At 45.1% G+C, this 279487-nt stretch overlaps 4 protein-coding genes, 2 long non-coding RNA genes and 1 other non-coding gene across 16 annotated transcripts; 4 read left to right on the forward strand and 3 right to left on the reverse strand.

Moving 5' to 3' along the window:
• Nucleotides 1-46934: 46934 nt before the first annotated feature.
• On the reverse strand, nt 46935-160300 carry LOC110343257. Of its 2 annotated transcripts, XR_005871605.1 has the most exons (5): nt 159655-160300; nt 128807-128962; nt 99372-99486; nt 48833-48963; nt 46935-47161 (listed from the first exon to the last, which is right to left on the reverse strand). It is a non-coding gene; the product is annotated as an uncharacterized LOC110343257 (long non-coding RNA). The 2 variants fall into 2 exon arrangements; XR_002385467.2 differs by lacking the exon at nt 128807-128962.
• Nucleotides 70066-70228, reverse strand: LOC121134614. The gene has a single exon (XR_005871707.1). It is a non-coding gene; the product is annotated as a U1 spliceosomal RNA (small nuclear RNA).
• Nucleotides 160301-169805: 9505 nt separating the features above from the next.
• On the forward strand, nt 169806-173403 carry Srsf6 (serine and arginine rich splicing factor 6). The gene is made up of 6 exons (XM_040733118.1): nt 169806-170061; nt 170263-170411; nt 171678-171802; nt 171908-172116; nt 172275-172358; nt 172459-173403. Exons 1-6 carry the CDS (start codon nt 169955-169957, stop codon nt 172802-172804), a joined length of 1020 nt encoding a protein of 339 aa, XP_040589052.1. The 5' UTR covers nt 169806-169954; the 3' UTR covers nt 172805-173403.
• A 7205-nt stretch (nt 173404-180608) lies between these two features.
• Nucleotides 180609-214600, forward strand: L3mbtl1 (L3MBTL histone methyl-lysine binding protein 1). 6 transcript variants are annotated; one of them, XM_040732904.1, is made up of 23 exons: nt 180609-184812; nt 184924-185538; nt 186418-186563; nt 186898-187112; nt 187360-187492; nt 187699-187846; nt 188004-188121; nt 188603-188681; nt 198650-198738; nt 199184-199288; nt 200003-200138; nt 200515-200606; nt 202706-202857; nt 203266-203342; nt 204034-204119; nt 204286-204396; nt 204604-204718; nt 205071-205170; nt 205344-205541; nt 205649-205698; nt 207750-207898; nt 208334-208396; nt 211892-214600. In XM_040732904.1, exons 2-23 carry the CDS (start codon nt 185417-185419, stop codon nt 212024-212026), a joined length of 2619 nt encoding a protein of 872 aa, XP_040588838.1. In that variant the 5' UTR covers nt 180609-184812; nt 184924-185416; the 3' UTR covers nt 212027-214600. The 6 variants fall into 6 exon arrangements, with proteins under 6 accessions (XP_040588838.1, XP_040588839.1, XP_040588834.1 ...); XM_040732905.1 differs by lacking the exon at nt 211892-214600 and adding an exon at nt 209039-209407; XM_040732900.1 differs by lacking the exon at nt 211892-214600 and having other exon boundaries at nt 180609-184306; nt 184661-184812; nt 208334-209407.
• Nucleotides 213923-216478, reverse strand: LOC110343261. Its single transcript, XR_002385472.2, has 3 exons — nt 216191-216478; nt 215102-215219; nt 213923-214042 (listed from the first exon to the last, which is right to left on the reverse strand). It is a non-coding gene; the product is annotated as an uncharacterized LOC110343261 (long non-coding RNA).
• Nucleotides 216479-227654: 11176 nt separating this feature from the next.
• On the forward strand, nt 227655-249713 carry Sgk2 (serum/glucocorticoid regulated kinase 2). 2 transcript variants are annotated; one of them, XM_040732794.1, is made up of 13 exons: nt 227655-227723; nt 228857-229004; nt 229563-229612; nt 230128-230185; nt 230346-230429; nt 231629-231760; nt 233410-233522; nt 233793-233829; nt 234846-234932; nt 238835-238930; nt 239483-239638; nt 242253-242342; nt 246976-249713. In XM_040732794.1, the coding sequence occupies exons 2-13, from the start codon at nt 228969-228971 to the stop codon at nt 247138-247140; spliced, it is 1104 nt and encodes a 367-aa protein (XP_040588728.1). In that variant the 5' UTR covers nt 227655-227723; nt 228857-228968; the 3' UTR covers nt 247141-249713. The 2 variants fall into 2 exon arrangements, with proteins under 2 accessions (XP_040588728.1, XP_040588727.1); XM_040732793.1 differs by lacking the exon at nt 227655-227723 and having other exon boundaries at nt 228879-229004; nt 231632-231760.
• A 1342-nt stretch (nt 249714-251055) lies between these two features.
• Nucleotides 251056-273122, forward strand: Ift52 (intraflagellar transport 52). Of its 3 annotated transcripts, none has more exons than XM_040732790.1 (13): nt 251056-251203; nt 253444-253568; nt 254485-254572; nt 255441-255570; nt 255998-256073; nt 258104-258175; nt 259185-259311; nt 260847-260933; nt 262109-262177; nt 264597-264751; nt 266726-266813; nt 269194-269302; nt 272210-273122. In XM_040732790.1, the coding sequence occupies exons 2-13, from the start codon at nt 253450-253452 to the stop codon at nt 272365-272367; spliced, it is 1278 nt and encodes a 425-aa protein (XP_040588724.1). In that variant the 5' UTR covers nt 251056-251203; nt 253444-253449; the 3' UTR covers nt 272368-273122. The 3 variants fall into 3 exon arrangements, with proteins under 3 accessions (XP_040588724.1, XP_040588725.1, XP_040588726.1); XM_040732791.1 differs by having other exon boundaries at nt 251196-251326; XM_040732792.1 differs by lacking the exons at nt 251056-251203; nt 253444-253568 and adding an exon at nt 253587-253607.
• Nucleotides 273123-279487: the final 6365 nt, after the last annotated feature.

A 279487-nucleotide genomic window follows, 5' to 3' on the forward strand; every position in this document is an offset into this window, starting at 1 on the left:
CCTAGATCTATCCTCAGAATCTGCTCCATGACCAGGATGAGGGCTTAGTCTATGGTCAGGATGGAGGTCTACATCATGGTTAGTCACCTTAGCCAGCAGCCTGTCATTCATTCCTTGACAGGTTCTGATCTCACATTATTAGCCCTACCTTAGCTCAGTGTATTATGGTTTAGCACTTCATCTGTGCATCTGAAGTCTCATTTACTAGCACAGTTATTCCCAGAGAGGATATGTGGTCAGCTGAGAAGTGGGTTAGAGGATGGGAACTGAAAGGGATCCAGGAAAAGTGAGAGGCCAGCATTGTCTGAGGTCTGGCTAAAGCTGGGTGTGTCTAAAGAGGGTGTGAGAGAAGACAGAAGAGCGGTAAGGTCAAGAGAGAAGTCATGGGCACAATGAATGCAAAAGTGAGTAGTTTATTTTAACATGTGGGCAATGAAGATCCTCAGTGTTTGTAAGAAGAGTGAAAACTACCAGGTTCACATTGTAAGATGACCAGTTGCTATCTACAGGTTCATTGAAGAAAGCTGGAATGAAGGCGTGGGAACTGTGACTATGCTATGTAATTATCCAGGTATGGAGGCCTGGGCTATAAAGCTGGACAGAGCAAATGACGAGAGGCAAACAGATCTGAGCGTGATCAGGAGGTCTGATCTTATAGCCAAGGGAGAAGCAGGGAAATTCTGAAACTATGGCTTAGAAAGGTGAGTGGAAAGAATTCCCCAGGATAGAAAGATGAGAAGAACAGGATTTGTGGTGGCAGAAGGCAAATTTCTATCTGGACATGTTCAACTTAGGTGGCTGTGGGAATATCCAAGAATAGCTGGCAATACAATCAACAGTTAAGTGTACAAACTGAGCTGATGATATAGATGAGGAAGAATTTGCCATTACCTTGGAATGTGTTTAAAAGACAAACAGAGTCAGTGCTCTATTTTAGATGTGAAATTTTACCCCAAAGGCTCACATAAAGACTTGGTCCCCAGCTAATAAACCCAACCATTGAGTGGTGATTGAATCCTGAATACTCTACTGCATCAATGGACTAATTCATTAATAGATTTGTATTTGGTGGTATTATTGACCGGTGGTGGGAGGTAGGACTTAATTTAAGGGACTCCCTTGTCTTAAACCCCTTCCTGTCTCTAGTTAACTGTCTTCTGGCCACTAAGCTAAGCGCTTTCCTCCATCGCATGCCCCTACCATAATGCTCTAATTTACCTGAAGATGTCCAGAAGCAACAGAGTCAAGTGATTGGCCTGAAACCATGAGCCAAAACAAGCCATCCCTCATTTAAACTGTTTCTTCTGGGTATTTGTGTTAGAGATGGAAATGTCACTAACCCACACGGGATAGACTCTTAAGACAACCAACAGAAGAGGAATCAGCAAGGGAGGAACCAGTGCGAGGATGGGCATATATGTGCTACCTGGAGGTGCACTGGGAATTAGAGTGGTCATGATGTTGCATATGGCCCAGAGACTGAGGAACGCAATGGACTTGGTGACCATGGCACTTCCCAGGGACTTTGTGAGAGCAATTTCTAGAACTTTTCCAGGGGTAGAAATCAAACTGAATCCTTTGGAACAGTTGGTAAGGTAGAAGCAAGGACAACTCCTTAGGAAGGCTTTTCCTGATGATCTACAGTGGGATCATAAAGAAAGGGGGTATGGACTGGGAACAGAACTGTGTGCTGTAAGATTAAGTGACTTGGGTATGTGTAAAGTGCTACTTGGAAGGGTCCAAGTCAGGGAAGAAAACATGCAGAAAAGAAAGCTATTCAGGGAAAGAATGGGTCATCAACCATCTACTGTTTACCATCATCAAAGCACTTTCCATATACTTTCAATATTTAATTCTCTCAACCCATCTGTGGTCTCACACAACTATGATTACCTCTCTTGAAACACTTTCCCACAGTCCGTAAATCGTTTTAATTACCTGTTAGCTTGTTATTGACTCTCTTTCCCACTAATATCTAAGCTCAAACCAGGAACTTCCCAATCCCTGTTATCTCTATCTTATCTTGTTTGACTTTTTACCCTGCCTAATGCTAGCTACCCCATATTGTTTGTTTGTTTGATGTCCTTCCACCAAAAAATGTAATCTCAAGGAGAGAGAAAAATGAAGCCTGATATATTGCCATAGCATCCAGTACTGTTCCAAGCTTACAGTAGACACACAATAAACAGGGAGAGAAGGAGGGAGGAAGGGAGGAAGGGAAGAAAGGAAACTTTTGAAAACTACTGTGCACTGTTCCAAAGTGAAGTGCAGTGAGAGGCTAACCCTTACCTAGCCTAAGGATCCACACAGCTCCTAAACTCCATGACAACTTCTTGAAGGATTTATCACTGCCTTTGCAGAAATGAAGAGATCCTGCTATAGAGAGATTTTAAACATTGCTACAAGGCACATGTAAGGGTGCCAGAGATGGAGACCAGGGAGGTTAAATTTTGTATTGCTTTCATTGGTTTGTTGTTTCTCCAAAACCTGAGCTCCCCCAAACTACAGCTAGATTGGAAGGATGAGCTCTGGGGTTCTAAAGCACAGCTCACCATCATTTGTTATGTGCTTGACAGAGAACAAGGAGAGAGTCGGGGTCCTCCATGCAATGACATGTCTAATGTTTCAGGAGAAGGGAAAGCTGACGACTCCATTTTATTACCATTATGTGCCTACATGTATCAAATTATCACAGTGTACCCTATAAATATGTAAAAGTACCATGCACCTATTAAAAATAAGAAGACATCATGAGTGTAGCTTCTTAGAGTGAAAGAGCACACCAATTGGTTCTCCAACATCAAATGGTCAGCCCTGACAACATATATATATACAAATAACATTACATGGACTGAGCAGATTATATTTATGTGTGTAAAAATAGCAATGAAAGAAAAAGAGGACATAAATTGGAAAGAGAGAAATGGGAGTTGATGGGAGGATTTGAGGTGAGGAAGGAGAAGGGGAAATGAAGCAATTACAGTATGGTCTCAAAAAATAGAAGATAGGGCTGAAGAGATGGCTTAGTGGGTAAAGTGCTTGCTGAACAAGCATGAGAATCAGAGCTTGCATTAGGAGAATCAACATAAAAGGCTGCAGGGTAAGGGGAGCTCAGTTTTCTTTAAGGGTCTGGGCACTGGGCATTTGACCATGGGCAACACAAATTAGACTTGGTCATCGTCATCATCAACTTCAACTTCTTCTTCTTCTTCTTCTTCTTCTCCTCCTCCTTCCTTCCTTCCTTCCGTCCTTCCTTCCTTCTTTCTTCCTTCTTCATCTTTCCTTTTCCTTCTCCTTCTTCTTTTAAAAGAGGGAGGTCACAAGGGTGGGAGAGAAGAACTAAGAAGACTGGGAAGTGAGTGTAATCAGGGAGCATTACGTGAAATTTCCCCCCAAAAAAATTACGTTGAGCGGGAGGCTGAGCAGAGCAAAGTGCATCTATATCCTAGCACTACAGAAGCAGAGAGATCCCAGGGCTCACTTAGCAGCTGTGCCAGCCAGTCACTGAGCTCTAGGATCAGTGATGGAGCCTATTTTAAAAGAGAAATAAAGTAAACAATGGCAGAGAAGGACACCTGACACTAATCTCTGACCTCCATAATTGTTGCATGCACAGGTGGGCAAACCCCATGTACATATACACACACCTAACATGCACATCTCATCTCTCTCTCTCTCTCTCTCTCTCTCTCTCTCTCTCTCTCTCTCTGTCTCTACACACACACACACACACGATGCACAAACACAAACATACATCCCACATACCATACATACCCACAAATAAAGAATGAAAAGATAATATTTGAATGCAAAATTATTTAACTTTTTTAGTTTTTGTTAGTTTCTAGGTTAGAATACAAAGTTACCCATTCATGTTCTGGCTGGTTCCTTTTTTCCACTAGTTAGAACTTTTTTTGCTTCCCTGTTGTATGTGTTGCATTATCCTCTAAAATTTCTCACCTTCCATAAGAGTTCTTCCTTCCCTGTAATGCTCCCCTTTCTAGTTTCATAACCTAAGAACATATAACTATATAAATATCCATATGTATGTACATATACCAATATGTGAAAATTTGCATTTACATTTGCAAATGGTTTGTTTAATGTAATGATTTCCAGATGCATTCATTTTCCTACAAGTGTTGTGATTTCATTTTTCTTTTTAGCTATATAATACCACATCACAGATATGTGCCACATTTTTCTTACCCATTTGTCTATTGATTAGTGTCTAAGAAGGTTAAATGAACTAGCTATTGATAGACAGTTAAGAAAGTGCTTAACATCTTTAGCCATCAGGGAAATGCAAATCAAAACAACTCTGAGATATCATCTTTCTCCTGTCAGAAAGGCTAAAATAAAAAACACCAATAATAGCTTATGCTGGAGAGGATGTGGACAAAGGGGAACACTCCTACACTGCTGGTGGGAGTGCCAACTTGTACAGTCACTTCGGAAATCAGTATGGAGATTCTTCGGGAAAATGAGAATTAGTCTACCACAAGACCCAACAATTCCACTCCTAGGCATATACCCCAAAGATGCACATTCATACAACAAGGAAATCTGTACAACTATGTTCATATTAGCATTATTTGTAATAGCCAGAACCTAGAAGTCCCTCAACTGAAGAATGGATAAAGAAAATGTGGTACATTTACATAATGGAGTACTACTAAGTGGAAAAAATGGAATCTTGAAATTCACAGGTAAATGGGTGGGACTAGAAGAAACCATCCTGAGTGAGGTAACCCAGTCACAAAATGACAAATAGGGTATATACTCACTCATATATGGATTTTAGACATAAAGCAAAGGATTACCAGCCTACAATCCACACCACCAGAAAAGCTAGGAAACAAGGAGGATCCTAAAAGAGATATACATGGTCCCCCAGAGAAAGGAAAAGGGACAAGATCTCCTGAGAAAATTGGGAGCAGGGGGGAGGGGAGATGGAGTTAAGAGAAAGAAAAGGGAAGAAGAGGAGAGAGGAGGACAGGAGAGAGCAGGAAGGTTGAGTAGGGGGGAAGAATAGAGGAGAGCAAGAAAAGAGATATCATAATAGAGGGAGGCATTATAGGCTTAAAGAGAAATCTGGCACTAGGGAAATGTACAGAGATCTACAAGGATGGCCCCAATAAGCAACAGTGGAGAAGCTACCTTAAATGCCCTTTCCTGATAATGAGATTGATGACTACCTTATATGCCATCCTACAGCCTTCATCCAGTAGCTAATAGAAGCAGAAGCAGACACCCACAGCTAAACACTGAACTCAACTCCTGGAATCCAGTTGCAGAGAGGGCAGAGTGATGGGATAAGGGGTCAAGACCAGGCTGGTGAAACCCACAGAAACAGATGACTAGAACAAGGAGAAACTAAGGGTCCCAAAATGATAGCTGTGAAACCAGCATAAGACCAATCCAGACTCCCTGAACGTGTCAGTGAGGAGGCCTAGGCAATCTATGGGGACGCTGGCAGTGGATCAGTATTTATCCCTAATATAAGAATGGACTTTGGAAGCCCATTCCACATAGAGGGATGCTCTCTTAGCCTAGACACATGGAGGAGGGCCTAGGCCCTGCTCGAAATGACATGATAGACTTTAAAGATCCCCCATGGATGTGATAGGAAGTTAGTGGGGGCAGGGGAGGAGGGGAGGGAGAAGGAACTGGGATTGACATGTAAAACAAGCTTGTTTCTAATTTAAATAAGAAATAGAAAAAATGAACTAGCTATTGAGAGTACGTCAACCATAAACACTCAAAAGAGTCCTTTGGAGATATTCCCAAGAGACATAGTTGGGTCACAGGTTGGATCTGTTTTCAGACTTGCCTGATTGATTGGTTTGGTTTTTCCAGACTGGGTTTTTCTGTGTATCCCTGACTGTTCTGGAACTCACTTTGATAGACAAGGCTAGCCTTGAACTCAGAAACACACCTGCCTCTGCCTCCTGAGTGCTGGAATTAAAAGTGTGCACCATCAACACTAACCAAACAAGTGAAAGACCTGTATCACAAGAACTTTGAATCTTAAAAGAAAGAAATTAAATAAGACACCAAAAAATGTAAAGATCTCCCATGCTCTTGGGTAGGTAGGATCAATGTAGTAAAAATGGCAATCCTGCCAAAAGTAACCTACAGACTCAATGCAATCCCCATCAAAATCCCAACACAATTCTTCACAGACCTTGAAAGAACAATTCTCAACTTTATATGGAAAAACAAAAGACCCAGGATAGCCAAGACAACCCTGATCAAAAAAATCATCGTCTGCAAGCATCACCATCCCTGACTTCAAGCTCTATTATAGAGCTATAGTCCTGAAAACAGCTTGGTTTTGACACAAAAATAGACAGGTAGACCAATGAAACCAAATTGAATACTCTGAGATGAATACAAACCTATGAAGAGCTGATTTTCAACAAAAAAGACCAAAATTATACAATAGAAAAAAAAAGATAGCATCTTCAACAAATGGTACTGGCATAACTGGATATTGGCATGTAGAAGACTGAAGATAGATCCATGTCTATCACCAGGCACAAAACTTAAGTCCAAATGTATCAAAGACCTCAACATAAATCCAGCCACACTGAATCTCTTAGAAGAGAAAGTGGGAGGTACCCTTGAACGAATTGGTACAGGAGACTGCTTCTTGAAGATAACACCAGTAGCAGAAACACTAAGGTCCACAATTAATAAATGGGACCTCCTGAAACTGAGAAACTTCTGTAAGGCAAAGGACACAGTCAGCAAGACAAAAAGGCAGCCCACAGAATGGGAAAAAATATTCACTAATCCCACATCTGACAGAGGGTTGATCTCCAAAATTTACAAAGAACTCAAGAAGCAAGTCTCCAAAACACCAAAGGACCCTATTAAAAAGTGGGCTGCAGAACTAAATAGAGAGTTTTCAATAGAGGAGTCTAAAATGGCTGAGAGGCACTTGAGAAAGTGCTCAACATCCTTAGCCATCAGGGAAATGCAAATCAAAACAACTCTAAGATATCATCTTACTCCTGTCAGAATGGCTAAAATAAAAAGCACCAATGATGGCTTATGCTGGAGAGGATGTGGAGAAAGGGGAACACTCATCCATTGCTGGTGGGAGTGTGGACTTATACAGCCCCTTTGGCAGTCAGTATGAGATTCCTCAGGAAAATGGGAATCAGTCTACCACAAGACCCAGCAATTCCACTTCTAGGCATATACCCCAAAGATGCCCATTCATACAACAAAGATGTCTGTTCCACTATGTTCATAGCAGCATTATTTGTAATAGCTAGATCCTGGAAGCAACCTAGATGCCCCTCAACTGAAGAGTGGATAGAGAAAATGTGATACATTTACACAATGGAGTACTACTCAGTGGAAAAAAACAATGGAAACTTGAAAATCTCAGGCAAATGGATGGCACTAGAAGAAACCATCCTGAGTGAGGTAACCCAGTCACAAAAAGACAAATATGGTATGTACTTACTTATATATGGATTTTAGGCATGGATCAGGAGAATGTCAGCCTACAATCCCAGGGCCAATGAGTCTGTGAAACAGGGAGGTTCCCAAGAGATATGCATTATACCCCAGAGAAGTGGAATGAAGCAAGATTTCCTGAGCAGATTGGGAACATGAGGGGAAGGGAGATGGAACCAGGAAAAAGAGAGGGGGATAAGGGGAAGGGAGAAGAAGACATGGAGGAGCAGGAAGGTTGAGTCGAGGTAAGAATAGAGGAGAGCAGGATGAGAGATACCATAATAGATGGAGTCATTATAGGTTTGAGGAGAGAGCTGACACTAGTGAGATCTCCAGAGATCTACCAGGATAACACCAACTGGCAAACTAAGCAATAGCGGAGAGACTACCTTAATAGCCCCTCCCTGATGATAAGATTGATGACTACCTTATATGCCATCCTAGAACCTTCATCCAGTGACTGATGGAAGCAGAGGCAGATACCCACAGCTAAACACTGAACTGAACTCCTGGAACCTAGTGACAGAGATGGAGGAGTGATGAACAAAGTGGTCAAGACCATGATGATGAAACCCACAAAGACAGCTGACAGGACAAGGGGGAGCTCTTGAATCCCAGACTGATGGCTGAGCGGCCAGCAGGGGACTGATCCAGACTCCCTGAATGCAGTTTCAGTGAGGAGGCCTCAGCAATCTCTTGGGTAGCTGGGGGCCTTGGGTAGTTGATCACTGTTCACCATGTCATACGAATGAACCTTGTGAGTCCACTCCACATGGAGGGATGCTCTCTCAGCCTGGACACATGGGGAAGGGTAGGTCCTGCCCTGGATGAAATGACAGACTCCAGAGATCCTCCTATGGAGGGCCTCACCCTCCAGGGGAAATAGTGTGGGGATTGAGTGGGGGGCTGGGGGGATGGTGGAAGGATAAGGGAGGAGGGATGGGAGAGGGAGCTGGGATTGACATGTGAAGCATGCATGTTTCTAATTTAACCACTGATCCATATCTCCAGCCCTTATTTTCAGGTTTTTGATAGAGTTTCCAAACTGATTTACATAGCTTTACAAATTTACTTTCCCACCACCAGTGATTGAGAATTTCTATTTCCTCATACCCCAACCAGCAGTTTTTGTCATTTGTTTTCCTGATGGATACTATTCTGACTGGGATGAGATAGACTCTGGAGGCAAATTTGATTTGCATTTCCCTAGTGGCTAAGGGTGTGGAACATTTTTTAAAGTATTTATTGGTCATTTGTGTTTCTTCTGAGAATAGTCTATTCAGTTCATTAGCACATTTATTGACTGGGTAGTTCAGGGGTTTTGTTTAATCTTTGCAGTCTTTACATATCCTTCTGGATATTAATCTCCCGTCTGATACGCAGTTGGCAAGTTTTTATTTTAGCATTTTCAGGCTTTTTCTTCACTCTGATCCTTGTTCCTTTTGCTGTGCAAGAGCTTTCATAATTTTTTAATATTTCTACATGTATATAATGTGTTTGGATCAAATCAATCCAACCTTCCCCCATCCAATTCTTCCCCTATTACCCTCTCACTTTTTCCTCCCAACTTCATGTTCTCTCTCTCTCTCTCTCTCTCTCTCTCTCTCTCTCTCTCTCTCTCTCACACACACACACACACACACACACACACACACACACACACAGAGAGAGAGAGAGAGAGAGAGAGAGAGAGAGAGAGAGAGAGTCCATGCAGTGATGCTTGTGTGGCTGTAGGACAATCTGGGGAATAGTTAGTCCATTCCTAAAGAAAACTGACTCCCCATCCCCCAGCATCCACAAGTTGCCAATAGCTCCTCAGATAGGTTTGGTACTGCATAAGATCCTCCTTCATCCATGTTGAGACTTTGAATGGCTTGATCTTGTACAAGTCTATGCATTCTAGTTTCTGTGCATGCATGTTTGCAAGTGTACTATCAAGTCTGGCAAATGCTATTTTGCTAAGTCTCTCTGTCTCTCTGTCTCTCTGTCTCTCTGTCTCTGTCTCTGTCTCTCTCTGTCTCTCTCTCTGTCTCTCTCTCTCTCTGTCTCTGTCTCTTACAATCACTCTGTTCTCTCTTCTATGGTGATCCCACATCCTCAGTAGGAGGTATGATATAGATGTCCCATGAAGAGCTAAGCACTTCACAGTCTCTTATTCTCTACCCATTGACCAGCTCTGGGTCTCTGTATTCATCACCATCTACCGCAATAAGAAGCTTCTCTGATGAGGGCTGAAAGATACACTAATCTATGGGCATGAAGTTAAAAACTTTTGGGGCAATTTATTGCTATGTTCTTTTAGTAGAATTATAGTACTAGATTCTTCCCTAGGGCCTGTGACCTAGCCAGCAACAGATTCTTGACCCAGTTAATATCACCAAACAAAGGTTTCTTCATGTGGAGTTGAATATAAGACCAATCAGAAAGTGGTTGGTTGCTGCCATAATATCTCTGCTACTGTTATAGCAATGAGGAAATTTTACTGGGTCAGTCATTATTGTAACTCACAGAGTTCACTGCTCAGTAAGACTGTTGATGTCTTTTCTTCCTGGTTAGTATAAATGGAACTTTCCAGAACTATGAAGTATAATGCTTCCAGATTAGTACCAGCCTGATTTCTCCATGTTCTATGACTTAGGTAGATGGTTTTCAATAATGGGGTCTTACCATCAAGTTCTGAAAAGTAATCAAGGTCAGCAATAGACATTAGTGTTTGAGGAAATCTATGAGACTCCACTGACAATTTAAAAGGAGGTAATCAACACTGGAATTTTTATTTGATTACCTATGGTGTCTTGGGAAGGCATTATTCGCTCATTGTAGGATAGCTCCATTTAAACCTTATGTGTGTGTGTGTGTGTGTGTGTGTGTGTGTGTGTGTGTGTGTGTGCTAGGAAGTTCTATAGTCACAGATTTCCATATGGAATGTACAAAGATCACTGGTGCTAATGAGCCCTCCTCACCCTGTCCTCCATGACCCACCCTATTTACCTTTTCCTATTCTATTATTTCCCCTTTCCCCTTCACATCACCTGTGTTCGACTCTTATTTTTCCTAAAATTGCCCCCACCATGGTTGCTCACTAGTTTGCTGCCTTCTAGGAATACTCCAGTTTAAATACACATATCTAAATATCCACAGTTATCATCCGAATATGAGAGAAAACATGCAGCATTTGCCTTTCTGGGTCTGCTACCTCCTTCAGCATGCTTATCTCAAGCTCCATCAATTTACCTACAAATTTAGCCTTCCTATAAACCAACAATAAATATACTGAGAAATAAACTAAGGAAACAATCCCATTTGTAATAGCCTCCCAAAAAATCTTGGAATAAATATAACCAAGTAATTGAAATTCTTGTAGAATGAAAACTTTAATAAGAAATTAAAGAAAATTCCAGAAGATGGAAAGGCCTCCCATGCTCATGGGTTAGCGGGATTAATATTGTGTACATGGACTTCCTACAAAAAGAAATCTACAGATGCAAATTCAGTCCCCATCAAAATTCCAATCCAATTTTTCACAAAAATTGATCTCAAAATTCGTATTGAAGCACAAAAGATTCAGGATAGTCCAAACAATCCTGAACAATGTAACACTCCCAAATCAATCACAATTCCTGATTTCAAATTATACTACAAAGCTCTAGTGATACGAACAGCACAGCACTATCATAAAAAGTCATACTGGTCAATGGAATAGAACTGAGGACCCAGATATAAGCCCACACCCCTACAGCTACATGTAGAAGGATAAGACTAGATCCGCCTAGTCTCTCCGCCTACATAAAATTCAACTCCAAATGGATCAAGAACTTCAACATAAGACCTGGTAACAGGAATCTGGTAAAAGAGAAAGTAGGGAATATGTTTCAACTTATTGGCACACAAAAGCACTTTGTGAACAGGGCTGTGGTAGTGCAGACATTAAAACAAGAAACTAACAAATAGGACTTCATGATACCTAGCAGCTCTCTAAGCAAGTGAAGAGGCATCCTATAGAACAGGAAAAAAGTCTACCACTTATACATCTGACAGAGGATTAGTGTCTAGGATATATAATAAACTCAAAAATCTAAACACCAAGAAAGCAAACAATCTAATTGGAAATTGGGGCATGGAGCTAAATAGACAGTTCTCAAGAGAAGAAATGCAAGTGTCTGAGACTTTAGAAAATATGTTCAACATCCTCAACCATCAAGGAAATGCAAATTAAAACTACCTTGATATTTCTTTTACCCCAGTCAGAATGACTAAAACTAAAAAAAAAAAAAAAAAAAAAAAAAAAAAACAAGTAGCATGGGTGTAAGGAGAGGGAGCATTTATTCACTGTTGGCAGAAGTGAAAACGTGTGCAGCTAATATGGAAATATGTGTGGAGGTTCCTCAGAAATCTAGAAATAAAGCTATCATATAATCCAGCTGTACACTTCTGGGTATGTTCCCAAAGGATTCCATGGCCTATTACAGAGATACTTATTTAGCCATGTTCACTGATGCTCTACCCACAATAGTCAAGAGACAGAAACATCTTTGCTGTTAATCAACAGACAAGTAGATAATAACAATGTTGTATACTTTCACAATGTAATATTATTCACTATAAAGAAAAATGAGCCGGGCAGTGGTGGCGCACGCCTTTAATCCCAGCACTCGGGAGGCAGAGGCAGGCGGATCTCTGTGAGTTCGAGGCCTAGCTGGACCGACAGCCTCCAAAACAATACAGAGAAACCCTGTCTCGAAAAACCAAAAAAAAAGAAAGAAAAATGAAATTATGATGCATGCAGAAGTCTTCTAATTCCATATAATCCAATTTGTCTATTCTTGGGATTATTTCCTGTATAGAGCTCTGTCCAGAAAATCCTTGCTATGTCTATATTGTCCTTTAAAAGATTTGTTTTATTTTTAAGTTTGTGTGTGTTGCATGTGTGTGTGCAAGCATGTGTGTATGTGTGTATGTGTGTTTCTGTGTATGTGTGCATGTATCTATACCTGTAAATGAAGGTGCCCACAAAGGCCAGAGGTGCCAGATAAGATCCGCTGGAGCTAGAGTTATACACAGGCTCTAAGAATCAAACTTGGGTTCTCCACAGGAGCAGTATAGCCTCTTAACCACAGAAACATCTCTCCAACTCTTGTCTGTATCTTGAAGGGTTTTGCCTGTTTTCTTTGGCAGTTTCAAAGTTTTAGTTCTTATATTAATGTCTTTGATCCATTTTGAGATGATTTTTGTGAAGAAATATAAATCTAATAGAATTCTTCTGCATGTAGAAATTCAATTTTCTCAGCACCATTTGCTTTTTCCCAATGCATGTTTTTAGAAGCCTTGTCAAAAATTTAGATGTTTATACAGTTGGGAATGAGAGATATAGAAGGCTTTGTGACAACCTCTCTCCTTCTCCCACACTCCCCCAATAAAGCAGAAACAGTCTAGAAAGGAATGCACTAGAGATAACCCTTAAAATTGTGATAGGGCTCCTGAAGTGTTGATCTTCACATTTGGTGGCTTCTGGCAGGGGTAAGTGGGGAAGCACTTAGTTTTCTTTAAGGAGCTGCCCACCAGGAGTTTGACTATTCTCCAGTGAATATACGGGCAGCACACGTTGAATTTGCATGATTTTTTCTTTTTTCTTTTCTTTGTTTACCCCCTTTAGGGGAGATCACAAGGAGTGGGGGTGGACCTGGGCAGAGGAGAAATTGAATATGATCAAGGTGCAGTATGTGAAACTCCCAATTAATCAATAAAAGTATTATATTGAAAAAGTGATAGTAATAAAAGTGTCCCATCAAAAAGTACATCTATTTCAATAGTATGCAAATTTGCTTTAGTCTTTAATTAATGGTAAAAATTAGACTTATATGCCAAAGAATCATTTTTTAAATTCAGCATGATTATCAATCAATGTTTGATCTAAAAAAATTAGGTGTTTAATTGTGTGGATTCTTTTTTAGTTGGCCTAAATATCTCCATTTGTGTCAGGGCCATATAGTTTTTGTTACTATGTCTCTGTAATATAATTTAAGGTCTGGTATTGTGATACTTCCAGAACTACTTCATCTATTAGGGATAGATTTGGGGAGTTTTGTCTTTCTATATAAATTTTAGGATTGTTTTCCTAATCCTGTGAAGAATGTCATTTGAATATTTTATAGGGATTACTCTAAGTCTGTAGATTTATTTCAGTAATATAGCCACAATATTAATTCTCCCCATCCATGATCATGGGTAGCCTTTCCATCTTCTGGGAAGAAGATAATGTTAAAACAGGGGAGGGGAAAGACAATAACCCTGCACTCATTTGTCTGTCTTACACAAACTTCTTCCTCCACCTTATTCAAACCTACCATTTGGGGTATGTTCTAGAAGCATCCCTTTGGCCACTGCCAAGCGGAAGAAAATAGATGGTGGGAAATACAGGAGAGCCTTTCTTCAGAGAGGTCATGACTAGAGCTAAATGGAAGGTTGGTTATAAGGTTTTACGTTTATTTATTTGTGAGAAAAGATGGGGTGTGCCTTCCATGGCATGCGTGTGCTAGTGAGAGGGCAACTTTTGGGAGTTGGTCTTCTATTTACCTCACGCGGGTTCAGAAAATTGGACTCATGTCACCAGGCTGTGAGATTCTCTTGTCCAGCAACCCTTCTCAGCCACAAATAAGCACATGGGGACTATATCAGTTATAAAACTGTTGGCTGGTATCTAGGGCTTCTGAATGAATAGCTCTGTCTTAAATATTAACCCATTTTTTAAATCTATTTATTTCCACGTGGTCTTATCTTATCAGAGAATGCCTGGTACGTCCTTTCTTCCTTATGTGGTGACTCTTCTGGTGTGCCCTCTCTGCCTACCTTTCCCAGAATTCTTCTCATCCTAGTCCCCCCTATCTTCCTGACTCATTGGCCAGACAGTGTTTTATTCATCAACCAATAAGAGAAACATATACACAGAAGGACTTCCCCCATCACCAGGCTCTGTGCTAAATGCTTTATAAGCTGAGCCATCTCATCCACCTAGGATAAAAACAAGATCAAGACCTTTGGGGGAATGTGCATGCAAGAAAGAGTAAGATACCTAGGGTTCAGGAAATGAGTGCCAAGATTTACCAATAGCTGGAACCAGGAAAGAAGCAGTGAGTGTGGAAAGGAAGGTAGCTTCCATCTGTGGCATGCTGTGTAGTTGGGGTCTAGAAGACGTCTAAATAGTTGTCTAGTGTGAAACTCTAGAGAGAAGTCTAGGTTAGGGATAGGATTTTGGGAATGGTCCATACAGCATGAACACTTCCGAGGGCATCACAGTGAGAGGACTTGGGCAGTCCTCTAGGCATTGTCAGACAAAGGCAGACAAGGGTCCAACAAGTGATGCTGTAGGAGGAAGCAGCCAGGAAGATGGGAGGAAAGCCTCCCTTCTGACCATGTGGGGTGAAGACCAAAGACAAGACAAATGGGATTTTCAGTGTGTTTACTCAACAGAATAATATACAGCCTCACTGTCATCTACCACCCAAGGCTACATCAACTGAAACAGCTTGAGGAACTGATATCACTGCAGGCTTAGATACCATTGGCTGCTGAAGCCTAATTACTGCAAACAAACCCAGAGTTGTAGGTACAGCAGAACTTAAGGCAATCTGTCTGCCTACTCTCAAGGAAGGGATGGAAGACAAATGTGAATGTTTGTTGAGCACCTACTGTGTGCCAGACTCTTGGCACCTGCCATCTATTTAATGCAGTTTAATCTTACCGATGAGAAAACTGGGTCTCAGAGGTGATACACTCAAGGAAAAGGGATCAGCAGGCTCTTTACTGCCCCTTAGTCCAGGCTTGGTCCTTCTCCCCGTCTATCCTACAGAGTCAACACAAATGCCATGCTCATGACTTTACAGTTCTGTCTGCTGAGCTTTTCCTGAGATATCCATTCGTAAGAACTAAAACCATCAGGCATAGCCCCAGGACAATAATGCTAAAGAAAAAAACTCTCAGTGGGGCAGGAATTTGAGCTCCTGGCATTGCTATGTATTCAAAAAATGCACTTTGAGGTCAATGGACAATTTCAGAGAGGTGCAAGTACTGTCTTCTTCCTGCCCTGCACCAGGCCTGACAGTCCATAGTGAAATCAAGAGAAGGAGTGAGAAAGGCTGCCTGAGAACCTGGGGTTGGCAGTGAGGAGCTCATCCTCCCCATGGGGCATCTGCAGTCTTGATTGAGGACCCAAATTGGCTGATTCTGCCCATGTACTCCTCTTCCTGACCTTACAGATGGGGAGACAGACTTAGGGGGAAGTGGTGGCCACAATGTGATGGGATGGAGCCCAATCCCTTGACTCTTACCCAGTGATCCCCAACACACACCTTCATAACATATCAAGAAATTCATTTGTAAGGAAAGTTACATGCATAATTTTATGGCTTATATCCACTTAAGCATTTTTTAAAAGTCTGTGTGTGTGTCCATGTGTATGTGTGTATAATGTGTGTAGGTGTGTACAAAAGACAAGTACTTGCCATGGCATACATGTGGTCAATCATGGTAGTTGATTTTCATCTTTCACCTTGTTTAAAACATGGTCTCTTTTTTGGAGGAGATCGGGAATCTTCTGAAACTGGAGTTACAGATAATTTGGCGGTTGTTTTGTTTTTATGTTTATTTATTTATATTTTTTGTTTTTATATCCTGACTGCAGTTTCCCCTCCCTCCTCTCCTCCCAGCCCATCCCCACCCCTACCCTCTCCTGCTCCCAGCCACTCCTCCTCCCTTATTGTGTATGAACTAATAAAGCTTGCCTGAAGATCAGGATGCAAAGCTAGCTACAGCCATAGAAGCTGGGCAGTGGTGGCACACACCTTTAATCCTAGGACTCAGGAGACAGAGGCAGATGGATCTCTGTGAGCTCAAGGCCACCCAGGGATACATGAGAGTGAATCAGTCTAAAAAAGAAACAAAGCTTACACCTTTAATCCCAGCACTAGAGAGGTATATAAGAGAGGAGCAGAGTCTCAGAGCTGGCATTTATTCTCCAGCCACATTGATGACAGGATATCCCCAGCTTTTGGTAGAGGTGAGAGCTCTCTGGTGGCTTGACTTTTGCTTTTCAGGTCTTCAGCTTGAACCCCAATATCTGTCTCTGGGTTTTATTATTCATGCTACACCTTTCTCTTCAGAAAAGGACAGGCCCCCCATGAATATCAACCAAACATGGCATAACAAACCATAGCGAGACTAGAGCCTCCCATATTAAGTCTGGATGAGGCAACCCAGGAGGAGGAAAGGGTCCCAAAAGCAGGCAACAGCCCCTGCTTCCACTTTTAGGAGTCTCATAAGAAGACCAAGTTATACAGCTGTAACATATATTCAGAGTGCCTACGTCAGCCCCTTGCAGGCTCCCTGGTTGTAGGTTCAGTGTCTGTGAGTCAGATTAGTTCATTCTGTGGGTTTTCTTGTGGTGTCCTTGACCTTTCTGGCTCCTACAATTAATACTTCCTCCCCCCTCTTCCACAGGATTCCCCAAGCCCCCCCTAATGTTTGGCTGTGGGTCTCTGCACCTGTTTCCATCAGTTTCTTGGTGAATCCTCTCCTCTCTAATGACCACTGGGCTAGACACCAACCTATGAGTATAGTAGGATATCATAGGAATCATTTCATTGACGTTTTATTCTTTCTTGCCAGTCATGTTTGGTTCTATCCTAGGTCTCTGGGCTATCCTGCCTCTGGGTCCTGGACCTCTAGGCAGTGTCATGGGTGAGCTCCCTCTCATGGCATGGGTCTCAAACTGGATCAGTCATTGGTTGGCTACTCCCATAATTTTTGCACCACCTTTATTTACCCCGGCACATCTTGTAGGCAGAACAAATTGTAGGTCAAAGGTTTTGTGGCTGTACCTTTGAGATGTATCACACTGAGAACTGCTGGATGATACAATGAGCAGCTCTCAACCACTGTTTGGGCCAGTTACCCAGAAACTTGAAGTTCTTCCTGCTCTCAAGGCACATCACAAAAGCCATATAACTGTGGTTAATATGATATGTGTAGACACAGATCTGCCTGGCTCGCCGACTCCACATTTCTCTTGCCTAAGTAAAGAGCCTCCTATCTTCATCAGTGAGCTCTGAGTTGAAACAGAACCTTCCCCCCAAGCAGGAAGGCTTCTTCTGAGGAAGCTCCCAAGGCAGTTAATAAAACATTCTCTGAAGGGTACTGTATCAGCTAAAGCAGACTAAGTGATACAACAAACAAGCCCAAAATCTCAAAGGCATAGTACAAGAAACTTTATTTCTCACATCACAGTGTAATACAGGTTGGTTGGAGAAGTGGAATTTCTGTTCTATATAGTCATTCAAGGACCCAGGCTCTTTCTATCTTGTGGCTCTATGTTCCCGGAGTTGTCTTCATTTAGCCAGTTGCTAGTAAATGAGATTAAAATTTGAGAGTAATTTAAGAGAGACTTATGGGCCATCCAAAGAACTTAGGTAGTTCATGTCTGGCCATATTCTATTGGTCAGAATTCAGTCATGTGATCTCACTTAACTGCAAGAGAGTCTGAGAAACATAGTGTTATTATATGTCCAGGAGAAAGAGGAGTGAAACTTGGTAAACAAAGGAATACCACTGCTTCCCAGCATTTGTGCTGCTATGATAGATGGTCTGCTTTGCTTGGGATGTCAGTGCCTCAAAAACAGAAAGCAATCTCCTGTTAGTTTTGATGGACCATGAACTCAGTCTAATAACCCTGTCCAGAGACAATATCTGAGAGGTAGAGCCTAAACCACAACTGAGTACATTACTCTAAAAACTTTCAACCACCTGATGCATACTGGGAGGTTCTGACAAAGGTCACTGGATGGAATCCTGACAACCACAAGAAACCCAGAGGGCCTGCAGCAGCAATGCCAGTAGAGCCTGGGAGTTTTACCCTAAGCAGAGCTAGTTGCTGTTAGGAGAGCAGGGAGAGTTCTAGAAAGGGCACTAGCTACACTTCTCCATACAAGAGATCAGGTTTTGATGCACTTGCCCTATGGAAATCAGAAGAAAGAAATTTCCCCTAGTGGCTACTACTAGAACCCAGCTCTCCAGACTCCAGAATTACATAAATTTCATGGTTATTTTATATGCTATTAAACCATAGTATCCAATACCACATGGAGACATCTGGGGATCTCAAGGTCATAGCTCTCTCTAGAAGAACTCCAGTCCCTTACTCCATGTGACCAGGTTGCCACATATGCTTGGCAATGAGTCATAACATTCAAATGTGTTTTGGGGTATCTTTGTCTTACTTTCAAAATATTTTGTTATTTTGTTCATTTTTTAAAAAATAGGGGTATTTCACATAAAATATCAAGTATTGACTTTCCTTTTTAAAAAGTAGGATGTCTACAAATCATGGGTCTGATTCCCTTAAAGTGACAATCACCCAGAGGTGAGTTGCAACTATCCTCAGAGACAAGACATAGGTCTTCTAGTTCTCACAATGCCTGTTTTCTGTTTTTCTTCTTTCTAGACCATGTTACTCATTCAAAACATGCCCCTGCCCCTCCTAGGCATCTGTGTGGCGATACTATTTATGATTTATTAAGGTTTGTCTGAGGATTCAGAAAGCAAAGTCAACCACAAGCCATAGAAGTCAGGCACACACCTTTAATCCCAGAAGCTAGGAGGTAGTGGTACACACCTTTAATCCTAGGACTCAAGATCAAGAGAGACGGATCTCTGTTAGTTGAAGGTAACACTGACTACACAAAATTGATGCAGTGCTAAGAGAAACAGCTCACACAAAAATGATCTCAGCACTTGGGATCACATGACTTTAATCCCAGCACTAGAGAGGAATAAAAGATAGGAGCAGTGTCTTCAGTAGTCAGGATCAGTATTCTCTAGCCATGCTGAGGAAAAGTAGCAGTCTGAGGTTTGTGAGGGCTCATGGATCAGCCCTTTCAGCCTGAGACAGAGCTAAGGGCTAGTGGCCAGCTGTTTTGCTTTTCTGATCTTCAGCTTGAATCCCAATATCAGTCTCTGAGTCTTTTATTTATTGTGCAACACACCTGAGTTTCAAGACTTTTATTAATTATTTCCCCCCGCAACCATTCATCCACACAAGCAGCTATCTGGGCTGGGTTTGTACTACACAGTGAAATGAAATCAAGACATTGCCTTGCCTTCAAAAAGCTGATTGTCTGGTGAGAAGACAAATACGAAATCACTATACAGGGCATGTTCTGAATGAAGTACTTTGGGATACAGATTTTCTAAGTTTGAGTCAATAGCACCATGCCTAACCACATTCTCTAGCATTCCCTATTCCCGTGAAAGGTGATAGCTGCCTACCACCAGAAGCTTCAATACCCCACCACCACCTGCTGTGTCTTGCGTGTGTATGAAATACTGAGGAATAATTTTCTACCAGAAATGGTAGCACACACCTGTGATCTCAGATACCTGGAGAATGGACCAGGAAGATTACAAGTTTGAGGTAAGCCTGAGCAACAAAGCAAAGCTTTAGCTCAAAGGGAGGGAAAGGGAGGAGAAGAGGAACAAAGTGGTGGGAGAAGGGGATGAGAAAGAGGAGGGAGGAGGAGAACACGATGATGATGATGATGATGATGATGATGATGATATCTGCAGGAATAGCATTCAATCAATAAATGACCAGAGCCAGAGAATAAACACACAGCTTCCTCAGTTCTTAGTGTAGTGGCCATGTATGAGTTCTATGCTGCCCACTGCACGTTCCCCAGTAACAGTAAGCTGCTGACTAAGGTGTCTTGTGCATTCTATCCCTGACCTACTTCCCACCCCACCCCGCCCCTATTGCTGCTTTCTCACTTCAGATCAGATCCAAGAGTTACTTAAAATCCTTGTCTTTGAGTCTGTTTCTGTTGGAGCCCAACCTAAGACACGCACCAGTAAACAAGTAGGGTGCACAGCCCTTGCAGCCCTTTAGAGTCCATTCAGTCCGAATGGAAATGCACTGTCCATTAACCTAAAGTGGGTCAAGAGATAAGCCCAAACAATTCATTAGCTTTCCTTGAAAAATAATCATCATAATCAGGCTAATGAAAATGCAGCCCGACAAAGTATGGGAGTGAACACTTCGGCACTCAAGGTTGTTGTGTGCTGTCTCTGTGATCTTGTTAAATCAGACTATTTCGCCCCTTTGCAGAAAAGCCAGGTGATGGGCACAATGACTTTCCTTTCCATGAAGCCCTGTACATGGCTACTTTGTAAGAGAAAGAAGGTCTGTAAACATCTTAACCTAGATCAGGACTTGGAATAACTAATGGTATTTCAGCAACTCCTGACATACCTTCAAAGGACACAATATCACCTCCATTTCCAAAGGAGCAACAAGGACTCAGGAAAGTCAGATGATCTGCCCTGGTCTGAGTGATCCAAAGCCTTCTGGCACTACATCTACACTCAGTCTTTGTATGTGTTGGGTGTGGGAGGGTAAGTGTTCCTGTGTCTATAAGGTGGAATGAGGAGAGCATAAGAAGGAAGGCCTTACCTTGGGTCTTCAAGAAACCACCACATATCTGGGAATGAACGCTTAGCATGTAAGTGGCTTTTAGTTGATTGTTTTTCTCTTTTACTCTTCAGGGGTCCACCACCCAACTCCCAAATAAACACACAGAGGAGACTTATTCTTAATTATGAATGTGCTCTCTTAGCCTGACTTATTTCTAAGCAGCTTTTCTTAACATAAATTATCCCTGTCTGCTTTTTGCTTCTGGGCTTTTACCTTTTTCTATTTATATATCTTTTCTTTCCTTCTTGTTTTCATATTTTTTTACTTAACTTTTTACACATGTCACTCTCAGCTCCCTCTCCCTACCCTCCTCCCCTGCTCCCAATCTGTCACCCCCATTCTATCCCCCCTCTGCTCCCCAGGGAGGGCAAGGGCTTCCATGAGGGATTTTCAGAGTCTGTCGCATCATCCCAGGCAGGACCTAGATCCTCCCCCATGTGTCCAGGCTGAAAGAGCATCCTTCCACGTGGAATGGTTTCCCAGAGTACATCTGTATGCCAGAAATAAATACTGTTCTACTCTCCAAGATCCCACAGATTGCCAAGGTCTCCTCTCTGACACCCAGGTTCGGTGAGGGGGTGTCTGGATCAGTCCCATGCTGGCCCCTCTGCTGTGTTGCTGGGTGACTGGCCCCTAGCATCCTCTTCTCCTCCTTTTCTTGCCCCTCCTTCTTCTCTCTTCATTCTTCCCTCTAGCTTTGCCTATTTCTCTCTCCTGCCTAGCTATCAGCCTTTCTGCTCTTTATTAGAACAATCAGATGTTTTAGACAGGCAAAGTAACACAGCTTCACAGAGCTAAACAAATGCAACATAAAAGAATGCAACATATCCTTGCATCATTAAACAGGTATTCCACAGCATAAACGAATGTAACACACATATCTTCAACTAATATTCCACAACAGTGGTCATTTCCTTCTGGTCTCAAATGGGATCAGAGAAGAATTGAGGTAATACAGGCAACTGAATGTCAGCATGAGAATATTAGCCAGAAACAACTTTGGAGATCATGAGCCAGGACTTCCCTAGAAGGAATTCACAAGTGGCCGGGGCATTTTAAAAAGGGAGTCATTTTTTAAGGAAACATGTTTATTTCCTGAAGTTATATTCAGATGCACTAAGGAAATGGAATCTCATTGGATAGCCTCTTATTCCAATCTTTTTATTTGGTCACAGGTAGGTGAGACCAAAATTATAGAATCCCAATGTCCTAGGATGATGTAACCAGTAGATAACTACACATACTAAGGGCCAGGCATGTGGAATTGAGTCAATAAATGTTTTCTATATCATTTTCATGCCTTAGAACTTAGAAGGTCCTATCCAGGACCCTCACTGCCTACTTCTATGAAGAAGCCATACCAATAGTCCCAACATATCAGCACTTAAATATGAGACCAATTTGCCCAGTCGCCGGCCTATTTATTTTCCAGGATGCAATTTTTATGCAGCATATTCCTGAGGCAGTTAATTTGTTCTGGAATAGATCTCTTTGTCTATTGGTTACCCATTTCATTAGCTTCAATACTAAGATAAGCTGGGGCATGGAAGGGGGGGAATTTTTTGCACAGTGAAAGAAGGTTTTTAATAAGCCCCATCATTGCTGGTTTTATGGTGCCATTTGATGAGCAACAAATGTATTCATTTGGCAGCTGCATTCCTTAATCAGGTATTCACTAGATAACAGCATATATAAATACAGAGAAACAGAGAATGTAGGTCCCTGTGCACAAGCATGTCCCACAGAGACTGCTGTTTTCAAGCAGGGGGCCCTCCTGTTGCACATGGGATTCTGTGCTGAAGCACATGGCCCCAGGTATGACTCACTGCCTCTCTTGGGAGCACCCTTCTTCCATCCTAGGGAGCAGAACCTCTGGAGGAAGCTTGTCCCTGTCTCTGCAAACAAGCACCCCACATTGTGGTAGGTAGTCAACCTTTCTTTTTATTTTTATAATAACCTATTGAATATTTGGAAATTTCACATCAAGCACCCTGATCACACTCACTTCTCTGTTCTCCCAAGTCTACCCCCACCTTTGTGACCTCCCTGCCCCCAAAAGACAGTAGGAAAAAAAGTTTCATACTCCATCCAGAAGCCATTAATTGTGAGAGCTACACTTCAGCATCCCTACCACAATTTTTAAGAGTTCTCTTCAATGGTTTTCTGTCTAAACTTTTCAGGGGGAGGGGGTTGTCGTAGAAAACTTCCGTGGCCCCTATTTCTCAACCGTGAGTCTATAGTCATCAATACTCCTGCAAAAGTAGCTTCCTTGCCCTTGACAGTCAGTGGAGGTATGGATCTTGGACTTGCATATGGTTTCTGGTGACAGCATAGACCATAGACATACACATAGTCTCCAGCATAAGTACATGCCATGGACCTCAGCATGGTCTCTGGGGGCAGTACAGACCACAGACATCTGCCTGGCCTTCAGTGGCAACATAGGCCACCTATCCTAGGTTTCTGGGCTGGCCAATCTCTGGATCCTTGCTCTTCAGGCAGTGTCAGGGGTAGGCTCCCTCTCATAGTATGGGTTTCAAGCTAGACCAGTCATTGGTTGGTCACTTCCATAATTTCTGTGCCGCCTTTGTCCCAGCCTATCTTGCAGGAAAGACAAATTATAAGTCAAAGCTTATGTGGCTAGGTTGGTGAATTCCACTGGAAGTCTTCCCTGGTTACCAGAGATGGCCATTTCAAGCTCCTGAGTCTACTTTTTCAAAGCATCTTCCCATAAGACTCGCCTTATTTGAAAGTTGTTCTGGAGCTACTGTGGATTCTGCAATCCCTTCGGAGCCTCCATGGGTCTGCCAGACTCCTCTGAACTTTGAGGCAGGTGCCAGCAGCTGCCGCCATCTTTGTTTCCTCTCAATTCTAAACCTTTCTTCTGGCTACCATCCTGTTTGCCCTCAAAACATTCTTTGGATTTTGGGGGGGTGGCTAGGGCCTATGGGGATGGCATAGTCCATAAGGTTATTGCTATACAAGCATGAGAACCTGAGTTTGATCCCCAATGCCAATTTGTTGTTATTGTTTGTTTGGTTGTTTGTTTTAAAAGCTAGATGTGGTGGTTCTCACATTTGTAATCCTAGCACTAGGAATGTATAGACAAGCAGGTCCCTGGGACATTCTGGCCATCCCATTCAGCTTAGTTGTCTAGTCCCACATTCCAGCGAAAGACCCTTTCTTAAAACAAAACAGGACCCCAAGCTGGATGATGTCTGATGAATAACCCCAAGGTTTACATCTGATGTAATTACTTTCACACACACAGAGGGAGGGGGAGAGAGAGGGAGAGACTACAGCTTTTCAACATAAACTATACCTTGATGATCAAGAAAACAAACTTTTAGTTCCTTGCTTTCTCACAAATTTTTACAAGTGTGCTAACTCGATCCTGCATCTTTTATCCATTCTCATTTACAAAATTAGATGTAGCCTCAACACTGATAGTCCCTCTGGCCCTTGGCTAAAACAATGTGTTGAAGTCACTTTAATAAATAAATTTGTCCAGCTAGTAGCTTTAAACATTACCTTAGGTGTAATGTTTAAACTATTAGAGAGATGTTTTATTGAGGAGTCCCTCCTGTTTGTAGATGTTGTCAGGATGAACTGGCTATGGGAACTGAAGGCTTGAGCATTATGGTAGGTCAGTTTTCCATGTGGGTGTAACCACTGACATGTTTATCATCTCAGTGACAAAAGTTGGAAACTACTTTCCTTTCCATCAATACTTGCTCCCAGAATCGGTTTCTTTTTCCTCCACATTGCCTGTATATATAAACAGAGCCGTTACTCCTAGTTACTCAAGTCAAAATTCTTTACATTACCTCACCCCAGCATCTAATCAATTGCTAAATCTTCTGACTACCTCTAACACAGGGACAAACAGCCAAGTAATTAATTCACCACATTCTTTCTTGCCACTTAACCCAATATTCTGTACATAGTAGTCAAGGAAAGGCTTCAAAAGCTGATCACATTAGTCCATGTCTATAATTCCCATGGACCATAAGACAAAGTCCAAAATCTGCATGCTGTGGCCTCAGCTGCCCATTACTGTCCCCTTCCCAGGCAATGCTTCCCCTTCTGTATCACACTCTGGGTAGCACCACTCTCTCTATGGATGCCCCTTCCTTGTCCTCCATCTTCCTAGCCCTTTCTATAGGTTTCTGCCTCCCAAGGGCCGCCATAGAGGAGATGGTGGGAGTGACCTGTAGGCACCAAAGTCACAAGTGAACTGGAGTCTTCAGTGTCCCAGTCTAGAGCCCCTGTCTAGTGATTCTTCTCTGGTTACCCTTTTACAGCCGTTGGGAACTTATAAGACAATAGAAGAGAGAGCATGGATGGCACACCCCCTAATCAGTCAGCCTGTGACACAGCCCCAGTAATACGCAGCAGCATCTACCTCCAGGTACCTCTGCAGAGACAGGTGTGGCCTCTATGTGCCCTCCAACCCCAAACACAGTCACCGCACAAACGTGGATCTACATCAACATATCACAGAGCTACTTGCACAACTATGCTTATTGCAGCACTAGTAACCATAGGGAAGTCTCAGAATCAAGCTAAGTGTCCAGCAACAGGTGCATGAATCAAGACAGTGTGGTGTACATATGCCACGGAATTGGGGTTTGGCCATAAAGGGGAACAAAGTTAGGTCATTTGCAAGAAAATGGATATAACTGAAGGTAGTCGGCTAAGCAAATGAAATAAGTCTCAGAAAAACAAGCATCACATTTTCTGTCATTTATAGATCATAGAGTTTTTATACATAAGTAAAATCATGTATGAACATATAACATTCAAGCAGAACTGTCTAGGAGGAAGGGGGGACTAATGAATGGGAGGGGGGAGCAGGGAAGAGGACAGGGCAGGGCATGGGGGAGAACGGGCTGTGTGAAAATGGCTTCAAATAACTCGGAGTAACAAAACAGAAACTTTCCTCCTCCAATAATAATAATAATAATGATTAGTCGCAGGGCACAGAAGGCAACAGCGAGCAGAGCATCTAAGACTTTCCCCCAACTGGATTCATCAGAGCCTTTGTCACACAACCGTCAGCCTAAGGAGTTCTTTGGAAGTGTCTGCTGAAAACTGGACCAAAATGGGGACATTGGGTTAAAACAACCGATTTCTATTTTGCTTCTCAGGAGGCAAATTCTTCATGTTCCCTTGAACCTGGAATTAAGGTCATTTCCCTGATGGCAGTAAGACCAGGGCCCTGTGGAAGCTGAAGGCCAGGGTGGGGGTGGGGGTGTTAGGTGCTTCAGCCGATGAGAAAGGTGCAGTCTAACCAGTGAGGCTGCTGGGCAGGAGCTGTGACTGGTCTCTGTTTCATCCCTTTTCCCGCTGCAATGGCGCATATGAAAGGATTAAGCAAAGCGCTGCCCTCCACCCAATGACTTCTAGACTATAAGTGAAAACTCCCAGGAATACCGACAGACCAGGAAGCCACCCTCTCCCTTCTCAGGCATCTAAGGTAATGCCTTCACTCTCCCAACCACAAGGGAAAGGGAATGGCAAAGAGGCAAATGAGCAGATGGGAGGGCGCTAGCCCAGCTGCTGGCAGTAGTGAAACCAATCTCAGTCTGGAAAGGGGAATGTTTGCAGGGACTTCGCCAGGGTTATAATGAAAGCAGGACATTTATTAAATGTTGTGGAAATAACACCAACCTTGTGTTCATCTCTAAAACTGCTCAAGCCTCTCATCGCAGTCACAGGACATCAAAATAATGCAGGAAGCTGTGGGGCCTAAGGCCACAGCGAAGGGACATGGTGGGCTCAGGTGTGGATGGTCTCATCCAGAAAGCAACGCACCTGAACCAGAGTCCAGCCAATAGGAGGTAAGTTGCCAAGCAATTACAGTGATGGCTGGCATCTAGACCCAAGGTGCTGGCTTAGAGGATCAATGGGGTATGTATCAGGAGCTATCCACAAAAGATGATAGACCAACAGCCTGTCTCCTCCAAGGAGACCTTTCTGACATCCTATCCTGCCAAGACTCCTATATCTGTTCCCGTTACCTCTGCCTCTGCCCTGCCCTTGATGGTTGATGGCTTTCTTGGTCATCTCAGCCTCCTGAGAGGACTTGGTCATGCAGGCAAGAAGTGTATCTCAGGTTATAAAAACAGGGAGAAACAGGAACTTACCATTCATGTGGACTGTCTGGAGAGAAGGGTCAGTCTGGACCCAATAAAGAGACCACAGCTTTGCTGTTTAGAATTTTGCTATTGCCTGGACAGTCAGCATCATCTGGAGCCTTGTTACCAAGGCAGCAACTCAGGTTTCTCACAGACCCTGATCGGAGTACTAGCAGATTGCCCATGTCACCAAGATCCCCAAGTGATGAGTAAGTGCTTATCACTTGATAAACGAAAGACTAGAGAGGCAAACTCGGATCATGGGATCTAAATTCCCATCTTTGAACTTCCACACATCCATCATGCTTTGGAAGTTGCCTAACACTCTCACAGGTTTCCTCTTTCTATTTTGTCCATCTGAATTGGTCTGAACAAGGGAAGAAGGGACATGGGGCGAGAAATTGTGAACACTGGACCTGCTAATAGTGTGCTTGCTCTAATCCAATCACAAGGCCAGGGACCAGCAACGTGTCCCTCCTAGTGTAACTCGGAGCAAGCACTAAGCTCAGGAAAGCTTCCCGATGGAGTCTGAGAATGACTGAGTGACTTTATGAAGGCCAAGCAACCGGGACTTGTTGAACTGTAAAACACAGACCCCTTACCTACTCAAACCCTCATGTTCCTCAAGTGAAGAACCCACAAATTCAAAGATGGGAATTCCAAGCCTAAATCTTACGGGTTTTGGACGTGAGTACAGTTGGGTCCAGGCACATGTCAGTCTTTCTTGGGACTCTGACTTGCAAGAGGGGTTAGAGGGAGGTTCTCCAGAGAAAAGAGGGGGGAGATCAGGGGAAGAGTAACACAGGCACGATGTCATCTTTGGTGAAGACCAGCCTCACCCTTACACGCTGAGAATTCAAGTGCAAACGGCCCTACAGAATTGGCCCCTCTTGAGCTCAGCAAGAAGCTTGCCCTTATATACCCAGTGTCAGTCAGCCACCGGCAGCCAGATGCTGGGGCAGTAGGAACTAGATAGCCTGGCCAAGAATTCTCTAGAAAATAGCAATACCTAAGGCATTGGCAGCCAACATTCATGGCAGCAAGAGGGTTGGGGCACCAACTATGTGCAGGAGTCAGGGTAATCTCTTAGAGACAGCCTCAACTCTAGCATGAGGTGTCTCCATGTCCCGGTGTATCCTTTTGTACCACTGTGAGTCCCTGTGTATCCCTGTGTGTCCCTCTGCGTCCCTAAATCCCTATGTATCCCTCTGTATCCCTGTACCCCTGTGCATCCCTCTGTATCCCTGTTTCCCTGTGTATCCTGTATCCCTCTGAACCCCTGTATCCCCATGTATCCCTGTTTCCATTCTCCCACTCTCCGAAAGCCACCTTACTTCACCCCGCTCTTGTCTCTTTTCCTTCTAATCCTCAAAAGCAACAGTACCTAGTCCTTACTGCATTCTCTTAGCCAAATTCCTCTGATTGACCCAAATGCATGATGGATCCCAGCAAGCAAAAGGGAACACCATCATGTGCACCCTAGACAATCAACTAGGACCTCACATGCTGTAGCAGAACATGACCAAGAGAAGTGGGGGTGAATCTTTCATTTTTAGGAAAAAACAGTGCATAGGACAAGCAATAGCAGAAATGTCTAGCTCTGCTATTAGCCAGATTCCAAACTCACATTTTTTGACTCAAAAGTGGATGTTCTTACTAAGACTTCTCTGTGTGTAATTGTTCTGAACAAGACTGTCTGAGGCAAATCTCAGCTGCTCCTCTTGCTGGTTTTGAAACCTCAACAAATGATTAAATTTCTTTCCCTGTGCCTCAGTTTCCCCACTAAGAGGGTAATGATAGTCCCTGCCCCGTGGTGTCATTAGGAGAGTAAATGAAAGGCAATTAGGATAATGCCTAACACACTATGAGCTCAACAGAAGTGGTTGCTAAACAAATGCATGTAATAAATGAGTTTTTTCCAACTCTCTGCAGGAGAGAGGGGTTGAATTGTGTGTCTCTGGGAGAGTCGAAACTGGCCAGCAATCAAGGAATGGCAGCCACACTGAACCATCTGGGATAGAGCCCTGGGAGACAGACAGGAATGTCAGCATGGTGGCTTGGGCAAGAAAAACTATACTGTCCCTTTCCAGGAAGCCAGCACCATGGCAACCCAAGATGATCTGGAGCAGCAGGGCATGTCAAAGCTCACAAGTATCCCGAGTGGTAAAGAGGACCAATATCTCCAATAATTTTCTGTAGACAACCATGAGCAGCACTATGGGCTATGCCCCTCTTGAAGTTTGTATAGTGAAGTCGTCTCTTTTGGAGACAGGGTCTTGCCGGGATAGGCATGGTAAAAAGAAGTCACTAAGGTGGGTCCTACCCCAGTGGTACTGGTGGCTCTAGAAGAAGGGGAAATCTGAGGCCCAGTGAGATGGTTCAGTGGGTAGAGCACTTGATGCCAAGACCTGAGTGTGGCTCCCGGGACCTCATGGTGGGAGGAGTGAGCTGATTCCCCACAAGTGCCTTCCACATAGGCACTAGGACATGAGCATGCCCACACACCTACACACAAGCAAATAGATGTAATTTTAAAATGCTGTAAGGTTAAAATGGATGAAATTTGGATACAGACATTCCCCAGAGGGAAGAGGATCTGAAGACCCATGGGGGGGGGGTCGGGCGCTATGGCTAAAAGCCTAGAGCAGATGCTGCTTCACACAGCTCTCAGATTCAGCCCAACAAACACCTTGACCTCAGCATTCTAGCAACCATGACTGCAATAATAAGTAGCCATGGTTTAAGTCGTGATCGGTGGTGGCTTGCTATGCATCCAGAGAAAAGAGGCCAGTCCTGACACTAGACTGAGCACTGCGTGAGGAATTGCAGCTCACCCTCAACATCATGGATAGACATCATATTGCCCCACCTTGCAGGAAACTTAAGCACCCTTAGAAAGATCTGAATCTCAGGCCAGCATGGTCTAAGCAACACCCAGCACATGGGAGGTGTCCATCTGCCATACAGAATCACACCCGAATAAGGGATACACCTGTACAAAGGATGCATTCACCTGGAACATGGGTGACACCAGGCACACTCAGGACACTCACCTGGTGCATAGGGACAGACACTCATGGCTCATGGGAGACACGCAGGAAGCACTCACCTGGTGCACAGAAAAGACCTACATGGCTGTCTCTGAGCCACTCCTACCCTGCCTCCCTCCTGAGACACCCTCATTAGAATGGCCAAACTGACAACCAAACACCAAAGCTTTGAAGAAGAATCAGAACGGTGCCCAGTCCAACCACGTCAGAAAAAGCTGATCACAGGGAGAAGCAGGCTTGCCTACAGCCCTCTGTCTCAGGCCCCAGGGAGTAGAAGGACCTGCAGTCTGACTTCCTCACTGGCTCCTGTTTCCCAGACCCTGCTCTTCCCTTCTGTCCAGGTCCTATCTTAGAGAAGGAACTCGTCTTCCTAAGAGCATATCTCAACTATCACCCCAAAGGAGAAGGCCACCTTCCAGACTGGCTTTTCTTTCTGTGGAAGACTGTCTGAATCACACTAGAATAATCTTGCTCTCAGTCCCCTCCAGGAGACATTTCATATCTGAGAGGCAGAATGGACAATGCCATCCTCTGGTGTGAGCACTAGACATCTACCAACAAAGGGGCCCAGAAGGACGTCTGAGGAAAAAGTGCCTGAAGGCACCAACACACACGGCTTTTTTTTTTCCTACTTATTTTTATATAGTGGGGTTTTCTGTCTACAAAGAAAATGTTAATTTGCAGAAAAGTGGAAAAAGACAATAAAAGCACAAAGAAGACAATTTTAATCATTCACAATTCCAAGTCTCAAATATAACTAGTATTTATACAGGGGAAAGAAAAACATTGCACATATGGATACACACGGACATGTAAAATTGGTTCTAATTTGTTCCCAGCTTTTTTCCACTAAATATGTTGCAAAAAGTTTTCATGTGGAAAAAAATCAAGACTACTAGTGGTATCCAATATGTAGAATCTACCAACATTTTTAACTACTATCTATATTTTTATAATTACACTTCCCAGCCTTGCTTGCAGTAAATGTCGTCACATGATTGAGCTAAAGAATTGAGGATGAGTGTAGTCTATGTTGGCCTATGCTATGCATGAGAACAAACTAGGAGACTGATGACAAGAGAGGCTGGTACACAAAGACAAAAGATGAAAGTCTGATGTGAGAAGATAGGTGAACCAATAAGAAGACAGAATGTAGAGCAACAAGGCAGAAGGAACCTGGGCCTCTGAGTGACTTCATGGGGCAGAGCCTCTGCAAGCCTCAACCTGTCTTCTGACTGCTACATGAAAAAGAAAGAAGCCCCTATCTGCTTGGTCATCTTAATAGCAGCTGAAGCTATGTCCTGATACATACCTTAAGATTTTCCATCACATGAGCATTCAACATCAAATTTCACCACACTAGACAAAGTTATAAATTGTTGTCCATTTGTGTGGCCTTGTTGGTAACATCTGTTGCTTTCATGTTTTTCTTCATATACACTATAGCAAATTAATATTCTTACATATAAACCATGGGCATGTTTCAGATTATCTCTTGGGATACATTTATTAAAGTAGCAGTCCTGTATCCACAGTTAAAACTTGACAAATACATTTCTTTCACAAGTCTTACATTTGTTGTAGCAAGGTAGCTTGATTGAACTTACTCCCATATAAAATTTTATTTGCCTATATTGCAAGGCTTTCTACACACAAGTTTTTATTACCCTCTTCCTTCCACATGTATATGACAGAGCACACTTAGTCATGAAGCTTCTGGAATCATCTTTCCTGAGTTCATGCATATGTGCTCTTGATAAAACTACTTTTCCTATTCACTTTCTTTTATTTTGAACAAAAAGGGTGGCTACAGAGATGGCTCAGCAGTTAACATTACTTGCTAATCTTGCAGAGGGCTGAGGTTCCATCAGTAAAGTGCTTGCTGGACAATCATAAGGACCTACATTCAATTCCCAGAACCCACATGAAAATCCAGGCAAGGCAGCATGCCCTTGAAATCACGGTGCTGAGGAAGTAGAGATAGGTAGATCCCTGGGAGTTACTAACTAGCCAGGGTAACCAAACCAGCAAGTTCCAAGCCAGTAAGAGTCCCTGTTTCTAACCACAAAATGGACATAGCTTAAGGAATGACACTCAGGTTGGCCTCTGGCCCCCACGTGCACGTGCATACATATACATGCACTCACTTGTGCGTGTGCACACACATACGCTCACATACACATGCTGCCTCTTCAGTCCAGGAAGAGAAGAAAGGGTATGTTTACTGAGCACATACTGTGCACTTCCTTGAGTTCCTTAAATGTACAACACATTTAATCTTCGTATCCTTGCTACTTTTCATTTTTAGTAAAGAAACACAAACTTTGAGAAGTTATGTGTCTTACCAAAGATCCCATAGTTAGTAAGAAGTGGAAACAAGGGTAAAATTAATGTTGGCACAACTATGGGTTTCCCTTTTATTTTATGGCTTCCCTAGACTGTAAATCCCAACATCCAGTTAGAGCAGAACCATGCAAAAGTAGGAGACTTTTATGGGTCCTCAAGACAGAGACTATGCACACACAAGCAAAAATAGTATAGATGATTTTATATCTGGGTGATGGAAATTAATTTTGCTTTGCTATATACAGTTAGGTATGGCAATGATGAATTTAAGAATAAATGGTTGACCAGTCAGTTTGTGGTCTCAACGAACTTTCTACGTGGTACTCAAGGTAAACAGGGGCCCTCAGTCATGTTCAAATTCTTTCTAACATTGAGTTTTACAATTCAATGAAAGGAATCTTTATTAAATATTTGAAACCCCCCAAAAAGACAAGGACTATGTCCTTGTATTTCTCTGTGGATCTTAGCCTTCCATTCTGCAGATAAGAGCTCCATCTTGGGTGATAATATGGACACCTAGAAATCATGTTTTGCTATTCCTGTAGCCCACATGCATCATGCTACATGACCCCATATAGAGTCACCACATCCCAGGGTCAGGTTCATTGCAGAATTGATGGATAAAACTTTCTTTTCCCAAACAGAGTCATCCTGCTGGATTATATAACCATCTACATTTAGAATGTCTTTACAGCGACCATGGCAACCACAGCATGTGTGAGCTTCCAACTTTGTTCTAAATCTGCTGATGAGGATGAAGAAACAGCTCTTTGTGTGGACCTTCCAGGGCTGGCATTGTGCTGCTCTCTCCCCTGGTGGGGTCCAACTTGGCAGCTGGCTTTCGAAGCCAAGGACCAGAAAGGAAGCACTTTCCTGGGGGTGTTGAGCAGAGTCCAGCTGACTTTGCAAGATGACCTGAGATTTTACAGGCAGAGGGAAAGGGGGTGGTGTAGAGACCTCAGTGTACTCTGGAAACAGAAGACCAACAATTCTCAGATCTAAGTGTGGGAAGATGAATAGTGGAAGATGAGGAGGCTTGGGCGGTATATCAGAAGTAGATCGTCAAGGCATGAATACTCCTACCTCAGTAATTCAGACTACGGAGTCCCTAGGAAGGAGGGAATGGCTTGCTAGAGAGGCTTTTTAAAATTCTCCCACTCTCCAGATCTACTGAGTCAATATTCCCAACACATGATTCAAGCATCTACATTAAAAAACAACAAATAAAAAACCTTTCTAACATGGAGGTTCCTCAAAAAGATTAAAAGTACGGGCGTTGGTGGCGCACGCCTTTAATCCCAGCACTCGGGAGGCAGAGGCAGGCAGATCTCTGTGAGTTCGAGGCTAGCCTGGTCTACAAGAGCTAGTGCCAGGACAGCCTCCAAAGCCACAGAGAAACCCTGTCTCGAAAAAAATCCAAAAATAAAAAATTAAAAAAATTAAAAAAATAAAAAGATTAAAAGTAGACCAACTAGATGACCCTGCCATCCTACTTCTAGCTATGTCACCACATTTACAGTCACTAACCAGTAGAAGCAACCGAAATGCCCATTCACAGAGGAACTGACAACATATGCTATGTACATGCAGTTGAGTGCTATTCAGATATAAAAAGGAATGGCACTCTAACAACACATGTTACAAGGTGGGTGAATCTCATGGACATAATGCTGAATGAAACCATCCAAACACTGTTTGATTCCACCTATTCAGGTACCTAAAGTACTCCAACTTATGGAGACAGGAAGTAGAGAATAGTTTTGGGGAAGTGGAGGTTCCATGAGTATTGCTGCAGTTTGGATGCAAAATTTCCTTGAGGGCCATATATTAAAGGCTTTCTTACCAGCCTGTGACACCACTGGATGGTGGCAAAACCACTGGAGAAAGTTAGGTTCCTGGGACATGCTCTTGAAGGGGATATTAAGATTCCAGACGTTCCTATGTATCTTTTTCTGGCCTAGATAAACTGAGCAGTGCCCTCTAACACATATGCCTTGTCACATGTAGTGGTTGAGGTTTCTGTCACTGAGATAAAATACCATGTCAAGAGCAACTTGGGGAGGAATGAGTTTATTTAATATTACAGTTTGTATTCTATCATCTAGGGAAATCATGGCAAAAACTCAAGGCAGGAACCTGGAGGCAGAAACTGCTGATGCAGAGGCCATGAAGGAGTGCTGCTTACAGGTTTGCTCCCCATGGCTTTCTCAACCTGTTTTCTTACACCATCCAGGACCATGGGCCCAGAGATGGCACCACCCATATGGGCTGCCCAATACCCACATCAATCACTAATCAAGAAAATGCACCACAGACTTCTCTACAGAACCAGTCTGATAGGGGCATTTCTCTTCTGGGTTCCCTCTTCCAAAATAACTCTGTGTCAAGTTGACACAGATACTAGTCGGCACACATGGAGCATTTTACCACCTTAAGATCAAACCAACACAGCCAATCAACCATGGACTGGTGGAACCCTGAGTCAAGAGAATCCCTTCTCTCCTTTAAATTGTTTGCCTTGGGTATTTTGTCAGCATGATGAAAAGCTGACTGGCACAAGTATAGAGTTTCAATTTTATGAGATGAAAAGTCCTGCACATTGATGGCAAGCAATTGGAATGTGCCTAACATCTACTAAACTGAACACTTTAAAATGGATATGATGATGGCTTGTGTGCCATATGAACTTTTAGCAGATTTTTTAAATATCTAGGTGTTTGGTAGATGGCTCAGTTAGTAACAAAACTCTATATGAGGACCTGAGTTTAGATCCTTAACACCCTGGTGAAGAGCCTTACACAGCACGGTGTGCCTGTAATCCCAGCACTTGGGAGGCAGAGACAAGCAGATCCCTGGAACTCACTGGTCAGTCAGCCTAACTGACTCAGTGAACTCTACATCCAATGAGAGATCCTGCCTCAAAAAATAAGATGAAAAGCACTAGAGAAAAACAGCCAGAATCAACCTCTGACCCCCACATACCTACATGTACATATGCATACACATGTAAACATATATACGCACACCAAAAAATCAATCTGGGGTAGTAATGTTTGCAGAGTACTTGTATAGCACATACAAAGCTCTGGGTTATATCGCTAGAGTCATATAAACTAGGTGTAACTGTAAGAAGATCAGAAAGAGGTTTGATATCATTCTCAGCTACCTTCTGAGTTTGAGGCCAGCCTTGTTGTCTCAAGACAAAGAAACAACACACAGACCTTCCCAGGTAGAGAGGATCCTGTGATCTCAAATCTGAGATAGGAACCAAGGTGATCATCTTGGAGACTTGTAATAAAAATCAGGCAAGAGGGCTTGAAGCTCTGCAGTTCTGAGACCTTGAGAGAATAGGCTACATGTGGGAAGGGGAACCTGAGGCATGCCCTACCATATTAGTCAGTCCTGACATTCCCATAACAGATGCTGAAAAAACTTAAAGGGGAGAGAGATTTATTTTGTCACAAAGTTTCAGTGTGATGGTTAATATTGCCTGTCAACTTGACATGATATAGAATCACCTATGAGACAAATTTTGGCTCACTCCTGGGACAGATTGCCTAGGTGAGGTTAATTGAGGTGGGTAGCCCACCTTAACTGTGGATGGTATCATTTCAGGATCTGGGGTCCTGTACTAAATAAAAAGAAGAAAAGGAGCTGAGCACTGACATTCATTGTTCTCTACTTCCCATCTGTGAGTGCAATGAGATCAGCACTTTAATGCCCTGCACTATGCCTTTCCCTATAGCTGTAAGTCAAAATAACACCTTCCTGTGCTGGTTACCTTTAAATGCCAGTTTAATACAGTCTAGACTCTCCTGGGCAGAAGGCCTCAGAGAGGAATTGCCTATATCAGGTTGGACTGTGGGAATGTCCGTGGAGGACTGTCCTGATTGCTAGTTGATATAGGAAACCCTAGTCCGTTGTGGGTGACACCATTCTCTAGACAGAGGTCTAGAACAGTGTAAGATAGAAGAAAGCTAGCTAATAGCAAGCAAGAAAGGGTGTGTGCTCTCTGATCTTAACTATGTGTATAATGTGACTAGCTGTTTGCAGTTCCTGCCTTAATACACATACCACAGGGATGGGCCATCACCTGATACGGTAAGCCAAATAAACCCTTCCTCCACAGTGTTGCTTTCTGTCAGAGTATTTTATCACAGCAACAGAAATGAAACTGGAACACCCCATTAAGTTGCTTTGTTCAGTTATTTTCTGCAACAATGAGGAAAGTGCAGCCGCTTGGATCCATTGCTATGGGCCTATGGTGACACAGAATATCAGGGCAGTGGGAGGGTTGCCAAAACAAAGTTGCTCACCTTGTGACAACCAGGAGAGGAAGGAACAGGACTGGGGACAACATCTAACTCTCCAGGACATACTTCCAAGAGATACTACCTACAACCAGTCCCCAACCCTCACAATTCCACCATCTTTCAGTAGTCCATTCAGATTCTGAGTCCTTCAATGGATGAGTCCATTGACAAAGACTGAGCCCTTATGATCCAGTCATTTTTCCCCAATGCCCCACTTCTGGGCACTGCTTTCATCAAGAACACTTAATATGCCATGTCTGCTTGATATCCCTGGGAGGCCTGCCCTTTTCTGAAGGGAAAGGAGGAGGGGTGGATTAAGGAGGGGAGGCGGGGAGGGAGGAAGGAAGGGAAACCACAGTTGGAATATAATGTATGAGAGAAGAATTTTTTTAAAAACTGAACCAAGGCTTTGCTGAAAACATTTCATAATGAAAGCAAACACTGGCTGAATCGAATCCCACAACTCCTGCCTTATAGGTCACTTTGCTTTTGCAGCAGCTCAGAAGTAGGTTCCACACCTTGAGTGACTCCAGTATGCCACGCAGACACAGTCTATGACCCGTTAAGAAAACAGAGAGCCTGTTCCTCTATCCATGTCAAAAGATGAGTGTGGACTTCAGGAAAATGAGTTCTGTTAGCAGAAGGTTCAAGGACCTTCAGGCCAGGTCACAAGGATTCAGTTCAGTTCCCAGAGGGGTGATCCAGTCTTGAACAGCAAACAGACATGAACTCTAAAGGCCTCTGACTTCTAGAAGACGTCACCTGCTTCAGGGATTACAGCTGTCCCTGAGCTTGGCCAGAGGAGGCACCAGATGCCAGCAGGAACTCAGCCTCCTCCGGAGCTTTAGACACATCTCAGTCTCCCTTCCAGCCTCAAGCCTTTACATTAGCTTTGTCTTTGTGGGGAAATTCCTCTTTGTTCCCACTTTCCTGCTTCTTATGGTACAGAAGTGAAATGTTCCTCCGCAGGCTGCTGATGCTATTTCAGAAAGTTCTAGAAACAGGAGGTGTGGCTCAGCTGGAGGATGTAGGTCACTGAGGACACAACTTGGAAGGGTGTACTGGGTCTTCAGCCTGCTGGTATAGCCCAGTCTAGTTCCTGGATGCCGTGATACGAACTGCTCTGCTCTTCCACACCCTCCCTACCTTAAAGGACCAACATCTCTGAAACTAAGACACAAATAATCCCTCCCTCTTTAAGCTGTTCTCGGGTGTTTTGATCACAGTGATGAAAAGAAGAAACTAATACACTGCTTAGCCTTTGGCCAACTCCAGATCTCACCTCTAACTGCAAAGAAGCATTCCTGCACACACACACACACACACACACACACACACACACACACACACACACACACACCCACGGGAGCGCACACCACCAATGCTCTTGTCATTCCTTCTCACTGTCACTGTGCATCTCTCTGCCCATAAGGAACTCAGCACAGCCTGAGTGTGGAGCTTAGGAGTTTACAGAGAAGCTCGGCCAAGTGGTCTAAGGTGGTAGACTCAAGCTTATGCTTCCTGTGCTCAGAGTTCCTGACATCTGTATGGAAACATGGGTTTAAATCCCTCTTCTAAAACAGAAAGCGAATGATGTGGGGCACACCTGTAATCACAGCACTTGGGGGGTTCTAGCAGGAGGATCAGAAATTCAAAGTCATCTTTGGCTACACAGAGAGTTCAAGGCCAACCCAGGCTCAGGCTGTCTCAAAAAGGCAAACAACACACAGATAAAGACAGGCCACGTTCAAAGGTGAGGACAGACTGCTAAATGTGCCAGAGACGGCAGCATTCCAGCAGCGCGTACAATTGGCAAACCTCAGACTGAAGGGCAGGCAGCCTTTACCAGAGCTGGTGCAGGGCTGTTCTCTTTCATGGGACCCATGAGACCTGGAACAAATGCCAGCTGCATTGTTCTCCCTTCCTGTAACCTGCCAGGTCCCTGCTTTGGCCTAATCCCATCTGAAGACAGAGCACAGAGGTGTTGCCATCAGATGCAATCCATACGGAATGTCCAGGACCCAGGGAGGCGAAGGAGGAGTGGGCCAGGAGTCCCAAGAAGTGAGTCAAATGTACTGGCTCCCCTCAGAGCTCTGGTCTTGTGTTATCCCTGTCCCATTTTATTCCTCAGAATCTGCATAACACCTGCACACAGACAGTTCGCACTAAACATTTCCTAAATGAGCAAATGAGAGATGAAATGGTTGAATGAATAAGTCAAGGCTTTGGTCTGAAGAGCAGAGCACATGGGAGGGAGGGAAGGCCCTGCATCAGTAAGAACTAACTATTCCTCAGATGCAGAAAATGGCAGTGCTCATCACTGAGCATCAGAAAGGACCCTCAGCATCTTGTTGTCCAGTTAGGGATGGGATCTAACATCCTGTATCCTTCCTACCAACCCTGATCATATCTCAAAGTCCATGACTCCAGACTCTGAATGGCAGCCCACAGGCCTGCTGCATACCAGCTCCTCTGAGAAACACACCCATCTTCCACTGTGACCTGTACATGTGGGCATCAATCCCAGTGAGGACTTCCTCACCTACCCCCCACTGATCAGGGAGTCCTGTAGCCAAATTACCCTCACTCTTCCTTCCTTCCTTCCTCCCTTTCTTCCTTCCTTTCTTCATCACTGCTGTTAGAGGCCTGTAATTCCTGGTGGCAATTTCTACATTCATCCAACCAATCAAAGTACCTGGCAAGAGAAGAGCAGAAACTCGACTCCTGGAATGAGGTCCCAGGTGATAAGGTCTCACAGAGTCTGGTGCTATTCTCTCACCTCTTTCTACACGGAGTCCTCTATGCATGGTTGTGAAAGGTGTTCACTACACAAACGTACCCGGGAGAGTTGAACAATGGGAGCTGAAATCCAGCCCAGCCTTCATTTGCCAAGCTGTATATCTTAGCACCAACTGCGCCTTCCCAAAGGAAGGCATGCCTCCTCCTAATTTTCACGAATTTCCATATGGGCTAGAGGGCCACAGTGAAATAAATCCTATGTGAAACATGAACAACAGAGTGTATACCCAACCTAAGTGGAGCCAGGAATAGTCTCTTTTTATCTCTGATTTTCAGGAAGTCAGATGGCTTCAAGGCCAGTCCCTCCCTGTGGAAACTCATTACAGGCAAAAGATGATTTCTGAAGTAACAAAAGATACCACTGCAATTACATTTATCAAAAAAGCATGGCAATCAATGTCTCATGCCCAGACCGCATCTGAATGCCCTTAATCAATGGCTGTGCTCATTACAAATTTATTGCAATTAATTTCATTTCAATTATACCTTAATTACTAACCTTGAGTGAAACTGGCCAGCTCAGAGAGTCTCTTGCCACAGAGTGAGGACCTAGAGATAAGTTGCCATGCCTCGATTGAAGTTGGTTTCTTAGCTCGCAGCTCCTTTTTTGGTAGGGAGGGGCTCATTTCTCCAGGGAGGCAATTCATAATGTGAGTCTGAAATTGAACGCAGGAAGGCAGGCAGCTGTGCCTACGAATAAACTAGAGCCGGTGTTTAATTTGCTTCTTATTGAGGCCGTTTCCTCACTGGTTCATTAGCCGTAGTTGCAGAACAAATGCCTTCAGAACCAAGCCTTTGAGATGTCCTCAGGCTCTGGGTCAGTCCGCTCACTTCTGATTATCCCGCATCTCCACAACTTGGGGACTCAACTCTCTACATCTGGGGCAGGCATGTTTTTCAAAGTGTCCCCAAAACAAGGGCCTCTTGCCATCAGTAGCTGGCCCATTAACATACAGGGGACAACACCCTGAACAACCCAGTCAGGGATGCCGGGGAAAACTTCCTGAGACAAAGCAGGTGCATCCTGTATGTAAGTAAATCTTATTCTTGAGAATCCCTCAAACTGTCAAGCTCTGCTTCTGATACATTTTATCTCTGTGAACTTGGGGAAACCATTGATCCCTCTGGTTCAAGTAAATGACAAACCATGGCCTCTGACACTTGGTAAAAGCATCAGCGGCCTTCTGCTACCGACTCTCCTCCAAGCTCCTGGCAAGCCTACCTCCAAAGAGTTACTGGATCCTCTAAGAGCTTGGAACTTCTTCCTACAAGCTTTTCTCTGGCTGAGAATGGAGGAATTGTAGAGATTTTCTGACTCTGTCCTTCATCTCAAAGATGGAGAAACTGAGGCCAAGGAGAGAGAAGCACAGGATGGCATGGTACATCAGTGCCACAAATGAACTAAAAGGAATCCTCTGGCACCCAGTTTTAGAATAGTCAGACCACATTGCAAAAAAAACTGGTTGTTAGTTTCCAGTAAAAAAAAACTGAAGACATGCCAAGTATCTCATACATGTGCTCCAGAAGATGTGTATGAAAATAGGGCACTAGCATCTGCAAGGCCCATGCAGCTCAGTCCCCAGCAAGCTTCAATTAAAACTTAGGGTGGTATCATTTGTCACAAAAATAAGCAAGATACTCAGCCAGCTGTGGTGGTGCACACCTGGATCCCTACATTTAGAAGGCTAGGCAAGAGGAACAGGAATTCCAGGTTAGCCTGATCTATACAGCAAATCCTTGTCTCAAAAGAAAAAAGACAGAGAGGGAAGAGGGCAGGGGAGGTAAGGATATAGGAAGGGAGGTAGGGATGGAGGTAAGGATGGAGGTAGGGATGAGTGGAGGAAGGAAGGGAGGGAGGGAGGGAGGGAGGGAGGGAGGGAGGGAGGGAGGGAGGGAGGGAGGGAGGGAGGGAGGGAGGGAGAGTATCAAAAGTAGCTTTCCATGTGGAAACACAAGGGTCCAATAATGAATGCATTCTTTCATGGCTGGAATGCTATACAGCAGTTTAAATAAATGCATTTGAGCTACGTTATCAGCATGAAGTAAACTTCTAAAGTATGGTGTTTGAATTTCTTAGTAAGTTGCAGAATATTTGCATCTCAGTATCACATATGTTTATTTTTAAATTCACAGTTACAAAGAAAAAGGGAGATTATCAATACAACCACATGTAATGTAAGTATCAAAGCCCAAGGAGAAAGAAGCTGTCAGCCAAAAGCAGGCTCTACCCTGGAGAATGGAGGCTAGGTGCAAAGGGTACATGAGCTTTAAAGACAACATTTGGCTTATTTTTCAAAACAATATGATTCAAGGCTCCTGTGTGCTCCTTTGGGGCAGTGCTCTGGTTTGGATGTGATTTAAGTGTGTCACCCAAAGTGTCATGTGCTGGAAGCTTGATCATCACAATGTTGGGAGGTGGAACCTTGAAGATATGGGACCCAAAGGCAGGTCATCCAATTCCTGCGGGAGCTGATCTCAGAAGGAATTAATGTAGTTCTCATGGAGACTTCAGGCTTCCTTGTGAGCATGTTAAAAGCAAACCCAACCCCCAAATATCTCTCTTGAATCCAGTTTTACAACATGATATCTCCTCCCACACAGGCTCCTAACATGGTCACACACCACCAGGTGACCTCACCAGGAGGAACTGTTACCAGAGACCATGCCACACTCTTTGGATGCTCGGTATCGAAAACTATGAACTAAATATACCTCTTTTCCTTGTGTTACCTTACTCTAAGTATTTTATTATAGTAATGAAAAATGGATTCATATTAATGACAAGTTCTTAGTCTCCTTACCTTCCAAGCTCTTCTTTATGTTCAAAGTTTTTCATCATTATTTCAAAAATAAAATAAAATGGTTGATGAAAGTTGTTTCTTAAAACAAATCTGAATGGTCATCACTGGATTGACAGCAAAAACACTCTAAGCTGATTCCAAGCTAACACTCAATGTCATCCCAGTTAGACCTAAAACAGAGCTTATAGCATATAATTGGTGTTGTATACGTACTCATTGAATGAGTACATTAAAAAAAATTAGTGAAAAAGCTATCAGCAACCAATGGCTTCTGGGGTTGGGGTAGACATTTTTTCCTCAGTGGCATGGCCATGGATAAATTGCCTATGATTGGGCAAATAGCCCTACTCCTTTGCACATGGAAGCAACCTTGATTAAAATCAGTGGGTAATTGAAAAAAAAGTCATGAATTTAGGAAGGTGTAATGGCTATTCTTAGTTGTCAACTTGACTACATATCTGGAATTAACTAAAACCCCAAAACAGTACACACCAAGAAGGTATTTTGTTTAATTTGAAGTGGGAAGGTCCACTTCTAATCTGGATCTTTGAGGTGGGAAGACACACCTAGAAGCCAAATCTTTTGAGGTAGAATACCTACCTCTAATCCAGGCCACACCTTCTGCTGGAGGCCTACATAAAGGCACAGAAGAAGAAAGGTTTTTTGCTCTTTGCCTGCTTGCTCTTGCTCTCACTAGCAAGTCTGTTTCTTCACTGGCATTAGACCCTACTTTTGAGGGATTCCAGAATATACTGAAGACCAGTTGAGACATCCAGCCTCATGGACTGAACAACTACTGAATTCTTGAACCTTCCAGTCATAGACAGCCATTGTTGGATTAGCTGAACCACAGTTTGCAATTCATTCTAATAAATCTCCTTCATGTGTGTGTGTGTGTGTGTGTGTGTGTGTGTGTGTGTGTATGTGTGTGTGTATGTGTGAATTCTATAAGTTCTGTTACTCTAGAGAACCCTGACTAATATACATATTGATATCAGAAGTGGTTCTGGAGCAACAGAGGTATAAGGATAATTTTTTTTAAGTATCTGGAAGAGGCTTTCCAATTACTCAACACCCACAGTTATCTAAGCTGCTCTGGTTACTGAAGCCTCTCCTGGGAGCTTGAAGAATACTGAAGGCAATGGTGTGATGTATTTTACAAACTTAAGGAGATGAATGTATTTGATTATCCTGATTCGCCAGTTGTGAGCAGCAGGGGATTTGGTGACTCTGTATATAAAACTTTTGACACTTTGTAAAAAAAAATAGGGAAATGATTATGCTGGTTGGTTGCTCCTATCCTCTTTGGATAAATAGACAAGGGAAAGGAATTAGCTCCATGATAAAAATTAACCAGCTTCTAACATCTCTAACTACAGTGAAAGACGACAGTGGAACTCAGTGATAGACTAGCTCCAGATGCATACAAACAGTCTAATGATTTCTGAGTGTGCCCTGGAGGAGAACATTTTCTCCAGCAACCATACACCTCAGGTTGAAAAAAATCAAGCTGAAGTCTTCATTATAAAGTTGGCTGGATTATAGCGGAAATTCAAGTCCCAGCCTCAGAGGGTGTCAGAGGTTAAAGTAAGACCACTAATTGGTAAAGAATGGGATGCTATAACCTGAGAATGAGATTTGTGTGTGTACCCTATTGAAGCTGAGAAGTTTCAGATAACCCTCAGACTCTCAAGTGCTTATCTCGCCTAAGGAAAGTCTCTCCACCCTCAGAAGAAAAGGTACTAACACCGCCACCCCCTGAAATATTACCTTTTCTGCTTTTAACTGAGAAAATTGACCCTTCATTTTTGTCTGCTAAACCAGCAATGACTTTCTTGGAAGGAAATAAAATGCCTGGGAAGACAATACTAATGTCCCTCAGGCAAGGCAGGTTCCTGGGAGTGGGGGTAGAAAGTCTAGTCCATAAGGAGGTGTGCTACACTACTAAAGAGCTTAATGAGTTTGCAATGTATTGAAGCAGAAGTCTGGAGAATATGTATGGGAATGGATTTTTAAGGGTGTGGGATAATAGTGAAGGAACATAAAACATAAAATGGTTAAAAAAATGTCAGACAGAGTTCATTAAAACGGCCCTCTGAGTGGAGATTCTAGATTTAATATGGAAGCTTTCACAGTTTAAAAAAAGTTATATGTCAAAAGTTTGTTTGAATGATTGGTTGAAGCATCTGTGAAAAGATGGACTACTGAAAAGGAGGTGGAGATGCCTGACATCCTTTGGCTTAGTGTTAATGAAGAGATTTTTAAGGCTTAGGGAAATTGCAATGCCAGATTGGGTGTGCTGTGTGAGACCTAATCCTCACAATAGGGAGGCCCAGAAGACAGACCCTCCACTAATCCTGAGATGCAGAATGGTGAAGGGGCACCGGCACACTTGAAGAGCTTTGCTGTCACCCTTTTTCTTGTGCCAGACCTTAGAGTTGGAGACACTGCTTCTCAGTTAGATGAAGTAAACCAATAGGTTTGATGGGACCAAGTGGCAGCATTGAATTGCCAATGCCAAGGTGATCGCAGTTACTGTGATGAGCAGTACTGACAAAGTAGCATCCATAATGGCTTAACCTGTAATGGTCAGCACAGGCAAATGAGCCTTACGGTGGCATGACTCATACGGACCTTTGGTTCTAGCTAATGAATCATGGTGTTTCCAGGCATGAGATAGGAAGCCTGGTGTATTTCTGTTTGATCAGTATGAGCAGAAAAATTCTCAAACTTGAGAAAGGCTACATCAGATCACGGCAAAAGGGAATCTCAGTCCATGAATCAATTTCCAAACTTGAGTCATTTGCAGACCCATAACACCTTGAATGCAGGGACAGCCAGGCTCCCTAAGGAAGGACCTTGCGAAAATACCTAAAAATGTTACTGTTAGCCTTCCTCCAGTCCTTCCCCAGCAAGACTTGTGGCCTTTTATAAACAATCAGGCTTTCCAGTGTTTATTGGAAACTGATGCTGAATCTGGGAGATTTGAAAAAATAAAAATCACAAAAAAAACATTGTGGCCCTCAAATTAAAGTTGGGGCTTGTGGAAGACAGGTTACTAATAGTGTTTGGCTGAAGTTCAACTCACAGTAGGTCTAGTGGGTCCCTGAACTCATCCTGTGGTTATTTCCCCAGTCCAAGAATGTATAGCTGGTATAGATATACTAATACAGAGGGTGACTTGTTGAAAGAGGGAATGCAAAAGGAGTTAGAATTGAGAAGAAAGGATAAAGGTTGAATATGAACAGAATATATTATATACATGTGTGAAATGGCCAAAGAACAAAACATAAATGTGATAAATAATGGATACTAAGCAAATGCATTCTGTCCTTTGGTTATAAGACATTCCTACAACAATTGGTGAAAAGGTCAAAACAAGATGTGGAGCCTCCATGAGTCCATTCTACAGATCTAGACCTTGGCTCTAGAAAAAAAATGATGCTGACTAACAGGATGGTGGCAGTCTGCATGCAGAGTGCAAATACAATGAGGAGACAGACTGGGTAGAATGGGATAGACATAAAGGGCTGAAGAGGCATATCTCACGTAAGACTCTGGCTTCGCTGTTAACCTGAGAGTAGCTCAGAGAGGAGATCCCTGCTCCCATCTTGGACATGGTGGATAAAAGACATGATTCGAAATCCAAGGGAAACATATTCCTCCTGGTGCCAATAAGATCTCTTCCCAGGGCTCTGGGGTATTGGCCTCAGCCCTACATCAAGGCAGAGTACATCTGTGTGATGCCCTAGAACCTCTTAGCTTCTATTCCTTGAGATCTCAGGAAGGCTCTAGTAATTTCATATTGGTTTGACTGCTATCGTAGAGCCTTGAAACAGTAGATCAGCCTCAGCCTCAAGAGCAGGATCACCCTCAACCCCCACACCCCCACACTCCCCCTTCATCCCCCATCCTCACTTCCCTTTGTATCATCAAATCTCTAACAATTAAAGTAGCTCAGGAGAACAAGAAATGTGGATCAGGGGACAGGAAATATGGCTCAGTTGGAAGAACCCTTGCCAAACACACAAAGCCCTGGGTTAAGCACAGCATAAACCAGGAACAGTGGTGCACCCTGTAACCCTAGCACTGGAGAGGTAGAGCAGGAGGATCAGAATTCAAGATCATCCTAGACTACATGACACTTCAAGGCTGGCCTGAATACCTAAAACCCTGACTTTAAAAAAAAAAGTGGAAAACAGATCAGAACACACATATTCCTCAACCCACTCCCAGCATCCCACCAAGTGTGGCCCCTCAAGGAGACCCACACCAAGAGCCAGTCTGTCACCTAGGACTGACAGAGATATGAGCAAGCTGTGACCCCCTCCTTCCCAGGGAACACACTGCTCTGAAACATTGGCTTGCACCCGACAGTTAGCCGCCACCCTCACAGCCCTTCTAAGGGAACCAACAGGAAAAGGCTTCTGTGAAAGGAATGTTTTACAGTGCCAATGGATAGTATTCCAAAAAGTCATGAGCATAATAAAAATCTCTGCGGGTCATTCAGAAAATGGCTTTTATTCAAACATTAGTCTTGCTCTTGGGACTCGTCCATTTCTTTCCGTCTTGGATGGTGTGAAAATGCTGGTGTACTCCAGATGGATGCTGACTCGGTGGCCACAAATGGATTTCCCAAAGGCTGTGCACAGTTGGTTTTCTTTCAGCTTTTCTTAATTTTCATTTATTTTTCTTCCATCCTCACCTTGGCACAGGGCCAATGCTTTGGGGTTGAATAAATTTCAATCCCATTACTGATAAGCGGCCAAAGCAAGCCCACCTCGAATCCATGTCACACAACATAGATTTTTCAGATGAGGGGATTATTGGTCATCAATATTCCCCCACTCACTTTTACTCATAAATCCATCCAGACAGCCACACAACAAACCCAGTTAAGCTTTGTTCAACTCCAGGGTGCCTCCAATTTTCTCGAGGACTCTTTCAAAGTTCTCAAAATTTTCTTGAAACAAATTGGATTGTCATTCAATGCACAATTAAAAATAAGTACATATCACACAAGACTTTGAAGCAAGGCTCCTGAACCTGGGGTTTATAGGTCTATCAATAATCAAGTGAACTATTTGTACTTGAGCAAAACATTACATCATTTTTGCCCATGAATCTCTGACTGAAATGTAGCACTTTTTCCATTATGAATTTAGGCAACAAACCACAAGCAGCCATAGGATCTAGAATTTCCACTAATAAAACCCATTGATATTTTCAGTCACCTAATGATTGCTGCATGTATCAAATGTTGTTAAATATTTATGCTCAATACTGCTTTGAAATCACAGTAATTATTAAACCCTCCGCTAGCTTGAGATTTAAAATGTCAGTAAATATACACATTTACTACAACATTACAAAATATTTCTTAACATTTGGATAGCTGTGTTACAATATAATTACTTCCTCTTGAATCCTGCATATTTATATTGGTATATATTTGTTGTTCATGGTATTGGGTTTTATAAGGACTTTATAGTGGGCATATATTCACTGCACATTATTTGTTATGTATTTTAAAACTTTATACTGAGTAGAAGTATGTGAACCATGCAAAGCTGATGATTGGGGGGGTCTCCATATGCAAGAAAACTTTATGAATCCTGCTTTGGAGGGGGGGAATGTGAGTTCAGGAAAAAAATGTTAACAGCTGAAGAGTCTAGTCCCAAACTGTTCTGTTCTGAATTTACTAAGGCCAAGAGGTGCCAGAAGATGATGAGCCATTACAGGGATCCACCCCTCCCTAAAAGCAACACTTCTCAAACTACTGCTGTCTGAGAACAAATTTAATCATTCCCAAAGAGGGGTCTGATGTTTATTCCTGGATCCAGGAAGGCGACCTCTCGGTCTTAAACATTTCATGTTTGTTGTTCACTGTAGCTCCTCTGGCTACTTTTGATGGTTTATGGTGACAGGGTGGGGACCAAATCCAACCTTGTGGGTAATCAACCATGCTAATGCAATGCTGCCCCAGTAGGAAGCCCAGGTGAGTTTCCTGTTGGGTTACTCCATAGAGTAACCTCATTGCAGGAAAGGAGCACGCCCTGAGGACGTGGGCTCTGCACATGGAGCTTCTCCAGCTTCTACCCTGCAACTCTTCCTTTAGGACTATGGCTAAAAAACTGCTGCCACTCTTAGATGACAGTTGGAAAATATTTACTCTTGGGGCTGGAGAGGGGGTTCAGTGCTTAAGAGCACTGGCTGATCCTTCCAAAGGGCCCGGGTTCAATCTCCAGCACCCACATGGCAGCTCACAACCATCTGTAACTCTAGTCCCAGGTGGTCTCATGTCTTCCGTGGGCACAGACATATATGCAGGCAAAACTCCATACACATAAAATAAAAATAAACAGAAAGAAAGAAAATACTCCCTCTTTGTTACCTCTCTTTAGAAGAGGTATGCCTTCTCTTGTTGTTGGACCAGGTCACGTGATGTAATATGATCATGTGATGAAATGCACTCTTGCCCATCTCTTGATTTGTGCTTAACGGCATAGGTTCTCTGACGATACGCTAACAAACAAATACATTTAGAAGTTTGTGATGTGTTTGTGTAATTGGTTTATGCTCTTGTAATCTACCAAAGAGACAAGTTCAAATAAGGGCGGTATGTGTTCAGGGCTCAGACTCTAGCGAGTCTTTAGCTCAGAGCCAGGATCTGGAACCCAGAATGAATGAACAGGGAACAGGTCATTAAAGAAAATCTACATCGGGAATTTAGCTCAACCACTGCCATACTTTGAAGCTCAGATGAGGTTATCTCACAGAAAACCTTAGCAGTGTAACTGAAATTTTTAGCAGTACTCTGTTATATAATAGAAACTGATTGAGTCACTTTTGGACACGTTTGCTCACCTCTGTTTAATTAACTCCCTATGTCCCTATCTGTCCTAGGCCAGGACCCAAGAATCTGACCCACATTAGAAGAATTTAAACGTCTCTCTCTCTCTCTCTCTCTCTCTCTCTCTCTCTCTCTCTCTCTCTCTCTCTCTCTCTCTCTCTGCTCTTTCTGATCCCGTTTTTGCTTCTTATTATTTGTGTGATGAGGGATTTAACATCTATAAATCAAACTCCTTTGGGGTTGTTAGCAGTGCTGTATATAAATGATTATAAATGCTCTACAGCAATTCTAGGCATATAAAATATGTTTAATAAGTAAGTCAGCCATCCCAGACTGGTTCTTGCGAAATGGTATAAACACTAAGGGGCTACAGAAAAAAAAACAAAGCCCTGTGCTAGATCACATTCCACTTCGCAGTCATTCCTTCCTTGGGCTGCCTTTCTTCCTGGCTCTTATGTACCCTACCATGAGCCATCAGCTTTCATGTCCATCTTCTCTGCTAGCTGAGGAGCTCCTCATAGTCAGGAACTGTGGTCTACTGATTTGCGTCCTTGGCAGCCAACACAGTGTCAGGAAGGGAGCATATGCCCAATAGATGTTTATTAAAAGGAGGAGTCAATGCCACACTCAACACTTCCACACCTCAGATCTAAGATCTCAGATCAGCCATCGGCCCAATTCTGTAAGAATAGTTAGGGCTACTTCATCAGAGAGGGCAAGTTACAGTAGCAATAACAGCCAGGTAATGGAAAGAAAGTAGAACCTTTGGCATGGATGGAGACAAAGCCTAACATTCCAATTGAGTGAGTCATTCATCCAATCAAGGGACCACCCCTAAAAGGCAAGCTCATCTTAAGCCATGAGGGCTCGTTTCTTTAATGGGGTACTGCACTTTTCCTTCACAGAACTCCCCTCCCTTGTCCTCATATTCCCACTGTGATTCCTATGAGCCATGGTGAGGGTCCGCTGGGTCTGCCCTCCTTTCTAAGGCCTGAGTCAGAAGGAACAGCTCCTCATTCTCCTTTCTCTGTCACTTTCTTTCAGATTCTGGCCAGAACCTAACATGCACTTTTTCTTGTCTTTCTTTTCTTTTTCTTAAGGTTTTCTGAGACAGGGTTTCTCTAAATAATAATCCTGGCTGTCCTGGAGCTAGCTCTGTAGACCAAGCTGGCCTCGAACTCACAGAGATCCACCTGCCTCTGTCTCCCAAGTGCTAGGATTAAAGGCGTGTGTCACCACCGCCCAGCAATACTTTAGGCTTCCTGTCTCTTTCTTTAAAGCCTCCCTCCACATCATGTGGTTGCTTGTCTACTATGTGCCTGACCTCATGCCAGCTTAGAGTGTGGCTTTTCTCTCCCTCTCCTCCCTCCCTCCCTCCTCCCCTCTCTCCCTCCCTCCCTCTCTCTCCCCTCCATTTTCTTTTTCCAGGCAGCTACTGAGATCTACTGATTGCCTGCCTGGGAGTGGGAGGTCCTTTCAAACTCCAATAAAATTGCCCTTGGATTTTAAAAATAAAAAACAGAAATGGATGAATTGGTCAGTGATTCAAAGACTAAACCAAAGAAGGAAGGAGGGAAGAAGAGAGGAGAAGGAAGGACATATAAGACATGGGTGTGGGATCAGACAGGGGACAGAGAAAGACCTATGTACCCTCGGGAGAACCAGAGGGGTGGGTGGTTTGTTCATGGATGAATGGGGTCCCTCGTCATTGGCAATGTCCGACTGCCCCGCGTTCACTTCTTGTTCAATATCCTCTAGTTCCCATTCATTTCTCTTCTTTCATAATCAACTTCAGGGTTTATTTTAAGTGTCCCTTGGAACAAATATCAAAACCCAGATTGGTGTGTGAGGGTTTCTCACATTCTAATTGTGGGGCCTACTTCTGAATGACGTAGGAGCTGAGAGGAGCTGGAGAAGGCCAGCGCTGCTGAAAGAAAATGAGATACATGACATTTGGAAAAAGCAGCCAATTTTCCTTAACTGAAACTGTTGCCTCTGTAACCCATATTATAAATCCAATAAATTCACATAATGCTATGGCAAATCTCTCACAAAAGAGAGGAGGGAAGGGAGAGAGAGAAAAATACAAGAAAGTCCTTAAATTTCTTTCTAAAGTCGCCCTTCCATTTATAAAAACAAATTGCTTTGATCCCTGGGATGGTTATCAAGACTTAGAGTTCATGGATTCGAATACAGATTCCACTGGTTCCAAGTGGAGTTGACTTTGAAAGTCGCTGAGTCTCCTTGTGTTTCAACTCTCCCCTCACTGAGACAGTGGTGCTACTTACCTCACAACTGCAAGCAGAACTGAGGTAGCCCATGTACGACTCTTAAGAAGCTGACAGGCACATGGTACATGTGTGACACCTGTGAGCAGTAATTGGTACTATTGGTATTATTCCACATGTGTTCACCAGGCACTGAGCATGCCAGAAGCTGGGTGACCTAAGGGTTGCAAATAGACCCAGCCCTGTTCTGAACAGTCCCATCCCCCTCCACTGCCTCAGCCCTTGACAGTGTCCACCTCATCACCTCCAATAACCCTGACCAGGACTCTTCCCAAATGCCAACATCATGCAACCCAAATGCAGGTGTGGGCCAGCCTCCATGTAATGTTTTGTCTAAAGAAATTTCTCACAGGGATTTGCCAAAGGGCTCAAGGGGGAAAAGTCCCAGCTGCCAAGCCTGAGTTCAATCCTGGAGCCCACATAGTGGCATGAGAAAACTGATTCCCTCAAGTTTTCCTCTGACCTAAACACACACACACACACACACACACACACACACACACACACACACACACAAATAAATGTTGTAAAAACTTATTAAAGAAACTGCTTAGTAATCAAGAAATAATCTAGGGGCTGGGGGATAACTTGGCTGGTAAAATGCCTATTACAGAAGCTTGAAGACCTGAGTTTGGATCCCCTGTACCTACATAAAAAGCTGTAATAGTCATCTGTAACCCTAATGTTGGGGTGGGAAGAGGGTATGGCAGCAACACCTACCCAGAGCTTACAGATGAGTTATATAGACATTCCAGGATCTTGAGGGTCGGTGAAAGACTCTGTTCTCAGAAGACAAGATGGACAGCTTGGACATGGTGGCACTGGCCTTTAATCCCAGCATTTGGAAGACCAAAATAAGCAGATCCCTGGGAATGCAGGGCCAACTTTGAAGTCTCTTGGAGTTCCAAGACAGGACAAAACCCACAAAATATAAAGTGTGGAACAATAGTGAAAGACACCCAACATTAACTTCTGGCTTACACACAAACACACACACACTGCAACACGTGTGTGCATAGACAGTAGACACACTGAACAAAGAAGAAATATAAAATACACAGCCAGGTAGGGACCTCACCAGTGGTAGAATACTTACACATTAAAAGTCCCTTGTTTGGGCCCAACACCAGAAAAAATATAGTTCATGACTTCCCCACTCTGACTTAACAATCCCTTGTCTCTGTGATCATGCAAAAGTGATACACATTCAATAGAGACTGTATCCTAGAGTTCGACATTTATCTTTTTGTGGGTCAACCATGTGCAGTTTAATTTTCTCTCTCCACACTGGGCAGTGTGAGCAACACTCGACTCCCCACCAGCCTTGCAGGGAAGGGGAACAACCTACACTCCACACGAGTACCCCCCGCCCCGTGATGCTAAGCGAGGGTGCCCAGCAGGCCTTGTCATTAAATGTATTTCTGAAGCCGGGTGGTGGTGGCACACGCCTTTAATCCCAGCACTCGGGAGGCAGAGGCAGGCAGATCTCTGGGAGTTCGAGGCCAGGCTGGACCGACAGCCTCCAAAACAATACAGAGAAACCCTGTCTCGTAAAACCAAAAAAAAAATGTATTTCTGACCTATGATATTTGCAGCATGGTGATGGGTTTGTCAGAATGCAACCCCAGCATTGGTCAAGGAGAATCTGAACTTCCAATGTTTACCCACTAACTCAAGAAAGACGCAAGCTCCTAACACCCACAAAAGACAGCTCCCTGTGTCCCACATGCGGCACTTCCCCACACTCTGCCTCGCCCTCTCTGGGGGGCTTTCCTACTCTTCCCCACCTATGCATTCCCATATTAGTTTCCACTGCATAGATCAGGCCAACCTTCTGACATCCACTTCACATGTTAACTGGGCTCCACAGACCAGCTAAGAACAAATCTGGTGTGGAAAAGGAAAGAATGGGCGTCCGAGGACCAGCCCAAATCAGGGGCTGGCTGACTCACCTCCAGTCAGGATTGGAAACATAGGCTGTGACTCCTCACAGGCTGAGTGGCAAGCGCCCTGGCATAAGGAGACTCAGCCTCTTAAACTATAGGTCAGTCCCCTACAGAGTCTCACAACTGAATATGGAGGGGTATGAAAATGTGATGACAGTAAAAGATTTCTGAGCATGTAATGACCTAAACTTAATTCAAAATGGAGGGCACGCAAGCCCGAGGGGTCCTAGCAGGGCTCCCATGCTGTTTTGCACAGCTCCACTTTTGCCTTGCTTCTGAATACACATGGGCACTTGGCACCAGGCACAGGCTCAGTCCACACATGGACTGAAATGCCTCAGCTCAGATTTGGGACTCCTGCCAATGAAGAATTGAAGCATTTTTAATGTGAGTACAAAGGTTCTTTGACTATTGAAACATAATGGAAAGCAAAGATTTTTCACATTTTCCTACTGTTATTCCTCAAATATATATTCCTATATATATTAAAGCTTAAGGTTGAACTATCAATGTCTGATTCAAAAACTGCTATTTGAGGCTTTGGGCAGTACCTTTTTTTAAGAATTTACTTTATTATTTATTTTTTAATTTAAATTTAAATTAGAAACAAGGTTGCTTCACATGTCAATTACAGGTCCCTCTCCATTCCCCTCCCCTCCTCCTGTGCTCTCCTAACAACCCCCTCCAATATCCCCTCATTTCCCCAGGGAGGGTGAGGCCCTCCATGGGGATGTCCATAGTCTGTCATTTCATCCAGGACAGGGCCTAGACCTCCCCCAAGAGTTCAGGGTGAGAGTGCATCTCTCATTGTTGGATTGGAATCCAAAGCCCATTTGTATACCCGGGATAAATACTGATCTACTACCCAAGGCTCAATAGATTACCTAGGCCTCCTCACTGACACCCACATTCAGGGGGTCTTGATCAGTCCTATGCTGGGTTCCCAGGCATCAGTCTGGGATTCAAGAGCTAACTCTTGTCAGGTCAGCTGTTTCTGGGGGTTAAACCAGCCTAGTCTTCATGCCTTTGGACATCAGTCCTCCCTCTCTGTCACTGGCTTTCTTGAGTTCAGCTCAGTGCTTAGCCGTGGGAGTCTGCCTCTGCTTCCATCAGCCACTGAATGAAGTTTCTGTTTCCCAGACTCTCTGGCCATGGGATTGTAGGCTGGCACTCCCCAGATCTTTGTCTAAAATCCATATATGAGAGAGTACATACCATGTTTCTCTTTTTGTGACTGTGTTACCTTGCTCAGGATGGTTTCTTCTAGTGTCATCCATTTGCCTGCAAATCTCAGGATTCCATTGTTTTTTCTGCTGAATAGTACTCCATTGTGTAAATATACCACATTTTCTCTATCCACTCTTCAGTTGAGGGGCATCTAGGTTGCTTCCAAGTTCTGGCTATTACAAATAATGCTGCTATGAACATAGTGGAACAGACATCCTTGTTGTGTGAATGTGCATCTTTTGGGTATATGCCTAAGAGTGGAGTTGCTGGGTATTATGGTAGGTTTATTCCCATTTTTCTGAGGAATCTCCATACTGATTTCCAAAGTGACTGAACAAGTTGGCACTCCCACCAGCAGTAGAGGAGTGTTCCCCTTTCACCACATCCTCTCCAGCTTAAATTGTCATTGGTGTTTTTAATTTTAGCCATTCTGACAGGAGTGAGATGGTATCTCAGAATTGTTTTGATTTGCATTTCTGGGATGGCTAAGGATGTTGAGCACTTTCTCAAGTGCCTCTCAGCTATTTTACACTCCTCTGTTGAAAATTCTCTACTTAGTTCTGTAGCCCACTTTTTAATTGGATCCTTTGGTGTTTTGGAGACTTGCTTCTTGAGTTCTTTGTAAATTTTAGAGATCAGCCCTCTGTCAGATGTGGGGTTAGAGAATATTTTTTCCCATTCTGTGGGCTGCCTTTTTTGTCTTGCTGACTGTGGCCTTTGCCTTACAGAAGCTTCTCGGTTTCAGGAGGTCCCACTTATTAATTGTTGATCTCACTGTCTGTGCTACTGGTATTATGTTCAGGAAGCTGTCTCCAGTACCAATTCATTCAAGGGTACCACCCACTTTCTCTTCTAAGAGATTCGGTGTGGCTGGATTTATATTAAGGTCTTTGATCCATTTGGACTTAAGTTTTGTGCATGGCAATAGACATGGATTGATCCGCATTCTTCTACATGCCAGCATCCAGTTATGCCAGCACCATTTGTTGAAGATGCTTTATGTTTTCCATTGTATATTTTTAGCTTCTTTGTCAAAGATCAGATGTTCATACATGTATGGGTTAATATCAGGGTTTTCAATTCGATTCCATTGGTCTACCTGTCTATTTTTGTGCCAATGCCAAGCTGTTTTCAGGACTATAGCTCTATAACAGCTTGAAGCCAGGGATGGTGATACCTCCGGATGTTGCCTTGTTGAACAGGGTCGTTTTGGCTATCCTGGGTCTTTTGTTTTTCCATACAAAATTGATTATTGTTCTTTCAAGGTCTGTGAAGAATTGTGCTGGGATTTTAATGGGGATTGCATTGAATCTGTAGATTGCTTTTGGCAGGATTGCCTTTTTTACTACATTGATCCTACCTATCCAAGAGCATGGGAGATCTTTCCATTTTCTGAGGGCTTCTTTAATTTCTTTCTTTAAAGATTCAAAGTTCTTGCAATACAGGTCTTTCACTTGTTTGGTTAGCGTTACCCCAAGGTATTTTGTGTTGTTTGTGGCAATTGTAAAGGGCGATGTTTCTCTGATTTCTTTCTCAGCCCTTTTATCATCTGTATATAGTAGGGCTGCTGATTTTCTTGAGTTGATCTTGTAGGCTGGGCAGTACCTTTTTAACTGTCCAAAATTCCAATACATTAGCCCCTACAGTATACTCAACAGACCTATTTTCTTCCTTTAAAAAAATTGACTTCAAATGGATATGGCCAGAGAAAAACATCTCCATGACATATTATAGTCAAGATGTCAAAATGCCAAAGCAAAGAAACAACGTTAAAAGTTGCATGAGGAAACATCAGCTCACCTACAAAGAGCAGAACCTGAGACAGCATCCAGTCTTTCATCGCCACCCTTCAAACCCAGGAAAGCATGGAAAAATATATGTCAGTGTCCAGTCAAGCTGTTTTATCATGGACAGAGGAATAGAAACATTCCAAGACAAGCACAAACTAAGAATGTTCATAACCACCAAGCCAGTACTACAGAAGATGCCAAAAAAAATGCTATACACAGAGGAAGGAGAAAGCCAATCACGAGAGCACATAAGAGAATTAATTTCATGAGAGTAATAGATAAATAAAGGAGAGTTGGGAAGGAATCCATCATGTCCAACACAGTAAACTGGCTATTTATTATATTAACAGGAGAGAAAGAAAAATCCAACAATGCTCCAACCAACCAGAAAAACGACCAAAGAAGCCACAAGAATTAATACATATGTGTCAATAATAACCTTAAATGCACACAAATCATCAATACAGAAATGCAAAACGGATGAATGGATTAAAAATCTAGATCTGTTAGCTCTAAGAAACAACATGACAGGTAAAGACAGACTTAAGAGTCAAAATGTAAAGGGTAATCTATCCAATGAGCATATACCAATAATAAGTGAGTGTAGCTATTCTGATATCTGATAATGTAGATTTCAAACAAAAATTGGTCCTAAGAGATAAGTAAAGCGCTACATATTAACAAAAAGAACACACAGCATCTGCTGTATGTATGAGAGAGAATCAGAGAGACAGTGACAGAAAGAAAAAAATGGGAGGAGAGAGGAAAATGGTGGATCTGAGAAGAGCTGGAGGGAGGAGTGGGAGTGAATATGATCAAAATATATTATATGAAATTCTCTAAGAATTAATAAAATATATCATTTTAAAACAAGATATAACTGTCATAAATATATGCTCTAAAATTTGGAGCTTTAAATTTTATTTAAAAAAAACAAACGCTAATGGGCATAAAATGTCAAATTAGTATTGATGGAATAACAGTGGGTGGTTTGAATACCCCACTTTTATCTCTAGATAAGTCATCCAAACTAAAAAATAACAAAACCAGTGTTATACTGCACCACAGATCAAACGGACCCAACAGATGATACAGCACGTTCTATCCAACAGAAACAGAACACATGTTCTTCTCAGCAGTCCATGAAACTTTCTCTAGGATAGACCATATTTTAGGCTACCCATTAGGTCTTCTCAAATACAAAAAATAATGAAATAATTTCTGGTACCAAATAATAGGATGAAATTATAAATCAATAACAAGAGAACTCATAAGCATACATGGAGCGTGAATAACACACTCTGGAATGACTAGTGAGCCATTAAAAGAACCAGAAAGAAAATTTCAAAATTTCTAGAATCAAATGAGAACCTATGGGACATAGTCCAGACTAGGTATAAGAGGATTGTGTGCAACTCAAACAAATAACCTCGGGATGCACATCAGGATCCCAGAAAAACAATAATCCAAACCCAAAAGCAGGAAGGTGTAAGAGATAATAAAAATCAGATCAGAAATTTCTGAAATTATGATAATATGTAGAATTGATCAAACAAGAATTGGGACTTTGTAAAAATAACCAAGATTGACAAACTCTTAGCCAAACTAACTAAAAGAAAGAAAAAACCCACAGTAATGAAATTAGAGTGGAGGAGGCAAGTTAGTGTGGGTTCCAATGAAATAGAAAGCATCATTATGGAGTACTTTGAACACTTACATTCAAAAAAAATTGGTAAAGAATCTAGAAGAAATGAATAAATTCCAGGACACATAAGACCTATCAAAATGAAATCAATTCTCTGAGGAAATAGCTCAGTTGGGAAAGTACTTGCCAGGAAGACATAAGGTCCAGAGATCAGATCCCTCAGACCCACAGAAAAGCCAGGCAACCTGACTATAACCTCAGCACTGCAAAAAGCAGAGACAGGAAAATGGCAGAGCAAGCTAGCCAGCCAGACTAGCTGAAGTGGTGAACTCTGGGTTCAATTGAGAGACCCTTAAATGAATAAGGTAGAGAGCAATCAAGGAAAATACCAGTTTCAACCACATGCCTCCATTCACATGAGTACCTTTGTACACATGTGCCCATGCATGCAAATATGCATGTATACATCACACACACACACACACACAGACACACATATATATATATATATCCACAAAAATAAAATTAAGAAGATATCAACAATTTAAACAGTCCATAACAGCAATATGGAAGCAGTAATTAAAGGCCTTTTAACAAGGAAAGTCCAGAACCAGACAGATTCATTGTCAAGACAACCAAGCCTTCAAAGAACTTACAAGCTCTTCTATGAAATAGGAAATAACACTTCCAAGTTCATTGTGCAAATCCAACTTTACACAAGTAGATAAGGACACAACAACAAAAAAGAAAACTATAGACCAATTTCTCTGATGAACAGAAACACAAAATTTCACCAAGAAATTCTTGAAAATCAAGCTTAAGAACATATTACATTGAGTGCATATAGCTGGGCAGTGGCAGCACACTCAGGAGGCAGAGGCAGGAGGATCGCTGTGGGTTTGAGGTTAACCTGGTCTACAGAGTGAATTCCAGGACAGGCCCCAAAGCTACACAGAGAAATCCAGTCTTGAAAAGAAAGAAGAAGAATACTGTATACCATGAGCAAGTTATTCTCATTCTGTGGATAAAAGGTTATTCAACACACACAAATCAATCTCCTTAATCCAGCACATAAGTAGACTTAAGGGCAGAATCCACGTGGTCATCTCAGTCAATGTAGAAAAGGCTTTGACAAAGTTCAGCAATCCTTCATAATAAAAGCCTTGGAGAACTAGAAATAAAAATAGAAGGGACATACCTCAATATGACACAACAAACTTAACACTATCATTGTAGTAAGTGGGGGAGGTTGGACTCTGGAATAAGACAAAAGTAATCATTCTCTACATTCTTATTCAATATAGTGCTGAGTCTTAGCTAGGCAAGAGAAAAATAAAAGGGTTACAAACAAGAAAAGAATAAGTCAAATTATCCCTATTTGTAGACAACACACAATCCTATACTTAAGACTTTAAAGACCACATCAGAAAACTCTTAGCCCTTATATACACTTTCAGCAAAGTAGCAGGATACAAAATCAGCATACAAAAATAAATGGTTTTTCTATATACCAATAATTAACCCGCTGAGACAGAAATCAAAGTGAAAATTCCACTCACAAGAGCTTTCTTACAACATTGTATAAACCTAACAAAGGAGATGATTATGTTTCTGGAATCAATCTACAGATTCAACATAATCCTCATCGAAATTCCAATGACATTCTTTGCAGAACTAGAAAAAATCCTAAAATTCACATTATAGCAAAAAGACCTCAAACAACTAAAGCAATTGTGGACAGAAAAGAGAAATTCTGGAAATATCACAATATGTGATCTTAAATTACATTGCAGAGCTGCAATAATATAAACAGAAAGGTACTGTCTCAAGAATAGATGTGCAAATCAATGGAGTAGAACAGGGAACTCAGAAATATACCCACACAACTACAGTCAATTTTTAACAAGGCTGTCACAAACAAACATTCAAGAAAAGATGGCGTCTTTAACAAAAGGCTCTAGAAAAACTGGAGCTCCATATTGTGAAAGAATGAAACTAGATTCACATTTCTCACTCTGAACAAAAATCAATTCAAAATGGATCAAAGATTAATCTGGAAAATTTGAAACTGCTACAGGAAAACATAGGTAAAACCCTGTGAGACACATGCAGAGACAAGGACTTTCTAAAACAAGATTCCAACAGTATCAGAAATTACTCCAAACTTCTATAAATGAAGTCACATGAAATTAAAAACCTTCCACATGGCAAATGATCACCAGAGTAAAAAGACAGCCTGCACAGTAAAATAAAAACATCTTTGCCAGGTGCTGGAGTGATAGCTCAGTGGTTAAGAGTACTGGCTGTTCTTCCAGAAGCACTGAGTTCAATTCCAACAACCACATGGTTCACAACCATCTGTAATGAGATCTGGTACCTCTTCTGGCATACATGCAGACAGAATACTACATCCATGATAGATAGATAGATAGATAGATAGATAGATAGATAGATAGATAGATAAATAGATCTTTAAAAATAAATCTTTGCCAGCCACTCAAGAGAGTAATCCATAAAATGTATAAATAACTATATCAATTAAACACTAAGAAACAAATGATCCAATCAATAGATGGCCTAATGAACAGAATAGATAGTTCTCAAAAGAAAAAAATCCAAATGATCAATAAATACTTGAAAAGTGCTCAGCATCCTTTGTCATTGGGGACATGCAAATTAAAAGTTCCTCAAGAGTCTACCTCACCACAGTTAAAATAGCTAACATCAAGAAAAGAGTGGCAAGCAATGCTGGTGAAGTTGTAGGGAAAAAAGAAACCTCCCTCACTACTAGTGAGTGTGAAATCAGTGGAGAGGACCTGAAGATAGAAGCAGAGTACGATCCAACTATACCACTCTTGGGTTAATGCCCGAAGGACTCACACATCACTGAGAGACTACACTATCCACAATAGCCAGGAAATGGAGCTAGCCTCGATGTCCATCAACAGATGAATGGATAGAGAACATGAAGTATATACAGACAATGACATTTTATTCAGCCTAAAAAAATACCTGAAATCATAACATATGCAGGAAAATGGATGCAACTAGAAGTCATCGTGTTAAACAAAATGAGCCAGGTTCAGAAAAACAAATACTGCATATTTTCTCATATCTGCGGGACTTACATTTAAAGTTATACATACATGTGCATGAATTTATACAATACAGACCCTGAGACTAGAAAGAGGGTCATGAGAAAGGAAGAAAAGGTCTTGAGGGTAACACAAGTGCATGAAAGCAACAGGGAAGACTACGGAAAGAGAAAGGTGACCATTCAGAGGGGTGAGAAGGTGAGGAAGATGAGCACAATGACACATAAGCATGAAAGTGACATGGTGAAATCTATTACTCTACACTAACCACTGAGGCCAATGCACAGAGCTATGTGGTGATACGGTAAGCATTTGGGGCTCATTAGGGGACTAAAAAGACCTCTCAAAGGAGGTCACTAGGGAGCGACCTCTGAAGAATGAGAAGGTACCAACCAGAGGAGCAGGAGAAGAGAGAGTGGGGAGAGCATCATTAGCTGAGGAAATGGTACAGACAAAAGCCCAGTGTCAGAAAACCGCACCAGACTTGAAGGACTCAGACATGTAGCAGAGCCCAGGGGCAGCTTGAAGAGAGAGACAGTCGCTGAGTTCAGCAAAGGCCACTCTCTGAGGACTAGAGAAAAGGGTTATTTGTTCACAATCACCATTGTCAACTAATGTGGCTCAGTTGTTACTGTCACTGTTAAGATGGAAACCGATGCCAGGCATGGTGGTGCATGCCTTCAATTCTCAGGAGGCAGAGATGGGTAGATCTCTATGAGTTCAAGGCCAGCCTGCTCTACATAGTGAGTTCCAGGACAGCCAGGGTTACATAATGAGACTCTGTCTCAAAAACATTCCCCAAAAATTGAAACTAGTGCTTAGAGAAGCAAGGTACCCCTCCAGAGTTACTCAGCTGTCAATAAAACTGGAATTCAGAGTTCTTTGTTGGCTAGCTCCAAACACCTGAGGGCTGTTTAGGATCCAAACATTTCCTCCCACCATGGGAAGAAATATTTCCAGTGATAAGTCATACAGTACAACATTGGCCTAGCCGAGCCAGCCCTATGAGTCAGAGGCTGGAGTGGGTTGAAGGCAAAAAGATGGAATAAAAACTATGTGATTTGGGGCAAGCAATTTTCCCTTCCCAGTCCTCAGTTTCCCCATCTCTGAAAGCATTGGACCGGTCTCTGAAGTAGCGTCCCACAGCCTGAGTCTTAGGTGTGCTTTCTGGCTGAGTAACGAGCAGGAAAGTGAGTAGACTCCCAAACCAGTCTTTATCTAGGGAACTGCAATTTAACAAACAAGAAAATCAAGGGGAAATTGCAAAGATGATGAGGGATGGACCTTTTTTAGGAACAACAACCTAATCACAAGTCACTGCTAGGGAAGAGATGTCACAAAAACCTTGATTTGCAGCTTTGGGGAGTGGCAGGCGGGCCATGGGATGCAGGCAATTAACGACGTGAGATGCTTCTCTGAGAAACAGATGAATCATGGGAGGTGGTGTCAATGGGCTGGAAAGGAGACTGCACACCACGTGACCGAAATCTTAGTCTGATTCACAGAACATTGCCCCAGCAAGCTGCAGTTCTGATGGCAGTTAAGGACCTGTTCCTCTCAGAGCTGTACTCACCCTAGACTCACGGTAAATGAAGAGGTGAGTGAAGGGGTGGATGAAGGGCTGGTTCCAGTGCTGCCCCCAACAGCTCTCCTAGGGCTTCCAGCCCGGCATTGCCCTCTGGAGAACATTTGCTCTCATGTTCTTAGGAAGGGGTCCCCGAAAGCAGACATTGATTTTGGAAGCCAACATGGGCGTGTTCATGAAAAGGTGCCGACCACCAGCAAATGTAGTTTAGTGCCCTTGGCAACCTTCTGAGAGATGATACAGAGCTGGGCTGACCAGTTCACAGCCTCCAGGCACGTGTGGTAGCTGAGGATTTGAAATGTGGATGGTGAGAGAGAGAGACATAGAGGAAATCCAAATTAACTCACTGAATTTAAAAGACTTGATATTAGAAAGGTATAAAATGTCTCAGTGATTTTATATTGTGTATTGAAATGATGACTTTTACATATATATTCAGTGAAGATATAATATTAAAATTAACATCACCTGTTTCTTTTTACTTTAATTTAAAAGTGTATATGTGAGCTGGATGTAGTAAGTCATATTTAGTGCTTCAAAATGAAAACAGCAACCTTAGGCTCATAAATTTGAACACTTGGTCCCCAGTTGGTGGAACTGTTTGGAAAGGATTAAGGGGTGTGTTCTTATTGAAGGAGTTGTATCAATGGAGGTGGGCTTTAAAGTTTCAAAAGACTCTCACCACTCTCAGTGTGTGTGTGTGTGTGTGTGTGTGTGTGTGTCTCTCTCTCTCTCTCTCTCTCTCTCTCTCACTGATAACTGGAGATCAAGCTATGAGATCTCAGCTGTTCCTAATGCCATGTCTTTTCTCCACCATTGTGGACACCAACCCTCTGGAACCATAAGCCCCAAAATAAATTTTTTCTTTTAATAAATTACCTTGGCCATGGTTTTTTATCACAGCAATAGAAATAAGATATCATGTTTGTAATCCCAAGTGCCCATTCTGCCAAAGACTGTGTCTCCTCACTTGCCTTGAGGCTGTGGGTACCCAAGGTTCCAGAGATGAGGTATGTACAGATACAATATGAGTAATTGTTCTTTCACTTGTTTACAAAGAAATTCATAATCCTGTTGATCCTGGCTTTGTGCATTCTTCCTCCTTCACCAACTAGATAACAATGATCAAACAGAAATCAGTCAAAGATGAGCCTAAGTGATGGAAAGATTGTTCAGTCGGTAAAGTTTTTGCCATGTAAGCATGAAGACCTGAGTTTGATCTCCAGAACCCACATAAGGTCAACACCTACTGGGGAAGAAGAGACAGGGGGCTTACTGGTCAACCTATTGGTAAGTTCAGGAAGAGACCATATCTCAAGTAAAATGGAGAGTAATGAGGAAGATACCCAAAGTCAACTTCTACACACACACACACACACACACACACACACACACACACACACACACGAACCTGAACTCTTGAAAATTCATATTTGACACAGCTACTTGCTAACCTAGAGCAATACCTTAGACAACGGTATGAGAGACAAAGAGCTTATTGGTTCTATAAGCCAAGTTGCATAGTTGTATTTTGTTACAGCAGCTACATCTTTTATTCTAACTGATAGAGATAACTAGGAAATATCAAATTGAAACCCTTAATTATACGGAGGCTCACTCCCTATAAGACTCTCTCTTGCTCATTCATACACTCCTTCTAGAATGGAAGTCATGATGGTGATCAGAAATCCCAATGTCTGTGTCCTCAAAACCAAAAGGAAAGGATAAGTAGGTTGCTAAGAGGACTCATGAGGGGTTGAAGCTGGTGCCCGGAGTCAAATGAAGGAGGCAACAGTTCACTCAGAGGTCAGAGCATGAAGCACACACACAAGTCTCCAAGGGAACCTTCCTACTTGACCTAGCAAGAACTTAATCTGAGAAACTCCAAAAGGTCAGTTAAATTAAATTGGGAGTGGCAGCTTACTCTCAAGAGGGGCTCAAATGATAGTGTCTGGCTGGCGAGACCATCTGCCTTTCTTGCCTCTTGTGCAATGGATTGATGAAGGAGATTCCCACATACCCAAGTGTGAAAGAGACACTCAACCTTAGCAGTTTATGACAGGGACGGTTTGTGTCAGGAAGACACAATACACCACACAGAGTTATACAGGCCTTGTACTTAGAAAGAGTGAACACATCTAAGGGCCTAAAGTGGGTCAGGTGTAATGGGCTTATTTGGGTGACTCTGTGAGCTGATAGAGAACTGAGCTGTTGGGGATAAACAAGAATTATACAGGGTCCCCTGGGTAAGGAAGGTTTGTTATTTGGGGAACCCTCTAAGCAGGAACAGAACAGAGAGGAGAATTTAGTAAGGATCTTTGAGGCTCTTGCTATTTCACAATGTTGGGCCATGATACAATATTGGGCTTTAACTTGGGGCCTTGCACCAGAGGATCTCAGAGCTGACATAATTACAGTATTCTTACCAGTGCTATTCTTTAGAACCAACAGCTGACACAGAGGGCTCAGGGGGATGGTTCAGCCGGAGACAGAAAAGCGATGGAACATGCCTGCACCTCACTCCCTTCTGTTAGTCACTCTGCCTCATGTAGATCAAGCCTTCACCCCCTGACTGTATGAACCTCTCACTTTCCTTCATATCCCCCAAACTTCACACTCGTGTGTTAATTCATCTGCCCTCTGCTCTTCTAAGAAAATGTGCCCTGTAGCTAAGACAACTGGTTTTTGACCTCTAGCATTGAGCCCAGAAGGAAGCCAGCTGTCAGTAATAAGGGTCCACCCTGGGACCCTTCCTTCTAGACACTTGCCATCCTCTCTTCTGTCTTCTTTGCTCCCAGTAACCTTGGCCAGCCAATCAGCGACCGTGTCAGCTTTCTACACTGGCCTTTCTCAACATGTATAATCAATTCCTGTCTTGAAGCACCATCTGGGCTGAACCCTCAGAAAGGGGTGAACTTTGTTCTTTGTTCTTCTACGATTGCTCAGGCATCCAGCTAACAGTAAGCTTCAGTCCCTGAATTTCACAGAAGTGGGCCCCAGAAAATCACATGAGACCCTAAGCCACACTTCAGGAGCAATAGACTTGAAGCCTCCAAAGCCCACCATGGCTATCCTTCCCAACTGTATTCTGGGGATCAGGCCCTACTCTGAGTCAGCCCCAACCAGGGATGGCTCAGAAACCATCACCTCCCACTGGATCCCAGCATCTAGATATACTTAAGAGCAAAGCCAGTTCTAAATTGTCTACATGTGTCTAGCAGCCCCACACACACAAGCACACATTCACACACATAGAAACACACTAAAACTAAAAGAAGGCAAAAGGGACAGAAACCTCCAGATGGTTGAGGGAAGCAGCCAAAGAGACATGAAAATCAGGGTCCATCTTTCCAGACAGATACTGTCAAACATCTGACATGAGCTGTCCCATGGGGCAGCCTGCTGGGAACTGGATTCTAGTTGTCTTTCTGCTTTGGAGGTACCTTCTGTGTCCTTAGCCACTGAGTGCAGTAGACACATAGAATAACTCCCTCCAGAAAGGAGGGACCACCACCTGGGACAGAACCAGTATTAGGTTACTAGGGCAACCAAAGACCCAGTGGCTTCATAAAAGTTTCATCTTCTTGTGATTCTAGGACTGGATGAACAAGGTCCGAGATCTAGCAGGTGGTTTTCTTATGAACACCATTTCCTGGGCTTGTGGATGGCCACCTTTCTACTGAACCCATTCATTGTCTTCCTCCATGTACATGCACACCTCTGTCTGATATCTACTTCATAAGGACACCAGTCACAATTCACTAGAACCACTCACTGAGCCTCATTTCACTTTAATAAGTTTGTTGTTGTTTTGTTTTGTTGGGGTTTTGTTGTTGTTTTAGGGGGTTGGTTTTTCGAGATATGGTTTCTCTGTATAACAGTCCTGGCTGTCCTGGAATTCACTTTGTAAACCAGGCTGGCCTCATCCTCAGAGATGCACCTGCCTCTATCCCCCAAGTGCTGGGATTAAAGGCATGCACCACCACTGCCTGGCCTTAAGCAACTTTTTTTTTTCTTTAGGTCGCATTTCCATAAGTAGAGCTCTCACCTCTCATCAGAGAAGCTTCCTTTTATAGAAAAAGGAGACTGTTACAGAAAACCACAAGTCATAATGCAATAGATAACAATGGATCGTGGGGAGCCCAGCTACAACAGATACATCCGTAACACAACCCTTGCACCTGTGGCTCAGGGAACATCTTGGAAGAGGGGCAGAAAGATTGCAAGAACAGGAGGACAAGGACGTCTGCGGTGATACTGTATTGTCCTAGGAATGATAGTGAAGCTACTCCCACAAATCTCATCAATGTGACTGCCTAAACAAGACCTGCACAGTCAATATCAATAGACATGCTAATATGGAAGGGGGAAATCTCATGGGGTCCCACTTTACACAAAGAATTATAGACATGTAGTAACTGCTGAGAGAGGGAGAATTAGCCACTTCAGGGATGAGCCTCCTAGTTGGTTATCCTATACAAAGTGTTCAGCCCTGAAACCATACACACACAAGCCGCAGTAAACACACTCAGCAGATTATATTTACATACTTATCCATATACATGTAGCAACAATAATAAAAAAGAAGATATCAATTTGAGAGGAGCTGGAGGGCATGGAAGGAGCTGGCGGGAAGGGACATGGGAGGAGATAAAGGGAGGGCAGGGAAGGGGGAAATGTAATTACATTTTACTTTTGCAAATTTAATTTTTTAAAAATCCCATCTCCAAACATATTCACATTTTGGGGTGGGACACATGAATGGGGAAGGACTTAGTTCAGTATGAGCAGGCCCCACTCCCTCTCAGAGAACATCAGTGTGCTCAAAGTGTCTGTAAGTCTGTGGTGACTGGCAGGCCTCACACTCAAGAGAAGAACAGATGAAAGACTTCTAGCTGGGTGTGGTGCCTCATAGCAACAGTCTGAGCACTCGGAAGCAAAGGCAGAAGTATGTGAAGTTGGAAGCCAGGCTGGGCTGCATAGTAAGTTCCAGGTCAGCTTGGGCTTTGTAGAGAGACCCTGTGTCAAAAACAAAAGGGAAAAAAAGGCCAGGAAAGGACTTCACATGAGATGCCTACAGAAGGAGGGAGGGGCTGTGAGAGGTGGCTCAGTGGGTAACGCGCTTGCCACACACGTGTGAGGACCTGAGTACAGCTCTGCAACAGGCAGACATAGTGGGCCACCTGTAATCCTAGCCCTACTGAAGCAGAGATGGGGAACCCTGGAGCAAGCAGGAGCAGCCATGTCCGCAAGTGTCCCAAGCACTGAAAATCCTTAATGTAAACAGCTGCAGTCAGAGACACACTCTGTCAAGCCAGGAGACCATCAGGATGAAACATCTGCATCTGCATCTGCGCCTCAAATTTTCTGATGGACTCATCAGAAGTTTGGACTGGATAATTTAGCTTCAAGCCTGCCCTACGGTCCTGCAATCCCATGTTAATGCCAGCTTTGCTACTAGAACTAGATGAAATGTAAGGATGGTGGTTAACGACATGTAAGTCTGGAATTTGTTGTGCTCATCCAAAATGTCTGAGTCACTAATGTGAACCAAGAGATCACACACACACACACACACACACACACACACACACACACACTCACTCACTCACACACACTCACACACATACATCTGAAAACACAGCTCATCTGAAACATACGAACTCTTCCAAACCGTGTCAGGACACAGGCTTTTAGAAGAAGCTGGCTCTTCGCCTCGTGCATTGGAGCTTCACCGCCCTTGAAGGGCATTATAATAGTCACTTTTCCCGTTTCTGTGACAACAGACTTGACTAAAGCAACCTAAGCAGAGGGCGGGGATTATTGGCTCACAGAGTGAGGGCACAGTCCATGATGGTGGGGAAGACACAGCAGGAGCCTGTGGGAGCCAGTCACATTACATCTGCAGTCAGAAGGCTAAGAGAGATGAACACTCAGCTCACTGTCCCCTTTGTATGCAGTCTGGAAGTCCAACAGATAGCATGGTGCCACGCACATTTAGGGTCAGTCTTTCTACCTCAGCGTAATCTAGAAAATCACTCACTGACATGCCCAGAGGTCTGTCTCATGAGTGTTTCTAGATTCCAGATGCTGTCAAGTTGATAATAGTAGCCATCACAAGTATGAAGAACACAGTGAGGATGAGGACACTTCTGAAGATGTGAGAGAGGGAGGGAGGGAGGGAGAGAGAGAGAGAGAGAGAGAGAGAGAGAGAGAGAGAGAGAGAGAGAGAGAGGGAAAGAGGGAAAGAGAGAGAGAGAGATTTGGGTCTGGCTTATGTACAGGCTATGTCGTGGCAGTGGGAGCAGCTGGAACAGCCTGGATAGGGTGACCCTTCTGATACATCTGGCAACAGACTGCATTCTGGAGGCTAAGCAGTCTCCTCCAGGCAAGCCCACATGGTATCACCATTAGCATTGCCTCAGGCTGGTGCAACTAGAAGATTGCTAGGTGGTCCCAGAGGGCAGAAGCCTTTTGCACTGACTCACACTTTAGTGACATCACACTCTCTTGTGGCGCTTTACAATTAGAGATGGCAAGACCTTCCCCCAACCTACATGCCTCTGCATTTGTGAACAGGTGTGGATAATTAGCACATATCCAAGCTGGGTGACTGTGATTCCATGAACCTGAACTGTTGCTGGAAAGGAGGCTGGTGGCATGTCGTGCAGAGAACCCTGCAAAGGCCCAGCTGCACAGGCAGAGGGGATGAGACACAGGGCGACAGGAAGGTGGCAGGACCTGAAAGAGGGTTGGAGAGGAGACACGAATGGGAATCCAGTGGGAATCCAGAGACTCAAGCTAAGAAGCTCGTGACCTTGGATAAGGCCCTCTCCATCTGGTAGCTGATGGGAAGAAGGGCCCTGTCTGGTTGGGATTGAAAGTCTCTGAGGCCTCATGAGTCCTGGGACTTCAGAAATCAGGGACCCACCCCTCAGCATGCACCAGGAAACACCGTCAACTTGCAGGGACCTCATCCCTCTACCTTTTCTGCACCAGCCTGAGTTTCTCAGAGTCATGATGGCTCTGGAACCAAGTTCCTGGTTAGTCGCTACTGTGCTCAGTATCCTCTCGTGCTACCGTTCTGAAATAATTAATGATATTAATATATTAAATATATTTTTGCTAAAAATTTACTAAATAAATCTGACCACTTAAATTATATATATATGATAAATTAAAAATAAAACAATACATGTAAGAGAAATCATGAATGTAGTCCCCCACTACCATAAATAATACATTCAAGTTTCCCAAATTTGGAGAAATGTCAGGGGTCAGCACACTTCGAGCACAACAGAAAGCAGGAAAACCACCTTCATTGTTGTGGTGTGTACCCCCCCCCCTTGCCGGGTAAGTCTGGCCATTTTTAAATGAACAGTTGAGTGGCATTTAGCAAATGTATCATCTAACTCCATTATCTAGCTCTTTCTGGTGTTTTGTTTTGTTAGCTTTTTAATTACAGCACTAGGTCATTGTGGCATTTTCAATCACAATTTGTTTTTGTTGGTCTCTTTTTCCATTTGCCTTAAAAGGTTTTTTATTTTAAATTACATCTATGTGTGTATGTGTCTGTGTTCGGGTCCCTGCACATGAATGCAGATGCTCATAGAGGTCAGAGGCATCAGATCTCCCTGGAACTGGAGTTACAGGTAGCTGTTAGCCACCCAACATTGGGTTCTGGGACCCAAACTCGCTCAAGTCTTCTATGAGAGTAATAAATGCTCTTAGCCACTGAACCATCTCTCTAGCCCTCATTTTTTGTTGATTTCCAAAACATTTTATTACCCTAAAAGAAAACCTCATGCTTTTAAATATCATAACCATCAAAAGACCATTCTCCCTTTCCCTACCCTGCACTCCCTGGCAATCACTCACCTGCCTTCTGTCTTTATGGATTTCTTTTCTCTTTTTTCTTTTTTTTTTTTTGTTTTTGGTTTTTGGTTTTTTGAGACAGGGTTTCTCTGTGGCTTTGGAGGCTGTCCTGAAACTAGCTCTTGTAGACCAGGCTGGTCTTGAACTCACAGCGATCCGCCAGCCTTTGCCTCCAGAGTGCTGGGATTAAAGGCGTGTGCCACCACCTCCCGGCACGTGTCTCTGTGGATTTCTATATTCTGGATATTTCTTATGAGTGAGTCATAGAATATGTAACCTTTTGTGATTGTCTTCCTTCACATAACATAATTAGGGGGTGATTTTTTTACATTTATTTATTTATATTTGTAGGGAAGGGGATGTTTATGCCACCATGATGCTCATGTAGAAGTTAAACGACTTCTTCAGGGGTCAGTTCTCTCCTTCAATCATGGGATTTAAGGTTTGAACTCAGGTTGCCAGGCTAGGATGTATGTGCCTTTACCTGCTGAGCCACAGCCCAAGAGAATGTTTCTAACATTTACCCACAATGTAGCATACATTAGTACTTTACAATTTTATACAGCCAAGTATCATTCCATTGTAGTTAATCTTCTAACTACATGCTCCAACTCTTTGCACTGGGCTCTGAAATGATGGCCCTGGTCAGAGCTGATTCCTAAATGAGGGTATGGATACTACTTACACTCAGACTGTTGCCTGCTTGCCTCTCCTCCTGCAACCAACCTCCAACGGTTGCCGTAATTATTTTTCTCAAGTGAGATACACTGCACAGTCTCCATATTTGGAAATCTTGGTCTGAAAGCCATCAGCCTCCAATCCCATGTTAGCTACAGAGCAGAGTTCCCCCACAGGGATCAGGACATGTTGAGCCCTCAGCTGGAAGGTCCTTCCTCACGACCTCATCTCCTCTCACAGAGCAATCCCAACACTCTAATTGTGGTCCTGATCCTCTAAAATCCAAATGATAAAAGAACCATGAGCTGGTGGGGAGGGGGTAACAGAGAGGCAACCTAGTTCGGGGACGACCTTCATGAAGACAGGCTGAGAAATAGATGGGTCAATTCAAGTTTCCACACTGATACTTTGGGGGACCATAGACCTTAGTTACAAGAGAATGTATGTGTCCAGTGAGATATAAATAAGCACGCTAACATATTCCTGCTGAGGTCTGGCTTAATGGCCAAAAACCTAATTATTAGAACTTGGAAAGGGTCTGAAATAAATACAGCCAGCATGGTGCTAGTTATCACATAAGGAACGGAGCCACAGAAGTTGAAAGTAATGCAGAACCACTGAGTGGATGCTTTCAGCATGCAGTGGGCAGTGGTCCATATTGCTCAGTAAGGTTCTTTACCTTGCCATGTCATCGAGCATTCAACAGTAAGCTTGCATCTTTGATGCTAGTTTCTTCTAAAAGTCATAAGATCATGGACAGCCTAGGGTCCCATGCCATTTGACTTCCCCGTTGGTTGCTGATGTCACAGAGGTTGAGGGTGGGGTGTGCTATGATACTAGAACCAAACTGTAATCAGAGCACCACAAGCCAAGTCTTTATGTTTGAACTCAAACATGCAGGCTGGTTCCCCTTACTGTCCAAGTCAAAGAATGCCTCAGCCCTCCCCTCCTTGCTCACCTGGTCCCAGTCCCCACATCTAAGATGCTGCTTCAGTAGGGTATCCTCCCCTAGCTTAATTTCCACACCTCCATCTTCCTTTGCAATGACCTGCAAGTGTACTCATCTCCTCAACTTGTCCTACCTCTCCCCTCAAGCCAGCAGCTCCTCTAGCCCCTCCCACCCACCACCAGATGCCCTTATCTCTTCACCCTTCCTTACTTCCTGACACCCTGGGATCCAACCTAGTCATAGCCCACAGCCCCTCATCCACAGAACCATCGTCTTTCCAACACTCCCTACCTAGAAATTCCAGCAGCCTTCACCACCTCCAAGAAGAGATCAAACTCCAAGCTGGGCATTCAAGCACCATCATGTTCTGCCCCCCACCCCACCCCACTTCGTGTCTCCCCATCCCACACTCTAATTAACTTCCTCCTTCATTTCTTGCCTTGATTGCCTTGCTAAAATTCCTTCCCTGCAGGAGAAGTGAACAATGTCTATTCCTCCTAACATTCCAAACACAAACTAAGGCAAGATCCCATCAAAGTTCACTCGGGAGAAACAATGAGTTTCCCAAGGTTACTTACAGAGCAATGAGGTGACCTTAAAGTAGCCATACTGGTTCTCCTCCAGCATGGATGATGACTCCCCATGACTACACAGACCGGACCCATGCCTAGTTCTTCCCACCCCATATACTTCTAACCCATCCCTGAGGCCATATGCAATCAGAGCAGAATTGATTACAACTAGTTGGGAGAACTAGCTGGCTATTTAGGTGACAATCCCATGATCCTCCCTACCCCTTTTTCTGTAAGGGACCATCAATAGTCAACAAGCTGTGATGATCTTTTTGCAAGCAGGCATGACTGAATTCATAAATATGGTGGCACTTCCATTTGCAGGATAGTCCTGTACAACATTCCCACATGAGCATCATTTTCTCCATCCATAAAGTGAGGTTTTGAAGCACCTCCCTTGTGGTGCTAAAGGGAGACTGCACCATGCACATGCGCATGCACACACACACACACACACACACACACACACACACACACACATCACACCTTAAAACCCTGTCCTGAGTGGCTAAGTACTTGGAAAAAGTGAGAACAGACCACTGGAGTCCCAGCAAAAGCAGGGAAGCATATTCACTCCCATGATATTTTCCTTCCCAATTCACTTTCTTGTGAACTAAATTAGACAGGTTTGATTCCTCAAGGGAAAAACAAAAAGGCAACTGAAACTCAAGTGAGAGTCCATTCTCAGAAAATCAAGAAGGAAACATCACAGATCACAGTCATCAGACTCACAGTTCAACAGGAAACTCAGATGCTGGCCCAGGGATCCAGGAGGGACCAGAGAGAGTAAGGAATTCAAGGCAATGAGAAAGCCCAACCCAAGGTCTGGCTCCTTTTATAGGGACAATGCTCCCAGATGTCATGAACCATGTAGGCATTGGGCAACACTGACATTGGGCAGCTCCAAGGGTGACAGAACCAAGAGCAGATACCTGGTCATTGAAATATAAAGCATAATTCTTTATGTTTGGGGTATGGTCACATTATCATTTTCTCTTCCTCGGTCTTCCTGTAAGTGCTGTTGTGTGCCTAGCCTTCTGGGGAGAAAGCAGAGAATGAAGAAGGTCTTGAGACCCCTGATGGACTGGGCCCTCTCATCACTTCTGGATGTTAGAGGAGAGGAGCACTGAGGAGGGACACCTGCTTATGACGCTAAGTCACATCTGAATGCTCTCTCTCTCGCACACACGTGCATGCATGCGCACATATGTGTTCTTGTGTCATGTTTATTTATTTATATCTATGTGCAAGTGTGTGGACAGCATGGGGAAGACAACTTGCAGGAGTTGGTTCCCTCCTTGATCTGCTAAGGTGTGAACAAGTGTTACCACAAGCTATTGCTTCAACCACCATGCTGTCCCCACCATGTGGATCTTCCCTGTACTCTCTCCCTGGCTCAATGAGAAGTTTGCTCCAGGCTGGTGGAAATATCATATCTGTGCCTCAGTCTCTTCTCCTGCAAAAGGGGCCCCCATAGTACCCTCCCAGAACTGTTGAGAGGATTTAATGAGTTAATGTGAATGCAGTATGTTAAACAGCATCAGAAACATAGGTCTCAATAAATACTGATAATTACTATGAGTTATTATCCCAAATGTACTGAGAAGGTTAAATAACCCAAAGAAACAGAACCAGCAGGGGGTGTCCTTTAGGCAGCTGTGATGGCACAAAACTGTGATCCCAGCCTTGAGTAATGAAGGTCCACATGCCGGGGACAGCTTGGTGGTAGAAGCTGGATCTTGCGCCACCAATTGTTTACATCTTAATAGAAGCAGAGAGAATGAGACCAGAAACAGGGCTGGACTGCACGCTTCAAAGGGCTAGTACAGTGCCTATGTCACAGGTCCCAAAGACTTCAGAACTTCCCAAAACAGTGCCACCAGCTGGAAACCAAATGTTCACATACATACACTTGGGAGACATTCAATAACTCAAACCATAACAACCACCAACAAAGCCCACAGGGATTACAATAAATTACCCCTCCACCATTCTGCTCTGCCACAGTGAGCATTTTGATAGAGTAAATCTTTCCATTTCCTCATTTACACTTTCCCTCCTGTTTTATCTTATTTGTGCTGTGGTTGACGAGTTAGCGATTTAAGCCCTGTGGCAGGGATATGAAGGGAGGATATGAATGCTGGAGACATCTAGGGAAGCAGACACATATTCCAGGATGCCAAAGCAGTCTGTGGGGCTTCCTCCACAGCATCAGTCAGCAGACTCATCTAGAGCATCAATCTGGAGATGGGGCTGTGCTTACGAACGTTTCCAAAAAGAAGGCTCTGAGGAAGGGGTGAGATGTGCACTCTCCATTCTCTTTTAAAGATACATTTTACAGCTTTGTAAAATAAGCCCTAACAGTCTAACAATGTGCCCACATGCCCTGCAATGCAAGCCAGGACAAGAGCAATGTGAGAGGGGGCTGTCCTTCAGCAGGCTGTGTTGGGCACTCTGAACTCTCTGGACAGAGGCTGTGCCTGCTAGAGAGCCTCAGGACAGTGCTCCAGGTCAACAGGAGGTAAGCCGATGCTTTGAGGAGGAAAGGATTTGTTTGCTGAAGAGGGTGCCTCACACAGGCATTTGGTATTTCAGCCTCAGTCTCTGGAAACCGTGAGAACAAAGCAGCATACAACTCCAATCATCAGTGCAAAAACCCAACAGGCAAAGTCTATACGGCTTGGGGAACTCACACGCTGTGTGAAAACTTTGGGTCAGACCCCTGAAGCCTCTCTATAGAGTCCTCATGCCACCCTCAAGCCAGAAGCACCTAGGAAAACGGGAGTCTCCCACTATCCATTTGCAGTGACCCCATCTTTTCCTTCCCACTTCTTTGACCTCTCCCCAGCAGCCTGGGTTTACCCTTAACATGAAGTAGCCACACCGTCCCATTGGTCTGTTAGCAGAAAGGTCTACATTGTGAGACCAAGATCTCTCCAGAGACAAGGAATGTGTCCAGGAAGCTTCTGCCCAATGAAATTCTGTCCTATCCACAGTGTCCCCTGTCCTTCCACACCCTCCCACAGCCCTCACAAAATGTCAGTCATGGACCAGGCCCTGCTCTTGGTGTCAGGGTGGCAGGCATGAATGGGCAGAACTAGACTGTGCCTTTCTGGAAATGTGCCTTGTTCACTTTTCATACAACAAATATTTACTGAACACCTACAATCTGCCAGCTCCTGTTTCGGGAATCAAGGGAAACGGAAGTGAAAAACCGTCATAGGGCTAGAGAGGGCAGCAGTTAAGAGGGCTTACTCTTCTATCATGAGGACTTGAGTTCAGATCCAAGTACCCATGCTGGGTAACTCACAAACACCTGTAACCCCTGTTAAAGGGATCTTATACCCTCTTCTAGCTTCTGTGAGTACTCATACCCATATGTAAACAAAGAATAAAAATATTTTAAAAGAAAAATTGGATTAAAATCTCTGACCTGGTGAAGTTTACATTCTAGGGAATGTAAAAGTATTACATTGCTATTAGGAAGAGTGGTCCCGGAGTTTGGAAACTACAATAGCAAAGACCCAGGCCAACAGCTCCTGGATTCATTATTTTTGCCTCAGAGTGACCAAAATGCATGACAGAAACAATGCAAGGGAGAAAAGTCTTGTTCTGGCTTGTGAAAATTCCAGTCCACTGTGGCAGCGGGAACAGGAGGCAGAAAAACTTGGCAAAGCATGGGAGAGAGCAGGTCTGGACTGGAGGCGGCAGAGCCTTCGAAGGACCCGCCCAGTAATCTACTTCTCCCAAAGGAGTCATTACCTTTAAGGTTCATGAACAAACTCTCCAATGGGAACCTATGGGGGACATTTCAGATTCTGAAGCCTGACAAACAGAAGTGGAGTGTTGTGTAACAAAAGAAAGAAGGGAGAAACACACTGTGGCATAATCCTTTTGTACACAGAGAAGATGTGTTGCTCTCACTGGTTTAATAAAGGGCTAGACGGAAAGAGGTTAGGAAGGAAAGCCAGACTGAGAGAATGCTGGGGGGAAGAAGGGCAGAGTCACCAGGAGACACAGAGGAAGGAGGAGATGAACTTGCTGTACTGAAAATGTACTGCCATGTGGTAGAGCATGAGCAAGACATATGGGTTAGTTTAAGATGTAAGAGCTAGTTAGTCACACAAGCCTAAGCTATTGGCCAAGCATTTATAACTAATAGTAAGTCTCCAGCAGGCTAGCTGGCAGGACAGAAAGGTCTGCCTACAGAGACATCTTCTCTTCTCTGTTTTCATTCTTTTTCCACCAGGGGGGTGTGCGCACATGCAAGCGTGTGTGCACCTGTGTACACAGCTGCCAGCTACCAAGCCAACTGGCATTTACATGAGTTCTTGGGACCTGAACTCTGGTCTTCATGCTTGCCAAGCAAGTTCTTTAACCACTCAGCCATCTCCCCAGCTCCCCGTCTTTCCTCCTTCAGTGCCCAGAAAAGACTGAGAGAAACTCAAGAGATAGGCCTACTATGAAGAATACTAACTGGGGCTGTTAACCAGGCTGCTGTACAAAGTGCCACAGACTGGCTACCTATAATTACAGAACTTCACAGCTGTTCACAGCTGTGGAAGCAGGGAGGTGGCAATCAAGACAATGGGGAGGGTTGGTTTATTTGAGGAAACCATGGTTTCCAGGGATGAAACTTAAACCCCGCTCCAGACACACCTCAATTGGAAGCAGAACAAAAAAGCTGGGTCTTGCTATGAAGGATGAGCCAGGGAAACCTAATGGGCTTCATGGAAAAGCCATGGAGAAGCCAAGTAGGCCACCATTGTCCTGTTTCTCTCCAGAAACAGCTAGACCTTTATCTACTGTGGCACTGTCTCCTCTCAGAGGTCCCCAAATAGAATTCACAGTCACTGGAGTCTTAGATAAAACAGTTTGCTTTCCCTATCCCACAGCTGCTGGGACTAGATCCCGGAAGGATGCTTTTATGTGGTACCCAGAGTAACTCTGGTCTCAAGCAGTGTTTGGAACCTACTGCTCCTTTGCTGGGCCCAAAGATAAACATGTGTTCAGGGCTCTAAGGAGCCAAGCAGTTGGGTCTCTGGGGAACTGGCATAGTTCCTAACCCTTGATTACGGCTCTGAGTTGTCTCCAGGCAGATTCTGATTCCTGTTTCTAATCCCGCCTCTCAACTCTTGATTACTTCTGCAAGTGCCTTTCAATTGCCCCATTCTTTTCTTTTATAAAGAAATGCCTCGAACTTCAATTTTTTGGAAGAAAAGAAATAGCATATATAGATGCTATGCCCCATGTTTGGGAAGCTTTGTGCTTCTCTACCTTGAGGAGGGGTTGAAGAGAAAATTATATTTGTCCTGATTTTCATTGCTCTAAGTCAACACAGACACATGGACCAGCCTTATAGCACATTCTGGTCAAAACATTTTTATATAAGCAGTGATGGTCATGGGTGGGTTATGCATGAGCTTCACTTTGGGTGGGTCCCACAATAGATGCTCAGCTCTCGCTTCCATATGCAGAAGGCTGTTATGGCAAACACTGCCATGCCACTCTCCACTCTTTATGAGTCCAAGGTTACCTGGTGTACAGGGAAATCCAGAAGTCCTAGGAGTTTATGTCCCCAAGAAGAATCCCTTGCCCAGTAGAACTGGTGATATTAATTCCTCTCTAAGTTATGTTTGGGCCACCCATCCTCAAATGGCCAAGCTCTGGATACTTACAATAGTGAGCTTCTTGATAACACACTCTTTGTCGGCTACCTTTCCTCCTCTGCCTCATTGTCTCTACACCTAGCCAACATTTCCTGGCATCAGCTTCCAGGGGAATGACTTGTGCTCAAATCCTTAACTGGGAGGTCTCCTTCTAAGCAAATTCTGGGTATGAGGGCTACCAGTCTAAAGTGTTCTCGTGTTGGGTCACAGCTCTTACTTAAGAACTCAAGTCTAAGACTATCTGACATTCTGGATTTCATAGAAGAAAAATTTGGGCATAACAACATAAGCTTTACAAGGCCTCTTCCGGAAAAGCTAAATCTAATCCTTTCATTCAAACCAAGCATTCTTTTTAGGCTTTGCACTAAATTGGGTTTGAAGGGCAAACAAATTGTCAGCATCTGCAATCATCGGCCAACACAAACCATGAGAGAGGTTTTGGAGGTGGGATGTGAAATGGTGCAGCCCCCCAGTCTCTCCAGAGGTAAGAGGCAGTGATCATATGGCCCAGTCATCATATAACACAGTCACCACATGACAGTCACCATATGACCCAGCAATTCTTCCCCTATGTCTAAATCCAAGAGAATTGAAAACATGTCCACATAAAACAAGCACAAGGATGTTCATTGCCCATAGTAGCCCCAAATATAAAGACAAGCCAAATATCCATCAATGCAACTGATGAAATTATTAACAAAATATAGAATAACCAGCCATACAGTGCCCTTTCCCATAGAAGGAATGAGATTCTAATAGATGTTATAACATTCATGATCCTTGGAAGCCTTGAGTCTTATACAAAGCAAAAGAAACTAATCACATAAGGCCACCTACTATCAACTCTGCTCATACAAATTGATCAGAATAGGCGAATTTATAGAGACATGGAGTATATTGGTGATTTCCAGGGATGTATGAGAAGTGACTGTTAATATATACAAGGTTTCTTTGGGGTGGGCTGATTAAAAAAAAAACTGGACAGTGGTAGTAGTAGCCGTCAACTTTGTGAATATGCTAGATACCACTGAATTGTGTGTGAATTATATCCCAATAAAACCATTGTTTGAGAGAAACAAGTATTCAAACATCCCTTCACAACAATGTTGGAGGGACTCTGCCATGTCCCCCAACAAAGTACAGCTGAAATGTCACCCTCCTTGAGACATATGAGATAGAAACAGGTGGGACCTGCAAGAGGTGATTGGCTCACAAAAAGTCTGCCTCATGAATGGACTGAGCCATTTTTAGACTCCCAGGTTAATGGGTTATCTTAAGAACTGGTCTGTTATAAAAGTCAGTTTGAGTCCATTTCGTGTATGTGCCCCTGTGATGGCTAATAACAATTGTCAACTTGATAAGATCTAAAAGGAGATTTTTAGATGGACTAATCGGGGTAGGACAGAGTAACTAAAACAGTCCCTCTCACTGTGTGATAATGACCCAGGCTGCCTTGGGACTCTGCAGAAAGTCCTCATCAACAAGAAGACCCCCATCAGATGTGGAACTCTCCATCTCCAGAACCATGGGCTAACTGAAGCCCATTCTTTGTAAATTGTCCAGAATCTAGCATATAGTAACAATAACAGAAATTGGACTAAAATGGGATCATTGTCATAAGATTTTTTGATCACTAAAAAAATTCATTTAGAAGGCCTTAGGAAATTCCCTGGGGCAGAACTTAGTTCAGAACATCTTTAAGCTCAACATTGATTTAACAAACTATCAATACAAGCATAGTGGCATATGCCTATAAGCTCTTGGGAGTCTAATGCAGGAATATGATCATATGAAACTAGCCTGGGCTAAATAGAGTTCCAAGATAGCCTGGGCTACAATGTGACCCTGTCTGAAAATGAAAAAGTAAAGTATCAAAGTCTTCAACAAACTGTAAGATCCACTCTGTTTTACAGAAGAGAAACAGTTCAGAGAAGTCAAGTGGTTGACTGAAGGTCACACAAACAGAAAGTAAAATTGCTGGGCTTGGACCTATATCTCCAGTCACACACCACAAAAACATAAACACAAGCAGAAGTTGGACATGGCCTGGGCTGTGATAGGATAAGCCTGGGAGACTCAAGAGAGCCAGTGGAGACCAAAATCACACCCACAGTTTCTTCCTAAACAGGAAGATAGTGAGAGAAACCATGTTTAGATAGTGAGAGCATCCACATTCAATGGCCCTTGGAGGGAAACCTAGAATAACCAACTCAAATTGGGACCAAAAAAGCAGTAGCACTTCTCATAGAACTCATGATGTCCCTGCTCCGGGAAGATGGTAGATAACTGTGTACACATGAGGAAATAGACTGACGGGAGCTGTGAGTCATCCAGGCTCAGCTGGTTCACTAGGAAGGAAGAATTTAATTTTGGGCCCATGCAATATCAAGTGCTATACTCTTTGCTCCTTGGTACCCATGTAGCAGTTAAAAAATGTTTACTTTTTAAAATCTTTGTGCTGGATGCAGAGACCCACAGCCAAACATTAGGCAGAGCTCAGGAACCCTTGTGGAAAAGGGGAAAGAGAATTGTAGGAGCCAAAGGGGTTGAGGACATCATGAGAACACAGTCCATAGTATCAACTAGTAAGGGTCCACAGGAGCACAGAGAGGCTGATATGATAAGGGAGCCTATATGGGGAGGACCTATATGGGGAGCATATATGTTATGACTGTATAGCTGGTGTTCTTGTGGGACTCCTAGCAGTGGGAGCAGGTGTGTCTTTGACTCCTTGACTTGCTCTTGCGACCCTTTTCCTCTTAATGGGTTGCCTCACCCAGCCTTGATAAGAGGGTTTGTGCCTAGTCTTCTTGTAACTTGTTATTCCATGCTTGGTAACTTGTTTATGCAGTGTTCAGTTGATATCCCTGAGAGACCTGCTCTTTTCTGAAGGGAGAGGGGAGGTAGGGGAGAGGCTGCAGTCAGGATGTAATATATGAGAGAAGAATAAATAAGTAAATAAAAACCTTCATGCTGTCATAAAGGAAACTATCACCAGAGCAAAGAGACAGCCTCCAACATGGGAGAAGCAGTTTGCCTCAGACACAGCATTGATATCTACAATATGTGAAGAACTGCAAACATTAAACACCAAAAACATAAAACTTCCAGTCAGTAAGTGGGTGGACAGATAGTTCTCAAAAAAGAAACACACGAGTCCAATATAACTTTTAATGTTTGGCATCCTTAACCATAAAGAAAACACAAATTAAAATCTCATTGAGAGTCCATCTCACCCTAGTCAGAATGACTACGATCAGGAGAACAAAGACAACAAATGTTGGAAGGATATGGGGAAAGAGGACCCTTATCCACTGCAGTTAGGAGTACAAATTCATGTGGCCACTGTGGAAATAAGTGTGGAGGTTCCTCAAAAACTTAAAAACAGAACTATAACATGATATAACTCTATCACTGCTGCCATATACCTAAAGGACTCTATGTCCCGCCATGGATAAACATGTTCACCCATGCTTACTGTTTATTATTCACAATAGCAAGGGAAGGGAACCAGCCTAGATCCCCATCAACAGAGGAGCAAACAACGGACATGTGACACACCTAAGGATGAGTGTCCTAATTGGTGAGCAATACCAAGTGGTCAGTCCTGCCGCCACATATACACAAGCAGCACTAAACAGACTCAGCAGGTTACATATGTGTGTATATATGTATATTCATATATGTATGTGTGTGCAATCATATAGTATTTTAATAATGGTCAAATTAAAAAAAGCCATGACCTTGAGAGGGATTATGGGGGGAGAACATGGAAGGTATTGGAAGGAGGAAAGGGAGGGGAGAAATGATATAATTATATTTTAACTAATTTTTTAAATGTGACACTATATATACAATCCAATTTTGCTCAGCTGTCAAGAAAAAATGAAATTATGAAACTTGCAGGAAAATGATGGGTCTGAAAAGCATTGTATTAACTGAAGTGACAAAAACTGCATGTTCTCTCTCATCTGTGGGTCCTAACTTTTAGTAGTTGTTTGTATGTAAATAAGGGGTGAGAGAGTGGGAATAGACTTAGAAACCAGGGAGGAGACTAGGAGATGTGAGCAAGGGGTGTACAGCAGAGAGAGAGGACAAAGGACCATATTTGACATGAAAGAGGAAAGGAGGACACTGGGGGTGAGGAGGTACAAGGGAGAGGAGAGTGGGGAGAAAAAAAACAAAAACAACAAATGGTTTTGTTCAAGAAAATGCTATAAGGAAATTAATCATTTGCATACTAACAAAAAAGAACTAAAAATATGTATTTAAAATCATCTTGAGGTTGAATTTATCTTAGTGGTACAGGGAGGGCTAACAGGTGCCACCTTCTCTTGACAACTTATCTGTATTTAGTCATAAAACCCATACTACAGATCTACTCAGAGGGTCACAAGTTGGCTCGCATCAGGAATGAGGCAGGTGCATGGCTTATAGCAATCTATCTACATGTTGACTACTTTCTCTCAGGGAGAAGACTTAAAGTCATAAGTCAACAACCTGTTTCTCGGTACAGTGAAAAATAAAACTAAAAGGCAAGGATAGAGAGATGGCTCAATGGGTAGGAGTGTTTTCTGTGTAAACACTAAGACCCAAGTTCAAATCCCCAGCACTAACATAAAAGAATGAGCATAAATACACACGCCTGCAGTCCCAGTGCTGTGTGGAGAAACAGACAGAAGAGTCACCAAGGCTTGCTGGCCACCAGTCTCACTCCAGGTTCAGTTTCATAGTTATCAAGAGGGAAGTGATGGAGCAGGACAGTTTAAGTCTTCCTCTGGCCTCCATGTGTGCCTACACAACACCACACACACACACACACACACGAGAGAGAGAGAGAGAGAGAGAGAGAGAGAGAGAGAGAGAGAGAGAGAGAGAGAGAGAGAGAGAGCTGATCAGTCGTAGAATGAGAATTATAAAACAGAGTTGTCAGGGCCTTAAGGACCATCTAAATCCTCAATGCTTTGAGATGCTGAGACTAAAAGAGGCAACAGCTCACCTGTGATCATCCAACAAGATGGAGTAGTGACCTGGCGAAGGAGCTAGTCTCTTCCCCCAACATGTTCCCTAAACCCAGAAGATAAAAAACGGCCCCTCTCCCAAACATCCCTGACAAGCATCTATGGCATAAAAGCCAGATTGCCTAAAGATGGTTAACTCTTGGATAACAGTGGTTAATCCTGTCTAATGTTTAATTCTCTGAATCATTTTTTCCCATCAATAAGCCTTTTGTGGGAAACTCTCATTTGCTGTGTGTTTCTTATGGAAATGTGATTTGTACATACATCCTCCCTGCATAAATATTTAGCTCATCATTGTGTGGCATAAATTCCCTGCAAATTAGGAGGAAATCAGCCTCAGCTGACAGAAGCATCTATACTCATCCAGGGGGGAAAACTTTATTATTTAGGACTTATTAAGACCTGACAGTAAGAACCATATGGGCCTGGGAACTTCAATAAATATTGAGCGTAAATGTTCACCAAATACTTGAGCTCAGATCAGTCTTATAACTTCCACCTACTAAAAGGCAGCAAAAGGTGAAGGAAAGGAAACGAGTCGAAACTCAGCTCTGCCCATTATGAACTGTTTCAGCAAGAGCGAATCACGCCGCGGTCCCTCTTCATCTATTAAACTGGACCAGTCATATCTATCTCAGAGTGTTTGTGACAAAGACTGAATGTGCTCATATGTGTAAAGTACCTGGCCTAAGGCCTGTACATAATAGATGCCTGATACATATGGTTAGCACATACGTGCAATCATAGCACTTGGGAGGTTGGGGCAGGATGATCACAAGCTCAAGGCCACTCTGAGCAAAATAGTGAGTTCCAGGCCAGTGTATATACATAGTGAACCCAGACTCAAATATGTGTGTGTATATGTTTGCAATGTGTGTGTGTGTATTCATGTCTAACAAACAAATGAATCTCAAATAGGTTAGCTGTACCCTACTGCCTGTGCCATGAGCATAATTTTCTCCCATCTTGAGTGTGTTTTATTTGAAAGGCATCATTAACTCGGCCAATATTATTGTAGACTATGTAGAAGGCCAGCTTCTGAGTAGGCTGGGATAGAAATCCACATATTTCTACAAACTAGATGTTTTGGTCTATGCTATTGACATCCTGCTTATTATACACCTGAGATGTCATGCCCAGCTCCCGAGACTGCCATCTGTCAATATCTTATTTCTGCATCTAGGGGTTACCATTACCGGAACCATGGAAAGCTGTCTTGCTGATACATGGCAGGCAGACCAGGTGCTCCAGAGAGGAGCCACCCTCCTCCAGTGACTAATGGAATTGAATAAATATCTAGGTCCCTCGACCCCTGCATGGGATCATTCTGAGGTAAGTATTCTGCCCCACCCCCACGCCAACCCCACCCTGACCCCCAGGATTCAGCCATCAAAGTTGCTGGTTTGGTAATGCTCCTGTTCCTGATTCAGTTCCCAACTCACATGGCCTTGGAGAGGTTCAGGCTATGTTCAAGACATGCTACTTTGACCTATGGGTTATTTTGAACTAAAGTCAATTGAGAAAATGCATAGGTTGAGTTCTCTCTTCTCAGCCAGGAATGGGATAACAGCCTTGGCACCTGAGACAAGATGGCACCTAGGGTCTACAAGAAGAGCTTGCTAACAGCCCTGTTTCTAACACAAATTTGCTCATATATTCTCCCTGTCACCATTTCCAGATCATCCAAGTCCAAAATCCCTTTCCTTGGTCTTGTGACTTCCCTACAGATTGTTCCTGAAAGATCAACGCTCTAGCCACCTTCAATCACACATCTCAGGGTCTCCCAATGCCCATACACTGCACATGGAACAAACTTCTGCTTGATTTTCTCTTATGAATCTGTCTTCCTAGAGTCTAAGGGGCAGAACCTAAGTCATAGTGCCTTCATTTGAGTTCTTTCAATATTTGGCAGAAGCCAACGATGTCAAGCAAATGCCAGGTTCTCAATGCTGTGCCTGACGCTTGGGGATCCATTGTACTCAGGTACAGCCTGGAGATGAAAATAATTTCCATTCACTAAAAGTTTACCCTCACCTTCCCCTGTGGAGCTCCAGCCCCATGTCCTCAGTAGCACAATGGAAACCTCCAACTCCTCCGCCCACACACCTGCCCCTACACTAGGATTAGCTCTATCTGTTTCATCTACACATTTCCAAACCTAGATACCCTGGCCTTCCCTTTCCTTCCCCTGGTCTCCACAGGTTTCAGCCACCCACCAATTCCTTCCAGTATAATCCCTCTGGGACCAGTCACTTCTGTTCATCCCTCTGACTTCTGAGTCAAACAAGGCCATCCTGTCTTTGGCTTGGGCCATTACAGTAGTGTCTGCCCTATTTTATCACATCTGCTTTGGCTTCCCACACTTCTCTCCACATCAGAGGCAGAAGAATTGTTCCTTGAAGTCGAGGATAATTTCCCCTGATCCTATCCATCTTCAACTTAAAACTTTGACTATCTTTTTTCTAGTGCCCTCCTTGCTTAACCCCACAAGGCCCTTATGATCTGGTATATCCCCATTCTCTCTTTATTTTCCTGTTGCTATTTCCCTTGATGCATCTAATCCCAAAAGTCCTCTGTGTGAACCATCATGATGAACAGTTTCATTTTTTCCATGGTGAATTAACAATTGTCAATTCCCAAGTTTCCCCTCGCTCCAACCAACTATCTCCCCAGCTTTATCCACCCGAGTGAGCATTCCCTCCTTGAGGCCCGGGATTAACAGAAGGCATGGGGAAGTTGTGTCAACCCCCTTGAACAACCCAATGAGAACTTCTACCCGTCTCCTCTGTGCCTGGCATACAGTAGGTTCTCAATGAATGTTTGTTGAGTTAATCAAGGAGGCTGTCCAGTCTTAATCACAAACATTCAGGATGCTTCCTTCAAACCACCTTCCCCCAAGGGAGCCCATGGTTGATTGGACAATTACTCCAGAGCTGGAACAAATCACCAGCAGGCGCTCGATAAAACTATTCAATGAAGGCTGCTGACAAAAGAGCTGATTGCACGGCTTTGACCCTGAAAGTAATTACATGCACCAGCATCCATCTGCCGGTGGGTAGCCCAGAAGGAGGCCCTCACCTCCGCGTAGCTCTGTCTTCTAAATAAACTCAAAAAGAGCATATGTTATCATTTCCCCTAAGATTTGTGTGACTTCTTAGAAATCAAACAGAAGTCAGGTGAGAGGTGTAATGTGCACACATATAGTCGTGTCCCCAGACTCCAATAGTGCTCACTGAGTCATCTGCATCACAAGCATGAAACCCTAAGCCTCCACTCTCTAAGAACACCACCAAGCAGCCTCTACCCTCAGACAAGCATTATCACTGCTCAGCATCAGCCACCACTGGTCCATTAGCTGCTGTCTCCCACAGTGAAAAGCAGAAAGTCATCCTTGATGTTTTTGTATTTCTCCATCCATCCATCCATCCATCCACCCACTCTCTCATTCTTCTTGTAGTACTTCTTGAATTTCTACTAGAATCATGCAAAACTCCTGGTTTTACAGTGATGAACAAAATGGGGATGGTCCCTGCCCTCATAGTATAGAGAGGGAAATAATTTTAACTAGAATAAGCGAGAGCTTTTGGAGTTACTCTCACTAAACACACCTACTATTTCAGGGTCTTTGCCCAAGACCTTAAGAGAAAAAGATTGCCTGGGGTTGGGTGGGGAGACACTGACCTTGAATTCATCTTACTTTGACTATACTTTAGGCAGATTTCTTAGCAACTCCAGGTTCAAATCTTCATTTTTCTAAAGAGTGGTTTATAAACTATACCATTTAATTTTTATTTCAGAAGAACAACTCTCTTTGTGATCCCAATCTTCCCCCAGTCTCATGACAATTTTACTAACCTGCAATGTCTTTCAGAAGAACCAGAGTCATTTCTTCAAGTTGTAGCCATCCATAGTTAATGCCCTCTCACACACTCTGAGAGATGACTTACAAGTTCCAACTAGCAAATGCATGACCTCATCCTATGGGCCAAACTTTCCCCAAATGTATCTCCAAGATGTTTCCCCCAGCTCACTCTGTTACAGGAGACTTAGAATGGATCTCTCCACTACTACAGTAGTCACTCTTTCCTGACTGATAAACTCGATCCCAGAGCGGCTTGTCTTCACCCACCACAAAGAAATGGGGGGAGTAGATCCTGGGCCAGTGAGATGACTCAGTGGGTAAAGGCACTTTCTACCAAACCTGTTGAACTAAGTTCAATCCCAGAGACCCACATGGATGGAAGAAAAACCAATTCCCACAAGTTGTCGTCTGACCTCTATAGACACACTGTGGTGCACACACTAAGACATACACTAAGACACAAAAGATGTATGTATATATGTATGTATGTATGATAGACAGACAGACAGACATAAAGGAAATTTCAATCAGATCCTGCCCAATTAGAAATTAGCTTCTGATTAGGAAGACACATTAAATCACAATAAATGTTGGAAAGAAATCAAAGGGGTTTGTAAAAAAAAAAAAAGCGACAAGAAACTAACTTGTGTGGGAAAGGATCAAAGATGAGCTAGCTGAGAAGTTTGAGACAAGTGTCCAGGAACACATGAAAATGCTTTTCTAACAGGCAGCCTCGGGAACACCAGGTCTGGGCCTTCACAAGGTCTTACATGTCTCTTCTCTCATTTACCAAGGCTTAACCCTAACCGTTTGCTGCTTCTGCTCAATAACCTTCCATGAATCCCAGAGGGTCTCTAAATAAAGCCCACAGCTCCTAACTTCCTCAGGCTGGTAGCCAAGATTATGTTTAATTGGCTCCTTCTTGCCTCTCCAACCAGATGAGAGAAGATGTCTCTGACGCACAAGCCTTCTAGGGTGTGACCAAGGAAGAGCCTTATTAGAGAAGCAAATGGAAGACCACCCAGGAAGCATAGATAGATACAAAGCCACATATGACTAGATTTATTCATATAAAGAACAAAAAAAGGACCTCCGTTCCCAGTGGACAGCTTTGCCTTTTTCTGTAACATAAGGGGTTTAGGCAATCCAGATACACAGGATTAGCCTTTAATGAGTTTCTTTCCAAAACCCAACAGAGCCTGGTGCTTGGCTGTCTCCTGGGACCTCAACAACTCTGGAGATGCACCTGTCCCCAACATACCTGCTGCCTGTACCCACTCTCAAGTCATCCCTTAGCAACTCATGGTCCTCAGGTGGAGAAGGTTACCTTGAGACTCCATCCAAATTGAGGTCTTCATGCTATCACATTGGATATCTAGAGTGCCTGGGTCTAGCATCTCTACAGGATTTCTGGGGGAACTGTTCATTGTAGGAAGGTTTCGAGACAGGAATCATCCTTTCTGTCATGAACTAGGCCTCTGCCTTCATCCATAGTAGAGAACTCAGAGTACCCAAGACTGGAGGTATAGAGCTTGGACATTCAGCAAATAAAGTTCTACCTCCCTGGAAGTTCCAAATCCACACCACACATTGGCCTGAGGGCACCTCTTCCTGTAGAAGTATGAAGCTTGTGCATAAACAGAACTGCGGGTCCCCAGTGGCCCTGCCCACACGTTCCCATAATCCCAACTCAATGCCAGCATGTGCAAAATCAGATGGTCAGAGGAGATGGAGTACATAAAGAGAAGAAGAATACTTTCCATCACCTCTGACCACTCTTTCCAGCTCTATCTGTTGTTGCCAAGCACAGGACTGTCCCATCAGACCTCCTAGGATCCTGGGTGATAGTCTCCCATCCAAGGCTATAGCCCTACCTCCTCACCCTCAGTTTTCCTCCTTCCTTCATGCCTATGCCCAGAACCACTTAGGTATCTGATGTCTTGGCCCAGGCACCCAATTCCTGTTTGATCTGGACCAAGGGTTCCTTTAAAGCTAGCTCTGTATCCCAGAAGCCTCTTGGCCTAAACTCTCATTTCTAAGGTGGACTGTCTCTGCACCTTGTCAAGGGCAATGAGTTACCATGGCAGAGATCAGCATAGGCCTCTTTCCCTTTAATTCAATTAAGCCACATGCTGACTCTGATACTTTCTGTACTATCTAAGGCAGCAGGTGCCTTTGCAATTACTTCCCCTCTGCTGAGGCTGCACATCGCCTGGGGTCTTAAGGAGATAGAGATGAGGTTATGGAATCACAAGGGCAGTGTGACAGGGAAGAGGATAGGCCTTAGAGATCAGTGAACTGACCAGGGAGCTCCTGAGAGAAATTTCATCCAGAAATGTAGTACAAGGAGGGGACCAAGGCAAACCGCATCTGAAAAGCTGCTGAGCTGTGACTTCCAGCTGCCTACAGGGACCTGAGGAGCGGGAAGGTGTGTCTTTATCTGGGCTCCTCCAAAGTAGATCTGGAGACGAGGTTCCGAGTGCAGAAAATCTATCTGTATGAAGATCTCAAGAAACATGGTGTAGGATTGGGAGCAGGGTAAGACAGCAAAGTCAGTGGAGGCTGCATTAATAAGAGGGCTGGTAACTGTCGGCCAGTGGGGCTCAACTCAGACCTGTTTGAAAGACTATGTGGACTGCATCTGAATGACACTAAGAAGCAAAAAGCCTTGTATCTATTCCCTCTACTGGACTCAACAGTGGGCCTTAAAAAGACATGCCCTTGCCCTAGCCTGAACAATCTATAGACTTGTCTATATTTTAAAAATGATCTCTGTCAATACAAATATCTTGAAATGAGCAGACCCTGGATTACACATAATCTAGTATCAAGCGTCCTTATATGAGACACACAGGGAGAAAAGAAAAAGGCCATGTGTTATAAGAGAGAAAAGATTAGAGAAGTGCAGCCATGTGCTAAGGAATTCTAGAAGCCAGAAGCTGGAACAGGCCAGGAAGAATTCTCTTGTGGAGTCTTAGATGGAGTATGGCTCAGTTACTAACACCATGACTTCCAAGCTGTGACATCAAGAACTGTCCAAACAGATTGCTAAATGACACAGTCACAAAATACTGATGACTCCACTGGGCCTAGTCCCTTCTTAGTTAAGGATTCCTTTCTGAGCCATCAACACCCTAGTATTTCCAGCCTGTGCCATCGAAGGCCATGCCTAGTCCTGCATTCAGAGAAGGACCTTAGGCAGAGAGACGCCTATGCTGACCATGTGGGGCCATTCAATTGGTTAGAGCATCAACAAGAAATTAGTACATGTAACACCTTAAAACCCAAGTTAGCCAACAGGCTGCAAGGAAGCAGCTGCTTACCGGAAACATCCTCAGATTTGAGTATCTTTTCTATGCCACAGGACAGGGCTTTTGAGATTTTGCTATAAAAAGCATCTGTGATGATTCATCTCCATTGTCAAACTGACCTAGAAGACACATTCTGGCTACATCTCTGAAAGTGTTTCCAGAGAGATATGACTAAGTGAGAGCGCTCCCGGGAGTGTGGGAGGCAGCATCCCCTGCACTGGGACCCTGGACTGAGGGAAAGCAGGCTGAGCACTGGAGCCCATCTCTGTCTCCATACTGCAGGTGCCATCTTGCCTTTCCTCCACCATGGACTTTTTCCTCTCAAACCCTGAGTCCGAATAAACTCTCCTTCCTCAAGTCCCTTCTGCCTGGCATTTTTGTCACAGTAATCAAAGCAGTAATACCTGCCCTTAATCTGAAATTCAAAATCGTTTTGAAAACTTTCTGAGTACCAACATGCATCCAAATTTGGAACACTTAGGATTTGGGGAGGTAACCTCTGAAACAAGTACTTAAGGTGATCTAAAAGTTGTTTTAGATAAATTGTTTAAATAAACTGAAATTGTTACTTATGGCCCTCAAAGTTCCTCTCCTGCCTCTCTATTATTTCTCCCTACCCACTTTGAGCCACCAAACTTCAGAACTCATTGGCTGACAAAGGAAAGTTACCTAGGGAACAGCAGAAGCAAAAACATTGTCCCTGTTTGGGTCTGCACAAATTTGTGCCCTTCAAGAACGTCAGCATGGTTGAGAGGAACGTGACCCACGTGGTCTTCTCTGCCCCATCAGACAAAGCTAAGGTTGAAAACAGTAGAGGTCCAGTGACCAAGGGCTATGAACCTCGGGAAGTCTGTGGAACCTGCCAAGAAAAGGTTAGATGGAGAAGGAAGACAGACAGGTGGAGAACCTTCAGAGGTTAGAAATTAGAATGCAATGTGGTATTTAAAACCGAACTAGAAGGCTATGTGGGGGAATGGGCTAGGTAGAATGTGATTATCGTCAGAACTATGAAACTAGAGCAGACTCTAGTATAAAGGACATTGATGTTTCCACTATAGTGCCAGGAGGTCCTGGACCTGGCAACCAGAGAACAAAAATGAAAGCTGAGACACCTGTGGGTACCAGATGCTGGAGGCTAGCTGGTGCATGCTGCCCCTTGAAGGTCAGGCAGCTTGCCCCTCAGTGCAGTCCTAACACTCGATCACAAAGGAAGGGTACTAGAGAGCTTCGTTAACACATATCACTGTCCCCAGAGCCTTCATGAGAGTCACTAGCAGAAATTGGACACAGGTGTTGTTCCCTTCCCACACACAGGAAAACAGCAAGAAACATTCTGAGTAAAATGTACACTTGAAGGGACTTTCAAACCAGCAGGAGCTAAAAGCCGGAGGACCTTTTGTAAGCAGGATCTCATTTCATATACTGGAGAGATTCCGGAGCATGTGAGCAATAAAACATTTTCCCAGGAAGAAACAAAATGGGAGTGGATTTGAATGTAAGGATAAGCAAGACTATAGTGTTATCATTAGCAAAAATAGATCATTTAAAAATGTGAACCAGGAAGCGCTGGCCCTCCCTCTCTAGGCCACCCTGCACATTAAAGTGACCATCACTGTCCAGGGTTGGTACCGCTCCAGAAGAAAAGGTGGCTTCATACCCCTCCACCACACTTAAATTGATTTCCAGGCATCAATTTCCATTACATCATAGGGTAATTAGTAATAATCATTACTTTCCTCATTCATCCTTCAGTCTTAAAGCAATCAACAATTGTAAAGGAAGAATTTCAGTGGTACATGCATCATGATTCTGATTCAGTAAAACATTTACCAAAGGCACTAAAATTTGCATGAACCAAATTCAGCTCACAGCCCACATTTCATCTCACTGTTTGAAATGCTGTGCACATCCAGATGTGGGAGAGTGGCTCATTGGTGGAAAACTTTTCTGGCACGCACAAGGCCCTATATATGATCCTATTGCAATCTATAAAACCATAAAAGAGTAGACATTTCAAACTCAAATAAGCACTGCAAGTGGCCATACAGAACGACAGACTTGAAGAAACTCCCATTCCATTTCTTCACCGCTGAATGGCTGGGCTATCACCATTGATTTTAGACAGAGTGGTTCAACACAGGAATAGGTAGTGCCACAGAGCCGCGAGCCCTGAGCTGAACCCAACACAAATGTCTCATTCGTTTGGGAACTTCCCAATGACCACAAGTAGCTGAGTCCTCATGTCTAGAGGTATGCGTGTATAGAGGGAGGTCATCAAATTAATGACCATGGAGAATGCATTTTGTATCAACAACAACAAATGACTGAAATATGTAGTTAGTGTATATATTATTAAAACTCAACAAAACCCAGCAATTTACATCTGAGATCAACTAAATGTTAGAGTGGCCGTACATTCCCACTGGCATGGCTTAGAGTGGCCGGCACAGAGTGATAATGAAGAGAAGGCCAGCTCGACAGCTTTATTGCCACTTTGTTACTGTTTTCATTGAGCATTTTTTAAATTTTTTATTATGCAGGATTACATAATGCCTCATGCAAGTACAGAATGTACTTCTAATGTATTCTTGAGACCCACTACACTGCCTCTCTGCTCTCGCCTACCATGGGTCCCCTTTGTTCCCCAGGCTGGTGTACTTCTACTTTGATGTCACCAGTACACATGTGATTTTATGCTTCTATAAAGTCTAAGTTCTCTAATGACAATCCTCCCTTTGGACAACCTGAGCCATACCTGATCCTCAGACCACCACCAAGTGGCAGGATGTTTTTCCATTGTTACAGGGAAATCATATTCCATACATAGTGAGTGTGGAACATGAGTCAATGTCCTAAACTCTTCTTCTGTACTTGCTCATTTAATTATCACTGCGTTGGTAGTGGTTACAATAAGCAGTAGGTAGTGACTCTTATTACTCCCATTTTACACATGATGTCTTTAGGTTGTTAGGTGGTGTACATGCTAACACAGAGGACCTTTCGTACCCAAGGCTCCAGATCCAAGAAGTCAAACAACCTTGAACTGAAAATAACTTTCTTGAGACAGCTTGGCCTTGAAATCAGTGAACAGTTAAGGGCAACCTTCCATCTCCTAGTGTTGGAATCACAGGACCAAACCCAGGACTTTGTGCATACTAGGCAAGTACTCTATCAACTGAGTCACGTCCCCAGAACCCTGAAGATGATTTTTTACGATTTCTTTTTATTGTTGTGTATATGTATTAAACACTGTATGGGGACCCAAAGAAGCCAACAGAGGGTGTACATGCACTGTTTGTGTATCTTTTTCTTTATGCTAGCCCCCAAACAACACAAAATAACTATTTACAGGGCATTTGCTTTGCATGTGGCTTTGTAAGTAATCTAGACATTATGTGACACACAGGGGAAATTTGAATAGCTAATATGTAGATACTATGCCATTTGACATAAGGGACTTCAACATCTAAGAATCTTAGTGTCCTTAGGGACACAGGATCTAATGGATACCAGGAAGTGGCTGTACTTAGTATTCTGTAAGTGAGGCACAAATATCAGTAGGGTTAGCGGTAACAACGGTGAAGGCTTAAATGTGTTTGGTCACAACAACAGACTGGCAACATGAGGGAGATAAAGGAAGGTGGGTGTTTATGTGGTTGTTAACAACCTGCATAAAATATCCCACAGCCAAATTTAACAGCCACCCAGCATTATGTTACTGAATGGAGCCAGTGAAAACAGCCAAATGGTGTGGCAGTGTTTCCCCATGCCAAGTGGCCAGCTGCCAAAGAAACATCTCTGCTCACGATCATGTTGAGGTAATGGTGGCATTGCAGAGAAATGGCCTTGGCATTCACAACCCCCTGTAAGCCCAGCAGTTCCCAGCCCCTGCCCCAGAGCCAGGTTATGTGAGACCTGTTGGCAGAGAATAGAAAGTGACAGGCAAGTGGCTGTACAGCTGCCTGCAGAGATGCTCACAGAGACCCCTGGGCTAAGAACAAGATGTTCTGGGGAGAAATCTGGAACGTTCCCAGTAAAAGCAGATAGTGGAGAGAACACACTGCTCTTTGCCAGAGCACAGAAGGTTTATGCTGCTGCTTCCCGTTTACCCTTGTCTACCATTCATCCAACACATGACTCCTAAAGCCACTCTCCTCTGCCCAACCTTTAAGAGTGTCCAGACGGACATTATTTAGCTCAAACTGGGTGCAAAGGAGATGTGACACAGAGAACCAGTGCTACAGAATCCAAGCTATGACTGACCCTCAAAGCAGTTAGATAATCTTGAATGGAACCCCATCCATAAGGTCCCCACAGGCCACCCTTCGCCCAATGCTGAGATGATCTTGTAGCTTCTGAGAACAGGGCAATTGCTCCTGTCTCCACTCTGGGGCCATAGCTGTGACAAGGAAGATCTTTCAGAGGTAAGAGGCAAAAAATTCTGTGCACTCACCGTGACCCATCCTCCCCCATGTTGCCCCATCCCTGTTTACAGCATACACAGCTGCCCATCTGCCTCTCAGACCATCTCATCACCATCTCTGCCACTGAACTATATTCCTTTCCAGCAGAAGCTGAGATCTCACATCCATGCCAGACAGAAATAAGCAAAACTGCTATTCTCTAACATCTACCAGGTTTCTCTCCCTGCCATCTATGCTGAATGTTCTTCCTTGTGTCACGTCTCCCCTCCCTCCAAGCCCTCACCCCAAATCCAGTTTCCGGCTTCACTCTACCACCAGAGAAGTAGAGCTCATAGCCATGGTGTCTTAGTTAGGGTTTCTACTGCTGTGAAGAGACACCATGACCATGGCAACTCTTATAAAGGAAAACATTTCATTGGGGATGGCTCTCAGTTTCAAAGGTTTAGTTCATTACCATTGTGGCAAGAAGCATGGTGGCATTCAGGCAGACGTGGCACTGGAAAAGGAGCTGACTATGTCTTAATCCACAGACAGCAGAAGACCACCACACTGGGTGTGGCTTGAGCACATATGAGACCTCAACGTATACCTTCACAGTGACATACTTCTTCAAACAAGGCCACACCTCCTAATAGTGCCACTCCCTATGAGCCAAGCACCCAAACACATGAGCCTATGGGGGCCATACCTATTCAAACCACCACACATAACTTCTGGATCTTAGGTCAGCTGTCCAAGCTAATTCTCAAGGATGATGAGTAGTCAGATCCCTTGGAGGGCTTTTAAAGACACAGATTGCTGAATCCTCCCTCCAAAGTTCTAATTCAGTGGACATATTAGTTACTTTTTTGTCACTCTGACAAAATACCTGATAAAACCAGCTAAAAAGCAAAAAAAGATTTATTTTGTCCATGGGTTCAGAGATTTTAATCTACCATGATAGGGAAGGCACCATGATGCAATTTCCATCATGGTGGACAAGAAGCAGAGCAAGACACTAACAGGAAGGGGCCAGGGCAAGATACTGTCCCTGTGAGCATGCTCACAGTAGCTCATTCCCTCTAACTAGGCTTTACCTTCCATAGGTTTATCACCTCCTAGCAGTCTAACTCTGCAGGTGTATGGGTATTTTGTCCAAATTTATGTCTGTGCACCATGAGCATGCCTGGTGCCCGGAGAGACTAGAGGAGGTGTTGGATTCCTGGATTGGGTTACATACAGTTGTGAGCCCCAATGTGAGTACTGGGAATTGGATCTGGATCCTCTAGATGATCCGTCAGTGCTCTTATTCACTGAGCCATCTCTCCAGCCCCCAGTCTGGTCAATTGTTGGATCTGTGGATACATTAAACCATTCATTGGGTCAGAGCCCTTATGATCTGGGGCTATGAGAATGCTCTCACAGACACACCCAGAGGTGTGCTTTACAAGTCTTCTTGGTGTTTCTCAACACAATCAAATTGAAAAGTCAAGGTGAACAATCACAGTGTTATCTGAGAAGAATCTGGAAGTTTGCATTTCTGTCATATTCCCAGTGATGCTGAAGTCCAGGGACCATGTTTTGAGAGCTATAGTTTCACAGTACTTTACTGGGGACAGTTTTTGAAAGACATCCCCAGCCTCCAGGATAGAGATATGGAAGACCTGTATAGCAATTAGTTTTTTCTTATCACCAAATAGTCGCAGCTGCTTCAAGCAACACAGAGAACCCTATCCTTGGAGACACACAGAGGCTTCAAGACTGTGTACGTGTCCAGCATCCCCTTCCACAGTTTGTCTAGCTTCTGCTTATATATCACAAATAGCAAGTTCAGCCATCCATTGAGTGGAATCTCTATCTGGAGTATAATAGCCGGTAAAAATTTTAATTTCATAGACATTATTAGGTGGGTTGTAGTATGTCTTGTATAACTCTGACAACCCTTCAGTACCATTCACAAGGTTTCCAGATGTGTAAGTCAAGCTCCTGCCACACTAAGGCACCTCCATTGCAGCTGAAGCAATGTCCTCTACTTCACAACAAAAAACATCCTAGCCAAAACCAAGAGCAGAGTCAGCCTCAGGAAAGACACTTGGTCAGATCTGCACTTAAACCCCAGAGCTTACTCCTATTACTCCACAGTTTGGCCCTTTGGGGAAAAGACCTTATTAGCATGGGCTCCCCTACAGGCTTCCTTGCCCTTAAATTCAATTTGTACTGGAATTTGACCAGCTCATCCATCCATAACCACACTGGAGGGAGATGTTGGAACCAGGACTAAAACCCACTTCTGATTCCTATGTTGGAGTATTGTAAGAATCCTTTTCTTGGGAGAAATAAACATCTCCCTATCCTTACAAGGCCCCAGTGACAATGACCCAAGTATGATTCTATAACATTCACCCTAAGGAACCCATGAGTTCATTGGGCTTACCTATAGAACATGGATGAGGGACTACTTACAAAAGAATAGGGGAGCCCAGAGAAACTATACTAAAATGTCTTCAGCTGAAATGGATGATGGCCTCCCCATAGCCATAAAAATGGAGCCTCCCTCCCCTAGTCTTCCCCAGCCTATATATTCTAGCATTTCCCAAGACTCCAAAGTCATGAGCAAATAGGGAAGAATTGCATACAAATGGCTGGGAGGCGTGGCTCAAATCTTAAGTGAAGATCCAATGACTCTCTACCCTCTCCTTCTCTGACACAATGGTCAACAGTCAACAGGCCGAAAGGTGACTGTCTCTTTCAACCAGGCACAGTTGATTTGATAAAGATGACAGCTGTTTTGTTCATAGAACCACATTCTATACAACATGAAGCCCCTTCATTAATTAAAGAATAATGAGTTAAGAAGTAACCCTGGGACCCTAGCACAGGTCCCTAACTGGTGGAGTGGCCTTTCTGTACAGATCTTGTTGTTAGAAATGCCAAAGTCACACATCAGAAGCACTCTACCTCATTCAGGGCACTGTCCTCCCAGAGACGATCTAGACCTAAGATACCATAGACCAGAGAGGGCAACAGACTTACCCAGTCTCCCTCTCAGTTTGACAAGGATCAGTCTTACCAACCTCTTGTTGGACCTCACCCCACCCTGATGACACTTCTTCCAACCAAAAGAACCAGCAATAAATTTAACCATAGAAGCAAGCTATTTTTCTCCTGAGGAGCTAACAACAATAAAAAAAGCCCTGACAATAGCAATCGCTGGAGAGGATGTGAGAAAATTGTACTTTTCTAGACTGCTGGTGGAAATGTAAATCACTAAAACTCCTTTGAAAGAGTAATGGAAATACCCAGAAAAATTGAACGTGTGCATACCACAGAACCTAATGATTCCACTCCAGGAGACATGTCTGCTCAGAAACTCTCCCACATGGGCCTTCCCAGGGTCAGAATGATGCCTTTGGAATTGTTTGTTATGGTGAAAAATTGGAAACAATATAAATATGCAACAGGATGTAAATGAGAAACTAAACATGGCCTCTCTGCATGACAGAATACCTGGAAGTCAATTGAATGAAGGGATTAGAGCTGCATACATCAACAAGAAGAGAGGTCAAAAACAAAACAAGCAGTGTGTAAAGGGACCAGGAATAAATCTGAGCGAATGTTGAGAAATGTCCTTATAAAGCAGTATCATGCATTCTCCCTTCATCATACATATATATGGGTGTATATGAAAATACAAAGGTTTTCAAAAGAATTATTTCAATAGACACAATTATTCATGAAAATCAAGATAGCATTGACTCTGAAAAAGGGTGAAGACTCAATTTGGAACATATATCAACAATATCTACATTTTCTCTCACATTTAATTATATAAATAAAAATATATAGTCATCCTGGTAGTGGCCATGTCAACTCATTACTTTTGGATTTTTCTTTTGTTTTTAACTTCTTGATGAAAGATATACAGAGGCTATTCTGAGGTGCTGCCCTCTGGGACCCCCCCTGAGCTAGCGTGACTGACCAAATGGTGTTTCTTGGATTTCAATAATTCATTGCCCAAGCAGGGCTTGAGTGTCCAGTGCAAGCTAAAATCTCGCTCCCTCCATCCTGGCTAGACATAACCTTGGGTTTGAACAAAAAAGAAAGAAGGCTTAATGCACCAAATGCTTCCCCACATACTTCAGGGAAGTGCAAGAGGGTTCTCACCTGGTTCAATAATTCATCAGCACCTCAGTGAGATGGGGTGAGGATCTCTCCATAGGCCACTCTGGCGGCGTGAGGTGAGGGCTCATCCAGAGGATAGGAAAGAGTATTCGATGCCCTAGAATCATGAGAAAAAAGACCAAATGGGTGCACAAATCACACAGAGACCCTGTAAATATATAGAGCGCAGTGGAAGGGTGTGTGATTAGCACAAACCAGGGTCCTGAGTTCAACCCCCAACATAGGGGAAATCTGCAGGCTCTTCAGCAGGTCTTGGGAAGAGAAAGTGGGCGGGGTGAGTGAGTACTGAAATACTGCCAAGTTATCAGATGCTGTTAGTGGTTTTAGCCTATGGACCACACTTTGAGAAGCAAGTCTCTCCACTGTTCGTGTTCATCGCTATTTGGTCCTTTCGCCTCATCATCATATTATAAGCAAGGACGTGAATACTGATAGAAACTGACAGTACTAGGGTTAAAAGAAGCAGGAACTTGACCAAGAGCCAAACTTAACCTATGTGTCCCCAAAGACAGTGGCTGGTAGGTCTAAGTCATTGGCATACCTTTCTTACAGGTTTAAGCTTTATGGAGTAAAGAGAAAGGAACAAGGTTAGAGCATAGAGTCTGGCTGGAGTGACCAACCATCCGTGATTTGGGGGTTGTATGGCTCTAAAGTGGAAAATGGCCAAGTAGAGTCAAACATGTTAGCCACTATATTTATTTCGTGCTTCTGTGACCAAATGAGTGACAGAAACAATGCAAGAAAAATATGTCATGGTTCACAGTTTCAGAACATTGCAGTCCATCATACAGGGAAGGCATATCTGAAGGGCTCCATGCATGACAGTGGAAACTGAGGCAGTGACTATTCACACTGCAGTAGACCAAGAGAGAATGGATGGAACTAGAAGTTATAACCTTCAAAAGTGACACCCGGAGACCTACTGCTGCTAGCTATGCCCCACCTCCAAAGGGTTGCACACATGCCAAACAAGTACCCTCAGCTGTGGACAGTTCAGACTCAAGCCATCACAGTCACATGACAAAACACAGTTTCAAAGACCTAACTGTGGCGGCAGAAGTTAGAACACCATTCTCTCCAGGAAGGAGAGTGGTGGGCGATTTGACCAGAAAGATCCTGGAAGCTGTTGGTATTGTTGGTCTGAAGGCCATGTTTCCTTGGGAATAAATATTCTGGGCTGAGAGAAATATGTCTTTGTCATGGAAGTCCCAGTGCATTCCACTCATGGCCTGCAGGATCTCTATGACTGCAGCTCAACCCAAAGGTTGTACACCTGCTTAAAAGATTAGAATTTTTGTAACTCAATTACATAGTCCTTGAGTGAAAACTCTATAGGTGGCACTATTGTGACAAAATGTCAAATATCATATCACAATGTCAAAAAGTTGAGCATGCCTGGCACTCTACACCAACTATCAAAACTCAGCATACCTGGGGCTCAAGAGGTGACTCAGCAGTTAAGAACACTTGTTGCTCTTACAGAGGACCTGAGTTCAGCTCCCACCACCTACATGGTAGCTCACAACCACCCTGATGCCCCCTTCTGACCTCTGAGGGCACCAGGTGTGATTGTGGAGTACAGAAATACAGGCAGGCAAAATATTATCCTGCACTGAGAAGACCGAGGCAGGGTAAATTCAAGTCTAGTCTGGGCTACATGGTGGGACACTGGCTCAAAAAATAAAACTGGAGCATCTCACTGTATGCTAATAATACTGCAATACAAATGTCTAAAACAGAATCCAGTCTTCCCAGCATGGATGATGATGTCCTTACAGTCCCCCTCCCATCAGTTAACCCTTGATGCCCTACATACTCTTAACATCCCTTGAGACCACAAGACCATATGCAGCCTGGGCACAATTACACACAGCTAGCAGGACAGTGCAGGAAGGGATGGTGAGAGCTCAGAAGAGGGTCTAAAGACTCCCTTACTCCCTCCTCATTTCAGGAGAGAACATCAAGTGACTTGATCTCCAGGGTCACTGTGAATAGTCACAGCTGTTCCAATTAAGACAGTAACAGCAGCTATGCTTAGAGGACAGAGTCTCACAACACTCAGCAGGTCTGGGTGGGTCTGAGAATTCCCATTCCTAACAAGCTCCCAGACCATGCTCCTGGGACAGCAGTTTGAGAACTAACAAGGTACTTTCCATAGATGTTTGCTAAGTAGATAGATGTCCAACTACAGATGAGGAGTCCAGCCTGGGTTCCTGTGCTGTGTCTACAGCTCTCTTCCTTGGAGAAATGGTTCAGACCAGCCTTCTTTTATTTGGAGCTCCAACATACTCATTTATAAGATAGGTATAATAATACCAGCCAAGCTTAGTAGCTCAGACCTGTAATCCCAGCATTCAGGAAGCTGAAGCAAGACGGGTTCTGAAAATTCAGCCAATCTGGGGCTACAGATGAGTCTCCATGACAGCCTGGGATACCAGTGAGACGCTTTCTCACCAAAAAAATTAATAATACAATAATTAATACCAACCTCACAGGACTATGAGTTCAAGTTCCCTGTTGGAATCTGTCTCTACCTAGAAATCTTCTGATCTATGATCTCCCCCCACAAAGCATGGCATTTCATTCCTTCTGGAACCCTCCAGCAATAACCATTCCCAGATTACCTAAAAGCTGACCTCATCATGTGGTAAAGACATGCATTTCCTCAAAACATCTCTGTGTCCAGATGCTGTGCTATACCTAGGGCCTCCAAAGCAGGGGACAGGCTAGTGAAAGATGGGATATAGCAAGATGTATTAGATGCACAAAATTCATTCACAACCCTGATATGGAACAAGCCAGAAAGTTTTCCTGTTGAAGGATTGAAGGATAAGCAAGAGCTCAGATACACAAGACATCAGGCTTCCCCAAGAGGCCCGCCAACATCCCAATGTGGGACTCTTCATGTCCTTCAGAGGACAGTTCCACATACACAGCAAATCTCAAAAAATGTGCCGACATCAACTTGATTGGCTTGGTTTCTGCAGGGTTCCTTGGAATAATGCTGTGTCTGACCATGGACTGAAACACAAGAATGTTCACTGGCAGATCCTGCTATGAGAAACAAAACCTACATTGGTTTGTGAAGCAGAATGCCAATCCATTCGTATGTGCATACGGAGACTTCTCCAGTTAAAGCAAAGCATGAGAGAAAAGGCTCCTCCCTCTGCCTGCCATGTACCCCAACAGGCTACCCTGAGTCACTGGGCTTCCATCATTGGCTTCCTGAAGCCTAGGGCCCCACATGTTTACATCATCCCTATTCTAAAACCTCCTAAATACTGTCCCTGACGGAAGCCAATGAGGCAAGACGACAAAAAGACTTTTCCAGAAACAAGCAGAGTAGCTTACTTTACCTGGCAGTGCCTAGTATACGCATGTGAGCCAAGGTTATTTCAGCCAAGTGGGCCTCAGCTTCCCCATCTGTGACAGGATAAAATGCTGTTGCGGTTTCAATGTGCTGCTGGCCCTAGGCTCCTGTGTTCGAACACATGGCCCCCAGCAGGCGCTACTGTCTTGGAAGAAGTGGCCCCATGCTACAGGACATGGATCACTAACTGTAGAAAGCTTTGAGCTTTTATAGCGTGGCCCCACTTTCTATCTCGTTTCTGCTTACTGATTATGGATATAACCTGGCCAGCCACCTCCCCCGCCTGCCGCCGTACCTTTCCTGTACCCCTCCTGAAACCTTAAGTCCAAAGAAACCTTCCCTCCACTAAGTTGCTTCTTCCCAGGTATTTAACCACCACCACAAGAAAAGTAAAATACACAAATTTCACCTCTCACAAGTGTGGAGAAGATTAAGACAGAGAGTGTGGAAAGAGGCCATAGTTGCTGTGGCCATCCCTCCCTCTTTCCCCTGGGAAATGTTAGTAAAGAGACGGGGCTTGCTGGGCACAGTCCTTCGCCGCCTCCATCTCTGCCCTCCCCTCACTACCTTTCTGTGAGGCACTGGAAGCAACCCTGTGAGTGCCCAGGTCTTTGTAACTCAGCCTTGAGCAACGGCTTGAAAATACCATCCCCTGAACCCAGAATGGTGACAATTTAAATCCAGAGCATTCCACACATCTTCCTGATGCAGAACTCCTGAGACACTTCTGTCTCCTTCCCAAGGGTCCTTCCTCATGTCTCACAACAGATGGCCTGCTGCCATCTTAGATATGGTGACTCTTCTGGACTTACTCAATCCCCTCAGCAAACACTGTTGGGGGCAGGGCAAATTAATACTTAGGTGAATTCAATGGCTTGGGAGTGCTTAGAAGGTAAGTGGCAGAGCTGTCTGTTTGAACCAGGACTTCCTGTCTCTGTCTCTAGAGCATAAGAGAATTACTTCTGTACTCCCCTGATGCAAGCAGGGACAAAAGCAGGCTCTATTTGACTTCAGACCAACCTGCCCTCCACACCTGAGAAGGTCTGGGCTGGAACCCAGACAGTGACCTGGAACTCTCCAGCATCCACCAGACACACAATCCTTATGATGGGGCCAGGGACTCGGGTCCCCATCCTCGGACAAGGCTATGGGAACTCCCCAGGCAGACTTCCTACAGAGCCTAACTACAGCAGCACCACCAGCTCTCCATTGGGCATCTTTAGTAGCTCCAGATCCTATCCCAAGCAGACTGACAGATTTGGATTTATATTCCAGACACCTTCCAGCTACTGGAAGGTTACTTGAGGTGTCAAGAACAGAATCCACTATAGTTGTCCTTGTTCCTGGCTGAACCCTTCTTCCTCTACTCTCTTCTCCTCAAGGCTTCATCCTATCCTCTCTACAACCTCGCCATGTTTAACTACTTCCCCCAAAGTTCAGCATCTGAGCCTGTCTCCAATGAAGCTCTTAGCCCCTCAGAATACCCTTCTCTCCAGACGTCTCCAGCAGAACCTGTGCCTTCCTCCCTGCCCCAACAAGTGCACCTTGGGGTCCCAGTGTACAGAGGAGAACCTCTCTGCTCCTCACTGACACTCCTGGCCTCAGTGACAACTGTCCTTTCCTCACATCTCTCCCCCTTGTCACTACTGCTCCACCTAAAGAACTTTCCCTACCTGGAGATCAGTTCCCCCCCCCAACATCGATAAGTCCCAGATTCTTCTAGAACAAAGATTCTCAGCCATGGAACTTTCCACTTGTGAACAGGATTGTCAGTCACCATTCTTGGAGACCATCTTGTCCACAGTAGGATGTTCCCTGGCCTCTACGCATCCGATGCGAGCAGCAGCATATACTCCTCGGTTATAACAAATTATATTTACAGGCATTTTGCAGTGCCCTCCAGAGGACACTACTGTCCTGACAGAAAACCAGTGGCCTAGAGCAATGTCAGCACCCATCAGGGCCCTAACCCTGGCCCCAGTGACAGTCAAGTCACTCCCCTCAGCAGCATCCGCCTCCTGGCTCAGCTATCGGCTCTCTCCACTGCCCAGGTCACCCAGTGAAACAGAAGGAAGACAGGTCTGAGCCACACTGGCTGGCTCCAGGGTTCAAGAAGCCAGTCTGCCTGCCTCTTGGCACTCCCTTAGCCTGTGATTAGATGAGTGATACTATTTCTTCTCCGCGGCTTCCCTGCCTCTCCTGCTGGGGTATGTGCTCCTAAAGGCAGGAACTTTTCTATACTCTTCAGCACTGAAATCCCTACACTACAAATAGCACCAACACAGACAATGTATATTAAATGGAGGAATACAAAAGAGAAGGGGGAAGGGATGAATGGAGGAAAGAAGGAGAGGGAAGAGTAAGATTTTCCAGAGGAGAGGCTGGAGAAGTGCTTGCCTTGCAAGCATTAGGACTTCAGCCTGATCCCTCCCCCCCCCCAAAAAAGCTAGATACAGTGACACCCATTGAATCTCGGCACTGGGGAAGTGAGGTAGGCGAATCATTTCACAAGTAACAGACCTAGGACAGTGGGTTCCTCTAGGCCAGCGAAAGACTTGTCTCCCAAAACAAGTTAGACAACACCAGGAGAATGACCTGAGATTGTCCTCTGGTCTCCACATGCATACAGGTATATACACCTACACACAGCTGAACTAAAAGGGAGGTAGGGACAGAAGAAGGGAGGGAGGGAGGGAGGGAGGGAGGGAGGGAGGGAGGGAGGGAGGGAGGAGGGAGGGAGGAGGAGGGAGGGAGGGAGGGAGGAAGAAGGTATTGATCAAATGAAACAAGAGATGTCAAACATAGCATCTGTCATGCAATAATGGCAGCCAGTAAAAGGGGTAATGTATCTATTCCACTGACATGGAAATATCCCTAATAAAACTGACTGTCTATTTATAAGCCCATCTGTGTATTTACACCCAGAGAAATGCTCACCAAATGGTCAGAGTCTTTGTCACTGAGTAGTACGGTTCCAGGGGACTTATGCTTGCTGGATGCTTCCGTTTCCTAACAGCAAGTTTCCGAACCAAAAATAAAAAATAACATAAAACTTACAAATCACACTTTCAAATAATGTATTTTAAGATGAGAAAAGTCTCTAGATAAAATATTAGGTGAGGGCTGGGCCAAGTGGATACAGTGTTTCCTATGCAAGCAGATCCCTGGTGACCAAGTAAAAATCCAAACACTGTAGTACTTGCCTGTAACCACAGTGCTAGAAGGAGGGGTAGAGACAGGAGGACCCCAGGGGCTCACTGGCCAGGCAGTCTAGCCAATCAGTGTATTCCAGCTTCAGTAAGAGACCCTGTCTCAAAAAAATAAAGTGGAGGGTAATAGAGAAAAATACCCAACATTGTGCCTATAAGAGCATGCACGCCGGGCGGTGGTGGCGCACGCCTTTAATCCCAGCACTCGGGAGGCAGAGGCAGGCGGATCTCTGTGAGTTCGAGGCCAGGCTGGACCAACAGCCTCCAAAACAATACAGAGAAACCCTGTCTCGTAAAAACCAAAAAAAAAAAAAGAGCATGCACATGTGACCCCCTCCCCCATCACACACACACATACACAGAGAGAGAGAGAGAGAGAGAGAGAGGGAGAGAGACAGAGAGAGAGACAGAGACAGAGAAAGAGAGAGAGAGAGAGGACAGTTCAAAAAGATTGATAACCCAATCAAACTTTTTTGGTTTGAAAAGTACAAAACTCAGAAGGAAATATACCATGTGTCAACAGCAACAGTTCTGAGGGCCAGAGAACATGTTGTCACCTGACTGTGTCTCCTCTTTCTTGATCCTTGTTTCCCAAACCCCTTAGCTCTGCACTCCCCAGTATGGTGGGAAATCCAGTAGCCTCACAGACCTGTCAGCTCTCAACACATGGCTGAGATGACCAGGACCTGAGATTCTCATTTTTTAAACAGAATCTTTTATTTTATTTTATGTGCCTTGGTGTTTTGCCTGTATTTATGTCTGTACATGAGTGTTGGATCCCCTGGAACTGGAATTACAGTTATGAGCTGCCATGTTGGTGCTGGGAATTGAACCCAGGTCCTCTACAAGAGCAGCCAGTGGTTTTAACTGCTGAGCCATCTCTCCAGTCCCTGAAATTCTTATTTATTAATTGAAGGGAAATGAATGGAAATAAATTTGAACGTGCCTCATGGCTACTGTACTTGAAAAACACCCTTTCTGATGCAAACAAGTATTTCTTTGCTGAGAAAAGAGCACAGGGAATGATTTTTTAAACAGCTAAATGAAAAGCTCAAGGTTTTTTAAAATTTATTTGAAGAGAAAATCCAAAAGCTGCCCCAGTGCCTGGCCCAGTTCCAACCCAATGCTGTACTCTGCATCTGCCTCCGACGAGCTCTCAATGCCCCATCCAAACTTTCTTGGCAGATGTATCAGGCTTTTTCAGCCTTTAAAGCAAACTAAAGGCTATGTCTTCATGTCTTATTCAGCTTCTGAAAGTGAAGCAGAGTCAATGAACTCACACACATTCCATAGACTGACTTCCTTAGGAGGTACTCAAGTGGCCAGATGTGTGCTGGATTTTAAAGGATGCCTTTCTGGGTATGGGGAGGGGGGCAGCTCCCCGTAAGTTTTTGCTCAATTTGTTTTAAGTTGGTAATGAAATCTGTAAATCTGAGCTCCCTTTCTTCAGGAAAAAATGGAATTTTGATCCCTTTTAAAAACCTGAACGCAACAGGATAATGGAGAAATCAGACTCAATAGAGCATTTCTTATCCATTTCAGAGCGTGCTGTAAACATGATGATGCGACACTTTGGGGGTCTTTGAGACTTCTTTTGCTATCAACACTGCAGCTCAGGTGGATTCCTGGCTAATGGCTGACACTTTGGTTGACTTTTGTCAACACATCTCCTGTCTGCTCTTTTGAAATAAAGTTATGAAGTTGATGCCAACTTCATACAAAGACCACCCTGCTCCATTTGCCCCAGGAGACAGCCTTCACACTAATCCTTCACTCCTGGAGAAGGGCACTGATGGAGAAAGAAGAGGTGTTCCTATGTGAAGAACTCAGGTGCCAAAGACAGCCATTCACAAAAGGGGTCTGAATAAGTCTCTCCCTGTGGTCCAGGAGCGAGAGACAGAGCATCTCTGCTCAGTCACAAAATCAATACAAAAAAACACTGAGCATTCATGTTTAACTCAGCACCTTAATGTGTATACTTTGTAGACTCCACATTCAGAAATGCAGAATAAGCTAATGAAAAACATTAACAATTCTCAAACCACAGCACTCAGAGATAAAACTTACCTCTTTCTTGAGAGCAAGAATTTCAACTGACTCCATCATTGTCCCACAGAAACTGGGCAATGCCCAGACATAAAGCTACTTGACTGTTACACTGGATGGGATGGGATGGGATGGGATGGGTTATGCTGGCATTCAGTAGGTAGAGGCCAGGTATGACATTAGTCATCTTCAAAGTTCTCTCTGGCCATTGCACAAATTCTTGATGCCCAAATGTCAGTGTAGTGCTGAGGGCAAGAACCCCTGCCACAGGCATATGGCTATGCAGTGCTATGGTGTTTACATCATTGAGTCCACACTGTACTGTCCCTGTATCATCCTGTGAGGAAGCAAGTCTGCTGAGGTCAGGCTCTACCTGTTCCTTGGAGAGGGCTTCACTCTGCATTTATGGAACCCTTGAAACAGAGATTATTGTAAGTTCTATTGATGAAGGGACTGGGGCTCACTGTGGTGAAGTATCCTCCTTGGGGTTGTATAGCAGTTGACTGAGGTGCTGAAACCAAGTTCACATATGAAGAAGTCCCAGCTCAGCCTTTCCTTTGTCTACCTATTTGTTCCCTCTTAAAACAGGACTCATTGTACAAAGAACAGTTAGGGACCATGGATGAAGACCCTTGAGCCTGGCTTCTAGAATCCAAGGGAGGCAGGGCTTTGGTCTGTATCCACCACATCTGAAGTATTCCATTGCTTAATTCTTTTCAGTACCAAAACTTACATTTTTCAAGGTTGGGGAGATGGCACAGTCAATTAGTTCTTTGCAAGCACAAGAACCTGATTTCAGTCCCTAGAACCTACATTTTAAAAAGTCAAATATGGCACTAGAGAGATGACTCAGAGGTTAAGAGCACTATTGCTCTTCCGGAAAACCTGAGTCCCATGCCAGGTGGCTCATCATCTGTAACTTCAGCTACACAGAATGTGGTGTCCACTTCTAGCCTTTTAAAGGCATGCACACACATGACAAACATACATACAAACACACACACTTATAAATAAAAATAATGAAAATAATTTTACCCCAGGTGTAGTGGGGCATGTTTATAATATCAATGCAAAGGAGGAAGAGACAGATGGATCCCTGGAGATTGCTCTGTGAGTTCTGGGCCAGTCAGATACCCTGTCTGATACACATTCTCAAACACACTTGAATATGTAATGTACACACATGTGGACCTGCACACATGCAACCCCTAATACACATGCACACACACAAAAAAACCTTTTGTTTTCATCAGTCTGATCCATCAAAATTAAGCAAATACTTTCTCACTAATCACTTTTCTGTTTCTTCTTGTAGTTCCAGCTATACTACACACACAAACACACACACACACACACAATTTTAGTTAGGGTTTCTATTGCTGTGAAGAGACACCATGACCAAGGCAATTCTTACAAAAGAAAGCTTTTAACTGGGGTTTGCTTACAGTTCAGAGATTTAGTTCACTGCCATCAAGGCAGGAAGCATGGCAACATGCAGGCAGACAAGGTGCTGGAGCAGGAACTGAGAGTTCTACAACCAGATCTGTAGGCAGCAGGAAGAAAAACCAACACTGGGCCTGACTTGAGTATCTGAAACCTCAAAGCCCAGCCCCAATGACACACTTCCTCCAACAAGGCCACAACTACTACAGTAAGGCCACATCTCCCAATAGTGCCACTCCCTATAAGCCTGTTCTGGTCATTTTCATTCAAACCACCACACCATATAAGCTCCATTACATTCAGAACTGCTTGCTTGTGGCTGTGGGTTAAACCTCCATCAGTTTGCTAAATGACCCTCTTAATCTCATATAATAATGCTGTCTTGGAACTCTGCTTCCTCTGGTGGCCCTGTTATGACTCCTGTTACCTTTTTGGTTTGTGTCTGGCTAGTGTATTTGTGACTACTCTGCCTTATAATTTAATGAAAGTAGATCTCCAGTGTGTACTTTGAAGTTAGTGTAGAGTTCGTTGGCATTGAATTTACCCAATCTGAGATTTTCTGTTAAGTTTTTAATTTATATATATTTTCAATGGTCCTAATTCCATTTTATTTTCTCCCCCCTCTCCCTCTCTCAGGTGCACTATCATATCCTGCTTATAGACCATGGTTCTCAATTCCTTAAGTCCTGATAACTGGATCCTACCACTACTACCACCACCACCACCACCACCACCATCATCCCCTCCCCCTACACACACCGAGATTCTGAGTGACTGACATGAGGTGCTTTGTGGACACTGAGAGATGTAAGAGCTCCCTCGGGTGATTCTAATGGATAGCTAAGTTTGGAGACTTCCAGCCTCAAACAATCTCTGCAGAGAACTTTTTCCACATCTAAGAACAACTCTAGTTACATCATAAAAATCAGTGGCATCCCCTTCCCCCAGCTCCTGATTTAATCCACCAGAGTTGGGGCCAACGTTGGGATTTTTAAATACCACAACATTCTAATACACAGCCAGGGTTTGGGTGAAGGGACATATAGCCCCTAGCAGAGTTTGATGAAAAGATGTCAGAAATCATAAGGAGGCAAAGTTTTTCAACATTATATCAACAACAGGAAGGCTAACTCAGAGCTCTTCACCATATGTAAAAATAGAGAGAAACCCAGAAGGTCGTTATCTTAGAGTTATTATTGCTATAATGAAACACCGTGCAACTTGGTGTTCTATCAAACAAAAGCAACTTGGGAAAGAAAACATTCATTTTGCTTACTTTTCTTTTTTTTCCTTCTCCTTTTTTTTGTTTTGTTTTGTTTTTATGAGACAGGGTTTCTCTGTATTGTTTTGGAGGCTGTCGATCCAGCCCGGCCTCGAACTCACAGAGATCCGCCTGCCTCTGCCTCCCGAGTGCTGGGATTAAAGGCGTGCGCCACCACCGCCTGGCTTGCTTACTTTTCTACATCACAGTTCATCATCAAGTCAGGGAAGGACCCTGGAGGCAGGAGCTGATTCAGAGGCCATGGAGGGTGCTGTCTACTGGCTTGCTTCCCAGAAATCTCTCAATCTGCTTCCTTATAAAACCCAGGACCACCAGTCCAGGGGTGACACAACCCACAATGGGCTGGGCCCTCCCATGTCAGTCACTAATTAAGAAAATACCTACAACCACAGAATGGGAAAAAATATTCACTAATCCCACATCTGACAGAGGGTTGATCTCCAAAATTTACAAAGAACTCAAGAAGCAAGTCTCCAAAACATCAAAGGACCCAATTAAAAAGTGGGCTGCAGAACTAAATAGAGAATTTTCAATAGAGGAGTCTAAAATGGCTGAGAGGCACTTGATAAAGTGCCCAACATCCTTAGCCATCCGGGAAATGCAAATCAAAACAACTCTGAGATACCATCGATACCATCTTACTCCTGTCAGAATGGCTAAAATCAAAAACACCAACGACAATTTATGCTGGAGAGGATGTGGTGAAAGGGGAACACTCCTCCATTGCTGGTGGGAGTGCCAACTTGCTCAGCCACTTTGGAAATCAGTATGGAGATTCCTCAGAAAAATGGGAATAAACCTACCACAAGACCCAGCAACTCCACTCTTAGGCATATATCCAAAAGATGCCCATTCATACAACAAAGATGTCTGTTCCACTATGTTCATAGCAGCATTATTTGTAATAGCCAGAACTTGGAAGCAACCTAGATGTCCCTCAACCGAAGAGTGGATAGAGAAAATGTGGTACATTTACACAATGGAGTACTATTCAGCAGAAAAAAAAAAACAATGGAATCCTGAGATTCGCAGGCAAATGGATGACACTAGAAGAAATCATCCTGATCGAGGTAACCCAGTCACAAAAAGAGAAACATGGCATGTACTCTCTCATATATGGATTTTAGACATAGATCTGGGGAGTGCCAGCCTACAATCCCATGGCCAGAGAGTCTGGGAAACAGAAACTTCATTCAGTGGCTGATCGAAGAAGAGGCAGACTCCCTCAGTTAAGTACTGAGCTGAACTCAAGAAAGCCAGTAACAGAGAGGGAGGACTAATGACAAAAGGGATTAAGACTGGGCTGGTTTAACCCCCAGAAACAGCTGACCAGACAAAGGTTAACTCTTGAATCCCAGGCATCAGCCTGGGAATCCAGTATGGGACTGATCAAGACCCCCTGAATGTGAGTGTCAGTGAGGAAGCCTAGGTAATCTATTGAGCCTTGGGCAGCAGATCAGTACCCATCCCGAGTATACACACGGACTTTGGACTCCCATCCAACAATGTGAGGTGCACTCTCACCCTGAACTCTTGGGGAAGGGTCTAGGCCCTGCCCTATATGAAATGACAGACTATGGACACCCCCATGGAGGGCCTCACCCTCCCTGGGGAAATGAGGGGATAATGGGGGGATTGGGGGAAGGGCACAGGAGGACGGGAGGGAAAGGGAGAGGGACCTGGAACTGACTTGTGAAGCAACCTTGTTTCTTATCTAAATTTAAAGTGGAAAATAAATAAAAAAGAAAGAAAATACCTACAAGCTTGTCTACAGTCCAATCTTATGGAGGCATTTTCTTAACTGATGCTCCCTCCTTTCGGATGACTCTAGCTTGTATCAAGTTGACTCTCTTGAGTATACTCTCTCCCTTTCTCTCTTTCTCTTTCCCTCCTCTCCCCTCTTCCCTGTCCCCTCTCTCTCACTGACACTGTTATAGTTTGAATCTGAAAGTCCACAACTGGTTTATTTTAACACATGCCCCCAGCTGGTGGTATTATTTAGGGAGCTGTGGAATGTTTAAGACACCTATTACACCAGCTTTATGGATGGTTCTTCAAACTATCGGCACTGAATGAGCTCGGAATAAGCTAGAGCCATTGATATTCTCCACATATGACGTTTTGTCGGGTCTCTCTGATCCTGCCTCTCAGCTTGAGTATGGGAGGTCCAAGCACACAATTTCATGCTTTCTGAGTGTTGGCATGTCATTGCTTCTTGATTCAATGGTTCCACAGTAGAAGACTTTGTGCTAGGGTGAGCCAGCTTGCCTGGTACTAAAAGGTTTTCCGAAAGTAAGACTTCTTGCACTAAAACTAAAACCCCTGGGAAGGAGATCTGATGGACAAAACAAATTCATGTCTGATGGTGGGCTTCTAAGACGGCCGGCTATGATCCAGTATTCAGGACTATGGATAATCTCCTTCCCTGGGAGTGGGCTACACCTGTGGCTCAATTCTAATAAATGCAGAAAAGTAAAGTTGTGTCCCTTTGAGATTTTATTACAAAAGAGACCAACTTGCTGGATCTCTCTCATAATTTTTTGCTGGCTCTGTAAAACTAGCTGCCATGTTGGAAGACATTCTATGGTCAAGTTCATGTTCTGAGGAACTAATTTCTCCAGTCAACTGTTTTGGGTTGAATTGTGCCTCACCCAAAAAAAAAAAAAGACATGAGGTCCCACTCCTTCCCCCCAAAATAGATGCAAAGTCCTAAAGTCCATGCCTTTAGAAAATGACCTCATGGGCTGGAGAGATGGCTCAGTGGTTAAGAGCACTGTCTGCTCTTCCAAAGGTCCTAAATTCAATTCCCAGCAACCATATGGTGGTTCACAACCATCTGTAATGAGATCTGTCCCGCAGACATACATGCAGGCAGAACACTATACATAGTAAATAAATCTTAAAGAAAAGAAAATGACCTCATTTGAAAATGAAGATACTAAACATAAGATTAGTCAGTGTGGGGTCATACAGAAATTAGCCCTTAATCCAGTCTGACTAGTGCCATTGTAAGAAGAGACACACACATGTGCACTTGTGAGCACAAGGGTGGAGTGGAAACGCCATACCTGCAATAAAAAAGTACTAAGAACTGTGGCCATCGCCAGTATCTGGGGCAACTCGTGGCACAGATTATCCCTCCCAGGCCAAGGAAGGAGCCATCCTGACAACACTCTGAACCTGGCATCCAGAACTGTGAGAGCAGACCTTTGTTGTTTGAGTCCCCCACGGTGGCATTTCATTATGGAAATCCCAGACAACAATGGGAACTTTTATAAACAGATCCTCCTCATCATACATGAGATCATGATACACCCAGTCAACACCTCAACTGCAGCACTCTGAGAAACCAGAATACTGCCTAGAAAACGTTGGGAGATAACTTGGTTTTCAGCAACAGATAAACAATATAGCAAAAGACTGGTGGTCAAAGCAAATCTATAAGACTCTTAGGCTAAGCACTGGTGTCCATAATATTACTGTGTTTTACAACTCTTGGCTTTCTTCCTTTCTGAATCAATTGTCTACTGCTGTGTAACAAAACATCCCGAAACTTGATAGAGTAGTGTTTGTTTGCTCATGACTGCAGTTTGGCCTGGTCTCTGCTGGGTACTTCTCCTGGTCCTGCATAGGATCACCCACGAGGTCTTCTTGCAGCCCTGCTCAGGTCTCTTAAAACCTGAGGCCCCATATAATGGGACTAGGTGATGCCTGTTAGTGAGGACTTTCTTTCCATGTGGACCCTTAACATTTAACAGTCTTTCCTGAGCACACCATGAGGAAAGACAGCCCTGGAAATGCATAATTTCCCTGCTGCTACATCCTGTCAATCAAGAAAGCTAAGCAGGTCAATCCAGATGATAAGAGTTAGTTAATAGAGTCGACTTGATGAGAGGAGCTAGGAGCAATTCATGGGTGTATTTTAATGGCCATGTTAAAATACCTCCATGTCTTACTTTTCCACTTTGTATTAGCCATTTTGGAGATCAACTTCCATATAATAAGCTAATTGCAAATAAATTCTTTTCTCGAGATCTATTAAAGTCATCCAACCAGAAACCACCAGACTCAGGGCTTAGCTGAGAAGTTATCTTCTCATTCCATTCCAGCCTTCTCCATCCCATGTTCAAATCTACATAATAAAAACTCCCAAATCTCTACATATGATTTGAATATCTAACTCCATTCTCTAGGTCTACTAGGGGTCTTCTAGATATCTTTAATTTAACGTGACAAGTCAAATTCTTGATTTGCAGTATGCCACTCAATCTTCTGGACCAACTACCCCATCGCACTCAGTTCCTCAAGTCTGTTTGCCATCTCAGCAGCCCCTCCATCACTGTCTTAGTTTCTTTTCAACTGGTGAGACAAAATTCCATGACCAAGACAACTTATAGACTTTATTGGGATCTTACAGTTTTAAAGAGTTAGGGTCTATGACCATCTTGGCAGGAAGCATGGCAGCAGGCAGATAGACATGGTGTTGGAGCTGAGAGTTTACATTCTCATCCACAAGCAGAAGGCAGAGAGAGACCTAACCAGGATGGCAGGGACTTTTAAATGTCAAAGCCCACCCCCAGTGTCACACCTCATTCAACAAGGCCACACCTCCTACTCCTCCTCAAACAGTGCTACCAACTAGGGACCAAGTATTCAAACATGAGTCTATTGAGGGCATCCTCATTCAAGCTACACAATCATGCAATGATTCATTCTCAAAGCCACTCCTTACCCCATTAATCTACAAGCCCTCCTCTAAAGTCTTCTCAGACTCCTCATCACTATGTCTGCCACCACGCATCTCTTCCAGATGATGACATTGGTCTCCTAAGGGGATTCTCTGCTTTTCTCTGCTCCCAGGAAGCTTATTCTTCATAATTATGCCAACAGCCAGAGTGATCTCTATGCTACAAAAAAAAACTTTCTGATCTTATCATTCCTGAATTTTTGCCCTTCAGGGCTTTTTCCACTGACTTCATCTTTAAAATAAAGTCTCAAGCTGTAGCCTTTCGTCACACCATCGACCCATGCCCCCGTCGACTCTGCTCCAGCATTACCAAGCTTCTTAATATGGTGACCTCCCTGTCCTTCCTCGGAGCTTTTACATAAGCTTTTTGCTGATGTGTCCATTCTAACACCACCCCAACTTTCCTGTTAAGTCTCCCAGTCACATTCCCATTCATGTAACCATGAATAAGACAGTCAGTTCAAGAAACACTAGGCAGGAAGCAGTCTTCCTTTCCATCTTGCTTGGGTCTCCTTTGAAAATCTCACACTGATAAATTTTCTGTCTCCACTAGGTTGATCAACTATCCATGTTTGCCCAGGACTAAGGAACATCCTTATTCCTGGAGTATAAAACAAGTGAAACCCACCGAGAATCCTAGGCCACCAGGAAGGGCTGTCACTATAACTGAGATGCATTTTTCCCTCTAGAAGCTGCTCAGAAACCGAGGACAACAGCCAAACTTTTACCCCGAAAAACTTGCTGTTCCTCACAGTAGGGTTTTCTGCCCCTTCTACCTCAATCTGCTACTGTCAATTAGCAGCATACAGTTAATTATTGACCACAACTAATTGCAATACATATTTTATTAATTCTCAAACAAAAGGTTGGCTTCAATTAGCCAAGTGTGAAAATTTGATTTTGGTGGGTTGAACACAGGCCCATAGTTACCATCACCAATTAGCAAGCTCGTGCCCAGAACCCTCATTAATGCATGTATTTATGACACACAAATAAAAATAAAAATCCATGGTGTCATTTTTCTTATTTCCACCAGAGACATGGAAGAAAACATAGTAGAGTTTATGCATATTGTAAAAGCAATCATTACACATTACAATGTAAACCCCAACCACATTTTCAGACTGCTTGCCAAGAATAGACTCCCATGTCAGAGGATGCCTTGCATGGAAATACTACCATATCTTGCCTATAGCTGTTTATTAATAAATGTGTTTATGTGTGTATATGTGTGGTATATTTTTGTGTGCATGAATTGCACATGTCTGTGCAGGGATGTGTATGTATGCATACAGAGACCAGAGATAGACTCCGGATGTCTTCTTCAGTCATTCTCCACCTTACTTTTTAAGGCAGGGTCTCTCACTGAAGCTCATTAATTCAACTAGACTGTCTAGCCAATGAGCTCCAGGGATCCTCCAGTTTCTACCTCCCTAGTGCTGTATTGCAAATGTACACTGTCATGCCCAGATTTTACAATGGGTACTAGGGATCCAAACCCATGTCCTCATGTTTGCACAAGCAGTTTACCAACTGAGCCATTCCTCCAGCCCTGATAAATTTTGTTTGACCAAATCATAGAATTTGAGAGCGGCAAAGGTTCTTAGAACTAATTCTGTGTTAGTGTGGCTCGGGAAAGGGAGACAATATGATCAGGGTTTCACATCTATATAGGACAACTAGCACAAGAACCTTGTAGACCAGAGTTTTCAACTTCACCACGCCTGAGATTTTGGGTTTTAGTTCTATATAGTGGCCACCCTGTGTGCTGTAGCATGCTTAGCATCCCTGAGGGAAGTAGTGATAGGGTACCTCAGGATTACCCCTGGCTGAGAATCATCATAAACGTAGACCAGTGCTTCTCAACCTGTGGTGCCCAGACCAGTAGTACCAGCATCACTAGGAACAGGTTCAAAATGTAAATCATTAGGCCACACCAGTCGAAGTCAAAAAGGTGTGTCCTAGCCCTAATGTGATACACACATACAGTGTGAAAACCACTGGGACAAGTTGTCTCTAGCCTCTGCTAGTCGATTTGTTCTTGTCTCTATTCTAAATAAGGGAATCAGGGCTCATAAAGATCAATGACGATTAGTAATGATTTAGCAGTGTAAGAGCCAGAACTGGAACAGGGCTCAGTATGACCCAGAAATGAGATTTCTGCTTTAAGGTTCCTCCCTGAACACAAATCCAGCTTCAGCTGTCTCTCCCAGACCAGGAGCACCACAGAGGCAAAGCCAGCCAAACCAGGATGCCTTATGAGGTCCTCCAGGCCCTTGGAAAAAGTCTGAAGAACAGAACAGAAATTTGGAAAGGTCATCACACCTTCCTAAATATTGTGAGCTTAATGGTCAATTGGACATGGGTATCGCCAGGCCGCTTGCAGGTGAGAATCCTGAATAAACGGGATGTACATAAACGGGATGTACACATGCAGCTATCGCATCCTGGGAGTCTTTCTGAGAAAGCTCCCCACTGTTCTCAGAATTGCTACAGAAGAGGCTGTTTTGGGTACCAGGAACCCCCCCTTCTCCGGACACAGCTGATTGGCTAAAAAAGGTTGTTCTATCTAACTGAACCAACTGTTCCCTTCCTGGGAGTCTCAGTGGGGAATCTCTCCCTCCCTATGGCAGTTGAAATTGAGAGTCTAAACCAGATAGTCATGGCACACACCTTTAATCACAGCAACCTAGAGGCAGAGGCAAAGGCAGGCAGATCTCTGAGTCTGAGGCCAGTCTGGTCTACAAAGTTCCAGAACAGCCAGAACTGTTACACAGAGAAACTCAGGGGGAAAACATATGTGAGCCTGTAAATTCTGGAGCTGGCTTCTACCATGCTGCTCTCATAACAACAGAGGCTTAACTCAATTTATTTTTATGCTGTTGTTGTTTTTGTTTGTTTGTTTGTTTTTGTTTTGAGACAGGCTTTTTCTGTATGGCTCTGGCTGCCCCGGAATTTGCTCTATAGACCAGGCTGGCCTCAAAATCAGAGATCCCCCTGTCTCTGCCTCCCGAGTGCTAGGATTAAAGGCATGTGTCACCACTGTCTGACTAAAAAAAAGACCTTTTTAGGCTGGGGAAATGTAAAGTGTTCTCTGTGCAAGCATAAGGACCTGAATTCAGATCCCCAACATCTACAAAAAAGTCAGGCACACTAACCTTCCTCTGTAACTCCAGCACTGTGGGGGAACAGGAGACAAAAACAGGCAACCCCAAGGGCTTGATGGCCAGTTGGTCTAGCCTGAAACAGAGTTCCAGGTTCACTGAGAGACCCTGTCTCAAAAAATAAGGTGGAGGTAACAGATAAGAACAGCTGACCTTGATCTTGGGCCTCCACATATGAGCACAGGCAAGGGCAGTTGTGCACATAAACAAGAACATACCACACACAGAGGGTGAGGGAGAACAGAAGGGGAGGGGAGGGAAAGGATAAGAAGATGGAGAGGGAGACATGGAGAGAGAGGAGTCCTTTTCACTTCCAAGGCTATGCAGGATTATGGGTAATATTTTCTATAGTACTCAGGAGCTAAAGGGAAATGTACCACTGTAACCTTAACTTGGAAAAGCTTGTTCTGAGAAGTCTCTCCTGTCCTCTCCATGGCCTGTGACCTCTGAAAAGTGTTCTAATCTTCCTGGAAAATCAAGAGCCACCCTGGACTCCCGTGGCCCCATTATGCCCATCAGCAAGATCTGGGACAGACAAAAGAATCCATATGGGAAGAAAGAAAGAAAATATTGCCAGGCAAAGAGGTTGTGATTTACTAAAGGTCAACCTTAAATTAATGAAGAAGTGTAGTCACTGGGGAGAATGCAGAGAAGAAACTTATTAGACCAGCTGTGTAACTCCACGCTCTCCCTGAGTCAACAGGGGTTCAAATTCATAATCCATTTGTCACTTCCAAATCCCCAACAACAAAAAGTGTCTGATGTAGAGACAATATTATGGCTTTTTTTGCTAGAGACTGGATGGATGGATGGATGGATGGATGGATGGATGGATGGAAAGAAGGGAAGGAGGAAGGAAGGAAGGAAGGAAGGAAGGAAGGAAGGAAGGAAGGAAGGAAGGAAGAAAGGAAGGAGGTGTGGATGGAGGAGGGAGGCATGGATAGATAAATTTATGGATGCATGGATAGATGGGTAGGTGAATAGAAGAATAGATGGATGAAAGATGGATAGGTGTGTTGGGGAAGTCCTGTTATTTGCCTGTTATTTGTCAATAAAGTACTGTTGAGCCTATAGGAATCTAGATAGGTGGGGCTAGGAGTCCAGGAGGATTCTGGGAAGGAGAAACACAGAGAGTCAACATGTAACGCCATGGGGGTAGGAAGCCTGGAACTATTCTCCGGTAAGAAACATACTAAGATTAACAATTATGGGGTAATTACTTAAGTCAGAGCTAGCCAGTAAGAAACAAGCAAGGCCAACAGCTTCATAATTAATATAGCCTCCTGTGTGTTTATTTGGGACTGGTACGGCTCTAGAACCAGGCTGGCGGGAAAGCGGCTCTGGAACCAGGCTGGCGGAACGGCTCCTTCTCAAGGAAAAAGCTTCTCTTAACATGGGTGGGTGGGTGGTGGATATATTATTAATGGGAGTATTAAATCTCCTTAAAGGCAGACTAGTGGTACCCAGCTGACAAATGAGGCAAGGGCTTACATTGACCCAAGGAGACAAAACCTTGCCTTGAAACAAACACCCCTTTCACTTCTCTGAGCCTCAGGTTCCCTCATCTATATAAATGCAGGCTGCCCTAACTTTTCTTTCTAGGCCCATCCATCTCCCAGGTCTAAGGAAAACAGAGACATTTCCAGCTTTCTGCAGAGCAGGGCTTGCTGCCCATCTGCTGGTCCTGTTTGCAGAGTAACACCAGGGCGGAGCAACACCAGGGTGGGCAGGCAGTTGGGAGATCTCCAATTTATCTGAGAACATCACTGCAGATGCATCTGAAAAGGGTGAGATGTGGGCCTCGAGGCAAGTGAAGTCTGGAGCATTGCCACTTGGTCCTGTCCCCACACTCACCAGACTGTCCCCATCCCAACAGCCAGACTCCCCACAGGCAGAGGGGGTGATAGAGTGCCATCACATAACACCCCGCCACTCCTGTGCCCTGATGGCAAAGATGAATGTTCTTAGACCCCAGGAAGCAGAGGGATGGTGGTGATAGGGAACTGATGTGACTCTCTGGCCAGTGAGACCACCATTTGTCTGGAGGTAGTCCACTTCGTGACCCTCGCTGCCCAGAGCACTATCATGCAACTTTGACAAAGATGCCCTCGTGACAAGTCACTCAGGCTGAGCACGCACCATGTCCCCAGAGCTGCCCTGAGCTGCTTTGCAGTACCCTCACCTGTCACCAGCTGAGCTCTGATGAATAAACACAGGTACAGCTGGGGCCTGTTGACCTCCTCAGATGCACACAGTGAAAAGGTGGCAGAAGCCAGTGGGAATTTTTCTCTGTCCAGAGGCAGGGATGTCAGTGGGAATTTTGCTCTGTCCAGAGGCAGGGATGTAGCACCAATAGTATCGCCCAGATCTCAAAAGCCAAAGGGTTCAGCCTGTGTGTGCTGGTTGCGGGCTCAGTGCACCCTTTTCAATGCTGGCCTTTGAAACCCTGCACAGCCTTGCCCACACCTTGACACCCCAGACTCCACTCACAGCGTCTCCTTCATACAGACCTCCTGACTGCCCCCACAAGCCAGCGAGACAGAATTAACTCATCACTTCCTCGTGCCCCATTGACCAGAGAGACTAATCTATTTAGACAGAAATCGTCATACCGTAAGTCTATCCTAGCCCTCTGGCTTACAGATTTCGGCAGGCAAAAGCTTCCAGCTACCTTATTTTTGTATGGCCAGGCTCAAGCGCCAGACCATGAAGGTTCAGTGACCAGTAAATGAATAGCCAGTGAACTAAAGCCTTATCAGAAACCCAAGTTCAAATTCTGAAACCCGCTGAATGTCTAGTGACAAAGAAATGGACGCAGAAACTGTGGTGTGCATACACAATGGAATTGTTTCTCACACATAATGAACAGAGATATATGGTTTATGGGACAATGGATACAATGGGACGTAATCATATTAAGTGGATTAAACCAATCTCAGAAAGACAAATAACATGTTCTCTCTCATTTGTGGTTCCTACATTTTACATAGATACATAAAATCATGTATATGGACCAGGAAGACGGCACAGCAAGGAAATATGCTTGCCACCAAGCCTGATGACCTGGCTTCAAACCCAACAATCCACATGGTGGGAAGGGAAAAAACAACTCCTGAAGGTTGAAGCGTACACATACCCACTAAATAAACCTAAAAAGCTGGGGATGTCAGGTGCCACATCCACTGAGTTCTCAGTGGGGCCTGCATGAAGCCTGGGGACAGCCAAGTGTGAGAACAGTCTATCTCACGTAAGTGCTAGGTGTCAGAACCAGAGGACACAGAGCCAGAAAGTGGGGGTCTCTTCCTATCTGCTGCTGCTCCTCCCATCCCTCTGTGTGCACCTTCCTTTCACCCCCTCTCCCTCCCCACCCTAGAATCTGTTTTCTGCTCTGTACATATCTTTTTCTCCTCCCATGCCCCCATATCATCACACCCACCCCTCCTGGCCCTTCATCCCTTCCCGGAGGAGCCCCATGACATGAAAACGAAGTATCTTGCTTAATATTTGTTTACTTGGGAACAGTGAGTTTTATGTACACTGATCTTAATTAAATTCTCAGCAAGTTTCTATTTGTGAATAGAGAGGCATTCTGCCCATGAAGGGGGCCTGTAAAATCTTGGCATCTTATTACCATTACACCCAGCACTTGGAAGCAACACCCGGGATTCAGTCTTTCATTTAGGGACCATGAAACTAGCTGTGTTCCCAGCAACACAGGTTATTGGCAATTTCACTCTGGGAGGGATGTGGCTTTCCTTGTAGACGTTCTAGCATGGCGCTTCAAATGCCATGGTGACTCGCTGCTCCATCTGTGTGGGCGCCTGATAGATAAAATTCTCCCACAAAATGCCAGCTGGGGTATCAACCAGAAAACACTTGATGTCTACCCAAACCAGTCTAGAGTCCTTGCCCTTCCTGTCATTTGCATGAGTCACAAATAAATAATTGTACTCAGAAAGCATACATACTTCCTCAGTCTCCTGGTATCTCATCTTCCAACTCGTTCTCCACATAGTTTTCTTTGAAACAGCCCCCAAGGTCACTTTCCCCAAAGAGCCCCCTCTGGCTGCCTTATCGTCTATGCTCCCTGAACTTTGGGACCCCTGTTTATAAGGCAAGCAATTGTCTTGTAACTCATTTGTTAAAAGAACCTGGTCATTTGTCCTGATGTGTCTTCATCATATAGACTTTGTGAATTATATCCTTGTACAAAAATAGAATATAGCAATAATGATGATGACAGTAGAATAAGAAATAGAGAAATGGGCCGGGCGGTGGTGGCGCACGCTTTTAATCCCAGCACTCGGGAGGCAGAGGCAGGGGATCTCTGTGAGTTCGAGACCAAGCCTGGTCTACCGAGCGAGTTCCAGGACAGGCTCCAAAACAATACAGAGAAACCCTGTCTCGAAAAAACCAAAAATAAAAATAAAAAATAAAAAAAAATAAATAGAGAAATGTAGGTAGATGTGGGATATGGAATGAGACGGAGGTTTTGAGCCAGGGCCTTGCTATGTAGCCCAGGCTAGTCTCAAATTCAAGATCCTCCTGCCTCCATCTCCTGAGTGCTAGAATTAATGGAGTCCTATTGTGCATAGCTTGAAAACAAAGTAAAAAGAATGAATTCAAGTCTGGAACTCAGTGTAAAGATCACAGCTAGGGATATAAATCTGGGAGACATCAGGATAATCCAAGTTATTTTTCTCCACAGTTAGCTGGAGAGAGGGTATAGACAGAACAGAGAGCAAAGGTGAAGCCTAAAATGGCTAAAACTAGTTTGGGGTCCCGGATGTGTGAGATGCAGACACGCAGCCTTGAACAACAAGCTGTCTGGAGTCCTGTGTGTAAACCAGAACACCAACAGGGAGCATAATTATCACTATCGCCACCACCACTTTGCACGTCTATTCACTTGTATTCACTTATTCAACAGCCCATGCAAGTGATTTTACTGTCCCTGTTTTATGGAAGGGAAAGCTGAGCTCAGTGAGGCTTAGTAACAGCTTGACAAAGGACAGGATTCACTCCAAGATGTGGACCACAGCACTGTCAGTACAAGGATGCTACAGCCACGTTGTCCACAACAGCCACAGAACCTGGAAACAACCCAAGCGTACATCAGTAACAGAGCATTCAAACAACTGTAAGTATGAGAGACAGCTGGGTACCTTTAAGATCGCTAAGGCTGGGGGTGTAGGTCAGTGGTAGGACACTTAACTAGCATTCATGAGGCCCTAGGACAGATCCCTGGTAGCACATACACATAAAAAGGAGGGAGGGAGGTGGCTCAGTGGGTAAGTCGTTCAGGTCCCAGCACCCACATAAAAAAACCAAGTGTGGTGGTACAGAAGATGGAGGATCTCTGAGCGCCCGTTAGCCAGCCAGTTTAGCCAACCAGTGAGCTCCAGTAAGATGGAGAGAAATTGAGGAAGATGCCCACATCGGCCTCTGTCCTCTACATGCACATGAAGACACACATACATTTGTACACATATATTACACACACACACACACACACACACACACACATACGTGCATGCACATGCACATACAAACTAGACTAAAAGCTCCAAAGGAAGGCACGAAGAACACCATGTAGTGAGCTCACTGCTTGATCAATTACAGTGGGGTATCTGGCCATCTCCTCCCAGAGTCTCAGCTTCCTCGCTTGGTCAGTGGAAGCTACAACACCCTGTCCTGCGACCCACAGATCTGCAACAAGAGCCAAACAGAAACAGAAAGTTTTCATTTCAATAGAGGGATGTGCACCTGTGAGAACTGATGGTTGCAGTTGCCCGAATTCCAAACACACCTGAATCCACTCGGATGACTCCTGGTACCCTGGAGGGTCTGTCCAGTCTTTCAGACAGAATGACAGAGCCAGACTCCCAGAAACCTCTGCTTCTCAGCTTTGCTCGATCCAGGAAAATCCCTTAGGCTAAAAAAGCAGATTTAGAGGCCCTTTCCTGGCTTTGCTGTGGCTCATCCCAAACAGCCAGGAAGCTGAAGGGCCCAGAGCACTTGCCTATCTATACACACACACACACACACACACACACACACACACACACACACACAGAGAGAGAGAGAGAGGCAAGGACACAGGAACTCCCTGTCCAAATGGCCCTGAGCGGGCACACAGGCTTGCCAATCGTAAGTAGTGTCTGTTCTGCCTGAGGTGGACTGTCTCCAGTGTGTGGACCCCTAGGCTCACAAAGCCAGAAGGAGTTTATGGGGGAAGGGATGAAGGAAGAGGGGAGAGGAAGGAGACGTGAGATGGTAGGCCATGCATGTTGGAGCCTGGGAGGAAAGAAAACCCCAGCCTGAGCAATCATTTGCGCTCCGTGTCCACGACCTCCCCTATTTAGGGTTTCGCAGACGTCATAACACATATCACACCCCTCCCCTTTCCCTGGGAGGTGGCAACAAAACCCAAGGAGCAGAGACAATCGTTGCTGGAGGCCTAATTATGGCGAGCAGCCTGGTGTGCTGGATATAGACTCTGCTTTGGGGGAAATGTGCTGATTTATGCGGTTTCCAACATTTAAAGGTGGAGACCAGACCGGCTGAATCAGATCAGAGTCTCTGGGACGAACCAAAACCCCAGGATGCTGAGCCAAAAAAAAAAAAAAAAACTGTGCATGATTGCCTCTGCCTCTCCCATAACCCCTTGTTCCCAGACCAGCTGCATCTTGGGTTCTCTGGCCATTACCTGGTGCTTAAAGCCCAAGTTAACCTGAAAACCACTGAGGCCCAAGTTAAATACTGTGCATATGCTCTGTCCATAGCTCTTGGGAAACTGGGGCATCTCAAGCAAAGGCCTCTAGAAGACTGCAAGTCAGTGAGACAAATACAAGTGGGTCATCTTGTCCTGCCCCACCTTGGCCAGTTGTACAAGTGTCACCAAATTCCCTCCTCTGTGCTTCAGCTCCAGTGTTGGCACCCTTGAATACTTTCTTCCTGGTCTCACACCCACGCTGATGCTGAGCCAAGCCAGGTGATTTGTCTCAGCCAATAGGATGTTAGCACCACTGGCTCTCACAAAGGTTGGAAAGCCCTCAGGCTTAGAATGTAGGGTTTATTCTCATTTGCAGTGCTTGGTATTGAGGTTTGGGAGGGTGGAGATCCCAAGTGACTTGCTGAGGAAGGGAAACCCATCTCGATGAATTTAGACAGTGAGGTCATCAAACAAGCTACCCTCAGACACACAAGAACCCTGAAGACCTGTGAGCGAGCCCAGGCTAGGCCTAAAAGATCACCCTACTGAGCCCCTGTGGAACTGCCAAAACCGCACAATTACAGTCTAAACAAATGGTTGTGTAAAGCCCTCCACAGCAAAGCAGAGGACGGAGCCACATCTGGAAGAGCTGGATTTAGCAGATATACAAGGAAGGGGGAGCCAGACAGAGAACGCACAGGCATACGCACAGGCAGGTAGGCCTAGAAGGCCTTCTCTTACAGATGTGTGTATCACTCAAGAAGACTGGAACCGGGGGCCTCTGCGGAGATGAGGCCAGTAAGGTGGTCAGAAGCCTTGCTACAGAGGACTTCGGACAGTGTGGGCTTTCTCCTGTAAACAGTAGGCAGCAGAAGGCAGAAAAGTGATGCATGAGAGCACCCAGAGGGGAGAAGGACCCCAAAGCAGCAGCCGTGAGGCTCTCCTTGAGGGAGGCGGAAACACCAGGAGAGGGTTCTGGTTCCTGGTTCCCAGTTACCTCTTACATATCCCTGTCTGGAAGTCATACATGAGGACTTGTATAAACTGAAGCAACTGGAATGACCAGCACATCCCCCACCCCAGTGTCTGCCAGAAGCCTTTTACAAAGCCCAGACTAGCACCCTGATGGTACCCCATACTCTGCCCACTTCTTCCATTCAGAGGCTCTCTCTCTTCTCTCTCTCTCTCTCTCTCTCTCTCTCTCTCTCTCTCTCTCTCTCTCTCTCTCTCTCTCTCTCTCTCTCTCTCTCTCTCTCTCTCTCTCTCTCACCTACGACTCCATAGTGAACCTTTTCTCTGAAACTCATCCATAGCCCATGAATTCAAGATACAAGGACCCAAACATCAGCAGGGTGCAGTGGTACACACCTTAACCCCAGAGCTTTGGAGGCAGAGGCAGGTGGATCTCTGTGAGTTCAAGGCCAGCCTGGTCTACAGAGAAAGTTCCAGGACAGCCAGGGCTGTTACACAGAGAAACCCTGTCTTTAAAAACAAATAAAAAACTCAAAAAGCCACTGGCTCAATGGAAGTTTGGAGTAACCACAAGCACGCGCACATGACGCCCTAGCTCCATTGTTCATCCACCTGAGGTGACAGGAAAGGTTTTCTTCTAACTCAGTCACCCTAAAACTGCCTGTGCCAAAGGTGAGGTGTGCATTGCACATAAGTCCCTCTGGTAGCATGGAGGAGGAGGTCAGATGTCTCTGTCCACCTGATCTACCCTTTCTCCTTAACCTTGATCTTGGCAGGAAGTCAAGTTTAACTCTTGAGGTAAGCACATTTACCATAAACCTTAAGAATGGGTTTCCGGAAAGTGTAAGCCTAAACCAATAGCAATGTCTCAAGAAAAGGGACAGATATGACACACTGGAACCAAGTTGGTGGCCAGTTAAAGGTGAATCAGTCAAGGACAGAAGTGCAGTTTCATAAAGCCAACCTTTTTTTTTACTTTTTTTTATTTTTTATTACTTTAACTTTAAATAATTTGCTTCACATATCAATCCCAGTTCCCTCTCCCTCCCCTCCTCCCGCACCCCCCATCATCCCTTCCTGCCTCCTACCCTATCCCCACTTCCTTTCACATATCTAGAGTCTGTCATTTCACTCAGGGCAGGGTCCAGGCACTCCCCTAAGAGTCCAGGCTGAGAGAGCATCTCTCTTTGTACACTGATCCACTGCCCAGGGCCCCATAGGTTGCCCAGATCTCCTCAGTGACTCTCACACTCAGGGGGTCTGGATCAGCCCCATGCTGGCCTCCCAGCTGTCTGTCTGGGATCCAAGAGCTCCCTCTTGTTCAGATCAGCTGTCTCTGCTAGTTTTGCCAGCCCATTCTTTGCCAATTTGCTCATCACTCCTCTCTCTCTGTCACTGGGTTCCATGGGTTCAGTTCTGTGGGTGTTTGCCTCTGCTTCCATCAGTCAATGGATGAAGGTTCTAGGATGGCTATAGACATCAAGTTCATTATCAGGAATGGGCATTTAAGGTGGTCTCTCCACTATTGCTTAGCTTGCCAGTTGGTGTCATCCCTTTAGATCACTAGAGGTCTACAGGTCTCACTGGTGCCAGACCGGTCTTCTAACCTATGACTCCCTCTTCCCCCTATTCTACCCCCCAATCTGCTCCACGATGTTCATAGCAGCATTATTTGCAATAGCAGAACCTGGAAGCAACTGAAGAGTGGATAGAGAAAATGTGGTACATTTACACAATGGAGTACTACTCAGCAGAAAAAAACAATGGAATCTTGAAATCCACAGGTAAATGGATGGCACTAGAAGAAACCATCCTGAGTGAGGTAACCCAGTCACAAAAAGACAAACATGGTATGTACTCACTCATATATGGATTTTAGACATGAATCAGGATAGTGCCAGTCTGTACTTCCACTGACAGAGAGTCTGGGAAACAGGATAGAACCTAAGAGAGATATGCATGGTACCCCAGAGAATAGGAATGAGGCAAGATCTTCTGAACAGATTGGGAACATGGTAAGGGGTTGGGGGGAGTGGGAGCTGGGAAGAAGAGAGGGGGAGAAGAGGAAGAGAGAGGAGGTCATGGGGGGAACATAAAGCCAACCTTTTGCAGACACTCAAGATCCAAGTAGCCTGGTCCACTCTGAAGTAGATCTCTTCTTGTTATCTCTGCAGTAACAGGAGGCTCAGCAGGTCCCTGCCCCAGAAGTGTTATCCCAGGCTAGCTCAACCCACCATTCTGTCCATGGCAGCCTTCAGAGTTGACAAGATGCCTGATAAAAACCCACTTCATCTTTTTTCCAGCTTAAATGTAATCCTAGAAGGACTGACTTCCTTCTTTCCCCAAACCAACTTTCCAAAAGTAGGATGGAGATATAATTCAGTTGGTAAAGTCATCACGCACAAGGACCAGAGAATCACATAGGCCAGTTATGGTGACAGACAGGTGTCTGTAATCCCAGGCACTCACCAGAAGCCTCTATCTGCACCAGGCTGTACATGGTACCTCCTTCTCGCACATCTGATTTGCAGTGATTCTCCCAGGTGATGCCAGGGTTGAAAAACTTTGCTCCTTCCCTCGTCTGCCCAGCGAGATGGCAGACTCCGTGTGTCAGTTCTCAGATACCTGCTGGATGAATGAATCTGTTTCTGACAGAGCCAGCACATGGCTGAGATGAACATCAGAATCTAGACTGCTGAGGCTCCAGTACCCTTCCTCCCCAATAGCCTTTCCCTCAGGGCTCCCAAATAGTATACTGAGACACCTGTAACCCTGTTTATCCCCCTCATTTCCACACTGAGGCCCTCACCCTTGGTATGAGGGGTTTTGGAGATAATCCTAAGGAAACTGTTGTGGCCAGGCAGTGTCATGAGGGTGTGGCCTCTTTCTGGGATCAATGGCCTTATAAGAGAAGGGGGAAAGAGATCATTCAATCTCCACTCATGCCGGAAGGTGGCTTTCTGCAAACCAAGAAGAGAGCCCTTACCAGAATCCAGCCTTGCTGGTATAAAGGTTGAGACTTCTACACTATAATAATTTATAATCCACCATTTTGGGAGTTTTATATGCATGTGTGCATATGTGTGCATGGGTGTGCATGCCTGTGTATGCATATGTGTGGAGGCCAGAGTTTATGGAGAACAACTTCAGCTGTCAAATCTAGAACACCATCCACCTATTGAGACAGGATCTCTCCCTGGTCTGGATTGTAGCTGGACTGGTCAGCAGACCCCAGAGATTCCAGTCTCCACCTCCTTGGTGGTGGAGTTACAAATGCATGCAACCATGCCAAGATTTCCCTCCTCCACAAGATTCTGGAGGTCAAACTCAGGTCTTCTTACTTGCAAGGCAGGGACTCTACTACATGAGCCATCTCCCCAAGCTCTAGTCCATTGCTCAAGCCACTCAGACTAAGATGGTGTGTGGTGGCAGTCCAAACAAACTTAAAATTGTTTATTTAGCCAGGTCCAAGAAACTTTGGTCTAGCGGAACCGGCCCTGGAGTCTACAGCATACTCTTGGGAAGGCACTGTGGTCATCCTAAATATCACAGAGAAGCAGAGCAGTATGTGTCAGGTGTCTAAGAGCCATAGCTCAGGGAGGTCAGAGTTCCAGCCTCATTGGTGCAATGTTGCTTCTGATGATACCTTGTCTTTGCACAGGTGGCTTTCCAGTGATTACAGAAATAAGAAATGAGGTTATTGTACCAGTAAGGATTCTCTAAAGGAACAGAACTGATTGTGTGCGTGCGTGTGCATGTGTGTGTGAGCGTGATTTATTAGACTGGCTAGCAGGATGTGGTGGTGGGTAGTCCTACAATGGCTATCTCATGACAGAAAGGTCAAGAATCTGGTGGTGGTCAGTCCACACAGCCAAGCGTCTCTTCTGTTCCAACTTGGGACTGGAGTCCAGCAGGACTCCTGGGGAGCTGCTGATTTTTAGTCTGCATTGGAATCCTGAAGAATTTGGATTTAATGTTGGCCACAACAACAGGATAGATGAACTTGCCAGTGAGAGTGAAGGCAAGCAGGCCAAAATCAAAGTTTCCTTCTTCTGTGTCCTTTTTATATGGGCTGCCACCAGAAAGTGTGGCCCAGACTTAGGGTGGGCTTTCCTGCTTCAAATAATCTGATTAAGAAAACCCCTCCCAGGAGTACACAGCATTTTGGGCTTACAGATGTGCTCAGCTTGACAATCAAGATCAGCCATAACAGCAGTGTGAGTGCTGAGTTCTGAAGAGCTGTGAGGGCCCAGGGGACACACAACCCATCCCTGTGGGGCTCCCGCTATTTGACATGAAATCTAAATTTTATTTTTTCCTTTCAGCTTAAAGGAGTTGACCTTTCAAATGACTGTTGATCTTTTAGGACACAAATACAAGTTATTTGGGCCTGACTACTTAATCGAAAACAAAACTATACTGGAGTTGGAGAAATGGCTCAGCAGCTGAGTGCTACTACTATTCCAGAGGGTTCCAGTTCCATCCCCAGCACCATGTCAGGTAGCTCACAGCTGTCCATAACTCCAGCTCCAGGAGACCAAACACCCTCTTCTGACCTCCAAAGGCACCCGCACACATGTGGCATACATTCATACACACACACAAATAAATACAAATAAATATCTTTTTAAAAAACTCACTAGGCTTTGGTTTTGGCCATGGGAACACCAAAAACTCATATACTAAGGATATTGGAAACAGAAGAAATGTGTTAAAAATTTGTACTTCTGGCCGGGTGGTGGTAGCACACGCCTTTAATCCCAGCACTCTGGAGGCAGAGGCAGGTGGATCTCTGTGAGTTCGAGACCAAGCCTGGTCTACCGAGCGAATTCCAGGACAGGCTCCAAAACAATACAGAGAAACCCTGTCTCAAAAACCAAAAAGTAATATAATAATAATTTGTACTTCTGGTACACAGTTTCCCTGCCCTGTAGAAACTGGAAACAATTGTACATCATAAGGCTGTGATGGGATTGGCTAGAAGGATGTACAGACAGTGATTGGAATCTGGTACATAAGAGGCTCTCCTGGTTTGCTTCTCTGTTGCTATGATGAGCACCACGGTCAAATTCTTAGGGACAAAAGGATTTATGTGGTTTACAGGTTACAGCATCAAGGGAAGTTAAGCAGGAACATTGGGGGAATGGAACACTTCTCACAGGCCTGCTTCCTCTGGCTTATTCAACTACCTTCCTTACACAGCCCAGGCCCATCTAGCTAGGGATGGTACAGCCCACAGTGGACTGAGTCCCTCTACCTCAATAGCAATCAAGAAAATGTCCCACAGACCAATCTGATGGAAGCAGTTTCTCAGCTGAGATTCCCTCTTCCCCCTGTATGTCTAGGTTTGTGAAAAGTTGACAAAAACTGTGACAGAGACCAGTCAATTCTTGGCATTGTTACAAGAAAAAAATCTCAAATGTGTCACAGAATATTATATTAACAGTCTCCTCAAATATATGTTTTTTCTGCTTTTGGGGTAGAGCCCAAAGCCTCACGGATTCTAGGCTAAACAACACTCCCAGCCCTTCTGACTAATAATGTTGGAATGGTTGTATGCCAAGCACATGGGCTTGCATCGAGAAGAGAACTAGCAATAAAGACTTGTGTGTATATGTGCATGCTAATGCATGAGTGCACACATGTGAGGTGACATGTGAGGACTGGAGGTCATGGAATACAACCTCAGGCATCATCCTCAGGAACACTGCCTTCTTTGAGATAGTATCTGGAGCTCACCAACAGGAGTCATGGAGGACTAGATGAGGACCTGAAACCGTGGCCAAGGCTCCCCCAAGCCTCAATCTCCACATGCATCCCTTGGTCTGAGAGTTCAGAGAATGAGGATGTTTCATCCGATGTACAAACGCCAGCAGGCACCAGACAATGACAGAGAAGCGTACCCCACCCCCAACAAACAGGACCGACTTAGTTGGTGGTGATTAACCCAGCAAAACTGATCTGCTGATGACAAACTTCCTCTATCAGCTTGTCACATGACATCCCAGACTCTGGAGGTAAATTAATTTCTCGGCTTACTTTGTGTTGAAGGTAATTAAGCATGTCAGAGTTACATAACCATCCTTCCAAACTGATTCAGACCTTTCACTAAATTGGACCAACTCAGACTGTGTGGCAGTACCGAGTCTCTGCCAGCTGTGTAGCCAGTGCGGCATTCAATGCCTTAAATAGAGATTTGTTGATCAATCCACCTACAGTTTTTAAAATGGAGTCTTGCATTGAGAGTATAAAAAAATTTTAAAGCCTTCTTTTAAAATAAATAAATAAAGGATCTGTTTCCATCAGATCAAATTTCCTTTGCCATTTGCCTCTAGGACTCCTAGAGATCCTGGGATTTTTTAATGCTGAATTTAGCCCTTTATTAGATAGTCATTGCCATCGACCTCGTTCCCATAGAGGGGTGATTATGGATTCATTCCTCCTACAGAGCTGTGGCTGGCAGAAGTGGTTCTGCGTGTAGCTTCAGGGAAATGCTGTGTTCTATAAAATGAAGGCTGAGAGGGCTGTGGAGCTGATTCTGGCATGTTTTCCTAAATTAAGAAGAAAATGAGGGGGTGAGGATGCAGTTCAGTCTAGCATGCACAGAGCCCTGGTTCGATCCCCAGCACTGCGTAAACTGGGTGTGATGGTGAATACCTGTGATCCCAGCACTTATTAGAAAACTTTCAACATGACCTTTTTAGTGCACTGCGTAAGTTTAACAAGCACTTAAATGAAAAGAAAAATAAAAACAGTGGACAAACTTAAAAGACAGGCCAGTAGAAAAGACCCAATCTGGATAATTATCTAGAGTCAGATATGATGGCACACATTATAATTATACTTATGTAATTCAAGATGATTATAATTATCTGGGTATTATCTGGAGTCAGGTGTGATGGCGCACATATAAACCCAGCACTTGGGAGGCTGAGAAAGAGGATCGTCAGTTCAAGGCCAACCTGGGTTACGTATCAAGTTCTACGGCAGCATATGGAAAGAAAGAGATGGGGAGAAAGAGAAAGGAAGCAAGAGAGAGATGAAGGAAGGAGGGGAGTAGAGGGAGGAAGCTTTGCTCACTCATGGGTTAATTAAGGCTTTAACTCATGCTCACTCTGCAGGGGATTTTTAATATTCACGTAACTACTTTGATGGAAAGATGCTGATCAGCACAGTAGGGCGGACTGCAATTCCTGTTTTCCCAACCCTCTTCCATCCAGTTCCAGGCTGTTGCCTTTGAGACCCGGTTCCTGCAGAAAGTACTGCTTTGGGGCTTGCAGCTTCTTAGACAATTAAGCAGTGAGCAACTCCAAGGAGTGGTGAAAGTGGCCACTTCAGCAAAAAGGCTGGGCTTTCCGGATCCACAGGCCCTGCAGGAGACACAGGGCCTTCCTGGCCCTTAGAAAGCTGACATGCGGCCAACAGGTCTGAATGGCCCACCAGCAAGTCTGGGATTGTGGAGAGACAGGGGCAGAGGCCTCCCGTGAGCACCTTGGCAAGAGGCACTGGCAGTCCTTCGGAACCTTCGCCCCCAGCTAGTATGGAATACACAGTGTGGTAGAAATCACAAGAAAGCTGACCTCAAGAAAAAAAAAAAGATGGAAGCTGTCTTTTGAGTTCCATTCAGGCTGTGTGGCACATTCATGCCCAGACACACACACGCAGAGAAAGAATAACACTGCTATCATTATAAATTATAAAAAAGAAAACATAGCCGGGCGTTGGTGGTGCACGCCTTTAATCCCAGCACTCGGGAGGCAGAGGCAGGCGGATCTCTGTGAGTTCGAGGCCAGGCTGGACCGACAGCCTCCAAAACAGAGAAACCCTATCTTGTAAAACCAAAAAAAAAAAAAAAGAAAGAAAAAAAAAGAAAGAAAACATGCCTCAACTTAATGACCAAATAAGATATCTCAACTGATTCAAAAGCTACAGAAAATAAACAAATGGGCAAATTTAACTCATTAAACAACGTTAGGGGGCTGGAGAGACGACTCAGCGGTTAAGAGCACCAGCTGCTCTTCAGAGGTCCTGAGTTCAATTCACAGCAACCATATGGTTGCTCATAACCATCTGTAATGAGATCTGGTGCCCTCTTCTGGCCTGCAGGGATACATGTAGGCAGAACACTGTACACACATTAAAGAAAAAAAAAGAAGTTGGGCAGTTGTGGCACATTCTTTAATCCTAGCACTTGGGAGGCAGAGGCAGGTGGATCTCTGTGAGTTCAAGGCCAGACTGGTCTATACATTCCAGGACAGCCAAGGCTGCACAAAAAAAAACTGACCTTTTTAGTGCAGTGGGTAAGTTTAACAAGCACTTAAACAAAAGCAAATTAATTAATTAATAAACAGTAGACAAGCTTAAAGACTGGTCAACAGAAATAAACCAATCTGAGTGGGAGATACCCTTGAATGAATTGGTACAGGTGAATGCTTCCTGAACATACAAATAGTAGCACAGACATTGAGGTAGACAATTAATAAATGGGACCTCCTGAAACCGAGAAGCTTCTGTAAGGCAAAGGACATAGTCAGCAAGACAAAAACGACAGCAGACAGAATGGGAAAAGATCTTCACCAACCCCACATCTGACAGAGGGCTGATTTCCAAAACATACAATGAACTCAAGAAGTTAGCCACCAAGACACCAAATAATTCAATTAAAAAGTGGGGTGCAGAACTAAATAGAGAATTCTCAATAAAGGAATCTAAAATGGCTAAAAGACGCTTAAGAAAGTGTTCAACATCCTTAGCCATCAGGGAATTGCAACTCAAAATAACTCTGAGATACCATCTTACACCGGCCAGAATGGATAAAATCAAAAACACCAATGACAGTCTATGCTGGAGAGGACGTGGAGAAAGAGGAACACTCCTCCATGGCTGGTTCAAGTACAAACTTGTACAACCACTTTGGAAATCAGTATAGCAGTTTCTCAGGAAAACTAGATCTACCTCAAGATCTAGTAATTCCTCTCCTGGCCATATACCCAAAGAATGCACATTCATACAACAAGGACATCTGTTCAACTATGTTCATAGCAGCATTGTTTGTAATAGCCAGAACCTGGAAGCAACCTAAATGCCCTTCAACTGAAGAATGGATAGAGAAAATGTGGTACATTTATACAATGGAATACTGCTCAGCAGAAAAAAAAATGGAATCTTGAAATTCGCAGGCAAATGGATGGAACTAGAAGAAACCATCCTGAGTGAGGTAACCAGTCACAAAAAGACAAACATGGTAAGGACTCACTCACATATGGTTTTTAGGCATAGAGAAAAAAGGGGGGGGAGAACTGAGACAGGAGAGGAATAGGGAAGGGCAAGAAAGGAGATGCCTTGATAGAGGGAGCCAGTACAGGTTTGGAGAGAGGTCTGGCACAGAGGAAATGGTAGGGGATTCACAGGGATGACCCCAACTAAGAATGTAGGCAGTATTGGAGAGGCTGCCTTTGATGCCCTTCCCCTATAATGAGATTGATGACTACCTTGGTTACCATTCCTAGAACCTTGACCCAGTAGCTGATCAAAGCAAAACCAGACACCCACAGTTGAAAACTGAGTCATACTCGCAGAATCCAGTTGCACTGAGGGAGGAGAGATGACCAAATGAACTAAGACAGAACTGGAGATACCCACAAAAGTTGACCTGACCTAATGAGAGCACGCAGACCCTAGTTGTAAAGCAGGGGAACCAACATTGGGCCAAACCAAGCCCTCTGAATATAGGTACCAGTTAGGAGGCCAAGGCAGTCTATGAAACTTAACAGTGGAGCCAGGGTTTATTATTAGGTCACAAATGTACCTTGGGCGCCCATTCCCTATGAAGGGATACTATTGCAGCCCAGATATGGAAAGGAGGGCCTGGGCCCTCCTCCAAATGATGTGATGGACTTTGATGATCCCCCGTGGAGGGCCTCACTATCCCTGGGGAGTGGGTGGTGGGTGGGTTGGGGGGTCAGTAGGAAGCATGGGAGGATGGGAGGGTGAGGGAATAGAGGGATAGGTATGTAAATAAGAATGTTTCTAGAAAGAAAAAAAAGGAAATAATCCAATCTGGAGTCAGGCATGATGGCACACACATAAACTCAGCACCTAAAAGACTGAGACAAGAAGATGGCCAGTTCAAAGGCAACCTGAGCTTCATATCCTAAGCCAGAATATGGAGAGGGAGGGAAGGAGGGAAGGAGGAGAGGGAGGGAAGGAGGGAAGGAGGAAAGGGAGGGAGGGAAGAGAGGGAGAGAAGGAAGGAGGGAAGGAGGGAGGGAAGGAGGGAAGGAGGAGAGGGAGGGAAGGAGGGAAGGAGGAGAGGGAGGGAGGGAGGAGAGGGAGAGAAGGAAGGAGGGAAGGAGGGAGGGAGGAGAGGGAGGGAAGGAGGGAAGGAGGAGAGGGAGGGAGGGAGGGAGGAGAGGGAGAGAAGGAAGGAGGGAAGGAGGGAGGGACGGAGGGAGGGAGGAAGGGGCCTTCCTTTCCTGGGGAACTGCTGCTCTTAGCTCCACCAGCAGTCCAGCAGCAGCTGTCTGAAGTGTCTTTATGCAGCGGCTCCTCCTGCCCAGCCCTGCGCTGTCACATTTCTTGGCGCAGGTGTTACTCCACAATAAATCTTCTGTACCTTCCAACATGTCTCACAATTCTCTCCTGAGTAAAATCATTCTGAGGCAAATACCGCATCTATTCACAATGATTCGAAAGAAAATATGGGGCCAGCTAAGTAAGGGGCTTGTACAAAGCTGACAACCTGAGTTCAGTGCCTGAAACCCTCTTGAGAGGAGGAATATGGTTGGTTGGAATCTGTAATCCTAGCACTCCTCAGGCTGGGGACAGAAGAATCACCAAGACGTTTGCAGGGAGGGAGGGAGGAAGGGAGGGGGGAGGGAACAGGAAGGAATTCTTTGTCTGTGTATCTCTAAGGATGCTTCCTAGCCACTCCTGAAGCAGGAAAAGCCTGACTAGCCTGCAACCCCGTGTACCTAGAGTTCCTTCTGTCACTGATTAAGCTTTAAACTTTAAATTAAAAAAAAAACTTGTCACTCAGCTAAACAAGCAGCAGCAGAGTCCTGTGGACTCAGGAGGGGACAACACCTCTGCAGTACAGTCACCTTTGTAAGGACTGAAGACGGTTGTCAGGAATTGGGGGGCAGCCTATCCTAACTCAAACTAGATGAGACCACCAGCCCTTTACCTGGGCCCTCTTAGGTGTCTGATGAGGAAGGACAGATGCACCAAACTCCACACTCAGCCCATAACAGCCACCTTCTGAGCACATGTCCTATGGAGCTTGCTCAAGCATGCTCAGAGCACCTGGACTGTATGTGCCCTGCCTCCAGTCACCTTTCACCAAACCTCAAGGCCACCATCCTTCTTTGTTCCCAGAACATTCCTAACTCTGTCCTTGAGAAGCCTATTTGAGAGTTGGACCTCCCTCCTCCTCTTCTTGTGTTTGGCAGCCTTACGAATAGAGTCCCTCCTTACCAAACTCTCCTCTACAGTGGCTAGCACTCCCCACAGAAGACATTAGGGATCCATCTAAAACCTCAAACACCACCATCTCAGCAGAGGGATGCCCAAGGAGGGTAGAATTGTAGCTTGAAGAGGCAGATAAACACCTAAATTTAAAAACAAAATTTAAGTCGGGCATTGGTGGTGCACACCTTTAATCCCAGCACTCAGGAGGCAGAGGCAGGCGGATCTCTGTGAGTTCAAGGCCAGCCTGGTCTACAGAGCGAGTTCCAGGACAGGCCCCAAAGCAATACAGAGAAACCCTGTCTCAAAAAAAATGGAATTTCCAATTCCCATCACAAGAACTTTTGAAGCTTAAAACAAGAACTTTAGCGGGGTGGTGGTGGCTCACGCCTTTAATCCCAGCACTCAAGAGGCAAAGGCAAGTAGAACTCAGTGAGTTTAAGGCCAACCTCGTTTACAGAGTGAGTTCTAGGACAGCCAGGACTACACAGAGAAACAGTCCTAAAAAAACTAAACGAAAAATAACAAGAAGTTTAAACTTTGAAAACAATAGGCAAACGAAACACAAGACAGTAATGATGGTGGTGTTGAACCCTGAATCAGAACCCTAGAAGATCCAGTATAATAAGTACCTTAAAGCTCAGAGAAGATAATGAGGGAAAAGATGAAGATTGAGAGGAAAGATGCAGGAATCCTAACACAAGTGGAGACAACGTGGAGTCAGAAGACAGACACTAATCAAACACACGACAGGAGAATAGCCCCTGAACTAAGGACAGATTTGAATAGTTTCTTCAGTCTGTGGAGAAGAAAGGGGGCTGCCTGGCTAAAAGTCATTCACACGGTAGATGGAGGAAAGACACCACGGATACGCAAGAACTCAAAGGTGAGCCTGCAGATAAGAGGCCGCATGTGAACTACAAATGATTTTTTCCTCAAATCTGCCCTCCAAATCTCCCACAAGAACCTCCCTTGTGGCTCACTCCAACAAGAAATCTATAGGTAAGGCAATCTGTGAAATACAGTTCAGCCTAGCCAAGTTCACACATTTCAAAGCCACGGTGGCAGCTAAGGAGAAAGGGACCCAACAGCTATTTTCAGCCCCATTTTTTCTGGGTGGCTTCAAGTCTCTGAACAAGAGCGACACAGGAACTGAGCCAATTCTGCAAGCTGGGGCCTTCCTTTCCTGGGGAACTCCACCAGCAGTCCAGCAGCAGCTGTCTGAAGTGTCTTTATGCAGCGGCTCCTCCTGCCCAGCCCTGCGCTGTCACATTTCTTGGTGCAGGTGTTACCACAATAAATCTTCTGTACCTTCCAACACGTCTCAACATCTATGTCTCACAATTCTCTCCTGAGTGAAATCATTCTGAGGCAAATACCGCATCTATTCACAATGATTCGAAAGAAAATATGGGGCCAGCTAAGTGAGTAAGGGGCTTGTACAAAGCTGACAACCTGAGTTCAATGCCTGAAACCCTCTTGAGAAGAGAATTATGGTGGTTGGAATCTGTAATCCCAGCACTCCTCAGGCTGGGGACAGAAGAATCACCAAGACGTTTGCAGGCCAGCTAGTCTGTGCAGGACACACCGTGGCAGAAGCAAGACACCCTGCTCAAAAACAGCATGACGGAGATAATCAGCTCCTGAAAGCTGCCCTCTGATCCCCACGTGGACACATAGACGTGCTCACACACATAGTTAAAAACAACAACAATAACAATAATTGGTTTTAAGTGCCTCAGTTAAATGAATAAATGAAACTTCAACAGATAAAAACCATTGAAAATAACCAAATAGACACTTTTTCACTTCAGAAACTACTTTAAAATTTAACCTTATTCCACAGCCAGATCTAAGCCTGTTCACTTTGTGAAAATCTCACAGTTAAGACTGGGAACCTTATTTACGGCAGAGTGCGTCCTCAGTCCCCTGTGACCTCCCACCGTGTGGCCTTTGATTGCATCTTTCCAGCCTGTACTCAGTGAGCACAACTCAGAAGCCACCATAGGAGATGATTTTTAAAATGAAACTGACTGCTCTTCCAGAGGACCTGGGCTCCATTCCCAGCACCCACATGCAGTTCGTAACTGTCTATGTCTCCAGTTCCAGAGGATGCAGCACACATATGGAATACAGGTACACATAGAGGCAGAACACTCAGTCACATAAAATAACAACAAAAGTTAAAAAGCATTTGGGGAAAAAATTTTAAAAAGGGGGGTTGGAGAGGTGACTCATCGGTTAAAACCACTTCCAGAGGACCTGGGTTCAACTCCCAGCACCAAAATGGTAGTTCACAGCCATCTACAACTCCAGGCTCAGGGGATCTGATGGCCTCTGTAAGCACTGTGTGCTTGTCGTCCTCAGACATACACGAAGGCAAACACCCATGTACATAAAAAAAATCAGAACAAAAGATAAAAGGAGGTTCTTCAGAAACATGATAAATAATGTAACCTCAGAAGCCACCAAACTTATTAAGGATTAGTGGTGTGTATATACCTGCAGCCCCAGCACTTGGGAGGTAAAAGCAAAAGAATCAGGAGTTCAAGAGCATCCTTGGCTATAGGCAGTTTGAGTCCAGCTTTGACTACTGAGACTGGGGGGGGGTGATTAAATGGCTCAGCAAGTAAAGGTACTTACCACTCAGAACCCACATAAAAGTGAAAGAATAAGCCAACAGAATGTTCTGTGACCTTTGACCTCCACATGTGCCATGCATGTGTATACACACACACACACCATGAGAGAGAGAGAGAGTTTATATAGTTTTTAAACAGGAAGCAGCAGTCACCAAAGTCAAATATACAGCTATTGTTAAGACACTGAGTCACTGAGTATCTTGGGTGTGTAGTGATCTTTTCCCAAGTGACCCCCTTACTTGATGCCTGTGCCATGTCAAAATTTTTTCTAAATAAATCCCAGTTTTGTGTCAGGGAGATGGAGGGTAGATCTTTAACCCCACCATCAGAGAGGCTTAGGCCATGCGGTCATCTCCACACACCAAAATCAGCTGGTTAGTTAAATCATAAAAAATAAAATAGGTATATTTTATGATATTCAACTAGTTCATTTCAGTCAGAGTGATTTTTTTAATCCTAATTCTACCTCATAACAGTTTCAAAATTAATGGAACAAAAACTAACAAAATATAGAGCGTCTCTCAAAAACTGACAAGATAAGTAAATTTATCAAAATCATTAAAGATGTAGAAGATTAGACAATGTCATAAACCACTATGATCTAATATAAACGCACAGAGTACTAAACAGCAAAAGGCATATTTGTTTCAAAAGCTCATGACATAGTCATCGAGAAGAACTGTAATCTGGGCCATAAAAGAAGTCTCGAGAAGTTCAACTGAAATCACTATGGAACTAAATTGAAAATCAATAGTGAATACTTGGGGAAGAGGAATAATTGAATGTCTAAATATGAACTGTTCACCTTGGGTTCCAGTGTTGAAGCCAGCTCTCTTAGTTGGTGGTGCTATTTTGAGAGGTACTAGAAACTTTGGAAGCTGGGTTTTTGCTGGAGGATGTAGGACACCGGGCATATGTCCTTTTGGTTGAATCTTTCCAGTCATTCCCTGTATCTCTCTCCCATCTTCCTGGTGGCCATGATGTGTGCATGTTCAATCCTCCACAATACTGCTCTGCCCTGGATGGCTCAGAAACAAGCAAGCTGAATCAGTCCTTTCTCCCTTGAGCTGTTTATTCTCAGGTGTTGATCACATACACAAAACATCAGTCAAAGATATTAAAAGACAAGCATAAAGAATCATTGTATCAATGAAGATGAATCTCAAGGAAAAATCAAGGCTGTTTATATGAACAGTAAAGACACAATGTATCAACAACCTATGGAATACAACTAAAGCAGTGTCTAGAGACAACTTCAGTTTTAAGTGTTCACACTAGGAAGTAAAATAGGCATAAAATGAACTACCTAACACCCCACCACAGAAAATGCTAGTAAACGAATAAAGCAAATCTAAAATCCAAGAACTGAAACAAAATAGAAAATAAGACATAGAGGAAAATTAACAAAGCCAAAGTTATGTTCTTTAAAGATTTGAATAAAACTAATAGGTAGACCTGATGTTACAAACCTTCCCAGATACTCTGAAGGTTGAGGCAGGAGGATTACAAGTTCAATGCCTGGCTAGGCAACAGAAGGTGAGCGTGAAGCTAGCCTGTGAAACTTAGTGAGACCCTACACACACCAGCTCAATACAGAAGAAGGCTGAGGTTGTTGCTTAGGGGTAGAGAACTTACAGCACAGGAGAGGCCCTAGGTTCAATTCCCAGTACTGTAATAAATAACCCTTATCTCAACTGACCAAAAGGAGAAAGAACACATATTACCAGCATCAGGAAAGACAGACAGGAGAGCCTGCTTTGGGTGGGGTGGTTTTGTGTGTTTGCCTTCTCCAAGATTTGTGTGATTAAAACCCTGGTCTGTAGGCAGTATGGGAGAGCTGAAAAACCTCTAAGAGGTAAAGTGCACAATCAGGGAGCCTGCATAGGACTGACCTAGACCATCTGCACATATGTTACAGTTGTGTGGCTTGGTCTTCTTGTGGGACTCCTAAAAGTGGGAGGGGCTGTCTCTGACTCTGTTGCCTGCTTTTTGGACCCTTTCCTCTACTGGGTTGCCTGGTCCACCTTAATAGAAGAGATATCGAGCCTCACTCCATCTTCATATGATATCCATGGGAGGTTGATATCCATGATAGGCCTGACCTTTTCTGAAGAGAAAGGGAGGAGGAGTGGATGGAGATGAGGGTGAGGGAGGGGTTGGGAGGAGAGGAGGAAGGGGAAACTGCAATCAGGATGATTAGATAGATAGACAGACAGACAGACAGACAGACAGACAGACAGACAGACAGACAGGAGGTATAAGGCATAGATTTTAAAAATTGAGCCCAGCTATACCCAGGTCTCCCTGCTTACTGTACAGAGATCAGATCTGCTTTTTGTTCCAATCATCATTATCCACCACGACACCATGCAGCCCAGGGCAACCCTCTTGGAGCCTGCAATATGCCCTTTGATCTCCCAAACTGTGAGCTAAAGAAACCTCTTTTCTGCATAATCAACTTCTCTTGGGTATTTTACTATAGTGATGGCAATCTGACATCTACACAGCCTTACAAACTCCAGAGCTATTAAAAGAATAATAATAATCATTTAATTAACCCTACACAAACTCAGAAAATGTCTCATGACATGTCTCTATGTGGTTTTAGCAGTGAATTTCAACACACAAACTTACAAAATGAAAAGAACACATCCCAACCCATTTCATGAGACTTAACATGATCTTAATGACAAGCCCAACAGTGAAGTTCTAAAAATAAATTTTAAAACCAATATTCTTTTTATCTTTTTATTTAAATGAGAAACAAGCTTGCTTCACATGTCAATCCCAGCTCCCTCTCCTTCCCCTCCTCCCCCACCCCTATTTCCCCCCCACCTCCCCACCCAATCCCTCCATGGGGGATCTCCAGAGTCTGTCATTTCCTCCAGGGCAGGGCCTAGACCCTTCCCCAAGTGTCTAGGCTGAGAGAGCATCCTTCAATGTGGGATGGGTACCCAAAGTCCATTTGTATGCCAGGGATAAATACTGGTCTACACCCAAGGCCCCATAGATTGCCTAGGCCTCCTCACTGACACCCACATTCAGGGGTTCTGGATCAGTCCCATGCTGGCCTCTCAGCCATCAGTCTGGGGTCCAAGAGCTCCCCCTTGTTCAGGTCAGCTGTTTCTCTGGGTTTCACCAGCCCAGTCTTGACCCCTTTGCTCATCACTCCTACCTCTCTGTCACTGGGTTCCAGGAGTTGAGTTCAATGTTTAACTGTGGGTGTCCACCTGAATGTCAGTGGAAAAAACTCTACTGAATGTGTCATAGAAATTAATAATAATGGGGCATTGGTGGTGCCCACCTTTAATCCCAGCACTTGGGAGGCAGAGGCAGGCAGATCTCTGTGAGTTCAAGGCTAGCCTGATCTACAGAGCAAGTGCCAGGATAGGCTCCAAAGCTACACAGAAAAATTCTGTCTCAAAAAAACTAAAAACAGAAAATTAATATTACAGTCAGGTGGTGGTGGTGCATGCTTTTAAACCTAGCACTTAGGAGGCAGAAGCAGGTGGGTCTCTGTGAGTTCAAGACCAGCCTGGTCTACAAAGAGAGTTCCAGGACAGCCAGAGCTACACAGAGATACCCTGTCTGAGAAAAAAATCCATAATATATAAAATCAAAGTGCATCATGACCACGTTGAATACACCATGGGATCTGAGGTGGATTTAACTGACAAAAAAAGTCAAAGTGATGTCATTAGCCATGTTAACAGACTGAAGATCTGGGAGTACAGTTTAGTGACAGAGTGTCTGACTAGCACATGCAAGGGCCTGAGTTCAATCCTTGGTACCAATGGGGGAAAGAACTCCTAGATTAGCAGATATTTTTAACATCAGACACTCACTGGACTAGAAGAAGGAAAATCGGGGGCTAGAGAGATGATTCAGTGTTTAAGAGTTGGTGCTACTATGCAGAGACCCAAGTTCCATTCCCAGCACCCATGTCAAGTAGCTCACCTATCACTCCAGCTTCAGGGGATCTGATGCTCTCCTCTGGCTCCACAGACACATTTCCACACACAGACACATAACTTTATATTTCTTAAAATCTCCTTTTAAAAAGAAGTAGGAAAATAATTTAGAAAGGAAGTCAATAGCTATTCATTTATGAACAAAAGCTGGAAGGAAAGGGAAAAAAAGACAGAAAGGCAGCCAGATGAAGTAACCAAAGTAACACCATCTTTTCCTGATCTTATCCTAACACCACTTTCTGTCTGCTTGGGAGCTTTTCAGGCCCTAAGCGCCCTGAACAGTCACATCCTGGCTAACACGTTTGGGACTTTCATGACCTTGACCACGGCACAGATGTAACCAAAACAACTGCTAAATGTTAAACCAGAACACATGTTACAGGGTTCCCCTGATGGGTGCCTAGCGGTGCTGTCACTGAGTGTATTGCACCTGTAAAAGCTGTACCCCCGAGAGTTCTTTGTGGCAGGAGTTATTCTTGGTCACCACCTTAAATAAAGGACTCTTATTTGGCCTCATAGTTGTGGTGCCTGTAACTGTCTCTCATGGATTATTTCACAATCACCATTTTCCCAGCTAATTAGGAGGCTGCCACAGGAGGATTGCTAGAGTCCAGGAATTTGAAGCTAGCCTGAGTATAATAATAAGACCCTGTCTCAAAAAAGAAAGAGAAACTTCCATCTAGCCAAAATTAAAAGAGAAACATTCCTGATCTGATGAATGACATCATCAAAAGACGACAGAACATTATATCTAGAAGTTAAATATCAAATGTTCCTGCTAAGATTTAAAATGAAGCAAAGCTATCCATTTTCCCCAGTTCTGTTTGACATTGCATTGAGATCTTAGCCAGTGATCCAAAGGAAGAGAGAAGTAAATGACATGTGAATTAAAAGAAGTAAAATGGTCTTTCTGCATAGATGAAATGGTTGTTTTACAGAAAATCTTAAGGCACCTATAAAACATCTTTGAAAACTCATAAGTAAAAAGGAGAACTTGTAACTACAATAACAATATACCAAAATCAATCATATTTTATATTCTAATGGTAAAAAAATTGGAAAGTAAAATAAGAAAAACAATTTCATTTATTGTATTGTCAACAACCATGAGATACTTAGAAATAAAAATAACAAATGGCATTGCCTCTATTGAAAATAAAAAGTACATTAAAACCCACAAGATATTACAGAGAATTAAGGATTCTCTAAATACATGGAGAAATATACCAAGCTCATTGACTGAACTATTCAGTGTTATTGACAACCATCACCTGCATGTTTAAAACCTTCCAGCCATACTGAGTCCAACCATTTTGTAGGATTTGTCAAATTGGTTTTAAACTGTATAAAGAAATACAAATATACGAAACGATCTTGGGAAAGGACACATGTGTGGGCTACCTCAATCTGACAAATTCTCCATGATTGACGCTGCAGGGACTAAGGAATTACAGCAGTGGGGTAAGGACAGAAAACTCAACAGAGAGACTAGAACAGAGGACCCAGAAGCACACGCTGACCCAGAAGCGCACGCTGCCTCATAGGGCGACTGGGTTTTTAGCAAAGACAATTCAATAAAGAAGGGGCTGTTTCCAACAAACAGTTCTAGAACAACTAGAGATTTAACATAGAAAAAGAGAAGTGATACTCAGTCCCCTCCTCATCACACTCAAAAGCTGAATTGATGAGTGGGTGAGATGGCGCAGCAGGGAAAGGAGCTTGCCGCACAGGTCTAACAATATGAGTTCAACCCCTACAGCCCACATAAAGGTGCAAGGAGAGAGCCAGTCCCAGAAAAAGATGACCTTACACACACACACACACACACACACACACACACACCATGCACGCACATACACACACACACTCGAACATACACATGTGTCGTGTGCACACACAAATTCACACTCAAACATACTCACATGCTAATGCACACGCACACATGCACATGTGCACATACATGGGGTGGGGGTGTGGGGGTAGGTCTCTTGGCTTCCTGATTCTACTACCATCCCTCTGGAACCATAAGCCAAAATATACTCTCTCTTCCTTAAGTCACCTTGAGTCGTGGTGTTTTATGAAAGCAATAGAACAGTAACTAATACAGTTGCCTGGTCAAGGACAAGGCTCACTGAAGTTTAAACCAAAGGAAACTGCCTTTGCCATCCTGAACTGGCCAGAAACTTCAGGAAGAAGAAAGGAGAGTGAGGCTGTAGCTTGAGCTGAGGGTTCATTCCTCTTGAGATGTCGCACAAAACGGCCAAGGACTGGCATGGGGTCAGCTATGGCCTTAAGTCCCGGCCCTGCACGTTATTCACATTGCGAGGCACCAGGCTCTGTGGTGAGCAATATTGTCAACATGACAGGCCTAGAATCACCTAGGACACAAGCCTCCTGCACATCTGAGGAACTATCTAGATGAGGTTAGCCCAGGGCATGCTTGTGAGGGATCAACTAGATGAGGTTAGCCCAGAGCATGCCTGTGAGGGATCATCTAGATGAGGTTAGCCCAGGGCATGCCTATGAGGAATCTTAGGTCTAATTAAGGTAAGAATCATCACCTTAACAACAAACAGAAACATTCTAGGGATCCTGGGCTGAATAACAAGAAAGTGGGGTGACCAGCAGCATTCATCTCCCCCTCTCTCTCCTGACTGAGGATATAAAGTGACCAGTTGCCTCAAGCTCCTGACAACATGCCCCCAATCCCTACCTTTCACTCCCACTGCTAACCCCCACCCCTAGCACCCCACCCCTACTCCTACTACAATGGATGGTACACTAGAACTATAAGGCTAAGTAAACCCTTCCTTAAGTCCTTCTCACAGGATGCTTTCTGGTAATAACTAGACAACTGATGCAGTCTCCTTCTGAGTCAAGTCAAAGTTAAAGTTAGCAGAGGGGTCCCACGATTTCCAGAGTGGACTGAAGACACTGATTCAAGCTTTCCAGAGGTCCCAACTCGACTGTTAAAGAACAAGAGCCAAATCTTTCTTTGGCAACTTGCACATTTACATATAAATTGCTACCTAATGGCTCTGCCCTCCTTTATCTTAGCTCCTGATTCTAATGAGCTGGAAAAATGTCCTGTGCCAGGGAATAATAGAGCTTCCAGGCTAAGGAAGAGGCAGAATGCGGTTCCTCGCTTGCTGTGCCTTGGGGAAGGTAAGGGGAGGAGAACACAATGCCCCATGTCCACTGGGACCCATGGCCTACTGTCTCAAAGGGGGGGGGAAACATTTTGTAAACTGAAAACGGGATGGAAAATCAGGCATGGCAGTGTATGGAATTCTTGACGCAATTTGTGGCAAGTGAGACATAATTCTATTTGTTCTGCCCAGTGTATGAATTATAAATATTTCATCCAGACAAACTGAAATCAAAGATGAGCTGGGAGCCACCTGGTATGTGATCTGTCACCAACCTTAGCTGTTTAAAGGCAGAGATCTCTGCAGACACTGAGAGATACTGTAAGTAAAACATCTTCATCCTGAAGTTTGCACAACAGTACGGTGCCAAGCTGATCTCACAGCACATTAAACGCATCCTTTGAGATCCGGGTGTAGTCCTACGGTACAGTGCAGTTCTAGAATGCACAGGGCCCTGAGAATGATCCCCAGCACCTCAGTAAATCAATACACCCTTTTATTTTGCTCCCACCACAGCATGTGAGACTTTTAGGAGTTGGAAAAACTAAGTCAACTTGCCATCCAAGCAGTGACTGTCTAATTTCCACATCAAATGTGTCCACTAGCCCTCGATCGAGCTAGGTAACACTGAACTAGATCACCCAGCCCTCTTCTTACTTTTCTTTCTTTTTCTTTTTTCTTTTTTGAAATCAGGTCTTTTCCTATAGCCCTGGCTTGCCTTGAACTCACTCTGTAGCCCAGACAGGCTTTAAATTTACTATCCTCCTGCCTCACAGCCTGCTAAGTTCTTGGAATTACAGGCCTGCATCACCAGGACCAGCTCAGAGCAGAAATTCTTTTTTTCCTTAAGCTAACACTTTTTAATTTATTTATTGGAGTGGGGTACATGTGAGTACCCCTTGCACCAGGATATGTATGGAGTTCAGAGGACAACCTTTGGGATTTGGTTCATTCCTTCCAGCATGTAGATCCCAAGAATCGAACCCTTAGCCACTGAGCCATCTTGCTGGCCCTCAGAACAGAAAATCTTACCTGAGGTTCATCAAGAGAATTGAGGGGGTCCAAAAATTTTTTAAATGTTTTCTGCCACTTCAAAATGAAATTCAGCATCTCCATCAAATCTGAATGTGGGCAACAAACCAATACCTGTGATGTGTCTACCAGTATACATCACAGGTTTTGACACTGTCTCCCAGCTTGTTCTGTCTGGAGATGACCTATGATAGCCATACTTTGGGTTTCGAATGAGCAAGTTTATTAATCGTGTATCAAGCAAAAGTAAAAGAACGAATAGCAAGCAGCTGAAAGATAGCAAAACATCAAAGCAGTCAGCATCCAACAGAAAGTACTCAGGGGCCCTGCAGAGAGTCATGCCAGAGTTCCAAGTGGGGACACTGCCAAGCAGTGTGTTCTCCCCACAGATGAGCTTCCAGCCCCTCTTCTCCACTTAGACACTTTTTTGTATCATGGGGTGAGCAATAGCAACCTCTGTTGCAAACGGTCTGTCTTCTAGCTGTTCCCAAGGACACAATGTTTTTAATACCCTTAGCTGTTTCCTGTTCTCCTTCCTCCCTGTTACAAGATCAGAGGCCAGCCTGCCTCAGGAAAATGAGTCTTTGAGGACAGTTGGGGTAAACATGCTTGTGTCTGAGACAAGGGGACCCATCCTGTCCTCAGAGTCAGCTTTCAACAAATGAAAGCAGCACGTAAGAATTTACCATTTCTATCATGTCTATCATTCTCTCCAAACACTGACAGTCAACAGACTTACCCCTGCATTTTCTTGCTTCGTGTACTAAGCAGCACACCAGTCAGGCGTGGTGATGCCCACCTGTAATCCCAGTAGCCAGGAGGCTGAGGCAGGAGGATCAGAAGTTCATGGTTAGCCTGAGCTACATGAAACCATCTCCAAAAAGAAAAGAGAAAAGAAAAGGCACCACACTAGCCAGGCAGCTTCTAAAACTACAGCTCTGCTATGCAGCCTTTGCCAATTCTTGGAGTGTGAGTATTCCTACACTGCTATTGCCAAGTTCAAGGACAGCTATGTTTAACAACTTGTTTGCATATTTCCTGAAAATGGAACAATCAGTACCATCTAGAAGTGTGGACAAGGTCACTGCTGCACACCAATGGTACCACAGTGGCGTCTCCTGGGCCCTCCTGCATCCCCATGAGAACCCACCACCACCCAATCCCTGCAACCTTCAGTGCAATAACACTAATCAACAGTAATCAATTTTACCTATGCATCGTAAATTCTTACTCTATTCCAGCTGTAGTCACGAGTACTTTAATGGCCTGTCTCACACCACCAGCAATGGTGTAAGGCAGATACTACCGGAGCTGTTTCCAGGGAAGGGTGAGGGAAGATGTGACTTTGCCTGGTGGAAACATTTGGTGAAGTCTAAACACATTCTGGTTGTCATAACTGGGTTTGCTACTGGCATCTAGTGGGTAGATGTTGTTAAGCACCCTAGAATACACAAGACTTCACGCTACCCAATGTAGAATTATCCAGTCCCAAACTCCCAAAGTACAAGACCGAAAACCCTGTGCTGCTGTTATTCCACTTACAATGAGAGAAGCTAAACATGGTAACTGTAGGGACGATTCTGCGCATGTTCGCTGAGTCTTCGGATCTTGGAGTAGACCAGTTCTATATTAGTCCCTTTTCTCAAGGCTGTGACAAACACCTGGCAAAAGCAACTTGAGTAAGGAAAGGTTCACCTGGGCGCTCAGGTCAAGGGAACAGTCAGTCGTGGCAGTGAGGTCACAGAGGCAGGAGTGTGAGGCAGCTGGTCACACTGCACTCAGAAAGGAGAGAGTCCTGCATGCTGTGCTGGCTTTCTCCCTTCCTTCAGTCCAGGACTCCAGTCCACAGAATGGTGCTGTCCACAGGTAAAGTCACCTAATCTAGATAATCCCTCACAGGCATGCCCAGAAGCTAGCAGCCTAAACAGGGTAACTCACAGGCATGTCTGGAGGCTCCTTTTCTAAGTGATTCTAGATCTTGTCAAGTTGACAAACAGCATCAACCATCACAGGGTCCTACCCCTGATCGTCCACAGATGGAAAAGTCACTCACCAAAAAGAAAAAAAAAGAAAAGGAGGAGAAGGAAGGGGAGGAAAAGAAAGGAAGAGGAGAGAGGAGGAGGGAGAAGGAAGGCGGAGGAGGGAGAAGAAAAAAGGGTGAGGGAGGAAAAGGGATGAGGAAAATGAAGAAAGAGTTCTGGCTGGCATTATCCTGGCCATGTATGTGAGATTCCATAGCCTGGAGTCTTCACACTTTGGAGATTTTTAACCCCAGATGCTTCTAAAGACTGAGTTGACATATTCCCAAAAGGGCTCAATCAGATGTCCTCTCAGGCTGTCTGTGAAATGTATATGGATCACAGTACATACTATGCATGAACCAAAATGCCACAATGAATGCTATCATGTGCACAACCAACATATGCAAATAATTAATCAAATGGGGCTGGCAAGATAGCTCAGTGGACAAAAGCGCTTGCTGAGCAAGTCTGCTGACAACGCAAATTCAGTCTCTACACCCATAGTGGAAGGAGAGAAGCAACCCCTAAAAATTTTCTCTGAGCTCCACACAAAGCATTGTGTGGTGTGCACATATGTGCATGTTCATGTGCACGCGCACACACACACACACACACACACACACACACACACACTCAGCAGCAGCATAAGTTAAATGGAGAAAAGTGAAGATAATGCATTCCACAACTATTTATTGAGTATGTAGTATGTGCCAGCCCTATTCTAGGTTTGGGGATAGAGTAATGGACAAAACAAAAACAACTCTTACCTTGGAGAGTGTACAACCTAGTGGAGAGGACAAAAAAAATAAAGATGTAGGTTAATTTGGGGGTAGGTGGTGTACACCTGTAATCCCAGCACTTACTCAGCAGGAGAATCAGGGTTCAAAGCTAACCTCAGCTATGTGGTGAGTTTGAGACTAGAGTGAGATACATGAGACTTTGTCTCAACAGCAAGATAGATAGATAGATAGATAGACAGACAGACAGACAGATAAGTAAATGTAAAGAGTTATAATCACAGATTGTTATTCATGCTATGAAGGAAGGAAGAAAGTTTCAATAATAAACTCCAGTGGGATCCTCTTTAGATAGGATGTGGCCAGGGCAGACCTCTCTGAAGAGGGGGCATGTGAGCTATGACTGAGAAGCTGGTCACAAGAAGAGGAAGGCGAGGGGACATCAACTCAAAGGAAGTGTCAGGCATGGGAGGAGGCTCTACAGATGGAAGAGGTCGCTGGCTTCTAACCATCAAAATGTCATTGCAGGGGCTGGGAGCTGGTTCCATGAGGAAAGTGCTCCTTGTGCAAGCTTGAAGACCTGAGTTCAGCACCAGGGAGGCAGAAACATAAGCTGCTTGACCAGCCAGTCTACCAATCAGTGAACTCCAGCTTCACTGAGAGACACTGACTCAAAAAATTAAAGTGGAGAGTGACTGAGGAAGGCAGCCAGCATCAGCCTCGGGCCTGCACACACACTTGAACACACACAAGAATGCACACGTGTTCTCACACACTTGTCCACATATGTAGACATGCCACATGCTCATGTGCACACACAATGGACACATGAGTGAATGCAGGGAAGAAGCTTGGCCGCAGGTACCCAGATGGACTTCTGTACTCTCCCTGCCCCCCACCCATCTCCCTAAACCCCTGTGCTGAGCCAAGATTCCAAGATACCAGGAGCCCAGATGAACTTTGCTGCACAGATTGAGCAACAGCTCTACTCGAGTATGTTAGCTGGGGTTCTCTAGGGAAACAGGATTGATAGAATGAATATATTTATATGTGGGATTGAATAGAGTGACTTACAGGCTGTGGTCTGACTATTAGACAATGGTTGTCTCTAATGGAAAGTCCAAAAGCCCAGTACCTGTTCATCCTACAAGGCTGGATGTCTCAGCTGGTCTTCAATGTATGCTGGAATCCTGAAGAAGTAGGCTATAAAGCCAGTGAAGGGTGAGAGGAAGGGCAAGCAGGCAAAGAGCAAGAGCTTCCTTCTCCCATGTCCTTAAATAGGCTGTCACAGGGGTTTAAAATGGGTCTTCCCAAACAACAACAAAAAAATTAACTAATTAAAAGAAAGTGGGTCTTCCCACCTCAAAGGATCTGAATTTCATGTGGATCCTCCTATTTCAAGGGATTCAATCAAGAAAAAAATCCCAGCCAAGAGTGGTGGTGCACTCCTTTGATGATCCCAGCACTCAGGAGGCAGAGGCAAGTGGATCTCTATGAGTTTGAGGTCAGCCTGGTCTGTTGATGACCAGGGCTGTTAAACAGAGAAATCTTGTTTCACAAAAAAAAATCCTGTACCCAGATGCTTCAGTTTCAGTTAATTCCAGATGTGGCCAAGATGACAAACAAGAATACCCATCACATCAGGAAAACCAGAATTGCCCAAGACAAGCATGGCCTACAAAAGGAGAGTAGAGGGGTCTGCTTTCATGTAGAGAGGGAATGCTACACAAAACTTAGCAGAACTCTCCAGAAACAGCATATACTTGGGAAGTAAAGCGATTAGAAAGTTGGGGACCCCTCCAGCTGTATTCAGAGACAATGGTTTGGGCTTTTTAAAGATTTTTTTAATTATATGTATGAGGTATAGTGATGTATGAACATTAAGTGTAGGTGCCCATGGAGGCCAGAGGTGACAGAGTCCCCTGGAGCTGGAGTTACAGAAGGATGTGAATGCCTAACTTGGAACACTGCACTTGAGTCCTCTGCAAAGGCAGAGCACACACTTAACTGCTGAGCCTTCACTCCAGTCTGTTGGGGAAGTCCTGAGTATATGTTAATAAATTACTGCTGGCCAATAGAAATCTAGATAGGTGGGGCTAGGAGTCCAGGAGGATTCTGGGAAGGAGAAACACAAGAGAGTTCGAGATGTAATGCCATGGGGGTAGGAAGCCCGGAACTATTCTCCAGTAAGAGACATACTTAGATTAACAATTATGGGGTAATTACTTAAAGCAGAGCTAGCCAATAAGAGACAAGCAAGGCCAACATCTTCATAATTAATATAGCCTCCTGTGTGTTTATTTGGGACTGATGCGGATCTGGAACCAGGCGGGCGAGAAGGCTCCTCTCAAGGAAAGCTTCTCTTAACACCAGCCCCAGGATTTTTTTGAATTTATCAAACAGATCCCCTATTTTCCAACCAATCCTTGCTCTATTGTGTGTGTAAGTGTACATGCCCAATGTGTGTGTGCAGTAGGTATAGAGTGTTGATGAAAGTCTCTTGTCCCACCTAGGTCCTGCTGCCGCTTCAGCCCCAAATAAGCACACAGACGCTATAGTATTGTCTATCTCGGTCTCAATCATTAACCATTTCTCTTCCTCTAAATATTTCCACTTGGTCTTGGCTTACCAGAGATTGCCCGGACCTGTTACTCCTTTGGCAGACTACATGGCATCTCTCTGATGGGCTCCCTCTGCCTACCTTTCCCAGCATTCTCCTTGTCTCCTAGCCCCACCTCGTCCCACTGTTCCTGCCTTATTGGCCAAGCAGTGTTTTTACTCATCAACCAATAAGAGAAACATATATACAGAAGGACATCCCCCATCAATAGAGGCCAGAAGTCAATGTCAGGTAACTTCTGCAGTCACTCCCCACCTTACTGAACCTGGAGTTCACTGATTCAGCTAGACTGGGTAACCAATGAAACCCAGTGATTCTTCTGTCTCCACCGCCCCAGCCCTGGGATTAAAGACAAACATCACCTTGACTAACTTTTACCGTGAGTGCTGGGAATTGCACTTAGGTCCTCAAGCTTGCAAAGGGAGAACTTTATCTCCTCAGCCCTCCTCTCCATGTTAAATATATTTATTACTTTAAGAGCAGTATAGACGCACCCCTCATATCAAGAGGGCACAGCTTAGTTTGGAATGTGTCTGGAGATAGTAGCCTTAAAGCTGGGGACACGGAATGATAGCCTTGATTACAAAACCTTCCCTTTTACATCCAGGGTAGAGCTTGGAGGTATGAGCCTAGGGTTTCCTGTAAGCAGTCGTAAGATGGAATTTAGTGAGATCGGGGATGTATCAAACGCACAGGAAGAAGACGGTGGAGCAAAGGAAACAGTGAGAAAATATGGCCAGGAGAAAAGCATTTGCCTTAATCCCCTGGGGACACCTTTGCCATGCCTGGTGTCAATATGGAAACGTTAAAAAAAAACAGAAATACCACTACAGGAGAAACAAAGAAAGATCAGAGGCATTCCACATGGCCAAAACGCTGAGGCTGTGCCACAGGGTGCCCCAAGCCACCAGGCAGAGAATGGCTTCGGTGCAGTCTAATAAAAAAAGTCTCCCTCCAAACGCCATAGGAATGGAAGTTTCTGTGTTGATATAAGAACATACACAGATGTGGGAGGACTTAGACACATGGAAGAAAGAGTCGCAGAAGCAGCCACTGGTGTCAGCTGGGAGCCATAGTGTGAGTGGACACATCTGAGCTTATGGGAAAAGGCAAGAGGATACCTAAAACTGCTTAAGAGAGGCCATGCGTACTACAGACAAGTGGTCACCACGAGAATCTATCAGAAGATGGAGTTTATCTGTCTCTAACGAGCTCCTTCTCCTCATGACACCCTATGCCATGTCTACAGTCAGTAACAGCATGAAGGCCCTTGCCAGAAGGGGGCACTGTGCTCCTGAACGCAGCCTCCAGAACAATCAACGAAACACTGCTCTGCTCGTCTGGATTTACCCTGTCTGTGTTATTCCATTATAGTCATAGAAATCAGACTAAGGCATGAGGGTGTGGGGGAAAGGTTAGTAATCAAGACAATGTTTTTAAGCAATAACTTTTTGGAAATTAGACCAAGTACAAAACAATCCATCAGGAACACCATCAGTAGTGCTGATTTTCCTTTTGCCTCAGGCTCCAGTGTGGTTCATCTCAGCAAGGCTACTGATCCTGTTGATTAAAAGTTTTAATGGTTTGTTCCTCGTGGCTTTTTATATTGTTTCCTCTTTTTTCATATTGCATTTAAAAAACTATTTGATTGCTAGGCTGTTGGTGGAATTTGTGTAGTTGTTTTGATGCCCCCTTCAATTTTACCCTAGGGTGAAATATTGATTAACCTACCCAACCTCATCGCTGAAGAATAGATCTAGGGAGAGAGGACCAACCACGATGTGGCCTTGGATAAACACATGTAGATAAAATAAGATCATAGATGCTCAGTGCCTGGACAAGAGTCAACCTTGAAACCATGGTAGGACAGACTCTCCCAGCTCATCTCCCAGGCCTTGCTGTTCCCTGGGCACACCAGCTGTCAACAATGCATTTCCTGTGTGGGGACTCTCTTGATTACCAAACGAAATAGGTTAGATTACCCAGAGCAGTCCTCAACCAGCGACCCTCAGGACACAGCATATCTCAGCTTGCCTGTCTGGGATGATTTTGAGATACAATTTCAAGATTCATTTCCCAGAGGCCCCAGGTGATATGTCAGTTACCCACAGTTTGGGCGGGTTGGTAAAACACCAGTGTGCCGATCCCTTGCCCGTCTCACTTTTCTGCTCTCCTGAGGGTTCCCTGGAATGCCTCCCGGATCTTTGAATGCACTTGAATCCTTGACCTATTCTAGAACAATCCAAACCAAGACATACAGCTACGCTTTACTTTCCTGACCCTCTCTTTGTGGGGGAAAAAAAGAATACTTTGCCTCTTTCCAGGTGTTCTAATTAACCTGACATCATCTTTAAGCCCTGCTTGGCAAGCTCCAACGCAGTCATGATTTCCAAGCAGGTTTAACAATGATGAGGACAGTGGTGGAAGCCTGGAAATACAACTAGTTCCTTAAGGTCATCCAACTTGTAGATGATTATCCAAAATGCTTCACATTTGGGCTCCTGAAGGAGCAACAGGTCTGAATGTCCCTACAGGGAAGGCTATGGTGCTCATGGGGCAAGAACATCATTGTACTAGTTATGTTTCAAAAATAACATGACAAAAGCAATTCAAGCGAGAAAGGGTTAAACTCACAATAGCAGTTTATAGTCCATCGTGATAGGGACATCACAGCTGCTGCAGGAGCTTGAGAGAGCTGGTCACACTTCATCTTAGTCAAAAGCGGAGAGGAGTGAATGAATGTATGTGCTCATCTCAGTGTCCCCTTTTTATAAATTCCAGAACCCAAGAAGAGGGAATAGTTCCATCCACAATGGGCAGGTCTTTCCACATCAATGTGATCAAGATAATCCTTACAGACAGACATTCTCAGAAGCTAACCTTAATCTAGATAACCAGCAAGCAGTATGCCCAGAGCATTATTAGCTCATGGCCAAGTCTGGATCCTGCCAAGTTGGCAGTTGAGATCAGCCAGCCCAGCCATGGTATACAATGCCTGCACAGGCCATCTGGAAAACAATCCAGCTCTGGAGAAATTGTCTTATATCTGGGAGCAGGTGAGCTTCAGTCCACCAAGGAGGACCTCACTGAAATCAGGGCTGTGCTATGTAGCACGAATTCTAATTGGTATTGATAATAAAACCGCAGAGTCAGATATTAGGGTTAATGCTGAAAATCAGAGAAGAAAAGCAGCCAGCTGCTAGAGAGTTCTCACCTCTACCTATGCTCAGACTAAAGGAGCGATCCTGTCCTTGGACTGCCTTCTCAGACTGCTTAGACTGCACTGCTCCTCAGACTACCTTCTACCTAGTCTGCATCTCTCTCTTGTCTCCTCCTGCCCTATATTCCTCTGTCCACCCAGCAATAACACTCCTGTCTCCACCTCCTTAATGCTGGGATCACCTTTGTGATCTAGACTGTATCGATTTCGTGTAGCCTGGGCTGGCCTTGAACTCACAGAGATCCATCTGTCTCTGTTTCCCAAGTGCTGGAATTAAAGGTGTGTATCATCGCTGCCTGGCCCCTATGGCTAGCTAGTGTGACTAGCTTTGCACTCTGATCTTCAGGCAAACTTTATTTGTTAGATCATAAACAAAAATATCACCACAGTGCTGCTGACCAATAAGATACCAACTGTTGTCCACACTGGTGTGTTGCCTCATGTGAAGTCATTGTGCCAGTCCAGAACATTGGTGTGGAGCCCCAGAAGACCTCCTTCGTCCAGCCTTTAGGCCTCGCCACTAACATCTCCATAGGTGCCACTGAAACTCTGAGCGATGTGCAGCTGATAAAGCTGCAGGTAAAGACAAAGTGGAAACCAGTGAAGCCAAGCTGGTGAATATCCCTTCTCCTCTGAGCTGGTCATCCAGCCAATGGCAATGTCTACAACCGAGAAGTGTTTGCCATCACAGAGGAAACTGGATTCTTACTTCCTAGGGGCTGTCAACGATGCAGACAATGCCTGCACACTGGCCACCTGTGTCACATTCTATCAGTGAGTACCAGAGGGCTCCGGGAAGCCTGAGCACATCTTCCAAGTCAAAACCTCCTTAGGTGACCTGTCTGCCTTGGTGACTGCTGTAACCTCGCTGCTACCACTGATGCTCTTGCTGCGTCTGCTCTGCAGCCCCACGTGGTGCTGAAGCCAGGGAAGCACTGGAGAATTTGATAGGGACAGAGGATCTGGTCTCTTTGAAAGACCACCAAAAAGCAACCAGCTCAGCCAGCCTTATGTGAGAAATATGGAGACCTGAACACACATGGTGTCTGAGTAGCCCCTAACAGGCAAGATCCTGACTCCCAGAGCTCTCCGGAGATGGATGGCTTCCAGGTAATTGCCACTCAGCACTGGGAGCCAGCCTGGATCTGAGACAGGCTCTATAGAGTGTCTGTAATCTCTGCACCTTGAGTGCAAAAATAATTAGCAGACACCTTTCCTGGCCATTAATTCTTGATGGCCAACTCGGAGCTCTTGGGGCAATGGATGATAGTTCGTGGTTACTGCCAGCCTGGCCCTGAATTCAGAACAGAGAGCTTGGTTCTGCCTGTGACTTCTTTATACACTTCTCCTGGTGCCCTCCCCTACGTCTTCCCAGAGCAGTCAGCAAAAGCTGCTTGTGCAGAGTGGAAGAGATAAGAAATGGCCTTCTGTGCAGAGAAGCTAAGGTTTAAAGGCCACAGGGTTAAAAAAATCACAGAAGAGAGAGTTGACTCATACCTCTCTTTACAAAGTATTTCTCAGCGTGCATACGCCTTAACTGTGATCTCCATAAATGCCTGCACCTCCTTACACAGTGAGTCTTATTATTAAGCTGGGAGGACAAATTGAGGACGCAGTAAGTGGATTTGAACTCCAGAGCTATTCTCTTCCAGTGTCACATGTTTCTATCAGTAGCAGGCTTTATCTTTTGGGCCACTAACCAGCTCCCAAATCATGACACAGAGACTTACTATTAGTTATGAATGCTCAGCCTTAGCTTATGTTTATTTCTGGCTAGTTTTTTTTTTCTTTAGCTTAAATTAACCCATTTCTCTTCATCCATATTTTGCCTCAAGGATTTTTACCTTTTCTTTCTGTATGTCCTACTTTTCCTGTTCCTTCCCTGCCCGGCTGGTGGCTGCCTGGCTAGCTGGCCCCAGGATTCTCCCTCTCTTTCTCCCTCATTCTCCTAGAGGTCTCCTCCTATTTATTCTCTCTGCCAGCCCCACCTATACTTTCTCTGCCTCACTATTGGATGTTCAGCTCTTTATTAGACCAATCAGGTGCTTTTGGCAGGCCAGGTGAAACAAATGCAACACATCTTTACATAATGACACAAATGCAGTATAAACAAATGGAACACACCTTTACACAGTTAAAGCAATATTCCACAGCTATCTTCCGTCAGTAAATATTTCCTGTTATATCATGCTGGCACCAGAAGAGAATAATAAGGGACATTTCCTCCCAGTCACACCCCACCAAAGAGGGAGACAAAATCTTCTCCAGTCCATGCATTCTTACTAAACCATCAGTACATGCTTTCCTGACATTTACTCATCACCTGCCATTGTGTGGTTTCTCATGGGGAGACATTAACAAAGCTCTATTCATCGAACAGAGCACCAAAGGCCAACAAAATACACTAGTCCACCCAAATCTAGCTTTACTTTCACAAGCAGAGGTGAAGGGTTACTTACAGGAATGTGTGTGAGTCAATGGCAGCTCAGTTACCAAAAATCCCACTCCAGGATGGGCAACAATTCAAGAAAGCTTCATCCTGGAGCTCCCTGCCGGACTTGCAATCGTTTACTGCTTTTGTAAGCTTTGGAAAGGACTGCGGAAGTGAGTTCTGAAAAGACAGAATGGCGCAGACAGTACCAGATACAGTATCCCCTGCTTCCTGTCCTACTTAGCTTTAACTGTCCACTTGACACAGCCTAGAGTCATCCGAGAAGGGAGTCTCAGTTGAGGGTTTGCTCGGCTGAGATTGGCCTGTGGAGGGGAGTCTTGATGGTTAATTGATGTAGAAGGGTAAAGCCCACTGTGGGAAGCACCATTCTCTAGCAGGTGGTCCAGGACTATATAAGAAGCTACCCAGGCGTGAGCTTGTAAGCCAGCTAGCATGCAGCATCCTCCATAATCCCCGCTGTCCTAGTTAGGGTTTCAATTGCTGTGAAGAGACACCATGGCCACAGCAACTCATAAACAAAAACATTTCATTGGAGTGGCTCACTTGCAGATCAGAGATTTAGTCCACTATTGTCATGGTGCGAAGCATGCAGTTAGTGATGGTGCGGGGGAAAGAGCTGAGAGCTCTTATATTGACGCATAGGCAACAGGAAGAGGTCTGGCTCACTCGCTGGGCGTGGCTTCAGCATATGTGAGACTTCAAAGACCGCCTCCACAGTGACTCACTTCCTCCAACAAGACCACACCTACTCCAACAAAGCCACACCTCCTAATAATGCCACTCCCTTTGGCAGCCATTTTCTTTCAAACCAACACATCTGCTATACTTCCTTGACTGTAAAGTTTGTTCCTTGATCAGAAATAATGTAGTACGGGAAGGCAAGCCAGCCTGCCTTTGAGCTTCTACATTGATTTTCCTCAGTGATGGAGTGTAATCCATAGGCGAAATTAACCCTTTCCTCCTCTAAATCACTTTTGGTTAGAGCCATCCTAGTTTGAGGACAGCTAGGACAATTACACAGAGAAACTCTATCTCAAAAACAAACAAAAACAGAAAAAAAGAGTGAGTTCTGACCCCAAATATCTAGAAGATTTGTTTGTGGGAAACAGATATGGTATTTTATTTTTCTGCACGCTAGGAACCGCAGAGGTAACAATTGGAGACAGTGGTTTATTTATATAAAGAATAATTTACAGACAGTGCAAGATGCCCAGAAATGACATTTTAAACAACAGCATGAAATCCTCAGAGGAATAAGAGACTAGACAACTAGATTTCAATTTCAGAACTTCAAAACTTTTCTGAAATCTGAGTTTCATTGCAACTCACATAATTTCTCTACCACTGCAATCATACATTCAACCACTTGGTGGCAACAAAGGCACATTTTCAAAGCCAGTTTTCACTTTTAACTGGAATACAAAAAAACAAATGATTGATTCAGATAAATTGACATTAGTGATCAGACACTATAAACAAAGCCCCTAGTTAAATTTAGTCCCCCAGACAACCCAAAGGGCTCCATCACAAGTAATTGGATTCTTTTGTTGTTGTTCTTTTGTTTGTTTGTTTTTTTAGTTTGGTTTTTTGTTTGTTTGTATTTTTATCTTAAAACAACAGTCTTGCTCTGTCCAAGCTGCCTGAAACTCGTGTAGTCCAGGCTAGTCTCAAACTCCTGGTGACCCTGACTCAATCTCCTAAGGTCTGTGATCATAGGCATGAGCCACCACACCCAGACTGCAATTTTTCCTGAGATTGCATCTTTTTAACTTTCCCATTAAAATATACACGCAAAATTCTCAGCTCATAAGTAACCAAGTAACAGATGCCCGTGAGAAGGGCTCATTTAAGGTGTAATCAGTACCTGGATCATTCAACAAGGACAGAGCCCCCAGAAGCCTGCAGGCCTCTTCTCACCCGTCCCCCACGAAAGGAAGGCGCTTCTCCTCCAGCAGAACCCTTACTCAGTCTTGCAGGTTTCTTGTTTGTGCATATGTGGAATAACACTGCGGGGGGCGCTGTTTCCTCTCTGCCTTACTTGTAAGATCTGCATCATTATGGCTCAGCCTCACTGTTGTGTGGTGGTGCCTACTGTGACTATCCCACAGTTCAATCCTCCAGTCTACCTGGGGTGGCATCTGCATGTTTTCCAGCTTGAGTATTAGCCAGGGTTCTCTAGAGTCACAGAACTCACGGTGTGTGTGTGTGTGTGTGTGTGTGTGTGTGTGTGTGTGTGTGTGTGTGTAATTCCATTGTCCTTATATACACTGCCAGCATGAAATCCTCAGAAAATGTGGCCCACATTAAATGTGTGCCTTCCTGCCCCAAGCTCTACATCAAAGGGGTGTTGTCTTCTTGCCTCAAGACCCGGATCACAAGTGTGCCCTCCATTTCTGGATTATCGTTCATTCCAGTTATAGTCAAGTTGATATCCAAGAATAGCCATCACAAGGGGTTTGCCCATGATGCTGTTCTGTATTTCCAGGACTTTCCCTTGCAAGCTTGTGAACTCATTTCTGTAGGGTGTGGGATGGCTCAGTCATGAAGTGGACACTTCCAGATTTTAATAGCACAAGACATTAGGTGCACTTTTTTCCAAAGCGACTGTAAAATATTTACACCCCCAGAAATGATGTCTGATTGCTCCATGGCTTCCTTGCCAAACCTGAACTTTCTGTTCAGATATGTTTCGGTGAAAGGGGGAAGAGAGGGCATTCCTGCAGATCCTTGCCCCTCCCTCCTGGGCTTCCTAACAGCACTAACAGGTGACCACAAACAGAAGTTGGAAAATGTCCTCCCACCTGTATATCCCAATGAATCCATGGATGTGTGAAACTCTCCAGCAGATTTCCACATCCTGGGTCCTGAACAAGCCCAGAATGGCATCACATTTGCTGAGAAAAGAACCAGGGCAGCATCAATGCTCTGATGAAGCTGCTGTCAGCGTGACAAGGGGTGAAAAGCTGTGCAAGCAAAGAGAAGAAAAGAGACTGCAGAGTGCAGGGGGAGGGGTTGGAAGAGACTGCAGAGTGCAGGGGAGTGGTTGGAAGAGACTGCAGAGTGCAGGGGAGGGGTTGGAAGAGACTGCAGAGTGCAGGGGAGTGGTTGGAAGAGGATGCAGAGTGCAGGGGGAGGGGTTGGAAGAGACTGCAGAGTGCAGGGGAGTGGTTGGAAGAGACTGCAGAGTGCAGGGGAGTGGTTGGAAGAGACTGCAGAGTGCAGGGGAGTGGTTGGAAGAGGATGCAGAGTGCAGGGGAGGGGTTGCAAGAGACTGCAGAGTGCAGGGGAGTGGTTGGAAGAGGATGCAGAGTGCAGGGGGAGGGGTTGGAAGAGACTGCAGAGTGCAGGGGAGTGGTTGGAAGAGGATGCAGAGTGCAGGGGAGGGGTTGCAAGAGACTGCAGAGTGCAGGGGAGGGGTTGCAAGAGACTGCAGAGTGCAGGGGGAGGGGTTAGAAGAGACTGCAGAGTGCAGGGGAGTGGTTGGAAGAGGATGCAGAGTGCAGGGGAGGGGTTGGAAGAGACTGCAGAGTGCAGGGGAGGGGTTGGAAGAGACTGCAGAGTGCAGGGGAGGGGAGGGGTTGCAAGAGACTGCAGAGTGCAGGGAGGGGTTGGAAGAGACTGCAGAGTGCAGGGGAGGGGTTGGAAGAGACTGCAGAGTGCAGGGGAGGGGTTGGAAGAGACTGCAGAGTGCAGGGGAGGGGTTGGAAGAGACTGCAGAGTGCAGGGGAGGGGTTGCAAGAGACTGCAGAGTGCAGGGGAGGGGTTGGAAGAGACTGCAGAGTGCAGGGGAGGGGTTGGAAGAGACTGCAGAGTGCAGGGGAGGGGTTGGAAGAGACTGCAGAGTGTAGGGGAGTGGTTGGAAGAGACTGCAGAGTGCAGGGGAGTGGTTGGAAGAGACTGCAGAGTGCAGGGGAGGGGTTGGAAGAGACTGCAGAGTGCAGGGGAGTGGTTGGAAGAGACTGCAGAGTGCAGGGGAGTGGTTGGAAGAGACTGCAGAGTGCAGGGGGAGGGGTTAGAAGAGACTGCAGAGTGCAGGGGAGGGGTTGGAAGAGACTGCAGAGTGCAGGGGAGGGGTTGGAAGAGACTGCAGAGTGCAGGGGGTGGTTGGAAGAGACTGCAGAGTGCAGGGGAGTGGTTGGAAGAGACTGCAGAGTGCAGGGGAGGGGTTGGAAGTGACTGCAGAGTGCAGGGGGAGGGGTTGGAAGAGGATGCAGAGTGCAGGGGAGTGGTTGGAAGAGACTGCAGAGTGCAGGGGAGTGGTTGGAAGAGACTGCAGAGTGCAGGGGAGTGGTTGGAAGAGGATGCAGAGTGCAGGGGAGGGGTTGGAAGAGACTGCAGAGTGCAGGGGAGGGGTTGGAAGAGACTGCAGAGTGCAGGGGAGGGGTTGGAAGAGACTGCAGAGTGCAGGGGGTGGTTGGAAGAGACTGCAGAGTGCAGGGGAGTGGTTGGAAGAGACTGCAGAGTGCAGGGGAGGGGTTGGAAGTGACTGCAGAGTGCAGGGGGAGGGGTTGGAAGAGGATGCAGAGTGCAGGGGAGTGGTTGGAAGAGACTGCAGAGTGCAGGGGAGGGGTTGGAAGAGACTGCAGAGTGCAGGGGAGGGGTTGGAAGAGACTGCAGAGTGCAACGGGTGGTTGGAAGAGACTGCAGAGTGCAGGGGAGGATGCATGAGTAGAAGGGGCTCCTCTGGTAACTTTGAGCAGAAAGCAGAAGAAAGCCAGGAAGCAAGCCATAATAAAGAATGTTCTAGAAATGAAGAGCTGTTCAATGAAAAGGGGCTGCAGTGGGTGTATGTTTGACACATTCAAGAGAAGAGCTGGTGGGATAAGGGTAGGGAAGGCTGTGAGACTTGATGAAGTATGGCTGTATATAGAACCTGCCCAACTACTGTTAAAAAATAGTCAAGGGCCCAAGTAGACCGCTTCTCTAGCATGCTCAGAGACCTGTGGGAGCTCCACGCCCAGAACTCAGAGACAACACACACACACACACGGGGGGGGGGGGGTGGGCAACCTAACACCCACACAAAAATGGTCTCACATATATATTAAAGCCATTTGTTTTGTTACTAAACAATAAAGGAATCAAAGGCAGTAGCATATTCAGGCTACTCCTGTGCACTCTCCTGTGAGGAGTTGGGTATACTATGTGCAGTTTTTGTTCTGTAGATATAGCTAACTTAGTGCACTACACTCCTATCATGCTCAAGGGAAATGATTTGTGGGTAGGACGGTTTATTGCTCTTCCAGGGGACCTGAGTTTGGTTCCCAGCACCCACAGTAACTGCCTATAACTCCAGCTCCAGAGAATGTAATATACACACACACAACACACACACACACACACACTTAAAAGAGAGTGAAATCTTTTTTTAAAAAGTAAGTGGGACTCAGGACATCTTTATTCCCAGAAACTAGGAAGCAGAGGCAGGTGGATCTCTGTGAGTTTGAAGCTAGCCTGGTCTACACAACACGTTCCAACCAGCCAGGGCTACATAGTGAGACCCTGACCCCAAAATTGACTCATTTAATTAAACAAATTTTTAAGTTTTTAGACCAATCTTTGCAACAACTACTCAACACAATAACTATGCAATACTTTCACAACTTAAGGAAAGTATAGACCCTTTGTAAGTTCATGAATGTGTATTGCATGCCAATAAAATTTATTTACGAAACAAGTAGAGGGCCAGTTGGGGCTAAGACTCTAGTTTGCAGGGACATGTGCATAGTTGAGTCCTCAATGTTGAAAATAGTTCACACAATAACCATTTGGTGAATGAATGAACTGTGTTCTCTTTAATAGTATTTCAGAGTATCACTGTACTTTGGTTGACCCAGCTTTCTAGGTGTGAGGATGCTGAGTCAAAGGTTTATGAACTTAGTGACCTTGAAATCCTTCCCATTCTTACCATAAGTGATACTCATCCTTGATAGTTGTGTTTTTTCTACCTCTTAGCCACAATCCCCTAATTGTTTTTCCTGAATATCAGAGTTCCCGTGTTAGCAAAAATGCCCCCTCCATAAAGATTTCCCTAGAACCTGGGAAAGCCATCCTACATAGCAAAGGGAACTTTGCAGAGGCCTTTAACTTTCAAGTGGTGACTTTGTCTTGGTTTATGCAGATGAGCCCAATGTCATCACCAGGGTCCACATGGAGTCAGGAAGAGGGACATGTGGGAAGCTGGGGTTGGGGTCCAAGTGACAAGTGTAATAGATTCTATCAAGTTAATAGCTTTGAAACTGGCAGAAGAAGCCACAAGCCAGAGAAAGAAAATAACCTCTAGACACTAAAGAAGGCAAAAGGAATAGATTCGCTCCCCTGGAGCCTCCAGAAGACAAGGTTTTACCATCACCTTTGTTTTTGCCCAGGAAACCGGTGCAGACTTCTGATCTCCGTAACTGAAGACAATGAATTTGTAATGCTTCAAGCCACTGAATAGCTGATGGTTTGTTACAGTAGCCTTAAGAAACGTGCATAGGAGTTGATGGCTGAAGATGGAACTTGGCAGAAGAGCACTTGCCCAGTATGCACAAAGTCCTGGGTTCGGTCCCCAGCAGCACACAAACTGTATACAGAAATGAATCTAACCCTCAGGACATGATGCTCAGGTCTGCTCCGCAGCTCATCCTCTTTGGTGTTTTCACCCGCCTTATAACAACTCACAGACTTGTCTATCAGGTCCCCTGTGCTTTCCAATGTAGCACTGACAGTTTGTTTACAAGTTCATACACAAGCATTGTGCCAAGTATGGGCTTGGGTGCTGTAGGTCCAGATGTGTGTTTATTATGACAAAAACTGTATGTTTACGTTATAACCATTAAATGTCCCAAGCATATCCAGATATCAAATCTTTAACTAGTTCAGTATATATCTGCTCTTAGGCACAGCAACCTATCTAGTGACATCTATCTTATTGAAAATCCTTAACCACAGGAACACAGAGTGGTAGGTCCACCTTAAACACAGGAACACAGAAAGGTAGGTGCCGCGCCCACTGCGCAGCCTGTATCCGAGAAAGTGCAGAGGGTGTCGGGATTGATGACACAAAGACCAGAAGGCTCCTCAAGAAGGCTCTCTTTTATTCCTCCCCTGGCTGGTTATTATATACCCTGACACCAGAGGCGGCGGTAGGTGGCTAGAAAGAGGTGGTTAGTCTTTGGAAAAGGTCGAGGTCAGGGCGTTCTGTGGGCAAGCCCTTTTCAGGAACTTATTGCCCCGGGCATTGTATTGTTTTTAGTAAACATGTTTTTACTAAACATTGTCTTACAGCTGCCTGGTCCCAGGTTGATGGGGAAGTAGGTCTCTAGCCAAGGTCTGTTGTCCCCACAATTTCCCCTTTTTTATTGTCTGATGAGGCACTCCTGTCTTAGGTCAAGTAGGGTCACCCTCCCTGGCCCGTCTTTGGGGGACCTGGCAACCCCTGTCTTAGGTGGGAGGTCTCTTCCCCGCAGGTTGCCCGTCATCGAATAACCTCATCCTTAAATCATCTGTAACCAGACTTCATGGCTACCAGGATTGCCATGGGCTAAGCTGAGCAATACTTGGTTACAGATCTCTTGCCTCTGGAACAAGGCACGTTTGAACTTGGCATAAAGCCAGAATGCCTACTGCCACTGCCACCTGTTGGGGAAGTCCTGTGCATTTGTCAATAAAGCACTGTCTGGCCAATAGGGAATCTAGATAGGAGGGACTAGGAGTCCAGAAGGACTCTGGGTAGAAGAAACATAGAGGAGATTCAAGATGTAACGCCATGGCTCACGTGTCTTCAAACAAGGGTTTGGACTGGCTTAGCAATGCTTAACCCAGTCTCCCAGCAGACAAGCTTCAGAAGCCTACCTGACTAATAACTCTTCCCAGCTCTCACGGACACCTTCCAGTTCTGGAATGTATGTCCATAGTAGCCCACTACATTTACTCCATTCCACACGGAGACTCGGGCACTGTGTTGGTTGGGATTCTGCATGGTAACAGAATCAATTGGGTGAAGGGGGGGGGCCTGGGAGCACACCTGCAGGAACTGGCTCTCATCATTACAGAGGCTCTGTTGGTCCAAACTTGGTTGTCCAAAGGCTGCAGAAACAGGAAACACTGTAAAGAGTTTCCATCCAGCTCTAATTTTTATTTGGTCATTTTTGATTTTGTGCATGTGTGCAAAAGTGTACACAGGAGTGCACACGTGAACATGTGCATCAAGTGTGGTTGCCGAGGGTCACTTCAGGGGTCATTCATCAGGGGGATCAAACTCAGCTTCTCAAGCTCCAACTAGTACTTTCCCAACTGACCCTCTCCTTTCTTGGTTATTTTTAAGACAATGTCTCACTATAACCAAGGCTGATCTAGAACTCAAAACAATCCTAGCTCAGCTCCTTTCCCCTCCCGAGTCCACTAAAAGAGAAATAATTCTCCTGCTGCACACTTGCCATTTCATTACGTTGTTCTTCCAAAGTACTAAGTTAGGTCAGCAACAAGACTCCCTCCTATGGTGCTGCTGATCTAACTGAAAAATTGCCTTTTCTCTTATATTCAGAAACTAGGTGTGGGGTGGATGGGTGTGATGAAAATAGACAGGGCACTATGTGGGGGAGCAAAAGTAAAAGAAGGGAGCAAAACATGGTAACACAATGAATTGACAAATACCTTGTTTCTCATGCGAAATCCAAACATATGTATATATACTTGCTGTTACAAATAGTGAATTTAGGTGTGCTAACATGTTATTTGTTGGGAACATGACACACGTGGAGGTCAGAGGACAACTTGAAAGAGTTGGGGTTTTTTCCTCCTACGGTATGGATCTCTTGAAAGTCTTCAGGCTTAGCAGCAAACACCTTTACCTACTCAGTCATCTCACCAGCCCACAAATAATACGTTTTAACACATTTTTAGCAATTGACAATTTGATAAAGACAAAAATGTTATTTGTTGAATTCATTCTAACTACGTTCCATGGTTTTTGTTTTGTTTTATTTTTACGAGACAGGGTTTCTCTGTATTGTTTTGGAGGCTGTCGGTCCTGCCCGGCCTCGAACTCACAGAGATCCGCCTGCCTCTGCCTCCCGAGTGCTGGGATTAAAGGCTTGCGCCACCACCGCCCGGCTTCCATGAGTATTTTTTACATTTCTAACTTTAAGGACGACCTCCCCCCACTAAGGTACTAGTATTAACCATCAGCATTGCCTGCCTGCCCCTAGAGGACAGAAATCGCTCCTTCCCACCTTAGCTGAAAAGACTGGGGCTGACCTGTTTCGAGAGCAAAAAACAAATTCCTAAAAAGTAGCGAGTGACTGACAGCCTGTTCTCCCAGCTTCCATCACATCATCCTATGCTCTCAGTTTCCTTACGTGTCCAGCCGTTCCTTAACTAAACTTCTGAGTACCCCCAAGGCACTGGATAATTCAAGAGTGGGTGGTGGTGTCTTGTTAATCAAGCTCTACGGCGTTAGATGTCACCTCTACAAACTCCTAGTGCGAATTTCTGCCACATAAACGCCGTGCCTTCCCAGACGACCAGGTTAAGGGCAGTATGGGTGGGGACGGGGCTCGGTGTTCTTGGGGGACCGCCAGGTTTGACTCAACCCCGGGGTCACCCGCCTGTTGGTGCGTGGGGCCCTGGCACGCTCGCTCCCTTTGTGAGCAACCGCGGTGAGCGCGGGATTCAGGGCCGTCAGCATTCGGAGAAGAGTGAAGGGTGTCACCGAGACTTGCCACCGCACCTTCCCCGCGGGTCACCACCACCGCCGGGCCAGAGATCTGGAGGCGACAGAGAAACTAGGAGTCCAAGAGCACGTTCCCACCGAAACCAGCGCGAGCCAACGGCTGAAGGGACAGCGCAGTTCGTCTCTCGGCAAACCAATCAGAGACGAAGATGGACTAGACTGACAGCCCTGAGAACCAGTGCGAAACAGGGACCGTCCTCCGCGTGCTTGGGCACTTGAACAGTTTATGAAAAGGCACCAGCCGAAGGGCCTGGCCCCGGCTGTCTGTGTACGGAGACAGGTGCCAAGCGCCGGGCGACATTACGGTCGCGAGACCCGCTCGCACCGAGTCCCGCAGCGCCAAGCCCTCAGGAGCCGACCGTGGCGCGGGAGAGGACGTGCTGCGCGCCGACGTCACGCGCCGCGCCCCGCCCCGCCCCCGGACGCTTATAGCGTAGGCCGGCGCGCGCGCACACCATTGTGTGGCTGACTCGGCCGCAGCTGCGGTGTGAGGCGCGTGTTCGGGCCTTCGCCGTCCCCGCACCCGCACCGCAGCCCTGCCCCGCGGCCTGCCGCACCTCAGCTAGCCTCCGGGACCCCACCCGCCACGGCCATGCCGCGCGTCTACATAGGACGCCTGAGCTACAACGTCCGCGAGAAGGACATCCAGCGCTTTTTCAGCGGCTACGGCCGCCTCCTCGAGATCGACCTCAAAAATGGGTGAGTCGGGTCTGGGGGTCCGCGCCCCGGTGGCGGAGGGAGCCCCCCAAGGACCGAGGCGACCAAGGCCTCGGCGCCGCGTGGCAGGGCCTCCAAAATGGCGGCGGCGCCTGGAGCGCGCGCGGGGGAGGTCGCGGGAGCGCGCAGCGCCGGCTAACGACACGCCCGCCGGTGCGCGGCCCGCGCTCCGCCCCTCCGCAGGTACGGTTTCGTGGAGTTCGAGGACTCCCGCGACGCCGACGACGCCGTTTACGAGCTAAACAGCAAGGAACTGTGCGGCGAGCGCGTGATCGTAGAGCACGCCCGGGGCCCGCGCCGCGACCGCGATGGCTACAGCTACGGAAGCCGCAGTGAGTTCTACCCCCCCGCGCGCTCCGCGTCCTGGGTACCGGGAGCGGGCGGCGGGTGCAGTCACGGGGTCGGGGGCAGGGCGGGACCTCCCCTACCCGGGCAGGCGCGGAGGCCGGGGGTCGTTGGCCCTGGGTGTTCCCGGGCCCCTCTCCCTCCACGCATGCTCGGGTAGCCATAGGACACCGGAGCGCGGGGATTGGGTCGGGTGGCTGGCTGGCTAAGTTTGGAAGGGGTGGCTTCAGTTGGCCCTCGTTGGCACTGACGTGGGCTCTGCCCACGTTGAAAGCGAGGGTTGCCTGTATTTGTACTATTCCCCCTTGCTTATCTGTCAGTGCTTTAGCTAGCGTCGAGGAAGTTTCCAGGAAAAGTGGGGTGGAGGTGGGGCAGGGGGCGGGGAAAGGGGAGGAGCTTGGAGTATAAGTCTTATGTGATGGGAGACTTGTCGAGGGCCAAAGAGAATGCCATTTAAAACTAAGTAATGTGGCGGAATACCACAAAGTAAATCTAAAAAGCTTTATGCTATATTTGAACTAGTTGGGGCATGTTACTGGGAGGGGGTTGGGGGGGATTTTGGTTATGTGAAATGTTTAATGTTGAAATTGTTGCATGTTGAATTCAAACTTTTTAACAAGTCCTTGATGTTTCAATTTAAAAGTGACCAATGGGGCTGAGGCTGTGTCCACTGAGGCTAAGATGACTGCCTTTCCTGATTGGCCTTGGCTTTTCCATACATTGTGTGACCCTTGCCCTATGACCCTTTGGCTGACCTTACCGGAAGCCATGACGACAGCAGCCTTTTGCCATTAGACGCAGGGTGATGGTGAGGATTCCAAGGGTTAGACAAAACTGGTTAATCTGAACTAGGTGACTGTTACCTTGCGTGTTTTGTGGCCAAACCACCACCAAAAACCTCACACTGTGATGTAAGTACTTAGTGTAACTAGTAAACATTTTTGTAAAATGTAGAAATGCATGTAATCAGTTAAGTTTTATATTTTACAATGTTCTGTAAAATAAAACTTAGCGAGGTAAATTGACTAAAGGAGCAGTCACTCTCTAACAGATTGTAGGAGAGGGTTAGTTGGATTTAGTCTATTTGACTTGCCCTTAATTTAATTTGTGGCAAATCACAAATGTATCAAGGGTTTAGCAGTATACTAGAAAGTCCTACTCCAGTAATAAACGTTGCTATGTTTGTACTAACTTTCAAAAGCATGCATCCCTGTCACTGCAATGCATCTAATTACTCCCTCCATGTGACAAAGGTGGTGGAGGTGGATACAGCAGTCGGAGAACTTCTGGAAGAGACAAATATGGACCACCTGTTCGTACAGAGTACAGGCTTATTGTAGAAAATCTGTCTAGTCGGTGCAGTTGGCAAGACTTAAAGGTATGTACCTGGGGGTTAAATGACAGTGAGTGGTCATTTCCTTAAAAGTCGGTGCTATGTAGACATGCTCTAGGTTCCTGGGACTTACAGGTCTTATTATTTTAGGATTTCATGCGGCAAGCAGGAGAAGTGACTTATGCAGATGCTCATAAGGAACGCACAAATGAGGGTGTAATTGAATTTAGATCCTACTCTGACATGAAGCGTGCTTTGGATAAACTGGATGGCACAGAAATAAATGGCAGAAATATTAGGCTTATTGAAGATAAGCCACGAACAAGCCATAGGCGCTCTTACTCTGGAAGTAGATCCAGGTAACATGAAGGACTGGGATGGCTTATAGCTTTCAGTTGTTGCTTAATCGGACTTAAGTGGAGTTTCTTGGTTGTGGTAAGCGGATACTTCAGCCATGGCTGAGTGGTGCAAACCGTTCTTTATAGAGATTTCAGATGTCACTGTCTCTTGTGTGTAGATCACGGTCCAGAAGAAGGTCACGGAGTAGGAGTCGCAGGAGCAGCCGCAGTAGATCTCGAAGTATCTCAAAAAGTCGCTCCCGGTAAATAATGTGGTATTGGGTCTTTCTTAATTTTACCTGTTGGTGGAATACGTGTGCTTTCTGACAAGATACTGAAAGAATTCTGACTTTTCTTACACAGATCTAGGTCTCGGAGCAAAGGTCGATCCCGATCCCGCTCAAAAGGCAGGAAGTCCAGATCAAAGAGCAAATCTAAACCCAAGTCTGATCGGGGTTCCCATTCACACTCAAGAAGCAGATCTAAGGATGAGTATGGGAAGTCCCGAAGTAGGTCACGTTCTCGGTCCCCCAAAGAAAATGGAAAAGGAGATATAAAGTCCAAATCCAGATCCCGGAGCCAGTCTCGATCCCATTCACCCCTGCCTGCTCCACCTTCAAAGGCTCGTTCTGTGTCCCCTCCGCCAAAAAGAGCTTCCAGGTCCCATTCTAGATCTCGTTCGAGGTCCAGATCAAGTTCCAGAGATTAACCCTGAACTCTACGTTCTTTGCACACTATAATGGAACACTTTCCTACTTGCTTAGGCAGTTACTCTTCCAAGTTTGTACTTGGCCTCTTCTTCAAGAGGATGTCCTGAAAAGGGAACACAAGAATTTGATTTATGGCCAAATTTAATGAGAAAAAGATGAGGTTTTAAAATGGTGGTATGAAGCCCTCTCCCTTCTTTGTAGAATTAAGATAATTTTGATTTTATAGCCTTTGAGCCTAAAATAACTTTTATAAAGATTAAGCTCATTTAGATTTTTTTTTAATATTGCAGCAGAATCTGCTGCTGAGTTTTGTTGTTTTGTTTGCTTATTTTTAAATTAACTGTTTCAAAGCTTTGGAATACTGCAGGCTTTAGAGGGAGAACCCAAATTTTCAATTATGTTAGCTTTTTATAAAGCTCGAGTTATGTAAGATTTAAATAAAAGTTTGCTACCAAGATGATTGCCTTATTGAATAGGTCACTAATAGGGTCCTGAAAGTGTTGATACCTGACATTTATGAAGACAGTGTAAATTCCACTGAAGTGTAAAACAAGGCAAGCCTCAGACCAACAGCAATAAATCAGTTTGGATAACCTTATTTTGTGCTGTTAATCAAATCTACCAAAGTCTTTTATCTGCCCCTTTAACAAGTTGAGTTAAAAGTAAAAGGGACTTGTAGTTAGTGTCAACAAGATTTTGTCATGTAGGTTTTTAAATAAAGGATTACAATTTGAACTCTTCAAGAAGTAGGTCCTAGTACTTGGGATCTTGTTATCCTGTGTTCTGGAAATGGTCAGCGTGATTAGTGTTAGTGTATGGTTTGGTGGTCGTTAATGTTTGAAAAACAGAAGTAGCCTTCCTTTGATTAGAAATTTAGTTATTCAAAGTGGAAAAGCACATGCTGCATTTTCTGCTTGAAAGATGATTATATTTAACAGGTGCTTAGACTATTTGGTAAGATACTTGCTGGTTAAAATTCTTCCCAGCGATCAGTCCCCATGGTATTAGTGGGGCATTTGTGGTTGGTTTGAAAAAACAGTGATGTGGCTAAACTAAAATGCTTTGTATTTACAAGTAAAGCATTATAAATACTGTGGAAACAAAGTTAAATAGTGCAAACTTGTAGGAATAACTGGATTCGCAGTTTCCATTCATCCAGAAGCCCAGTTCGTTGAGACTATAACCTTTTCATTGTTGAGACATGTTAAAGTCATTTCATCCTAAATACTTAACCTCAGTGTTGAGTCAAGGTGTAGATGAATTGGCTCAGGTTTAATACCTTCCTCAGCTGTTGCTACATAACCTAGCAAGGGTTGGTGTGTGGGACTAATCAGAAGACATGCAATAAAATGAGGCTGAGTGGAAAAATGGATATTCAAGGGCCTAGATAGGTGTCAGTAGCTGGAAATACTTGGGAACAGGGAAAGGAATGTTTTCAAGAAATTTATTTCTGTTACAAAATCTTAAAAACTAACTTCAGGATATAGTGTCAAAGCTGCTGCTTTAGTCATTTTTCTTTGATGCTTTGTTTAGATGTTTATAAGAAATAGGTTTATTTTTCCAGTGTAAATTTCCGAAGTTAAAAGAAAATTGTTTCTGGTTGTAGTTTACTGTTTTGCCTGTTCAAAGACAAAAGTGTTGGCTCTTTAAGAATTGGGTTTGACCAAAGTTCTTTATTTTCAGGGAGAAATATATAAAAAAGCTTCTGAGCCACAGCCTTTTAATTTTAAAGAGGAAAGGCTATCAGTGAAATTTGACTTTCTGACTGCACGCATCTTCAGCTGGGCTTGTTAATGTAGTACATGACAGAGGCATTTGACCTTTTTGGCCGCCCTAATAAATGCCAACACCCATATAATTTTTCTAGTAGGGGCAAAGGCCATTTTATCTAGGCCTGGTTCAAAGCTGTAGACCCTAGATATTAAATGTACTAAACAGATCACTGCATTTAAAGAGTTGGTCTTAGCAGAACTGACTGACTTAAATGTTTAGTTGTTTACTCACTAGTGAATTCAGTTCCCTGCCAACTAATGCGCAGAATCTAAGAATCCCATCTTGCACACACTGGTTGATGCCCTGGGTGGAGTGTCGGCAGCACCGACTGATAAAAGAGCACAAGAGAAGTGGGGAACATCGTGAGTCCTGTTGGACGTGACAGCATTTCTTGATAAGCCACAGTGCCTTTATGGCCAGTTTGAGTCCTGCCTACTTCAGCCTTTATGTTCCCACTCCTCCTGTGTTAACATTGCTTTCATCTTGGATATTTTTTTTCTACTTTGTTAACCTACTTTATGCTTTATCTCAATAAAATGCTTACCAAGGGAAAGACTTGTTCTGAATTTATTGTGTTGTCCCTTGGCACCAAGTAAGTTTCAGTAGTTTTTTTAATTGTAGTTACCCCATTGGCTAGCCATTGATGTGTGTTCTTTTTTTTTTTTTTTTTTTAAGCTCTAGAAAGCAGGGTTTGAGGACTGGTGATAGATGGTTTGTCTTATGTTACTAATAACTTTATTTACTGTATTCTGGTCCGTTTTTACCTTATGATTGATATTTTTCAACACAGCTTCTCAAATTAGGAAGTTTTAAATACCTTGCAAATCATTAGCATATGTCCTTAATACTGGGCACTCTAGGCTTTGCAAGTTAAGCCTTCAATACTATTGCATTCCTATTGCTTAATTTTGTTCTCAAAAGCTTCACTCATGGTTGGTCTGATTTCAGAAACACAATAGTGGAACCTAGTGTGGAGTTTCATCTTGCTTTTCTAAGAATAATCAGGGTTTCGAGTATAGTTTTAGTATGTGCTGTGCCCTGAATTCAGTACTCACTGTGCATGTAACTCCCTCATATATATTACAAACTAATAATAGGGTCTGATTGTAATGTGGTATACTCCCTTAATCTTAGTATGGGATGCTAAGGCAGGAAGATTGCTTTGAATTTGAGGCCAGCCAGTGATAATTAGAAAGATAGCTTATCTGAAAAAGAAAAAATTCTAGGAGTATAAAATAATTTTATATCTTAGGCTGGTCTCAAACTATAAGGATGGCTTTGGAGTTATTTTGAGGCAGTGTCAATGGCATGTACTTGTATATGGTTTTGTCTTCTTTTTCTTAACACAAAGCATTTAGTACTGGTCTCCAATTCGGCAATCCTACCATCTCAGATTCTTGAGTGCTTGCTGGCATTAATAGGCATGAGCCACCACAGCACATTTGTCTTTTGTTTTTTTTTAATTATTTATTATGCATACAGTTTTTTATATATGCACATGCATGTACCCCAGGAGAAGGCATCAGGCCTCATTATAGATGGTTGTGAGCCACCATGTGGTTGCTGGGAATTGAACTCAGGACCTCTGGAAGGACATTCAGTGCTCTTAACCTCTGAACCATCTCTCCAGCCCTGTCTTTTGTTTTTAAGTTTGATCATACCATGAGTAATGTGTAATATTTTCAGTGACTATATCTTGAATAAGAAGTATATTTATAAAATCCTAACCACAACAAATGTGCCAGTTAATATAGTTGTCTTCCAGATCTTAAATATTAAATAGCCTTTGTAGGTAGACCTGAGTTGTAACAGTAATTCACATGCTTCTATTGCAGCATTTAATAAAATGACTGACACTAGTTTGACCAGAAAGGAATTTCAGTTCCAAAAAAACAAGTAAACAAAAGATAATGCAGCAAAATCCACCTACTATATATAATTCCTTGGAAGAAGCGGGACATGCTAGTAGTGTACTCCTTTGGAGATGCTTCTTAACAGCATGGGTGATCATACATACATTACTAGTCTTTGAATATCCCAGGGTACTGGTTCCAGTACACTAGCCCTCAGCTAACAAAACCTTCCAACCACTTTAGGTTACTATATATAGTAACCATTAGGCCATTATTTAGGAAATGAGAATCTGCAGGAGGCTTTGGAGGGAGGTATGAGTATACAAAGTAGAGTTGGTAAATGCACCAAACCCAAAGTCCATTTTTTTGTGTGTACTAAGTATGCATTGTATTCATGTTTTGAGATAGTCACTCTGACCTATGTGGCCTCAAACTCAACCTAATAGTCTTGCCTCAGTCTGATAGGTGAGATTACAGGCATGTGCCATGACACTTGACTATTGCTGTTACTTTTATAGTGAATGTAAAATGCCAGTAAAAACGTGGAATGAGCCGGGCGTTGGTGGCGCACGCCTTTAATTCCAGCACTGGGGAGGCAGAGGCAGGTGGATCTCTGTGAGTTCGAGGCTAGACTGGTCTACAGAGCTAGTTCCAGGACAGCCTCTAAAACAATACAGAAAAACCCTGTCTAGAAAAAACAAAAAAAAGTGGAATGAGCCAGGCAGTGGTGGCCTATGCCTTTAATCCCAGCACTTGGGAGGCAGAGCAGGCAGATCTCAGTTTGAGGCCAGCTTGATCTACAAATCAAGAACTCCTGTCTCAAATCCCCCCCCCCAAAATGGGATGAACCACCGCCCACTTAAGCTTTAACAGTATATGCCTGTGCGCTTCCAATTTTGAAGGTAACTCCTAGGCATTTAATAATGGTGGTAATAGAATACATAATTATAGAGGGCTTCTCAAATCTCTAAATGATACCAAATGTGGCAAAAGCCTGTATCCCACATGAGATCAGGGTCCACCTAGGCTGCATAGATAAGACTATCCCAAAAGGGGACTGGGTTTCTAAATGTGTATTTTTCCATTGCTCCATATTGATTGAAGAAGCTGAGTCATTATATTATGTATTTTCCCAATCTTGGGTTTGCTCTAGTTAAGTATAATCTGTTCCTTGCACTTGCTGTAAATGGATAGGTTTTAGATGGTTTTCAAAGTTGTTTACCTAATCTAGCAGCTGGGGGCTTGTTTGAAATTTGATCCTCTCAGGGCCCACCCTGGACACACTGACCCAGCTGCTTAAATCCAGCCTTAAATGTCCTAATAAGCTCTCAAGTGGTTCTCATGTGAAATTTTGAGAGGGGTGTCTGTTTCAGCTGCTCATGCCAGGCCCAGCACAGCAGAGTGGAATCATTCATGCTGAAGTCATACATAAAGTGAAGTTGTTTATCTGGCCTCCCAAGAAATGAGAAAGGCAATAGGTAGAGCCTCATTTAGGCCAGTCCTATCTGACCTGAAAGGGAAGCCCTTCTGCATTGGCCTTTAATGAGGAAAGGAACATTGAAGGACCCCATCTTGTTCTGTTCCTTCAACAACTCTGCCTGTGAAGCTAATTCTGCTCAGTCCATTAGAGCACTTGGTTTCTAAAGTAAATGATGTCTAATTCTAGAACCATAAAAGGCATATTTATCCTTATTGTTTGTAGTTTGTGGTAGTTACAGATACACTCAGTGCTGAGTTCCTGCAACAAAATGATTACCTTAATACACCTGGGGTGTACTTGTTAGCACTTTTCTAGCATGTGTGAAGCTGTGGGTTTGATAACCCTACACTCTAAACCACAACTGCCATCACAGACCATCACCACATGCTCAAGTCACTTCCTCAAGTTCCATTGGCCTTGCTACCCAGAGCCTTCCAAGGAACTGAGTATTGTGGTACCTGCCTATAATTTCAGTATAGTTGAGTCATAGGCCAGGAGTGCGAACAGCTGTCGTGTTGACGAAGTACATACAAGGCCCTAGGTTCTGTGCCTGCCTGCAAAAAGCTTGAGAAAATGGAGTCACACCAGATTTTCAGGAAATTGCTATGTAATAACAATCTCTTGGGTCTGTGTTGATCACATTCCAAACAGGTGTTCTATTGCATTCTGCAGTGTTAGGAAGCAAAGTTGCTGGGACTTGATGCTTCCCAGGCAGGTATACTACCACTATATTCCCAACTCATAATGGTCTTCTTACATTATTATTATGTATGTGGATGTCAGATGACAGCTTTCAGGAGTCCTCTGCTGTCATGTGGGTCCTGGGAATTGGACTCAAGAATTGGCAGCAAGTGCTTTTAGCCACTGCCGTCTCCTGGCCTCAGTGGTATTCTGATTAAGGAACTGGAGGGTTCCCTCAGTACATCATTTCCTTTCCTCCACCCTAAGTTACCATTTGATGACTACTGTACTTCTTTAAAGGCAGGAAGAGCAAGCAAACTTGGTACAGCTGAGTGTTGGAACCCTTGCCTAAGGCTTAAGTGGATGCAATGCCCAACTCGGAGTTGTAGATTGATCAGCTAACCAGTTGTTTCAACGAGTGTTAAAGAAAAACACCAGAGTTCCTAAACTAGGCCTTTATTTCATTGGACTGTGCCTTCATTTGAACTAGCCAGCTAGGTGCAGGTCACATGCCCATACTTACATGTGCAAGCAAGGTACGTATGGGGAGGAAAAAGGAAAGTCATATTCCATTTTTTCTGGGCAAGATAAAAATCAAAAATTAATTTTCTTGAGCACCTATTTTGTACCAGGTGCTTGCCAGTTACCATTGGAAAGGTAAATGAACTCAGAATGCTTATGACCTCATACCAAGTAAGGGGGTGGGGGGCTTTAGCATTGGGGCTTGAGATTGCAGTGCTGGATGGACAAGCTCTACTATCACCTTGTCCTATGTCTGCTTGAGTCTGCTCAGCTGGATTACCTATCTAGAGTATCTGGAACCTTGTGATACAATTTTAAAGGACCGAAGCCTATAAAGGGCCTCATACATCACTTTCTTTGGTCCCCTATTCTTTCAGGGATCCTGCACTAAGAAAGGCTACATAGACTCAGGCTTCCACAGCCTGTGGGTTCAAAAGAGGTGGTGCAGCTTCTGCAATCTGAGAGTGGGCTCAGTTAATTGTGAGCTTCCCTTCCTATGTGAAAGCTTACAGGAGGCCATTGTGGATTGAGCTCTAGCAGTAGACACTAAAAGAATAGACCAAAATGGGTGTACAAGCCATGGCTGAACAGGTAAAAGCATTTTTCACCAAACCTGACACAACCTAGTTCAGTCCTCAGGACCCCCAATGATCAAAGAACTGCAAGTTGTCTTCTAGACATGTAAGCATGTGCATGCACACACAAAACACAGAATGTGTGAACATCACAATAAACCACAGTGGAGGACTTATTCCTGGTAAAAAGTTCTGTTACCAACCCAAATTAAGCTATTTGGCTGACTTTCCAAGAAATCAGGTGAAAGCAAAATTTCCAAAACAAACCAGTCTCAGCAGGATAGGGAATGTCCCTCTGGCTTAATAGTTACAAAGAAAGCAATCTAAGGGCTGGAGAGATGAGTCAGTGGTTAAAAGCCCTGGCTGCCTTTCTGGAGGACCCAGGTTCAAGTCCCAGCACTACATGGTAACGCCCATCCCAGGGATCCAGGCACACTCAAGAAACAGACAAAACATGCAGGCAGAACACCCTTACATAGAAAAGGTATGGTACCTTGTTATGATGCCCAGGCACAAACCCTGGACTGGGCTCAAGAAATCTTGCCTCAGTCACTAGGACTACATGAATGTGCCTTTGGTAGCTCAAGTCAGTTTGGTATGGTTCTCCCTACTTAACAGGTCTACTGATGGTTAAATGGGCAGGTTGATCCCATGACTGGTGTTTGGTCTCTTTGGAAGAGTACCTTTATGTGTACAAGTGAATCATTTACTTTTCTGGCTTCAGTATGACTGCCAAGAGGGTAGACCCAGGGAGATGACTCACCAGGGAAAAGCTTTGCCACACAAGCTGGGTGTTGGTGGTGCACGCCTTTAATCCTAGCACTCGGGAGGCAGAGGCAGGTGGATCTCTGAGTTCGAGCCCAGCCTGGTCTACAAGAGCTAGTTCCAGGACAGCCTCCAAAGTCACAGAGAAAAGAGCCTCCAGAGAAACCCCGTCTCAGAAAAAAAAAAAAAAAAGTAGATCCTTGGAACCAGTGGTGGAAAAGTTGTACTCTGTTCATGAGCTATGGCACTCTACCCGTACATCATATACACGCAATACTTGTTAAATGGTAGGATGGACTTACCCCCGTGTGTGTGGTGTGAGCTTAGGGGTTCCATCCTCTGATGACTTGTCTCACTAAGCACTGAGCAGCCAAACAAACACTTTCTGAGCCCCACCCCAAATGGCCTGTGAGGTAGTTGCTAAAGGTTCTTGTTCCCCAAGGATGAAATTTGGTGATCTGTCACCTTAATCCTAATAGTGGCTAAATTGGGCTTATAGTGTCAGCTACTTGGGAAGCTGACACAGGATTACGTTAGACTATCTCATGACTTTTTTTTCTAAAAGAAGGTTTGGGGATATGTAGACCTTGGGTTTTTTGGTGGTTTGGTTGTTTGGCCTAGCATGCATGGATCCTTAGGTTCTGTCCCCAGCAAAGAATTTAGTGTGGCCATCCTGGGAAGAATGAGGCCAGTGTCCTAGGACCCTTCAAGAAACTAACAGGAAAGGACAGAGTTCCAAGTCCACAATACCACAAGGGCTTAATGTCCCATCTGCTGTCACTGTGAGTGATAAAACCCAAGACTCTTGGGTCTTGCCCTACCCCAAAACTACCTTCACAAGAGAGATGTCAGGGCAGAGTTGCCGTGTCCCTGTGTGCTCCTGATGAGTTCAGTGATTATTTCCCATCCTTCTGTTTAGTTGCTGCTGGTAATATTTTTAATTTATGTGTATGAATGTTTTGCTTGCATGTCTGTATGTAGTATGTATGTGTGTGCATGTGCACCATTTGCATTCTTGGTGCCACTCCTCTGAAACGAGTTACAGATGTTATGAGCCATGAATCAAACCTGGGTTCTCTGCAAGAGCAGCAAGCGCTCTAAACCGCTGAGCCACCTCTTGCAATACTTTTATGTAGTCTTTTTGGCTGTCTATTAGAAGGGTTCCTGATTTGCACAGTCTGACATATCTATAGTAGCAGAAATGTTTCACATGTGAAGAGCAAAACCCTTCTATCCTGAGATCTTTGGACTACTACAACAGTGACTTCAACTCTAATGAAACAGGAAATATGGACTGCTTCCTAACAACAGTCTCCTCCATGCTTCTCTATGCCAACACCATCTGGACCCACTCTGGGGAAGAGGTGGAAAGTGAAGGAAGCATTGGACGTGCTCACTCTCCTAAAAATAAGCTGGGGCCATCAGGATAACCAGCATAGGGGCAGAGCTGCCCACATCACATCTGTTTGGGAGGGGCTCTCCATCCCTGGAGGTGTTGGAATAAACAACAGATATTAAGGCAGAATATAGCAACTGAGGTCTAGATGAGCTGTTTCTGGATCCCACCTGCTCAGATTCCATGCATCTGTTTGAATCACTAAAAGATGGGTTTGTAATTGAGAAACCATGTGTTCTAATAGATTTACCACTTTAAGACTTAACCATCTTGGAATCTTAAATAAGAAGAGTCTGAATAGAGATAAAAGAAAAAGGAGTGATTGTTGTGCGCTGGTGTGTATAAAGAGGCTTTTATGATTCTGGCAATCCATCTTTTTTCTGACTAATCTTGTCCCTGAGAACACAAAATGTGATTAAAACCTTTGAGGTCAGACAGAACACATGTAAACAATACCTAAAATCTGCATAAATTTAAACTTGATCACAGCGATTGGGAGAACTTACCATTTAACTATTTTTCATCTGGACTAGGAATCTTTAGATTTGGCTGATGGCTACCACCTAAGAGCCAAATAGACCTGTTTCCTTTTCTGAGAAATATGGGGAAAAATTAAAATCCAGAATGTAAGGGAAGTGGTGCACTGAAGAAAACAATTAGAAGACATTAATTAGTACCCACTCTACTAGGAACTGGTTCATTCTAGAGCACAGGGTCTCTTAAACCCTTGAATTATCAACTCTCTGTGTTGTTACAGCCGTGGTGCCAGAATAAGAACCAATAAAAAAGTAGAGGTCTGGTAGAGACATGTGAGTTAGGGAAAGGAATGCACAAGAGGAGCCAGTGACCTGCTCAGATCAACACAACAGGAAACATTGTCGAACCTTAGAGCATGGCATGACACCGTCTTCCATTGTTGAATGGAAGCGCAGGAGGTACACATCATCAGCCAGCGGCAGTGGGTCACCCAAAGGCTGAAATGGCTGGGGTCCTTCATGCCAGGCCAGACCCCGCGTGGTGCCAGGTTTCCTTGTTCTGGCTGTGCGTGCTCTTCACCCATCCTAGGAGAGTTTGCCAAAACTCCTGAAATCCCCTTCTCCAAAGATGGGACCCGGGTGTGTGCGGGGATGCACCTTGCCTGATGTAGACCACTCAGCTGGAGGTCCATCAGGCTGGCTGCTGCTCTCGGCTCTGTGATTCCCAGAATACTGTAAGAATCTCCACCCAATTCTCCCGAGAAGCTAGCGGGTTTCGTGGGGAAGAGGCAATTAAGCCTGTATCCCCAGGACTCCGACAGAAAGCAAAGGGGCAACCTGGGTCCACTGCCGCTCAAACCTGGCGGCTAAGGAGCTCTGCGCGCACTCTGCAGGGAACGGGCCCGCCCCCCCGTGTGCGCAGGCGCGCGCCGCACCAGATTCCCACGGTCACTTGGCGCGCGCTGCACCCGCTAGCCTTGCAGGTAAGCACGGGTCTCTGGGCTCGGACTGGGTGCTCTGGGGACGTCACACCCCAGTCCCGGACGGCATGGCGAGAGCTAGTGTCCTGCGGGCCCCGCCCCAGGTCCTTTCCCAGCTCCTACCACACCGACCGCGGACTGGGGAGGTGGCTCTGCAGAACCAGGGCTGGGCGCTGCTTGTGGGCGCTGCGGGATGCCGGGCGAGCAGCCGAGCCCACCGGCACTGCTATCTACATCCAGAGCCGCGGCGAGGGCAGACGCTCGGCCTTGCGAAGAGATGCAAATCAATTAAGAGTTTCCATTAATGAGAGGGTGTGTGGAGGGCGAGTTTGAGGTTTCCACAGGCCATTTTAGCAAACTTTCCGCTGTCAATGATTTTCAATATTTTTAACAAAAAACAGGGTTTTTAAAATATTGGCTATAAAGGGGGGGGGACTAACGAATTCCGCCATTTTGGCGTTTAAAAAAAGTAACCCTTCAGCAGAGCGAGCGGATGGATCAGTGACCGCCCCGCCCGCGACTGTCTGCATTAGTCTAGAGAGGCGGGTGGCGTCTTTGGACACTCCAACAGCACATTCCACCCGCTAGAGTCTAGGTTGCAGCTTCGGCGAGGGCGAGCTGGGACCGCCTCCCCCCGCCAAGTTTTCTGTGTGCCTCCAGCACTATCTCCCCTGTCTCCAACACCTACCAGTGGGGCGTTTATTGGATGTCTGCTGTATACGAGGCCTCGAAAGGCTCTGGGTGGAATGTGTGTGGAAAGCTTGACAGACAGCAAGAGACAGCAGCACAAACACGTTCGAAAAATTGTTTATTGAACTACTCTCATTTTAAGTAGGATTCCCTGGAAACAGATTTAAGTGTAGGTTTATGAGAGTAGCCTTGTGAAGCCAGCAAGATGGAACAGAGACGGTGAAATGGTGATGTAGTCTCAACAGAGGCCCCAGCCTGTGGAGCAGGAAGCCCTAAACCTGAGCTGGCCCTGTAGACGCCTGGAATGAAGGTAAAGGGGTGGGACTTTGACAGCCCTCTATCAACGGAGAGAACATTTGAGCGAGAGTTCCCCTGGCTAATTCCGCGGAACCTGAGGCTGATGGCTGACAATTGTCTCCACTAGCCTCCAGAAGGGGGTCTCATCTGACTCCCCTCCCGTCTCACTGCAGGCGTTCTCACACTGGCACTGGATCTCCTTTGCCCCCCCAACCTGTAATTGTTATGGTGCTCCAAGGCTCCACTCTTTCCTCTGAAGCCCCTTCTATATCTTAAATACTATCTGTAGTCAATAACTTCCGAATATCTCCAGTTCCAACCTCATCCTTTAAAAGATAAGCCTCATGAGAGTCCTTTGTCTTGGTAGCACCTATGTCCCCAGAGCATAGAACAGTGCTGGCACTTCGTTGGTTCTCCAGGACTTGCTGAGAGCAGACGTCAAGCCCCCATCAGAAAGGTCATCTTCAGCTACTTCTCTGTGACACCTGCCACACGACTCTTTGAATAAGCAGCCACTCTGTATGTTCATCGGTATTTTAAATAAAAGATTTATTCTATTTAAAATAATTAAAAGTGGTACAAAGGCAGAGAGAGATGGCTCAGGGTTAAGAGCACTTGTTGCTCTTGCAGAAGACCCAGGTTCAGTTCCCAGCACCCACACTGTGTCTGACAACCATCTGGAACTCCAGTTTCAGGAGGATCAAAAGCCCTCTTCTGGCCTCAGCAGGTACTGCATGCACATGGTGCTCAGGCATCCATTCCAGCAAAAGCAACTGTACACATAAAATAAAAGTAAATATTTCTAAGTAGTATAAACACAAGCTGTGAAAAGCAAAATAAATTGGAATTGAAATTTGGAGATTCTGGATTTTTATAAACTCAAATTTTAAAAACTCATCTTGTTTGGTTTGAATGCTTTAATTAATCAGGTCACATATCTGACCTTATCTACTTACCTGTTTATACCGTAGCTTTATACTTATAATGATAGACAACTGTAATATATTCCATTTTAGAGAGGAGACACTTGGAAATAAATGAACACAGGAACAGCAAGAAAGAGAGGGAGGGTGGGCACAAGACCACACCCATTGCAACCTGATTTTACAAGTAGGCAGTGTCCATGGTATTGGCTAGAAGCTGTCAAACTCCCTGGCGTTTCTGTCTAAAGGGAGAGGATTGCTATTTGTTGAAGCCCTGCTGGTATCGATACTTCACAGCCAACATTCACCAAAGCCCCTTCAGGTAGGTGCCATTACCACCTTTATCTTATTTTACGGTTCAGAAAACAGGCTTGCCAGGCAGTGGTGGCTCACACCTTTAATCCCAGCACTCAGGAGGCAGAGGCAGGTGGATCTCCTCTCCTCTCCTCTTCTCTCCTCTCCTCTCTTTTCTATCCCCTTACCCCTCTGCTGGATGTGAACACAGGATTCACGCATGCTAGCCAAGTGCTTTGCCAATAAGCTATACCCCCAGCTTCTGGACCTTGTGCTGACTGGGTTTTCATAAGCTGTCTTTTGCCATTCAGGTATGTGCATTTGTTCAGCCAAGGCTATGTCTGCGGTTGGGTGGGTGGTGCACAGGGGAACACAAGACAACAAGATTGGGAAGATATCACCTTCCTCGAGGACCAACCCTGTTTGGATAGAGTTGAATGTGGTTTCTGAAGACCCTGAGTGCTCAAAGAAAGGAAATGGAAACAGGGGATCAAGGAAGAAGTGATTCCAACTTAGCTTGGCTTTGTCACTGGCCAAAACAGGACCTTTAGCCTGAATCATGCTTCCTATAAGCCATTTCTGTACACACAGTGTGCATGGTACTCTCACACATGTCATTATGCCCATCCTCACAAATAATGGGCAGGGGAGGATGCAGGGCCTGGCCAGAGTTCCATCAATAACCTAAGTAAAGGCCAGTAGTCAGATCTTAAGTTGGTGTTCAACAAAACACCCTACTTCTGGCTGTTACACAGAGAAACCTTGTCTTATAAAACAAAAGTCACCCTACTTCTCACAGAGATGAGACCTTTCTCAGGAAGCTACTGACTTGAAGGTGACCAGTTTCTCCTCCAACAAACTCCTTCCCTCCCCCATCATCATCCTGGTGGCTGTGTTTAATTTGTAGACTCATGCGGATGGAGGGGCTCCCGGAAATGGAGATACTAAGGACACCGAAGGGGTCTTCGTCAGGGGAGGTCAGTGTGCACCTGCTGGCCAGAGACAGCATAGGCTTACGTCCTCACCTACCTGCAACTGCCTTTATTATTCCTAGTAAGTCAAGGTCAGAGGCCTGAAGATTCCATACCTGCTCAAGAGAGTGTGGGTGTGGCTAGGGTGACACCTTTCACTCTCTTTGCTGTGTTTGTTTCATTTTGTTTGAGACAGGGTTTCTCTGTGTAGCCCTAGCTGCCCTGGAATTTGCTTTGTAAGCCAGGCTGGCCTCAAGCTCAGAGGTCCACCTGTCTCTGCCTCCTGTGCAGGGATTAAAGGCGTGCGCCTTCACATCAGCCACTTTTCACTTTACTTGCTTTTCAACTGGATACATATGGGTGACAAGTGTCACAGGGCTCACCTGTGCCCTGTCTTGTCGTGTATCTGTTTCTAGCCAATGCCGCCACCCTTGGTCTGCCCAGCACTGGCCTGGATGTGCCCTATCCCCGGGAGCAAGTCCATGTGGGCGCCCTGGAGCGGGTGACGAGCAGCGAACCAATTTCTACCACCATTGTGCCACAGCTAAGCACGGGGCCAGGGACCAATAGCACAGTCAGGCTTCTGGATTGGACAGGGGTTCCCACACCTTCAACTGGGAGTGGCCTACGGGTTAGTGCCCTTGAGGATTGGCAGCTGTGGGGTGGGCTTGAAGGCGGGACTTAAGACGGAAATGCTGAGGCTGGTGGTTTAGTGTCAGTCTGGGACTGGCACCGTAGGTGGGGGCGTGGTTGGGAGGAGTGGGCGGAGTTTGTAGACCTGAAGGGTTAGCTGGCAGAGCAAAAAAAAAGTGTGGGTGACCCAAGGTGGGTGGAAAGCTGATGTAGCAGTCACAGTCCTCAGAATTCTGCATCTCTAGTTTCGGATAAGCGAGTACATGCCCCTGAATATGATGGGAGTAGAGCGACCACCAAGCCCGGAACGGCAGCGAGAAGTCCTGGTTGGACATGAAGGTGGCCCTATCGGAGGCAGTATGGGCACCCAGAACCCCGGTAAGAACCTGCTCCCCGAGGGTGGATGATGTGGGTGGGTGATGCTTGAGCTCCCTGGTGACTCTTGGATGGGAATGTAACCAGATACAGCCCTAAGTAGAAAGAGCTGAAGGGGTGCTGTTCAGTGGGGTGTAGGGATGTGGGCGGAGCCTGACCGTGACTGTCCAGGGATGAGAAAGAAGACTAAGGTCCAGGGACTCCCACAGATGTCCACCGGAACCCTCAAGAAGTCACCTCTCAGGAACCCCCAGAAGACACGAGCTCTAGAGAGTGCCAGACTTTTGGGCCTCAACAAGGCACTGCACCAGACCTTGGTTCTTCGGGAGACCACTGCCCTCCACCTTTCCAGAAGCGGTAAAAACGAGGGATTACAGCCTCTCTTGCCCCATTTTCATCCATTATGTTTTACTGACTCTGGGCTTATGAGCATGTGAATACAGTGGGTGCTGTAGAATGTATGGGGGGTAGTTTTGTTTTAGTTTTTCCTCTAATGAGAGTGGTTCTCTTTTAGATCAGTCATAGTAAAGAATTCAGCCTGTACCATCGCTTCTGAGCTCCTAAAACCCATGAAGAAGAGGAAACATAAGGAGTACCAGAGTCCATCAGAGGAATCAGAGTCAGAAGCCATGGTAAAAAAGAGGGACACGGGGAGAGATATGCCAAGCGGGAGCCCCATTTCGTAATCTTGTCAATCCAAGATAGGGTTACAACACACACAAGGGGACTGGATGTGTGGCAGTGGAAAACAAAATCCCTGGAGTCCTGTACCTAGATAAGAGGTCAGGAGACACAGGCTGAAGCTGGAGATGCAGATAAAATCAGCACAGAGCAGACGTTCATGTACTCAGTTTCCCCACCTGGGGATGAGAAGTGAAGTCAGGCTGTATGATAAGGGTCCGTGTGCTCACACAAATCTGTACCCCCCAGCGGTACGGATCCAAGCAATAGATTGACTCCAGGAGCAGAGCTCTTGCACAGACCCTAGAGGAACTCTTCCAATTTCAAGCATAGCTTTGGACCAGATTGCCAGGCAGGGACTGGGGACCAGAGGCTTAACTTACATCCCAACACGTGAGGACAGGAAGCTGGAATCAGGCTTTCTTTCTACAGAAGCAAGAAGAAGGAAAAGATGCAGAAAGACAGCCCACCACCAGCACGCCAGAGAGTGAAGAGTGCAGAAGCCAGTTGGGTATGGTGGCCAGTGTGTATTTGTTTATGTGAAGTGTTTATATAATTTTGGGGGTGTGAGACTGAAAGTGTACTTGTGGTTGTGGTTGTACGGGGTGCCAGAGAGCACAGGTTAGTGTAGAGAAAGAGACTGAGTGAGACCACTTGTGGTTTGTGCATGACTCTATGTTTGTTCTTGGGGTTGTTTATCTTGTGTTGTTCAGCCATGAGAAGGCCCTCCTGGGAAGTCGAGAAGCCACGTAGCATTAATTCCCTTTGGTATTGGCAAGTCCACACTGGTCATTAGCCTGACCTCCTGATCTGATTCCAAGGAAGAGGTTCTTCGTGGTTAGCTTCAGCCGTCAGGCCTGCTGTTAGGACTATTATAGATGCAGGTGACAGCTGTCAACTGGATCTAAGCAGAGCTTACCATACTGGTAATCATCTATGTAGCAATGTTATGTTTTCCTCTCCAACATTTAAATTACATCAACACAGGACCTGAATTTATCTATCTATTTATTTATAGTTTTGTTACATTTATCTACTGGGGGGAGGCACAGCCTGTTGGAGATCAGATGACAATTTTCTAGAGTCAGTCTCCTCCCACCACATGGGGCCTGGGGATCAATGATTAGTCATCAGGGTTGGCAGCAAGTGCTTTTACACACTGAGTCATCTTGCCAGCCCGGCACTGAGGTTATTAGTCACTGTGTCTTGGATGTTTAGCCTAGGGCCTGGTATGGAGCGGGTTCTCAATGAATGCCTGTTCAGTAGGTGAACTGAGCTCACCAGTGGCCATCCCTACAAACCACCTTTATCTCCCAAATAACCATCAGTTTGCCTTCTACATATTTGGGCCATCTCATTCCAATGGCATCCTGCATGGGGTCCTGAAGTGTGGTGGTATCAAGGACTGGCCATGTCTTCCTATCCATGGGGACTTTATTCCCTTTTGTTGAATAACAGCTATGTCGTGATTGCTCATCAATTGATGGGCAGATTACTTCTATTTTGGACTATTATGTTCTCTTATCTGAAATATTGTACAAGTTTCTGTGTAAACATATGCTTCATTTCTATTGGGCATATACCTAGAAGTGAAATTTTCTTTCACATAATAACTCTGTGTTTATCATTTGGATACATTGCTAAGCTGTTTTCCAAAGTGGCTATACTGTAATCTTACATCCTGGACAGAATGTGCAGGATTCTAGCTTATCCCTGTCCTCAATACTTGGTGACATCTCTTTGTTTTTCCCATCTTAGCCATCCTGTGGGGTGTGGCATGGTAGCTCCCCGTTGTTTGAATTTGTGTTTTCCTAACGACTAGTAAGTGATATGTTTCCTTTGGAGAAATTCAGACTCTTGCTCATTTTTGAATTGGATGTAAGAAACTGACTCTATGTTAAAATGCTATAGTGGCATGGAATTGTGAGGGCCCTGAGAATATGAGTGTAGTTCAGTATAGACACTAGTCAGGGTACCAACCACAGAAACTCTATCTTGTTTCTCACTTTCTCTGTTTCTCTTCCTCCACAACCCCTTTCTTTCAGATTCCTTTTGGCTTTTTTGGATGATCTGTTTTGTTTTGAAGCAGAGTCTCACTGTGTATGTCTGACTGGCCTGAAACTTGCTCCCTAGACCAGTCTCAAATTCAGAGATCCATCTGCATCTGCTTCCCTGGTACTGGGATTAGAGACGTGTACTACCACTCCTATCCCATTTGGATTTTTTTGAGTCTCACGGTACAACCTAGGTTGACCTCAAAGGAATGGGTCTCCTGTCTCAGCCAAGTGCTGAGGTTATAAGGCATGTACCATACCATCTAGTTTAGTGAGGTGGTTTTTTTGTATTGTTTTGATTTTTTTTTTGGTTATTCGAGACAGGGTTTCTCTGTATTGTTTTGGAGGGTGCCCTGGAACTAGCTCTGTAGACCAGGCTGACCTCGAACTCACAGAGGTCCTTCTGCCTCTGCCTCCCGAGTGCTGGGATTCAAGGTATGCGCCACCAACGCCCAGCGAGGTGTTCTGTTTTTTTTTTTTTTTTCTCCAGCTAGACTCCAATTTACAGTTTTCCTGACTCTGCTTTGCAGATCCTGAGTTCCAGGTATAAGCCAGCTTAGAAATAGCTTCTGGTTCTTGTTTGTTTGTTTGTTTGCTTGCTTGTTTGTGACATCTTCTCACTCTATACACCCAGGCTGACCTGGAACTCACTATGCATCTCAGGCTGGCCCTGCCTCTGCCTCCATAGAGCTGGGAATACAGGCGTATGCCACCATGCTCAGCTAGAGAAACACTCTCTTAACTGAAATTCCTAAACCAACAATCCATGCAAAATTCTACAAACCCGTTAATTTGGGGGAGAAGATGGTCCCCGGCTTTCATTAGCTTTTCAGAATAATTCTTCAGTGGCAGCATGTTCATAAGGGCACTTCTCTCCCCACTCTCTTCGACAAGATCTCGCTATGTAGCCTTAGGTGGCTCATGAATATTGGGTATCCTGTTTGCTACAGTTTTTCCCTCTATCCTCTAGATATTGTCTACTGTGTATCAGGCACTGGCTGGAGCTGAGCATTCAGAGTGAGCTTGAAGCCAAGGCTCACCTAACTAGCTCCCAGTTGCAGAGATGGATATGTAGACAAGTAGCTATCATATAACAGTATGGTACATCATATATCATGTAACAGTGTGTTATCTATCATATGACAGTATGACATGCCTGTGAAGTTTGAAAATGCAAAGCTGTTTCACAGGACAGCTGCCACATACAGTCATTCCGTGACTCAGTACACCCATCTGTCCTTTCTCTGGTCATATAATAAACACTTGTTGAACATCTACTCCTTGTGAAGCCCTAGCCGGATGCTGTAACTGGGCCTGGCTCTTTAGAAGGTGAGGTAAAGGTAGGAGGATGGAAGAAAATTGTGGAGCAGGATACCCAAACTAGACATCTCAGCCTGTACAAAGCCACAGGTCCAGAGGTGTAGAGGTTCATGGTAAAGTGTGAAGAGGAAGGATTGGCTAGTTCACAGAGGGCTTTGCCAGTTTTGTGTATTGTTCTGTTCCTTAGTTGGAAATGAGTCGATACAGTGACACTAAAAACAAAAACAAAAACAAAACAAAACAAAAAACCTTTTTACTTACTTCAGAGATATTTTGGTAGTATGATAAGTCTAGAAAAGAAAGATCATAAAGGGGTATAGCTGAACATTTCTCTGTCCTGCCCTCCAACCCCACAGCTGCATATAAAATAATCACTCAGAGGCTCAATATTAATTATAATTGTTTGATAATCACTTGGAGACTTGATGTTAAATATAATGGTTTGACTGATGGCTCAGGCTGATTACTAGCTAGCTTTTTCGATTAAATTAACCCATCTTTATTAATCTGTGTATTGCCACACGGACTGTGGCTTACTTACTAGCAGTGCTCTGGCATGTTGTTCCTTGGGCGGCTGCTGGCATCTCCTTGACTCTACCTCCCTTCTCCCTGTATCTCTACTTGAATATTCTACCCTACCATAGACCAAAACAGCTTTATTCATCAACAAATAAAAGCAATAGATATTTTCATTGTATAAAAGGACATCCCACATCATTTCCCTTTTCTGATTTATTAAAATGGAAGGTTTTAACTTTAACATTGTAAAATTACATATAATAAAACATATAATAAAAGAACTAGAGTTATAGTATTTGTTTGTATTTGGCAAAATTAAAGAAAATACTCTATCATCTACCCTATCTTTATTAGTCTAAAGTGTTATATCTAATTTATCTTTTATCATAACCAAGGAAAACTATAATTATAATGATCTAGTTTCAACTCCATCAAAGACCCCCACAAGGATATAATATTTCCTAAGTTAACAGGAAGTATATTATAGAACTTCCAAAACTCTAGAAATGACAGACATATCTGGCTGCCTAGACAGTCACCCGAAGTTCTTCTGTAATGTTGGGGCATCCATCTTCAACCTATAGGCCTAAAGTATCTGGCAGACTTCTTAGTGAGGCAGGAAATTTGAAAGACTGTCCTACCTGTTTTGGCAAAATTTGTTAGTTGCTTTCTTTTGTGTCCTGCATAATGGCTGACAGACTCTTTCATGAAGCATGAACTTGTTTTAGCAAGTTCAGCAGTCATTTTTCTGTGGGTTCTTCATATCCAGTTCATACATCATATTGCCAAGCTGTCCAGGCAAGAGCAGTTTCTTGCCTAAATGGCTAGCCTTGCCACATTGAAAGCAAACTCCATAAGGAGTTTCTTTCTTTCTTTCTTTCTTTCTTTCTTTCTTTCTTTCTTTCCTTCTTTCTTTCTTTCTTCTTTTTGGTTTTTCGAGACAGGGTTTCTCTGTATTGTTTTGGAGGCTGTCCTGAAGCTCACTTGGTAGACCAGGCTGGTCTCAAACTCACAGAGATCCATCTGCCTCTGCCTCCCAAGTGCTGGGATTAAAGGTGTGTGCCACCAACGCCAGGCCCATAAGGAGTTTCTTCAATGCCCAACATCCTATTGAAGTAATTGGTGCTTCCAGGAGCAGACATGTTTCACTTTCAAGAAAAAATCTAAGTTCTTAGAACATTTTAAATGCCATATTCTGTAAGTCTTTGAAATGTTTGAAGATTACCTATCCATCTAAAATATATCTCTGCATATCTAGAAAACCTAACTAACATGACTGTAAGTTTGACAATTATAGATGACTGTTAATTTGTATTTAACTATACATTACATTTTAAATGAGATGAATAGCACAATCTCTTAGACAAGAGTAGAAATTACATATTGTATAGCAAAAATGACCTAAATTTATATCAACATGCAAAAATCCTTTAAATAAGAATAGAAACATATACACAGTGTAACAAAATTAACTTTAAATTTATCACTATAACAAAATGCATGCCAATGCAAAATATCTGAGATTAATAGTTGTCTTTTTATCCTATATTTCTATATTCCCCTAAATACAACAAACATACATAACCCACCAAATACCCAAAGATGATCCATACCCCCAAACTCCTGGGAATGTGGACATTATCTTCTCCAAACTGCTTCCTGATGTCTGTGAACAAAGTATCTTTAAGAACCCCTGAGAAGGGGCTGGAAAGATGGCTCAGTAGTTAAGAGCACTTGACTGCTCTTCCAGAATTCATGAGTTCAATTCCCAGCAACCACATGGTGGTTCATAACCATCTGTAATGGGATCAGATTCCCTCTTCTGGTGTGCATGAAGACATTCATAAAATGCACATTCATAAAGAACATGAATAAATAAATCTTTAAAAAAAAAAAGAACCCCTGAGAAAATTTGAGATAAATGCCAAGTCCTGGGAAGACAAGTATAACCTTTGTTGATAAATATCAATTCAGGAGGTCTCCTTTGATCAAATCTGGTTCATCTTAACCTGGAAAGAATCCATAGCCTCTTGTTTCCTGTGGAAACAAAAGCAAAACCACTTCTCCAAAGCAATACATCTTTTAAGTCCATTTTACAAATTTATTTTTTGACTTCTGTTATAAAGTTAAGGCATCTTTAAAAATATTTAGGTTGGTATATTTTATCAGTCTCTCTTCTAATCTCATGTCTCTCAGCAGCAGTTGTTTTCTTGTCAGCATTCAAAAAATTCAAAATCAACATAATACTATACTTCCTGTTGTCGGGTGTAGGGAGTGGGCGATGGCATCGTTAGGGGACCCTGAGAGCATTGGGATAATGGTCAAGTCCTGAAAGAGCTGGCTGTGTCATTTGGTGTCGTGTCCAGTCTCTGTGTGATGGGAAAGTGCATGACTGGATAGTGTGTGAGCCTGGACCGTCTTAGCCACTTTGAGGTTGCTCTGGATACAGATTGTTGAGGAAACTACAACAGAGGCAGTCTGAGAGACTAGGTCACTTGGGCTACTTGTCTTCGTTGGTGTCTGGTCCTTTTTTTCTGAAAACATACAAACTTTTAAAGGTAGCATACATATCTGCATTAACAGAAGTATGGAATGTCAGCTAAAGATGATTTTCTGTTCTATGTTTGAGCAGGTAAAAGGCATCTGTCAACAGGTAAAGGGCTGTAGGTAAAAGGTATAAGTCTTTTGGACTGCATAACTAAACTGTAATATAAATCTCTATCCATGCCATATGAAAGGATAACACGTAATAATAAGTCATGAGGACTCTGTCGACAAGATTTATCATGTCTCATCCAGTCTCACAGCTGTTCCCATGTAGAGGGATCAGCTTAAACATCACCTCTCTTGCAGTTTTCTTGGCTTCTTCCTTCACATCTTCAGCTAAGATTTTCAGGACGCTCCCCCAATCAAATCTGGTCTCTATTAATTTTTAAGGAATCCATACCTTTTTGTTTCCTGTGGAAACAAAGGAATAACCTCTCCCCAAACTCAACCTATTTTTTTTTACTTCTATTCTAAAGTTAAGACATTCTTAAAATATATGGGCTGGTTTAATTCAGTAGTTTTTTTCTACAATTCAATCTCTCAGCAGCTGCCATATTTTTATTAGCATTTAAAAATATTTAAAGTTAACAAAGCTCTTTATAGGATCCAGATCCAGATGTCCTCTATTTCCCATCTTTATGTGGCTTCTTTATTTTATATTACTTTACTCTCTCTTTAAAGACTTTATTTATAAACTGTCTATACCCATGTTCTCTTCTTTCTTCAGCATCTAGCACATTTGCAAGCATACTGTACCTGTTCAGAGGTTTTCTCAGCCTGGACCTGTCTGCAGCCTTCTCTGACTGTGGAGACAAACCTTAAAGAGCCAGGCCCTCCACTGCACAACTGGCTTAGCACATGGTGGGGGTAGCTGGCTCTGACCCCTCTGGGTCCACAGGCAGTGGTGCCTAACTGTCCCAGACATGCCTAATCATCTCAGCTGCACCTAACCATCCTGGTTCTGGGAAGCTGTGCGTGCACTGTGGTTTGAACCCAGGGCTGAGTGGCATACCAGCTGCTCAAGCGCTTAGCTGCACAGTAGGCCCTCTTCAAGAAGCCATGCCTTTGTATGCTGCTAGCACCGGGCCTGCTTGAGAGATAGTGGTTACTAAGAAACCATGTCTAGCTCCATGTTCAGAACTTTTGTCAGCTTTCTTGGGCCTTGAGTGGGTATACATGGCCCCATGTTAGGTGCCAATGTAGTTGGACTTTCTTGTCAGACTTTCTTTGGGACTGCCAGCCCCCAAATAATGACATGGAGACTTATTATAATTATGAATGCTTGACCTTTTAGCTTAGGCTTGCTTCCAACTAACTCTTTGTCAGTTTTTCCAGACAAGGTTTCTCTGTGTAGTCCTGGCTATCCTGGAACTCACTCTGTAGACCAGGCTAGCCTAGAACTCATAGAGATACACCTGCCTCTGTCTCTCAAGTCCTGGGATTAAAGGTGTGCATTGCCGCCGCCACCACCACCACCTGATCCAACTAACTCTTACAACTTAAGAAACTGGTTAACCAGTTTCTATTATTTTACATTTTGCCACATGGCTTTTTACCTCTACCCCCTTCTGTATGTCTGACTTCTTCTGTGTCTCACTGGCATCTCTCACACACCTAGATTCATCCCCTAGTCTCTCTTTCCGCCAGGAAGTCCTTCCTAACTTCTCCTGCCTAGTTATTGGCCATTCAGCTTTTTTATTGAACCAATCACAATGACACATCTTCTCACAGTATACAGATATCCAGCAACAGACAGCTACATGGCTTGCCAAGAAACCCATCCTAGATGTTAGCCCCAAGCACCCCCTTGGCTGGCTGGGTATCAGTGTATAATATTTAGATTGTGCTTTGGGAGCTTTGGGACTTATTTGAGCTTGAAGAAGAGACTAAAAGTTCACCGAGAAGAAAGGATGCAGGAAACTGGAGGAAATGGTCCTGTCCACAGAAGGAATACAGAGATGACAGAGAGGTATTGGAGCCAGGCCACTTTTCTGTGGATGATACACAATACAAGATCTCTTTTTTCATCTATGAAGGGGGTACCCACCAGTCCTTCCTGTCACCTGAAGGCATTGTGAGTTCCGAAAGAGATGATGTATGTTAAATCCTTGAGGCATATCTGGACTCCCAGTTTCTGGCAGCAGACATGGCATACAGGTGGCTCCACTAAATGGTCGAGGTAAAACAAGGTGGTGTGTGACAGACAGAAGGCTCAAGTCCCGCTACGTGCTATGTCCAGTGAGAGCATCACAATAGTATTGGCGGGTGCTATAGAGACTGGATGCTTTTCAGAGGGCCTGGGTTCAATTCCCAGCATCCACCTGGTGACTCACAGCCATTTGTAACTCCAGTTTAGAGGGATCTGATACCTTCTTCTGACGTCCACGGGCACTGCGTATACATGGTGCATAGACAGACGTACAGGTGAGGCACCATATACATTGAGGAAAAAAGTACTGTTGCAGGGGAGGAAGTGATGTGAGGGAGGGCTGGTGGTGTAAGAGCTAACAGATCAGCAAAGTGCCTGTGAGAAGTGTCTGCCTCGGCACGGGGGTGGGGGAGTGTCTTATAGCTTGGCTGTATTAGAGGGTGGGTGAAAGGAAGTGAACTCAGGACTGAGTGCCTAGGAACAAAAAAGGTACCTGAGATGAGAATGCTGGCACGTACTCAGCCACTGACTGAGCTTGTGTCACGGTTTGGGGAGGGTAAGGCAAACTGGATGTTACCTAGGGAGAAAGACCTGGGTATTATTATGAAGGGTTTGGTCATAGCAGTGGTGATCTGGATAAAATAATCAGACAGCATGGTGTGGTATCCCAGTGGGGTGGGGTGAGGGGAGCAGCAACATGATTAGGCTGGCATCCTGAGCTCTGATTTTGTTTCTTCACGCCCTTGGCTGGTGAGTATAGATGAAGCTGTGTAGAGGGCTGGGGGAGTGTGCTAGGAATCTTACTCAGGACAAAGGATGCCCTGAAGAGATGTGCACTAGATTTGGCATTGACATCAATCTCTGAGAGAATTTGAATGATGGATCAGTTGATGAACAAAATATTTGTCTTAGCCCAATTGGGTTGGGTTGTGGGGAGCTCAGTTAGGTTCAGTGACTAAGGGGCTTAGGCGCGCTCTGTGGTAGATAGCATCACAAAGCTGAGTCCGTTTCCAGAAGTGAGTGCTGTTTCCACCCAAAACACAAACTGATTCTTATGCGTTGTTGGGCCTCTGATTGTCTGTGACCTTCAGTGGAAGGCAGCTCAGCTGAGCTGGCCAGCCTACCTTCTGGGTAACTGCTTGTCACAGCCTTGAAAGTGTCCTGTGCATGGAAGCCAGGAGTCTAGCAGCAGGAAAACATCCCATCCCTCCTCCCCCAGGTACTGTTAAGGGTATAAACAAGACCTAAACTGTAGGCTCTGGAAATAAAATATTCCTATTTGCGTGTGCCTGTGTGTGTGTGTTTGCACATGCTCATACCCATGAGCACATGTACTCGTCACACACATATGTGCTCACCCTCAGCATGTACATGTCTGGGAAGACTGAAATTGGTCCATGTACCGGGGTACACTAGGCTTGTGCCCACATTTGTACGTCTATGCCTGTAAGTACTTAGGAAAACCATCTCATTTCTGTGTGTCCTCTCCTCCACTTTCTCCTTCCTGTTCTCCCTCCTACGTTTCTGCTTCCTCCTCTTCCCTTTGTGAGCTTCACGATTAAGTCCCCTGGCTCAGGCTTCAGCACTAATCCTCACCTGCACATTTCCAAGGACAGAGTGGCTGAGACTTTGTGACCTTAGTTGCTATATAATCCTAAGGGCTTCTGCTGACGGTGGCTTGGGGGCGGGAGGAGAAACAAACAGAACCTGTGACCTCGCCTCAGGTCTGAGCCCCCTGTGCCTGGCACTGTCATAGCTGAGTGTGGCAAGAGGTACATGTGGGCAGACAAAGGTTTGCTTGGAGGTTAAGGTAGAGCTCAGTCAGAGGGAACCGGTTGTCCATGCCTTGGCAGCAGCCCAGGAACCAGCCTGCCTGTCTTGTCTCTGCAGGGTCTGGTGAGAAGAAGGAAGGCTGGTCCTGGGAGTCCTACCTGGAGGAGCAGAAGGCTGTCACTGCCCCAGTCAGCCTCTTCCAGGATGTGAGTTGGGCAATATCAGTCTAAGGAGATTTTACCCTATCAATGCAGGGACTCACTACCAAGCTCGGGCCTGCTGGGTTTTTCTTCTGAACAGTGCTTGACATACTAACAGAATGAAGATGTCCAGAGTTGAAAAGGGTGTCCTAGAGGGAGTCCTCCAGGCTCACCCCTTACCTGTTGACTTGTGGATCCTGGTACCTTTCCCCCAGTTCAGCATTGACCATAGATGAGAGAGCCCTTAACTCTAGCCCTGAGCCAACCCTTAAGAATGGTCTTGCAGCTCTCTTGCCCTCTGGGGCCCCCTTGCAGGACAGATCCCCAATAATTCACCCCCTTTGAGACTAGCAGGCAGATGGGACCTAGAGGCAGCTCCTTCACCCCAAGCGCACTAGGCAAGGATAAGGCTGGATGGAAGCTGGGTCGTCTCCACTCTGTGCATTGACAGTCTCAGGCAGTCGCCCACAACAAGAATGGCTTCAAACTGGGCATGAAGCTGGAAGGCATTGACCCTCAACACCCATCCATGTACTTCATCCTCACTGTGGCTGAGGTGAGCTGGAAATACCCTCCCACTGTCTCAGTGGAGAGTGATGGGGCTGTTGGGGGTGGGAGGGAGGTGCTGCTTTGCCTCAGGAAGCCCAGACACCCAAGACGATCCATTGGAATATAGGTAAAGCTAAAAGCAAAATCTGGAAAGCAGAGGGGGAGCTGTGGGATACTGTATTACTGAGTAGTATAAGTTGTCTGTGCTCGGGGGCAGGGGTGGGGGTGGGGAGGTATGAAAGATTCAAAAGGTGGGGATGCTGTCTCAAATCAAATAGGGCCCTTTTCCTCTAGGAAAGGAATCTGAGATGAGCACAGCACCAGTGACAGGCCATGGGCTTGCAGATCAAGGAATATCCCATTTGGCCTGAGGAGGCAGGAAAAGTATAGGAAGGCCAAGACCTGTGTTTGAGCAGAAAATTCCAAGCAGATACAGCAAAATGGCCTCTGGAGCATGAGATAGAGCGTGGCCATAGCAGGGCGTACTGAGGGTGTACAGTGAGCTGAGGTGGCTGAAGGGAAGACCCTAGGACACAGGGCATTCTCTAGTACATTCCACAGCCTAGCTGGGGCTTAGGAGGGCAGCAGGCTGCCATAGCGCCTGCCCATCTTGCACTCAGCACTCGGGGTACCTGCTAGCACGGGATCCCTGAGACTGCAGGCTGGACCAGGAGAGGTGAAGGAGTGGGAAGGTGGCATCTCTGATTCTTGCCACGGCCAGGTGTGTGGCTACCGCCTGCGCCTGCACTTTGATGGGTATTCTGAGTGCCGTGACTTCTGGGTCAATGCCAACTCCCCTGACATTCATCCTGCTGGTTGGTTTGAGAAGACTGGACATAAACTGCAGCCTCCCAAAGGTAACACCTCCCTGGGTTGGTGCCTGGAAGGCAGCAAGTCCCTAGACCCACCCCTTACTCCTTCAAGTCACCCTGCCTCTCACAGAAAGGAAGGAAGGAAGAGAGAGAGAGAGAGAGAGAGAGAGAGAGAGAGAGAGAGAGAGAGAGAGAGAGAGAGAGAGAGAAAGCTGAACTTTGGCCAGTTTCTGTCCCATTCTGCTACAGCTGCACTTTGAGGCTCCTGAAGCCTCTGAGTGTTCCGGTCCCATCTTCCTTTAGCAGAGGGGCCCTGCGGGTTTTGGGGACCTCAGACTTGCCTGTTTCTACTTCATTATTGGTGCCCTGGCCATGGCGCAGCCTCTGCACAGCGCTCTGTTCATTCCCCCGAGGGGCCCAGGTTACGAGGAGGAAGAGTTCAGCTGGAGCCAGTACCTGTGCAGCACGAGAGCCCAGGCAGCCCCCAAGCACCTGTTTGTGAGCCAGAGTCACGTGAGTATCTGGGTAAAAGTGACCACCACCCCTCAGGCCAAAGTCACTGCAGTCAGCCCGGGAAATCTGACTCAGCAGAAGGGAGCACATCTGCTGCTCTCAGCTCTATTCCGGTCTCTTCAGGCCCAAGAGGGATGCCTGGGGAAAGCAAAGTCAAAATGGGGGGTGCTGGCTATACATTCCCATTTCCTCCTTCCATCTTGCCTTCAGCCATTTTCTTTTAAATTACTTGTGTGTGTGTGTGTGTGTGTGTGTGTGTGTGTGTGTGTGTGTGTGTGTGATGCCCATGCCACATAGCACTCATGGAGGATGTCAGAGGACAACTTGTGGGACTGGGTTTTCCAGTTCCACCATGTGGATCCAGGGACTCAAAACTCAAACAGCGTGGCTTGATGGAAGATGCCTCTAACCCCTGAACCATCTCACCAGCCCTCATCCATTTTGTGTCTATAACAAAGTGTCTAAACCTGACTGATACAGAAAGAAGAGTCTTACTTTATCCTATAGTTTCAGAAGCAGAAAGTCTGTGATTAGGTAGCCCTTTCTGTTGAGCCTCCAAGGAGGCTTCATGGCAGATTACCCAACACTGGCGAAGGCATGTATGGAAGAGATCACAGGGAGTCACAGGGATTTAAGGGCAATCTTCCTTGCTTCTTGCTTTTTCCTGGCTGTCCTGGAACTCACTCTATAGACCAGGCTGGCCTTGAACTCAGAGATCCTCCTGCCTCTGCCTTGCAAATATAGGATTAAAGGATGTGCCACCTCTGCCTGGCTCAAGCTTTGTTTTATGATTTTGTGCGTGCCTGTGTGTTTTGTCTGCATATGCCAGTGCCGGTGTGCCATAGAGCCCAGAAGAGGCCCTCAGAACCTGGAGCAGAAGTTACAAACATCTGCAGGTCGTGGGTGCTGGGCTCTGAACTCCTGTCCTTATGATTGAGCAGCAAGTTCTCAATCACCAAGCCATCTCTCTAGCCTGCTTCCTATTCTAATAAGGGTTCAGTCTCTCAGCAACTAGCCAGAGGCCTCCAGTCCCCTTCTAGCACAGGGCCCTTTAGGGGACACACAAACCATAGCATTCTCTGCTGCAGAATTCTCCCCCATACAGGCTCCAGAGGCCCTAGCCGACTGCTGCAGCCTGGTCACTAACTTGTCACTGCTCAGTTAATCTTCCTTTGGTTTGCTCTGCAGCCTATTGGTGTAAGGTCAAAGTTTATTCTGACAGCCTTCCCCCTTTTTCATCCAGTCACATTCCACCAGCTCACCTCCTGTTTTCAATCTGTTCAGGGACAGGTGGCAGCTTAAACAGTTAAGTATCACATAATCCCAAACAAAGGGTCTGAGAGATAGGGAGCTCCCACTGAAAATACTTCCATACTGGGGGCTGGGTGTGCAGGTCAGTAGTAGAGTGCCCCTTGCCCCCACGACTATATTGAAGGGCCATGGACTCCATCATGCTATTCACAGGGACAGTTACTCTCCCATTCCTGTCCAGCCCCAGAGACTATATATATACTTGGGGTTAACAGGCGATTAATAGGGTCCCACCTCCTAGTGATGGGAAATGCTGATTTTTTTAAGTCAACTGTTTGACCTCTGGCCCTGCCATTAACTGGCATTGTGTTCTGGGTCACAGATGTCACTTCTAAGAGGAGAATAACTGTCTTAGACAGGCATGTAGAGATGAGGAGGCACTGTCTTTTGAAGCTTCTGCCTGCTTGTAGCAACTACCCAGCCAATACGAGTGTCCCTGCTCCCTCCAGCGGTGGAACTCATCAATGCTCCCTACCCCACCACCCGACCACTGCCCCAGCTGCCTCAAGCAAGCCTGTCCTCAGCCTGCCAGGACTTTGGGGTACATACGTAGCCTCCTGACAATCACTTACCTTCTCCCACAAGTCAGCTTGTGACGATCATTGCACTTGGAGGACAGAGGTCCCTGAGTGTCCCAGAGCAACCTCATCTCCAGCCTATTTCTCTCTTGTGCCCGTTTCCCACTGCCAGGCAATCCATGTAGAGAACTTGCTCCTTCGTTTGCCAAGGCTCTGGGCTAGCTCCAGCCACCCTGACCCTGGCTGTGACAGCTCTCTTCTTACTCCTAGAGTTCTCCTCCAGTGGGCTTCGAGGTGGGCATGAAGCTGGAGGCTGTGGACCGAATGAACCCATCCCTCGTCTGTGTGGCCAGCGTGACTGATGTGGTGGACAGTCGCTTCCTGGTGCACTTTGACAACTGGGATGACACTTATGACTACTGGTACTAGGACCTGTTGGGAAAGAGGCCCATGGGCAGGGGCCATCCCCTCTAGGACATTCAAACACCATGTGGCCCCACCCAGTTATTCAGATCTTGCTCCGGATTGAGGGGAGGGTAGTGAGCTGCCCTGTGGATCTGAACTGAATCACAGGTTACATAGCTCAGTGTTTCCTATTTCATCAGGAAATACCTTGGTTAAGAGACGGACACACATACACCCATAGATCTCCACTAGTTATTATGGTGTGATAGTTTTCAGTTAACGTGGCAGTTTTCTGACCCAGTGTTAGTCAGCCATTTCCCTCTCACCAGGAAGGAGGCTGAGGAAGCCCCTGGTGCCATGCTGGGGGACAGCAGGCTCAGCCCTCCCCAGTTCTCCTGGGACAATGACATACTCTTGGGTTTCAGGTGTGATCCCAGCAGTCCCTACATCCACCCGGTAGGCTGGTGCCAGAAGCAAGGAAAGCCCCTCACCCCTCCACAAGGTGAGGCTACTGTCCAAGCATGCATCCTTTCCAGGTCTGGCTCTCACTCTTGCCTTGTCTCTTAGCATGATAGATATGGTACCTGTACCTCCTTAGCAGGCCCTTTAGGATCAAAGTAGGGAACAGACAGGGCCCGGAGCCTTGACATTTTGGGGTTTAGGAAGAAAAAGTTAAATGATTACCTCAAACATGCAAGGGTCTCAAGCAAAAAGTCCTTCCTCTTGGGACCACCACTGACCCAAGTATAGCAGAGGTTTCGCTAGGACTAAGTAAGAGAAATAGAGTCAGAAGTGACGGAGCTAGGATTCCAACAACCCTGAACTCTTGAGGTCCTGTGTGCTTGGTTCTCACCGGGACCCATCTGCTCCAGGAGCCCCATACAAGCATCTAATTGTGGTCACATGTGGGAAATTTCTTCCCCAAGATTCTCCACCCTGTCCATGTTCTTTTGTTTGTTTTGTTTTTTGAGACAGGGTTTCTATGTGTACCCCTGGCTATCTTGGTACTGACTTTGTAGACCAGGCTGACCTTGAACTCACAGAGATCTTCCTGTCTCTGCCTCCCAAGTGCTCGAATTAAAGGCAGGTGCCACCACCTCTGGCTTCCTTCCATGTTCTTGATGCCAACTGGGGACAGAGAGTTCCCTGAGCCACCTGGCTGGCCCAGATATTACTCTTAGTCTCTTTTCCAGACTATCCAGACCCTGATAGCTTCTGCTGGGAGAAATATCTAGAAGAAACCAGGACCTCAGCTGTGCCCACTTGGGCCTTCAAAGTGGTAAGTTGACTCTTGTCTTCCCCATAGCTGAGCTTAGGAAGATATGGTCCCGTCAGACAGCCAGAAGAGGGCCTTGGTCAATACACAGCCTCCCCCATGTCTCTCTTCTTGGATCCTGAGCTCTTCAGAGCTGGGCCTTAGCCTGAAAGCACCTGTCTCCCCACAGAGACCCCCTCACAGCTTCCTGGTCAACATGAAGCTGGAGGCTGTAGATCGACGGAACCCAGCGCTGATTCGGGTAGCCAGTGTGGAGGATGTGGAGGACCATCGGATAAAGGTGGCTCTGGGACCCTAGGCCTGGGGGAGTGGACAGGTCAGTGGGACAGGAATTCTGTAGAATGTGTAGAGGTCAAAGGCATGGCATGAAATAGGAAGCTGGAGAAATTCTTTCATTATCTGTGATTCACTGTTGTAGGCTTGGACAGGTCCTTTTTCCTCTACAAGCCTTAATCTTATCATCTGTAAAATGGCCTTTCTTTCCCAGCTCCACTTTGATGGCTGGAGTCACAGCTGTGACTTCTGGATTGATGCCGACCACCCAGACATCCACCCTGCAGGCTGGTGCTCCAAGACAGGACATCCCCTGGAGCCTCCTCTCCGTGTGTACACTTAGGATGCTCTGTTCTTCCCTCTCCACCAGTCTCTGACAACCCTCCCTGGGCTCCAGTGCCGCTGTGAGCTTGGGATGTCTGTCCCCCTAGTCCCCAGGACTTCCTGCTACACTAAGCCAAGGCATGTGCACAAGTCCTGACGAAGTACACAAGAGCCAAACCTTCCTTCCCCAGTGATAGCTGATACCCAATGGCAGGAATGGGCACAGCTTGACTCAGGGCCAGGTCTCCCAGGAACTAGTTCCCAGTACTGACCCCTCCCTCTGCCCATGGAAACTGTCCCTTCTCTGTCCCATTCCCCTGTCTCCAGGACTCTGCTGATTTCTCTTTCGCCCTATAGGGCCCAGAGAGTCCAGCTATGCCTCACCTGGGGGCTGCCTTCCTCTCAACCACAGGAGCCCACCCCACACAAAGCCCTCCAAACACAACTTACACCAGCGGTAAGTAAAGTAACAGCTGAGGCCCAGAGTAAAGCAGGTATGGTTCAGGAAGAGTCTTTTACAGCTGTGGAGTGAGACCCATCGGCATTTCCCAGGACCTGAACAGGGCCATGGTTAGGGAGGGCTCTGTAGAGACCAGGGGGTCCACCCAACTAAAGCCTTCGTCTCCCCAGGAAGTGCCCCACTCCTGGCTGTGATGGTTCCGGTCATGTCACAGGCAAGTTCACAGCTCATCACTGCCTCTCTGGCTGCCCGCTGGCGGAGAGGAACCAGAGCCGGCTGAAGGCAGACCTGTCTGACTCAGAGACAGCAGCCAAGAAGAAGAACCTGTCTAATTTATCCCCAAGGAAGAAGCCCCGCCATCATGGCCGGTGCGGAGGCCAGGGAGTCAGGTCCTGGGCTTCACGGGTGTGGGGCCTCGTGTCTTCTTGGGCCAGCCACTGATCCTCTGCTGCGACCCTGGTCCCTCTCTCTCCAGGATTGGACGCCCTCCAAAGTCTCGCAAGATTCCGCAGGAAGATTTCCAAGGTGAGTGCAGGTCTCCTGTTAGGGTCCTCCGTCAAGTGGGCGCACTAAATGCCCTGTGATTTCTGGGATCGGACACCAGGAGGCACCAGAGTGAGAGCATCTGGAAAGGAGACCACTGCTTTGAGAGCCTTTGGTGCACTGAGCAGGCGCAAGAGCAAGGGACGAGGCTTTGTGTGGCCGTCTTTCTGGAGCTATGGGCTTGCTGGCAGTCTGTGGGAAAGGGGCGTGGTGTCTGGATTTCCAAAGGTGGCACAGTGGCCCTACTCTGTTCTTCTCTGATTCTAGGCTTCCTCGAGAGACCATGGTTGTCAGTGTGTGATCTTGAGCAAGTCACTTTGCTCACTTGAAAGCATGGATAAAATCTACCTCTTAGTGCTGTGATGAGGCAAAATCATTCGCTCAGGGTTATTCACCTTGTGAGGGGCAAACTTGGACCTGACTTTTGGCATTAGACTTAAAGCACTGCACCCTAATGTCATGTCAATACCCATTCCCCTTGGGTTCATTTGCATTAATTTCCGTAACAAAATACCACAGACTGGGTAGCCTAAAGAGCAGGTGTTTGTTTATGTCAAAATTCTGGAAGTGCAGGCAAAGTGTCTGGATTGGTGTCTTCTCAAGCCTTTCTCCCTGGCATGCAGACCACTGGCTGCTTGCACTGTTGCTGGTCTGTCTTGTGTGAGTGTCCCTGGTGTCTCACACCAGATTCCTGAGCCTGGTGTCCTCAGTCAGACACTGAGAATAGAAGCTCGCACAGGAAAGACCCTTTCTCTGGCTTCTCTCTTTACTGTTTCTTCCTGGTCTCCTGATGGAAACAGAAAGCAGTTCTTGTAGCCTCGGGCCTGAATGGCACGCATCTTGACTGATGTCTGGGCCCTCCTAGGAGACTGTCCTAGGGCCAGGGTATAGTGGTCCGTCTTCTGTTATGGTCAGCTCCCATTTGCAGGGCTACATTCTAACCACCAGAGGGCACCTGCTGACCGACTATGAAGAGTTCTTGGGGGGGAGAGAGAGAGACAGAGACAGAGACAGGGAGGGAGGGAGGGAGAGAGACAGAGAGATGGAGGCAGAGACAGAGAGACAGAGACAGGGAGGGAGGGAGGGAGAGGAGAGAGAGAGAAAGAGAGAGAGAGTTGCATGGTGTACGCTCAGAGGTCAGAGAACAACTTTGTAATGTCAGTTCTCTTTTTCTACCTTTATATGGATTTGGGGAATCTAATTGAGGCTGACAGGCTTGCACAGCAAATACCTTAAGTACCCTTACCTGCTAAGCCATGGTAGAATCCTAAAGGCCTTCAGTAGAGATATGAAGAGCTGAAGAAGCCTTAAGGCTGAGGCTTAGGGAGTGAAATGGGACAGGATAGTCTGCCATAAAGAAGATGACACCGGAAGTGCTACATTCTGCCTCCAGAATAGTCAGCAAGCACTAAAAAAAAAAAAGAGGAAGTAGCCTGAACTGTGGCCCAAGGCAGAGTAGGCCCCCAGGAGAGTGGCCAAGCTGCCTGTGGCCCCTGGTCTACTGCAGAGGATGGGGTCAGGCTGTCAGCTGCTGAACTGAGTGAAGTCCAAGGGATGAGTACCAAGCCTGTTAAAGAGGAAGTCAAGCAGAGTAGCATCAGTCACCTGACCCACGGAGCCAGGGACTCCCGAGCAGATCAGAAAGCAAGCAAAAGGCAGCTGATAAGAGCACATTCTCTGGGCCAGAATCACTCTAGTCAAAGAGAGCTGGTCAGAGTCCAGAAGGACTTCAGAAAGGACACAGAACTCATTGTTCATGTCAGGGGTGAACCTGCCTGAGCTGTAGGGGCTGTGTGATGCCGGCAGCTCTAAGAGCACCCTCACAAGGTCCAGAGTACAGGGGTCACTCCGGTGAGTGCTGGGACCAGTGAGTAAGCAACCCATTTGACCAGCAGCACACCAGGTCACCCACGTGGTTCTGCAGGCTTTACGAGGGGGCCCTCGTCCTGTCTGTTGTGCCAGCCAGGGTCCCCTGTGTCCCCGTGTGAGCTCTCCCTCGTACTAGCCCATCCTTTTCTGCCTCTGCCTCCCAGCCCTCCCTCCCAGTGTGGTACACCAGTCCCTCTTCGTGTCAACCCACCCCGACCGCTCTTTCTCTATGGGCTGGGAGCAGCACTGCAAGCTCCTGCCAGGAGTGGCGGGCATCTCAGCCTCCATGGTCTCCAAGTGGACCATCGAAGAGGTAGGGAGCCCTCGCTTAGCCTTGCCTCACTTCTTCCTGCGCTCAGGCTCCCTCTAAAACATACCCTAGTGCGTGTGCTGGGGGGGGAAGGGGGGGAGGGCCAAAGCCACTCAGATGGAGCCTCATACCACACCTAACAGCCTCCAGCCTTGTGCTCATCCCTCCTCCCCACAACCCCTTTAGCTGCACAGCAATACTGACCAAAATAGGCCTCTTATGGTGGATGGAGAGGGTGTGCTGGGAATCTAGCAGGACAGGCATGCTTTAAGGAACACGTGACCTTCCCTCGGGTACAGCCACACAAAGACATGTGGTTGCCCTAAGGCTGATAAGAAAGAAACAGCTGGCACGGTCCAAGGGGCACCAAGACCATGTAGACTCACCCCTCCCCTCGATCCCATCCCCTGGTTAAACGTATCTCCTTTGATTCCCAAGGTCTTTGGCTTCGTTCAGACCTTGACGGGCTCTGAGGACCAAGCGCGCCTCTTCAAAGACGAGGTAAGGTCCAAGTGCAGAGGGACAGAGACCAAGTCACTGCCATTGAGATGGCAGGAAGCCATCACCCTCACCAGCATTACCCAAGCCCAAGAGGGACCTCTGATGCCCTCCAAGGCAAGACCAGTCATAGTCACCCATGTCTGTGGGAGAAATCTTGTAGGGACTGTGGACCAGCTTGCGGATACGGTGTTCAGATCCCTTTTGGGAATCCTGAAGAAGGAATCCATTGGCTCTTGTGCTCTCTGCCTAGGGCTATTTGAATTGAAGCAGTTGGGGTGCTGGGGAGTGAACACAGCTTCAACCAGGCTGAACAGACGCTCCACTAGTGAGCTCATCCTTGCAAATCACAGAGCCCAAAGCAGATGCTGGGTGGCATAGGTGTTGATATTTGTTGCAGAGATCCTGACAGACCAAAGTTAACACCCAAGAGCTTAGGAATGATATGAAGCAATGAGTTACAGGGAAAGAATGCCAGGTTTGGAGGCAACCTAAGCTGGAATCCTAGCTCTCCCAATCTGAGCAGCTTGTCTCTGAGCATGCATCATCCTGGGTTTTGGTTTTGGTTTTGGTTTGTTTGTTTGGTTTTTTGAAACAGGGTTTCTCTGTGTAGCTTTGGAGCCTTACCTGGCACTCGCTCTATAGACCAGGTTGGCCTCGAACTCACAGAGATCCGCCTGCTCCTGCCTCCCGAGTAAGCAGCCCACTTGACCAGCAGCACATGGGGATTAAAGACATGCACCACGGCCCTGCTCATCTTCCTGTTTTTAAGATGGAGATAGAGCAAGTGCACTGAGGGCCGCCTGGCAGGTGAACTTTGGAGGGAAGGAGTGAGTCTTCACTGCAATAGCTACATGCTCATGTCACTGGCATGTGTCTACATCTGTCTAGCAACATTATAGAGTCATACAGAAATCCCACCACTGCACCAAAGCCCAATATGGGGGAGGCATCTATAAATGGTAGTCTGACTTTTATGCACATTTGTCCTTAAATAAAGAACTTTATTCATGACTCTTCTTGATTCGTAGAGTTCAGAAGTAGAAGGAGCCCTTGAGTGTGTTTAAGTCTTCCTTCCAAAACAGTAGAAGCAGCCCCCTACACCAGCACAGCATGGTCTGTGCACCGTAAGAAAGAAGGAAGTCCTGAGACCCAGCACGGTCTGCCTCTTCTGGTCTGGGTGCTGATCTGGGCCTCCTGTGCTGCTAATCTTATCTATGTTTCTCTGGGTGTCCAGCTGGACTCCTGTTTCTAGAACCTTCTGACCAATTTGGAACCAGTATACTGATTGCCTTCTCTCTGGGTAGCTTGTTGTTTTCACTTTTGTTTGTTTGGGGTTTGGTTTGGTTTGGTGTGGTTTGGTTTGGTTTGGATAGGGTACTAAGGGTTGCACCCAGAGCTTCTAGAACGCTAGGCTGCTCTTTACCACTGCTCAGTAGCTATGCCCCACCTTCCCCAGATGAATTGACTGAGGTGAACATCCAACACCGCAAGTTTTATGAAATGTGTGTACTTGAATCAAGACAGACCATTCCCATAACACCAAAAGTTCTGCCTCAACCTCTGCTGGTCAGTCCCCACCCTAAAACATAAGCACTTTTTTTTTTCTAGCACTGTGGTTTATAGCAGTATAGATTGGTTTAACCCAGTCTTGAATTACGTAAGCTGGATCAGACAGCAGGTGCTCTGTGGGGTCTCTCTTTGTTCCCTGTAGTGTTTGGGGGAAGTGTTGTGTACACACTCACAGTTTTTTTTCTATTTAATGAACAGACAACAGTCCTCCTGCTCATGGACATTTAGGTGGTTTCCCGTCCTGAGTCCCTGGCCTCGTACAACCTCCTTCCTCTGTCTCCTTGGTCCTACTCCCTCCTCACAACTGGCTTTTCTCCTCCCTGACTAGAGTGTGCACTTATGAGCCTTTCACACACTGGCTTTGTCTGGCGTAGGATGAGGCTGAGGTAAATTACAGGCACCATCATGAGTCACCCCTGAGTACTGTGACTCGTGACTTTTATACAATGTTGGTATTGCACCAGAAATCAGGGGTAGCTCCTGCCCATATCTACATTTCCTGTGACCTCAGAGCATTTTTTAAAAATAGTTCTTGAGACAAGTAAGGCCCACATAAATTATTTCAGGTGTTCATAAGCCGTTAAGTACCTTCCATCCTAAAATAGTAACCTCCCTTTTTCTTCTTTTTCTCATTTCATTTTTTCCTGTGACGTTTTTTAAAAGTCTAGAAGTGAGGACCAGCAAGGTAGCTAAGCAGGTGGAGGCGCTTGACACCTAAAGACCCGAGTTCAGTCTGCGGGCTTCACATGGTGGAAGGAGAGAGCTGATTCCCAAAAATTGTCCTCTGGCCCCCACATGCATGTAGGGATACCACACATCCCCATTCACACCCACACCCCCACACACAAAATAAATGATTGAGATAGAAAAAAATTAAAACTAGAAATCAATCCAAAGCCTTCATTAGATTCAAGTGTTCTCTGTCTCTCTGATTTGGGGACAGGAAGAGGTCAGAGGTAACACTGTACCCCATGTGATAACCCTCAAAGTGCAGTGTCTGCCCAGCTTGCCATCAGTAGCTCCAAGACTAACTAGTGGGTTCCCACTGGGGCTATGATGGGGTTTCTCTCATCTTCCTTTGTTTTGTTTTGAAGGCAGGCATTTCACAAATGCTAGATCACATGCGTAGATATGGAAGCTGTTACCGGGGTAACAAAATGAATTCAGGAGGCAGTTTTGAAGGATGACTAATAAATGAAACTGCTCAGACCAGGAGCCTGCCTGGCTTCCTGGGCATCCTCCCTGGACCCTGTGTGTAGAAGGACCTGGCACTTGGCTTTGTGCTCAGATGTCACTAAATTCTTAATAACTTTCAAACAAGGTATTAATGTGCACCTTCATTAAGTACGAAGCCCCACAACTATCTACCAGCAGCTGGCTTCTCGAAGCTACTGTCTGTAAGGGCTCCAAAGAGGATTTTCCAGTATAGACACTGACACAGAAAGAGAAAGGGAAAGAGAAAGAGGAAGAGGAAGAGGAAGAGGAAAAGAAAGAGAAAGAGAAGGAGAAGGAGAAAGAGAAAGAGAAGAAAGAGAAAGAGGAAGAGGAAAAGAAAGAGAAAGAGAAGGAGAAGGAGAAAGAGAAAGAGAAGAAAGAGAAAGAGGAAGAGGAAAAGAAAGAGAAAGATAAGGAGAAGGAGAAAGAGAAAGAGAAGAAAGAGAAAGAGGAAGAGAAAGAGAAAGGGAAACTCTGTGTATAACATGGGGAACCAGGCTGTCTTGCTTTCCTTCTCCATCCCATGGCTGTCTTCCTTTTCTCCTTTTTCCTCCTTGTCCTTTCTCTTTGCCCCTTCCCTTTCTCCCCTGCCACATGCTCCTTCCCCCCCCACACTCCCTCACACATCCACCCCTACCTTCCCTTCACCTCTCCCCTCTCCGCCATCTCCTCCTCCTCCTCCGGCTCCCTCCTCCCTCTCCTGCTCCCCAGATGATTGACGGCGAGGCCTTGCTTTTGCTGACACAGGCGGACATTGTGAAGATCATGAATGTCAAGCTGGGCCCAGCCTTGAAGATCTATAACGCCATTCTCATGTTCAAAAACACTGACGACACCTTTAAGTGATTGGCCAGGTGGACCCTCCTCCCACCCGTGCCGGGCTCCTCCTCCGATGGTGCTCCTTTCCTGCACCCTTGTCCTCATGATCTGACTAGGGCTGGCCCTTCCTAGAAGGTGGATGGGAGCAGAGGAGCCTGGGCAAGGGAGTCTTGGTCCTCAGTCCTGGACTCCATTTGTCTCCAGTTTGCCCCGGTGAGGGTGTGACTGAACTGAGGCCAGACTGATAGAAAGACTGCAGGTATCCTGGCTAGGGTAGCCTACATCTTCAGCTACCTTGGTTACTGTCTTAGGAGTTAGGAGGAGCTGGTCCAGTTGGCACCCTCTACTCAGACACGAGTCATTTTTGGCATCTATGTGCTTTCTTCTCCCTGGCCCCTCCCCTCCCGCTAAGAAATGGCCATGACTTTGGCATACATATTTACACGTAAAAGGTGCCTCCTCCATTTTTACTGTTGGCTGTGTACCCTTCCTCTGCTGCCCGGTCCAGCCAGACCCCATGGCTCATCTCCTGTAGATGTGTAAGTCTCGGAAATACGGGAGTTTCCCATTGGGAGCCTGTGGCTGTTTTTTCCCCTGGCCTCTAGGTGGAGATCCAGAGCCAAGGCACCTTCCCAAACATGTTCAGTTGAGGACCACTCAGCATTGGAGTGGCCAGGTCCGGGGCTTAGTTCCAGCAGAGTGAGCAGATGGTTAGAGCCCAGGTTAAAATAAATGGAGCCCATTCCCTGATGCCACCTACACACCAGCAGATGCAATCTGCTGGGCATGGGGAAGATGCAGGCTGGACTGATAGGCAGTGCAGGTTAGGATGTCAGACACATTGGAGTCCTTGGCCTGAAGGGTAGCTCCAGAGAGCATCCTCTCTGTTTCTGTGGTTCTCGGGCAAGATATTACACAAGTGAGAGGCCCCCGCTGGCCTAGCCTCCTGCCGGGAGAGGGTAGCCCTGTCTAGCACACAACCCCTGTGACATCACATTCACTGTGTCCCTTAAACATTTCTCATTTTGCTCTTGAGTCTAAGAAAGGCCACTTACAGTACAGAGTTGGGAAGTTCCCTCTCAAGTCCTTGAACTCTCTGGTCCCGTAAGCCCTTTCAACTGTCTCTCACTGCCAGCTGGCTCCTTGCTGGGGCAAGTGGAGGTTCAGTTTCCACTTAACTACTGCCAAACTCACCCCAAGCCTATGTGGGGAGCACCAGAGCCCAGCAGAAGCCACCCCGCCCATAAGTGGAAGTCAGTGCCAAGCTTCATCTGGTGCTGAGATAGCCTGCAGGCTGAAGAGCAGGGTCGTCCCCCAGTCCAGTACACTTGTAAGCTCTGTGGTGTGTGTGTGTGTGTGTGTGTGTGTGTGTGTGTGTGTGTGTGTGTGTACGTAAGTGTTGGTCACTCAACAGATTCTATCAGGCGCCGGTGTGAGGTGTGATGTTGGAAATACTAAGGGCTATTGTTAAACTATGAAGTTTATTATTTCCTCAGAAGTGAGAAACCAAAAGTTCTGTTGATTTCCTATTTCATCCCTTTGGGGACCTCCCCTCCCTAGGCCAGACAGCTTCTGGGGGACAGCCGTTTGACACCCTGAGGAAAGAGCCTCAGATTGCCTTTCCCTTTCAGCCCTCAAGGGCAACTCTGAGTACAGCCTTTCTGGGAGGGCATTGGGCAAGACCCGCCAAGGGGGAGGGAGGGCTAGGTTAATAGGTAGGACATCACTGTCCCCTTGCTGGGAGTAAGGAGGAGCCCGCCTCTGCTCTCTCAGCTGTCCAGGTTGCTGTGGAACCTGCCACCTTGTCTTTAGCCTACCCGTCCCTCACTGACTGGTCTGTCTGAGAAGTCAAGAAGTTCCGTGTTCTTGACTGGTGTTGTGAGACCACACAGCTCCCACGGAGAGCGACAGCAGCCGTTGACATGTGGCTCTGCCAGTATGGAAAAGGCCAGATGGACAAACTGGCTGGAGAAGAGGGTTCGCAGGCCTCCCAACCTCCGAGACCTCAGAAGCTCTGCACTCACATTAGACTCTGGAAAGAAACTGAATCACAAAAAAAAAGTCAAAAGAAATCTGCCTTCTGACCATTCCACCACCCATTGGGTCCCCTGATGAGAGCATTGCACCTTGACCTGGGAGAACAGGAGGAGAGGGAGTGGGTGGCTGTTTCTGGCACCCTGTACTCTGGTCTCTAGCAACCCGAGCCACTTACACGTTGTTCCCGGCAGGCTTGTCCAGCCTCTGCCCAGCCCTGGCCTAGGACAGGGATGAACTTTCTGCTTAATTCCTAAGGCAGACAGAACAGTTACAGAGTTTGAAAACAAGGCCTGTTTCCACTTTCATTCACACGTACTACGATGGGGTTACATTTTTGTTCTTGTTCTGTGTGTGTGTGTGTGTGTGTGTGTGTGTGTGTGTGTGTGTGTGTGTATGGGTGTGTGTGTGTGTGGTGTATGAGTGTGTTCTCTTAAATATTCTTAAAGAAAATACTCTGGTTTAAACTAAAGTGACTCTTGAGGGAGGAAACATTACAAAGAAAATACAGTATGATTTGTCTGTGTATTGTAACAACATTAAATAAATTCACATCCTTGAACAGTCTACAGCCAGAGTCTGTTTCTCTTTTGGTGGTGAAATGCCCAGAACACACAGGTGAACATCAGTGCTGCCATATCTGAGGAGACCAATTCCTTCTCTCTGCTATTAGGTAGAGGTCCTAGAGCAGTGGTTCTCAACCTGTGGATCACAGCCCCTTTGGGGATTCAAAATACACTTTCAGAGGGGTCGTCTAAGACCATCAGAAAACACAGATATTTACATTACAATCCACTGTGGTAGCAAAATCATACTTATGAAGTAGCAATGAAAATAATGTTATGGTTGGGGGTCACCACAATATGAGGAACTGTATTGAAGGATCACAGCATTAGGGAGGTTAAGAACCTTTTTCCTAAAGAATCTGAATTTTATACTTTAAAGGATCGGGCTTGTAAAAATAAAAATGTATTGAAAGGAGAAAGCCAGATTGAGAACACCATGAAAGAGATTCCCTGCTTACAAACATGCCTGGGTAGAGGGGATTCCCTGCTTAGAAACACATACCTCAGAAAGTGTCCTCACAGTCAGCCACCAAGGTGTGTAGAGGCTGTGGTATAAGTGGGCCAGAAGGTGTCTCGGGCTGGCAGGACAACTTGGCAGGAACATCCACATGCCTCTGTTGCTGCAAGCATAAGAGTTGTAGGTGTGATGGGGTTGTGGAAGCCTGCTCCACAGTGCCACAAAGCCGCTGAGGGTAGGCGATGTGCTATAGGGCCGGGTTGTTTAAAAGGAGGCCCTGATCACCATTATATGAATCTACGAGGGTGGACCCCAAGTTACAATGAAGACACCTAGATTTTTGAGATACCAGGGTGTCTTTCCTCATGGGGTGTCCACCAAGGAAAGCTGCAGGTGTGAAGTAGAGCTAGGCTAAGAGAGAGGTTGGTTATCTGTGTTGCAGGCAGCAGAGATAGAAAGGGAGGAGTGTGGAAGGCTGGAAGAGCCCAGATGATTCCACCAAGAGCTCCAGATGCCAGATATGGACCTAAGGATTTAATGTTAGAGGGTAGAGCTGTTGAGCAGAGCATTTGTCCAGCACACAGGAAATCCGAGATTGATCCCCAACACCACATGACCCAGGTCTGTGGAGATAATCCTGCAATTCCAGCACTGGGAAGATGGAGAACAGAAGATGAGAAGCTGAAGGCCATTTTGCTATAGTGAGTTTAAGGCTAGCCTGAGATACATGAGATGCTATTGCTAAGAAGAGAGAGAGACAGAGACAGAGACAGAGAGACAGAGAGACAGAGAGACAGAGAGACAGAGAGACAGAGAGAGAGAGAGAGAGAGAGAGAGAGAGAGAGTCATGCAGTGGTGGCGCACACCTTTAATCCCAGCACTTGGGAGGCAGAGGCAGGCAGATCTCTGTGAGTTCGAGGCCGGGCTGGACCCATAGCCTCCAAAACAATACAGAGAAACCCTGTCTCGTAAAAACAAAAAAAAATGTAAACAATAAGAACCCCTGGGGCCTGATATCATGACATTTTATACAAATGATCAAGGCCAGAGAGTTCAATGGACCCTCCAGTTTTAAATTAGCATGAAGCTTTCTGTCCAGAAATGTCAAGCTGGAGGGCTCAGCTCTACACTTACCAGAGTATGCGAGTGGAGGGGACATGATAAGCTCATTGTAGCCATCTCTTCAAAATCTTTAATTCCTTTGCCCCGCTGCCCTTCCAAACCACTTGACTAGAATGCCAACCATGGAACTGTCCAAGAGCCCAGCTTCTTCCTTAGGGGCAGGAGCTTATCAGACTGGACAGACTGGTGTCAAGGTGAACTGATGGCCTGAGGCTTCTGTGAATTGAACTCCTACGGCTCTCTAAGGAGCAGCTGGGCCTTCAGGAGCTTGGCCCCAGCCTTCCTTTGCACATTCCTCAAGCCTCCTATACCATTACCCTTTCATCATCTCTGTGGCCTCACCACATACGTCCCAGGAAACAAAACCTGCCCCTCCCGGCCACTTATCACATGGTGTCTTTCACCCACATCTGACCTCCTCATTTCCTGTCACAGTGGAGAAGTTGACTCCTCTTCCTGGAAGCTAATCCTTGACCAGATAGCTGCAATAAAAGAGACATTGACACATAAGGAAAGGCTTTGGAACCTAACATGTGATTGGAGAAATAAACTTTTAACACAAGGTTTGAATGTTAAAGGTGAGGACTCCTCCTAGAAAGTAGGATACAGGGAGGGTGGCATGGCTGCAATCCTGTAAACCTATAATTCTAGCACTCAGAAGGCAGAGCAAGAGGATTGCACAAACTCAAGGCTAGCTTGCTCCAAACAGACGAAGACAATGAGATGAAAATAGGAAAAATACTGGAAAATCAGCACACCAGTCAAACATTGAGTTATATTAATAAAAAACTAAACTAAGTGGGCTAAGACACGGAGGACCTGTGTTCATGCACACAAACATCTGTGACTCTAGTTTGGGAGGATCTGATGCTCTCTTCTGGCCTCCTCAGGGTGCCAGATATGTATGTGGTATTGACATACATGCAAGCAAAACATCAAACACATAAAAATAAAATAAAGCAGAATTAAGATATGAAGATATGCTAATCTCCAGATTGAAAGATCACACTGAGTGCCAGGACAGAGGAATAGTACCAAACTGCAATACTGTAAGATATCAGAGTAATGAGAATAAAAAGAAGCCAGGCGATAGTGGTGCTCTCCTTTAATCCCAGCACTTGGAAGGCAGAAGTAGGAGATCTCTGTGAGTTCAAGGCCAGCCTGGTCTACAGAGTGAGTTTCAGGACAGTCAGAGCTGTTACACAGAAAAACCCTGTCTCAAAAAACCGAGACAGAGAGAGAGACAGAGAGACAGAGAGACAGAGAGACAGAGAGAGAGAGAGAGAGAGAGAGAGAGAGAGAGAGAGAGAGAGAGAGAGAGAGAGAGAGAGAGAGAATAAAAAGAAGACAGGAAAGCTTTCAGTGAGAACAAAATCGAGGAACGTAAATGATAATAACACTGGGTTTCTCCATAGCAATTGTTGGTGAAACATTATGGCAAGTACTTTAAAGGGAAAGAGAGAGCAAGGAATTACAGCTCAGTGGTAGAACGTGTACCTATCTACCATGAATGAGGCCCCAGAAACAATTACCAGCAAGGAAAAAGGAAAATTAAAATGGTCAAAGAAAAGAGACGCGTGGACCCAGTAAGGTTATCAATCAATCATGAAGGCAGAATACTTATAAGCATGAACAGTTACAAGCACGGGACAGTGGTGGCGCTTGCCTTTAATCCCAGCACTCGGGAGGCAGAGGCAGGCGGATATCTGTGAGTTTGAGGCCAGCCTGGTCTACAGAGCAAGTGCCAGGACAGGTTCCAAAGTTACACAGAGAAACCCTGTCTCAAAAAACAAAACAACAACAACAATAAAAAAATGGGGGGAAATGTGATAATCTCAAATGACACTAAAAGGCATTTGACAAACTTCAATATTGTTCCATGAGAAAAATGGAAGGAAACATGAAAGAAAGCTTACACAATATGACAAAGGCCATCTACACAAAGTCCACAGCTAGTACCATACTCCGTGGTGAAAAGCTGAACATTTGTGTCAAAGGTCAAGAACAAGACAAAGGCTGTTGCTTTCACTGCTGCTATTCTGCCTTTATTAGATGTTTCAGCCAGATAAACTAGATAAAAACAAATAAATAAAAGAATCCAAGTTGGAAAAGAAGTAAAATTACATTTAAAAATAATATTACTTGATTTCTAGAGATGTTCCAAGTCAATAGGAACCCATTAAGCTGCCAGAACTATCAAGCTAGTTCATCAGAGTTGCAAGACAGATTAACACACAAAAATCAGTTGCATTTTTATAAGCCTGCAATGAGCAATCAAAAAATGTGTCAGTTTCCCACTGCTGTACTAATTATCCCATAGCAAAGGCACAGAGGGAACATTTAAAAATCAGCAGCTCTTAATGCCACTGAGCTGCAAATTAAAGATGGTAAATACCATCACATATATACACACATATACATAAACACACACACACATACATATTTACCACAATAACATAATTTGGGTAAGTGAGCGTGGGAATGAATGCGCCTCTTTGAGTGTGTGTTTGAGAGTCAGACCTTGGATGTTGAGCCTCACCTTACACCTTGTGAGAGACAGGATACCTGTTGTTCACCACTGAGAAAACTACCTTGTCTGGAAGCTTCTGGAGATTATCTGTTGTCCACTTCCTATATCTCAGTAGATGTCTGAGCTACTTTGTCCAGCGTTGGTGGATTTGGAGACCAACCTTGACTTGTTAGGCTTATCTGAGCCATCTCCCTGGTTCATAATAAAATAATCGGAGGGAAATGGATAGGATCCATTAAGCAGGTCATTAAACAAGAGAGACACCTGTTGAGTTTCCAAAGTGAAGGGAAAGGAAAGGCTGCTGTGACAGCAGACACTCTCTGTGAAGAAGAGGAGAATGAGAAGGTCCAGAAAGATGGGAAAGAGCTACATAAACTCAGACTGACATATTTAAAAAAGATAGGTTTCTAACAGAATTGTGTATGATAACACATAACTCCCAGTAATTCGATATGTAGTCAATAATCTACCATAATTAGGATAATTATCCTATAAAATTAAATCAAGTAACACCATGTCTATCTTAGTTTATGGAAGGACACTGCATGACCTTCATATGAGATCACCCAATAAGACATCTCAGATCATATCCCCATCATCAAGCAATATGTATTATGTATGAATGTTCTCTCTACACACAATGGCCACCGCCACCCTGCTTGGTTAGGGTTTCTTTCTTTCTTTTTTTTTTTTTACGAGACAGGGTTTCTCTGTATTGTTTTGGAGGCTGTCGGTCCAGCCTGGCCTCGAACTCACAGAGATCCGCCTGCCTCTGCCTCCCGAGTGCTGGGATTAAAGGTGTGTGCCACCACCGCCTGGCTTTGGTTAGGGTTTCTATATCTGTGGTGAAACATCTTGACTAGCTGGATGTGGTAGTGCATGTCTTTAATCCCAGCACTCAGGAGACAGAGGCAGGCAGATCTGTGTGAGTTTGAGGCCAGCCTGGTCTACAGAGTGAGTTCCAGGACAGCAAGAGTTACACAGAGAAACCCTGTATCAGAAAAAAAAAAATCATGGCTGTAGTAGTGTGAAAGAAAATGGCCCTCAAAGGGAGTGGCACTATTAGGAGGTGTGACTTTGTTGGAGTAGGTGTGGTCTTTTTGGAGGAAGCGAGTCACTGTGGAGGCAGGCTTTGAAGGTTTATATATGCTCAAGCCACACCCAGTGAGACAGTCTACTTCCTGTTGCCTGAGTATCAACATGTCGCAGCTCCTTCTCCAGCAGCATGTCTGCCTGCGCCCCATCATGCTCCCCGCCATGATAATGGACTGAACCTCTGAAACTGTAAACTGCCACCTCAATTAAATGTTTTCCTTTTTAAGAGTTACTGTGGTCAGGCTAGAGAGACGGCTCAGCAGTTAAGAGCAGTGGCTGCTCTTCTAGAGGTCTTGAGTTCAATTCCCAACAAACACATGGTGGCTAATAACCATCTGTAATGAGATCTGGTGCCCTCTTCTGGCATGCAGGCATACATGCAGGCAAAATACTGTATACATAATAAATAAATCTTTAAAAGAAGAGTTGCCATGGTCATGGTGTCACTTCACAGAAATAGAACACTGACTAAGATAGTGACCGAATGGGAAGGAAGGACTGCCTTCATCTTACACTTCCAGATGACAGTCCATCACTGAGGGAAGTCAGGGCGGGAACCGAAGCAGAGGCCATGGAGGAAGTTTACTCTTTGGCCTGCTCAGTTTGCTTTCTTATTTTTTCTTGTTTTTGTATCCTAACCAAAGCTCCCCCTCCCCTCTTCCCAGTCACCCCCTGCCCTTTCTCCTCCCCCACCCCATTCACTTCTCCTCCACTGTTTCTCTTCAGATACAAGCAGGCACCCCGTGGATATCAGTCAGCCATGGTGTACCAAGCTGCAGTGGTACCAGGCACCCCCTCCTCCACCAAGGTTGGATAAGGCAGGAGCAATGGGTCCCAAAAGTTGGCAGCACATTCAGAGACATCCCCCACTCTGATAGCTAGGAGTCCCACACAAAGACCAAGTTACACAACTATAACATATATGTAGAGCGCCTAGGTTAGTCCCATGCAAGTTCCCTGGCTGTCACTTCAGTCTCTGTGAGGCCCTGTGAGCCCAGGTTAGTTGGTTCTGTGGATTTTCTTGTGGTGCCCTGGACACCACTAGGTCCTACAATGTCCCCCCCCCAGTTCATTTTCTTATACCATCCAGGACCACCAGCTCAGCCATGACACCACCTATGTCAACCAGGAATCAAAATAATAGCCACAGACTTGTCCATAGGTCAAACATGTGGAGGCATTTTATCCATTAAAATTCCCCTTTTTAGGTACGTGTAGGTTTGTATACAGTTGACAATTAAAAAAAAAAAACAACCAGCATATGAGAAAATTTTCTGGAAGAAAGCAGAAAATAAGAAAACCAACTCCCAAAAGTTGCTTTCTGACCTTTAATTTTAAAGACTGTTGCAATGACTCAGCAGTTAAGAGTAGAGGATCCCATCCAGCACCCACGTCAGGGAGTTCACAACCACCCACAGCGCCATCTTCTGGTCTCCTCAGGCACTACATGCATGCAGTGTATATACACTCAGGCACACATCCATATAAAATATTGTTCATTTGTTTTTAAAGAAAATCGAACTTGTATTGACATGGAAAGATATACATGAGAAACAGAAATGAATTGCTGAGAAATGAATGGCTGAGCAATGTGTATAGTATGATTCAGTTTTGTATGCAGATGTGTCCACAATTGCACAGTCCAAAGTCAGGAGGGGTTGACACTGTTTAATTAGCAGCACATGCCTCTAGAAATATGAGTGAAGATGGGGGTGGAGGGCAAGTTTTCACTTTCTATTTCGTGTTCCTCTGTACACTGAAACTCTTGCACACAGTCTGTACAATCAGTACCATTATGTGGATGAGGGGAGGAGCTTGACCGAGTAGCAGTGGTGAAAGAGGCAGGACCCTGGTCTCAGTCCTGATTTGCTCTGTACACTCAGGCCAGCTAGCTTCCCTCTCTGGGCCAGACATGTGCTAATCTGTGTATGTTGGAAAAGATGGAGAGTTGAGGCTGTGCAAGACTCGGGAGAGCGTGGGAGCTTTAAGGCACTGGGCTTAACCACTGGGTTGTTGGCATTTTTAACAAAGAGTCAAATGAAGAGCTGGGGATGTAGCTCGGGTGGAGTGCTTGCCTGGCATATGCTGGGTGCTGGGTTTGATCCCCAGCGCCACATAAATTCAGAGCATAATAGTACTGGCCTGTAATCCCAACCCTTGGGAGGGGGAGCAGGAGAATCCGAAGTTCAAAGTTGGTCTCAGTTATACAAGGTGTTCCAAGCAAGCCCGGGACACACAAGACACTTTTAAGTGGAGTGAATCTCAAACTCTAAGGCGCCTTCTACAGAGAAGTCACTAGGAAGATCATGACCCACCTGTTCAGTTGCCTGCCCCCTGCCCCCTGCCTAAGTAAGAATGCTTGGTCTGGAACCTTCAGATCGTACACAAAAAAGCCTCAGTTCATGAGAACCAGGACCAGCTAAGCCCTGGTACCTGACCCTCAGATTCCCTGATTCAGAGCAGGCTACAAGTCTCCACCCAACTGTCATTCTTCTAGAATGATGCCAGGGTAGGCGAACCCTGGGTGGTCATGTACTAGTTCAATACAAGAGAGTGCGAGATGGGTCCAGCAATGCACAGGACCCAGCGGGAATGAGCTACCCATCCCTGGAAGTTGTCAAGGAAGGGTTGGATGCAGAGGCAGAAAGCTTTCATCAAGGAAATGGTGGGAGAGAGCTGGGTGAAATAGGTCTTTTTATTGTTCATTCTCCAGGTTCCGGGAGAAGGGAAAAGCAATTTAGACAATGGCAGGTGGGAGGGCTAAGTGGACAAGCCTAAGTTGCAGCTGGACCATGGGAAGGGGGTGATTTGAGAATAAAAGTGTGGCAGTGTCAGAAGGGACTTGGGAGAGCCTTCATGAGGCTCAGGAATTCTCCTGAGGCTCTGGGAACCAAAGTCACTTGCCCAAGGTCACAACAGCTGAAGCTAGCAGTAGCTTTTGAACAGTTCAGAGGGTCCCCAGGGCACAGCTGTCCAGGAGCCCTTGGCGCAGCAACCACGGTGATTTGGTCCAGCAGTTAATTAGTAACTGGAGATCCTGAAGCCAACTCCCAGCTGGGCTGGAAGGTGGGTGACAGGTCACTCCTGCCTGGGAAGGCTGCTGGGTGAGTCAGGATTGGGTAGACAAAGAAAGCACAATTCTCTGGGATCTGCGCTGGGACCCAGGGTTTCGAGGTGAGGAGCGCCCCTGTGAGCAGAATACCTGCCTTGCTCGCAGCTCTCTGAAGCAGTGTCTTCTGTATTCCGTCTGACTGCCGAGGCTAGGTGCTTCCTAACTACCCATTTTCTCTTTCCCTTGCCCTCCCTAACTTCATCCCCTGTCCTCTTTTTCCTCTACCAAGTTTTCTTACTCCCTAGCTCCTTCCCCTTTCTCCTGCCTTCCCATCCAACTGACTCCTTAATTTCTTCTTCTCTGCCTAATTTCTCCTTTCTTAATGAGCCAGCTCATGTCTTCACTTCATCCCCATTTTCTTTCTTTCCATTTTTAACTGTCTAATCTCTTCTGGAGATTCTAGGTAATCTAGGCAGTGGGTTTGGGGGTCAGCTTGCCTGAGTTCAAATCCTATTTATATCATTTATTGACATGGTATCTCACTTGAGCTATTTCTCTTCACCATGCCTCAGTTTCCTCCTCATTTAAACAGCAGTAACAGGACTGGGGGTGTTCAGCTTAGACGTAGAGCACTTGATTGGGAGTCCTGGATTCAATCTTCATCAGCACACAATTCTCTCTCTCTCTCTCTCTCTCTCTCTCTCTCTCTCTCTCTCTCTCTCTCTCTCTCTCACACACACACACACACACACACACACACACATATGTATGTGTGAATGACGACAATTCCAGGAACAAAATAAGAAGACAAGTGAAGCCAAGCACGATGACAGAAGCAGATACAAGGAGAGGCCATTGGGCAAAGTTTTTAGGGGAGGCAAATGATGACCCATGAAAGGGTTAGGCAAGCAGGCCATGTTGGTGGGGCGATGTTCAAGAGAGACGGGGGGGGAGGGGATGAGAGAGAGAGAGAGAGTTGTGTTATTCCTGCCCTAGCCCACTGTGCAGGCCTAGGGAGATGGAAGCAGGCACACCAGGGATGGGCCAGAGAAAGGCAAGTTTAGGCAGCAGCAAGGGATGGGAGGGAGGGATGATATTAATGGCCCTTGGATGAGAGAAGGGCTGGTGAAATCGCTCACTGGATAAAAACACTTGCCATCAAGCCTGATGAAATGAGTATGATCTTGGTGGAAGAACAGAACCAACTCCTTCAAGTTTTCCTCTAATACACACAATACACACACACACACACACACACACACACACACACACACACAGACAGACGAACAGACAGACAGACAGACAGACAGAGAGTCAATAAATGTAATAATAAAAATAAAATAATGGGGAGAAGACACTGACAACAGGTTGGACCAGGTTGGACCTATCACAAGACAGTAACACAAGAGAAAGGGGACTCAGAAACTAGAGGGATGGAATGGGGTCTTAGCCAAGATGGCAGGAGACTGGGCAGGGAACACATTGAAGTGCTGCTGAGGCTTGGTACTTGAGTAATTAAACAGTGACACAGTAAGAAATGTTATACAGTACTTCAAAAAGAAAAACAAATAACCTAACCTGATAACTAGTGGTCATGGCCTCCTGAATTTTGCTGTAGATATTCGTGCAAATGTTCATTGTCTTTTTCCCACTTTAATAAAATTAGTACCCCAGTGCACCCACCATCCTGAAACTTGATTTCTCCTTGATAATTGCATCAGCTGTGTGCCCATTTTTGATCTACGTAGGCCTACACAGACAGAGGTTTGGGTTACATAATTTTTCATTTTGTATGTACACTCTGCTTGATTATTCCACTCCTTGACTTCATTAGTCAAATGTGGCATGAATGACTCCTCGATTTCAGGCCAGTTCTTTTTTTTTTCCTCCCTTTTTTAAAAATTTAAATTAGAAACAAGTTTGTTTTACATGTCAATCCCAGTTCCCTCTCCCTCCCCTCCTCCCCTGCTCCCCCACCGAACCCCTATCCCATTCCGTTTGTACTCCCCAGGGAGGGTGAGGCCTTCCATGGGGGATCTTTAAAGTCTGTCATACCATTTGGAGCAGGGTCTAGGCCCTCCCCAGTGTGTCTAGGCTGAGTGAGTATCCCTTTGTGTGGAGTGGGCTCCCAAAGTCCATTTGTATACTAGGATAAATACTAATCCACTACCAGAGGCCCCATAGATTAACCAGCCCTCCAAACTGACATCCTCGTTCAGGGGGGCAAGTTCTTGATGTAAAGGATTCGACAGTGAGCAAGAAAGGTCTGCCTTCATGAGCTGATGTTCTAGTTTGAGATGGAAAATTAGAGAGCCTGACTAGTGACACGATAAGAGGGCATGAGCACTAAGTGTACAGTCGGATATCCAGCTTCTAGATACCCAGAGGCTAGCTACTGTGGAGGGTGGACCGGCCATCAGGATTTGCTCAGGATTACACAGGCTCAGCGCTAAAAGTCCTAAGCCCCAGCTAGACCGAGACAATCCATCACCTGCTATCAGTCAGTACTGGCCTCTCCTGGAGGTCCCACTGAAGCAGGGTCCTCTGCCATGTTACTAGAAGTCAGCCATGTGTTGTCTGGGACAAGAGCTTTCTAGACAGAGGATGAAAGCACGAGGAGCTAAGCCATTGAACTAGTTTATGGATATGGGAAGTAAGTGGAGATGGACACCCAAGGCCTGAGCCAGGGTTGAAGAGGAAGGGGAAGAGAGTCCAGTAAGGAAGCCCAGGTCCTCTCAAAGCCAGGTAGGCAAAGGAAGGATGCCAGGAAGGATGCCAGATCCTCAGCTAGGCTGAGCGAGATGCGAACCCAGGAGTCATCCCTGGCTCTGACATAAGAATTCACTGTCCACTGATTCCTCAGGATGCTGGGACAAAATCCAAGGTGGGTTCAGGAGTGAAACAGAAAAGGGGTGGACGTGAGGAGTGCTGACAGCTCCTTAGAGAAGTTTAATAAAAAAAGAAAGAAAGCAGGCTGTCCAGGCAGGGTGCGAGTAAGAATCTGAGCCAGCATGGCTGAAGTGTTCCTAAGTACCACCAGGGCAGGGGCACTTAGCCTATTGTTAGCTTTCTTTATCTTCTTCTTCTAAAATCCTGCAGCCCAGCAAAGACCCCATGGGGTTTTTGTTATTGAAAAGAAATGTCCTTGGTAAGGATGTGTGTTTTGTCAACATGTCACCCTGCAGACTTGTGTATTGGTTCAACATTTCTGTTTTGTGGGAAAATGAAACTTTGATACTGTTTAGTGCAGTGTTCTTAGGTCAACACCTCCAGGTTCCTTGAATTTTAGGGTCTATAAGGATGCCTGACTCACTCCCTCTGTGCCTAGAGTGATTGTATAGCCCCAAGAAGACAGGTGCTGTGTTGCTCCCAGTAATTCCTCAGAACACCTACCGACCCCTCCTGATCTCCTGATAGAGGAAAGGACACCATGAGAACACCACAGGCACACCTCACAGCAAGGCCTTCATGGCCAGGAACTTCTAAGATGTGAGTTCTCACACAGCGGAAGAGCTGTGAGCCAGCCAGGCCTGCTTTAGGGGCAGTGAGCCAGAGCTCCTGAACAGCTACAGGGAAAACCTAGGTAGCCAAATACTCAGTAGTTCAAGACCAAGGGCAGCTGGATGGAGAGCCAGCTCCAGCTTCTCCGGAGCATCTACAGAGTTTTATCAGGTATGTTGTTCTCCATGGCTGTAGCTCAGGTCCCAGTGACTTCTCCTCTAGACCAGGTGGTCTATGTAGTACCTGTTTAGAACCCTGGGTTCTTTTTTTTTTTTTTTTTTTTTTTTTTTTTGGTTTTTACGAGACAGGGTTTCTCTGTATTGTTTTGGAGGCTGTCAGTCCAGCCCGGCCTCAAACTCACAGAGATCCGCCTGCCTCTGCCTCCCGAGTGCTGGGATTAAAGGCGTGCGCCACCACTGCCCGGCTGAACCCTGGGTTCTAACAGATGGGCTTTCTATATATGTACACACATGTTCACACACACACACACACACACACACACACTACCAATAGGACATAGACACACACAGTGTTGGACCTATACATATGATTACATAGTCACATGCACATATTACTAGACACAGTCTCATCTGAAGACAGACATATAGACACTCACAAGCAGGCTTACACACAAACATATACTATACAGTGACATACTGAATGTCTGAGGACATTACATACACTACACACACAGAAAAACAATGATAAACTCAGCACAGATGCACACTCACATGTACATAATGTTGTCATGCCAACACATATACACTTCCCTTTTTTGTTTTTCAACACAGGGTTTCTCTGTGTAGCCTTGGCTGTTCTGGAACTCACTCTGTAGACCAGGCTGGCCTCAGACTCACAGAGATCTGCCTGCCTCTGCCTCCAAAGTACTGAGATTAAAGGTGTGTATCACCACTGTCTGACACATGTATACACACACACACACACACACACACATCTGAAGTCTGCAGCCACACTGGCACACCAGAGACATGCCAAAGCACAACTCTCCACAAAACACTTGCAGAGAGCACATACCCTGACCCACACTAACACACACATTCTTGCAGTCCCCAGTGATCCCCAGGATCCTCTGGGACTGCTACATATCCCCTCATCTCCTAGAAAGCACTGGTGTCCCCGAGGAACAGAGGTCTCCCATCCCATCCTAAGCACTGCTGGATGCTGCGTGACATCACCAGCCCCCTCAGTACTGCCACTGCTGGAAGTTCTGAGCTCTGTGCTGGGGGCACCAGGCACTGACACTTGGCTCTTGTTGGGAGAACAGAGAGAGTCTCTCTTGTCTGCCTGCAGCCTGTGCTCAGCTCCAACTGCTGCATCTTCCGGAAGCCTCTGCCCAGACTGCATAGGTATGTGGGACAGGGCAGCCAGGGCCAGACACAGGACCCCCTGGGGGACAGGGGACAGCCTAGGGAGGGGTGGTGGTGTCTCGGGCTGGCTGTGGGAGCATCAGAAAGGCCAGGATGCACCTCCCTCTGCTAGAATTCTACAGCCTGCTGTGCAGGAGTTTGGCAATGGGAGGCCTCTAGAACAGCCTAGCTGAGGAACTCCCTTCTGTCGCAACTACTTTCCCAGTTGGGTAGCCTCCAACCTGGTAGAAGTTCCTGGCCATGGGTGAATGGATTTAAGGGTCCCACCCAGTCACAGAATGGTGCCTCAAAGACCGTTCCTTAAAAAAGAAGGTGATCTAAGAGATGCCAAAGCCAACAGCAACCAAAACTGGGGTCTTTGAATGAATAATTTGCACCAATCCCTGTGGGAGGCACAGAGCCTGTGAGGTTCCCAGCATATGAACCGAACCCTAGACAGTCGGCTTCTCCCACTGTGCTGCTGGCTGCATAGACCAGCTTCCGAGTCCTTCTATCTACCACTTGAACTCACACTCTGGCTACCTGGGGGATTTCGTGGTTCTGGCCCAAAGACCCCAGTGTGGTTGCTGTTACTGGGAAAGCACCCAAGCAAGATTGTATTCAGCACAGAGCTTATATCCTGGGACTTTCCACAAGAATTCTGGGTTGCGAACATGCCTATGTGCGAGTCTGTAAAGTCTAGGCTACCCACAAACAGTAAGAGCTAAGAAAGCCCTATTCTAAATCATGTGTAGTAGCACACTTCAGTATTCTCCCCATTTGGGAGGCTAAGGCAGTTCAAGGTCAACCTGAGACATACAGCAAGCTCAAGACCAGCATGGGCTACAGAGCAAGGCCCTGTCTAGAAAGAGAGAGAAAGAGAGAGAGAGCTTCACTGAGAAGTAAAAGGAGAGATTCATCTTTAGGCTTACAAGGGTCCTGCCTGCTCCTGCCGCCTTGGAGTTCTGAGGCATCTGTCAATCACAGGAGTCTTCCTGTCCTTTGCGAAGTTCCTGCTAGACAGGGACCACACTAACCGTCCCTCTCCATCCCTCCTGAACTGTTTGGTGAGAAAGGCTGGGTCTGACAAAAGTATCATTTGTCTCATCCATGCATGGACTTCTGGTCTTTAGGGTGGGAGCTGCTAAGATTGTATCAGAAGTTAAAGGTGTGCAATCGGGCAGACCTGCCTGGAGGCCAAGGTCTTCCCTGTACCCCCAGAGCCCACCTCATCACAGCTACAGAATGGCTTCCAGCCCAGTTGGAGCTCCCAGCCCACAGGTGAGCAGTTCTTAGTCTTCCTCCCAGCACCCAGCACCCTGCACTGGGGACTCACTTCCTCCCAAGGCTGAGGAGATCTGTAGAGATACTAGCCAGCCCTGTGGACTTGCAGTGCTGCCAGGTTACTGTGAACTCACAGAGATGGCCATTTGCAAGGAAAATTGAAGAGAGATTTGGCAGGGAGCTATAAGAAGTAGATTTGGTTACAAAAAAAATTGTGACATTGGTTATGAGAATATATAGGTTCAAGTCCCACCTTGACCATCTGTAAGACCTTGGACAACTCCTCTCTGGCTTCAGTTTTCTTTCGTATAATTGTCATGATGGCCAGTAGCCTGTCAAGGTCATTAGGAGAAGCAAGCGTGATGAGAATGAATAGATTGAGGAGGGGGTGGGCACGGAGGAGTGAATGGGTGCGAGGGAGGTAACCCATGAAAGAAGGGAGAGGGAGAGGTAGGTAAGCTGGGTAGTAGTGATGTTGGCCAAACCAGGGCCTAGGCCAAAGGAAGAGGAGGGAGCCTGCTGGTCTTGATCGCCTCTTTCCTTAAATGTCTTCAGCCCTCTAGGGCCAATGGAAACATCAACCTGGGGCCATCAGCTAACCCAAAGTGAGTTCTGTTTTCTAAGACAAAATTCCTCCCTGATGTCCCATGGCTGGTTCTCTTGGCTTTAAAAATGTAATCCAAGGTCCCTGGTGTGCTCAAAACCTGTGCCAGCTGGACCAGAATCCCTCTAACCCCGTGCCTGTGAGGCTTCATCTCTCATTAACTTCCCAGCCTTGGCCCAGGCTGAGTCCTCTGCCTGGAATGACCCCAGACGTTTTCACTGTCAGCAACTCTCCACCCAGGCCCTTCTCCTGGCTGGGGAACGGGGGTGGGCGGAGAAGACTGCCTTCTGCACCATGTCTCCCCTAGTTTTAACTGGTCTGTGAGCTGGGGTGGGTGTGGGGAGAGGTGTGTGAGGCTCCATCTTCTGAGCTTCTTGGGTCTGTAAGACACAATGTTCTTCAGGGGCGAGGCCATGAGGTTCCTGTAAGGCCACCTGCATTTCCCAGCTCTGAATTAACCAGAGACCCAGCTTCCCAGCTTCCAAATGGTGACCCTTGCTCTTCTCATGTCCACAGTGCCCGGCCCACAGACTTCGACTTCCTCAAAATCATTGGCAAAGGGAACTATGGGAAGGTAAGTAAGGAGAGGAGAGTGGAGATTGGAGCCTTCCACCCCCTGCCTTCATTAGCACATGCAAAAGAAGGCTCACAAGCCGAATACCTGTAGAATGGGTGTGGGGGCTGCCAGGAGAACCTTGTCCTCCCTGATGTCTTGGGTCTGTACTTTCCTTCAGGTCCTACTGGCCAAGCGCAAGTCCGATGGAGCCTTCTATGCAGTGAAAGTGCTTCAGAAGAAGTCCGTCATAAAGAGCAAAGAGGTACCGGAACCCAGGGATGGTTATTTCCCCTCGTGCTTCTTGATTCCCAGCCTAGGGTGACTTCCCAAGATGGTTCCGTCTCCAAGAGGTCAGCATGGGCAGCTCAGAAAGTCCATCTCCCACACAGAACCCTAACATTTCTAGAGGAAAGCAGGCCAAGCCATTTCCCTAGGAACCTTACGGAGGATGAGAAGGTCTCATCATTCCAGCCTTTAACAGAACCCACGGATGACCAGTTCTCTGTCCTCTCTAGGTGGCAGGCTCCCCAGGGGCACACTGTGGGCTCACACCACACCCTCTTCATAGGCCCTGTGAGTCTGGCCAGCTTGGATCTCTAGATGCCTTGGTGACTTGAATTCCTTCAACATAATTTGGAGGACAGGGAGAGGACAGAATGTGAAGTCAAAACTACTCTGGAGACAGTGATTCATGCCAACAAGGAGAGGAGGTCTTCTTGCATAGGTGGTCGTGAACTGACCCTGACAGTAAACAGCAATCTGATAGTTTGAAAAGAAGGTGACATGTCCCAGGGCTAGGAGGATGGCTAAAACAGCATAGTGCTCCCTGTGCAAGCATGAGGACCTCAGTTTGATCCTGCATAACCACATAAAAACACTAAGCATGGCAGCATGTATCTCTAATCTTGGTGCTGTGGAGATGGAGAGAAAGTATCCCCCAGGCTCACTAGCTGGTTAGACTAGTGCAAGCAGTAAGTTATAGGTCCAAAGAGAGACCCTATCTCAAAGAACAAGGTGGAGACATCCATCACGTTCTTATGTGCACGTGCACACGGGCACACACACACACACACACACACACACACACACACGGGGTAGGGGGACTGTACAGGTAGATAAAATAGCAGGATCAAAGGCATGAGCATAGATACTGCATGACATTGTTTTTCTAGAGAGTTTCCCTGAGACGCAGTCATCCCATCATAGTATCTGCTTTGCTTGTCACCCTGGGGCAGGGTTTTCTGAAGTTACAACATTTGTATGAAGTGACTGGGGTGAGGCTCGGGACACTGACTTCTAAGTACTAGACAAGGAGGCTAGGCCTGGCTTGGGAACAATAGAGAGCCAATGTGGGTGTCGGAACTGGGGCAGGAAAAAGTCTTGGACAGGACACCTCCATAAGCAATGTCACCTGGATTGTGCTGGACTGTGACAAAGACCCCTGTCCGTGTGACTCCACAGCAGAACCACATCATGGCAGAGCGCAATGTCCTGCTGAAGAACGTGCGGCACCCCTTCCTCGTGGGCCTGCGCTGCTCCTTCCAGACCCCAGAGAAGCTCTACTTTGTGCTTGACTACGTCAACGGAGGAGAGGTGAGTGGGCCTCAGGAAGGCAGCTGTCCTCCCGTGTGCCAACTGCGCTTCCCACTTAGAGTGAGCTCACTGAATCCCTGCAACCGACCCGCTTGGTAGTCCAAGACACTGAGCGGCTCAGCTGAGAGCCTCAGCTCAGTAAGTCACTTCCCAAGACAACCCAGGCTGTACCGGGTCCTTTTCTCGATTGCTGTTGCAGGGGTGTTTGCCACACAAGGTGGCTGCTACTCACTTACCAGGAAAGGTCTCTGCTAATAGGAATGTGTGCTCACTGTTTCCCCAATACTTCCCTTCCCTACACCCAGGCAAAGGCTCACATCCATCTCTATCATTTTTTTGTTTTGTTTTACGAGACAGGGTTTCTCTGTATTGTTTTGGAGGCTGTCAGTCCAACCTGGCCTCGAACTCACAGAGATCCGCCTGCCTCTGCCTCCCGAGTGCTGGGATTAAAGGTGTGCACCACCACCGCCCGACTCATTTTTTAAAATGTATTTATTTCCATGTATGCGTGTTGTACATGCCTATTTTTATGTGTGGGGCAATCATGTAGGTGCATGTGTGTTTGCACATGGAGGCCAGAGACTGATGTCAAGATTCGTCTTCAATTTCCCTTCCACCCTTTTTTGTCAAATCGGGGTCTCTCTCAACCAAACCCAGAGCTTGACAGTGTGGCTAGTCTTGCTAGCCAGCTTGCTCTGACGATCCCGTCTCTACCTTCCAAGGCTGGAATTACAGGTGGGCAGCCATGCCCACATGGCATTTATATTGGGTCTCTGGGGACCTGGGCTTGGGTCCTACTTGCAAGGCAAGCACTTTAATCCCACTAAGATATCTCTTTAGTCTGATGTCGCTATCCTAAGTAGAGACCTGAGATACCTGCTAAGTCCAAAGCAAGGCAGGGACATCATCTTGGACTTTGCTTTGCTTTGCTTTGTCTCACTGAACAAGGGGGCAAAATTTAGTGGGGGCTCTTTTCAATTGTACCAAGTTTGGCCTATGTGTAACCAAATGTTTTTCAGTCTGAATCCAACAGGGGAGGTTTCAGCCTGCACATTCCTAGATGTTGCAACCAACAAAGCAGACCAAACAGGGAGAGCTAACCTGGGCTCAGTGTGACATCTTAATGCTTGGGTTGGAGGAAAAGCACATTTTGTTGGGCATGATGCCTCCCACCTATAATCCCAACACTTGGGATATGGAGGTAGGAGGATTGAGTTCAAGGCCAATCTGGGTTACATAGAAAGAATCTACCCCCTCCTACTCCATCCCACTCCCCACACACAAAGTATGTCTTGATCGACCTGGTTTCAAATTCCAGCTCGGCCAACTCTGACATGTGGGGCCTTAGACAAATCATTTAACACCTCCTCCTTTGACATGAGGCTGACATCGCAGCTGAGATCTTGAAGATGGTCATGAGATTTAAACGAGAGTTGTCAAAGAGCCTGGCTTGCAGCCTGGAACACAGGAGCTGCTTAATTAGGCTATCTGACAGTGTGGAGAGCACACGCGCGCTGAGGGGTGGGGTCCGCACGCAGTCTTTTGGTTCAAGTACACTAGGGTGACTGGCCTGCATGGGGTCGAGGGCCTTGAAGGACCCCGTCTTGTGATCTGGGACCCAGCCACCGTCTCACTGTCCCCTCTCCCAGCTCTTCTTCCACCTGCAGCGGGAACGTAGGTTCCCGGAGCCCCGGGCCCGGTTCTACGCCGCAGAGGTGGCCAGCGCCATTGGCTACCTACACTCTCTCAACATCATTTACAGGTGAGGCCCGCCCTTTGCTCGTGGTCAGTCCCAGGACCTTTCTGCTCCACCAGACAGGGATTGTGTGGGCCATGAAGTTCCAGCGAACTTGGTCCTTTGACTGAGGAGGTCCCTTATTTAGGGGTGGGGTGTCCTCCTCTCTAGAGTTAAGTACCCAGACTCCCTGGGTTTTCCTTCTTCACCTGTGGGGGCTTCTATGAGTAGTTCTCCTGCCAGGACCCAAGTCCCCAATTCACTCAGTAAATGACTGTTTTCTCTTGTTTTCTGCAGAGACTTGAAGCCAGAAAACATTCTCTTGGACTGCCAGGTGTGTGGTGTGGTGTGTTTGTGTGTGTGTGTGTGTGTGTGTGTGTGTGTGTGTGTGTACACATGTGCACGCGTGTGTACATGCAGCTCAACTCTATGCTCTCCAGTCACAGTCTGTACATATAGGCATTTATGAATTACACATGTATACGTGTGGTAACATACATTCTTGTGTATATATGTACATATGTACTCATGCACATATCTATGTATATAAACCTGTGCACAGGAGACTATGTATGTATGTATGTATGTATGTATGTATGTATGTATGTATGTACATGTGTATGTATACAGACCTGTGGGGAGAGGTATGGCCAGGTGGAAGCTAGGGACCTGTAGACCTTCCATGTTTCCTGATGCCCTGGAGACAGCCCTTGAGATGAGTGTGGAATGTAGGTTTCTTGGGGAACGTTTTCCAAAGATACAACTTTAAGGAGAAAGAAGAAAACGGGGGTGGGGGAGCACGGGGAGAGGTGCAGCTGCGCTGTGGTTGCAAGAGAGGCCTCAGTACATCTCACAGATGGGAGCCCTAAGCAGGGATGGCTCTTCGGGATGGTAATAAAGTTGACACAAGGAGATTTGGACCTTCATGGCCTCTACCGCTCAGTTCTGGAGCAGCATGACTTTGGACAGGGCACAGTCCCAGCAGTGAGAATTAGGTACGGCAGCTCCTAACGTCTGATAGCCCTCTGTACCTGTCCACCTTCTCCACCCTCACGCTCAGCTGGCATTGGTAGACTTGATTTCTCAGTCTTCAGCCCTTCATCATGGGGATTACTACCCAGCAAGAACATCCTGGAGTTGCCACTATTGTAGACATGGGCCTGAGTCATGATGAGCTGGGGAAGACAGCAGAGTGTCGTGTCCCCATCCTGTGCCCTGAGATCTCCTGGTATCCAGGCCAGGAGCCCCCAGTCTGCATGCAGCTTGTGTCCCCTCATACTGCATAGCCATTGCTCTAGGTGTGGCATTTGAGCTTTGGCACAACCCCTTCCTGTTGTCTCTCACCCACAGGGACACGTGGTACTGACAGATTTTGGCCTTTGCAAGGAATGTGTAGAGCCCGAGGAGACCACATCCACCTTCTGTGGCACCCCCGAGGTATGTGGAAGATCTGTGGAGAAGGCTGACCATTAGTGGCTGAGGCCACAGCCCCTAAATAAAGCCACCAGGCTACAGCAGACAGGCTTCACTCAATCCTCTCAAGCTCTTCCCTGAGACAGCCCTATACTGAGACTTCATTTCCTCATGAGTGTCAAGGGACCAGCTTTTGGAAGGGTGGGCACCCAGCTATCTCTAGTGCGTTCTACCGCTGCCCAGTGGGAATAGCAAGGTACAGCTGAATGTGAGCTTGCATGCCTGTAATCCCAGCTCCCAGGGGGTTGGGGACAGGAAGGTCAGGAGCTTGAAGCCAGCCCCAATTGTATAGTAGATCACAGGTCAGATGGGACTTTATGAGTCTAAAAGCAAATAGATACAAACCTTATTTATTGTGATGTTGGGGGTTGAGCTCAGAACCCCAGGCATGCTAGACAAGTACATTTAAAAAGTAAAAAGTAAAAAAAAAAAAGACTGGAGAGATGGCTCAGTACTTAAGAACACTGGTTACTCTTCCAGAGAACCTGGGTTTGGTTCCCAGCATACACATGTCAGCTCAAAACCACCTACAACTCTAGTTCCAAAGGATTCAAAGTCTTCTTTCAGCCACCGTGGGTATTGTATGCAAGTGGTACAAGCAAAACACCCATGTACACAAATTGAAATAAATCATGTATGTAAATATGTATATTATAATGTGTGTGTGCATGTGTGCACGTATGTATAAAGGCAGAGATGTAGAGCTGTCTCCACAGTTAAGAGCATTTGTTTTCTTGCAGAAGGTCAGGAATCCATGCCTTGGCACCCACATGGCAGCTCACACCAATCCTCCACAGTAACTCCAGTTCCAGAGGATCTGGCACCCTCCTCTGGTCTCAGTGGGCACTGCACACATGGGGCACATAGACATACACATGTAGGCAAAACATGCAAACACATAAATAAATCTTTAATAAAAGTAAAAAAAAAGACAGGACTGGTGGTGTAGCTCGATGGTAGAGCACTCATCAAGACCCTGGATTTGATACACACACACACACACACACACACACACACACACACACAACACAACACACACACACTATAATATGCCAAGTAAAAAGAAACATGTGATACCAGGCATAATGACACATGCCTTAACCCCAGCATTTGGAATCACAGAGATCTCTGTGAGTTTGATAATAACCTGGAATAGACAACAAGGCTACATAGTTAGAACCTGTCTTGGGATGTGTGTGTGTGTGTGTGTGTGTGTGTGTGTGTGTGTGTGTAGGGAAAAGAAAATAGGTGAAACTAATTTTAACAGTGCACTTTATTTAACTCATTTTATCTCAAATCTTCTTATTTAAATACATAATCAATATCAAATTGTGAAATAGGGCTGTCAAGACTGCTTAGTGGCTAAGGGCACTTGCTGCTAAGGCTAAGAAGGTAAGGGCCTGAGTACAATGCTTAGAACCCATGTAGTAGAAGGATAGAACTGATTTTTCCAAACTGGTCCTCTGACTTCCATATGTATGTATGCTATAGCATGTGCGCGCACGCACACACACACACACACACACACACATGCACACACGCACAAACACACACGAATAAAGTAAATGTGAAAATGTTGAAATAGTGAATTATTTCTTAGTGTTACAATCCAGCATGTGAATACATTTATAGTCCTTCTCAGCTGTGATTGACCACATTTCAATAGATCCAAATCTTTTTTCTTTTTTGATTTTTAAGACAGGGTAATTCTCTAGATGTCCTGGAACTTGCTTTGTGGACCAGGCTGGCCTCAAACTCAGGAATCTGCCTGCCTCTTCCTCCTGAGATTAAAGGCATGAGCTACCACCCCCAACTAGACCCAAATCTTGATCCTTTACAAAAGCAATTGTTCACTAGCCACATGTGGCTAGTGGCTGCTATGCGGGATGGCACTGCTCCACAGGACTAAGTCCTTGACCAGGAGAGCGTGGCCTGAGAGTTCAGGTCAGGGCTTGTGTAAACATAAACATGACCCCTAGACAGAGTCTAGAAGGTGAAATTTGTAGATTTCTGTAATTCCCCATGCCTATCTTCATTGAGAGGATAAGGCCTGAGGATTTTAAGAAAGTGCTTCAAAATGATAATAATTAGGACAGGTAATATATAGCTCAGGGGTAGAGTGATTGCCTGGCATGCCTGAGGCCCTGAGTTCAACCCCAGCATCCCAATAAACAAACCAACAAACAAATAAACAACACGTGTCTGAGCATGAATTAACCTGTCTATCTGTGCCCTGGGATTAAAACCTTTCCTTGAAGTCCCACCAGTCTTGAATGTTGGACCTTGAACTTGCAGGGCCCCTGAGGGTTGGACAGGTGCCAGAAGGGGGCAGAGGGCGAAGGCTACAAGCACCTCCCTGTCTAGTCTGGAGCAGGACTTGAGAGCCACCTGGTAGTGTCTATCAACCTGCAGAGCTGTGCCTGGTCCTTCAGGTGGGTTCCACCAGGTCCCATCATGTCAGTCAACCTCTCCCAGAAGGGACCCTTGTCTGTGTTTGTGCATGGGGTGCCCACCCGATAAAGCTGACCCCGAAGTCTGACAACAGCCAGTCCTTCAATGGGTGTAGCTAGCTTAAGGAGCAGGGGTTATGGAACTGTGTCTCATGTAAGAGATGTCTCTTCTTCCAGGACTGCTACAGTCATACAGACAAGATTACCTACATTTGTTCCCATTAGGGACTCCATGACCTTAGTGTTTGTTTGTTTGTTTAGTGTGCGTGTGTGTGTGTGTGTGTGTGTGTGTAGTATAGGTACATGTTCATGTGGATGTGGACAGGTTCATGTGCACATGTATGCGAATGGAGGCCCGAGGTTAATGTCAGGCACCTTCTGTAAGTCCTCTCCACATTATATTTTGACACAGTGTCTCCAACTAAGCCTGAGTTCATCAATTTTGCTAGGCTGGCTGGCCACTGACCCAGGGATCTGCTTATCTCCTCACCATATCACTGGGGCTACATATGTGAGCCGTCTCACCTAGCTTTTATGTGGCGGCTGGGATCTAGATAAAGGTCCTCATGCTTACACAGCAAGTATTTATGACCTGAACCATCACTCCATCCATCTCTCCATCTCTCCATCTCTCCAGCTACCACTCGATCTATGCTCCCATTTTAAGGGTAAGAAAGTCAAAGTTCTGGCAGGTCAAATGCTTTCCTGGACACACACACTGAAGAGGGTTCCAGGTGGTATGATTCTCTTCCCTTCCACAGACCCACAGGGTAGCTGTGTCTGTTGCTGGGACTCTGTTCCTTAGTAGCAGACAACCCGAGGCCAGGAGGTCACTAAGCCCTTGGGACTGGCAAAAACACAGCACTGCCTATGGTTTTTTCCCTTGTACCAGGCCACGGCTCCTGGAGTGTTCCCGTCTGTCAATATGACCTGGAATACCACCCCTTTCCCGACCTTCTCCCATGCACTAAGGTTTCCATAACAAGTGTGTGCCACATTGCTTTGGCTTTGCTCCCTTGTCACCCCACTACACCGTGAGGTGCCTCCAGGGCTTTCCCAGTGCTAGGACACAGATAGCTTACAGGTGACCATGTACTAATAAGAAGGCATGCCTGGCTTCTGAATTACCATTCTGGCTTTGCAAGCAGATCACAGACAGATCGTGGCTCCCTTTACCCCTATGGCTGGTACTCCTGTGTAATGTACAGCTGTACAACTACACAGGGCAATCTTGCCTGATCTCCTGTATGTCCCCAGTGCACTGCAAAGGGCCTGTCACCCTCAGGTCTCTGGTGAATGGATACTAATGAACACAGGATAAGCTATGACAGTGGGAGCAACCCCCTTCAAGGGCCTTCGTTACAGATAGAGAAACAGAAGCTAGGCGTCCTCGAATTCCTGTACTTCTCCCAACAGTACCTGGCCCCGGAAGTGCTTCGTAAAGAGCCTTACGATCGAGCGGTGGACTGGTGGTGCTTAGGGGCGGTCCTCTACGAGATGCTGCATGGCCTGGTGAGTGGACAGAGATGTCTATGGGGGCACATGTGGCCTGGGGAAGCTGAGGGTGGTCCCCAATTCATGTAGCTTGCTCTAGCTTTGCACAGGGAATTAAACGAGCAATCTATGCACCCCAGGAGGAAAGATGACGCCAAAGTGAATATGAGGAATGTACAGCTCTTTTAAGTAGTGTTATTTTCACAGTTTCCATTTATAACACAGCCTCTTTGCAGAGCGGAGAGCTACTTTTATTGTACTAAGATGGAAATGAGGCTGAAGGTCACAGTGTGGTAGATTGAGGACTAGCCTGGGCTATGTACTTATGTGGAAGCCTGTGTGGACCTGCCTGAGGCTGGCTTTCCTCTGGCCTGGATTCTCCAGCATGGCACGCTGTAGAAGGAGTAATTTCTGAAGGTTCAGAAGAACCAGTGGGTAGAGGAGCTGGATGAAGGGCAGGAGGAGTCCAGCTAGTGTATCCTGGCTGTCCAGCTTGTTCCAAAACTCCCTGATAAGACCCTTTCCATGATCTCATGGCTGAACCCCCAGCTTCTCTCCCTGTCTCCACAGCCCCCCTTCTTCAACACAGATGTGGCCCAGATGTATGAGAACATTTTGCACCAGCCACTACAGATTCCTGGAGGCCGGACAGTGGCTGCCTGTGACCTTCTGCAAGGCCTTCTCCACAAGGACCAGAGGCAGCGGCTGGGCTCCAAGGCAGACTTTGTAGGTGACCAAGCAGAAAAGCACAGGTCCCTTTCTGCAGGGACAGTTCAGAAGCACCTGCGGTGGGACTGCCTTCTGCTGCCCTCTGAAACCAGGAGTTGTCTGTCTGTCTGTCTGTCTGTCTGTCTGTCTGTCTGTCTGTGTCTGTCTGTCTCTATTCTCTTTGTGTGTGATGCATGTGTATATGTGTGTGTGTATGTGTGTGTGTGTGTGTGTGTGTAGGTCAAATGTCTTCTCCAATTGTCCACTTTATATCTTGGGACAGGGTCTCTCATGGAACCTGGAGCTAACTGATTGGCTAGACTGTCTTTGCCTCCTCGGTTCTGAGATTATAGAATACGCCACCATTCTCAGCTTTTACATAGGTGCTAGCAATCCAGGTTTGGGTCCTCCTGCTTATCTAACAAGCAATTTACCAACTGACCCACCTCTCCAGTCCCTGACTACTTTTTAAAAACATACAGTGTTTTAGCTAATCAATATTTGCCGAATCAGCACTGACCTAGGTACCAGAGGTTTAATAGCCTGGACCTCTAACATGCCTAAGCTTGAAGGTGGAAGGAGACAGACAAAAAACCAGAGATTCTGTACAACTGTCACCAAGTGCGACAAATTTCAGGAAGGAAATGAACAGTGAGCAGAGATAGACAATAAGGGTGTATAGGGCTGGTGCTCTTTCACACTGGCATGGCCAGGCAGGTCCCCTCTAAGGAGGTGACAAGCTGAACTTGGAATATGAGGAGCCATGTGAAGAATTGGATGGAGGCTTCCCAGCCCTAGGCACATGTGTGAAAGTCCTGTGGTCTATACAAAGGGGAGAATGGCAAGAAGCAGAGTGTGTTTGCGAGACACCTGGCTGGACACATAAGACATGGGGATAAATAATTCATAGAATTCATAGTCTGTTCCTTTCATTCATTTTCTGACATATACATGTTTTGTTGTTGTTGTTGTTTTTACGAGACAGGGTTTCTCTGTATTGTTTTGGAGGCTGTCGGTCCAGCCAGGCCTCAAACTCACAGAGATCCGCCTGCCTCTGCCTCCCGAGTGCTGGGATTAAAGGCGTGCGCCGCCACCACCACCGGGCACATACATGGTTTTTTAAAAAGACTAAAGCATCACTTTAAAAATAATCTTAAACCAAGCATGGCGTTGCACACGTTTAATCCCAGCACTTGGGAGGCAGAGGCAGGTGTATCTCTGTTAGTTCAAGGACAGCCTAGTCTACAAAGCGAGTTCCAGGAACTACTTTGGCTACACAGAGAAACCCTGTCTTGAAAAACAAAACAAAACAAAAATCTTATTTATTACTTAGTGTAAGGTCATTTCAGGGCCAGCAAGATAGCTTGAGTATAAGATGTCTGTTATCAAACCTGGCAATCTGAGTTTGGTCCCCAGGATCCACGTGATGGAAGGAGAGAACTGACTCCCAAAAGTTGACCTCCACGTGTGGCAGAGGCAGGCAGATTTCTGAGTTTTAGACAAGCCTGGTCTAAAAAGTTAGTTCCAGGCCAGCCAGGGTTATACATAGTAAGACCCTGTCTCAAATGAGAAGGAGACAACTGTAGTCCAGATGGCCTTAGCATCTAAAGGAAGGCTCCAGGACTGCTTGCCCCCACTCTGTGGGTAGCACAGCTTTTTGACCCATGTCTGGCATATGATAAGAGTTTGTAAGCATTATAAACACTAAAAGATCTCCATGCCAGGTTCTGTGATGTGTGACAATAGGCTATTTGCCTATCGATTCCCCCAGCCTGCTTGTAGATCTGGGCTTCTGTGAAGACAGACCCCCTTCCTTCCAAAGAGGAATTTGCATCTTAGAACATGCCTGCGACTCTTGAATTAAGTTATGCATTCACAGAAACCAAACCTCTGAGAGATGGTACTGATGCAAGGTGTTGGAGTACTGTTCAATGTGAAACAGACCGAGGGAGGACTCTGCTGGGAGGGAAGGTGGTTTAGGAATGAAGTGGGAAACCATGCCCACGACTCACTCCTCGCTTGAGTCCCTGGAAACCTGCCATTTTTCTTAGGGCTTTATTTCTCCCGTCGTCTTTGGTGAGCAGGTTTGCCCTATTTCTCTGGCTTGCACTCTGGAAGAATCAAGGTGTATTAATGTATTTGGAGGTGGGAGGCTGTCTCCAAGCTCTCCCTGCATACCCTCTCCCCCAGTAACCAGTTCTTTTGATGTTTTGCCTGCATGTATTTCTGTGTGAGAATGTTAGATCCTTTGGAACCGAAGCTACAGACAGTAGTGAGCTGCCATGTGGGTGCTGGGAATTGAACCCAGGTCCTCTGGAAAAATAGCCAGTGCTCTTATCTTCTGTGCTATCTCTGCAGTCCCAATAACCAGCTCTTTAGCCTTGCTTATAGCCATGCCGCCAGAGGCTAGTATGGTGTGGGTGCCGAGACTTAGCTGTGGAAGGCATCTGTGAGTGTAGAGGAAAAAATGGATTCTGATGATGTGGGAAGTAAGATGTCTGTCGACAGAATGTTCCCTGGGCTGAGCAAACCAGCCAGAGCTGCAAAGTTCTGTCTCGTTGGTGGCTAGTTGTGGGCACCAGTTGGGGAGCGACTGTGGCGAGGACTGCTGACCAGTGTCTTCTTCCTGCAGCTCGACATAAAGGACCATGTGTTCTTCAGTCCCATAAACTGGGATGACCTGTACCACAAGAGGCTAACTCCACCCTTCAACCCAAATGTGGTAAGTGAGCACAGGGTGGGGTCTCCAGATTTTGGCTTCTGGATTCCGAAGGCTGGTAGGCTCTAGGCTTTTTTACGGCTGGAGAAGCTGAGGGGCCAAGAGTCTCATCCAAACCACAAGAGTGAGAACCGGCTCCGGCTGCCCTGGCCTCCCATGGCTAGCTCAGCCTGAGCAGGATGAGCCATGGGTTGCTCCTTTATCACCAGCACCTTAACTCCACCACAGAGCTGATACAGTGTTTATGTTTGAGATGTAGTAGCCCCGGCTAGCCTTTATGTTTGAAACATAGCCCAGGCTAGCCTTTAGTTCATGTTCCTCCTGATGGTAAAAATGATGTGTACTTCTTGTCCAACGTTGTAAAATGATGCTGGAAGAAGCAATCAGACAATGGCGATGTCTCACTAGGCGAGAGAAACCACTGTTGGTAGACTTCCCTCCACACGTGTATACTGCCAGGATTCATCATTCCCTATTTACATCTTTTTCCTTTGGTGACTTCCTGCCCCATGAATGTGACACTAGATTTGTTTTTCCTTTTTTTTGTGGGGGAGGGGGCGGTGAGACTCTGTAGTCCAGGCTATCCTAGATACTATCTCACTATCCCTGTATCTCTGGCTGGCTTCAAACCATGGTGATCCACACCTGTCTTCTGAGTACTGGGTTTGCAAGAGTGAGCTACCAAGGCTTGCACTAGCTTTGGGCAAGCATGCATATGTGTGTGGGTGCATGCATGCATGTGAATGTGTGTGTCTTATCCTTCTCCTCTATTTCCTCTACCTTGCTTTAAAAAACTGTTAGATTACATTCCTAAACCTAGCCACCAAGGTTTATTCCCTTATTTGGCCACTTCCTCCTCCTGAGGCTGACTACCAAGGCCCAGCTATCAAAGTACTGAAGCCCAGAACTAAAGCCCTCTTTGACTCACCTAATTAACTTGCCCAGTTAAAATGAACCACCTTATACTAACATGGAGTTTCCCCTTTTACCTTTATGAACCACCATTTTCCTGTGGGTCATATCTGTCTTCTATCTATCCAGAGACAGTTCTTTGTCCCTCCTGGGACAAATATCCCTTCCCCATCTTTGTTGTTACTTACCCCATCTCCTCCTTCTCTATCTCCTGGTTTTGTCTCTTATTCTCTGCCCTTTGTCTCTGTAGGGAAAATGAATCTTCTTTGTGCTGAGAACTTGGTCTTGGGGTATCCTGAGCTGATACTGGTATTTACAGCGCGCGCGTGCGCGCACACACACACACACACACACACACACGCACGCACGCACGCACACACACATACTGGAGTTTTTTGTTGTTGTTGTTGTTTGCTATTTTGAGACAGGGATTCTCTCTGTAGCCCTGGCTATCCTGGAACTCACTATGTACACCAGTCTAGCATCAAACTTAGAGATCCGCCTGTCTCTGCTTCCCAAGTCCTGGGATTAAGGCATGCACCAGCACCCCTGGCATGTGATCACACTTAATGTAATGCTACGTTAGAAATGAAAATGAGGTTGAGGAGCTGCAAAAGCAGGCAACTTCATGGAGATGATGAAGCAGTTGCGGGTACCTATATAGGCTAAACAGAGGCAAAGGACTACATGCACCATGACCAATTGTGAGATTATTGACAATGGGATTTATATTCCAGTGGGAAGTTTGAAAACACATTTAAAGAACACTGGCTACTTCTTCCTCTTAGCCTGTCTGTATAGGTGTGAAGCTATCACCAAGTGTCTAAAATCACTACAAATACACAGTTTCCTAAGACAAGCATAGAACCAAGATCCTAGGGCCATGCTGATCCTTGCTCTTGGGACAAGATCATTATTTTTATGATGTTTGGATACTTTCTCCTGCTGGAGAGTTTCCTTTGACGGAGTGTTTTCTTTTCTTGGATATTCAGTTTTCATGTGCTAGCCTTGTCCACTTCTGACAAATCCGGCTCATCACTCATGCTGACTAACAGAAAGACTGCAGACTCCAGGGCTCACACAAGGCCACCAGTTTGAGACACTGCTTGCTGGGGACTAGATTCCAGCACCAGGTTCTTCATAAAAATCAAGATATGCCGGGCGGTGGTGGCTCACTCCTTTAATCCCAGCACTGGGGAGGCAGAGGCAGGTGGATCTCTTTGAGTTCGAGACCAGCCTGGTCTACAAGAGCTAGTTCCAGGACAGCCTCCAAAGCCACAGAGAAACCGTGCCTCAAAAGACCAAAAAAAAATCAGGACATATTTAGTCCAGGGTTCTGAAATGTTTCTTCCTTTTTGGATTTTATTTTTGTATGTTGTGAATGGAACCCAAGCCTCACACATGCTAGATAAGTACCCTACCACTGAGCTACACCCCAGTTTTATTTTTTGGGACTTAAACTGACAATAGGGATAGTGTTTAATATGTACCTGTGGAGGGTGTCAACACAACTCTCAATTAAGATGGAATAAGATATAGTGTATCCTGGAGCCAAGTATGAAACACATATTGAAAACACAGATTTAGGTTACCTAAAATTACATGTTCCATCATGGTAACAGTTTTGTGAATAATTTTACGATAAAATTACAGAGAAAGTCATAAACCTGGCCTTTTTCGAATATGTTGGTAGAAACATTAGGTAGGTGGGTTACAGGAAAAATCTCTGCTATAGGCCTTAGGTGTTAACTAAAGATATTCTTGTGGTCTTTTATACATCCCAGAGGTTTTTTACTGTTAGCCACAGGATGCTAGGTCAGACAAAGAGGTAGACAAGGAATGACTGTTAAGGGGGGGGGAGTGGCTAAAGATAGCCCAAGGTGAATCGTAATTAGGTCCTAGACCTGAAACATTCCAACCTCTCCACAATTACTGGTTTTAATCAGTTGATCAGACCTACATGCAGTTCTTTTCAGGAACTTTGGTTCACAAGAGAGGATATGTGTAGAGTCACAGGAAAGGACACAGGAAAATACAGTAATGCATGGGCATTAAAGTGACACATATTGGAAGATTCCTTCTTCTGATATTACCACATCCTTTATTTGTAAAAACAAAACAAAACAAAAACAAAAAGCTGGAAACTATTTGGTTGTCAAGAACCACACAACTGACATGGTTAGGCAAACATCATGGGTGAGAATCACAGTCTGTCCAGGAACTCTGAGCCTTGGGCTGGACCACTGCACCCTATGACCTTCTGAGAAGCTGGCAGCCACGGCTTGCTGGTTTCCCCAGCCCAAGACCTGCATGCTAAAACAGACCTGCAGACCCTTCCACCTTTGCTCACCTGCTTATATTGTAAACCCAGGGGCAGTGACTTTTCCTCTGCAGAAACACTAATGCTGTTTGCTCCTGCCCTCTAAAGTAAGGGGCTTCAAATAACCATCTTTTAAAGATTGTATTTATTTTTAATCATGTGTATGTATGTATGTATGTAGGTGGGCGTGTGCAGGTGGGTATGGTGTAGGGGCAAGCTGAAACCAGAAGAGGGCATCAGATTGCCTGGAGCTGTGGTTGTGTATCTTCCCAAAGAGTGCTGGGAACCATACTTCAGTGCTCTGCAAAAGCAGCAAGCACTCTTAACTACTGAGGCAGATCTCCAGCTGCTGAACAAGTCTTCTTTGGATTCTGTGGGTTTTTTGTGGTTAGACAGACAACTCTTCTCTGTAGAGCCCTCAGGTCTGTGGTTAGCAGTGCAGGAGTTGACACTGCTAGGCTCAGATTATCTCACTTGTGCTTGTTTCCTGAGTCCCCTTTACCTCCATCAAGGCAGTCTGAGCTTGTGTACATGGTGGCCTCAGAGTATCAACTGAGACAACTCCCAAGGTACTCTTTTCAAGCCTTTGCTTAGTTATTTGGCAATGTCTGATTGGCCAGTCACATGACTGGCCCATATTAAAAAGATGGGTATATGTATTCTGTCTCTGGAGTGGAAGCAGAAAATCTATTATCACTTATTTTATTTTGTTTTTTGTTTATTTGTTTGCTTGAGACAAGGTCCATCTATGTATCCCTGGATGCCCTGGAACTCATATAGGTAGACCAGGCTGGCCTCGAACTCGTAGAAAACCACCTGTCTCTCCTCCCAAGTGACGGGATTAAAGGTTTGTGCCACTATGCCCAGCATCATATCTTTTTAAAGACGGGATCTAATGCACCCCGGCTAAACTCAAACTTATTAATTAGGCTGAGGATGACCTTGAAGTTCTGATCCTCTTGTTTCCACCTCCCAAGAGCTGTGTGTGTGTGTGTGTGTGTGTGTACACACATAGGTGTGTACAACTATGCTGTTTGCCTGTGGACATTTTTTACCATTTCCCATACATGTCTTCCCGGTGTCTTCCACATTACCCTATTCTGTCTCTATTATCTAGGACTTATCAGACTCCTAAATGATCCTCCTGCCCCCCTCTATCATATAAGGTCCTTGAAAGTGGAGGCTTGCTCTGCTTTGTCCTCCCACATTCCCAGCACACTTAGGAAGTGTATGTTGACTAATGGCTTGTCTGCGGATTGGTGTGGAGCATGAGACAGTCACTTTAAATATGAAGGACCAGGAGGCACTCAGAAAGGAAGGTCTGGCATCCTTCTCCCAAGCTCTGAGATCCTTAGTTGACTCATATCCCAGTGTCGCCTTCTCATCCTTGGCTTCTACTGACAGGAAGGACCTGCTGATTTGAAACACTTTGACCCAGAGTTCACCCAGGAAGCAGTGTCCAAGTCCATTGGCTGCACCCCTGACAACGTGGCCAGCAGTTCTGGGGCCTCAAGTGCATTCCTCGGATTTTCCTATGCACAGGATGACGACGACATCTTGGACTCATAAGAGGCAAGCACTTATGAAGCCACCAAGACCAGCTGGCAACTTCCGGGACTACCTTCTGCTGCCAGAAAGACACAATGAGTCTGATGACTCAAAGAAGACGGAGGTGCTTACCATTACATAAAAGTCAGTGCAGGGCTCAGGCTGGCAGGACAGGGCACTGAGCACCCAGGTGTTTATAGTTTTGATTTGCCCTTCTTGAGAAATGACTCCTCTGTTTGGTTTGTTGTTGTTGTGACAAAATGTCCAGGAAAAGTAATGGAAAGAGGATCCATTTGGACTCACCATTTCAGGGATTTCTGCCCATGGCTTCGGGCCCCATGGCTGTCGTCTTTAGCCAAAGCTGAGTCATTTCGGTGGAAGGAGTGGCACAGAAAATCTGCTTACCTTATTCCTACCAGGAAGCAAAAATAGAAGACTGGGCTGGGAATAAGATTCACCTTCAGAGTAATGTCCTAAGTGACCGACACCCTCCAAGCGGGACCAACCTTTTAGTTATCACCTTTCCACGCCATACAATTATGAATCTATGAGTGGACTAAACAACTGATGAATCCTGGGCCCTTGTGATCCAATCATGTACTAAAAGGGTCAGCAGAAAATGGGAACCGTCAGAAAACACTTCAGATCCAAACTGTAATAGCTTTGAATATTGGGGTCACATGATCACAAAATGGTGACTGGTACCATAGCCACCACCATTGTGTTCTAAGCAAGAGAAAAGGAGGAATGGAACAGGAGTGGGTTAAAAAAAAAAAAGCACCATAACCAGAAGCCCAGTCCAGTGGCTTCCTTTAGCACTTCATAAATCCCCAGTCCTACTTAATGGAGCCTGGGTACAAGCTACTTCTCATAGTAAGGGAGTTCAAACATTCAAACACACTGAGGGAAAGGGGAAGAGTGTTTCATAGGCAGCCAGAACTCTGGGGAAGGTCCTCTTGGTATCTGAATTTTTATTTCAGTGTGTAAAATGATGAGATGTAGTGTATTGCCTTCAGTTTCACATGGCTGTGTGTGGATGGTCTCTTTGTTTTGAGTAGTATTAGATGAACTGGATATTTTCTAGTAGGTATGGTTGCCTCAAGACCTTTTAATTTTCAAGGAATTCCCTATTTTTGAGGCTTGATTAGAGGGGGGGAGTGGCTACCTCTATTTAGAATAGGAAAAAAAAAAAGCCAGATCCTGACTTCCTCATCCTTCTCTGAGCTCAAGCAAGGCACATGGTCCTGAGATGCATCTGTGCCAACCTGGGCCCAAGGACAGGACTGGGAATTCTCTCGAGTTCCTCCTGTAGAAGAGGTGACAATGTAGATTGTAGCACCCAGTCCTCGGCATAACAGGGCTGCAGCTCTGCTTCTGGAAGCCTCAAGGTTTTCTTCTGAAGACTTCAAAGTCTTTTAACACACTCCCTTTTTACTTAGTTGTCCAAAGTCAACCTCAGAACACTCCTCTTGGGTGAGTTGTGGAACAGATGTTCACGGCTGTTAGCAATTTTTATCCAGATGCCCCTAAAGCAGTAATTACTTTACCTTCTTTTGTCAATCAAGACACAAGGTCAGAGAAACTGTTCCTGCTTGAAGGCCACACCACTGACACAAGCTGGGATATGGAACTATTTGACCTTGGGCTCTACCCTGTAACCTTTGGACACGTCTCCTCCTCCTTCAGGCTGTTGAGTCTTCCAAGCCGATCCGCTGCCTAGCTTACTAAGTTCCAGGTGGTCAAGCTCCGTCATTTCAAAAGCTAACTCTGGCTGGCAAGAGTGTGAGTGTGTCGTGTATGTCCAGGTATGGGGTAGGTTGTTTTATTTCAGTTTCTTTTACAAACCTGCAGCACATACTCCAGGGTAGCGTATGTCCAGACGTGCCCAGGTATGGGGTAGGTTGTTTTATTTCAGTTTCTTTTACAAACCTGCAGCACATACTCCAGGGTAGCGTATGTCCAGATGTGTCCAGGTGGGGTAGGTTGTTCTGTTTTAGTTCAGTTTCTTTTACAAACCTGCAGCACATACTCCAGGGTAGCGTATGTCCAGATGTGTCCAGGTGGGGTAGGTTGTTCTGTTTTAGTTCAGTTTCTTTTACAAACCTGCAGCACATACTACAGGGTAGTGTATGTCCAGATGTGTCCAGGTGGGGTAGGTTGTTCTGTTTTAGTTCAGTTTCTTTTACAAACCTGCAGCACATACTACAGGGTAGCTTCATTAGCTTGCTGGTTGGTTTGGGGACAACGGGAGGACTTCACTTGGTTCCACCCCTTTCCTCTCAGTTTTGTTCCCTCTGTCCCCTGCCCTAGGAATTAAGGAGGGTGGCAAGGCTGGGACTCATGAAAATTACTATTAAGATTTGTATGGGAAAGAAGCAATTTCCATCTTAGCTAGTACAGGTTAATTGCTAGAGGTGGGATACAAGGAGAGAACAGGGATTTCCACTTACAGGATTGTAACTGCCAGAAATCTGAACATGCTGTCAAGTCCACAATCTGCTGGTTCTGTTTAAGATGGTAAAACCACAGAAAGTTTCACCAGGATAGGAAAGAAAAATGCAGAGCAAGTGCACTATTAAACTGATTGTGTTATATCTATGTTTATTGAAATATCGTCATATCTGTATATGTGTGTGTGTGTGTGTGTGTGTGTGTGTGTGTGCGTGCATAAACATGCCACAGGATACATGTAGAGGTCAGAGGAAGTTGTCTGCTTCCACCATGTGGGACTCAAGGATTTAACTCAGGTTGTCAGGGTTAGCAGCAAGTGCCCTTTTGCCAGCTGAGCCATCTCCCTGGGCCCACCCCAAGTTTTATAAGCATCATCTATAATCCTCAATAGGCATTTAGGAACTGTTCTCAATTTACAGGCAGGACACACTCAGATTAAGCAACTTGTCCAACTTCACCTAAGACAAGTCAGTCAGACACTGGATTTGGGAGCAGCTGACTCTGAAACCCTCTAGCTCCTTCTGGAACCTGGTACAGTGGGAGAAACACTCTGGGAGGTGCTCTCTGTATGGTCTATTAGGACTTCTAGTACACACCGACAGTACAGAATGGTCCCGTGGCTTGCCCGACTACAGCTCGCTTTCAATTGCATCCTTAGTCGCACGCTTATCCAATTTGGCAAGCCATGCAGCATTCCTTTAGAAAAGTCTCCTGACTGGAGATTAATTCAGTGGTAGAGGGCTTGATGTAGAAGGCTCTGGGTTAGCTCTTCAGTGGGAGGGGAGAGATAATGTCTGTTCACACTCTTAACCACTTTTTAAATTCATAGTGACATGGTTGTGATATATGCCAGACAAGTTGTGTATTTTAATATCCTAAATGCAATGGTTCTATACATGAAGACATGACTAAATTAAAATTAAAACTTCTGGGGTTCCTACACTCGCCTGCTCAAGCCTTGACGCTGCAGCCGCCTTGTACACAAACCCCATAGTCCTCTCGAAGGCAGAGTGCTCTCCTGAACGGAAGGGTGCCTGTTTGTAGATGCGGGCGTTTCTCGTTTCCATGGTAATCGTTTGCACAAGCACTTCCCTCTGCCCGAAATGCTTCCCCAACTCTACATCTCCGATCCCTCACAACTCCCTACGGCAGTTTCTAAGTTTTGGTAAGATCTGACATTTCAGGACTCCTGGCCTCCCAATCCTCTCACATTCCGCAGCCCTGCAGGTGTCTCACCCTCTCCCCAAATCCACCCAGACGCCCTGCGCCTGCAGCCAGACCAGGACGTGGCTTACCGCAGCAAGCTGGCCGCGAAGCCCACACAGTTTCCACCCTCAGGGTGGCCTGGGGACCTACTATCTTTATCGGTCTTTAATGGCGGCTGTAAGGAGATGAACAAAACGGGCTTCTTATTAAAACGTCAGTCCTCCAGCTTGGCTGCTCCCCTCACCCGTAGGAACTGCCCAGCCCGGCGTTAGACCCGCCCCCTACCCATCAGCCCCCGCGTTCGCTGCCAACTGGCACTGTCAGTCTGTCGCTCTGTCGTCATCATGCCGCGGCGAAAGGCGCTCAGAGCCCAGAGCCACGCCTTCTAGGCGCGCTTCCTTGGATACCTGGCGGCCTGTGGCCTCAGGTAAGGAGACGTTGGGTTGCGCCGGCCGGCTGGGCGTTGGGCGGTCTGGGGATGATGACCTCTTGGCCATGCGGCTCTGGAGACCCCTAGCCCAGCCTTGTGGGAAACTCGAAGTCGGCAGAGGTAAACTGAGGGCGCGTAAATGGGCTGGGAAATGGTCCTGGAAATGATCTAGAATCTCTAGTTGCTCAGACTGCGCGAATTTGTCGTCGTCCTGCAGACTATGAAAGAACCCTGGACAAGGCGCCATCAAGTCTTAGACTCAGCTGTCATCGCTACCACCTTTGTTTCAGCATTCTGACAAAATTTGATTTATCTAGTAAGGTTATTGAAGAGAAAATAAGAGAATAAGGTTGGACCTTATTCTACCCAAACGATGTTTTATTATTATTATTTCTTTTTAGCCTTTTCCTATTCTTAAGGAAACTCACTTTTAATTCTATTAGGACAGAACCCCAGATCTGCCCTTTAGCCAAAAAATAAAAAATAAAATAAAATAAATCGCAAAAGCAGAAAAATATGAATCTCAGTACTGTGATGCTTGGGTTCTTTGTGGTGTAATATAGTAATAGGTCAGTTCATCACTAATGTGACCATTAAAACTTTCCAACCAGGAAACTGGAGAAGGCAGGAAACTTCATTGTATGTACACAGAATGAAAATATGCATACATACAGAAGGATGAGATGGAGCATCAAAATATAGCTCTGTCAGGTGATGAAATCAATATGACATTTTTAAAAAAATTTCATTGAAGGGGTTAAGGATGTAGCATAGTTAGCACTGAGTGAGAGCATGAGGCCCTGGGTGTCTCAGACGGTCCTCAACACAGAAAAAAAAATGCCATTGGAAAGGCAGCAACATGGTAGCAATGTGCCTATAAACCCAGAACTCAGGAAACTAAGGCAAGACATTAAGAGGTTCAAGGCCATCCTCCACTACTTAGTAGATTAGAGACTAACTTGGGCTATGAGACTCTGAAAATAAAAAAATGTATCGAAGGTATCTCATATCAGCTCTGAAAACATGGATTGGTATTGGGGATCTTCTAGTAATTTAAGAAAAAAATAATGATGCTCATTTTGAGCATCAAAGTAAGTTTCAAATAGACCAAGAGTGTTTTAAAGTTTTAATTAGGGTTTATTTGTTGTGTATGTGTGGGTGTACATGCCATTGAGTCTTGTGGAAGTCAAATGACAACATGCAGGGGTCATCCTTTGGTTTTTTCAGTCTTGGTGGCAAGTGCCTTCAACTACTGAGTCATCTCTTCAGTTCACAAATGGACCCAAACTTCAGCGTTAAACAGTTATGTCACATTTCCCTGCACAAGACCTATACCAAATTGGACCTGTCAACATTGTCTCGTAGAGAGGGGAGGGCTCAGGAGGCCTTGTCCCTCACTGAAGCTCCGTGGCCACTTAAACGTTGCTAGGGCAGGGAAAGACATTTTCTTCTGTGTTATGCTATAGTCACCCATTTCTCACATTCCCATAAGCAATCCTAACTAAAGTCATTTATTTAAAAAAAAGAAAAAGAAAAAGACAAGCCAGGCGTTGGTGGTGCACGCCTTTAATCCCAGCACTAGAGAGGCAGAGGCAGGCGGATCTCTGTGAGCTTGAGCCAGCCTGGTCTATGTAACAAGTGTTAGGGCAGCCAGGTTACATAGTGAGACCTGTCCTGAAAAATAAATAAAATAAAAATAAATAAAATTTAAAAAGAGGAATCTAGAAATGTTTTTAGTATTTTACTAACAAATTGAAAAACATGTCACTAAATTTATGACTGATTAAACACTTGTATTACATCCTTAGAATACTAAGTAGTTATTTGAAGGGATTGGTTTATATGTATTGACAAGAAGGGGTGTCAAATACATAGTATGTTTTGGGGCAGCATTTATGGTAAGATCTTATTTCATAAAATTAAGTTATGCCTAAGATGATCTAGAGAGCTATACTCTACACTTGGCCGTGGTGAGCAGTGAGGAGTTACTTGGGAAATATGAGGATGGTGGTAGACAAGGCCATGAAAGTAGGCTGGTAGAAGGCCAGAGAGCAGCCTGACAGCTGATGCCAGGCACAGACTGGATTGGGTTTGCCACTGGTTTTTCAGCCGTAATTACGCATTGCACTCTCAACCTTTGAGAATCATTAGGGTTTTGTAGGTAGGTGAAGCTGTGTATCCTTCTCCAGTGTTATAGGGCACCTTTAACATGCTGCTTTTCTGGTTTGCTTTATAAGGTAACCATGGAGAAGGAGCTGCGGAGTACCATTCTTTTCAATGCATATAAAAAGGAGGTGTTTACCACCAACACTGGTTACAAATCTTTGCAGAAAAGACTTCGGAGTAATTGGAAGATTCAGAGGTGACCAGGATCTTGGAGACTGCTTTCTAAGTGATAATGGTGACATGATGGTAGACCTGAATGGTCATTTCTTAATTTTGATTGCTTAGGTGGGAGGGGCTCAATTTAAAGATTACTTGGTCAATGTTTTGAAGGTCAGACTGAATGTTATTAAGTTGCTCCTCATAAAAAATAAACATAATTATGGGTATATACTATTTTAAAATATCAGAAGTTTTCTCCATATTTTATACTTAATCTTAACCAAAAGGCAGAGAAGTTATTCTCCATGCTTTAAGTTAGTTTAAAACTCCAGTTTAGGGAAGAAAAAGTAAGAGTTAAATGAGAATGTCTCTGTTTTTAGCTATGCTTTCTTTAAATGTCTTTCCCCCTTGTGGTTATGAAGATTGAACCTAATACCTTGCTTAGGCTCTGCAAGTACTCTACTACTAAGTTTCAAATCTAGTCCTTAGATAGTTGTTTTGTTTTTTATATGTAGTCATATAAATTAAGATTAGAGCCGCACTTGGTGGCATATGCCTGTAATCTCAGCACTTCAGAGGTAATGGTAGGTAGAGTAGGAGTTCAAGGTTAGACTTGGGTACATAGTAAGTTTGGGACCAGCCTGGGCTACATGAGACATTGTCTTAAAATATAGATAAACTAATGGAAGAGTTGGTTGAATTAATGTTTGGAAGACTTCTTTATACTTTAGTGTGAGTTAACTTGAATTCCTTTGCTTATTGGGAGTGTCTGAACAGAGACTGGGTGCCTCTAGCACACTCGTGAGAGGGCCTCTCCTCTCACCTCGGGAGAGAGGCTGTTCTAGGACACGAACTGTCTCAGCTTTTGTGGTACCACCTAGTCAAGAGGCTAAAATAATTCATAAATTGGTTTAAACTATGGACCTAACTTTGTCTTAAAATTATATTTGCAGCTTAAAAGATGAAATCACATCTGAGAAGTTAATTGGGGTGAAACTATGGATTACAGCTGGACCAAGGGAAAAATTTACGGCAGCTGAGGTAAGGAATATTCCTATTGAAACCAAGAAAGGAGGCCAGGAGCAGCAAGGGCCTGAAATCATGGATTTGAGTCTCCCTTCTACACCTTCTATGTTGCCTTCGAGTAGACATTTCCCCTTTGTGGAGATGAACTGTGGTAACCCACAGAGTCCTAAACCCACGGGGAAGGTGGATAAAGGTCAGGCACATGTCTTTGCCTTAATTTTACTTTGAACATAGGAAAACTCCTGTGTAGTCTAGGCTGGCCTCAAATCCAATCTTCCTGCATCCACCTTCAATTGCTGGAATTGCAGTTGTATACCACCATGTCCAGCTTATCTATGCATTTAGATCCCTAACAACAAAGGTGGCACTTATATACAGATGGATGCTAGTCCTAAGCTGCACCACCATGCTGTCTTATGGAGACCTGAGGATTGAACCCAGGACCTAGTACCTGCTAGGGAAGCACTTTTACCACCTAAGCTAAATCCCCAGTCCCTGTTCAAGCATTTTAGAGTTTTAATGCTCAAAGCTAAACTTGTAGACATATTTTTGTGTATGTGTATGTTGGAGGGGATGTTTGTTTTTTTTTCTTTTTGCATTTTTGTTTTTTGTACATACTATTGGCATCCAGGAACTCAGTTTGTAAACTATATTGGCTTCTAACTCAGAGATCCTCCTGCCTCTGCATCTACTGAGATTAAAGGCATGAACTACCATACCCAGAACAGATAGATCTTGTATAGTGAGAAAATTTTATACTATTCTGTGAACAGTTAAATGGTTTATAGATTTGAAGTGTTTATTTTTAGTTAGTTAAGGCCTTATTCATAGTATGTGTATTTTAAACTATATTCATAGTTTGTTTGTTTTTCCCTTCACATAGTTTGAAGTCCTTAAGAAGTACCTTGACAGTGGTGGGGATATCCTTGTGATGCTGGGAGAAGGTGGAGAATCCAGATTTGATACCAATATTAACTTTCTTCTAGAAGAATATGGAATCATGGTTAATAATGGTGATTATTATCTTACTACATTTTATTTATTTTTGTGTACATGTTACCATGTTGTACATATGGAGGTCAGAGGACAATTTGGGATTTGGTTCTCTCCTTCTACCATGTGTATTTCAAGGTTAAAACTCATACTGTTAGGCTTGGTGGCAAGTACCTTTACTCACTGAACTGTCATTGGTTTGGTTATTATTTTAAACAAAGGTATTGATTGCTTATTTAATGTTTGTATCATAACCCTGTTGACCTACTGATGCACTGGAGGAAAGCGCTTCCAAGGTGACATGATCACCCATTCTGAGATAACTAGTACACTGAACCTTTGGTAAAGTGGAAGGGATTTGAACAGAGGTCTAGGTTTCTTTTCAAAATTTGGATGAGTCTCTATGTCAAGCTTGTTTCTAATCTAAAATCTCTTTTGCTCCATAAGATGCTGTGGTTAGAAATGTATATTACAAGTATTTCCATCCTAAGGAAGCTCTGGTTTCAGATGGAGTGTTGAACAGGTAAGAGTGTTGAAAGTGGAATGCCCTTCGTGTGACTTCCGTTTTTCTCACAAGCTCTTCCCTGACACACCTTCTCTTCCTTCTTGGCCTTTTTGCTTTATTTCTTATTCTTCAAATTATATTCTTCCATTTTTGGAAACTTCATATTTACTTTTTGGTCAGGATATTCTGCACTCCCACGTAAAGGAAAACTCTGTCAAGCGGGATTAACCAGCAAAGAAACGCTGTTGCTTTGCATGACTGGAAAGCACAGAAGTAGTGTAGGCTTTGAGCATGGAGTGACTGAAGGAGTCCTGGCACTGGGACCCCAGTTCCTTTACTTCAGCTTGGCATTCCTGTTTGTGTAGCTGAATATCTTTGTGTGTTTGTTTGTCGAGGTCGTCATCTTCTCCTGCCACTTATTTTTAATTTTTTTTTTACCAGGTCTCTCTATATGTATCCCAGTCTGGTCTCAAACTGTGATCTTCCTGCCTCACTCTCCCAAGTGCTGGAGTTAAAACTGTGTGCCACCAGAGCTAGCTTCCAGCAAGTTAACAGTTCCCTAATTGATAACTACTTGCCACACCATCTAGAGATAGCATGATATGATTCCTCACCATTCCCTCAAGAGTGTCTCCAAGGTTTGCTGTTTGAGCCATCCTAGGCCCCGTGCCCATCCCGGACTGACCCTGACTTCACCTCTTAGAGACTGAGACTTCGTCAGCTTTCATTGCTCTGGATCCTGAAACAGATGAGGGGCTTTTGGAATTGGGAAATGAATACATGAGATGGCAGTCTCAGATGCCCCATGAGCTTTTTCCCATGATGAAAATTATTCATTCTACACTTGAGCTTGCCATATGCAAGTACTCTGCTCACCTTAGTTATACAGTGTAGGATGTGGATCTAGGATATAGACCCTTTCTTTTGCACACACCTACAGCCCCCATACTTGGGGGTCTAATACAGAAGGATTGGCTCAATTTCGAGAATGGCAACCATGCCAACCAGTGCTACACAGATTCACTTCCTTCCCTCTTTCCTTCCTTTCATATGACATATTCATTCTCTGAGAATTTCATACAATGTATTTCAGTCATATTACCTCCCACTCCTCCCTCTAATTCCTCCCAGGTCCACCTCATGTCCCCACCCCTCCCAACTTTGTCTCCTCCCTCTTTTTTTAAAACAACACAAAAGAAGAAACTGAATCAAATATTTGTGTAGTTGGTTTCTTTCTTTTTTTCTTTTTTTTTTTTTTTTTTTCGAGACAGGGTTTCTCTGTATTGTTTTGGAGGCTGTCCTGGAACTCGCTCTGTAAACCAGGCTGGCCTCGAACTCACAGAGATCCGCCTGCCTCTGCCTCGCGAGTGTTGGGATTAAAGGCGTGTGCCACCAACACCCAGCTCTCTTTTTTTCTTTCTTTTGAATCAGTCTCACATTGTCCAGACTGGCTTTGAATGCCTGATCTTCTACTTCTCCCTCCCAAGGGTTGAGATTACATGAGTGTACCACTAGACCCTGTTTATGTGTTCCTAAGGATTGAACTCAGGGCCTTGTATGTCTTAGGCCAGCACTCTTCCAACTGAGCTACATTGTCAGCCCAAACCTAAGTTTTTTGTTGTTATTGTCACTTTGGTTTTTGTTGTTTTGTTTGTTTTTAGAATTATCCTACGTAGCCTTAAGTAGCCTGGAACTCACTTGTTTTTTTTTTTTTTTTTTTTGAGACAGAGTTTCTCTGTATTGTTTTGGAGGCTGTCCTGGAACTCGCTCTGTAGACCAGGCTGGCCTCGAACTCACTGGGATCCGCCTGCCTCTGCCTCCTGAGTGCTAGGATTAAAGGCATGTGCCACCAATGCCCGACCCAAGCCTAACTTTTTAATGTTAATCTTTGCAAGCATCTGAAAAGAATGTGGGTATGTGGGTGTGTGCTTTTGTTTACTCTTTGAAACCTGCCAAAGTACAGAGTCCTAGTTCATATTTACTGTTGATGAAGGCAGTGTGAAATCCCCCACTTCTTTGCTTACTAGATTTTAATGTTTTCCTTTTAGGGAAATTAGCCGAGCTGCAGGAAAGGCTGTGCCTGGAATCATCGATGAGGAGAGCAATGGGAACAATGCCCAGTGAGTGTGTTTCTGCAGCTCCCTGAAGAGGAAGGAGCTCTCACTTCCAAGTTGCTTTTTTTAAAATGAAGAGTTTTCTGATTATAAAAGTAATTCCCACCAAAAGAGTTCCAAAACCACCACCAGCAAAAACCTGTTTGGGAGCTGGAGAGATGGTTCAGTGGTTAAAAGTGCATACTGCTCTTGCAGGACCTGAGGTCGGTTCTCAGCATCCATGTCCGGCAGCTTCCAGTTACCTGTATCTTCAGGGAATCTGAAGCCCTGTTTTGGACTGTGGGCACCCCCACACACATACACACATACTTAAAAACAAAACCTCAACCCATGGTACAGCTTAAAAGGAAGCAAAGTAGAATTCTGCACGGTAAATCCCTGCTCCTCCCCTTTAGAGAATCATTGTGTCTTAAGAGTATGGACTTTAGATTTCCAGGTTGGTTGGTTGTTCCTCCGCCTCCACCCCCTACATCATAATAGCTAAGTACTTTATTACTTTTTAAAATGACTGTATCAGATTAGTTACATTCTAATTTATCTAAGTAGTGGTGAATGTAATTGTTCAACTTCACATGACTAATCTGTTGTCAGAACTTAGATTCAAACCTATGCCCCAGAGTCTATACTTTTTTTTGAGACAAAGTTTCACTATATGTTCCAGACTGGCCTGGAACGTGCTGTGTAGTGTGAGCTGGTCTCCCAGTCTTCTTGTGTCAGGCCTTTTTGAGTACTAGAATTACAGATGTATGCCACATGTCCTGCCAGAGACTGTACTTGGTTGGTTGATTATACCTTTACTCACTGTGTGTGTGTGTGGGGGGGGAGGGGTTGTGTATGCATGTACAACAGCATGTGTGTGGAGGTTGGAGAACAGCTTGCAATCATTCCCTCCTACTACTGTGTGAATTCTGGGAATTGAACTCTGGATTGGTGGCAAGTGTTACTACCCACCGACCCATCCTGTGGCTCCTAGAATCCATTCTGTAATCACTTGGATGCATTTGCTTTCTTACAGGGCTCTCACCTTTGTCTACCCTTTTGGTGCCACGTTGAGTGTCATGAAACCAGCCATGGCTGTTCTGTCTACAGGCTCTGTCTGCTTCCCACTGAACAGACCCATTCTGGCTTTCTATCACTCAAAGGTATTGACTTCTTAGATATGTCGGGGGTAGGGGGGTGTTATTTTGGTATTGAAGTAATAAAACTACTTTGTGATGGGCACATGCCTTTAACCCTAGCACTAGGGAGACAGAGGCAGTCAGAGCTCTGTGAGTTGAGTTCTAGGTCAGCCTGGTCTACATACTGAGTTCTAGGTCAGCCAAGGCTACATAGTAATGCCTTGTGTTGAATAGAAACAACACAAAAAATAGTATTATTTTTCCTGTAAAATATTTGCTTTTATGAGCTAGAAACTGGTCTGTTTTGTAGGCAAATAGATGAATCCACGAGAGCCCATTAAAGGGGTATCAAGGATTTATTAGGATACACTCACATATGCACATCAAGGCAAACAGCTGCCATGGTCTTCCGCTCTGCCCCCGGCTGAATGGAACCAGCAGTCCTATCTCCCACCACAGAGCTGAGGAGGCCCTCCCTCTTTCTTTAATGGTGTCACCTAGGCAGACAAGAAGTTCTGTCTCTTTCTGGCCAGATAGCCCAAGGTCATGGGGGGAACAAATGCCCACTGCACCGTTTTCCCACCGAAAATTGGATTTATTTCTAATTATCTTAGTTATGGCCATGGATTGTGTGTAGAGTCTCCAATGTTTTGGATCATTGGTTGCAGGGTTTTGTTTTATTTTTTTCCTTTAATTTTTTTTTTTTGCCTTTAGATGTGGTGTGTGTGTGCGTGCATGCGCGCGTGTGTCTTGTGTATATGTGTATGCAGTTGTGTGTGTGTGAATATGGGCACATGCATCCATGGCATGCAAATGGAGTCAGAAGACAACCTAGGAAATCGTCTTCATCTTTGACTTTGGGACAAAGTCTCTTGTTTGGTTCCTGCTATATGTGCCTGGCTGCCTGGCTCACAAAATTCCAGGGATTTTCTTTTTCTCTGCCTCCCAAAACCACACAGGAGTGCTGTGGTTATAGACATGTGTGCTACCCCAGCTGGCTTTATATGGATTTTGGGGATTCAAACTCAAGTCCCCACACTCACACAACCAGTACTTTACCCACCAAGCTATCTCTTCAGTCTTGGCTGCAGATACAGACAATTTTAGTAGCAGTGTGGTGTAAGAACTCACTCACTGAAATCTAATCAAAACTGATCGTATTTATCGAAAAGGCAAAGATAATTTGTTTTTACTTGTTGAACAACAGTAGTTAAGAGCACTTTCAGAGGCTCCAGTTTGGTTCCTACTTGGGGGCTCACAACCAGCTGTAATTCTAGTTCCAGGGAATCTGATGCCCTTCTCCGGTCTGTACAGGCTGTTGTTATATGCACATAATGCACATGTATTCATGTAAATTCATATATATAAATGAAAAAGAAATGTATTTCTAAAAATAAATAACAGTTAAGGGTAATTGTTTTCATAGTTGATATTTTTCAAATGTTAAGTCTTTGTGTGAATTAGCATTTATTGGTGTATTAGACAGTTGCTAATGTGATTAATGATGCATGTATTGTGCTTCAGGGTCTAAGTATCTGACATTGCTTTGTCACCAACAGAACCAAGGTGGGAAGCTGGCAGTTCTTGGCTCGTGTCACATGTTCAGTGACCAATATTTGGATAAAGAAGAAAATAGTAAAATTATGGTAAGCTTTTCTCTTTCATCAAATTAATACACACTCTGTAAGTATAACTTGGGAGGCAGAGGCAGTCAGATCTCTGCAAGTTCAAGACCAGCCTGGTCTACAAGAGCTAGTTCCAGGACAGGCTTCAAAGCTACACATGGAAAAATCAAAAAAGAAAAAGAAAAAGAAAATACTGATAAGTATATTTATTAATCATCTACATGAGTTGTGTTGAACATGTTAGATGTCAGACACTAGAAAGTACAAAGTTGAGTTGGGCATAGCTCATGCTTTACAGAAGTCAGGAGAGTGACTTGCAGTTTGGTGAATGTAGGAGAGTGTTGGGGAAGCATGCTGCCTTGGAGTGGTGGCTGACTGGAAAGGTGGTGAGGAGCAAGGGCCTCCTTTGTAAGCAAGTAGTGTAAGCTTACACTGAAAGCCCAGGGTGCTCGTGCAGGGTTTACAGATTGTGTGGATGGATGGAGGGAAGAGAGAGGAGCCAGTCACCCAGGCAAGAAAGGAGGATGGCTGAGGGGAGGTTATGCTAGTGAGTGGATCGAGGGCTGGCAGCATGAGTTAACAAGGGTTATGTGCAGGACTGCTCAATGGTAAGGAATGAAGTAGAAGCATGACCTTTGCCTTATCTACATAGCTGAAAGAGCAGAGGAGGATAATGGGGGAGCAAGCATTTTCCTAGTGTCTGCTAGACCTCAACGCTGGAATTCCAGCAACTTGGCTGCCAGAAGAAGATGTGTGCACTGAGCTTCTCTGTTGGTAGAGTGAGCCCTTCTAGTCTTACATTGTAGTGGAAGGTGGACTAGGGTCGACCTGGTTCCAGTGCCTCTCACTGTGCTCTGAAAAACTGTTTGTTTCTTTGTATAATTATGATTTTGTCTTCTTACAATAGCCAAAGCTAAAAAGGTGTGTTTTAAAAGTTTAAGCTGTCATCCTAGTAAACAAAGGTTGCTTTAGGATTGTAAACAGGTTTTAGTAAGTTTTGGCTTGTTACATGTTAGAAGCAAATAATAATAAAGGTTGCATTGATTGTTAATTTCCAAAGATTTTACCAACAGAAGGCTGACCATCCTTTTTTAAATTACTAGTTGTCTTTTCTCCCCACCTTAATTAACTTTTCTAGCCTGATCTTCAGTGTTCCCACTGAAGGTGTCTAACTATAATTATTATTTTAAATGCAGGATGTTTTGTTCCAGTGGCTCACGACAGGAGACATTCACCTAAACCAGATTGATGCTGAGGACCCAGAGGTAGGAGATTGTGAATCATTAGGAGACTGAAATGGAAAATGGGGCCAGCTTCATCCCTCAGACAGTCAGAAAGAAAGTGATGCTGCTTGGGGAAAGGAAGGACACATTATAGAGAGTCTTAGGCAAAATAAATAGTTAATCATAGGATTAATTGAAGTCAGTGCTTCCATATAAATATCAGGATTTAAATTTTGTTCTCTGGAAGATTGCTGGGTTAGAGAGATGGCTCGGTGTGTAAAGGCCCTTGTTGCCAAACCTGATAGCCTGAGTTCAATCCCTGGGACCTACATGATGGATAGAGAGAGCCAACTCCTATACATTGACCTCTTACTGTCACATGCATGCCGTGGCACATGTGTTCCACATATACAATAGATAAATAAAGTGCAAAATAAATGTAAAAAGAGAGCAAGGTAGGACAGTTAGTCATCCTGGGATCACTCTTTATGTTTCTGTTTGGATAGCTAAGCCTTGATGACTGTCTGAACTAGGATTTCATGGATGGTCTATGGGCTGGCCTGTTTCTATCCCCCGAGTTGTGTGCTGAGATGTGTTATGACACAATTCAGTCTTCTTGCCATTACTCTCACCCTTAGCTCACTAAAGTTGCTAAAGCTGCCAAATGTTGCTGGAAGGGCATGTAACTGTTTGTTTCTTGATTGAAAAAGCAGTTTGAGGATTGGGAGAAGTTGTTGGTTTCATTTTTGTTTTTGTTTAGGCTGGGTTTCACTGCATAGTCTTGTCTAGCCTGGAACTCAATATGTAGACAAGACTGTCCTTGAACTCACAGATAGCCCCCTATCTCTGCTTCCCAAGTACTGACCATAGGGTTATAGAAAAAAAGTGAGTGCATTTTATTGTTTCTATAATGCGCAGGCAAGTCTACGTTGAAGCTAAAGATTTTGTGAAACAGGACTAGCTGTTTGGTTTGCTTGTTTTGTGGTAGAGGTCAAAATCTGAGTTTCCCATATGCAAAGCATTCAGTGTCTGAGCTATATCCTCCAGCCCTGCAGATGACCAGCTTCTGTTGATACTCTTTGTTTGAGTCAGTCTCCCTGCCTGGTCCATGTTTGCCTTGAGCTCACAGCAGTCCTGTCTCAGCCTTCTGAATGCTGAGATCATAGGCTGTACTGCTACATCTTGTTACCTATCAGGGCTGTTGTTTTGTTGTTGTTGTTGTTGTTGTTTTAAGCTTTAGTAAGTTTTCTGTTGGATAACCAATTAGGGGGCTCATGCCTGGGACTAGCTAATTCTCCCACTCTCAACAATAGCAGTCATTAGCTACCTGTATTTCTTTGTCTAGGGAAGGAACCCTGTGAGATTTACTTTATTTTTCTTGTGTGTATGTGTGCTCGCACATGCCCACCCACCTGTCTCTAAACATGTATATACCACATATGCAGATGCCCAGGGAGGCCAGAAGAAGGCATGAGATCCTGTGAAGCTGGAGTAACAGGTAGTTGTGAGCCACCTGATGTGGTTGCTGGCAGCCAAACATTGTCCTCTGAAAAGTTCTTAATGCTGAGTTGCATTTTCCCCTTGTTTATACTGCCCTTTATTAAATAGTGTCCTCACTGGGCATTGGTGACGCATGCCTTTAATTCCAGCACTGGGGAGGCAGAAGCAGGCAGATCTCTGTGAGTTCAAGGCCAGCCTGGTCTACTGAGCAAGTTTCAGGACAGCCTCCAAAACAATACAGAGAAACCCTGTCTTGAAAAACAAGAACAAAAAACAGTGTCCTCTTGAGATGGACATTTAGATTCTCCTGGGCTTTTGCTATTACCCGCAAAGAGCACTTGTGAACAGTGCTGGGAATGTCCTTGGCTGGGGGAGAAGGGCTGAGTGAGATACAGTGTACATGGGGAGGGTCTGTATGTGTTTGTGCCACACTTGCTCATGAATCTCACAGGAGAGACAGACATGGCCCAGATGCTGCAGGGAGGGCTCTATGTTGTAGTGGGAGTTCATGGACTTTCTCTTATCTCCAATTTATCACTGTAATAATAAAGAAACGATGTTCTTTAAAATAACCTGAAGGAAAATTGGTTTGGATGGTTAAAGTGATAAAAGGGGTATTGCCTCAGATGGAGATGTGAGTACATTTGAGAGAGAGTTGATTTCTTAGTATTCAAGGTGAAAGACCGTGATAGTAAAAGGAGAATAATTGAGTCAGCATGGCTCCAGCAATGCTCAACTATGTGTAACTGGAGAGTTGGACTCAGCTAGCTTTGAGGTTCAGTTCAGTGGCTTTGTTCCTCTTTCTGCTTCAAGTGTCTGATGGAAGTTGTCAGCGATGACAAGTGGTGAGATCTCTTGGCAAGTACATAGAAGTTTTGTAGTCTGAGACCCAAGATGGTGGATGCCTTACAGAGTAAACTCCCATTTATTGTGCTGAAAGGAACTCTCTCTTGGCTTTTAGATTTCCGACTACACAATGGTACCAGACACAGCTACCCTTTCAGAACAGCTCCGAGTGTGTCTTCAGGAAGGCGATGAGAACCCTCGTGACTTTACCACCCTCTTTGACTTGTCCATTTACCAGCTGGATACAACCTGCCTCCCCAAGGTCATCAAGTTAGTACTGAGGCTGTGTGGGCTGCACATGGCAGTTCACTCTGGTTTGACAACATGAGCCTGGAGACAGTAATTAGAGATAATGTTACATCACAGCAGATGTAATAGGAAAATGTGTTCTCAGATCTGTTTGAAAAAAAGACTAAATGAATAGAATAAGGAAAAAAATTAAATTGGGCTGAGAGTTGTACTAGCTTGCAGAATTACATACAGTGCCAAAGGACACAATGAATGCTAGGGACAGTGAAGGCAAAACAAAAGCCATAGCAGCCACTTGAGCTTGGCACCTGAGTATCTGATGTCCTTACCATTCTACCCACCTTGCTGTGACGAAGAAGGACTCTTCCCTCTTTTGCCAAGTCTTTGCTGACTCCTAAAAACTTTTTTCTTGAGATTAGGTTTGTACTGATCTTACCATGGAACCCAGACTGGTCTTGAACTTGCAGTCTTTTTGCCACAGCCTCCTGGGGACTGGAATAGGCACGTGTTATACGTGACTCAGCTTCAGGTGTTTTTCAAGATACCTGTGTGCCTTCTTCCCTCTCTTACTCAGGGCTTCTCTGACCAGCCCCACTTCTTGCTCCCTTCCTGTCTCTATCCTGGATTTGTTTTGCTTCATACTACTTACTGATACCTCACATATTACCTGTTTTTCTGTGTACCGTATATAGCACCCAGAAGAAGCTCCTTTGTCTCTTCTTGCTGTGGTGCTTATAACAGGTGTAGCTACCTGGTACATGACAGACAGCGAGTCAGTACTTGCTGAGAAAAGTGAACACGTGGGAGTTCGCATCATGAAGATGTGTTCACTTCCCAGAAGCAGTCTTCATACTGGACTGCTGTCTCTTGGTAGTGAAAACAAGTCTGGAAACAGTGAGTTTCAAGAGTCACAGCATACATCGGGTACAAACCAAATCCCAGTGAGAGGACTGTTGAAATTTAAAAGGAAGCTTTCCCTTCAGTTCTCAAATAAGACTTTGTGATTCAAAAGATATCCTGTTAGACAGAGCAACACTTTAAAATTATTTTTCCTTTGCATTACATTTTATTCAACTTATGTGCTAAAATTTGGTTTCTATGATAAACACCATGATCAAAAGCAGCTTGGAGAAGAAAGGGTTTATTTCATCTTACACTTTCTGGTCACAGTTCATCAACAAGGGAAGTCAGGGCAGGAACTCAGGAAGGAGCTTGAAGCAGAAGCTCAGAGGAATGCTGTTTACGCTTGCTCCCCCGGCGCATGCTCAGCAAGCTTTCTTATAAAACTCTGCACTGTCTGCTCAGAGGATGGTACTGGCACAGTGGGCTGGGCCCTTCTGTACCAATCGTGACCAAGAAAACGCCCCATAGGCCCATCTGATGGAGGCAGCTCTGCACTTGAGGCTCCTCCTTCCCAGGTGTGTCAAACTGACCGCCAAGATGAGCCATACTCTGTGTGTGTGTGTGTGTGTGTGTACATGTGTGTGTGTGTACATGTGTGTGTGTACATGTGTGTGTACATGTGTGTGTGTGTGTGTGCGTTTGTACATGTGTGTGTACATGTGTGTGCGCGCGTGTGTACATGTGTGTGTGTACATGTGTGTGTGTGTGTACATGTGTGTGTGTGTGTGTACATGTGTGCCCATATGTGGAAGTCAAAGGATAACTTGCAGGAGTTGGTTGTCTCTTTAGCAAACTCTGGGGCTCAAACTCAGGTCATCAGGCTTGGTGGCAAGTTCTTTACCTGCTGAGCCATCTCACCAGTCCAGAACAACAGATTTGTTTGTTTGTCTTGCTTTGCTTTCTGGAAGTGATGAGGCTAGAGCCCAGACCCTTTGCATATGTTAGGCATATGCCCTATTACTGAGCTATTTCCATAGCCATTTAGAATAACACACTTTGTGTATTTTCTGAATAGTGTTGATGTGAGCAATTAGCTGTGCTTTACCACAGTGTCTTACCTTTATTCCCACGTTTTTTGTCCTGTTAACCCAGGGCTCATGAGGAGCTAAACGTGAAACATGAACCACTCCAGCTCGTCCAACCTCAGTTTGAGATGCCATTGCCAGCCCTTCAGCCTGCGGTGAGTGTGTTTAGGGGCTCCTTCGGCAGGGCTCTATGCCTGCCCTCAGTGTGGGCACCTTCATAGAAGTCCCAGTGTTCACCTCTAAGCATGTTCAGACATCACATCTGTTAGCATTTCCTAGGGACTTGTACATGGGGAAGTGCCCAAGGAGTCAGAGCATGGGCTTTCCTAGCCATTAAATGTTTCCATCTTGGGGATGGGGTTTGGAGGGCATGTATGAGACTGCCTGAGTGCCCTAATTACTATTCTATTGCTGTGATGAGACACTATGACCAAGACAACTTATAAATGAAAGTATTTGCCGGGCGGTGGTGGCGCACACCTTTAATCCCAGCACTTGGGAGGTAGAGGCAGGCGGATCTCTGTGAGTTCGAGGCCGGGCTGGACCAAAAGCCTCCAAAACAATACAGAGAAACCCTGTCTTGTAAAACCAAAAATAAAATAAAAAAAATAAAAGAAAGCATTTAATTGGGGGATTGTTTACAGTTTTAGAAAGAGAGTCCATGATCATCATGATGAGGGGCATGGCAGTAGGCAGGCAGGCATGACATTGGAGCAGTAACTGAGAGCTTACATCTGATCCACAAGTAGGAGATGGGGAGCACAAGACTCAGTCTGGTGTGGCCTTTTGAAACCTCAAACCTCAAAGCCAACCCCCAGTGACACACCTTCTCCAACAAGGCCACACCTCCTAATCCTTCTCAAAACAGTTCCACCAACTAAGGACCCAGCATTCAAATATATGAACCTATGAGTGCCATTCTCATTCAAACCACCACACTAGGTAAAGAGGTAGAAAATCTTTGTGATACCTTCCTAGGCATTGGGCACTCAGATCCTTAGTTTAGTTTTAACAGCCTGGGGGCATACAGCCACTGTATGACTTACTTAGGAGACATGAACAGACATGTTCACTCTAGAGGGCACTGATGACAGACTAAAACCATGATTCCACCTAAGTTTGCTTGACTAAACCAATGAGCTTTTGCAGTGGGTTGCTTAGATGAACATGGGTGAGGAGCTATTCACAGGTGGGGAGGAACAGGGCTACTTCTCAGCCAGCTGCATCACCAAAAAGCCCAACACGAGCTGTGGTGAATATTCATGAAAGTTGTATGTTGGAGTTTTCTGTCCACCTTGCAGGCACTTCCACCTGTTTATTTACCCGTCACCTAGATTGTGAGTCTTGTAATTTTGTGAGCTTCCTGAGCCTTGTAAGTTTCCTAATTCCTAGGAGTCTGTTTTCCCTTCTGGGGGGGATGTTTCAGTTGAGAAGAAGCAGCTACAGAAGAGCAGCCATATGTAAGGCGTTGTGCAACTTTTGAGTACTTCATTGTTTTAGGGTTTCTATTGCTTCAACAAAACACCATGACCAGATAGCAAGTTGGGGAAGACAGGGTTTATTTGGCTTACTCTTCCACAGCACTGTTCATCATTGAAGGAAGTCAGGACAGGAACTCAAACTGGGCAGGATCCCGGAGGCAGGAGCTGATGCTGCTTACTGGCTTGCTTCCCCGTCTTACCCAGCCTGCTTTCTTATAGAACCCAGGACCACCAGCCCAGGGATGGCACCACCACCATAGGCTGGGCCCTCCCCCATTGATCACTAATTGATAAAATGCCTTACAGCTGGATCTCAGCATTTCCTCAGCTGAGGCTCCTTCTCTAATGTAGCTTGTGTCAAGTTGACACACAAAACCAGCCTGTACAATTATTAAATGAACTTGTGTTATCTTTTCCTGTCCCCATACATTTTGTCCTCAATTTGCTAATTTGAAATTGGTGATGGTGATGTTTATACCCTGGAAGGCATCAGGTTGCTTGTCATGAGAGCTGATAGTTACAACTCACCAAGGGTCCATACCTATGAATGTTAAGTTTAGCCTTGTCTGCACTAACCTACATCTGCTTCTCCAATGACTTCTGTCCGTAAACAATGTGTAATAACCAGCAGGGTATAATGATGAACACCTATAATTCAGGACTCAGGATGCTATGGCAAGAAGATAACAAGTGTGAGGCTGCCCTGGGCAAAACAGCAAAATCCTGTCTCAGAACAAAACTAAACAAAGGCATGATTATATAGGAACAAGTTGTGGCATCAAATGTTCTAGAGACCTAAGCTCCAGGCTTGTGCTGAACTCATGGCACTGTTGTATTGGCGTGGTCAGTTTAGTGGCATAGTTAAGCTGGTTCTGTTTGTTGCTTTCAAGAGACTCAGCCTTACTTGACATGGTCCTAATGGATGAGGGCAGCTAGTGGTGATGGAGTTGGGATGGTTTCTCCCAGTTTAGGGATTGGTCAGCCTCTCATTGCTTATGCTTCTTGTTGCTGTTAGGCTCAGAGAGACTTGGCTAAAAGCCTGCATTTTCTCTAGGTCTTCCCTCCTAGTTTCCGGGAGTTGCCGCCCCCTCCTCTGGAGCTGTTTGATTTAGATGAAACGTTCTCCTCTGAGAAGGCGCGTCTTGCTCAGATCACCAACAAGTGTGAGTATTAGCCTGTTATGTTGTTTTTCTTACGACTCTTTTTGCTGTGAAGCTCTGTGACTTGCTGTAAGAGAATGTTTAAGACTGCTCATGAAGAACCGAATCCAAGCACATCGGTAGAGTTGAACATGTCTTTATTGCTTGAGAATGTGGTCCTCTGAGGTCAGTTAATCTAGTGAATCAGAACATGATGCTAAGAAGAAAACTAGTCTCACTTTAGATCCTCCTAAGCACTTAGTTCTGACCGATTGAGTGACCATAAGATGCATACTAACCCTGGCTTCTACCTTACAGATCTGGGTCACTGGTCATAAGAACATTTAGATTAGAAAGAGTCGAAGGCTGGCAAGGTGGCTCAGCAGGTAAAGGTGCTTGTTGTGAAATCGTGATTACATGGGTTTACATCCTGGAACCCACCTACAGGTGAACGGAGAGAATCAACTCTATGAAGTTGTCCTCTGACCTCCACATGAGTGCCAGAACAAGCTGCTTCCCGGATGCACACATACAAATAATAATAATAAAACAATTATTATTCTTAAAAACAAAAACAAAAAAAATGAAAAAGAAGTCAGGACTCATGTAGACTTCAAATTGTAGTGTCCTTCTGTCTGTCAACCCTCCTAATATGCTCTGCTTCTAACACAGCAAACAGGCCTGCACCTAAATAGCAAGAGACATAAACTTAACCACTCACTAGGAGGCAGTGACCCCCCTCCTGGGAATACAATTTAAGAGACACTTGAGCATACACAGATGTGGTGCACTCCTTTAATCCCACACTTGGGAGGTAGAGACAGGGGGATCTCTGTGAATTGAAGACCAATGTGGTCTACAAATCAAGTTCCAAGACAGCTAGACCTGCTATAGAGAAACCCTGTCTCAAAACAACAGCAATAACAAAAAGCAATGAAATTGGGAATATCCGTCACATTAACTAGCAAAGGAATGGTGGTTACTTGTTTCACATTTAATCTGTGGTTTAGAGCTTGGCTCAAATAATTCCAGCATTCAGGAGGCTGACAGGAGAGTTACTGAGTTCAAGGCCAGCCTCGGCTACAGTGCACAGCCCTGCCAAGAAGAGCCATAAAGACTGTACATCTTAGATAGAGGACTGCTAAGGAATAGCTTCACCAAGGACTCTTGTAATTACTGGCCAATTTTTCTTTTGTTTTTCTAATTTTCAGGGTATGAGATGAAAGTTGAGATGGGCTCATATAGCCAGGCTGACCTTGAAGTCAGTATGTAGCTGAGACCTGATCTCCCTGTATCTACCCCTCATCAGTTCCGGCCTCTTTTTGTTTTTTTGTTTTGGTTTTTCTGAGACAGGGTTTCTCTGTATTGCTTTGGAGGCTGTCCTGGAACTCACTCTGTAGACCAGGCTGGCCTCAAACTCACAGAGACCCGCCTGCCTCTGCCTCCCTAGTGCTGGGATTAAAGGCGTGCGCCACCAACACCCAGCTTCTTTTTGGGTTTTTAAAACTGGGTTTCACATGGTAGTATAAGCTGACTGTGAAACTCAGCTGGGTCAGTTCAGCTGACCTCAAAGTCAAGACCCTCCTGCCTTAACTCGAGTGCTATTAGGACAGGTGTGAGTTCGAGTCACCTTGTGTCATGGGCTGCTTTTCTTTTCTTTTTTTCTGAGACAGGGTTTCTCTGTGACTTTGGGGGCTGTCCTGGAACTAGCTCTTGAAGACCATACTGGTCTCGAACTCACAGATCTGCCTGCCTCTGCCTCCAGAGTGCTGGGATTAAAGGCATGCGCCACCACCGCCTGGCTCATGGCCTGCTTTTCTATGATAATTTATACTAAATGGTGGGGTTTTGTGTTTGTTTTACTAAGGATTGAACCTACGATTTTATTTTTCTATAATGCTCTTCCAGTAAATGCCACTCCCTACCTTCCTTATTACAGATGGAATCCCAGTGCTGCAGCCCAGTGCTCTCCCACTGAACTGTATCCCTAGTCTTTTTCTTTTTCTTTTATGTCACAGGGTCTTCCTGTGTCACCTAGGCTGCTCTCTTTCCACGGTCTCCCAAATGCTGGGGTTCTGGGTGTGTCCATCATGGTTAGCACAAATGCTACTTTCAACTTCACACATTACCTTTTCACAGTGCCCTTTGTATTTAGAGCCTGGTAACTGGAGTTCCTTCTGCTGCTTTTGTGCTTTGTGGTGTACCAGTGCTTGATTTGGGATGTGGGAAAGCCAAAACAGACAGGCTGTACTCTGATTAGGCCTGTCATTTTAGGCTGGGCATAGTGGCCACTCCTGTAATCCCAGCACCGAGGAAGCTTGTAGTTGGAAGCTTTTGGCATTTCTCTTGGTCCCACAGCCACTTATAATCACTCTGAGCCTTAATATTAATTATAATTGTTTTGTCAATGAAGCAGGCATATTACTGACTACCTCTCACAATTAAACTAATCCATTTCTATTAATCTGTGTATCACCACGTGGCCTTGGTTTACAGGTAATGTTTTGGCATCTTACTCCTTCGACAGCTACATGGCATCTCCCTACTCTACCTGCCTTCTCTCTGTATCTCTGTTTGAATTTCCTACCTATTGGTCACATCAGCTTCTTTATTAGCCATGGTAATAAACATACTCACAGCATCAAAGGGGCATCCCACATTAAAGCTTAAGTTAGGCAGGAAGATTGTGAGTTTGAGGCCAGCCTGGGCTATAACATGAGGCTGTCTCACTAAAGAACAACAAAATGTGCCACTTTGTCCTTACTTACAAGAGCAGCACATCCAAGTTCCCAGAGTTGCCAGAATGTAAGTCCCATGGTCACAGCATTCTAGGAAGAACTGAACAATCCTGAGAGGAAGGGAACACCTAAAACATGTCTGTACTCTGGAAAGAGCAGAAGTGAAGGGTTAATCAGACTGTACTGTGTTTAGGTACTGACGAAGACCTGGAATTCTATGTCAGAAAGTGTGGTGACATTCTTGGAGTAACCAGTAAACTCCCCAAGGATCAGCAGGATGCCAAACATATCCTTGAGCACATCTTCTTCCAAGTGGTGGAGTTCAAGAAACTGAACCAGGAGGCCCACTGACATGGCAGCCTTCAGGTGACAGCACCCATGTAGACTGTTAACAGCATTCATTTGCTCCACAAGTACCTACCAAGTGTCTACAGATGAACATATGATGACCCTTTGAAAATGGAACTTCTGTTCTAGCTGGAGGATCCCAGCAAATGGTAGCAGAGTGTATAAGCAAGCACTTAGTGGGCTAGAGGATGGTAAGTGCTGTGGTGTGGAAAAAATAGTTAGGCCGGAGGGATCCAGTGGGCCAGCATTCAGTAGAGTGAGCAGAGTTGACCCGGTACACATGGATGCCAGAGTCTGGGGTGCTGTTTGTGCCAGAGCCTTCAGCTCTGTGGGCAGTGGGCAGAATCCCCCATCCCGGAGTTGTGAAAACTTCATCCTTGAGTTAGAATCAACCATCAAGCCAGCTAATTACTACTGGTCCCAACAAATGGTGATTCCAAATTCAAGTTAATGTTCAAAATACCAAAGAGTTCCTATTTCAGGCTCTGTACTGAAATAAAATGAAATTCTTTGTTTATTGTCTCGTCCTGGAACATGATATTGATACAAGTGGAATGACATCCAGGACTTGTGGGGCCTGTGCTCTTGAAGCATCTTCTCACTGCAGACTCTGTGGTTTTGAATTCACCCTCCCTGCCAAAATGTCCGTACTTGGTTTTCTCTGAGCTGTGGGAGGGTTGTGCATCCTCTGTTATGCCCAGATGGAAGAGATGATTCATTTGCTGGAATTAAATCTATGATTGAACTTTTATAATTTATGAAATGGTCTGTCATTAATATCTTTTTTTTCTCCTCATCCCTGCTAAGATTTGAGTCTTTTATTGAAGATATACCTAATGATCAAACTTGTTAAAATACTGTACAGACTTCTGGGCTGATTCAAAGTCAGATGAAAGCCTAGCAGGAATAACTGCTTAAGCTAAAGCTGACCTTGTGGACTAATCTGAACATTACGAAACAAGCTGAGCATGTGTCCCACAACTTTAATCGCAGCACTCAGGGAAAGGCAGGTGGATCTCTGTGAGTTTGAGTTTGAGGCCAGCCTGGTCTACAGAGCAAGTTTGTACATATTGAGACCCAAAAGAGACTCAAAAAGAGAGAGAGAGAGAGAGAACTAACAAATGGCTAGAATTCTATAACAGAAGCTAAGATGTACGGTTGCAAGTTCTGAACTGTACATATGATTGTTGAAGCCATTGGGGTAGCTTGTCAAAAAATGGACTATTTTAGACATGACTTACGCCTATAATTGCAACACTCAAGAGGGAGAAACAAGAGGTGTTATGCAAGTTCAAGGCCAGCCTGATCCATACAGTGAGTTCCAGGTCAGCCAGGCGTGCATGTGAGACTCTTGTCTCAAGAACTGGAGGGTGGGGAGTGAACATTTTTTAGGAATTTTAAATTGGGAAAGATTGGGGGGTATAGCTCAGTGGCAAAGCAATGGCCCATAATGTTGAAGACCTTATCTTCAGCCCACAGCACCTCCCAAAAGAAGTTAAAAGACAGACCAATAGTGTGTGAACCTGACTGAATCCTGGCTTGGAAATATATCTACAAAACACATTTTGAGAACCAAGCATGATAGCATAGCACTTGTAGTTCTGGTGTTTGAAAGACTGAAACAGGAGAATTGCCACCCTGAGCTATGGAGACCTTTTCTCAAAAAGATAAAATGTGGGGCTGGAGAGTGGTTAAGAGTACTGACTGTTCTTACCAGGATCCCATTCCCCACACTCGCATGGTGGTTTACAGCCGTCTATAATTCCAGCCCAAGTGATCTGCTTTCCCTCTTCTGACCTTTATGGATGCCAGGTATGCACATAGTGCACATACCTACATGTAGATGTGGGACACACACACACACACATACTCTAAATGTAATAAAAAGGGGAAAATTAAGCCTACAGGGACAGTCTGAGTGTTCATAAGATATGTGACAGATATGATAATGACTTTAATGAAGTACTTAGGGGACACAAAGCAGAAATATTAAACTACACAAATTTAGGGATGTCCTATGATATTTATTGAAAGAAATTACTTATATGAAAAGCCAAGGAAAGCTGAGAACCAAAAGTCCTCACGCTGCTCTCCAGGTCAAAACCGAAACCCAAAGAGAAAGAGTCTCCTCCGCCTTGCTCTATTTATCCCATAAGTTCTATATACCTGTGAACACACCCACACGGGAGTGGTCCACACTTATGGACTTGTAAAATCACACCCTACAGGGATAAGCATTATTTTTTCTTTTTGGTTTTTCCAGACAGAATTTTTCTGTATTGCTTTGGAGTCTGTCCTGGAACTCGCTTTGTAGACTAGGCTGGCCTCAAACTCACAGAGATCCGCCTGCCTCTGCCTCCCAAGTGCTGGGATTAAAGGTGCGCACCACCAACGCCCTGTGGGACAAGCATTCTTTACACTGATCTGTACCCTACCCTCTATTGCTTTAAATTCAGAACAAGTGTGGCTCCTGTCAACAATTAAGCACTTACAAAGCTAAGGCAAAAGAATTGTTCAGGGTTGAGACTAGCCTGACATACCAAGTCAGTTCCAGGCCAGTCTGGGATATATAACACATCCCTGTCTCAAATCAAAATAATCTGCAAGCACCTCTAAATAGCAGCTAGTGCAGTGTGCACCCTTGTAAGCCTAGCTACTTGGGAGACTGAAGCAGCAGGATCTAGACCTGGCTGGGCACATAGAGAAACCCTACCCTACAATAGCAAACACACACATACATACACACACACCCCTAAGCATCAGAGGGCTATTTTACTCTGTTCTTAGGGTTGTTCATGTGCCTTACAGAAATTTAGGAAGTGTTGTTTGTCTGGCTTTGTTTTGTTTGAGGGTTTCTCTCTGTAGCCCAAGCTGGCTTCCAACCCCTGGTCATCATCCTGCCTCAGCCTTCTGCATGCTAGGATTACAAGCATGGGCCACCCTAACTAGCTTGAAGTTTAGGGATTTTTTGTTTTGTTTTGTTTAATTTAAGATTGAAAGGGGTAAACTAAACTCAAAGGCTTCACTTCTAATAATTTAGGAATAAAGGGACCAGACCCTCACTCAGACCCTGCCTTCATAGCCATGACAGGCTACAGAAAAGACACAAGGAAACTCCAGGTCCTCTGGCCTCCCAGAGCCTAGGGCCAAAACTGAGCACAAACTCCAGACCCCTGCTAGCCTCCTAGATACTTGTTTCCTGGGAACTGTTTGGCCACAAAAAAAAAAAAAAAAAAAAAAAAAAAACCTCTAGGGGAGACCAAAACTTTCCAGGATACAGTTCTAAAAACTATCCATATCTGTGTACAATAAGCCACCTGCAAGAAACAAGACAAAGCCATAGAAACCACAGAATGTTTCCTCTCAGCACTAACCAATGAAAATAATTGGTACACAGGTATTTTGTGTCAAAATATGACTTTGAGAAATGTCAACCAATCAGAATCCAGTGGTACCTATGCAATTCTGTAACTTTTGTCTTTAAAACCTAGCAGTAGGCCGGGCAGTGGTGATGCACGCCTTTAGTCCCAAGCCTGGTCTACTGAGCGAGTTCCAGGACAGGCTCCAAAACAATACAGAGAAACCCTGTCTCGAAAAACCAAAAAAAAAAAACAAAACAAAAACAAAAAAAAAAAACATTGCTTTTGCAATTTGGTGGATCTGTCTTCCTGATAGTCTCTGGGAAATCTTTGTGACTTGGGCCCAATAAAAATGTAATTTTTTTATGCCAGGCATTATGATGCTTGCCTTTCATCCTAGCACTCTGGAGGCAAAGGCTGAGTTTGATGCCAGCCTGGTCTACATAGCTAGCTCCAGGATGGGCCAGGGCTACACAGACAAACTCTTGTCTCAGAAAAAAACAAATCTTGTTTTGTTTTATGTATGTGCATGTTTTGCCTGCATGTATGTGAGTGCACCATGACTGTGTCTGTTGTCAGTGGACCCAGAAGAGGGCACCAGGTCTTCTGAAACTAGAATTAACTGTGGTCATGAGCGGAGTACTGAACTACAGTTTAGTTTTTAATTAAAAAAAAATTAAGCAGGCGGTGGTGGCACACGCCTTTAATCCCAACACTCAGGAGGCAGAGGCAGGCAGATCTCTGTGAGTTACCAGCATGGTCTACATGAGTTAGTTCCAGGACAGCCTCCAAAGCCACAGAGAAAGCCTCTTTTGAAAAACAAAAAACAAAAACAAACATCCCCCCCCCCCAAAAAAAAACCAGCAAGAACAAGAACAGTGTTTAAGTCTTGAGCATCGAAGTAAATGGTGTAAGGGAAAGAACTCCACCCTCTTCAGCTATCCAGCTCCCCTCTTTGTAGCCAGTGTTACCATAAATAGAAATATATTCTTTAACCTTACAAGAATGCAGAGCCTGGACTCTCATGCGGAGAGGGGAGCAGCTTGAGGTCTTGGCCGCTAGGGGCAGCCAGCTCCACCGGCCCACACTGCCAGGCTGGCAGGGTCCAAGCCCTTTCTAGTACATACAGGGTGGTGTCTCACTGCCTCACTCTGTCAGCTCTGGAAAAGAGCCAAGGTGCTAACATGCAGGCCTTCAGGCTCCACACTTCTAGTAATTTGGGAGAGACCCCTAGAGTCATGCAAAAGGACAAAATTTCCTGTGTGGGCATATACACTTATGTTTTGAAGATTTAATCTTACCATAGTTGTATAGTTGTGAGGCTGCTCTTTCTGTTTCAGGAGAGGGGTTTTGATTTCTTTGATTTGAGATGTTTGTTTTTTTGAGACAGTTTCACTATGTAACCCAGGGTGATCTGGAATTACCATGTAGAACAAGCAGGGTTCAAACTTGGAGTGATGCTCCTGCCACTGCCTCTGCCTCTGCCGCTAGGTTTGCGGGTCTGGGCCACCAGGTCTGGTTTTATGTGGTGCTTGAGATCACATACCAGACATCATGCCTGTTCAGGAAGCACTCTACCAAGCTTCTTCCCAGCCCATCCCCCACACCCCGATTCTTGTTCTATATGTCAGCCATTGGTTCTGCAGGAACTTTGCCTCTAGCTCCTGAGTGCTGGGATTACAATTGTGTACTTTCTTTCATTCTCTTTTCCTTCCTTTGAGACAGGGTCATCTCATGTTACCTAGGCTGGTCTTGAACTCCTGGACTAAGTTGATCCTCCCATACCAGTTTCCCTCCTAGCTGGTAATGTAGGCCTGTACCATGCCTATCTTATGTATGTGTTTAAGAAACAACTACAGGATAACACAGAATTAAAAGTTTAAGGCTGGTCTGGAGTGGTAGCACACACCTTGGCATGCAGATCTCTGGTTTACAAATCAGTTCGGAACATCCAGGGCTGTTGTTACACAGAGAAATCCTGTCTTGAAAAAATAAAACAACAAAAAACCCCAAAACTTTGAGACAGTCTGTAGAGAGAGTTCCAGGCCAGCCTGGGTTACATGGAAGGGCCACCTCGCATCCCTTTTCTTTTTTGTTTTTGTTTTTCAAGACAGGGTTTCTTTGTGTAGCTTTGACTGTCCTGGAACTAGCTGTGTAGACAAGGCTGGCCTTGAACTCACAGAGATCAGACTTCCTTTGCCTCCCAAATTCTGGGACTAAAGGTATGTGCTACCTCCTTCCTTCCTTCCCTCCCTCCCTCCCTCCCTCCCTCCCTCCCTCCCTCCCTCCCTCCCTCCTTCACTCCCTCCTTCCCTTCCTCTCTTTTACTTTTTGTTTTGCAGTTGGTGGTGGTGGTGTTTAACTGGCCTCAATTCCAGGTCCTAGGTGACCTCTGCACTACTCCCTGCCTCTTTGGGTACATTTCTTATGCAAGTTTCCAGGTACTGTTTTTGTCCAAAAGGAGATTGGTAATCTACATGAGAGTGTGTGCAGCCTGCAGAGGAGCTTCTTGAACCTCACAGGAAGGCAGCTGGAGTCCGAATAATAATCAGAGTACTAACAGAAGGGGTATAGGTGTCCTGAGAAAGGCTTGTGGGAAGCCCTGGGTCTAATCTCAGCAACAAAAATAACCTGACAGCCGGATGGTGGTGGCACATGGCCTTTAACTCAGTACTCAGGAGGCAGAGGCAGGCAGATCTCTGTGAGTTCGAGGCCAGCCTGGTCTACAGTATGAGTTCCAGGACAGCCTCCAATGTAATACAGAGAAACCCTGTCTCAAAAAACCAAAGCAACAACAAAAAACCCAAAACCAACCTAACAGTAATATAATACTATGTGCCTTATGTATATTTTTGATCCTTTTAATTGTATAACTACCATACAGGGCAGATATCTTTGTAGTGCATGTTTTAAATACCATAGCACCAAAACAGACTGTAGGAAAAAAATAATCTCCCACTTCTTTGGCCTGGGGCCTGCTTTGACCAGGCTATTCTACAGAAACTGTAGACTAGGAAATTACTTTGCAAAACAGACCTTTTGTAAAAGAAATTTACATTTGTAAAGGACATCTACATTAGCCAGCATTCTGTACTGGGAGCCCAGCTGCTGCCAATAATTTTTTTTTAATTGAGAGACTTATTTGCATGACAAGAACACCTCTATTTGCCATACAATTCCTTTCCTTAGCCCCTAGTAACTTGTGTCTCCACCACCCTGCCCTAGGACTCCATTCCTTTCTGTAGCTCAAGAAATTTCAATCATCTGACGTCATTATTTTTGGGACTCCCATGGATATGTAATTAATTAAATATGAGTTTTTTCCTGTTAATATATTTCCTATCTATTTAATTTGTAAACAAGCCAAAGATACTAGGGGGAAAGCCATTTATTCCCTTTCCTTACTATAAACTCTAGAATTAGAATTTGGTGAAGTCTGTGCCTCAGTTTCTCCCTCTGCTAACAGGTAATACTAGTATATAACTTATTGGCTTGTTAGGAAGATCAAACTAATTAGAATATAGGAATGGTGACTAATACATAGTTTTTTTTAAAGTCTTAAGATTTTGATAAACTTTTTGTAGGTGAGGAACCTAAGACAATAGGAGTTTGATAATTTGTCTGAGATAATGCAACTAGGGAGAAGAAGGCTGGGAATCAACCCCCAGGAAATCTCGCTGTGAACATGCTAGCAATGAATTTCTTTGCAAGGATTGGTGGGGGAAGCCTTGAATTAAGCAACGTGGAAATTTGTAGTTCTTAGG

Source organism: Mesocricetus auratus, unplaced genomic scaffold, assembly GCF_017639785.1.
Source record: "Mesocricetus auratus isolate SY011 unplaced genomic scaffold, BCM_Maur_2.0 Super-Scaffold_100028, whole genome shotgun sequence".
Taxonomy (NCBI): domain Eukaryota; kingdom Metazoa; phylum Chordata; class Mammalia; order Rodentia; family Cricetidae; genus Mesocricetus; species Mesocricetus auratus.

Excerpts from the sequence above, each read along its gene's own strand:
- L3mbtl1 (XM_040732900.1), top strand. The coding sequence starts at position 185,417 with ATGGTATTGGCTAGAAGCTGTCAAACTCCCTGGCGTTTCTGTCTAAAG. Across the intron at positions 199,289-200,002 it reads TCATCCTCACTGTGGCTGAG|GTGTGTGGCTACCGCCTGCG; the intron begins GTGAGCTGGAAA and ends TGCCACGGCCAG. Across the intron at positions 205,542-205,648 it reads AAGCCCCGCCATCATGGCCG|GATTGGACGCCCTCCAAAGT; the intron begins GTGCGGAGGCCA and ends CTCTCTCTCCAG.
- Ift52 (XM_040732790.1), top strand. The coding sequence starts at position 253,450 with ATGGAGAAGGAGCTGCGGAGTACCATTCTTTTCAATGCATATAAAAAG. Across the intron at positions 254,573-255,440 it reads AAAAATTTACGGCAGCTGAG|TTTGAAGTCCTTAAGAAGTA; the intron begins GTAAGGAATATT and ends CCCTTCACATAG. Across the intron at positions 269,303-272,209 it reads TGCTCAGATCACCAACAAGT|GTACTGACGAAGACCTGGAA; the intron begins GTGAGTATTAGC and ends TACTGTGTTTAG.
- Sgk2 (XM_040732794.1), top strand. The coding sequence starts at position 228,969 with ATGGCTTCCAGCCCAGTTGGAGCTCCCAGCCCACAG. Across the intron at positions 229,005-229,562 it reads TTGGAGCTCCCAGCCCACAG|CCCTCTAGGGCCAATGGAAA; the intron begins GTGAGCAGTTCT and ends AAATGTCTTCAG. Across the intron at positions 231,761-233,409 it reads ACTACGTCAACGGAGGAGAG|CTCTTCTTCCACCTGCAGCG; the intron begins GTGAGTGGGCCT and ends CCCCTCTCCCAG.
- Srsf6 (XM_040733118.1), top strand. The coding sequence starts at position 169,955 with ATGCCGCGCGTCTACATAGGACGCCTGAGCTACAACGTCCGCGAGAAG. Across the intron at positions 171,803-171,907 it reads GCAGTTGGCAAGACTTAAAG|GATTTCATGCGGCAAGCAGG; the intron begins GTATGTACCTGG and ends TTATTATTTTAG. Across the intron at positions 172,117-172,274 it reads TACTCTGGAAGTAGATCCAG|ATCACGGTCCAGAAGAAGGT; the intron begins GTAACATGAAGG and ends TCTTGTGTGTAG.